The sequence below is a fragment of the Balaenoptera musculus genome, chromosome 14, assembly GCF_009873245.2.
Source record: "Balaenoptera musculus isolate JJ_BM4_2016_0621 chromosome 14, mBalMus1.pri.v3, whole genome shotgun sequence".
Classification (NCBI taxonomy): Eukaryota; Metazoa; Chordata; class Mammalia; order Artiodactyla; family Balaenopteridae; genus Balaenoptera; species Balaenoptera musculus.
The window spans coordinates 38,994,732-39,283,089 of record NC_045798.1 but is presented as its reverse complement, the minus strand read 5'-3'; the positions used below and the strand labels follow the sequence as shown (position 1 = coordinate 39,283,089).

At 39.1% G+C, this 288,358-nt stretch overlaps 2 protein-coding genes and 1 long non-coding RNA gene across 6 annotated transcripts; 2 read left to right on the top strand and 1 right to left on the bottom strand.

The window, feature by feature from the left end:
• Positions 1 to 93,893: 93,893 nt before the first annotated feature.
• Positions 93,894 to 212,336, bottom strand: MIB1 (mindbomb E3 ubiquitin protein ligase 1). Its single transcript, XM_036874225.1, has 21 exons — positions 212,049 to 212,336; positions 193,254 to 193,425; positions 191,295 to 191,424; positions 185,370 to 185,474; positions 183,404 to 183,470; positions 181,896 to 182,100; positions 175,301 to 175,484; positions 168,920 to 169,064; positions 167,148 to 167,281; positions 161,002 to 161,109; positions 149,885 to 150,082; positions 147,600 to 147,751; positions 122,820 to 122,952; positions 119,606 to 119,692; positions 117,346 to 117,507; positions 115,009 to 115,190; positions 113,393 to 113,585; positions 108,590 to 108,668; positions 104,315 to 104,428; positions 102,796 to 102,896; positions 93,894 to 100,320 (listed from the first exon to the last, which is right to left on the bottom strand). The coding sequence occupies exons 1-21, from the start codon at positions 212,275 to 212,277 to the stop codon at positions 100,180 to 100,182; spliced, it is 3,021 nt and encodes a 1,006-aa protein (XP_036730120.1). The 5' UTR covers positions 212,278 to 212,336; the 3' UTR covers positions 93,894 to 100,179.
• On the top strand, positions 138,400 to 160,189 carry LOC118906684. 4 transcript variants are annotated; one of them, XR_005022576.1, is made up of 5 exons: positions 138,400 to 138,746; positions 139,147 to 139,267; positions 139,526 to 139,573; positions 140,417 to 140,644; positions 160,152 to 160,189. It is a non-coding gene; the product is annotated as an uncharacterized LOC118906684 (long non-coding RNA). The 4 variants fall into 4 exon arrangements; XR_005022577.1 differs by lacking the exon at positions 160,152 to 160,189 and having other exon boundaries at positions 138,400 to 138,695; positions 140,417 to 141,716; XR_005022575.1 differs by lacking the exon at positions 160,152 to 160,189 and having other exon boundaries at positions 140,417 to 141,716.
• A 20,330-nt stretch (positions 212,337 to 232,666) lies between the features above and the next one.
• Positions 232,667 to 270,531, top strand: ABHD3 (abhydrolase domain containing 3, phospholipase). Its single transcript, XM_036823796.1, has 9 exons — positions 232,667 to 232,959; positions 233,424 to 233,587; positions 234,643 to 234,825; positions 247,396 to 247,441; positions 259,961 to 260,073; positions 264,055 to 264,228; positions 266,242 to 266,290; positions 266,370 to 266,535; positions 269,670 to 270,531. Exons 1-9 carry the CDS (start codon positions 232,798 to 232,800, stop codon positions 269,846 to 269,848), a joined length of 1,236 nt encoding a protein of 411 aa, XP_036679691.1. The 5' UTR covers positions 232,667 to 232,797; the 3' UTR covers positions 269,849 to 270,531.
• Positions 270,532 to 288,358: the final 17,827 nt, after the last annotated feature.

Genomic DNA, 288,358 nt, shown 5'->3' with positions numbered 1-288,358 from the left:
CTTAGTTGTGGCAGGCAGTTTCCTTAGTTGTGGCTCACCAGCTCCTTAGTTGCGGCACATGGGCTCCTTAGTTGTGGCATGTGAACTCTTGGTTGCGGCACGCATGTGAGATCTAGTTCCCTGACCAGGGATTGAACCCGGGCCCCCTGCATTGGGAGCACGGAATCTCAACCACTGAGCCATGTAGGAAGTCCCGCTTTACAACTTTTTAAATAAAGTTAGAGACATCAAACACCAAAACAAGAATCCTGTATGCTCATACTAACCTCAACATTTCCTTGACTCATTGTCCCAAACTGTAGGGTCCTCGGCCCTCGGAAGCCCAAGATCTGCTCACCATTAGGCAAATATTTGCTCTCCTTTTCTGTTCTTTTTCACTTTTTTCCATTGCCTCCACAGTGCTTGCTGACAATGCGTGAAGCTCCATGCCAGGCACCAAAGGCACGTTCTTCCCTCCATCCCTTCATGAATGCAGCTGCTGTAGAGTCAGAAGCAGATCCAAACGTGGCGCAGGAGATGGTTTTATATCTTCACCTTCTCAGCACATGGCTACTGCATCCTTCCAGATGCTCAGGCCAAGCTCTCAAAGTCATTCCTGACTTCCCTGGTAGCACAGTGGTTAAGAATCCACCTGCCAATGCAGGGGACACGGGTTCGAGCCCTGGTCCGGGAAGATCCCACATGCTGCGGAGCAACTAAGCCTGTGTGCCACAACTACTTAGCCTGAGCTCTAGAGCCCACAAGCCACAACTACTGAGCCTGCATGCTGCAACTACTGAAGCCTGCGCTCCTAGAGCCCGTGCTCTGCAACAAGAGAAGCCACCACAATGAGAAGCCCACGCACCGCAACAGAGAGTAGCCCCCGCTCACCGCAACTAGAGAAAACCCGCACACAGCAACGAAGACGCAACGCAGCCAAAAATTAATTAATTAATTAAAAAAAAAAAAAAAACAGACCCAGAATCTCATCCCTTCTGGTCACCCCTGGTCCAAGCCATCACCACCCTCCTATATTATGACAATGGCCTCCCAGGGGGCTCCCCTCCTCCTTCCCAGGCCTCCTCAGTCTATTCTCCAACAATAATCAGAGCAATTCTTTTAAACTTTTCAACCATGTCTCTCTTCTGCTCCAAATCTTCCCATGGCCCCCAGCTCATGCAGAGAAGAGCCAAAGGGAAGGCCTGTACCTCCCTTACCTTTCACTCCCACACCCAGTCTGGCTCCAGCCACACGGGCTGCCACCCACTGGTGGCAGTTGTGTATATATCTTTTGGGAGTTCAGGTTTTGGGGGTTTTTTTGGGTTTTGTTTTTAATCTCAAGCTTTTGACCTGTAAATGAACAGAGGGTTCCTGCCAAGGGCCGCCCAGCGGTCCTCACAGGCCTTGGCAAGGGCTTGACTTCCCTCACGTACCCAGCAGGGGGGCCGGGGTACTGGAGGGTCCCCTCCAGCAAGCAGGCGAGCCCGCCCCTCCCCTGCAGGCCACAGCAAACATTGGTGGCGACAGGAAGGACACACTTTCTTTTTCAATTTGCTGGAGGTGGCAGAATGCCCAGGACCGGCCCAGCACCGGCATTCCAGGGAGAAATTCCAGACTGAAGAGACACCTAGAGAAAAAGGGGGGCATGGAAATCCTGCGGCTCGAAGGAGACTGGAAAGAGGGGAGGTTAGCAAGAGGCTTGAGGGTGGACTCAGGCCAAAACAAAGCCAAGTCAGAAACAGAGAGCTGGGCATTCTTCACAGGCCAGCCCCACCAGGGGTCGACAACTGGGTGCCCGGGCAGCTTTCCGCCCGCCAAGGCCAAGTTCCTTCTCAGTGTCCGGGGTAGGGAGGGGCCCGTCAGCCGGCAGCCCAGGGCTCCTCTGGGCTCGTGTCTGAACCACATCACACAGCACGGCACACAGTAGGTGCTCCACGTGCGCCTGCTTGTGGGAAGCGTGAGTTCCAGCTGGCTCTGCTTCCTGCCTCTCTGCCCAACCCCTTACTTGTGATTAGGAACCCAGAGGCCCCCATCTTCTGTGTTCTCAAGGCCCACTCCTCGGGCGACGCAAACGACCACTTCCCCTTCTCGCCTTCCCGTCCTTTTGGGGGGGGACAAAGGGGCTCTGCGTGCAGAAACCCTGTCTCCTAGAGTGAGGAGAATTCCTGGAATGGGCAGGGACCTCGCCTGAACCAGAGAAAGGAGAGCTCTAGGCGGAGGCAGAGGGGAGCAAAGGTAGATCAAAGAGGGCCTGGATGGGGTCGGGGTAGGGAGTGCTGGCAGGGAGACAAATGAGGCTGCCCGAGGGGTCAGCCGAGGGACAGGCTGCCTACAGGCTGAGGCAGTGACAGCGCGGGAGCACCTCGAGGAGACCGGTCATTGCAGAGACAATAGATAGAAAAGATAAGGGGAGGTGTAAATTAATGGAGAAGAGGACTGGCCAGAGATAAGGGTATCTCCCTGTAATTAAAACCGTACAGGCCTGCCATCTCCAAGGTTGGGGGGTGCGTCCCAGACTGTCCTGTGTCTGCGCCAGTGTGGGAGCTAAGGCCTGGGGAGCGCAGAAGTCGGGCCAGTTAATGATTAGCTCCCAGCTGAAGGTTTCGAAGCTGACGCGTCCTCATCCCGGGGCAGGGGGAGAGCGGGAGGCTGAGTTACCTGAGATGCCGGAGGAGGGGGGGTGGTGCGGGGGTGACCCGGCTCGGCAAGAGCCAGTGGGAACCCCAGGCTTTGACAGGGATCCTCACTTCTGAGGCTGGCCAGGATACACCCTTTTCCGATTTTTTTTTTTGGCTTTTGTTGTGGTGGTGGTGGTGGTTTTTAATTTTGGCTTCACAATTCTAAGCTCTGTCTCAAATACTGATTGAATTTGAACTTGATCTTACCGGTTCCACACCCAAAAAGGGTGCTGGGTGGCAATTTCGGGGAAGATTCGTCTGCCTACAGTCAGAGCTAATTAAATAGTAGAATGGGAAAGGCAATAAATTCTAGAGGCAGGCTGTCTGGGGTCGCATCCTACCTTATCCATGTGCTACCTCAAGACTTAGGACAAGATCCTTGACTTCTCGTGCGGTGTGTTCCTGACGAATGCTAGCTGTTGGCGTCGTCGCCGTCGTCATCATCTTCATCATTACCATCTTTCCTCCACAACCTGGGAGCGGTGCCCTGACGTAAGCGCAGACCTCTTTTCAAAACCCCCATTGCCTGGCTGAGTGGTACAGAGCCCTCCAATCCCTCAGCACAGGGACGTGTGGACCTGTCCTAGGACGGCCAATACAAGGAAACGAGCATCTCAGCTGCAAGTTGTGAGGGCTGCGGGAGGTCATTACAGCCCGCCGTGTGTCTTTCATTCTTCTCCCTCTCCCCTCACACCCAGTCCTGCACAAATCCTCTCTAGTCTACCTCCCAAATAAACGTCGACTCCATCCACTTCTCTCCAGCTCCACTGCTGCCCCCTCCAGTCAAAACCACCCCGCATGCCCCACCTGAACTGCTGCAATAACCCTCTGACTGTCCCCCTACCTCGACTCCTACCTGCACCTCCTAATCCATTTTACACGAAGCATGGGCAGTGATATTTACAAGGCAGGGCTACAGGCACTACGTCCCTGTCCCGCTTAAACTCTCCCCACCCCCTACTCCTGATGGCTTTCCGTGCCCTTCAGATAAAGTCTCAAGATCTCAGCAGCCTTAAAAGACCCTGCAGGGAACTTCCCTGGTGGTCCAGTGGTTGGGACTTCACCTTCCAATGCGGGGTGGGGGTGGGGGTGCGGGTTCGATCCCTGGTCGGTCGGGGAGCTAGGATCCCCCATGCCTCGCAGCCAAAAGGCCAAAACATAAAACAGAAGCAATATTGTAACAAGTTCAATAAAAGACTTTGCCCTGCAGGACTGGCTCGCCCACCTGTGTAGCCCATCCGGAGCCAGGCTCTTCCTGCTTGTCCATCTCACTCCAGCATCACTGGCTTCCTTTCAGTTCTTCAAACACCCCTTCCTCCTCTTCAAAGGCCAACTCCTTTTCAAGTCTCCAGGTCAATTTCTTCATCGACGCCTTCCCTGGCCACCCTTTCTAAATACCTCCCCATCCACCCCCCACTCCATTACTCTCTGTCCTAGCATCATGTTCATTTTCTCCATCGTGTTTATTTCTGTAATTGGATATTTATTTGCTTGTTCATTTTTTTTTCTTTTTTGTCCCTGTTACCGTGCTGCACCACTGTGAAAGAAGAGGACCTGCATGAACAAGGGAGCGCTGAGGAGGATAAATAATTAGATCGTTGGTATTAGTGAACTTTAAGATAGGTCATTAGAAACTATCAACACAGAACAGAGAGAAAACAAGACTTAATAACATGAACAAAGCTTCAATGACCTGTTGAACAATATCAAGTGATCTAACATACAGGTAATTGGAGCCCCAGCTGTAGAACAGAGATCAGGAGAGAAAAAAAATTTGGAATACGGAATGGCCAAAAATTTCCTAAATTTGATGAAAAAGTCACCCTACATATCCAAGAAACTCTACAAACCTCAACCAGGATAAAAACGGAAAATCACACCCAGGCACATCATAATCAACTTTCTATCACAGAAACATGACAGCATGCTTTGGAGCCCCATTTTTTTCTCTTAGAAGGTTCTAAATTTCATATTAACCCAGCCATACGTGACTTCCCCCAGCAGTTTTGTAACAGCTTCAAACCTTCCCAACTTAAATCCAGGCTACCTTCCTTCAGTCCCTAACATGAATTGAATAGTACGCTCAGTCTCTGACAGTTAAATCTCTATTTTAAATTTTTATTTACTTTTTGAATTGATAATACCTGAACATGTTGAAAAACCTAACAATTCTGTATTAGGGTTCAATCAGAAAAGCAGAACCATTAGGAAATACACACACACACACTAAAGGATTTGTTATGCACAATTGCAGGAGCTAGTTAAGTAGTCTCCGTAGGACTGTTGTCTTCATATCTGATGCTGGCGTATGAGGTCCACAGGAAGATGGATGTAAAGTAGGGGACAGCAAAGACAGGCAGGAACCCACAAGTATGTGCTAGAACCCACGAGGATGGACTGAAACGTGTGTCAATTCTCGCTGCCTCTGATGTTGGTGTCTTGCAGGAGAATCTGGTGCACTCATCACACAGCTAAACACAGGATTCAGGTTGATTCAGAAGTCAGGAAAGCTGAAAAAGGATCCAAGGGAAGTTGATTCATCGTGGGTCCAGCTGCTGCCCCCCACCAACAAGGGCTGCCAGCAGAGAAGAGACAATATATTGAGCTACAGAACAGCTTCTGCTTCACTTCCACCCTCCAAAACTCAGACAGTCATCTCTTTGGGGACTTACTCTAATTGGAACATACAGGAAAAGGAATTCTGGGAAATGTAGTTCCGCCTAGCCAAGCTGACCCACTACAAAGTTGCCAACCATACAAAAAGTTCACACTGAAAAATGGCCCTTACACCCTAGTCTTTCCATTTCCCTCCCCCAAACAACTGGTTATCAGTATCAGTCTCTTGTGTTTTCTTTCTGAATTATCCTGTGCACATACGAATATGAACAAATATCTAGCACATGGCTTATTTTACACAAAAGGTCACATACTATACCCATTGATCAACGTCCCGCTTTTTTATTTTTATTTTTATAAATTTATTTATTTACTTGTTTGTTTTTTTATTTCTGGCTGTGTTGGGTCTTCATTGCTGCGCGCGGGCTTTCTCTAGTTGCTGCGAGCAGGGGCTACTCTTCGTTGTGGTGCGTGGGCTTCTCATTGTCGTGGCCTCTCCTGTTGTGGAGCACGGGCTCCAGGAGCGTGGGCTTCAGTAGTTGTGGCACGTGGGCTCAGTAGTTGTGGCTCGCAGGCTCTAGAGTGCAGGCTCAGTAGCTGTGGCACACGGGCTCAGCCGCTCTGTGGCATGTGGGATCTTCCCGGGCCAGGGCTCGAACCCACGTCGCCTGCATTGGCAGGCAGATTCTTAACCACTGTGCCACCAGGGAAGCCCCTTGCTTTTTTATTTTTAACCAAACAATATATCTTGGAAATTTTTCCGTATCAATATATGAAGATTTGCCCTTTTTTTCTTTAACAGTTGCATACTATTCTACTGTGTAGATGTACCATTACCTGTTTAACTAACCCTTATTGATGGACATCTAGATTTTTTTTTTTTTTTTTTGGCCATGCCACACGGCTTGTGGGATCTTAGTTCCCCCACCAGGGACTGAACCCAGGCCTTTAGCAGTGAACATGCCGAGTCCTAACCACTGGACAACCAGGGAAGTCCCTAGATTATTTTGAAATTTCGCTATTTTAAATCCTACAAAGAATAGCCTTGCACACACATGAATGTCCTTATAATTAATGCTCTTTGTCAATCTGGTGTAGTATCAGCCAAAACTGAGGCCAGGATTGGAGACTAATAGTGCCAATCAGTGCACATGGGCTGCAGTTGTAGTGAAGTTCTTTTCAGATACCCAATCCATTTTAATGTCCACCATTTATAAATTCTTTTTACACCTGTCATGCATCTGTGCCTTTTTCTGTCCCTGTTCTAGGTCATGGGCTGCATCTGAGACTGTTGTGTGAAGGCTTGATAAAGTAAGCTAACCAGCAATTTAATATTTATGGGATAACTTTCTAAAATTATCATCAGTAAAAATGTTCTTAATATAGATGTAATCCTCAAAAACAAGGTAACGTGGAAATCCATTGACACGTAAAACAAGTGGTTGACAAAGCTGAAAAGTCATTCACTGTTCTGCCATCTTAATGTTACCTTTTCCAACAGCAGACCTTGCAAATATCAGATGGAAGAGAAGCTGTTTGAGCAAAGAAATGTGAGACCCACAGAGAAAGACAGATTGGCCAGTTTCTTTTCCTAAGAACATTTTCATTGATTTTTCCATTATTGAGTGTTTGCTTAAAGGCCCTTTCACCCTTCATTCCAAAGGGTTTTATAAATATCACCTTCACTTCATTCATGTTTTAAAGATCTGACCCTCTCTAGGGAGGAAATAGTTTTCTTTCAGGAGTCATTTGTTTTGAAATATAAGCATAGAATGTCTTGACTCATAGCATAATGGTGGCAGGGGAATGGATAAGACGCATACACAAAAGAAGAAAACACAGAGTCACTTGCAAGAGCACATCCCAAAGTAGTTTGTTGTGTGGTCCTAAGAAAAGCCCTCAAAGAGTAGCGAGAGATCTGAGGTGCGTGACCTCACTGTCCCAGAACATTACACCCCCTCTCCTTGAAATTCTTCTGGTCCTCCAGGTTCCTTCTGTCTCCAATAGCCTGAGGTTCAAGAAAGCATTTACTGGAGAGTGTGTCCAGATCCCAGAGAGTCAAGATTTTGAGCCAGAAAAAAGAGCAGTGTCAAGAAATAGAGTGGCAGCACTATTTACAATAGCCCGGACATGGAAGCAACCTAAGTGTCCATCAAGAGATGAATGGATAAAGAAGATATGGTGTACATATACAATGGAATATTACTCAGCCACGAAAAGGAACAAAATAATGCCATTTGCAACAACATGGATGGACCTAGAGATTGTCATACTGAGTGAAGTAAGTCAGACACAAAAAGACAAATATCATATGATATTGCTTATATGTGGAATCTAAAAAAAGGGTACAAATGAACTTATTTACGAAACAGAAGTAGAGTCACGAATGTAGAAAACAAACCTATGGTTACCAGGGAAGAAGGGGTGGGAGGGATAAATTGGGAGATTGGGACTGGCATATACACACTACTATATATAAAATAGACAACTAATAAGAACCTGCTATAAGCACAGGGAACTCTACTCAATACTCTGTAATGGCCTATATGGGAAAAGAATCAAAAAAAAAAAAGAGTAGATATATGTATATGTATAACTGATTCACTTTGCTGTACACCCAAAACTAATACAACATTGTAAATCAACTATACTCCAAAAAAATTAAAAAAAAAAAAAGACACACACACACACACACACACACACAAAGAAACAGAGTGAAGTCCCTTTAGGACAGAACAAAATATAGAAGCATGAAAATAGGAAGAACTGGTTTGGAGTCAGATTGGAGAGACCCTGAAATGCCAGATTTGTAAGAAGAAAGTGAAGGTATTCCACATAAGCGTAGGCTCCAAAGAGAGGCTTAATAGGAAAATACCTGATTAGGGACCTTGGGAAGGGACGAAGACTCATAACTGTTTTATAAATGGACACACTCGAGTTTGGATGAGGAATATAGAATCAGAACTTGAGAGTGGCTGATTTCCAGGTCTGTGCTTAAGCCATCTAGTACGCTAGGCTACTTACAGAGCTCAGAAGATTTACAAACACATTAGGAAGGCTCAGCAGAGCCAAAAGCCGGCAGTGCTCCCCAGCCCCGGGCTCGGGCTCCTTCACAGAAAGGCTGCAGCAAAACGGAACCACTGGCCCCTGGCCACGTCATGAATCAACTCAAGTAAGAATGCTTCATGAGCTGAGTCCAAACTAGCTCCCATCGGGGCCCATGGACCAGCTCCTAATTAATAGGCTCTTGTCCCACAAGGATGAGAACAACAGTAAAGGGAAGACAGTGATCACAATGGAGGAGGGGTTAACAAAGAAAGCAGAAGGGAAAGTTATGATGGGAAGACGGATGCAGGGCTAAAGTTAGCTGGCGAGGCAATAACTCAGACTTTATTTATTTGTTCAAGTCAGATGTGAGCAACTACATAAATTTGATTCCTGGTTTTGAAATTCAGTCTACACAGCAGAATATGAGAAAACAACCATGTTGAGAGGATTCAAAAATATAGACAAATCTCCGTCTTTTAACATTTTGTGAGTGCCAAAATATTAATTGCTGTACTCTTAGTGCGGTGACTGGGAGAATTCTCACAATGGCCATAAGTTATAACTATTATTCTTTATCAAAGTTATATAAATGTAGGCTGATCACCTTTAAAGTCTCAAAAAGCCAAATATAAATAAAGCACAGAATATAAATTCAACTGAAAAAAGTTCTGACATAACTCTTCTACATGTCATATGGAGTCCTAGGAAGAATCATTGCAATAATTATCGAAAGTAATATTAAAGGTAACAAAAGAGATGTTTGGTCTTCAATGTAAATTCAAGTGTCTAAAATAACAGATCAAAGGGAAAGTGTATCTGTAATTTCTAACAGCGAAAAATAAGTTAGTTTGTAAATACTGTACTCTTCAATGAAGTAAGGAAGAAGATCAAGAGTAAAATGCTGGATAGCCTTATCAACCAGGTCACCTTTAAAGATAAATTTTCAGAATAGCAAAAATGAACAACGATTAAATGCTCCACCTACAGCGAAACTGTTTGTTGTCATACTAGAGCCAGTTCTTTAATTTGTAGAGTTCGTGAATCAAAATGTAACAAATAAATGTCAGTATTGGAAGGAATATCAAACGTTATTTCACATCTGCCACTATGTGTTTCTTCTTCTCTGACAGGCTGGGCGACACCAGATGGATGGAGAAGTGAGTAGTCATGCCTGACAACAGGGCTTCTGCGTCCCTGGAACTCTTCGATTTCTAATGCACACGCCTTCTTGGAAGTCTTTTCTTCTTCTCTTCACTTTCCGAGGATGCAGGACCACAGAGAGAGCTTGGGGTTGGTGTCTAAGGTGCTGGAAAATTAGAAGAGAAGATGCCAAGAGCACAGAAGATGACAGACTAACTGAGAATAATCAGGAACAAGACTTCAGAAAGTTTGGAATGTACCATCTGTTTTTACATTTGATGTGTTTTCCTGTTGCTTATCTTTGAGCATAAATGTTAGTGCGCTCCACCCTGATAATGCCCTTGGGTACCAGAGAAATTTATAATAAGGGAAGTTAGTCTGCAGAGACAGCCGTACAGTCAGTACAGACAGCTATACAGACTTCTAGTGGCAATCGTCTGTGCTCTTAAAATGTGTAAGTTAGCTTTCTGGAACCTATAACACCTCTTGTAACAGAAACAGTGTTACAAATAGACTTTAGGTCCCGGCACTAGCTCATAAAACCTATTTAATAAAGTTCCTAAATATCGTGTATGAATTTGCAATGAAAAATATGTAATATTGGAAAAGACTTCTTGGCAAATTATGATGTTTTAACTATGGGTTACAGCTGAACTAAAATTACAAAGGCTACCCTGGGAAATTAACTTGTTAAAGTGTTTTCAAGGCCAAAGGTGTTTGGAATTCCATCTTAGAATATGGAACTTGGGAGAAAGTTACACACACACACACACACACACTCCGTGTGGTGCAGCAGAACCTGCCCACTCAGGGAATGCCTCTTGTTCTGGGGCATTCCAGGGGGAGAAAAAGCTGGTGGTTCTCATGTGTAGGATGTATCCACATCAGGGATTTTTAATGTAGGAAAAAGCCTATTTCATTTCTTAAACGATAGAGGAAATTGTCAGTCAATTCCTACCTTCCCTACATATGCTCCTAAATTTTATATTATTGCCATACCAGCCAGGCTGACCCCTCTGAGAGCTGGGTCCTGCTCCCAGCTCAGCCCCTTGCCAGTTGTGTGGCTTTGGATGGGCACCCTCAATTCCGTGGGCCTAATTTACTCAAATTAAAAATGAGGACAGTAACATCTGATATGGGATCCTCACAGAGCTGTGGTCAGCACAAAATGAAATAATAATACTGCCTTCTTTTGTGTAATACTTTGGCTTCTTTAATGTGTTCACACATTTTACTAGCTTGCCAACTCTGGAGGAAAACGAACTCTTTAAACTTTAACATCCCCCAAGAGGCCAAAACAGAAAAAATTATGTAAGTCCCAGGGCACTTGGCAATTCACACAGCCAACCTCCACACCTCTGCCAGCTCCCACCCTCTGTTGCTCTAATACCAGCTGGTACGAGGAAAAACCCCCTTTTTTGCTTCTTCTTCACTCCTAGTGAAAATTCACAAAGGAGCCTAAAGTTTTGATAGTGGAGAGAGTTAAGGAGAATATTATCCTCACTCAAACTCTTTTACAGATAAGTTTCCCTACATCTCCGGCGACACCCACAGGATCTAACCCAGTTAGACCCATTCAAGTAGTACAAGACCTGTTTAATGGGTCCCTATCAAATCAAAAAGCCTCTCTCCCTTCACTCGGGGACAACATGCAAGGCTGCCCTAATGCTCATCATATTTTAATGTCTTGCCTGACTTTCTCTGTGGTCGCTCTTGCCTCACACCCCGATGGAGACACACCAACCACACAAAGGAGCCATGACTGAAAACAACGGTCAATGGGACCCAACTCAACAGTGTGGCCACTTAGTTAATCATAAATCATCTTTATTCTCTCCTACTCCTTGAGACCAGAGTTTGCCCTTCCCAAAGCAAGTCCACGTCCTCCCTTTGAGTAATGGGTTTGACCACCCCAACACAAACACAAGCCTGCCCCATGCACAAACTTATCAGGGCTGCTTGGAATGAAGGAGGGAAGGAGCAGAGGGAAAGAACAATAGCGCCCTGACTGGTGGGGCAGCGTTATCGGCCTGCCATCAGAACAGGGCCGGCACCTGTTTTCCTTTCTGTTGAGCGTGCAAGCTGGTTCCAGTGTACAGTACCAGGCGGTGTCAAACGCTGCTGCTGGGCCCCTCTGTTTATGAGGGCTGTTGACGCAAGGTGGAGTCCATGGGATATAGGCTGATTCCCGCCCTAGTTTGCTGATAGCCGTAAATGAGGGAAGCACTATGGGTGGGCCCCTTTGCCCAGAGCTTGGGAGTTACATTTTTTTGGAGATGAGGTTTTGTGCATTGTGGGAAGAGCTGTGCCTCACCCTCCAGTGGAACGACATGCACGGTCAGCGGAGAGAGCACATTACAAAGAAAAGGTATTTTAGTGAAACATCCCATGCAATTGGTACCAAAGAAGAAAGGAAGTAAGAACTTAAGAACTGCTGCACAACTTGAGGCTTATGGCTCTTCAGCCAAACCCCCATCTCGTCATGAGACCTACCAGACAAGGGAAGGGCCTGACACCCACCCTAGACTTTAGGTCGAAGGCAAGGATATGCCTTGAAATAAACCCCAGTTCCTGTAGTAATTCACGTGACCCATGGATTTGTGAGGGATTCCCCTGGAAGCTACTTGGATTTTTCTCCTTATAGTCCCTCTGGGAGTAATACATACTCCGGTTCAATTAAAGATGCCTCACAGACCGCCTCACCTGATTCAAGGCCCTTTGGCAAATATTTCAGCAACTAACTTTATTCTTAGCCTAAACTTCTTTTTCCTACCTCAGTTTCCCATTCTCTTATAGTTCGGCTGATCATGTGTAAGCTACTTGAAATTCTTATCAGCAAGGGATGAACCACAAGTTAAGAATAAAATATTTCTAGGGGCTTCCTTGGTGGCGCAGTGGTTAAGACTCCACACTCCCAATGCAGGGGGCCCGGGTTCAATCCCTGGTCAGGGAACTAGATCCCACATGCACGCTGCAACTAAGAGTTCACATGCCACAACTAAGGAGCCCATGTGCCTCAACTAAGGAGCCTGTGAGCTGCAACTAAGGAGACTGCCTGCCGCAACTAAGACCCAGTGCAACCAAATAAATAAATAAATAAAATGAATATTAAAGAATAAAATATTTCTAGAAAGGAGTTTTTTGTGGGTGCCCTTCCACGATGAGATTTCAGGCAATTCTAGGGGAAGTTTCTTCAAACTATTTGTAGGTTTTATGATGGAAGAGTTTGGGAGTACAACCGGGTCTTAGGGACTCTGGGAAATTTGGAGGGCTGTAATTTTCCTTTAAGTACAAACACAAGTCATGAATCCAGGCCTTTTCTGAGCTTGCTTGGGTTTTGGTCTCAGGCTAAAATCCCAGCTCCTTCACTTACTAACCTGTAAAGTTGAACAAGTGGCTGAATCCCTCTGAGCCTTAGTTGTACCCCTGTGAATATTTAGGTCACATCCACGGAGAACCATGAACATTGGCGAGTTCATGCATGTGACTGCACCAGGCCCAGCACACGGTGGGTTAACAGATGTTCCTCTCCTTCTCACTTCTGATTTCAAGCTACTCTCTTCTTTATCCTGCACCAATGCATTTTCTTTGAAACCTATTAGAGAATCAGGCCAGAAAACAAACAGCACATACATATGTTGCCACCCAATGGAAAGAACATTTCGTTCATTGGGTTTTTTAGCGTGGAGCTAATGCAGTGCTTAAGAGAACGGTTTATGGAGCAGTTGGTCTGAATTCAAATTCCAACTCCATTCGCAAGCTCTGGGCCTTGGGCCAATTACTAATCTCTCTAGGCCTCAGTTTCTTGTTTATAAACTGGGGGTAGTACTAGCAACAACATATATGTTTGTAGAATCAAATGAAATCATCCAAGTGAAGTGCTTTACTTCGTGTTTGGCATGTAATAAGCACCCAATTAATGTTGACTATGGGTGTTATTTATGACATTATAATTTTTGTTACGGTTATTGTTGATTTTTTATAATAATCATCACCATTGTCCAGACTGATATCAACAAGAAATTTATTCAAGTCCTTGAATCTTAAACGTACTGTCTTAATATTTATTAGTACTAGTAGTAGTACTGATGAAGATTTCCCCCTCTCTACCTCCTGTGGGTCACTAGCTGTGATAAAACTATGTGTTATTATTTAATTGGGAGCAGGCCTGTGCTAGGTACCGTCCAAGCATTACCACATTGGATCCACATAACAACCTACGAACTCAGGTACTTTTATTTTCTCATTTTCACAGCCCAGAAAAAAAGGTTTAATGAGAGGAGATCACTTAACCTAGATCACACTACACGTGGCAAATGTGGGAAGTCCTAAAACTCTCTGGGCTTCTGTGGCCAAAAGGATTAGACCGATGATGATTCGTAAAATTTCCTTCCAGCTCCAACACCTATGATTCTAAACATCATAATTTCATTTTATTACCATCTCCTGTATATGTGAATATATTATATTGGATTGAGTTTAATATATAAGCTATTGTGACTTTTATAAACGTTTTTGCTCTAGCAAATTCTATGTAAGTAGGTTCATTTCTGTCTGTGTCTCTCCTCCCTTTGCTCCCAAAGCCTCCAAAGAACTCTTCCTCCAGCTCATGTACCTCCCCCTTCTCATACCCTTCCTGCCTTTCCCACTTCTCCCTTCACCAAAAGCCCACACACCCTCCCCTTCTGCCTCTGCCATACCTACGCCAGACCTGTCTCAGAATCTATCTGCCACCAAGGCTATTTCTCTGAACCTTATCAAGACCTAATTCCAACCAGCACCGCTCTGAGTCCAAAGTCACCTCAAAAGGGCTGAAAAGAACTCTACAATGCTCTTATCCTCTCCACATAGATCCATACACTGATTATTCTTTCCTTGAGGACAGGGATTCTTGAAGAGTTAACGTGCATGCAAATTATCTGGGAATCTTGTTAAATGCAGATCCTGTTAAATGCAGATTCTGATTTGTGGCTCTGGGTGAGGCCTAAGATTCTGCATTTCTACAAACTTCCTGGAGATGCTGGTCCCTGACCACACACCTTATCTCCATTATGCCTCTCAGCACCCCTTCAAGGAAGGCATATTGTCCACATCTTACAGATGAGAAATGGGCTAAGACAGGTGAAGAGAAGGACCCAAGGTCCCAGAGCAAGTGAGTAGCAGAGGAGGGTTCTGAAACCAGCCAGACCTTTCTGACTTCATACAACGAAAAAGAAAAAAGAAAAAAGGGAAGAAAAGAAAAACAGATAAACATATGTGTATATGTGTATATGTGTGTGTGTGTATCAATAAGTATATGTGGAATGATACTGAAGATATTTAACTGTCCATCTCATTTCAGTAACATGAACACTCGTAAACGGCAGGAGAAAACTTTCAGCCCTGCACGTTGTCAGCACTTAATAAACATTAAGTCTGTAGGTGTGAGTAGGAATGTTTGAGGACCTGTTACATGGGAGGCCTGCTCCTTTCATTATGAGCAGACCCCGGGGAGGCCTTTCCAGAGTTTTTCCTTGGAGCACCACACATTACTTGTGTTAGTGATTAAACTTATTGACTCTAACACCTTTTTTCCTCAAGCAATCCAGTCCCATAGAGAACCTCAGAAAGACGGGCATTTCATCATGAATGTGAATTACCAGAGTAAGGGTATGAATAATGAGGATCATGAATGGTGAGTCACCTCTGTCTCACAAAGCAGGATGTTGTAGACTTAGCAAGAAAGGGGCGCAGGCTTTGCAGCTCTAAGGAGGGGAGACCCCTGTGGCGACCATAAGCTAGTCCGGATGCTGGATGCCTTCGGGGGCCCAATAATCTAGTTCAATATGTGTAAAGAGTGAAAGGGAGGAACAGGAAGATACAAATTGAACAGAAAACTCAAAAGATAAAGCAACGAATACACAAAAGATTACCAACGGACAGCAGTGTAGAGGGTACAAGAGCCCAAATCAGCAGGACTTCAGGAATATTGGGATTTGGAGGGAATGATGCTCTAGACAAAGGCCCAGGGAACAGAGGAGTGAATGCAGTGTGTTCTCAGGGAGGAGAGGAGAGGGCAGAGGGACCCCCACTCAGGAGACGGAGCAGAGAAACCTGGTGGGTTCCCAGGTGGAGGGTTGATTACCTTGGGGTCTTTGCAAGCCAGGCCAAGAGTGTGGGTGTCGTACAGTAAGGGTTGGCTTAGGAAAAGCAGCAGGCAGGGTGATGAGTAGTAAACGGGGCATTTACAGTCAGGAAAAGTGGCTTTGGATCCTGGCTTCACCATTTAATATGTAAAAAATGGGAAGAATCACATCACACCTGTGTGAGCCTTAGATACTTTTCTTTTTTTTTTGTCTGCACTGCACGTCTTGCGGGATCTCAGTTCCCAGTGAAAGCCCGGAATCCTAACCACTATGCCACCAGGGAACTCCCGAGCCTTACATACTTTTATAACTTGGGCATAATAATTGTTTCTCATAGTATTCTTTCTGCTGGTCTTGGTTAAAAATAATGATGAATAAAAGAATTAGGTGAAGGGGATGTTAGTGGCACGGAAGAGGGTGGGTGACAGGCAACTGGGCCCCTGCCTTCTCTGACCCACAGGTCACTTTCAATGTGGCGACTCACAGCCCGGTCCCAGAGCTGGGCCAGGGGACCCTCGGTCAGCTGTCCCAGGTCCAGTGTATCCCCAAGGGTAGGGGTGAGGGAGGGGTGACAAGCTCTTCAGTGACACGTTTGTCCCAGGGCCTTCCTGGGCCCTGCCTGGCATCAGAGAGGAAGGAACCAAGTCCAAACAGGCCTGAAGAGGCAGAGACACCGGACCTCTCCCCGGGCACCTGCCACCGCTCCTTGCCCAGGGCCTTCCAGAGGGGCCAGAGAGGAGTAAGTACAGGCAGAGCAATTGGCCACTGCAGGCACAACACTTCTTTTCTTTGTGGGACACAAGCCAGGGATCCAATTGAAGGATATTCAGCTTGTCTTTTTGCTAACGGATTAGACCGGACAAATAGCACAAGGGCTCTCAGAACAATGGGTTTAAGATAGGGCTGGGCCAGAGAAGACTTGAGTCTGAGGTTCCTGCCCCTAAAGCACAAGGACCAAAGGCCAGCTGGATGAAAGTTCTGTGGCCAGGCTGGGAGTGACCGGCTCCTTCCGGGTAGATTTCAAAGGCTGCTCTGGCTTGCAGGCTCAGAGCACCGTGAGCCTTCAATGATTCATTATTCAGTACAAGGCAGATTCTATTTAGAAAACAAACATTTCCTGCATATTCATCCAAGTGGTTTGCATAATTATACTACTTACCATCACAACAACCCTGTCATTTAGATATTTTTAATCCTCATTTTAAAAACGATGACATTAGGGCTCAGGGAATTTGCTCCAAATTCCAGGATTCGTTCCCCAGTCTCTCCCAAGCCGAGCCCACCATTTTTTCCAAGACACCAAAATCAAAGCTTTCTTGCTTCCGGTTTTTTTCATAGCCACACGCAACGTTTGGGAACTTGTACTAAGTGTTCCCTCCTGCTGTGTTTGCCCGTCAGGGCACACCTACCATTACCTCTTTAGACTGTCCCCTGAGCTATTCCCAAGGAAAACTATTACTACCTTTACCACAACTACTAATAAACATGGCTTTCATTTACTGAGCATCTACTGTGTGCTCAGCCCATGAGTTTACATATATGATCTTATTTACTTCTATAATTATCCTTATTTTATAGCTTAGGATACTGAAACACAGAAAGATAAATCCATTTGCCCAACGTCACAGGGGTAGTAGTTGAAAATCCCACTTTTTCAGTAGTGAAAGTGGGATTTGAATCCAGGGTACGCAGTGTTAAGCACTGGACTTGATGCACAGGCATACACACCCCAACCTGTTCTCCCTACTTCCTTAATCATTTTAAAAATGCTCACTAGTAACAGAAGAATGACATTTTGGAAACAATCAAAACAGGGAAGAAACACATGATAAATAAACTTTTCCCAGGGCCTTTCTAGGGAAAACGGCATCACCATCTACCCAGTTGCTCCAGCCAGATATCTGAGTCCTCTTGATTCAGTATATTTTCATATATCAGTATATGTTCTGATAACTGTGAAGCAGAGTCTTATTTAAACTAACCCACGATTATTCTGTGCAACAGAATTTGAATCCACTAAGATGGTGATTATTCTTCCTGAGCTGTAGACGTTAGTCTCTATTCAGTCTTCAGCCATGAAACTCGTTAAACACGTCATGCGAAATCTAACTGTCTGCTGGCAAGGGCCATCCCTCCTCTGAACAACTGAGCTACCCAACCTAAAATAAATAGAAACTTTTATGACTAGCCACATTGTTTTCACTTCTAAACAAACCTCCAGGAAAGAACACCCATTACCAACATATTTGTCCATTGTAAATGGCCATCATTAAAACCAACGAAGTTTAAACCTTTCGAGCGTTTGGAGTTTAGAATTTGGGGAGTTGGGCTGGAGGTTGGAGGACGTAGCATCCCTTAAAAGAGTATGGAAGGAACGTCCATCTAATCTAAGGAAAATTTCCTAACCTTTAAGGATCCATGTACGCCTTAGTGAGAACAGTAGAATGCGAAAAAATTATTATTTTAAGTTTATCAGTATGACATTTTCACACGGGGAAAAGAAATGGAAAGTCTGGCTCACCCATCACAGCTCACATCCCCAGCTTGGCCAATGGGAGGTGCATTCCCAGTGTCCATGTGATCTCCGTGGCACGGATGGAGGCCAGCAGTGTCCACCCAACAGCAGCGCTCAGCGTCACAGCCCCTCAAGTCCCCAAGACTCACTCTCCACATCCTTTACAAACTGCACAGATTGATAAAAAGACACTGTCTGACTCTCTAGTACACTACTGCCAGCCTCGCCATGTTTACTTTTATCCATATTGTAAATAGCCCCTTGACTTAGCTGAGACCTTTCATTTTTAAGTGTTTGGAGTCAGGCAGCCTTCCGGTGTCAAAGACCTGAAGTGCTAGAAGAAGCTCCCAGCTTCCACTGAAACAAGCGTGGTCATGGTCTGAGTTTGAAAAGCTCTTTGGCTCATAGCTTAAGAAGCCCTCAGAGCCTAGGAGCATGGTGTTGCCAAATGGAATCAGAACAGTGGCTGTTCTGTGCTCTCTGATACCACTGTTTGCTCTGTGGTTCGCTGTGCCCATGAAATGATCCCGGCCACCCAGAGCAACAAAAGTGGCCGACCCGCGATAGTGAGAGGCCCGCGCACCACGATGAAGAGTGGCCCCCGCTTGCCACAACTAGAGAAAGCCCTCGCACAGAAACGAAGACCCAACGCAGCCAAAAATTAATTAATTAATTAATTAATTAATTAAAAAAAAAAAAAGTGGCCGACCTTCAGGTGTGCACAAAACCGAGCTGCTCAGGAAGTACACAAAGCCTTTTTCCCTGAAAGCAATGTTTTCAAGTATTCATCAAAATACCACTAGGAATTTTTTAGACTTTGCAAAGCTATTTTCACCTTACAGAGATGTTCATGCTAACGGTGAAAGAACATTGCATTCTGTAAAGTGCTGCTCTACTAAATCTGTTACAAAATAGTTGTCTCTAACTTTATTTTAAGGAAGTGTAAGGGGTAATCCAAAAACCAATAACCAGGACTTCCCTGGTGGCGCACTGGTTAAGAGTCCGCCTGCCAATGCACAGGGCATGGGTTCGAGCCTTGGTCTGGGAAGATCCCACATGCCGCGGAGCGACTCGGCCCGTGAGCCACAATTACTGAGCCTGCGCATCTGGAGCCTGTGCTCCGCAACAAGAGAGGCCGCGACAGTGAGAGGCCCGCGCACCGCGATGAAGAGTGGCCCCCGCTTGCCACAACTAGAGAAAGCCCTCGCACAGAAACGAAGATCCAACACAGCCATACATACATACATACATACATACATAAAAAGAATGTAAGCAGACAAGAATAGCATTAAAAAAATAAATTAAAAAAAAAAAACGAAAACCAATAGCCGTCTTAAAAAGGAGGTGACAAGCACTCTAACGACAAATAATCGAAAGATCAGTAGGTTTTATAGTTATTAACATTTCTATCCTTTCCTTAATGCTTGTTTATTTAGCTGAAGGCCTACGTGTGTGATGTTCGTTAGCATATCAAAAGAGAGTCATTTGTTTTCTAACTTGCGGTGATGAATTCTACATTTTCATTCTTTGTGAGGGGAGATATTTTGAGGAGGGTGCAGTGGAAAGAGGAAGGGTTTTGAAAACAAAAGGATGTTAATTCAGGTTCACATTTGACCATTTCATGCTTTGTCCTCTGGGCCAGTTAATTTCAACCCTCTGAGCCACTGTCTATTTTTCTACAAATTGGTGTCACAGGTGTGTAGTGGTAGTAAAATAAAACAATGTATGCTGGGGACTGCCATGCAATAGGAGCCCCCAAATTTTTCTAATCCTTCCCTGTGGTAAGCATCCCTAATAAGTAGTCACACCTAGTTTGAGTCTCCCCAAGTCCCACGTGCGTCAGACAAGAGAAGCTGGTTCCCGTGAGGCCTGATCACTCAGGGTGGCGCTCGCCAGGCCCCGCATTGCAGAGATGCTTTCTATTATTCCCAAATTCTTCTCATTGTTTAACGCTTTCTGTCCTTTACCCCAGGTCAAAGGAAAGGGTAGGATCTTTACAATAAAAAAACAGACATTTTGATTGGCCAGCCAGTCGAATACTCCCGAATTGCCCCTCTGTGTGCTGAGAAATGACGTAAGCACACCTCCTAAGGAATTTCTCAGCCAGCATTCTTACCTTCCCTTGCTGAAACCTGGGTTGGTCGTTACAACTACTTTTATGGGATTGTAAAAAATCAGATCTGAAAACAAACAAACAAATATCTATGTGTTTGTGCTGCCCTCAAGTTGTTATGATTAAAAAGAGACAGTTGGTTTTAAGTTACATATTCCTTGTATCCTATCCAGCCCTCTAGGGCTAGCTTTCATATTTTGTAGACTTTGAGGTCCGACCTATTGACCCAGGTCCTGATGTGCCCACGTCAAGCCGGAAGGGCCACCCTTCCCACTGGCTTTGCAATCAGGAGGCTGACAACCACCCACAGCCAGCCACCCGTCAAAGTCCCTGCTGGTGACTCTCTCCCCCAGCAAGCTGACTCCCTTCCCCCACTTTCCCAAACATCTTGGGCATCTCAAACAATCCCAATTACACTCAGGTTGTTTAAACAAACAGCAGCACAATTCCCCAGCCCAGAGCCCCAGCTGAGGGATTCCCTTGGGCCCACTCTCACCACCTCCTCTCCCCGCACCCCCCAACCCTAAGCCACTTTCAGGCAAGACAATGGCTCTACGTTTACAGTGGGTAGTTTTGTGCATCTAAATGTTTGCAGACACTTGGTAAAGTGTCCCAGGCCAAGTTTCCAAAGGATAATACCTCCATGTTGCGTTTGTTTAAGCAGCCGATGATCCCAGCTAAGAGATGGTTGCCACCTCTCTTGAAAAGAGGCTAGAGGCGATGCTGCGGGAGGTTTGGGGCCAATTCCACTGGAACAGGGAATACCTGAGTCCCTCTCTCCACTCCCACTCTCCCTTCCAAGACTGGACGGACGTATGCTACAGAGTGTGAAATCAGGGAGTTGGTGGGATTTTAAAAGCATTTCCTAAATAAGACAACTGGGACAGGAACGGGTGCAATTTTCAATTCTGCTGCTGGGCTGAACCTAAGAGATGCACAGGTCCCTGTGGAAGAACTGACTATACCTCCCCACTGGGCAGCCCACATCTCGTGAAATCCCAGTCAGTGCCCAATGCCTTAGGTTTCCTGTTGACAGGTTGAAAAGAAAAAGAACATATCATTCTAACCTCCAAGTCTCTCCAGGCCATTTCTACAAGGGCTGCCACCAAACCTGCAAGGACCAGCGGACAGACAGCTTGATGGGTACCATCTGTAATTCATTTACTCACACAAGAATTTCTAGATTATCTATTTAGACCCAATCCAGAATAGTGCACGGAGAGGCAACAAAGGTGAAGTCTAGACTCTCACATGTGATAGAAAGTGTTAGGTATCTTAAGAGAGGAGCAAATAAGGACACTGGGAGCTTAGAGAAGAGATGACTTCTGGCTGAGTGGAGGTAAATGGATCAGCTTCTTCAGGGAGGAACCCTTTGGGTCAGTCCTTGAAGGCTGCAATCTGCTAATAGGGACAGTTTTAGTTTTGCCTTTTTAATCTGTATGCCTTTTATCTCCTTCTCTTGCCTTATGCATTGGGTAGAACTTCCAGCACTATGTTGAATGAGACTTGTCACAGCAGACATCCTTACCTTGTTCCTGATCTTGGGGAGAAGATATTCACGCCTTCACTCAAATATGATGCCAGCTGGAGGTATTTACAGATGTTCTTTAACAAGTTGAGGAGGTTCTCCTCTATTGCTGGTTTTCTGAAAGATTTTTATCAAGAATGAATGTAGAACTTAAGTCAAATATGTTCACTGATATAATTGATTGATACCATCATGTGATTTCTCTTCTCTAGTCTATTAACATGGTGGATTCCATTGATTGATTTTTCAAATAGCGAACCAGTCTTTTTTTTTTTTTTTTGGCTGCGGTGGGTCTTTGTTGCTGCCCGTGGGCTTTCTGTAGTCGCGGCGAGCAGGGGCTACTCCTCATTGCGGTGCGTGGGCTTCTCATTGCGGTGGCTTCTCTTGTTGCGGAGCATGGGCTCTAGGCGCACGGGCTTCAGTAGTTGTGGCATGTGGGCTCAGTAATTGTGGCTCCCGGGCTCCAGAGCTCAGGCTCAGTAGCTGTGGCACACTGGCTTAGTTGCTCCATGGCACGTGGGATCTTCCCAGACCAGGGCTCGAACCCATGTCCCCTGCATTGGCAGGCAGATTCGTAAGCACTGCACCACCAGGGAAGCCCCTCAAACCAGTCTTGCATCACAGGAGTATCACTGCATCATTGTGTACAATTATTTCCATATATTGCTGAAATCTATTTGCTAATATTTTATTAACAATTTTTGAATTTGTATTCATAAAAAATATTGGTCTGTAGTTTTTTGTTTTTTGTTTTCTATTTTCCTTGTCTGATTTTGGTAACATGGTAACATTAGCCTCATAAAATGAATTGGGAAATGTTCCCACTTCCATTTCTGGAAAAAAAAATTGTGTAAAATTGGCGTTAATTCTTGTTTAAAACTTTGGCAGAATTCTCTAGTGACACCGTCTTTGCCTAAAGATTTTTGTTATTGTTGGAGAATTAATTCAAATTAAATTTCTTTAATAATTATAGGGCTATTTGAATTATCTCTTCTATATTGGATGAGTTGTGGTAGTTTGTATTTTTGAGGAATTGGTCATTTCATCTAAGTTGTCACAGATCTAAATTTATGGGTGTAGAGTTGTTTATAGTATTCCCTTATTGCCTTCTTTAAAAAAATATTTATTTATTTATTTATTTGGCTGTGCCAGGTCTTAGTTGCGGCATGTGGGATCTAGTTCTCTGACTAGGAATCGAACCGGGGGCCCCCTGCTTTGGGAGCACGGAGTCAACCACTGGACCACCCGGGAAGTCCCCTTATTGCCCTTTTGATAGGTTCTTTTTCTTTCCAACCTGCCAACAGGATGTAGTGAGAGCTCCTGTTTTATTCCTGATATTGATCATTTGTGTCTTATCTCTTTTTTGTCTCTCTTATTAGAGGTTTGTCAATTTTATTGACTTTTTTTTAAAGAATCAACTCTTTGTTTCGTTGACTTTCTCTATTGTTTTCTATTTTCAATTTCATCATTTTCTGCTCATTTCCTTCCTCTTTCTTTTTTAAACATTTTATTTATTTATTTATTTTATTATTTATTTTTGTCTGTGTTGGGTCTTCATTGCTGTGCGCGGGCTTTCCCCAGTTGTGACGAGCAGGGGCTACTCTTCGTTGTGGTGCATGGGCTTCTCATTGTGGTGGCTTCTCTTGTTGCGGAGCACAGGCTCTAGGCACGTGGGTTTCAGTAGTTGTGGCACGCAGGCTCAGTAGTTGTGGCTCACGGGCTTAGTTGCTCCGCTGCATGTGGGATCCTCCCGGACCAGGGCTCGAACCCGTGTCCCGTGCATTGGCAAGCGGATTCTTAACCACTGAGCCACCAGGGAAGTCCCTCCTTCCTCCTTTTTGTTGTGGGTTTATTTTCTTTTTCTAGTTCCTTGAGGTGGGAGCTTAGATTATTAATTTGAGACTTTTCCTCTTTTATTTCTTTCTTTCTTTCTTGGCCGTGCTGCATGGCTTGCGGGATCTTAGTTCCCTGACCAGAGATTGAACCCATGGCCCCTGCAGCGGAAGTGTGGAGTCCTAACCACTGGACCGCCAGGGAAGTCCCTCCTCTTTTCTAATGGAAACATCTAATGCTATAAATTTCCCTCTCAGCACTGCTTTAGCTGTACCCCTCAAATCTTGATATATTGTATTTTCATTTTCATTCAGTTCAATATATTTGTTTTGTTTTGTTTTTGAGACTTCCAAAAGAGGACTTTTATCTTTGTGTTTAGTTTCCAAATGGTTGGAGAGTCTCCTGTTACCTTTTCGGTGTTGATTCCTAGTTTGATTCCATTGTGGTCATAGATACTCCATAGGATTTCAGTTCTTTTAATTGGATTGGATTGGCCAAAAAGTTCGTTTGGATTTTTCCATAAGCTGTTACAGAAAAACCTGAATGAACTTTTTGGCCAACCCAATGTCTTTATATGTATCTCTATGTGTATCTTTAAATGCATCTTTAATGTATTATATATTTTGTAAATTGAGCTTACTTAAATGCTGTCTACCAATATCCCCAAGAGCTTATTTGTGAATACTTCCAGCATTCTGTTTATCTGAAAACACCGTCCCTTTAGACTTTTTATTAGATAAGGCTTTTTACAAGAGAATGCAACTGAATCTTGGATTAAAAAGTCTTTTTCACCTACAATCTTGAAACAAACAAAGTGCCATCAGCTCTCAATGTCCATCATTTGATGTCACATCTTCCTCCTGTGCCAGACTGTCCTCCAAATGAGAGAGAATTGGAAGGTGACCAAACAGAGGGATCTATGGGAAGGTGAAGGTCTTTACTTTGCTAACTATCAACTAAGGAGGTCGTAATACACACCCCCACTTTCACCTCTCTATCAATCTTAAAGAGCCATGCAGGAAATAAGAAAGTGTAGGATCATTCTTTTAAAAAGACCCCAGTTGGTAAGGAATGTAAAACTGAGGAAATATTTTCCAGGAAAATTGGTAAGATCAAGAAGAGGAATAGATAGGAAAGTTTTTCCATTCCTTCAATTGACTTTTCTAGTTTTGACTGCTACAATTTCATAACAGTAAACTATTAACTCACTCTGGGCTCTGAAAATCCCTTGATTGGTCCTACTGCTCAGGTGAGTGGGGCCCTGAATATCCTGTAATCCGTATTTCCAAAAGAACTTGTTCATTAACTCCAGTAAAAAAAAAACAGAAGCCTGCGTCCATACCTTCTACTGGATTACTCAGAGAGGGATGGGCGCTGATTCACTTCCAAAGGCTCTGATGAGCAGGCCAGGGATGTTTTCCCAATAGAGACCAATCCCGCTACCCCCAGCCCCTCCTGCTTTTCCCCTCCCAGGATAAACACAAAGCAGAGACCAAGCTCCCAGCAGGATGACCTATAAGTGACCCTTGGACTGACCTAACACTCTGGTCACTCTCACCGACAGGTTTGTTTATCTTGGAACCTTGGAGCCTCTGCACCCAAAAGCTTCGTCTCTAGGCTCCAAGTCTTCCCAAGCGAGCTGTCAGTCACAGCTTAAGTGCGTGTGGGACAGTTGCATGATAGCCTGAGTTTATTTACCAAAACCTGATGTTTATGCTGTTCAGCAATGGGGAGGGCCACGGGCTGCTGAATTTAGTAATTGGGGAGACAACTAAACATCTCCATCAGGCATTAGCCCTCCCACTACAGAATTATCAGCGGACCCTGATAGCTCGTCTCTCCCTGGGAGATTAAAGATTCCCAGGTGATCTGAATTTGGTGTCTCCAAAGAAGGGGTCTGTGGTCAGGCCATTCCCCTAGACCTTTTTTTTTTTTTTTTTTTTTTTTTTAATTTTTTGGCCATGCCATGCAGCATGCGAGATCTTAGTTCCTCCACAAGTGATCAAACCCGAGCCCCCTGAAGTGGAAGCCTGGAGTCTTACCAATGGACCGCCAGGGAAGTCCCCATAGAGCTTATTTTAATGAGCCACACCTGAGGCAAGAGGGAAGCTAAGCATCATGTTGTGGCTTGTCTGCTAGGACTAGATTTACGCTTGATACTGATATGTTGATATTTACCAAAAGAAAACATAGATGTTGTCCCTAGTTTGGGCACTAGGGATGATCAATTAATCCAAAAACAAGGATGGATGTTAAAATTTTACTAAATTATTTTTTTAATAGATTTTGTTTTCCCAGATACAATAATCACTTAAGGAGTTACCACCTGACATGTAGAATTCTGTACTCCTGTCCACATTTCAGTGGCAATCCCAAGGGGATCAAGCCTATTCAGAGGATTGAATTCATCCTACAGTTTCTCTTCCAATGGTTAAATACGGCAAACATGGGCTTTTAGATAAATGAGGCCTAATCAAGAAAGATGACAAGGTTGATCACAGAAATGGGCTTTTTTCTCCCTCCTAGTAGATTTCAAATAGATCTGAATCTCCAAGGAATGCTTTTATTTGGTAGACCAGATGAGGAGAGCAAGAACTGTCCCTTCCAAGGGCGGTGCAGAAAGAGGGCTCTCATCCCCTTTTATCCCATTAAAGTCCCGCTGCTCAGGGACTGAGAATCCCCCTCTATTATCAGCCTTGGCTTAAATAAACCTTCTGCCCCTGCACCCAGCCACCTCCCTCCGTGCTGCAGGTCCCATCCATCACTGTCACCTTTGCAGAGTGGCTGCCATGACAGTTCATGATCATTAACCAGCTCTGGTGTGCTTTGTGTTAAAGTTAAGACACATCAAACGCAGAAACTCCGCAGTTCCTTAAAGTTACAGGAGACGTGGATGGGCTGGGCGCCGATGGCAGCCAAACCTGACACCCGGCTTTGACAAAAGGTGAAAATGAGCCCTGGGTCAGGATGCCTCAGTATCCATTCCCACTCCTCCTCAACTCCACTCTCAGGGGCAGAAACCGGATGGAAAAGACACAGCGTGAGAATTGGGCTACAGAAAAAGAGAATGTGAGCAAAGGACACAGCAACACTGCTTCTGAAATCGCCCCTCCCTCCCGTGCTGGTGCCCCGCCCCCAACTCCCCCTGCAGAAAGGTCGGCTCCCAGAAAGAACGCTCAGTAAAATACCTCCCGCTCTCCTTGGCGCTCTCGTCTTCTGAACCATTTCACAAACCTTCTTATTCATGGCCTCAAATCCCTGAACCAAATGGAAATTGAAAAGTGTCTCTTTCCATTTCACAAAGGTTTATAATAGGTAAGTAACAGAGTACACGAAAGGTACTTGGGTATTTGGGTGATCCTGCTTACATTTCATGATTTCCCTCTGGGCCCACTGTTTAACGAAGACATTTGCTTTTCTTATCGTGACTTTTCTGCAACCAGGCCCAGCTTGGGGGAAATGACCTTGAGAGGAAGTCTGAGAAGGAAGGGGGAGCTGGCTCTGCCAGCTAGTATATAAAAATTAAATGACAAAAAGAAAGAGAAACAAACAAGCAGTGCATAACCATCCTGCCATCAAAGCAAAGGAGTATGCATGCAACTCCTTCTTCATTCAAATGACATTTATTCATTCAAATGACGTTTATTCAGTCCCTCCCATGTGCCCCAGGGCTATAAAGAACAAAAAGTGGGTCATAATTCTTAAGGAGCTTAGAGTCTGTGAAGATAAACAAATAAAGTATCTACAAGAGAGATAGGCACTGAGGGAGCAGGGAGTGGAGGAGGGATCTGGACAGGATGTCTCAAGAAGACCTTCCAGGGGATGTGGCCAGTTGGCTGGGTCCTAAGCTATACCCAAGGGTTCAGCAGAGAAGTGGGAGGTGAAGACACGCAAAGGTACAACATTAATGATAGCTAGCATTTATTAAGCGTGTACTAAAATCCAGGCTCTTGAGCACTTGTAAGGATGCTGGTCCGAACTGAGATTGTTAAATCCCAGAGGATTTCAACAACTTAGTTTAAAGAAAAGAACGTAGGATATCTCAGTAATCACTTTAATATTGATTACATGTTGAAATGATCCCATGCTGGACACAGTGGGTTAAAGAAGATCTATTAATTAATAGATTAACAAATCTAATGAATTAGATTCTAATAAATTAATAAATTATTAATAAATTAATAAATCTAATAAATTAATAGAGAAGATTTATTAATTAATTTCACCTGTTCCTTTTTTTTTAACAACACACAAATGCTTTTTACTACATAAACAGAAAATACTTTAAAAATCCTAACTCTCCTAATGAGTCACTTTTTTTCACTTTCTTTTCTTTCTTTTTTTTTTTTTGTATTGAAGTATAGTTGATTTACAATGGTCCACTTGTTTTTTAAAGTGACTACGAAAAACATTTGAAATTACCTATGTGGCTCACATTTGTAGCTCCCCTTATATTTCTATTGTACACAGACTCTCTTTAATCCTCCCGGCAACCATGTGAGTTTTGTGTCTTCATTTTTCAGATGACAAAGTGAAGACCTAGTAAAGTGGACTCCTGTGCCTACAGCCCACAGCTGGTTAAGTAACAGGAAAGATGAAGTTTTCAAGGGTTCACTGCATGTTGGCAGTTTCCAGGGCTGGAGTGGACAATGTAGAGCTAGAAAGGTAGGGAAGGAAGAAAGAAAGAACAGAGCAAAGCAACTTGATATATTATGTGTGCTTGTTGTTTAAAACTTCAAACACTATAAAGGAATAGAGTGGCATGTAAGGATTCCTCCAACCCAACCCACTTGCTGCCACCATTTGCTTGGTTTCCCTAAGAGGTACTCAAGCATGTATATATATACGGTATAATATATGATACATATTATAATATATGTGTGTTTTATACACATAGCAAGTATATATAAATATAAATTTGTATTATATATAATATAAATACATGTGTGTTTTATACACATAAAAGTATATATATTTTATATAAATGTACATGTAAAATCCCCCATCCTGTACCAATGGCCTGGCTCATTTTTTAGCTGTTTCATACATGGGACCAATAAGATTTTGCTGAAAAACGGGTTCTTCTGCTTTACAAACGCTCTTAAAACTACTTATTATAGAGCCTCTGAGGCCCCTTTGAGCTCAAAAATCCTTTGACTTTGGAGTAGTATAATTTTATTGTTTGGTTCTGCTCTTCCCCCATATTATTGGTCATTGGTTTGATTTATTTAATGTGAAATTCTTGGCCAAAACAAGGTCCTTCATTACAACATTGCTCCTGTGGGAAACGTGATTTACTTTCCAACAGGTCACTTTAAGATAGAGAGCAGCTCCCTTGAACATAAAATGTTCAGTTGTACTGTGTTTTTGCCTTATATACCTATGAATACAATGGAAATTGAGAGAAAATTATTTCTATTTGCCCAAAAAGACAAATTAAGCTTCCTGCTGCTTAACTGAATGATGGCTTTTGCTTTACCCCATGTATTAATGTTTCAAATCCCAGCTTCAGCTTTTTAATAGTTCAGTGGCCTTAGGTACATTATTTAACTTCCTCCTTGGTTGAGAAGTTAAATAGTACGTAGGGATAATAATATCTACCTCAAGGGATAAGGAGGAATAAATGAAATAATATGTGTTAAGGTGCTTAGTTTAGCTCCCTGAATATAATAAACACTAAATAAGTGTAATTTACTTTAATTATTACTACTAGACTTATCTTTATTGACCTTTACTATGTGCATACCATGTAAAATGGGTAAATTTTATTGCCTATCTCATAGGACTACTTTGTGGATTGAATGAAATAATACATATTAAGCGCTTCTAGTACCAGGGGCATGTAAGCACTCAATATCTTTTTTTTTTTTTTGGCTGTACCACAAGGCTTGTGGGATCTTAGTTCCCCAACCAGGGATTGAACCCACGCCCTCGGCAGTGAAAGCGCACAGTCCTAACCATCGGCCCGCCAGGGAATTCCCTCAATATCATATTATATCCTTGTAGCTTGCATCGTGTAAACTATAACCTTTAGACTATAATGGCATGATATTATAGTTGTATACTTATAGTATTAAATGTAAAAACTAATCATATTATCAAGCTTACTATCTTAATGTTATTCTAAATTATTGCTAATCATGCTGGGCTTTTATGCTCAAGAAGGTGATATTTAATACCAAAGAACACACACTGCGTTTCCATGCCACTCAAAGTCATCACGCATAGCACCTCCTTAATTAAAACCCTCATCATACCCAAGGCCAGATCAGTTCTAGATATTGTTTAACAAGCTAGAGAGACTAAGGGTGTGAGTCACCTCCGGACATAATTCAAATCTCCTTCAACAAGCCCTCCCGCCACACCTCCAACACACAGGCCTCTAGGCTTAGAAAAGTGATTCTCAAACCCTGGCTCTGGTGTGTCATTGACCTCTAAGACAGCCTGCCTGTGGCTCCTGGTGTGACAGGGCAGAAACTGCCGTCATTCAGGAGGTGAGCCGTGGGCCACACGAGGTCCAAGCTGGCCCGAGGAGCCACCGCACAGCTCGGTGGCCTGTGTATCAACATTGCCAGGGGTTATGTGGTGACAGTGGCTCACACAACTGCATCCTGACTTTGGGCATTATTAGATTTTTATTTACCAGCAGGAAAACCAAGTGCCGTAATTTATATTACTCTATTTTGAAAGGACAAAACAAGAGCGAAGAATCAACTGTCCCAGGTCAGAGCCCCTGGAGCTAGTGGGGTGATGTGTCGGCACCAGCCCTGCTTTCAAGCCCACGGAGGCTGGTGCCAGGAGGCTGGGTCCGCGAGGAGTTAGGGGCTAACCAAGGTCCAGGCAAGTCAGTCCGGTGGGGTCACTGGCCGGCACTGAGGATGTTTGCTCCCAGAATCTTAATAAAACTTTCCCCAAGTGGGGCTTCCCTGGTGGCACAGTGGTTAAGAATCCACCTGCCAATGCAGGGGACGTGGGTTCAATCCTTGCTCTGGGAAGATCCCACATGCCGCGGAGCAACTAAGCCCGTGCGCCACAACTATGGAGCCTGCGCTCTAGAGCCTGCGAGCCACAACTACTGAGCCCGCGCACCTAGAGCCCGTGCTCCGCAACAAGAGAAGCCACCGCAATGAGAAGCTCACGCATCACAACGAAGAGTAGCCTCCGCTCGCCGCAACTAAAGAAAGCCCGCATGCAGCAACAAAGACCCAATGCAGCCGAAAAATATATAAATAAATAAATTTATAATAAAAAATAGATTAAAAATATAAATAAATAAATAAATAAACTTTACCCTCAGAAAGGCAAAGCTCTGTGTGGGTGTGAAAAATGGACCTTGATGAAACTGGTAAAGTTGGGACAAGAGGAGAGAGTCTTTTCTTTTCTGTCATCAAACTGCAAACAAGGCTGAACAAATGAATGTGACCTTCGGAGGAGGAGGGGTGGAGGGATACATTGCTTGAAACCAAACCTGGGAAGTCTGAATCCAAAAGCAGAGATGTCGAGTTTCTGAATGAGTGACGAAGCTTTTATTGACATTGTGACATTCTATTCCGGCCTCTCCCCCGGTGCCATTATTTACGGAGTTATGCTTGTAAGTGTGGACTTATGTATGTTTGCATCTTTCATCCCAAAGGCATTTTCACAAATCCTAAGAGCATCCCTTGAGGCCAGGGAAGAGAAGTGCTCACACAGGTTCCCAGTTCTAAGGCCCTGCCTGCGACCAGGGGCCGAGGAGAGACAGTGCCCCTGCTGTTGCCAAAGGGAAGTACCACGTCTCTGCCCGTCACCAATTAGGACACAGAGGGGAGAGGTTAAAGGTCAGGAGTGAGCATTACTCTCCCCTGGTCCCTGGTCAAAGAACCATTCCTCCTACGGGGCCAGCTCAGGGAAAACAAAGAAAGCCATAAAAATCTGGCTTCCTGACATACCCGATCATAGCCACTATGACACACTTTGGGTAAGTCTGGAAACCGGTGTAACCATTTTCGAGGCAATCTGGCCATGGCTACCAAAATGTAAATATGTGTTTCTTTTGATTCAGCAATTCTTCTAGAAATCCACTGTACCAGCATTCTCACCTATGTGTGTAAGAATATTCCCTACAGCATTTTTATTTACTGTAGCATCTTTTTGTGAAAGCAAAACCTAGAAACCATCTAAATGCCTACCCATGAAAGAATGAAGTTAAATAAACTATGGGGCAGATAAATCTATGCAGCTGTTACAAGGAATGAAATAAATCTATAGAGAGAGACACGGAAAGACAGTTGAGATGGTTCTAAAAACACATTCAAGACTCATAAGTCATACTCTGCTGCTCCTGCAGTTAGACTATTTTCATGTTAATAGAAGGCAAGGGTGTGTGAAGCAAAAAGAAGTGGGTCTTGATGGGTGAAATGTGCAGATATTCTCAGGCCAATATAACAAGCACCCTCAAACCCTCAAACCCATCACCCAGAATAAAAGCGACTGGACAATAAACCCAAGTTTAACCAGATAACCGCATCCTCAACCCCTTCCTCCTCTCCTGATCACCACGTCCTCACTCTTCTTTATAAATAGTTGTATTGACTCTGCAGACAGTCCCTGACTTAACGGTGGTCGAGGATGATCTGTATATGTATATTTTAAAGTATATAGCTTTATTTTAGTTATTTTTTAAAAATAAATTTATTTATTTATTATTTATTTTTGGCTGCATTGGGTCTTTGCTGCTGCGCGTGGGCTTTCTCTAGTTGCGGTGAGCGGGGGCTACTCTTCGTTGCGGTGCACAGGCTTCTCATTGCGGTGGCTTCTCTTGTTGCGGAGCATGGGCTCTAGGCACGTGGGTTTCAGTAGTTGTGGCGCACGGGCTTAGTTGCTCCGCGGTCATGTGAGATCTTCCCGGACCAGGGCTCGAACCCGTGTCCCCTGCATTGGCAGGCGGATTCTTAACCACAGCGCCACCAGGGAAGTCCCTATTTTAGTTATTTTTAATTATTAAAAAAGTGTATTGGCTGGTGGGAAGCAGCAGCAAAGCACAGGGAGATCGGCTCAGTGCTTTGTGATGACCTAGAGGGGTGGGATAGGGAGGGTGGGAGGGAGGCTCAAGAGGGAGGGGAAACGGGGACATGTGTATGCATAGGGCTGATTCCCTTTGTTGTGCAACAGAAACTAACACAGTATTGTGAAGCAATTATACTCCAATAAAGATCTTTTCTTTTTTTAAAAAAGTGTATTATGGGAATTCCCTGGCGGTCCAGTGGTTAGGACTCGGCATTTTCACTGCCGGGGCCCAGGTTCAATACCTGGTCGGGGAACTAAGATCCTGCAAGCCGCCTGACGTGGTCAAAAAAAGAGGGGGTGGAGTGGGTATTATGCTGTTTGTAGTCTTTTGGAACTTATTTCTTCACTTAATATATGTGCAGATTCATTCACATTGTTGTATATTGTTTAGTTCATACATTTGACTGCAGTGAAATATTTATTCATCGACTTTCCTGATGTTTCCAGTTTTTTGCTATTGTGAGCAGGACTGATCATTCTTGTGCATGCCTTCTACTGTTGTTATTGTCGTTGTCATTGTTGTTATGCAAGCATCACTCTTTGGTACATACCACAGAGTGGAACTCTGTTATAAAGTCTGTAAACGGTGCATTTCAGCGACCAATCAACTTTTCAAAGTTCATTGTACGAATCTACTCCCACTAGCCAAGCGTTAGAGATCTCTCTTTAGATCTGAATCCTCTCCATTTAGTATTGTCAGACTTTTTGATTGTTGCCAATTGAAAGGATGTCGCAGTGAACTTTATTTGCATTTCACTGACCCCTGAGGATACTGGATATCTCTCTTTTTTTTAATTAATTACTTACTTAATAATTAATTATTTTTGGCTGTGTTGGGTCTTCGCTGCGCGAGGGCTTTCTCTAGTTGCGGCGAGCGGGGGCTGCTCTTTGTTGCGGTGCGAGGGCTTCTCATTGCGGTGGCTTCTGGATCTTGGCCACATGTATTTTCTGTGACATGTCTGCTTGTGTCTTTTGCAGACGCTTCTCTTGGGTTGTCTGTGGTCTAAGTAAGCCTTGCTGGTGTCTGAAATGGAAATTCCAGAGGAAACATTTTTAAACGAAACTCGGTTTCACCTGCCAGGAGACGGTGCTGGAGGGACATAAGGAACCATAAGAGGCCGGTTTTCAGTAGAGGGAGTTCAGCAAAAGTCTGAGCATGAAATCCTAGGCAGCAGAGACCCCAGGAGGTGAGTGGGGCTGGAAGCTTAGACCAGCTGTCAAATTCTCCCTTTTCCTGCTCGCTACCTGCGGCAGCAGCAAATCTCCGGTGCCCTGGGCCAGGGGCTTCCCGCACTTTCCGCGGCACCTGCCAGGAGCCCTCAGCACCTAGTGTTTGGTGTCACTTCCGGAGAGAACAGAGTCACAGGCTCAGATGACTACCCAAGTCATTTGGCAACCGATGCAGTCACTGTAGCTCTGCTTTCCAGCCTTTAGGAAACAAATTTCCAGAGATTTCTGAGGAGTGAGGGAAGAACCTACACAGACACAAATTTTCCAATTCATACCTCGGAAACTGCAGGCCCAGTTCTTTTAAGAAAATAGATTGAATTTCAAGAGGAGACAAAAACATGGGAAGCACAGAGCACACTGCTCCTATGTATGGATGCTTCCAGCTCTGCTCTAGACCAAACCATTTTAAGCATCACAAATCACCCCCTCGGCCCACTCTGTGGTTGCAGTTTATCCACGCTTCCAGGAGCCTGGCAAAGCCTCCCCCAAAGCAGTCCTCATTAGGATCCAAAGGGATCACTTCCTGTCCTTCCCGAGGTCTCCTGTCCCAGTCGTGTCTACCAGCCGCCATCTTTCTTTAATTATCAATTAATCTCTTCCTTATGACCTTAGAGGCCTTTCTCCCCATCCCAGCCCCACAGACTCCCATTCTGATTCCTCCCCACTTTGCCAACACCTGACATCAGCCTGTCTCTCTGGCCACAGACGAGGTGAGGTCAGGGTGACCTGCCTTTGACTTAGGTCTTGTGCACTGGGTCAAAGACCACCCAGGATGGACATGAGCCATTGAGAGGAAAAGGGAAGGTGAGGCTCAAATTGAAGATGAAGTCTTTGGTTTTCCCAACTTTAAATGGAAATCATCGAAGAAAATGCTTTGAGTAGTGGTGTGTGTGTACATTTTTTTATTGTGCATACCATATAATTAACCTTTTTTTTTTAATCTTTTTTTTTTTGGCCGTGCCTCGCAACTTGCAGGACCTTAGTTCCCCAACCAGAGATTGAACCTGTGCCCCCTGCAGTGGAAGCACAGAGTCCTAACCACTGGACCACCAGGAAATTCCCCCCATTTTAACTATTTTTAAGTACACAGCTCAGTGGCATTAAGTATTCACAATGTTGTGCGACCATCACCATCATCCATCTCCGGAACTTTTTTATCATTCCAAACTGAAACTCTGTCCCCATTAAACACTACTTCCTATTCTCCCCTCCCCCCAGCCCCTGGCAACCGTCATCCCACTTTCTGCCTTTATGAATTTAACTATTCTAAGTACATCATACAAGTGGAACCATACAATACCTGTCCTTTTGTGTCTGGCTTATTTTATTTAACAAAGTGTTTCCCAGATTCATCTATGTTATACATGTATTAGAATTTCATTCCTTTTTAAGACTGAATGATATTCAATTGTGCATATATACCATATCTTGTTTATATATTCATCTGTTGATAGACATTTGGGTTGTTTCCACCTTTGGGCAATTGGAAACAACGCTGCTACGAACATGGGTATACAAATATCTGTTTGATGGGTAGTGTTTTTAAACATTTAAAATTGTTTTTTGGGCTTCCCTGGTGGCACAGTGGTTAAGAATCCTCCTGCCAATGCAGGAGACACGGGTTCAAGCCCTGGTCTGGGAAGATCCCACATGCTGCGGAGCAACTAAGCCCGTGTGCCACAACTTCTGAAGCCTGCGCGCCTAGCGCCTGTGCTCTGCAACAAGCGAAGCCACCACAATGAGAAGCCCGCGCACCGCAGCGAAGAGTAGCCCCCGCTCGCTGCAACCAGAGAAAGCCCGCACGCAGCAACGAAGACCCAACACAGCCAATAAATAAATAAATAAATAAATATTTAAAAAAATAAAATTATGTTTTTCTCCAAATGCACAAACTACCTTGTGTCTATCTAAAAAGCTAGTAAAAACTGACCAACGGTCTAGGATACCCCATCATAATGATCAGTTTTAAGATAGGAGCCAAGGACCTGCATTTTCTGGGTTCTGCTCCGTTCCCGTCGTGCTCAGCACCTGGGGTACATCCAATCAATACAGACTGCTGGGGACACAGGTAACACTTATCACGTGGGTTCCGGCCATGGCTAGACCGCACAAAGGGCCACCGGGGCCCGGGTTATCAAAGGGTTATTTAGCCCTCATTTTGATTAGCCAAGTACTTTATAATCATTTACTAATAGATCTTTTCCATCATCACCAGCCATCACCCAGTATGTGGAAATGGAGTATTTGGATAGTGAGGGAGCCAATTTCGTGTGAGGTGTACGTGCAAATATAGGTGCAACCATAGAGACCAAACTTGCTCTGCTCTTGGGAAATAAGCATAAATGTTAAATTTGCTGTCCTGAGCAAAGCCATAGTCCTGAGGCTAGAATGTGGCCCATTGTACCTGACCATGGCGTCCAAAAGGATGGCATTAAGAGCTATGAGCCTTCACTGACTCCACCCTATGCCCTCCCCCAAATCCTTAGAGCTTATAGTGGTAAGAGGACAGTAGGGTGAGAAGCACAACCCATAACAGCTGATCCCCCAGAAGGTGAACCCAGGTGATATAGCTGCTTCGCAACCTGCCGCAGCGACCTCATAACACCATCCATCATTCAATAATGCCAACACATGGGACTTTCAAATCCCACTCCAAACTGCAATTTTCACAGCCTTTTACTGATCTTGGCTTGTGGGATTACACAGAGCTTTAAATTCCATTTTTTCAAGTGAACGTATGTTATATTTTAAATGAAACAAATGTAGCGCATTTTATTTGAATCATTTTTAACATATAAAAACCACTTGCATTGGTGGTCATATTAATTTTTGTGCCACATATATTACGTTATACGTTTTATATGTGTAAAATATTTCACAAATTTAAGAATTAATTTGTATGTGTTAGCTATTCTTACACTGTTATTTTTCCATTTTTTTTGGCCACAATATTTCCATTACACATTTCCATATCATACCCTGAACTAGTGAATTTTCTGATGAATTCAACTTATTTTCTTATTAATTCTCTGGCTTAAGTAATAGGGCACCAGAAGGTAGCAAGCAGGTGCCAGAAAGTTCACTTATGCAAAAATTATGACACATTCTTATTTCCTATCTGAAACGGAAACTGAAAAGACAATAAAAGATAGTTACTTGGTAACAGAGGATCTGCACTTTGAAAATTATGAGTAGTCACATCGTTGTTTTTTTTTTATACATTTATTTATTTATTTTTGGCTGTATTGGGTCTTCATTGCTGCGCGCTGGCTTTCTCTAATTGTGGTGAGCGGGGGCTACTCTTCATTGCGGTGTGCAGGTTTCTCATTGCGGTGGCTTCTCTTGTTGTGGAGCACAGGCTCTAGGTGCGTGGGCTTCAGTAGTTGTGGCTTGTGGGCTCTAGAGTGCAGGCTCAGTAGTTGTGGCGCACGGACTTAGTTGCTCTGCGGCATGTGGGATCCTCCCGGACCAGAGCTCGAACCTGTGTCCCCTGCATTGGCAGGCGGATTCTTAACTACTGCGCCACCAGGGAAATCCCTGAGTAGTCAAATCTTAATGACCTCATTCAATACATTCATTTTTTCATTAAGCATCTATCCAATGCCTTTTATGTGTGAGATCCTGGAGGTGCCGAGATGAATAAAAACTCTTCCCGGGCTTCCCTGTTGGCGCAGTGGTTGAGAATCTGCCTGCCAATGCAGGGGACATGGGTTCGAGCCCTGGTCTGGGAAGATCCCACATGCCGCGGAGCAACTGGACCTGTGAGCCACAACTACTGAGCCTGCGCGTCTGGAGCCTGTGCTCCGCAACAAGAGAGGCCGTGACAGTGAGAGGCCCGTGCACCGCGATGAAGAGTGGCCCCCGCTCGCCGCAACTAGAGAAAGCCCTCACACAGAAACAAAGACCCAACACAGCCAAAAAGAATAATAAATAAATTAATAAATGAAATTTAAAAAAAAAAAAAAAACTCTTCCCCAAGGAACCTCACTCTCAAGTGATTCTATAAACCATTTGTTGGCAAACATTGGTCCCTGGGCCAAATACAGCTCACATCTTGTTTTTTGTAAGTAAAGTTTTATTGGAACACAGCCATGCTCATTATTATTGTCTGTGATTGCTTTCATGCTGCAATGGCAAGGTAGAGTAGCTGTAACAAAGACCATATGACCATAAGCCTAAAATATTTAGTAGCTAGCCCTTGACAGAAAATATTTGCCAACCCTTGCTCCTGAGGAATGAAATAACTCTTTAATTTTAGAAAGTTCTTAGAAGAACTAACCTCACTCCCAAATGCCCTGAGAACTCAGGGAAGGTGCTGTTGCAACTCAAAGTGAGGTCCACAGACCCACAGCATCAGCATCACCTGGGAACTTAGAAATGCAGAATCTCAGGTCCCACCCCAGAACTACTGAATCAGAATCTGCTACTGAACAAAATCCCCAGGTGATTCATATATAAAGCTTGAGAATCACTGTTTGTGTTAGTCAGGGTTCTCCAGAGAAACAGAACCAATAGAGTGTACGTGCATGTGTGTGTGTGTGTGTGTGTGTGTGTGTGTGTAAATGGAGAGAGAGAGAGAGATTTGTCTTAAGGTGCTGGCTCCTGTGACTGTGAGGGCTGGCAACTCTGAAATCTGCAGGGCAGGTGGGCAGGCTGGAAATTCCAGCAAGAGCTGATGTTGGAGTCTTGAGTTGAAGGCAGTCTGGAGACAAGATTCTTTCTTTTCCCAGGGACCTCAATCTTTTCTCTTTAGGCCTTCAACTGACTGGATGAGGCCCACCCACATTATGGAGGGAAATCTGTTTTACTCAAAGTCCATAGATTGAAATGTTGGTCACATCTAAAGAATATCTTCACAGCAACATCTAGACTGGCGTTTGACCAAACAACTGGCACCATAGCTTAGCTGAGTTGACAAAAAATTAGCCATCACACATTTTTAGGTGGAAAAGTCAGAGAATTTGAATCATCACACTGTTCTAGGTGGAAAACATAAAGGTCAGGGAGGAACAGGGATAGACCTGTGACCAATATGTGAAGTTGGTGAAAGTGGGTCTTCTCTAATGGTCAAATATCCTTTCTAGAATCTACCTCAGCCACGTATGTATCCTCCCACCAGCTACCTCTGGATCTACATGGTCCAATACCATAACCACCAACCACAACTGGCTACTGAGCACTGGACCTGTGGCTAGTCCAAACTGGGATGTGCTCTAAGTGTAAAATACACACCAGATTTCAAAGATTTAGTATTTAAAAACCTCAATAATGTTTATATCGATTATCTGCTGAAATGATATTTTAGCTATATAGGGTTAAATAAAATAAATTGTTTAAATTAATTTTGCCTATTTCTTTTTTACTTTTTTTAATGTGGCTATCGGAAATTTTTACATTATATATGTGGCTTGCATGCTATGTCTAGAGCCAGAGCTGCTCTAGACACTTGTACTCTGTTATGGACTGAATTGTTTCTCCCCCAAAATTCATATGTTGAAGCCCTAACCCCTAGTGTGACTGTATTTGGAGATAGCACCTTAAAGGAGTAATTACGTTTAAATGAGATCATATAAGTGGGGCCCTGATTTGATAGGACCAGTGTCCTTATAAGAAAAGGAAGAGACACCTGATGCAGGTGCACAGAGAAAAGGCCATGTGAGAACACAGCGAGAAGACAGTTATCTACAAGCCAAGGAGAGAGTTCTTACCAGAAAATAAACCCTGCTGACATCTTGATCTTGGATTTCCAGTTTCCAGACTGTGAGAAAATAAATTTCTGTTGTTCAAGCCCCCCAGGCCATGATGTTCCGTCATGGCAGCCCTAGCAGGTTAGAACGCCGCTCAAAGTGTGATCCATAGGCCAGCAGCATCAGGATTACCTAGGAGCTCGTTAGAAACACAGAAGCTCAGGCTCCACCCCAGACCACTAGAACCAGAATCTGCACTTTCCCAAGATCCCCGGGTGTTTGAGGAGCCCTGCCCGGGAGGACATTTGTCAGGGTTTCTAAGAAGGATGGGAAAAGAGATGTAGGAGAGGGGTGTGGTGGGGTGAGGAAGTCAGAAGGCTTTGCCTGGTGGCCTCTGCTCCTCAGGGAGAGCAAATATCTAAGAGCCTGAGAATTCGAGTCCCCAGCCCAGGGAGCTTTACTCCCTCTGATCCTAATGATGAGAATCACTGTTTTCAGAGCTGGAGGGGATCCTTCAGAAAATACTGAGTTCATATCCTTGAGGGGTCACTGTGACTGATCCACTCAGGAGGGATGAGAATCCAGCCTCCTCGCTCCCAATCTAAAGCCCTTTGCTACTGTTTAATTTAAATCAGCATGAAAATTCTGACAAGTAGTTACAATTCCAAGAGTCTCATGGGTCTGGGGTTGTTTGTTTGTTTGCTTGCTTGCTTGCGTGTTTGTTTAAATACAGAGAAGCCAGTCCTGAGCTGGTCCTGGGAAAGGAGAGAAAACGGGCCGAGTCCCATGGACCCTTGGGGCAACTCCACACTCTAATACCAACCACATGTTCTCTGCATGTCTGATGGGGATCCCGCACTTCTCACTGCGAGCTTTCTACTAAAGGTTACCATATGCCATAGGAATGTTTCACCACCACAAACTGGCCATATAAGCTGAGAGCTTTAAATTACTGCACAGTCAGAGCAAGTTAATCTATGCCTTGATTATCTGTGTGTCTGGCTATCTAAAGACGTCCCTGGCATGGAGCTGTAACTCATGACTGACTTGCTAATTTGAAATATAGTTGTGTGCCTCCGTGGTACACACACACACACACACACACACACACACACACAGATGTACATTACAGTGGAGTTTGCAGATGGATTGAATGCATTGTCAAGTCTGTCCTCCATTAACTCCTATAGATGTATTGTTGCCTGGGAGCTGGAGAATTATCACACAGTTGAAAGTCACAGTGGGGAAGCTTGTAGAAGGGAAAAGCAGATGAAGAAGATGTTAAAGAGGGACAAATGAGAAGTAGGTGAAAATTAAATTGCTATTGCTGCCTGGGGATGGACTGAAAGTCAGTTTCAGAGGTTTCAGGGTGGGCTGATTGTGATTCAAAACTCAGCTTTGCCTCTTGAGTGGGCAAAGACATTTAATCTCTTGGTCTCAGTTTACTTACCTGTAAGAATGGGAATAATAAGACTTTTCTTCTGGAATTTAAATGAGAAGATACAGAAAATGCACATAGTAAGGTCTCCGTTAATGTCCATTTTCTTTCTTTCCTTCTGTCCTTCCTTTCTTTCTATTGAAACTGAGATGCTGACAAGATGAGGTTCTTTTCTCCTGCCCAGTAAGAGGAGAAATTATGGACAGACAGATACAGTAAGACTGTCTTCAGGGACATTGATTGCTTTGATTTGATTGATTTATTGAGCTACTCAGTACTTTTCACAGTTATCAGAGAACATAATTATCACAAGTGGTAAACAATGATGGTCTATTAATAAAAAATAAAATTAGCAGAAGGAACAGCAATAATAATATAATCAGAGCTGTATGCTGGAAATGTAAGCTAGTGATCTTTGTAACTGAATGTTTCATATACTATGAATGGACATGTCAAATCTGGCTATTTCTGTTAACATAAATTTAGAAGGTAGCACTTGCAGAGAACTTTAGAACCTGTGAGAGTTTTTTTTTTTTTTTTTTAATCCCAACAGTATATTTTTAGAATGTCCTTGGCAAATAGGGCCTGTCCAGGTAAAGCATGTTACAATATTGCTCTATTATTTCAGGTGTCAAGGACACTTAGATGAGAAATAAAGTCGCTCCCTGTATGAAGGGATTGTGCGGGATCTTGGTCAGCTTTGCAGCTCTTTAAGTGAAGGAGTTGTCCAACTGGACCAAGAGCCGTGGCCAAAGCCAGGGGAGGACCACTGGCTTATCAGCCCATCCCTGGACTTCAGACTTTGGGAATCCAGAGGCTCTCTCTCCAAGGAGCTTTCCATCTACTTCTGCCAACTTGTTCCCTAAATCACCAGAAAATAAAAATTTTTTTATTTATTGGGCCCTTAACTACATGCCAGAAATAAGTGTTAACTCATTCAATCCTCAAAATAATTCTATATATTAGGAAATATTGTGTTCTTTACACAGGTTAACTAAGACTCAGAGAGGTTAGTTAACTTGCCCAAGGTCACCAAGCAGCAAATGGTGAGCTGGGAATTGAACTCAAATATGGCAAGATGCTGCTGCTTCACAAGTTAGAGGCATTTCCTCAGCTCCTTAGAGTTTTAGTTTATACTTGTTTTACAGACTTATTCTATTTCCCTGGTATCTCCTTCTCCTTCAGATAAGAAAACGTCCAAGATGTTTTTCAAAATAGTATTGACACCTTCACCTACATCATAAATGACTACTCTCTTTTAGCTAAGATACTTTGGTGATCTCATTGCATCTTGTAAACACTCCTGCATTTTTTAAAATATGTACATTTCACCCTCTTTCCTTCGCTTCTCTAAACTCACAAAGCTGCTGCCTTGCCCACTACCTGCTATAAATTCATTCATTTGTTTGAATGTCCACTGAGGGTCTGCTCTGAGTCAGGGACTGTGTTCTTCCCTGGAAAGACAAATATTAATAAGTTCTCAAGGTATTCCCAGTCTAGTGGGGATGACAGTCATGCAAACAGACGATTTCAGTGCAGTTTTACACGCTTGTGGCCACTATTATACACTTTTATACACTTCCGGTCAAAGTTGGAGAAACACAGAGGATCCAGCAATGACATCAACGTGGAAGCATTGGTGAGGTATCAAGGTAGGTGTGAGCATTTCAGTAGGAGCAACAGGAAGAAGGCATGATAGGGCCTGGAGTATTTCAGGAATCGCCTGTGTGACTCTGGGATGCGGGGAGCAGAGGTACACAGGTGATAGGAGAAGAGTTAGGAGAAGAAGTCCAGGCCAGGTATGGCAGGCCTTGTGTCTCTTGCTCAAGAGTCTAGACTCTATACTGTGAGCAAGGAGGTGCCACAGAAGTTGTGCAAGGGAAGTAACATGAGGAGATTCTTCTTTTAGGAAGATCCCCTGGCATCATTGAGAGCTATTGCCAAGAAGAGAGAGAGAAATAAGAGGGAAACTGACAAGGCTATGTAGTAATCCAGATGGAAGATGAGCTTAATTTAAGGGAATGAAGATGGAGCCATGTTTGAAAACATTTCTGCGTCAGCATTGTTAGGATGGAGAGTAGACTGGACATGCAGGATTTGGGAGCTGAGTTCAGGCCAACTCCGAAATGTCTTAACTTGAGAGGTTGGTGGATGGTGACAATATTAAATGAAATAAGGCATTTATAGGAAGAGCAGGTTTGGAGGATTGGGGAACGGGGTAAAGAGTGTAAAATATAAAAGAAAAAATTTAAGTACTGATGCCTGGGTCCTACTCTCAGGGATTCTGTTTAATTTGTCTGGGATATAGTCTAGACATTGAGTTGTTTTTTTTTTTTTTAATCTCACTAGGTAATTCTAAGGAGAAGCCAAGTTGAAAACCACTGTTATGAAGAAATAAGAGAAGACAGAATTCTCAGAAATATCACAATTTAAAAGGCAAGAAGAATAGCCCAAGTGGCCATTAATAGGGTATTAATCAAATTAACTATGTGACTCAAAACTCAGCCCCAGGTTTCAGGAAAGATGGAATAATCATAATCCACCCTACCTCTCCCACTGAACGCAGCTATAACCTGGGCAGAATGCATGGAGCAGTTCTGTGAGGACACTGTAAATAGTAGCAGATGGATTGGGCAGGAAGACCAGAGATCAAATTACCTCTGAACCAAGGGCGAGTTTACCATGTTGTCAGCTTCGGTGTTGCCCAGTCTGGACATAAGGTAGTCTGAAGCTGGACATGGGCTCCAGGAGAAAGCCTCTGGTTCCGGCTCAAGGATCAGGAAAGAGAATTTTCAAAGAGAATGGGAGAATTTTCCTTTTTCTTTTCTGTTTTTCTTCTGGCTGGAGGACTGAAAAGGGAACTCCAGGAGCCAGAAAGTACTGGGGACATGGAAGAGAGAAAGGAGTTTGGGAAGTGACCTGATAAAGTTGTTGATAAATCCCTGGGCTCACCCTCAAGTGGCACGTGTGTGAACTTGACCCCAAAATCTTTGAGACGGAAATATAAACTGAGGTAGACCATCACCCACATCCCACACTGGCCACCAGGTGGCGCACGTGCAGGAAGGATCTGAATAGCACTGCAAAGACTTTGAAAGTGGAACTGGCCCTGAAACCACAACCCACAGAAGGCTGGTTGGAACTTGCAGCCTGAGCCCAACTGGGTCAATTGCTTATTAAAGCAAAATGATCAACATTTTCCATAGGATTTAAATAAGACCCTGGGATTCATAATATTCAAAGTGTCCAGAATATGATACAAAATTACTTGTCATATGAAAAACTAGGAGAATCTCAGCTGGAATGCTGAGATGACACTGATGTTGGAATTACCTGACAAAGACTTTAAAGCAGCTATTATAAAAATCCAAATATAGAAATAATTACATTAAATGCAAATAGTCTAAACAAATCAATTGGCAGAATGGATTTTTTTAATGATAAAATTATGTGCTATTTTATAAGAAACTCACTTGAAATAAAATGGTATAGGAAAGAATGAAAGTAAAAGGATGTAGCATTTATCTGAGGGACATGAACACTTATGTCCACACAAAACCTGTACGTGAATGGTTTTAGCAGCATTATTCATAATAGCTCCAAGCTGAAAACAACCCAAACATCCTTCAACCAGTGAATGGTTAAACCAACTACAGTATATCCATACCTTGGAAAACTACTCAGCAAAAAGGAATGGTCTATTGATACACACAACAACTTAGATGGGTCTCAAGGGAATTATGCTGAGTGAATAAAGCCAATCTCTAAAGCTTATACAATATATGATTCTGTTTATATAGCACTCTTGAGATGACAAAATTATAGGACATATTACTCACATCTGCTTATTTCTGCATAAAGCATCACCAGTAGGATACACAAGGAACTAAGTAAAGTAGTTATCTATGTGGGTGGAGGAAAATGGGGCAGATAGGGCAGAGGTAGGAGTAAGAGTTTTCGATGTATTTCTTGTTTATTGCTTTCCTTTAAAAAAAAATTGAGGTGAAGTTCACATATAAAATTAGCCATTTAAAAGTGTACAACTCAATGGCATTTAGTACATTCACAGTGTTGTGCAACCACCACCTTTATCAAGTTCCAAAATATTCCATTACCCCAAAGAAAACCTTGTACCAACCAAGCAATCACCCCCATTCCTCCTGTGCCAAGACCCTGGTAACCACCAATCTGCTACCATCTCTATGGACTCACTTATTTTGGATATTTTGTGTAAATGTAATCATACAATATTTGTTTGTGTGTGTGTGTCTAGCTTTTTTCATTTAGCATAATGTTTTCAAGTTTCATCCACATTGTAGCATGTTTCAATACTCCATTCCTTTTATGACTGAATAATATTCCATTGTACGTATAGACCACATTTTGTTGATTCATTCTTCTGTTGATGGACCTTTTGGTTATTGTGAATAATGCTGTTATGAACATCCATGTACAAGTATCTGTTTGAGTCCCTGCTGTCAATCCTTTGGGGGTATATGCCATTTTGGAGTGGCATTGCTGGGTCATATGATGATTCTATGTTTAACTTTTTGAGGAGACATCAAACTGTTGTTTTCTACAGTGGCAGCACCATTTTGCATTCCCACAGCAATGTGCTAGTGTTCCAATTTCTCCACATCCTTGTCAACACTAGTTATTTTCTGTATTTTTTATTATAGCCATTCTAATGGATGTAAAGTATAATAGTATCTTGTGTTTCGGGTTTGCATTTCCCTAATGACTAATAATCTTGAGCATTTTTTCATGTGTTTATTGGCCATCTGTATATCTTCTTCGGTATTATTTTCTCTTTATAAACCCTATGAATATATTATCTATTTGAAACAAACAAACAAAAATAAATGTATTTTAAAAAGGAAAAAGTAAAGATCAGGCAGAAGAGAAGGAGAAACTAAACCACTACGGTAGACAGAATAATGGCCCTCAAAGGTGTCCACATTCCAATTCCTGAAACTTATGAGTATCTTATCTTACCTGGCAAAAGGGACTTTGCAGATATCATTAAGTTAATGACCATAAAATGGGGAGATTATCCTGGATTATTGGGGTGGGCCTGATGTAATCACAAGGGACTTTGTGAGTGTGAAGCAGGAGGTCAGAGTCAGAAAAGGAGATATGCTTAAAAAAAGAACAAAGCTGGAGGCATAACCCTCCCAGACTTCAGACGATACTACAAAGCTACAGTAATCAAAACAGCGTGGTACTGGCACAAAAATGGACATATAGATCAGTGGAACAGAATAGAGAGCCCAGGAAAAAAACCCACACACCCACGGTCAATTAATCTTTAACAAAGGAGGCAAGAATATACAATGGAGAAAAGAGAGTCTCTTCAGCAAGTGGTGTTGGGAAAGCTGGACAGCTTCATGTAAATCAGTGAAGTGAGAACACTCTCTCACACTATACACAAAAATAAACTCAAAATGGCTTAAAGACTTAAATATAAGACATGACACTATAAAAATCCTAGAAGAGAACATAGGCAAGTATTCTCTGACATAAATCATAGCAATATTTTCTTAGATCGGTCTCCCAAGGCAAACAAAATAAAAGCAAAAATAAATACATGGGGCCTAATCAAACTTATAAGACTTTGCACTGCAAAGGAAACCATAAACAAAACAAAAAGACAACCTATGGACTGGGAGAAAATATTTGCAAACGATGCAACCAACAAGGGCTTAATTTCCAAAATATACAAACAGCTCATACAACTCAATATCAAAAAAACAAACAACCCAATCAATAAATGGGCAGAAGACCTACATAGAAATTTCTCCAAAGAAGACACACAGATAGCCAACAGGCACATGAAAAGATGCTCAATGTTGTTAATTATTAGAGAAATGCAAATCAAAACTACAATGATGTATCACCTTACACCAGTCAGAATGGCCATCATCAAAAAATCTACAAATAATAAATGTTAGAGAGGGTGTGGAGAAAAGGGAACACTCCTACACCATTGGTGGGAATGTAAATTAGTGCAGCCACTATGGAGAACAGAACAGAGGTTCCTTTAAAAACTAAAAATGGAGTTACCCTATGATCCAGCAACCTCACTCCTGGGCATATATTCAGAAAAAACAAAAACTCTTATTCAGAAAGATATGTTCATATGTCCTATGTTCATCGCAGCACTATTTACACTAGCCAAGACACGGAAGCAACCCAAGTGTCCATCAACAGATGAATCGATAAAGAAGATGTGATATTTATGTCACCATATATATATATATATATATATATATATATATATATATATGTGTATGTATAGTGGAATATTACTCAGCCATAAAAAAGAATGAAATATTGCCATTTGCAACAACATAGATGGACCTAGAGATTATCATACTGACTGAAGTAAGTCTGACAGAGAAAGACAAATATTTTATGCTATCACTTATATGTAGAATATAAAAAATAATACACGTGATCTTATTTACAAAACAGAAATAGATTCAGACATAGAAAACAAACTTACGGTTATCAAAGGGGAAAGGGAAGAGAGGAATCATGGGATTAACAGATACACGCCACTATATATAAAAGAGATAAACAATGAGGACTTACTGTATAGCACAGGGAAATATATTCAATATCTTATAATAACCTATTAATGGAAAAGAATCTCAAAAAAAAATATATATATATATATACACGTTATATATGTATATATATATATAAAACTGAATCACTTTGCTATACACCTGAAACTAACACAATATTTATATCAACTATGGTTAAATTTTTTAAAAAAGAAAAGGAGATATGATGAGGGAAGCAAAGGTCAGAGAGAGAGACTTGAAGATACTACAGTGTGGGCCTTGAAGATGGAGGACGGGGGCTCTGAGCCAAGGAATGCAGGCAGCTTCTAGAAGCTGAAAAGGCCAGGAAACAGATTCTCCCCTAGAGCCTCCAGAAGAAACACAACCCTGGCGACACATTGATTTGAAGACTTCTAACTTCCAGGATTATAAGATAATACACTGGTATTATTTTAAGCCACTGAGTTTGTGCTACAGCAGCCGTAGGAAACTAATACAGCCACAAGTGTGCTGCTCCCTCCGGTACAAAGTATTGCCTAATGACCTCCTCATCGATGCTTCCCACTCAGGAAACACAGCTGCATCTCACATGTCTTCTAAATCCCTGAGGAGGGAAATGAACCACAGATGGCAGAGTTTCATTGTCCTGTGAGGTGTAACAGATGTCGGTGGCAAAGTAACCCAAGATCTATCCTGTCTCCTACACACCTCCAGAGGAAATACTGAGCTCTAAGTCCTGTTGGATAAAGATACATGACAGAAAGGACTCGAAAGTCTTGTAAAGAATGTGAGAGATCATTACCCTTCGCAGAGACTGAACAAGATCTGCAGAAACCAAAGCCAACGGGCTTCTTTCTTATCCCCACTGGCAGCGTTACTACCTTCAGGTGGCAGCTGAAAGGCCGAGAAGTTTAAAGCTGCCCCCTGCTTCATTCTACCTCCCGACCCCTTTCCCAGAGCTCAGCAGCAACTGGCAGGACCTGCCCAGCCGCAGGCCGTTCATCAGCTGAAATGTCTGCATGTGGTTTTGCTTCATGTCCATCCTCTTTCAAAGCCCCCAATATGCCTCACATCTAATGCGTGTAATATGTTCACTCCGTGGAGCTGGCCCACAGAGGGTAACTCCACATGATAAAAGACCCCATAGCAGTTTGGGTGGCAGGTCCAAAGAGCTGATGGCGTATAAATTTTTTCCAGCTCTTTCTACTTCAGATGGATGAGGATACCACCATCACTATCACCACCTGCAGAGAAAAGACAGCTTTGGATCTCGGCCAGCTATGACATAAAAATCCACTTACCATTCATTGAGGACGCACTTGAGGAATGTGGATCTCTGACTGGGGGATAGGTCTGAATAAAGCAATGTAATATTTCTTAGAACCCAAAAGACAATGGTTACTGTTTAAAGGGGGAACTACTCAGTATCAGCCTCAAGGAAACATTCTCCAGAAGGTGGAATTTCATCATTGATAAGAACAATAACAGGACTTCCCTGGCGATCCAGTGGTTAGGACTCCGTGCTTCCACTGCAGGGGGCCCGGGTTCGATCCCTGGTCGGGGAACTAAGATCCTACAAGCGGCATGGCCACACACACACACACACACACACACACACACACACACACACACAAAGAACAATAACAATATTTATTAGGCACTTGCTGCTGTAATCCTGTGGGTATCTTGCTAGCATGAATTCCAACCCCTTCCAGTCATGAAGTCTGAGTAGGATTTACCCACCCCCAGCTCAAGGTGTGAGCCCTGATGGGTTGGAGCCAATCAGTTATTTCATCCCCCTTGGCACAGTGATTGGTTCAGGGATAAGCACCCAATGCAGACCTGAGCCAGTCAACACTTGGCATGTCATAGCCACTGGTTCAGGGCGTGATAGCACATGACCAAATTCACTTTCATTAGAAGGAAGCCCAGGATTTTGGATCCATGGTTGAGGGAGACATTCTCTCTTTCTCTCTGACTATGATGAGGAAGCATGCAGGCCTGCACAGCGAGGGTACCCACCTTGCAGGAAGGAGGGAGACTGTCTGGGATGAGGGCCTTGGCGACATCACTGGGCGACTGGATTAAAACAACCCTGAAGCCTGCCCTCTGGGTTTTCAATGACCTGAAGCAATCAACTCCCTTGTTATTTAGGTCAGTGTGTGTTGGGGTTTCTTCTGTTTACAGTTGAATACATCTTAACCAGTGCACTCACTATGTGTCAGGTGCTGTGCGAGGGGCTTTCACACATTCTGTCTCAATGAATCTTCACCATGGCCCAGTGACGGAGGTTTCATCCTTCCCTTTTTACAGATGTCAGGTGTCCTGTGAAACTGCTGATGAGTGGTAGAGCCAGGGTGCAGTCTCAGGTCTGTCCATCCCTCAGACCTCTGCTGTCTGCCATGTTCTCTTGGCTTCTACTGTGATACCTGTGGGCACAGCAGTGGGGGGAGACTCTCCAGCACCACCCTTTGCAATAATTCTACACATCAGCCCCAGGAGAGATTGTTCCTATCATCATAAAAGCTGCTGTATTTCGTATCTGGCATCCTGTCTCAGTAGCTGGATATTTCTTACAAGTGTTGGTGAATCACTGTAAAAAAAATAGCAATTAATAAATTCCTTCATTACAGAGGCACTGCAGAAAGATCTTCATTCTCGCGGGTGTTTTAGGCAGCAGAACTTAACTCCAAGATCCCCAAAGTAACCTTCTGTCTAATACAAATGGACCTAACCTTAAATATAAACATACTACATAAAAGTCACTTAGGGCTTCCCTGGTGGCGCAGTGGTTGAGAATCTGCCTGCCAATGCAGGGGACACGGGTTCGAGCCCTGGTCTGGGAAGATCCCACATGCCACGGAGCAACTGGGCCCGTGAGCCACAATTACTGAGCCTGCGCGTCTGGAGCCTGTGCTCCGCAACAAGAGAGGCCGCGATGGTGAGAGGCCCGCGCACGGCGATGAAGAGTGGTCCCCACTTGCTGCAACTAGAGAAAGCCCTCACACAGAAACGAAGACTCAACACAGTCATAAATAAACAAATAAATAAATAAAAGAACGTGAATTTCTAAAAAAAAAAAATAAAGTCACTTAAAATTGTTTCCCCATTTGAAAATGAGGAGTTAATGACATGAATCTAATTCACAATGGTTCATTTCCTCTCCCTTCGAAGATTTCTTTTTTTAAAAAAAATCTATTTATGTATTTATTTATTTTTGGCTGCGTTGGGTCTTCGTTGCTGCACGTGGGGTTTCCCTAGTTGCAGCAAGCGGGGGCTACTCTTCATTGCAGTGCACGGGCTTCTCACTGCGGTGGCTTCTCTTGCTGCGGTGCATGAGGTCTAGGCTCGTGGGCTTCAGTAGTTGTGGCACAGGGGCTCAGTAGTTGTGGCTTGCGGGCTCTAGAGTGCAGGCTCAGTAGTTGTGGCACACGGGCTTAGTTGCTCTGCGGCATGTGGGATCTTCCCGGACCAGGGCTCGAACCCGTGTCCCCTGCATTGGCAGGCAGATTCTCAACCACTGCGCCACCAGAAAGCCCCCTATAACTCATAATAAGGAAACTCCAGCACAAAAACTTATCAGGTGTCTACTTTTTCCCAACCCTTTCAGTCAACCTTTCAAACATTACCAGACACATATCTTGTCTCACCTACAGTGATAGTGGTGGAGGATATGAACTGAGGCTAAAACAGAACTCCACCTTCAAGGACTCTACATTGTCTAGTGCAGTGGTCTCCAACATTGTTTTTTATCATTTGCCCCATCAGTCAAAAAGAAAATTGAGCAGATACCCCCAGTTTGTGTAAATTTAACCATTTATTAATCATATACATATCCTACCATATATAATAGCAATCTGTTGTATATGTGTATATATAAATGTGTAAATATACATACATGTATAATAAAACACATTTATATTTACATAAATAAATACGTAAAGTAATACTTATACAAATGAAACATATGCAATGTGAAAAGGAGGTGATAAACAGTATAAATAGAAGTTATAACATATTCTTCCCTTTCCCCACCGTGAATCCTCTTCTTTACCCCCAGGATGTGCAAATCCCAGGCCTTTCTTTTTTTTTTTTTTAAATGTCTATTTATTTATTATTTATTTTTGGCTGTGTTGGGTCTTCGTTTCTGTGCGAGGGCTTTCTCTAGTTACAGCGAGCGGGGGCCACTCTTCATCGCGGTGCGTGGGCCTCTCACTATTGCGGCCTCTCTTGTTGCGGAGCACAGGCTCCAGACGCGCAGGCTCAGTAGTTGTGGCTCACGGGCCCAGTTGCTCCGCGGCATGTGGGATCTTCCCAGACCAGGGCTCGAACCCGTGTCCCCTGCATTGGCAGGCAGATTCTCAACCACTGCGCCACCAGGGAAGCCCCCCAGGCCTTTCTTATCCACTATTGGGCTAGTGGATAAGAAAGACCTGTAAGCAAATAATTTGTATAAAATGTGATAAGTCCTGTAAGTGGGAAGTTAAAAGCGCACAGAAGAGGGGGCAGGGAACTCTGCTGAGGAGGAAGAGGAAGGCTGCATGAAGGCGATGACCCCTGGCGAGACCTGAAGCATGAGTGAGACTTTGCCAGCAGACGTGGGGGTTGGAGATGCTTTTCAGGCAAAGAAAACAGCCTTTTGAAAGCACGTTAATATGAAAGAGGATAAAGAACGCAGAGAACCAGGAGCAACTGGGTGTGGTTTCAACTTAAAGTGTAGTTGGCAAAGGAAGCGTTAAATGCAGTGAGAAGAGGAGGTTCCAGAACATGCAGCAGAGAGAAGTCTAGGAAACAATGCAAACCTGAAGTGGGAACCGTTTGCTCACGTTTACGAAAGTTCACTCTGATAGAGATGTGGAAGTTCTAAATGAAATCTCAGAATATTGAATGAAAGCAGTAAATTACATAATAGATTAGTGTGTCCAAATAGCATGCGCCTAGGATTACCCAGATGGTTTAATATTAGAAAATTTATTAACATGGAGACTTAGATTGTGTTTTAATAAAAAAATATTCATCCCAAGAGATACTAAAAATCTATTCAATAGATTTTCAACTTGGAGAACTGGGACACTCAAACAACAAAGAACATCTATCTTAAACACACAGCCCACCATCGTATTAAAAGTATTTCCATTAAAATCAGAAACAAAAGAAAAATACCAAACACTAGCATTATCATGTCATATTGTGGTAAACATTCTACTCAATGCAAAAGACATTAAACAAAAACAAGTTTACAAGCTGGGAAGTGGAAAAGCTGGACTGTAAACTCAGAGCCTTCCCTCCTAAGCACTGCACCTGCTGGTCTCATAAGTAGGCCCTCACCATGAGCTGTGAGAATGGTAAAAAGCTTAAGGCCACAGCCTCAAAACCTTACAACACAGGTTGGGGTAAATACAGACACATAAAAGGGTAAGAAACAGCCCTGTTCACTAAATGCCACTAGGTGCTCAGCATCATACCTAGCTCCTGGTAAGCAGTCATCTGTCCATTCATTCACTCACCCAACAAACATTTATTGAGCATCTGCTATGCGCCAACAACGGCACTGGGCAATGGTGTAGAGTCTGAACAACACAGACATGGTGGCCCCATGGAGTCGAGTCTGGAAAGGGGAATCAGACAGTAAACCTATAAAGGAGAAGCTGATCACAAATTGAGGTGATATGGAGGGAAAAAACAGGGTGCAGTGAGGAATGAGAGAGCGAACATATTTGGGGCCCGAGGCAGATACGGAGATGTCAGGAGATTCCTCTCTGAGAAGCTCCATTTGAGAAGTGAGCCCTGAAGGATGCTTCGGAGCCAGCTGAGGGGCCTGAGAGGAGGGGGAGAAACAGGAGTGTGTGGGGTCAGGGAAGGCAGGGAGAGAGAGGTCCAAGGGCAAGAGATCAGCCACTCAGATGGAGACCGGAAAGGGTCCCTGGCTTCAGCCACTCAGACGTCCCAGAGACATGAACTAGAGCAGTTTCAGGGTGATGCACGCATGAAAACGTATTACAGGGGATACTTAAAGGAGGTGTAGACACTCGTAAAAAAAACCCAACAGGATCAAAGGAGGTACCCCTCACAGAGGGGCGAGGTCTTTGTGAGCTAAGCCTCAGATCCAAATTGAGTAAGATGACACCAGCTCAGCCCTGTTCAGCCGGTCCTCACCCTCCACTAATGCAGACTGTCCCCTGGAGACCGAGCCCCAGGCCCAAGCCTTGGAGTTGGGGCCTTGAAATAGGCATCTAAATCTCCACAGAGAAAATTCTTTGTGAGTCTTAATGCATCAGTCAGATGTTGGGACCAAGAGTCTTTGCCCTGATGCCTCTTGTCAAATGAGGACATAGCCTTGGGGATTGCATGTCTGCACCTCAAGCAGCTGCAGGGTCTGGCATAGTGGGGGAGGGCCCCAAAGCCTCCTTGTCCCCATCTCTAAGACCCCCTCTGGGCGACCTCCCACTCATTCCTGGTTAATTCTGCATCTGTATTTGAAATCACCCCTTTATTGTGTCTGGTTTGGGGCTCTGGCAGCAATCTCTGGACATGGCTTCTGTTTCCTCCTGGTCCTCAATCTCGAGGTTGTGAAGAACTCTGCGATTCTAACACCTTAAAGAGAGCCAGCCTGTGGCCCTGTGTGTGAAACAGCAGCAGGACATGTCATGAGAGAGGCGGTTACCGTCTTCCTCTTGGGCGGCTTGCACCTCACGCCAGCCAGAAGAACACCTTGACCTTTAAGCTGGAGGGAGTGGGATGACGGGGGGCAGAGTGATGGGCGGGGACAGGAGGCCAGAAGCCACTGGAGACCTGTCCTGATCTGTGATTTCCCGTGGGCTTAGGTTTGGGCCAGCTCCGTCTGCGTGGCTGTCAGGCCTCAGTGCCAGCCTCCCTCCGCCAGCGGTCAAGTGGAATAATGAATGAGGTGACACCGTGAGCCCGGGGGACAGCCCTCCAGAGGGAAGTCGGGGAGCAGGCTGCCTCCAATAGGAAGGAGCCTGGTGACCGATCCCCTCTCAGAGCGCCAGCGAGCGCTCACGACCTCTTGTCCCGGGGAGGCCTCGAACCCTGGCGCTGGGAGGCTGGGGAGAGGCGGGCAAGCCAAGGCCTCTCGAGAGTTACGAGCCAGAGGCTGGCCTCTCCCCAGCCCTCTTCCCTCAGACACTGAGCCCATTGTCCACCAGCAGTTTGGCGGTTGCTCTAAAGCGGCTACAGTTTGGCACGTTTTCCGAGACCTTTCCTGCTCAGATCAGGTGACCGTTTCCCTGAGCCTCATAGAGAAAGAAAGGATTAGCTGCCGCCTCCCCTCCCCCTCGGAGGCAGGTGAGAATAAATCCATTTAACGGACCGGTTTACAAATAAAACAGAAGTTATAAAAGCCGCCTTTGTTCCACTGAGGCAGCCGGCCTGGCAGGGAGGTTAGATTAGCAATTTGTCCTTTGTCCAGAGCATTAGCAGAGCCTCATTGTTTTCATGTTTATTTATCAATTTGCATCTTCTAGCAGTTTCAACCCAACTCGAGGCCCAAACTCCCCCTGTGTCCCTGCTCCTTTTACCTCCTTTGCCAAGGGCTTAACGAAGCTGGTTTAGGCACCCCCAACGGGAAGCTCCTGCAAGCCCCGTACTTTTTCATCCTGTTCCCTTTCAAACTGCTTGGCGATCCCCGGCCGCAGAGCAGAAACGACAGCCCAGGCGGAGGGCTGAAAAGATGGTTCATCCAGATGCAGGGACCCTTCCCCAACCTGTACACGTGCCACCTCTAACGCAGAACTCCGCTCTCCTTTGATATCATGGAATAAAGAGAGTCCTAGTTTTGATGCCAGCCAGTGCCTGGGTGGTTGCGCAGGTGTCACCACACCTGGGCGTTTCCTTTTGATTTTGCCAAGGTTCTGGAGGACCTGAGAGGGGTGGGGATGACCTCCGCAAAGCTGACAATATGCTGGACAGAGTTATCTGGACAGAGGGGCTGACCAACTGTTATCACATTCTTCCCCAAAGAAGATTACGTATTAAGTACCTATTTGTACAGGATCCTCTACAGGGAGAACTATTCCATCTCAATACCTTCCCACCCAGGATATTTTGGCCTAAGACTTTAGCTTACTTAAAAGTAAATTTTTTTTTTAAAGCTCTACTTTTTTTTCAAAGCTGCAAAATTATTTTTCCAAATGAAAGCTTATGTAGGGCCAAATTGCATGAAATAAAATAAGCAACCTGTTCTCCCTCGTGGGCCCCCCGAGGCATCTCAGGTGTGCTCTGCACTGCAGGACACAGTTTGAAACTTTTGGATTAAATGCAGGGTCTCTACAAGCTTTTCTCCAGCCCTCACAGTCAGGATGTTCCTCCCATACCCCTTTTCCCGACCTGCCACGTGTCCCACCAGATACAAGTCCTGGTCCTCCTTTGTAACTCCTTCCTTGCATTTTCTGAGCATCACCAGACATTCCGGGAAGACTTCTTTTAAAATTTTCATCATGTCACCCCTCCAGGTTTGGTAAGACTTTCAAAGTCCTTCACAGCTTGGCCTTAATATTTCAGTTTTATCTTTCACTGACCCCCAAACAAAACTTTCACCTCCTGCTGGTCTTAACCACTCACCATCCTTAAGCCTTAGGACTTGCCAAGACCTGCCTCCTTGTCTTTGTGCAGCCAGATTTTCACATGGAGGACGGCAGCCCGTCCACTTGCTGCCAGGCCCAGGTCACTTCAGCCTTTAAGGTCCAACTCACAGAGTCTTCAGATTCATGCTACTCTGTGGCATCTTCCACAGACACTGTGTGTGCTGATGCTGGCTCATGGTGTAGGGTGTGTGTGTGTGTGTGTGTGTTTGGGGGTTTGGGACGGTGAGCTCATACTCTATGGGGCTTTGTCTGTATGAACCCTGTGTAGCCTGGGTTGACGGTATCTCCCTCCAGATCCATCTTGCATTTGCTTCTACCAGGTGCCCCAGGGGTCGTATCATAGAAGCACTATATTTGCATTAGGCAGTTGGCATGGGGGTTCTGGGTGCTCCTGGACCACATGCGTAGTTTCAACGCAAACCCCAAACCCATGTGAGGGACCTATTGTTATAGATTCAGGACACATCTTATTCCACCTTGATTCTAGGCCAACTGCCCTTGTTGTCTTACTTTGCTGCTAGGTTCATTTCCCCTCCTTAATTTCACCCTTTCATTGAGAGTGTGGCCCTTCGAGTGTCCCAGATTTATGCAGATCTCAGGTCCCCTCTACTGCTTGGGCTCTAACAGCCATGCTTCTAGGTTAGAGACACTACCAGCTCTCCTGTCCCCAGGAGAGACCCAACATCAACGCCAGTGTTGATGTTGTTTTTCATCCTCTCCTTGTTTTGGACCTTGGGGATTTCCTTTACATTTCTATGAGCTCTTTTACACAATTTAAACATTTCTGTTTAAAAACAAACACGTAGATACAGAGAACACAGTAGTGGTTACCAGAGATGAAGGGATTGGGGGGAGGGTGAAATGGGTAAAGGGGATCAACTGATGGAAACTAAATTTTTGGTGGTGAGTACGCTGTAGGGTATATAATGTTGTACACATGAATCTCACATAATTTTATAAATCAATGTTACTTCAATTAAAAAAAAAAAAGAAGGGACAGTCAGATCCTCGAGGTGGCCAGGAATTTCCTTGTTGTCGTTCTAATTCTAGGCCAGAAGTAAAACTTTTCATCCCCATCCCAGCAAAAGCCAAAGTGTGCTGTGAGGTGCTCTATCATCACAGACTTAAAGTAGTAATGGTAGCAATGTATTAACGTTGATTTCCTGTTGTTAATGGCTGTAGTTTGGTTATATAGGAGAATTTCTTTGTCTAAATACCAAAGCATTGGGTTGGCCAAAAAGTTCATTCGGGTTTTTCCATAACATCTCACGGAAAAACCCAAATGAAATTTTTGGCCAACCCAATACTTAGAGATGTTAGAGCATCAGGTCAGCAACTTAATCTCAAATGGTCCAGGGGAAAAATATTACTTATCCTGTACTTCTAACTTTTCTGTAAATTTCTGATTTTTTTAAATTATTGAATTAAAAAATAATTATCTACTTAAAAAAATATTTCTATTTATTTTATCCAGAAATTTCAAGTGTTTTTTAGTGACGAGGTAGGCGGAGGGGCAGAGTTCGGGCTCTTAAGTTTGCAATATTTGTGTGGTTGTTTCTTCAACTAAAGTATAAGGTCCCACATATATTTCTTTGTATTATACACATAGCCTCCAAAACTATGCCAAGCAAATAGCAAATGATCAACAAACATTTGATGAATGAATGAATGACATGTGTGCTCTCCCTTTCATAGAAAGATGACACAGCTTTAGAGTCATAGGGGTCAATCCTGACCCTCCTCATCAATCAGCCCTGGGACCTTGGGCAAATGACTTCTCTGAACCTCAGTTTTCTCAAGTGCCAAGTAGAGACAACCCCTATCTTACATGGGTGTTGAGAGGATGAATATGTATTTCAGACAAGTGGCTGGCTAGTGCTTAGATATAATGCAGGTCTGGAGGACACACACAGAATACTGGAATGTTTTCTACTTAGTGATAAGTCTGATACATTAAAAAGCCCTTCTGATATTCATTGCAAAAGTCTTGCCAATACTTGTTGGCTCTAGACTGAAAGAAATAGTTAACAGAGGGCCTACTAAGAGCCATCACATATATTTTTAATTCCCTCCAAAACATTCAAGTGTTACTCTATTTCTTTTCAGAGAACTTCATAGAGGTTAAATGACTCTCTAGGCTTACCCCGTAAGGCAGAAAGAAGTGTTCAAGCCTAGATCTACTGGACCTGTGTCAGATACCATAGCTAATTAGATAGTAGAAGTGAGTCAGGTATGTCTGCAGCCTCAACTCTAGACAACTGGATTAACCAGTCATAGGAGCAATTTGGAAATAAAAACAAAAGTACAACCACAGAATTCCCCCAGCCCAGGCCGTCTAGATTTCACAAACATCCAGCCATCCTGAAGAATTCGAAAGCTATGATAAAGATGGCTGTCTCAATTTCCACTTCTCTCCAAGATGTTGGCAAGGTATCTCGCCACCCCTGATGGGAAACAAGAGGTCATGGAAGCAGAGAGGAAAAAAAAAAAAAAATAGGAGTCTGCATTTCCCTCCAAGTCCAGATTAAAAAGAGAGTTAACTACCAGAATAAATGTACCACATTTATGATTAACCACATTAGCATGAGAAGATGTATTAGCTACCTGGTTAAGGTCAAGGCTTCAGATGCAGCCAGCGCTGGGTTTGAATGCTGGCTCTACCACTTATTAGCAGAAGGATCTAAGTGAGTTACTGAACCTTAGTTTCCTTGCCTATAAAATAGGTGTAAGGATATTCATCTCACGGGGTCATTGTAAGGATTTAAATAAAATATGTGAGATGACCTTACTTGTACCTGGCACTTTGTAAGCATTCAGGAATGGTAGCTATGCAACCAACAATAATGATAGAGAACAAAGGACATTTTAAGAACTTTACATACATTAATTCATTATTCACAGCATCCCTATGAAATAGAGACTATTATCCCTGTTTTACAAATGGGAAACTGAGACACAGAGAGGTCAGGCAACTTGTCCAAGGTCACGCATCTAAGCAGCAGAGACAGAATGTAAACCTAGGCACTCTGACTGCAGAACCCACACTAGTTAAGCAGCCTCTCAGTTCTCTTGTTGCCATTTTATCATTTTCATGATCAGTGTCAATACCATTCAGTGGTGTTGAAACTGAAGGAGGCAGAGACAGACATAGGTGGGCAAAGACAACAAGAGCTTTAAGTTCATCCAGGAGACCATAGTAGTGGAGGTGAAAATCTGGACACACTTAGCCAAGCCTCCCAGAAAGTTTGGGGCCTCTAAGCCTGGGAAGCACCTACTTGCCCACAAAGTAGATCCATGCTCCTAAAAAGATGAAACAGCTCCAAGCTTCAGAAGACCACCAGACCGACCCCAAGTATTTGTGAGCAAATGTATGTGTCGGGTATTATGTTAAGCACTATGTGAGGTGTCCGAAGATATATAGCTAGGAGCTTCAACCTTAGAGGAGAAACATACCATCACCCATGATGTCATTTCTCAGAGAAAACGTCTTGGCAAAGATAGGATTACGCTGACCTTGAGCCAGGGAAGATGGTGGACCAGGAAGAATGCTCGGGTGGGCACTTGGCACGTTTCTTGTGAGCTGCCATGTCACTGGCTTAGTTGAAGAAAGCTTTGGTTCACAGAGTGGTCCACTCAAGGCAGCAGCTGCAGGACAATTACCCACAACCTGCCCTGGGTCAGCCGAGTCACCTGGTCTGAAACAAACCATACTTTTCTCTGCCTTAAGAACATCACTGGGCGAGCTTCCCTGGCGGGTCAGTGGTTAAGAATCCGCCTGCCAATGCAGGAGACATGGGTTCAAGCCCTGGTCCGGGAAGATCCCACCTGCCATGGAGCAACTAAGCCCGTGTGCTACAACTACTGAGCCTGCACTCTAGAGCCCACGAGCCACAACTACTGAGCACGCGAGCCACAACTACTGTAGCCCATGCACCTAGAGCCCGTGCTCCCAACAAGAGAAGCCACCGCAATGAGAAGCCCACGCAGAGCAACAAAGAGTAGCCCCCGCTCGCCCCAACTAGAGAAAGCCCGCGCGCAGCCACGAGGACCCAACGCAGCCATAAATAAATAAATAAATAAGAACATCACTGGGAAACGCTAGGGTGAGAGGTTGATTTGGAAATAGCTAGGTTCCTGGCCCTGGAATTTTTTGACAAGATGGATTCAGGAAAAATAAATTAATCTGTGCAGCAGGGTCAGCTGTGGAATTGTGAAAGAATGCTGACCTTCATTGCAGGAAGGGAAAGTGCTCGAAAGCCACTTCCATGAGGGCTCGGGGCTCCAGGAAACGCTGTGTCTTGGCCTCTGCCCGCCCCCTCACCATGCCATTAAACTGGGAGCGGGTGGGAAGGAGGCCCCTCGGCTTTCTCGTCTGTGCTGCTCTGGACAGTGAACACACTTGTTTACGCTCACAGAGAAATCTGAGTCCTACTTTAATGTAGAAAGAATTAAGATTGGAAATATTTTGTTTCAGTAGAACTGAATCCAGATGCATCTTGGGAAATGCTAAAATTCAGCTTGGAGAAAATAGATTAAAATTATATTGATACTTGATTAAACCAAGAAAATTAAAACAAAAATAATCATGTAGAGTCCAAGAACTAGCCCCGTCCTCTTTTCATCTTAATTGAGAAAGAGCCCAGGATATGTGGGAAATGTCCCTGTTTAATCAATGTAATTCTCTAGATCAGAATTATATTTTCGTTCATTTAGTACTGGTTCCTAACACCTGGTAAATTCAAACCCGACAGCAGAAAATGGGAAGCACATTCAAGGAAAAGGCAAATCTGCTGCTTGTTCTGGAATCAAGATGTCCTTGGAACCTCCTACTCAGCTTTGAAGCCAAAGGAGTTGTGGGTAAGATGATCACGGCTCCCAAGGCAAAACTCAGGACCAATGTCAGGCACTGGGATAGAAGAATGAAAGGATAAGAAATTCTCCTATTAGTTACATCTGCATTTTCCCCTGGACTCTTCGGTAGAGACCAGAAATCCCAGAAAAAAGAAAGGAAACCCTGATAGAACAATGAACGATGTTGGAAGCTAAGGGCTCCAAGGAGCTACCTCGTTTCCTTTGGAACAGTCATTAGTATGCAAAAGATAGAAAATGTAATCCCTAAAATGCATCTGAATTACTAATTTAGTGGGATTAAAGAAAAAAAAGATGACAGTAATTTATCATTCAAATTTAATAAATTACCCATCACACTATTCAACAGGCTCCAGCACCTGGGGTCAGGGTACAGTGGGTACAAAGTTGGTTGGGAGTATGTGGGCTCCATCTGCAAGGCTCGCTCAGCTGCCTAAGTGTGCTGCCCCCTCCCCCCGCAGGGAAGGAGGGACCACGAGCCGGAGCAACCCCACAGCCCAACAAAAACGGCAGAGAGAGGGACTGACTCGAAGCTGAAACTGCAGATCCAGCTCATTGGCTCTTATATCTAAACAAAGAGTTTTTTCATTGAGACACAATCTACCTACATTAACTTTACCCTTCTTAGTGTACAGTTCTGTGACTTCTTCCAGTTGTATACAGTCATGTAACCATTCCCACAATCAAAATATAGAACAGTTCCATCAACCCCTAATACTTTACCTGACCCCTTTGTAGTCAACCACTCCTCCTTCCCCGCAGCCCCTGGCAACCACTGATGTGTTTCCTGAACATATAGCTTTACCTTTTCCAGAAAGTCATACAAATGGAATCACACAGTGCATAGTTTTAAAAGCCTGGCATTTTTCATTTAGGATAATGCACTTAAGATTCCTCCATGTTATTGTGCACATTTCTTTTTCTTGCTGAGTAGTATTTCGTGGTGTGGATATATCACAGTCTGTATAACCATTCACCAGCTGAAGAACATTTGGGTTTTGTTTCCAGTTTGGGGCAATCACCAATCAAGCTGTTATAAACATTTACATAAAGGTTTTTGAATGAACGTAAGTATGATTGCTGGATTGTATGGTATGTTTCACTTTATGAGAAACTGAAAAACTGTTTTCCAGAGGGCTCCACTGTTTTGCATTCCCCCACCCCATGCCATATATGAAAGTTCCAGTTGCTTTCCATCCTCACTAGCAGTTGGTACTGTCAGGGTTTTTGTTTGTTTGTTTGTTTTGTTTTCTACTTTTACTCATTCCAGTAGGTGTATTATCTCATTGTGATTTTAATTTGCATTTCCCTAATAATCAATAATGACGAACATCTTTTCATGTGTGCATTTGCTATCCTATATCTTCTTTGGTAAAGTGCCTGTTCAAATCTCTTGCCCATTTTTAAATTGGTTTGTTTGTTTTCTTATTATTGAGTTTTGAGATTCTTTTGTATATTCTGGATACAAGCCCTTTATCAGGCATGTGACTTGCAAGTATGTTTTCATTCCTTAACTGTGTTAAACAAGGACCTTTTTACTTCACATTACACTGAGTTATGATATGGGATCGTATAAGGGTGTGTGATTTGGGTTAGCTCTACTACACTCACAGTAGGGACTAGAAAAGTGGGTCAGCTATCCTCCTCCTTTGGGGGCACTGTCTTGTTCCCATGACATCCAAGGATGCAGTGGACACTCAATGAACAGCTATTGAATGAATGACTGAATGAAGGATGGGGCCAACCAGAGGAGTGCAATGGGAGATAAAGGTGGAGCGTTCAGGGACCAGAAGTTAACTACTAGGCTAAGAATTTTAAACCTTATTCTTAGGCAGTCGGGAGGCCTGGAAGAGTTTCAAAAAATAATGGAATAGGATTTGCATTTTTTGAAATACCATACTGGACATAGCATAGAAAATGGATAGGAAGAGGTGTGATGAGTGGTGAGACTAATAAGAAGACTACTGAAATCTTCCAAGCGAAAGATGGTGAATGACTGAAATACAGATATAACAGCACGGACAGAAAGCAAGGGGCAGATACAAGAGACTGAATCGACAGGATATCATTTTGCCCCAACATCGTGTGAGTTTGAAAACTTCTGACCAACGTATACCATTATGAGAAAGAATGGAGCAATCTGTGGGAGACCCAATATGCATCATATAATTCTTCCTCTTAGACCCCATGCAAACTTACACAAGCCTCCTCCTAATTATCCTCCCTCTCATCTTCACAGCCAACTCACTTTTATAAAGAAGTGTCCACTTGCTTTTTCCACTTCCTCATCTCCGTCTTGTGCCTCTTGAGCTTGATGTGTGAAGAAATCACAATTAACCTTGAATCGGAAGCCCAAGTACATTCCACTAGGATAACGATATTATTAAAATTAAGTAGGTAATTTAATGATCCATGTAGGATAGATTCAACACGGGTATATGAAACAAGCATCCCCCTCTTTTTATGCTGTCCAGTCAAATCCTATAAGTCACTTCTCCCTGCCCTTATCTGTTCACTCTACAATTCCCCAAATGCACATAAACATTGACATTTGAAGTGTCAGGATTCTGCATATACAGTTGGGATGTTGCCTGGCAGACACCAGCTTTCAGTGGACTCTCCCAGAAAGCAAAACAAAGTGTCAGGAAGTGGGTATTGCCTATAAAATATCATATATTAGGACAGTATGAAATCTTTAGGGAGACAAGTATTACATTCCCAAGTTAAGTGCCTTTGAGACAATGTCTTTGGCCTTTGTCTTTTTCTGCCACCTACCGTTGGCAGCCTGGTTCACTATCAAGAGAACGGCAACGGGGAGGCTCCAGTCCCAGCTGTGCTTTTCATAACTCAGAGAAGTTACTTAACCTTTCTGGCCCCAGTGTCTTCATCCACAGGTAAGACTGGACTAGAGCTAGATCATCTTTTCCTGATTAAATGAGATTCTGGTTATAAAGCTAACTTTGGAGGAAACATCCTAATTTATAACCATTGATCTTAGTGAATTAGGGCAATAAATGTCTTTCCAGTGATTTAAGAGAGTGGATGTTCCTTTATTGTGCCAGTGGGGCAAAGCAATACTTTGTTGATCCATTTACAACTGATCAGAGCAAAGAAGAAAAAATCTGTTGTCAGTTAACAAAGTACGTTTTTTTTTTTTGTTTTTTTTTTAATAAATTTATTTATTTATTTTTAGCTGTGTTGGGTCTTTGTTTCTGTGCGAGGGCTTTCTCTAGTTGCGGCGAGTGGGGGCCACTCTTCATTGCTGTGCGCAGGCCTCTCACTATCGTGGCCTCTCTTGTTGCGGAGCACAGGCTCCAGACGCGCAGGCTCAGTAGTTGTGGCTCACAGGCCAAGTTGCTCCGCGGCATGTGGGATCTTCCCAGACCAGGGCTCGAACCCGTGTCCCCTGCATTGGCAGGCAGATTCTCAACCACTGCGCCACCAGGGAAGCCCACAAATTACGTTTTTAAAAGAAATATCCAAATCTATATTTGCATGCCAGCCACAGCTAAATATTTTGCTGCCTAAATGCCAAACAAAAGAACTCTAATTACTCTTAAATTCTTTTCCGCCATCATACCACCTCCATCCCTCATTTAATGAGATTTCCACAATTCTCTCTAAAAGAAACTTCAACATACACACACATATATAAACATTTTAGAACTTGGAGCAGTATGAACTATGTAAACTTTTTCCTCACAATAATCTCCAATAAAGAATTATTTTATAGGGTCTGTTAAATTTCCAGACTGCAGAGATGTGATTTCAAGAGACATAATTATTAGAAGAAAATCCCATTACAACAACATCAGATATAGTTATGTAGATATAGCTATATAGTTAGGTATAGTTATGTACAGATATAGTTACATAGACTTTGTATTAAGATTTCGCCAGTCCTCACCAGACAAAATCCAGGACCTAAACATTTATTTGACCTTAGGATGACATAGAAAAAGTTTTAGCATTATCTGTGTCATATGGAGACATAAAACATTAAAACTTTTTATACATTCAAATCTGTTCACTTTTTTTTTCCTTTATTATTTCCAGGTTTCTAAAATGTCTTAAAAATTTTTTCCCAACTCTGAAATTATGTGAATATTCTACTAACTTTTCTCCTAATACTTTAATTTTTTTACATTTAAGTCATTGTAGTTAGAGATTATTTCTACACATGATGTAAGAGAGGAATATGACTTTTTGTCCCATATAAAATTGTTAATTATGCCAGCATTATTTATTAAAGAATTTATCTTTTTCCCCTGAATCAAAATATTACTTTTAGGTGGTATCAGGTTGCAATATATTCTTTGAGCTACTTCTGGACTCCATTCATTTCAACCAACAGATCCAAGGATATTTGTTGCAGTATTTTTTATATTTATAAAAACTAACATGTTTATCAGTAGGAGAATGCATAAATAAATTATAAGACATCATATCATTTACAAAACAAGACCATTTATTAGACCATAAAGGTAGCCTCAATAAATTCTATGTCTCCAACCATAATGTAATAAAATTAGAAATTAAAAACAATATATTTCCTTAAAAATAGTATAAGTATTGGAACTAAAAAGCATATTTTAAAATAATACTATGTTTTGTAACTTCTTTTGCAAAGTTTTTTTTTTTTTTTTTTTTGGCTGCGTGGCATTCAGGCTCTTAATTCCCCAAACAGGGGTCAAATTTGTGACCCCTGCAGTGGAAGCCCAGAGTCCTAACCACTGGACCACCAGGGAATTCCCGCAAAGTTTTAAGTAACACTTAATTTTAAAGAAAATTAATAAATATTTAAAATTAAATTATAAGGAAGTACTATATGTCAAATTTTGGAGGACACAGCTAAAGCAGCACTAGAGGGAAATGTGTATTTTTAAACACATTTATCAGAAAATAAGAAAGGTTATAAGCAAATCAGATAAGAATTCAACTCAAAAAATTGGAGAAAGCACAACAGAACAAATTTTACTTTAAAAAGCAAGAATATATAAACTTCATAGGGGAGAAATCTTGAAGAAAGCACCTGAACCAGTGAACATCAGGTGTAATGGGACAAATGATTATCAGGTGACTGAAGCACACAAGACACATTATCACTGCTGCGGTATCCTGGGCAAAAATACATAATAAAGTCATAACCTAAAACTATCATGAAAAAATGTAAGTTTTATGTGAATTTCAGTCCACAGATATATATTTTATCTTTAGTAAATATTTGGTATGATTCACTGAGAAATGTGCATAAACCATCAAGGTAAATCTGGAAAATCCCATTTCTTGTTAGTTTTTTGTTGTTGTTTTGCTTGAAGTTTGCTTTGGAAAATGAACACTGTCACCTTTGTTTATTAAAGATACTGGCTCTCAAGTGGAAAAAAAAAAAGCAAGAATAAAGTGTAATCTTGATTCCAATATCAGACAAGGACACGATAAGAAAAGAAATTCATAGCCTCTTTCACTTATGAATGTAGATGAAAAATCTTAAATAAAACAATAGCTAATTGAATTTTGATCAAATAAGGCTTCTCCCAAGAATGCAAGGATGATTCAATATATGGAAATTTATCAAATTCATTCACCTCACTAGTAGGTTACAAGAAGCAAATTACATTATCTCAAATGATGAAGGAAAAGCTTCTGATAAAATTCATCATTTATGAGTTTTCTTAAAAACCCTAGCAAACTGGGAATAGAAGCAAAATTTCTTTACTTTGTACAGGTTATATACTAAAGTCTTCACTAAACATATACTTAAGAGAGAATCTTGAGATGCCTTCCCTTTAAGACAAGAGCAAGATAAGGATGCCCACTATCACTAGAGCTGTTGATTATTACAGTGAAGGTCCTACCCAACTTAACAACAACAAAAAAAAAAAGTGAGAGGGATAAAAAGGAAAAGGGAAAATATAAAAATGCTATCATCATTTGCAGATGATCAAAACACTAACACAATAATCAGCAAAACCATTAGAATAAGAGAGCTCAACAAAGTTATAGAATAAAAGAGCAACTTACGTAAATCAATGCATTGTTCTATGTCAGGAATTGGAAACTAAGACCTTGAGGGCCAAATCCACTCAAAGATCTGTTTTTATAAGCCTACACCAGCTGAGAATAATTTTTACATTTTTAAAACTTGTAGGGCTTCCCCTATGGCACAGTGGTTAAGAATCCGCCTGCCAATGCAGGGGACACGGGTTCGAGCCCCAGTCTGGGAAGATCCCACATGCCGCGGAGCAACTAAGCCCGTGCACTACAACTACTGAGCCTGTGCTCTACAGCCCGCGAGCCACAACTACTGAGCCCGTGTGCCACAATTACTGAAGCCCGCACGCCTAGAGCCCATGCTCCACAACAAGAGAAGCCACCGCAATGAGACGTCCGCACATCGCAATGAAGAGTAGCCCCAGCTCACGGCAACTAGAGAAAGCCCACACGCAGCAACAAAGACCAAAGGCATCCAAAAAAAAAAAGTTAAATAACAAAAACTTGTTAAAAAAAACCCAAAGAATACTCAACGAAGACCTTATGTGGCTACAAAGCCAAAAATATTCACTATCTGATCCTTTATAGAAAAAGTGTCCCTATTTCTGGTCCAAACCAAGGGTAATCAACTAGAAAAATCTAACTTTAAAAAATAGAGCACAATTCACAATAGCCACAAAAATTATAAAATATCTAAGAAGTAACTAAATCAAGAATCCATAAATCCTCTGTAGGAAAAAAATTTAAACTCTAATAAAGGATGTACAAAATAATCTGAATTAACAGGAAGATATTAACAGGAAGATAGTCCATGCTCTTGGAAGGACTGCCTGAATTTTCCCCCGAATTAACCTACAAATTCAGGACAATTCCAATTGGACTTTTTTTATTAATTTTTTTATTTATTTTTTGGCTGTGTTGGGTCTTCGTTGCTGTGCACGGGCTTTCTCTAGTTGCGGTGAGCAGGGACTTCTCTTTGTTGTGATGCGCAGGCTCCTCACTGCAGTGGCTTCTCTTGTTGCAGAGCACGGGCTCTAGGCACACGGGCTTCAGTAGTTGCAGCACACAGGCTCATTAGTTGTGGCTCACGGGCTCCAGAGTGCAGGCTCAGTAGTTGTGGTGCATGGGTTTAGCTGCTCTGCAGCATGTGGATCTTCCTGGACCAGGGCTCGAACCCATGTCCCCTGCATTGGCAGGCAGATTCTTAACCACTGCGCCACCAGGGAAGTCCTCCAATTGGACTTTTTAAAGAATTCAATAAGCTTATTCAAAAATTTATATGGAAGAGGTATCCACAAAAAATAGCTAATTGACTTTATAAAGAATTAAAGAGAGGGACTTACTCTAGCATATATTAAGATATATTTAAATGCCAATATAATAAATGCAGTGTAATGTATACATGAACAAACTGGCCAATAGAACAGAATTAGACCGATGCATATGTGGGGACTTATATGATAAAGGTGGCACCACAAATCATTGGTGGAACATCTGATTGTTAGGTAGATACCCGGGGAAAACTTGCTCACTATGAGAGAAAAACAAAACTCAGTCCCCACCTAACACCACAAACAAAGGTGGATTCACAAGCCTAGGTATGAAAGGTAAAACTATAAAGTCAACAGAAGAAAATATGGGAGAAAGTCTTTGTAACCTAGAGGCAAAGCACTCCTTAAAACAAAATTTCAAAAACATGAGCTATCAGGCAATGACCAAAAAATCAACTTAATTACCTCAATATTAGGGATTTCTGCTCAAAGATACCATAGACAAAGTTAAAAGAATGATAAAATGGGAGAAGATATTTGCAATGTTTAAAACCAACAAAGGATAAATATCTGTAAGCATGAGATGATAAAAGGGAAGAATTAGATAATAAAATAAGAGATGGGCCTACTACAAACCATTGGTGAAAATGTGACATGAACTAAGAATTATGATTAACCTCACTCTCTGCATCTGAGGTCCATGGGAAAAAAATATTTCACCAAATCTCAGACACTTTAAGATTGTAAGATGTCCCATCATTTTATGAAAGGAAAGGAAAACTAAAGAAAGGAAAACTACCAACTTACATTAGGACACAATGTTTTGTTATCATGTAAAATTTTATTTTATATTTTGCTAAGTGCTTTTAGACTTACTTGGGGCAATTTTTTTTTTTCTTTTTTTCTTTTTTTGGCCACATCACACAGCTTGTGGGATCTTAGTTCCCTGACCAGGGATCGAACCTGAGTCCACGGCAGTGAAAGCCCGAGTCTTAACCACTGGACCACCAGAGTATTCCCTATGATTTTTTTTTTTTAATATCATCCTTGTTGGGACTTCCCTGGTGGTGCAGTGGAGAAGACTCCTTGCTTATGCAGGGGGCCTGGGTTCAATCCCTGGTCAGGGAACTAGGTCCCACATGCATGCTGCAACTAAAAGTTCGCATGCCACAGCTAAGGAGCTGGCAAGCCGCAATAAAGGAGACCACATGCTGCAACTAAGGAGCCCACCTGCCACAACTAAGACCCGGTGCAACCAAATAAATAAATAAATAAAATATTTTTAAAAAACAAATATTATCCTTGTCATATATAAAGAGAAAGAAAATATAAGTGAAATAAACTGGTTACTCTTCCAGATTTTTAATTCAGACTCATCACTGCCCATACTTTTGCACACAGTTTCATCCTCAACAAGAATGTTAGTGATGCAACTTTTCTTATAAAAGGAACCAAATGAAATTGCTGACCTTTGACTGTGACCAAAAAAATGGCAATTTCATACAATGCAACCTAATACATGAGAGCCAGAATTTTCTTCCAAGCTGCTGACACCCATTCTGCAAGTTTTGACACTGGTGCTCTCTTGTTCTCCCCAGAAGAGATCAATGGAAGGGTTTTTTTCCCCCCAGACAGTAATCAGGGTACTACTTTTTCAGGTGGTTCTTAAGTACCTTCTTGACTGGAATCATCAAGAGATTGCAGCTGTCCACTCATGCCACCAAGAATAATATTCAAGGTCATTCATGCACAGGTAAGGAAAACTCTGTCACAACCACCAACTGGCCAAGAGCAGTTGAAAGATGGCCATGGTTGATGAGTGGGGTTCTAACTTTACAAGTGTTAGAATGGGGGGGTGTCTACTTAGAATTGATGAACACAGTAAAATATTAATAATAAAGAAATAATATGATTATATAATAATAACATAAAAATTTTTTGAAGCATTCAGTAGAAGCTTTTTTTTTTTGCCTCACCATGCAGCGTGCGATCTTAGTTCCTCCACCAGGGATCGAACCTACGCCTGCTGCAGTGGAAGTGCAGGGTCTTAACAGCTGGACCGCCAGAGAAGTCCCATCAGTAGAAGTTTTAAGTGTGGTAGAAGCTGTCAGTGTTGCACCCATTGCTCCCTCCCCTCCGCTTTCCAGAACACGCCTCCTGATGTATTCTGTGTTCAGTCTGTGCCTGCTCTCACGGCAGGCCAAAAGTGGTGAGGAGCTCACACTCCTGGGAGCAGCTGTCAGCCAAAAACGTTAGAGGACAAGAAGCTCAGCTTCCTCACCCTTCAAGGGAGTGGCTCTGAGGCTGGTTCTTCATCATCTCCCAGAGCTCCCCGAGGGGCTTGAGGTCCAGTTGCCCCAGCCTGCTCAAACACCCCTGAGAGTGGCTTCCTTCTCTTCTCTGCATCCCATCTCCACCCTCTGACTGATGCTTCCTGAGATCTCCTCCCAAATAAACTACTTGGATTCAAACCCTCGCTTCAGTGCCTGCTTCTAGGTAGATGCAACCTAAGAGAGTGAACAAATCTTATCTAAAAACCTTGTAGCATGTGGCCATCATCGGGCACAAAAAGTTCATGAGCTTCCCTCCCCAGTCCTCACCAGGAGTAGATCTCTCTTCCCTGGGATTTGAACCCGAAAGTCACCTCCTCCTAACTTGTCCCTGCGTTCCTTGCCCAGTCTTCCCTTTGACCTCTCAACTTCTCCCCTCTCTTTCCCATTACCACCACCATCTTCTCATCCCTCCTCATCACAAACTCGACTTTGCTTCTTTTCCCTCCAGTGCCTCCAAAAACTGCACCGTGGGATATGATGAGCAGAAAATTCTCTATATAGAGTCTGACCTTCTGTGGTGGAGAAGAGGTATGTCCACAAGTTTTTTAAAAAGTATTAAATTTTATTAATTAATATTAAATGAACAAGTGATTTTATCCCAAAGACACTCAGGTTAAATGGTCATCATGCAGCAGAGATGTTCAGAATGTCTCAGAGTGCGTGCAGTCTGCTAGCAAACAAATCTCCTTCAGTGGTCAATCGGAGTTATCAAAAGGCATGAAGATATGAAGCATGGGCAACAAGTGTATTAAAAGATGCTCAACATCATTAATCATTAAGGAAATGCAAATCAAAACCACAAGAGGTATTGTCTTAGTCATCTCAGGCTAGCATAACAAAATACCACAGACTGGGTGGCTTATTAACAACAAATATTTATTTCACACAATTCTGGATGCTGGAAGTCCAAGATTAGGGTGCCAGCATAGTCAGGTTATAGCGAGGTTTTCACTTTTCTAGGTTGCAGATGTTTGCCTTCTCATCTGATCCACACATGGCAGAAAGAGCGTAAGCTAGCTCTCTGGCCTCTTATTATGAATGGCACTAATCCCATTCAAGAGGGCTCCATCCTCATGACCTGATTACCTCTTTAAGGCCCCATCTTCAAATAACATCACACTGAGATTAGGGGTTTCAACATACAAATTTGGGGTTGGGGAAGAGGACAAAGACTCAGTCCATAGCAGGTATCACCTCACACCCATTAGGACGGCTACTATCAAAAAAAAAAAAAAAAAAACAGAAAATAAGTGTTGGCAAGGATGTAGAAAAACTGGAATACTTGTGCACCATTAGTCAGAATGTAAAATGGTGCAGTTGCTATAGAAAACAGTATAATGGTTCCTCAACAAAGTAAAAATAGAACTACAATGTGATCCAGCAATCCCACTTCTGGGTTCCCAAAAGAAATGAAAGTGGGGACTAGAACAAATATTTCGTACATCCATGTTCATAGCAGCATTATTCACAATAACCAAAACATGGAAGCAACACAAATGTTCAACAGTGAATGAATGGATAAACGAAATGTGGTATATACATACAGTGGAACATTTTTCAGCCTTACAAAGAGTGGAAATCCTGTCACATGCTACAACATGGATGAACCTTGAGGACATTATGCTAAGTGAAATAAGCAAGTCACAGAGGGACAAATACTGCATGATTCCACTTCTATGAGGTGTCTAAAATAGTCAAACTCACAGAAACAGAGAGTAGAATGGTGGTTACCAGGGGCAGAAGGGGAGAGGGAAATAGGGAGTTACTGTTTCATTGAGAAAGAGCTTCAGTTTTGCAAGATGAAAAGAGTTCTGAAGATTGGCTGCACAATGATATGAATGCACTTAACACTACTGAACAGCGCATTTTAAAATGGTTAAGATGGTAAATTTTATGTTGTGTGTATTTCACCACGATTTAAAAGAAAAATAAAAAAGCAGTGGCACTTTTTGAACTGGAAGCGGGGGCAGGGGAGATATGAAAAGTTAAAACATTTCTCACCCTCTATTCTGCAATTCTGCTTTACTATTAATAGACAGAAAGTATATTAAATGAGCCATGAGGTGTTCTCTGTGCAAGTTCTGGGCCAGTGTTTAGGTCTCAGTAGAAGCAGTAATAAAGCTCACAGAGCACAAAGCTCTTCTGAGCTGGGACTGTTTCTTATGCTTGTTTTATGCTGCTGCAGCTCTGATTACTTATACACAATTAGAGGTGAATAAAGGTAACACAGGCTACTTTGCTTTTTTTTTTTTTCTTTCTAACAGAAGTGGAAAAACTCATAGAAAGAGGAATGATGTCAAACGCATTTGGTTAGAAATCTCTTATTAAAATGAAAGACTAAAGCAAACATCTTTTTTCTTATAATGATCCAGTAACATAAAAGGACACAAAATTAAAAGCACACAATGGCTTATTGGTGCCCCTAAGCCAGGGGTAGTGATGTTTACTGAATTATTAAATGAGCAATTATGATAACCTATGATATTAAAGACTGTTGTGTCGGCAAAGCCTATTGTATTGTTTTCAGGGGCCGCTGCCCGAGGGGGTCAGCCTCATCCCCTCCTCGCCGGCACAAATGGATTTGACTACACACATGAGCCTGTCCACAAGTGCCGTATTTAAACAAGAACAACATGTATTTATCCCCAAAATTGTGTTTAAAAAAATAAAATTAAACAAACCCCTTTGAGTTTCCATCCCACCAGGGAATAGAGTTTTAATGAACCTACGAAGCAACTAGGTGACATCTTTATCAGCCCTCATAAACCTTGATTGAACACATAGCGATAAGGCCTGTTTAAACTGTGCTCCTCCTGATAACAGGCCTGGAGTCTGTGCCGGCCTTAGCAACCAGCCAGGAAAGAGGCCTCCCCAAAACCCAGAGTTGAGCCCGCTAGGCTCAGCGAGCGGCAAAACGCCACAGCTCCGGGCAGCTGGTTTATTTGGGGGTGAGGGTTCGGGGGTGGGTAGGTGGGTGCAGGCCCTTCCCCCTGGTTTTCTTGGAAGAAGACTTTCTCCCGAACCAGCTTTGGCACCTGGGGGTGAGGAAGACACTGGAGGGAAAAGGGTGCTTTAAGCCCTAGTGACCTTTAGCATTTACATCTGCAAACACAGAGAACTCCAAAGGGCCGGTTTTAAAGGATTTGGGAATGGTCAGCTCTGGTTTTCTTTCCACCAGCATCATAAATGCAGGCAAGGTACAGACATCTAAAAAGAACCGGGAGCCATGGGGTTTTGCTAATAAGCTTCAAGTCTAATTCCTACGGCCCTTTCCTTTATTGCTCTGACACACCCAACCACTACTGGCTTCTTCGATCCCAACCCCTTGCGCTCCAGCCTCCCCAGTCCAGAGCCCACAGTGATCCCCACAGGCTGCGGCAGCCAGCACCTTGGTGGGAGAGGCTATAATTCTGCAAAACAGTGGAGAGCTGGTCTCAGCAGAGCAGGAGGACATTCACCTGTGAGGCACCTGAAGATGTGCTTCCCGTGCAGTAGCGGAAAACGCCTGAAGCTGGGATTCATGGCACGGGTTCTAGTCCCAGCCTTCTCTAACTAGCTGGCCGTCCCTGGGGACAGCTTATAACTTCTCTGGTCTCTCTTTCTTCAATTGAAAGCGGAGACAATTGGACTGAAAGCTCATTCAGATGTCTTTTCAGGTCTAAAATGAAAAGATTCCATTAAAATGCATTTTTCCATATTCCCTCCTAAGCTCCCTCTCGCCCACCTTTTAAAATAACATTTAATTACCACAATGGGTTATCTTATAGGTCAGGGCAAAGTATACAGTAGGTTATTTCCTACATCACTAAGATATCGGTTTTCACAATAGCCTCCAACACATGGATGACAATAAAATTTCCCCTCTTCTCCCCTCGCCCCTCTCTGCACACTGGACAAGCCTCCAATGAGGTTTGACCCCTAAGATGTCTTCCTGCAGGTCAGTAACCTAGAACTTTGGCAGAACAAGTGTGGAAGGAAGTTTTTTAGCTGGGAAATTCCACTGCTCTATGGAAAACACCTGGCCTCTGTGATATTCAGGGACTCGCATCTTCAGATGAGTTTGCAAAAGAACTCAAGCGCTTTCGAACCAGGAGGTAAATAGGAAGCAAGGTCATCCCTAGGGAAACTGGGTTTTAGGATAATAACCTGTCTTTGGAGCTATACCCGGTACATGCTCCATGCCAGCAATTTCCCTTGAACATTTATGTGGAATTTTATATTTGTAAAGTGGTTTTCCATCATTTTGCCGTAAGTCTACATTTCCCCGACAACACTATGGTTAATACTACTTGTGATTTTTTTGTTTTTTACAAAGTAAGGATTTTACGCCCAGAGAGAGAGAAAAGCAAGTGAAGTGACAAAATTAACAAATACTAAGGCAAGGATTCTGGTCTTATGGGTGATAATCTTATACACATCAGTACACTGTGTATATTTTCCAAACCCAAAACTAGCCATGAGCTGTGATGACCATGGATATGCTTTTGAGGGCAATGGGACAGAATGGCTAAAACCCCAACTGTGTGGGGGCCATCTCATGTAGTCATCAAAACTACAGGAGTTCTTGGAAGCTGGATCCTGGGATCCACAGAGCAGAGACACAGGGGAAGTCAGCACACTCATGTACTGAAGCATCACAATGTTCGTGCATCAAAAAAGGAAAGAAGTCAACCTTGTGGGAGTACCAGTTAAACAAATGCTATTTCCTCCTTGCATCCAGAGGGTTTGCCTCTTTCCACACCATTTCTAGACTTAGGGTGCTGATATAATTTATCATCCAAACAGGGCATTTGAAATGAGGACCCTATTAGTAATTACAGCAGGCATCAATTAGGACTGGCCCAGGCAAACAGGACATCTGGTCACCCTATCAACACACCTAAAGGACGCTGGGACACTCATTTCTAGCCCTTAGAAGTCATGCCCCACACAACTTAACCTAGACTACTTTTCCAGATTTTCCTCTTCTCTATGAAAATTCAATATGTCCAGGACTGGACAATTATAATTTTTATTCATCGCTTCCTCCAGCAAATATTTATTGATCCCCTGCTATGTGGCAGGCACTGTGGTACCTGCCGGTATCCTCAAGGTGCTTGTAATATAGTGATGCATAGACTGGGATTATAATCCTGCCTTCACCTTGAGTACAGCACCAGCTTCTCTGAGCCTCAAGTTTCCTCATCTATCAAATGGAGATACTAAAGTAACTACCATCTAGGATTCTGTGAGGGTTAAATGAGTCAGTATATGTTACGTGCTTGGCACAGAGGAAGTCCTATGTGTTACTGTAATCCACAGAAGCCACGTGTTTCTGACGTAACCATTTCATTTATAGTGATTTTTCTCACTGTAGATGCAGCTCAGTCCACAAAACACTCACCTCATTCATTCAACTCACTAAGTGGCCACCAGATGCAGGACACTGAGGAAGACATGAGAAAGCATGAACCATGTAAAAACCTTGGGAATTCTACAGTAAGTGGAGGATGGAAGACATTCATGGTTGGAAATGAAAGAACCATATGAGTATTAAAAAATCAGTGCTTAGTAACTCTGACTACACATCAGAACCATGTGAAAAACTTTAGAAAAAAATCCGGGACCTACCACTTACCAACTAAATGAGACTTTCTAGGAGTAAGGCAAATAACACAGAACATTAATAAAAGAAGTGTTTCACCTGTCAGTGAATGCTACATGAATAGGCTGTGAAGCCTTTGCAACACCCAGTAACAGAGTAGCAGTGAACATTTTTTGAGCGTTTGTTATGTCCTGAGTGTTGTACCAAGAGCTCCATGACTTGGTTTGGTCCAGGACGGCTTCTTTGGGGATGAACTTGAGGTAGAACCGTGAAGGATGGTGGGATTCAGAAAGAAAAAGAAGCAGGGCTTTCCATGATGCAAAGGAGAGAATTTCAGTGCTGGAGTTTCAGGTGGAGTGTGCACATTTGGATGGGGGACAAATGGAAGAATGAACAAATTTAAATGTAAAGCAAATTGCTTTTATTCTATGTGTAGTTTACAAGTCTGTCCTCTGTAGCCTGTAAGTATTATTGAAAGGGACATTCACCCAAAAAAGGGAACATTTTTATCTTAAACTGAAAAATGTGTGGCTTCCTAGGCATAAACAAGCAGGCCGACCTACATTTTCACTTCATGGGGCTTTGTGCAACTGACTATATTCATAAAGCAAGCTGCAGTGAAACTCCATGGAAAATAACACAAGAGTGGATCTGAGTAAATTCCTTCCATTTTGCCTTTCCTATCTCCAGACCTCTGCTGTGTTCCCTACAAAACCAGCAGCAAATTCTCAGGCATCAACCTGGAAGCAACACTTTGGAACCTTCACTTTGATTTTGGATAAACAAGAATAAAAGAAAAACAATCAGAGAGAGAGAGACAGAGACAGAGAGATAATTAGATTTTAAGTTACAAAAATAAAATCAAAACATGGTCCCGTGCAATGCAGACTCTCTCTCTCTCACAGAGAGAACCGAACTGGGGTGTTATCTAGAAATGGAACAACTGTGAAAAAGCCAAGATTATGCAGGCAGGAAATATACCCATCATGTCACACCAGAGGATTTTTAAGATAAAAATGCTTCATTGAGCCTTATTCCAGGGAAACCCAAGTCTCTCACCTCATCCCCCCACACAAGGCTGGATTAGACAGGTAGGCATTTCCTGTTTGGTTAGACAGTGATTTTCCAGGCTCCTTCAATGTGTAAGACCCTCCACAGGGCAAGGGGCGGAGAGGAGGGGACCAGCATATGTCCCTGTGAGACACTCTTTCAGTTGGTGATCTGCATTCCTTCGACCATCCTCTCCCACTGTCTGCATTTTTTTCTATCATCGCACTTTGATTAAAGTAACCCACTGGCAGTCCAATCCCTCATTTATTTCCCAAAGTTTGTGCTAATTTGTAGGTCACCCTGAAGCCTCTATTAATAACCAGCACTGGAATCTCACATCATAGGCGACAACGTCTCTACGAGAATCCTCTAGTAACCTTATGAATAAAACCTCCTCATCCTCGCCATTTTACCTGCAGGAAGACCAAGGGTCAAAGAGGTTACATGGATGGCTGAAGACCACTGGTAAATTTGGCACAAAGTTCCCATTCTAAATCTCCCTTCTCTCCACTAAAGTATTTTTTTTCTGCTTCTTTGGGGAGCGTTTAATTCTCTCGCTCACGTTGGGGCGATCGGGGTAGAGAAAGAAGCTGCATCTCAGAAAGCTCGTCTTGTTACCATTTGTTGGCTTCCTAGAACATCTCTAACACCAGGACTAACAACTTAAGGCATCTGAAAACTTTATCTCTGCTTTCATGCATCCATTCTCTCCCTTGCTAACGTGGAGGATTGTGTCAGCTCCGCTTGCTAATCTCTAATACTCAAGCTGCCCCGGGGGTGGACCCTGCAGAGGTGATCCCTCGCCTCTCCCTACACAATGATGAATTGTCCCAGAGGTGCGATGGACCAATTTCAGGAGCCAAAAGAACAAAAACCCAGGGAACTCAGTAATCCTGCAACAACAACAAAAAAAGCAAACTCCAAGTATTATCAAGGGTCAGGCCCAAGCATGGAGACACTCCAGACTCTTTCTGTGCGTTGGAATTCCCACTGAGACCTTCAGCCGTCCTCGCTGGGTTTTCAGTCTGTAATGTCTTACAGATTTCAGGGCTGGTCTCTGACAGCTCTGACATATCTGAACTAAAGCTAACCTCAGCTAGTTACTTGAAAGCCTGATAAGTTATACTGTACCTGTCAAAGCCTCTCTCCACCAAGATTCTCTCTCCTTCTCCAACAGAGCAACCAAAAAAAAAAAGAAGAATAAAATGTATCCTCTTCATTTGACTGGCATAACCTCCTCTGCATATTATTATTGCTGTTCTATTATTCCAAACCCTAATTCATAAAAGAAAATATAGACCACTTAGTTGAGGGGAAAACATATCAACTCAATTTCTTTTAACTTCATAAGCGTTGTTGGCGGCTCTTGGAACATAAATTCCAGATTTGAGCTGGGTAGGAGAGAGAGGAAGCAAAGTCCACATTGTCAAGAAATGAGACATATCAATTGGCCCCTCCAAAAATTCAACAGGTTCTCTCTAATATTCCCCACAGTGGAAGTCGTTCCTCTGTACCCACGAGAGGTAACTGCAAATGCTCGCCCAAGTCCCTAACACCACAATTTTGGTTGTGACCTTGGGGCCCCTGAGTCAGTCTCCAGTGAGGAACCCAGAGGAAATCACAGGGAATCTTTCTGAGAAGGCCCTGGAAGAAAGGAAGGACCCACTTCTCCACGACTCTGTCCCCAGTCCTGACTAGTGAAGAGGTTTTACTTTAGATTATGGAACATTTAGGAAATTAAAGATTTACCCAGATCCCGTCAGGGTTTACAGCAGTAAAGACTGGACTTCCCTGGTGGCGCAGTGGTTAAGAATCTGCCTGCCAATGCAGGAGACACAGGTTCGAGCCCTGGTCCAGGAAGATCCCACATGCAGCGGAGCAACTAAGCTCGTGCACCACAACTACTGAGCCTGCGCTCTAGAGCCTGCGAGCCACAACTACTGAAGCCTGCACGCCTAGAGACCATGCTCCACAACAAAGAGTAGCCCCCGTTCGCCACAACCATAGAAAGCCCACGCGCAGCAACGAAGACCCAACACGGCCAAAATAACAAACAACAACAAAACAAAAAACAACAGTAAAGACTTTTGGAAAAGCAATACATTATGAAGAACCTGAAATCATAAACAATTTCTATCCTTTGCTAACTCTTTGCTGTTATAAGACCTTGCAAAGATACTTTTCATCTTTCTGTCAGAATACCTATAAAAAAGAGCAAAGGCTGCAGATTCCACTCAAGAGTACTGAAACAGGAAGTAATTTTAAAGCATAGTCATAAGTTAAGGATTGCATAAATATCAGATCACAAAGGATACTGCAAATGATTTATTTCTCAGCAAATAAAATTACCCCGGTTAGACAAATACAACTTCAAAAGGAAACTTGTAAAGAGGGCTTTCAGGTTAGGTCAGCACAAATACATTGATGTGCCAGGGACATGGGGCTGCAGAACACATCTCTGCCCTCTAGAAGCTTCAACTCAAGATACCTCACTTTTGGGGAATTCCCTAGCGGTCCAGTGGTTAGGACGCCACACTTCTACTGCAGGGCGAACAGGTTTAATCCCTGGTCAGGGAGCTAAGTTTCCGCAAGCCATGGGGCCAAAAAAAAAAAAGATACCTCACTTCCATAATGGTATTTTTTTTTTTTTAGCATCTTTATTGGAGGATAACTGCTTTACAACGGTGTGTTAGTTTCTGCTGTATAACAAAGTGAATCAGCCATGCATCTACATACATCCCCATATCTCCTCCCTCCTGAGTCTCCCTCCCACCCTCCCTATCTCATCCCTCTAGGTGGTCACAAAGCATAATGGTATTTTATGTGTATGAATATATTCTCATTTTAAAACTTTAAACAAAGAAGTCTTTTTTAAAACACCCCGCTCCCATACCTATTTTTCTACCGGTCTCTCCTGTCTTCCCAAATGTAATTCCTCTTAGCTGTTTGCTATGTGTCCTGATGGGCCGTGTTCAGGGCATTTGCATGCATATCTGCATATACTATCAGACTTTTTTTTTTTAATTAATTAATTTATTTTATTTATTTATTTTGGCTGTGTTGGGTCTGTGTTGCTGCACGTGGGCTTCCTCTAATTGCGGCAAGCGGGGGCTACTCTTCGTTGCGGTGCACGGGCTTCTCATTGCGGTGGCTTCTCTTGCTGCAGAGCACGGGCTCTAGGCGCGTGGGCTTCAGTAGTTGCAGCATGTGGGCTCAGTAGTTGTGGCTCACGGGCTCTAGGGCACAGGCTCAGTAGTTGTGGCCCATAAGCTTAGTTGCTCCGCGGCATGTGGGATCTTCCCGGACCAGGGATCGAACCCGTGTTCCCTGCACTGGCAGGCGGATTCTCAACCACTGCGCCACCAGGGAAGCCCCCAAACTTTTAAATATACAATTTCTTACTCAAGGATTAAGATGTTTGACCTGAGGCACTTAAAATATTAATGTGACTCTCCAGATTAAAATTTAATCTCTGCAGATAGTTTGTGCCATTTACACAGCAGAAGCTAACTAATTACAAAAAAAATCAGTTCTGTAGTTAACTCTCAATTATCTGGGGACTCGTTTTCCAGTCTAGAACTCCTGAGCCCTCTCTGCTTTTCCAACTCTACTTGGGTCCCATGTTTTGGCTATTTTACCTCTCATCTGCGCCTCACCCAGAAAGTCAACTGGTTAGATTGAAAAGACTCGGAGTATAATCGTTGTTACTTGTTACCCTTTTCATCAGTGCATTCAAAAACAGAGAATTTGGAAATTATTTTTTTCTCTGATTGCCTAAAATAAGGTTTGAGTTTATCTGCAAATTCTACCTACTCACACCCCACGGCACCCTTCCTCTGCTGCCTGCAACCACAGACAATCAAGGTTTGGCTTTGGTTGAGGTTTATAGGGGAACATAGCTAGATTTCCCTCTCTACCCTGGTCTGCTAGTGTCCAGCTGGCTGATGTTCAGGGCAAGGTGCCAGGCCTATATTTTGGGGAAGGATCATCCAGAGAGATAGGGGCGGATGTGATTTGGCGGCTATGTGAGATCTGGCATGTGATTTTACGTGCTGTGGTGTTGTGTTTCCGAAATTCAGTACATGCACTTAGAAGGCTGTTCATCATCATCACAGAATATCCAGGCAGCATCCACTTGGCACTAGAGGCATTCAGAATGTCTTTTTAAAATAACATTTTAGTGAGAGGCCCGGGAAACGCACAATGGCGTGGCACCGCCTGGTACCAACCCCCTTATGCTGATGTTGGCATTTCATGGGAAATTAGGATATTTTCCTGTTTCTGACGATCAGCAAGAATTCTGGAAAGACACAGGCTACATTTTATAATTGTTTTCATTTATTCAGTGAAAGCAATGGCGAGCACATATTTTCAAATAAAACAATATTTCTTGAGTTAATAAAAATGAAGAAAACAAGAAATTAATATTAGAACTTTGTCTTCACTCTGCTTTTCTTGCTTTCTTATACAATTCACAAATAGGAATTTGAAGGAAGAAGAAAGTTTTTTAACCACTCTTCTGAACAAAGCTGTCTTGCCGTCGCTTACAAGTCTTTCCAGGAATACTTTCCACTCCAGGTTGGGATTTCAGATTTGCGGTGATAGATTCTGGCAGCAGGTTTGGGGAAGACATATCTCTACCGTACGGTGAAACCCCAGCACTGCATGTGGGCGAGTATGCTATTATTTTGTTGTCATCAGAACAGATGCCCATGTATCACTCGAGAGAATAATGGGGTCCCAAATATTTTTTAAAGGATCCAAGTAAAACACCTGGGGTCAGTTTTGCAGGAAGAAGTCAGCAAACACAGAGCAAGTGTGGTCCCTTCTCCCTTAAAATCATCATGTACCTGGCAAAGTTCAAGATGTAGTGATGAAGTGTACGGTTCACCTTCTGAGTTTCTACAAGTTTGGTTAAGGAAAGCAATGCCGTCCCATGGGGAGACTGCTCTCCTGAGGACTGAATTTCCTCCTGTGGCAAAAGAAGGGGGCAGGCCGATGACCTTGAAGGCCCCCTTGGAGCAAGAATTCACAGCCTGCCGGCAGGGTTTTCCCTACTTGGCCTTTTTCCCAGCAATAAAGTTATTAGAAAATTAGGAGGGGAGAAGGGCAAGTAAAATGACAGGTCAGCGTATTTTTGAGGGGTTCATTTACTTTACCCGATGTCTTGCCCTTATGCAGAGCCCAGCTGAGTTCAGAGGAGCTGCCTTGGGGCAACAGACCCAAGTTTGACATCACAATGTCATGTTAAAAAAAAAAAAGCCAAGTCACTCCAGGTGTAGGTTTGTAGCATTTTAACCCACTGGTAACTCTATCTTCCTTCTTCCTTATCAATACCTAAGTTACTAAGAAAACAATTTATTAGACTAAAAATCATAAATAATAATAGGTATCTCTCACACTGCTGTGCAAATTAAATGAGATAATAATGAATGGTAAACCCTTAACACAGTGATTAGTAGTAGTAAACAATCCATAATTGTTAGTTAGCTATTGTTGCATTGGTGACAACTCACTTTTGACAATCCCCTTTAATTTATGAAGCAATTTCATATTATTGCACTTAATCCAACCTTTCAGCACATATTTAATGAGTGCCCACCACAATGTGACAGACTCTGCTCTGAGACTAGAATAGTGACCAAGATTGGCAGAGGCCATACATTCCCAGAATGCATGTTCCGAATGGGGGAGAAAAACAGTAAACAAGAAAGTATGGTACGGTGAGGGGATCAGGGTAGGTAAGGATGAGAATTTGTTATTATATGTGGATTCGTCGGGAAAGGCCTCTCTAGTAAGGAGACATTTGAGCAGATGCCTGAAGGAAGTGAGGGGTGGGCCCTGTGGACGTGCACGGGAAGGGCATTCCAGGTGGAGGGAACAGCAAATGCAAAGGCCCTGGGGTAGAAAGGCGCTTGGCATGTTCAAGAAAGACAAAGGAGGCCCATGTGCTGCAGCCAGGCGAGGGGGTGGGGGTAGTGAGAGGCTGGGGAGGGAGAATGCTGTGGGGCTGGACCATGGAAGGATTCTGTTTTTTACCATGAGTGAGATGCAAAGCCTTTGGAGGGTCCTAAGCACAGGAGACACTTGATCTGATTTACACATTAAAGAGGTCACTCTGGCTGTATGAGAGGAATAGACTGAAGTGGGGCAGGAGCAGAGCCAGACAACGAAGGACGCCATCCTCAGAATCCAGACAAGAAAGGGTGGCTTGGTCCAGGTTAGCAGTGGAGGCAGGGAGAAGAGGTCAGATTCTAGATCAACCTTCAAGGCAGAGCTGACAGGATTTTCTGATGAGTTGGGGTTAAGGAAAGAGAAAAAGAGAAACCAAGGATGATGGAGGCCGCACTTTGGGGTCTGACAGTGGGAAGGTAGAGTTGCCATTTACTGAGATGGGAAGACATTTACTCAAAACTCCTCTGTCAGGCCGATATCACGAATGTGTCCATTTCACGGATGAGGACGCTGAGACACAGAGAGTTTAAACCTGACTAGCTCCAGATAAAGGGATCCTCACGGCCTTAAGACATAGATGAGGACTCAGCAAATGGCAGGGCCTCAGAAGATCAGACCTTAAATTAAATTAGCAAAGTAAAAGTTTTTAAAATTAAGTTTCTTAAAAAGCAGGCAATGCTATTCAATTTCTGAAGGTTACTCACTGCTGTTAGTTGCTCACCGCCTTCTGGGAGAAAAGGTAACTTCCCGAAAGTTGGCACTTCCTGGTCTCCTGGCAGGGCCACTCTTCCATTGTGGAAAAGGAATCGATGGAGCTTCTTCCTAAAAACACCAGACCCATTCCTGGACTCCTGTACCAGCCAGGCTGCCAAAGCCCTGGCGCTGGGATCAAGGAGAAAGCTCAGCAACTCTGGGGCTCTGGTGGGGTGGATGTGGGGATGCAGGAGTCTGTCTGCAGGAGGAAACCCCCAGGCCCATGATTTGGGAGACAGAAAAGAGAAGCTGTACAGAGAACAAACTCATCCACTCAGCTCCTACAGTCGTGCGGAATCTGCACAGCCCCCAGTGCCATGAATTATGTTCAAGCTCCCCCCGCCACCCCGTCTCCACAGGAGGAAAGCAGGGCCGCGGGCACCTCCACGCCGCCTCCCAGGACAGACCCGGGAAGAGGGAGGGTCGGGCGTGCCCAGACGCAGCATGACCGCTGCATGAGGGGACACTGAATTTGATCCAGCTTCAAGTGCCCCCTGCCCAAACTCCCCACCTCACAAAGAAAGAAATCTGGGGTGAGGGGGCGTCAGTAACTAGGTTCGGACTGCCATTTTGCCCCAAATCAAACCTCTAACCAGTTTACTGGAGAACAGTTGCTTCAGATCTGAGCTGCGGAGTATATAAGTGCCCATTAGCAAGGATGGGGGAATCCCGTTAGAATTTCTGCAGGAGATAACTCCACCTTCTCCACCCAGTGAGGGAGTCTCTAGTCTCCTTGGAGGAAGCTGCCAAGAGGTTTGGTCCTCAGAGAGGAGACAGAACTGCATCAATCAAATGAGTACGTATTCAGTGCTGACATGCCCAGAACTGTGATATACCAGCGAGAAATCCTGTTTCCTGTCACCAATTTGTTTATAATCTGGCTCAAAAGAGATGGACTCACATAAAATGCTTTGTAAGCAGTGCACTAAGGTTTACCCGAAGGCTAGCCCAGGATGGGTCCTTAACAAATAGCTGCTGCGGGAATTGCTTATTAAAACTTGTAGGAGTTCAGAGAGAGGAGAGATCCGAGGGCCTTGGAGTTCCTGGGAAGCCCTGGAGCCCAGGGTCAGGATGTGGGAGGTGCGCTGGATCGAGGTTTCAGGCCAAGGGAGAAGTGTGAGCAAAGCTTTTATGCCACGAGTCCTGGGGAAAGTAGACAATGCAAGATGGCTGCATATCTTGGGTCTCCGCTGCACACTCACTTCTGTTGTGCTGTGGGCGTCTCCTGATCTTTCTTACTGATACAAGGACCCACAGCCTCCCCCAAATTATATTTTATTCAAAGCAGAGACTGCAATATTAGGGGGTATCGGAAGATCCTGTGACCTGCCTGCCTACCACTGGAGAGGTCCTGTCACTGATGCAGAAGCTGTCCTTGTCAGCAGCGGGCTGTGGTCACTCTTCACCACCTGCTGGCACACTCCCTTCCAGCTGTGGTAAGGCTGGGCGTGAGTTAGCTCCACAAGGACGTCTACAGGGGCATTTAAATCCCCTAATCCTGAAGAAGCTTGAGCTGCAGGCCCCACCAGACAGGCCCTTCCAAGCCCTGGGAAGGGTCTGGGAGTGTGTTCATATGGTCACGTTGTTTGTAAAAGAGGCAAAAGTAATATATTTTAAGTGCAATCAGTTAATACCACTTAGTATTTCCACTCCCACTTTTCTTTCGCTTCTCTGTGTCAGGTGGCGATGGGGTAGCCCCGCATTTTTGAGATGAGGCAGATGAGGATACATTAAGGATGTACTTAGTTTAGTTGGATACATCCTGGTGGCTTGCAGTTACTTCTCTGTATATTTAAGTTATTGCTGAGCCATCCTGGTATGGACATGGCTTCTAGGACCACTCCCATCACTCTCCCCGCTTGGTGGTGTGATGGGAAGAGACAGGACCAAAAGGAGTATCTCAGTATGCTTGTGTCCTATGGCACCTGGTACCTGAAATACATGGGTTGTGGAGGAGAAAAGAGGTTTGAAATGAACGCAGCCAGAAGCTGGCCTGTGAAAAATTCTTCCAATCATCAGACATGTAAATGGTAAACCAAAGATTTGGTTCTCATTGACACCTAGTCAAAATGGTCTGCTCTCCTGTCAAGATACTGAGGGGGTGAAGGTCAGAGGTCCCTTCAATAACAGAATGATCCTCCTGGCCCAGTGCTAAGCCATGGAGTGGTTAATGGCAGTAACTGGTCTTCAATTCACTAAGAGGATTTTACTGACCCCTTGTGGGAGAGAGAAGTTGGTGCACCAACGAAGGGGTACTTATTTTTCTACCATCCTACAGGGAAAAATTCAAGGAGCAGAAAGGTGAGGTATGTTATTAACTGCCAGGATTCTTCCCATTCAACTTGAAACTCTCATTTACAATTATTTCTCACATCAGCTTTTTTCCTGACACACTTCAGAGCTCTCATCAAAGGCAGGAGGTGTATGATGTCAGGTTGTGATGCCTTTGGTTGTTTAAAAAAAAAAAAAGGAAGGAAGGAAGGGAGGGAAGGAAGATACAAAAAAAACCAATTTTGGATCCTAGCACAACTACTGACTAAATGAAAGACTGTGAACAATTTGTTTAATCTATGTGAGTCTCACCATCCTCACAGGTAAAATGAAACTCATTGTTAGTGATGTGCATGTTCGGTGCTTAGTAAGTGTTTATGTTGCTATCATTAAACATAAGGATGTCATTTTACTCATCATCATGATGCTCATTGGACAGTTACTTCACACTCCTGTATAGAACATCTTTTTTAAAAATAATTAATTAATTTATTTATATATTTATTTTTGGCTGAGTTGGGTTTTCGTTGCTGCGTGCAGGCTTTCTCTAGTTGCAGCGAGCAGGGGCTACTCTTCATTGCGGTGTGTGGGCTTCTCATTGCGGTGGCTTCTCTTGTTGCGGAGCACAGGCTCTAGGCACGCAAGCTTCAGTAGTTGTGGCACGTGGGCTTCAGTAGTTTTGGCTCGTGGGCTCTAGAGCGCAGGCTCAGTAGTTGTGGGGCACGGGCTTAGTTGCTCCACAGCATGTGAGATCTTCCTGGACCAGGGATTGAACCGTGTCCCCTGCACTGGCAGGTGGATTCTTAACCACCGTGCCACCAGGGAAGTCCCCTAGAACATCTTTTAAAAAGAGAAAAAATCTAGAAGTTTCTCCTCAATGATCAATTTCCTCATTTGGGACCAGGTCTGCCAGAGCCTCTGACAATGCACACAGAAAACATTTCTTGTCCAGGAAGCTTGGTTTCCCTTGTGCGTGCAGAATTCCAGAGGAGGGGGCACAGAGAAACCACCCCCCCTCCCCAGAGGGGCCAGCAGGACCGTCCTGGGCTCTGGTGTGTGTCTTTGTTTATCTTCCCATAGGAAATGCCTAAGGTCCCACTCAGAAGTAAATACTCTTTGCTGAGACCGGAAGGAGACAATTCTTATTTTCCCAACCTGCAGTTTGAGGTTCCTTATGTTTTGTACTAAGAAGCCCTCAGCCTTCCCAGGAGGTAATGAGATGGGGAGGAGGGGGTGCAGGACCTAAGCAGGTGTGCTCTTCCCCCACAGAAGGTACGAAGGGCTGAACAATGTCTCCTCACTCTTTCCCTTTCTTCCCAGAGCAGGGGAGAGAGGACCGGAGGATAACAGACACTGGATTAAACTGGAGAGACTGGGTTAGAGGAAACCAACCTGCCTGGCTTAGAATAACTTGGCCAGAGCCCTGGAATGACGCCCACAACTTTCCAGGCCACCCTGACCTCCCACTCACCAAGCCAGGTCAGCCCAGAAGATGACTTTCTAGGCCACTCTCCCAAGGTCCCTCAGCTCTGGAATGATAACCTCTCCTGCTTTTCCTTTCTTTGTCTCCCTCTACAGAACAACTTTTTAAAAAGTTATTCTAGGGACTTCCCTGGTGGCGCAGTGGTTAAGAATCCTCCTCCTGATGCAGGGGACACGGGTTCGAGCCCTGGTCAGGAGATATCCCACATGCCGCAGAGCAGCTAAGCCCTTGGGCCACAGCTACTGAGCCTGCGCTCTAGATCCTGCGAGCCACAACTACTGAAGCCCGCGCGCCCTAGAGCCCATGCTCCGCAACAAGAGAAGCCACCGCAATGAGAAGCCCGCGCACCGCAATGAAGAGTAGCCCCCGCTCGTCGCAACTAGAGAAAGCCCGCGTGCAGCAATGAAGACCCAATGCAGCAAAAATAAACAAATAAATTTATTTTAAAAGATAAAATAAAAATTAAAAAAATGAAAAGTTATTCTATATAGTAAGGTATTAAAAGTCATTGTTATTAAAATGTGAGAGGTTAGGTAGAGACCACACTCATAGTATGCATATTTGTGTTTTTAAAACGAAGGGGGTACCAATATATACGTGTGTGTATTTTCTAGTATTAAAATAAAAACAGTGGAGGATAAATAAACCATAATATTATTTATAGGGGAATGGAGGATGGGACAGGGATGGAAGCTAGATTTCTTTGAATATATCTTGCTTTGTGGAACTGACTTTGGAAAAATGTACATATTTTACATAATTTAAAATGAAATTAAATAAGTTAATGAATAAGGCAATTCCTAATACCCAAAAGTGAAAGTAAACTTGTGTACCCAGTTGGTTTCATAACTACACAGAGAAAGCTACTACAAGGTCTTCAACGTTTAAAAACGTTGAAAACGTACTTTAACGTTAAAAAAGAACTGCAAAAATTTTTTTAACTGTTTTCAGAAGTCATATTGTTGGTGATAACACTGTGATTGTGCAATAAAGCAAATACACTTATTAAATGGTTGAAGCAAGATGTAGATATAAAATCGATAAGGCTAAATAAACAGCCAGTGGTCCTGAATTTGAATTAGATGGTTGGTCTTTTTTTTTTTTTTTGGTCCCACCGCACAGCTTGTGGGATCCTAGTTCCCCGACCAGGGATCAAACCTGGGCCACAGCTGTTAAAGCATGAAAGCACTGAGTCTTAACCAATGGACTGCCAGGGAATTCCCTCATCATGAATGTCTTTTTTAATCATAAATTGGGATTTTGTCAAATGCTTTTTATCAATCTATTGATATGGTCATATGATTTTTTCTTCTTTAGCAATATTGATGTGATGGATTACATTAATTACTTCTCAAATGTTGTATCAGGCTTGCATAACTGGAATGAATCCTACTTGGTCATGGTGTATAGTTTTTATACATTGTTGGGTCCTACTTGCTAATGTTCTGTTGAAGATTTTTACATCTATGTTCACGAGAGATATTAGCTTATGGTTTTTCTTTCTTGTAATGGCTTTTTCTGGTTTTTGTATTAGAGTAATGTGGGCTGCTTCTATCTTCTGAAACAGATTGTAGAGAATTGGTATAATTTCTCCCTTGAACATTTTAATTCACCAATGAATCCATCTGGGCCTACTACTTTCTGTTTTGAAAGGTTATTAGTTATTGATTTGATTTCTTTAATTTATATGAAACTATTCATACTATCTATTTCTCCTTGTTTTGTAGTTTTGGTAGACTGCTTTTCAAGGAATCGGTCCATTTCATCTAAGTTATCAAGTTTGTGGGCATAGTGTTGTTAATTATCCTTTTAATGTCCATGGGATCTTTAATGATGGAAGCTTTTTCATTTCTGGTATTAGTCATTTGTGTCTTCTCTTTGTCTTAGATAACCTGGCTAGAGTTTTATCAATTTTATTGATCTTTTCAAAGAAGCAGCTTTGGTTTCCTTGATTTTCTGTATTGATTTTCTGTTTTCAGTATCACTGATTTCTGCTCTAATTTTGTTCATTTTCTCCTGGTTAATTTGGATTTAATTTTTTCTTCTTTTTCTAGTTTCCTAAGATGGAAGCTTAATCATTTTAGATCTTCTTTTCTAATGTATACATTCAATGCTATAAAAAATTTCCCTGAGAGAGCTGCTTTCACTGCATCCCACAAATTTTGATAAGTTGTGTTTTTATTTTCATTTAGTTCAAAATATCTTTCAATTTCTCTTGAGACTTCTTTAAGCCATGTTATTTGGAAGTGTGTTGTTTAATCTCCAAGAACTGTGGGATTTTCCAGCTATCATTGATTTCTTAATTCTATGGTGGTCCGTGAGAACACTGTGTATGATTTGTCTTCTTTTGTATTTGTTTCACCTATTCCTTCTCTCTGAAAATCTTCCTTTAACACTTCTCGCAAGGCCAATCTACTGGCAACAAATTTCCTCCATTTTTATTTCTCTGAAAAAGTCTTTGTTTCTCCTTCACTTTGAATGATAATTTCACTGGATACAGAATTCTGGGTTGATGGGTTTTTTTCTTTCAACACTTTAAATATTCTGTTCTGCTTGAGTGGTGTCTAAAGAGAAGTCTAATGTAATATATTCGCTCCTTTATAGGTAAGGTTTCCCCTTCCTACTCCAGGCTGCTTTCAAGATTTTCTCTCCATCTTTGATTTCCTGCAGTTTGGATATTATATGGCTGTACGTCTATTTTTGGTATTTATCCCACTTGGTGAGTTTCCTGCATCTGTGGTTTGGTGACCGTCATTAATTTGGGGGAATTCTCAGTCATCGTTGCTTCAAATATTCTGTTCCTTTCTCTCTTCTCCTGGAATTCTCACTAAACATGTTATACCTTTTGAAATTTTCCCACAGTTCTTGGATAGTCTGTTCCATTTTTTCATTCTCTTTTGCTCTCTGCATATCAGTTTTGGAAGTTTCTATTGACCTCTCTTTAAGTTCATTATTCTTTCCTCAGCCATGTCCAAGCTACTGATAAGCCCATTAAAGGCATTCTTCATTTCTGTCACAGTGGTTTGTTTTTTTTTTTTTTTTTTTCGTTGTTGGTGTTTTTGTTTTGTTTTTATCTCTAGCGTTTATTTTTATTAATTTTTTTAAGCATTTACTTTTGATCCTTTTTTAGAGTTTGCATCTCCCTGCTTACTTATCTTTTTGGATGCTATTTACCCATTAGAGCCCTTGTCTAGGAGTTAGGCTGTGTTTACTGTTTGCTGTGGCTGTACCAGAGGCTAAAATTTCTGGTGTCCTTGCTTTTGTCTCCATTACTGTCTTTGGGTTTCCCTAGAGACTTATTAAATAAGGTCTGAAATGGGCTGTTCTTTCAGTTGTAGTCCTGTTATTATACAGGAGCCCTCTTGATGCATGGGGGGTAGAATGCATTTGACAGTCCTATGATTAGGTCTCAATCTCTCAGTGAGCCTCTGCCCCTGAGCTGTCATCTCCACAAGTGCTTCTCAGTATTTTTTTTTTTTTCCCTTTAGGTGAGCCAGGAAGGTTACAGTGGGCTGGAGTTGGTTATCTGCCTTCCCCCAAGCAGAAGCCTAGAGTGGACTGGAGTTGGGTATTTTGTCACTTAGGCTCTGGCAAATAGTTTCACTTAAGGGCAGGCCTTGTTAAGGCTAACAGAATGTTCTGGATGCATGGTTACTTCCTCCCTCCCCCTACCAGAAGCACAAGAGGCTTTTTCTCTGATCCTCATTGTGAAAATCTGATAGGCCTCCTGGCGGTAAAATTCACAAAAGTATGGGGACCATCCTGGAATTTTAATTCTTAAGTTTGTCCACACTGAGCCTCCAGCAATTCAACAATTAGAGTTTAGGGTTTCCTATCCTGACACCGGGTCCAGCAGTGGTTTTGGCACCTGGCCTTCTGCTTCAGGAAGCTGTGATTCTCTGCATCAGCTGCCTGTCTACCATTTTTGGAGCAGGGGCTTGTCCTGTGACCTCAATTCTCTGGTGGATCAAAGAAGAGGTTAATTTTCTGTTCGTTTCAGTTTTTTTTTCCTTGTTGTGAAGACAGGGGTGTCAACTTGAGAGCTCCTTACATGCCAGACTGGAAACCTTAAGTCCAAACTTGTTTGTTAAAGGAAAGTAACTATTAAGCTAATATGTAGGCAAGATTGAAGCGGGAAGTGGCTGTCATAGTGAGACCAGGTAGAACGCTTCTGAAATTATCCATGAAGAGTTGATGAGTCCTTGACAAAAGCAGTGGATCCAACAAATAATTAGATGTGATAAAAGTAGTCAAATATGACTGAAGTTTTTAGTCTAAGAAACTGGATAATAAAGATAATACTATTAATTAACACAAGTGTATTGCACATAGTCAATTTAAGGTTGGGACATATTAGGTTTGAGGTGCCTGGATATCTATTAAAATATGCCCCAAGTAAGTTGAAAATAAGAATTTTAGGATATAGAATCAGGAATCTTCCAAACATATAGATAGTAACTGAGCCACAGTAATGAGATCATTCATACAGAATACGAAGATGAATAAGGAGCAGCATGTAACATATCAGCATATTCATAAACTAGGGTTATCATTAACGCTTTCCTCTAGAAGACATTCAGAATTTTGAGCAAATTATTTGAGATTCATCCCTTATTCATATGGGAACTGCCTGTACACCAATTCTGTTAATCGTGGCAGATTTAAGTTAACCTTTCAATGAGATCTTATCAGTTCTCTAAATCTACTGTTGAGAACATTTTTCTCAACATGTAGTAAATACAGGCCCAAATTCCCATCTATACCTTGGTGGGCAGAATAATACCCCATCCCCCAAAAGATGACCTTGGAACCTATGAAGATGTTATGTTACATGGTAAAATGAAATCAAGGTTGCAGGTGGGTTAAGGTTGCTCATCAACTAAAATTAAAATAGAGATTATACTAGATTATCCAGATGGACCCAATGCTGTAACAAGGATCCTAAAAAGGGGAAAATTTCAAGAGGCAGAAGAGGCATTGTCAGGGTGATGCAATGTGAGACTCAACTGGCCATTGCTGGCATTGAAGACGAAAGGGGACCAAGGAAAATGGGCCGCCTCCAGAAACCAGAAAGAGCAAGGAAATGGATGTTCCCCAAAAGCATCCAGAAAGCCCTGACAGCAACTTGATTTTAGCCCAGGGAGACTCGCGTCAGACTTCTGACCTCCAAAGTCCTTACTGTGTTAAGCCACCACCTTCACGGTAATTGACACAGCAGCAACAGGAAACTAACACAATACTCCTGTACTATTGCATACATACTAAGGGCATATAATCTTTGTGAACTTCAGTCTTTCTTCAGTATAGGTTGGCCATGGTCAGCAGCCAAAGGCGTTCTGATTAGATTGTTTCTCTATTTTTGTATTAAATCAGGGTTAACTTCACCTATAAAAGCTTTTCCCAAACTGTATGTCAATGTTCCACTCAAGATATAAATTGGTGTTCTGTGGAAGTAAAGAAAAGAGAAAGGAAGTGACATCAATAGTCTTAAATATATGAGAAATAATATTTATATATTGATTGAAAATCTGCCTTTCAGAAAGTTGCCATATCTAAGAATGCGAGGACCTGGTATGAAGGGGTATTTTAAGCATGAACGTATAACATATGATTAGAGCATCAGTGCAAAGGCAGCACTGCCCAGCGGTCGCAGTGATGCGTCATCAACTCAGGGATTGATGGTCACTGTTCCAGGCCTTGTCTTTTCGTATCATGTTTATCATCATTTTGTCCTTAAAATAAAAATAAATTTATCAATTAGTTTTGTTATAAAGAGAAAAACTATTAGCCAAATGATCATTCTTTAGCAACTAATTTATCTGAGAGATCATTTTTGGTGTTCTACTTTAATCCGTGCACTCATTCTGTCTTATAAACCCCTATCACTGCTCTGCAATGCACCATTTAAAAGTTTTTATTATTAGTAAGTCTGGGAAATGCTACACTATAAGACTAACAATTTTAACTTCTGTGAAGGATGAATAACTATCAATGATAAAAAAATAGAAAGCAGATTTTCTAAAACGGCTTTATTTTAAAAACCTATACAGTTTTGATTTAATAAAAAATATTGCCATGAAATATCTAATTATACAGCAACAGAAATAAACCCCCAAATACAGTTAATTAGAGGTTATCCAAAAATAAATTCACAATTTTAAAGTTGGAATACACATGCTTTTTTTCAAATAAACAATTTTAAAACTGTTTCAGATGGTTTTCCTCTTAAAACATCCAGGCTACACATACTTAATCTTTTGAACTAAAACCAGACAACCTCTCAGTAACTTCACAAATAAGTGTTTCTATTAACCTGAAAAAGAAAATAACCTCCAAACCCTTCAATTACTGATTTAGTCACAAAATGCTAAAAAAGCCAAGTAACTCATTGTTTTAAAATGTGTACCTCTTGAAAACGAAATCTACATCTGAGTTGTGAAGCATAATAAACTTTTTATAGAAGTTGAGCCTTCATGACTAGTCAATTTATTTTCTATCAAGTGTACCCTATTCAGATTACTTTCACAATATCTCTTAATCCTGAAAGAATGTGAGGTGTTAAAATAGGAAAACCTTCTTTGGCCCTATAGATAGAGAGGTACCTTAAATGTAAACAATTGCAATGAGAGCCTTCTAGATGTGGGCACCTATGTCTTGTATAGAGTTGGAGATGTATTTCCTTGTTTCTCAAAGACATGATAATCTCCTTCCCAATAATAAAAGATTTGATGTACTGCGATTTGTTTTCAAATGCCATAACAATCAAAATTCATGTATACAGCTATAAAGAATAGTTTCAAAAGATCAGAGAAAAGCATTATATAATGATATTATATCATAGAGGCTTTATTAATGGTAAATGTTTGCATTCATTTTTAAAAGCTTAGCTCTTGCTAAGCATTTTTAAGCAAAAGCTAATAAATGAGAATCATTTGCCATACAAAAACTATATTCACAAACAAGACTTTAATCAAGTGAAAGCTAAAAAACACTGGAAAAAATACAAAACACTGCTGAGTCGATTAAACCGCCTTCTATCGCTAAATATATTTAGAATGACACAAGCATATTGAACAGAAAATCAATTTTGTGGACTCAGTCTAAGTAAGACCAGCGTTAAGAGTGTCATGCAATTCACGATTTTCTTTTAAAAAAATTTTTTTTAAACCAAATCACTTGAACAAAAGGTCTTCTTTTCATCTGAGGGGAAGACAATCTGTTTTCCAAACAGATTCTCCTTTTATACTAAAATAGCAAACTGTATGAACTCTAGCTCCTCTTCCCAGGTGCTACTTATACATGACTTTGCATAATGACTTAACATAGAAGTACTTTCCTGTTAACAGTGTCATGGCCATAAATAATCCAGTTAAAAAAAACCCAAATGATCAAGTGCAAATCTAAGAAAACTTCCTTTAAAGAATTACCCAAACCCAGCACACAAGCAGGATCGCTATTACACGAGCTAAGAAGTACAACTTATGAACGTGTGTATGATGATAAACGCACACTAAAGACCACCTTCTATAAAGTTTTAGTAGTGTTGCCAAGTTAATAATTCTTTCAAGGCACTGAAGAATTATGTAGATGGATTTTCCAAAATATAACTAACAATTGCTTAAATTGTTAAAAAGCCCTGAGTCAGAACTTTCAATAGCTTCCTGAAATTACAGATTTCAGACACAATGGCACATTTGTTTATTGTATAGAAAATTACAAGACCATTTTGCTTTTTGGAGGAAAGAAGTAATGTTTATGAAACAAAATCAGATAGACTGCACAAGAAAAGTAAAATACTCAGCAATATTATCTTTCTTACACATTTTGTGTCAATTGTAACTTGTAGTTACGGATTGAGGCACCAAATTGATGTGGCAAGTCACCTTTCTTGTACCTACTGCTTCCTCAACAAAATACAAATCTCAATTTTAACCTCAGGTTTCCATCTCCTCCTTAATCACAAACATGAATAAATGCTGGAAAACTAATACTCTGACAGAAAAAGAGGTAGAAAATGCCAAGGTAGCAATTTACAATTTTAATTCACCAGTTCTACTAACTAGTTCTTATTTTTATACTCTAGTTTCACCCACTACAAAGCATTTATCAGCAAATTGAGGCTCAATCTAAAAAATTTCCCCCCTCACTGCAGCAAAGCAATGTATACATGAGACAGCATTAAATAGTTTTTCTTCAAATTTAATGTTTTGAAGAAGTACAACTGTAATTAATACTGTTATAGTTTTATATATATGTTAAAGTTCCAAGGCTATACATGATTATCAAGTAATATCAGTAAGCATTCCTATCATAATATTCAAGCAAATAAAATTAGGTTGCCTTTTTGAGAGAAAAATACGTTTTGAAACAGTTACAAGTAGACTTAAAGAAAACTGACATTTTCAACAAAGAGGCACACAAAATTTGTGAAAATCTATTACCTTCCCAATTTAGTACAAATTCAAAGCTAACCTAATTCTAATGTTTAATGTGTTTCTCCCCTCTGGCTCAAAATGAAATAAGAAACCCTTCTAATTAAAAGATATTTAAAACCTACTCAATTACAACTGATGATAACTGGGAGGGAGGGGAGAAATTCTGTCTCCCTCAGATTTGGTATTTACCATCACTTTAGATCCTGCAAACACAAACAAACTCTTAAGATAATTCAGGTGTTTCTTGATTTATACTTAATCAAAATTCTATTCCACTGGAGGAGGGAGAGGGGGGTTGTTGCTTAATGGGTACAGAGTTCCAATTCTGCAAAATGAGAAAGTTGTGGAGATCTGTTTCACAACAACATGAATATACTTAACACTACTCAACTGTATGCTTAAAACTTGTTAGGATAGTAAATTTTATGGTTTGTGTTTTTAACCACAATTTTAAAAATGCAAAAAATTCTATTCCGAAATTCAATTTTTACACAAATTATTCCTATAAATATTTTAGATACTCTGAGAGGGTAAGTGGATAAGTGCTTTTCCTTTCAGATTTTTTTTTTTTAAAGCAAGCTGTTCTAAAGTCTATAATTTCCAAAGCAATCATCAATTAAACTACACTAAAAACTGCCTGAAAGACCCTTTATTCAATTGAATATACTCTCTACACTTACTGCTTTGATAAAATCTACATGATCCCCATTTTTCTCTAAACTCAGAAACTGACTTTTCTTTCTTACTTACTGCAACCCCTGCCATCCTCCCTATCCAACTCCATCACCAATTGTCCTAGTTCGTAAGGTTAAATATTTCTTAGGCCAAAAGGGTCCAAAACTCATAATAAACAAAGAACAGCAATTGGGCAACACATAACTAGACAGTCTGTTTCTACCATGTAAAAATGGCCTAGCAAGCTCTGAAATTTGAATTGGATAAATCTTCAGCAGCATGCATTGCAATATGCTAAAACGCTCTTACAGGCTAAAGCCATCAAATATATAAATTTACGAAAGTTATTTTCAACATTATCAATTAATTTTATGCCTCAGTAGCTAGATGGTCAATCTGCAATGTTTAAAATTACAAATAACCAAGCATAATTTGGCCAGCTAAACTAAAACACTTGTGCAATATAATATTCCTATACTAATACAAAATGATCTTCTCTTGAAAACCTTTCTTGCTCCCAACAAAATTAAATATGTATATAGTATAAACAGTAAGAATGTTAAATTATGTGAAGAAAAACTATTAGAATAGCACCATCTGGTGAGTTGTATCTATGTTTTGGGTAACAGAGCTGACAATGTTAGGAGAATAAAAGAAAAAAATGTGGTAGGAGTGAGGGGGTACAGAGAGGGAATCCAAATACTACTTAATGACAACTCTTCCAAAACATTAGGAAGAAATGTTATCAGTGTCTTTAGGTCTCTTCCTTTTGAAGGGAATACTTCAAATACACAATGGCTGCATGATAAATTCTGTATGTGCTTAGAAGCTGACAATTTTTTCACTGTTGTGTATCTTGCCCCTGAAGCTCAATAAGTATGTTTTTGAATGAATGCATGTCAGTTCTGTTTTTTTTTAAACGAATCTAGGAAAAGCAAAAGCTCTTTTGAGGCACAAGGTAAAGAGATGATAATGACAAGGAAACATCCTAATTGGGAAAGTACTGCTGAGACATATAATAAGAGGTAGCAGTTTCACAGAGTTAGAGCAAAGTCATTAAACAATTAAGTTCTTAATCTTATTCTCTCTCACAAACTGAAAGTAAGTTTAAAATAATTTTTTAGGTGCTTAAAAACATGAATAGAGAAACATTTTCTTTTCACTAGACAAATTTCAATGTGGTACAAACACAGAAGCACTACAGTTATAGTGACTTTATGACTTTTGTAATAGTTTATAAGTTATTATATTTTTAGTATGGAGGAAATAAACTAGTCTGGAAGATGAAACTGCCTTTTAGGGATATAAGTTTAAGCACTGCAGCTCAGAAGACAAACAACAAGAATTTAAGTGAAGTAAAGCTCCTGACCATACAATTCTCTGGTTGGCCAAGCTATGCATGAGTCAGCTAAATGTTCCCTCCTTACAAGTTGATCTAGTGGAAAAGAGATGGGCAGCCTCTGGCATGGAAGAGAAGGAAAACCCTGACTTACACTGTTTTCAGATCTGAAAGAAAACAGTCTGTTTGTCTCTTTACGTGAACATCCTCAGACAGATATTCTATCTTTTTATAACTTCAAAATATGGCTTAATCAACAGCCTCAGTGGCTCGTTATTAGATAACTGAGCAGAGTCAATATAAATTTTCAAATTTAAAATTTATAAAAATTTTACTGTTCTAAATAAGCCACTCAGCTCAACACAGATACGGAATTACCGAGACTATAAAGCCAGGCAGCAAAGCGCACCATTGTTCTCGCCAGGACTTGCAGAGGCGGCAGCCATTAATTAGCCAGAAACACAATGCGGTGAGGGCTAGAGACTTTGTACTTTCAAATTTAGCTGTTGAAATAAGAACCAGATTCAAGGGGAAAAAACTTACAAAAAATTTAACTATCCTTAGGAGTTAACTTATACACAGTATATAGTAGATACTATTGTAAACAGCTGATTATTTATATAATTATAAATATATATTTATTTATAATCTAGCAGTAATGAACCCCAAAACACTTATTTATGTGTATATTCATTTTAGACGCTGAAAGACTACTCATTCCAAGGAGAAAAAATAATTAGATGTTCTAGAGTAAACAAAACAAAACCATAGGTAATCAGACATATTTCTGTAAATGTCCTAGTCATTCTTTCTAAAGTAAGTATCTATCAACTGGTTATTTACTAGGTCTTGGATATTGCTGGCAGTTGAAATAACATCCCCATTGTTAGGTATGAAGAGAGATCCTGTTCTTTATAGTAAGCTCTACTGTCTGAGAGAGAGTGGAAGCGAGGCCTATGATGAAGGTAGAATCAGTAACACTGGCAGAATTAACAGACACGGAGGAGAAAGGACCGCTGCCTCTGGACAGTGCATTACCCTTCTCGGATCACTGCTACTGAGCACATTAGAGAAGCTAAACTGAACCTCAGAGACCCAAACAGGGCAGTATCATTTCACTAGTCAGATCAAGCCTGGATAAGTAACCACTGGGGAAACTGAGGCACACTTTCCACAGACAGTTTAAAAGCTGGCTGAACAAAACAGTGTACCAATTAATATAAGAAAGGCAACCGTTAACAGTCAATTAATAGGTGCTCTTTTATTGGATGACTCCCCCCACCCCCTTCAGTTCCCCACTATGATTGCTTATTTTTCCTTTTCATGTCTATCAGTCATTTTGAAACTGGCAATTTGATTCAAGTTAAACAATTTTCCTTTGAATCCAGAAAATAAGTTAAATGCAAACTTAATATTCTCTCATTCTATATTTCCATTTACTCTAAGAATTTAGAAACAATTACTTGATAACTTTGTTATCTTAAAAAGAGAATCTTCTCTTCAGTATTCCCTTAACCATGCAGAACTTGTACTATAATTTTATCGTTTAACATACATGACATAATGGTTTGACTTCCCCCTTTCATTTGATGCATGACTTTTCTGAGTACCTGTATCAGCTCCCTGTGTAAAATCATGATAAACTGAAAGATAGCTGATCATAAGGAAGTATATCTTTTGAGGTCTAACAAATTTATAAACTATAAGAGAAAATGCAATAAAAACAAAAATAAAAGGAGATCCTTAAAGGATTTTCCCCCTTAGAAGTCAAAGGTAAATCACCTATGAATTACATGGATTTGATGTTTCAGATTGAAAGGAAAAAACAAAAAAAAACAAAAAACACAGCTTCAAACACTGTTTTGTAGAGTTTTTGTTGTTGTTGTTCTGGTACATTTACAGTCTAATTACACTCTAGTAAAGAAACTATGATATTAAAAATTAAGTCATTAGAACCTCCAACTAGCTCACTAAGATCTCATGACCAAATACTTTAGCTAACAAAACACACTGAGTTTTTAAGTTAATACAAAAGAATCCTTCGTTCAATAGCCTTTCGACAAATAGGACATTCACTCATTCGGTCTCCACAGAGCTGGCACGTTCCATGGCCACAAAGGAAAATCATATTCTTCAGACGATCCAAACACACAGGGCACATTGTCTGGAATGTGAGATAACAAATAAAGTAATAAATGCTGAGACATTTTCTATTTTAAAAGTGTAATATAACAACTCTGTAACATCATTAATTTTCTTTTATTGTTTTAGTCAAATAATCTTTTGTTGCTTTAAAATTTTTAAACAGTTAAAATATCATCCTTATAAAACAGAAATATTGGTTGTACTATCAGGTCAGTATAAAAGGTACTATCTAAAAGAAATATTACATAAAACAAACAGTATATAAAATTAAAAATTCAAATGCCAAAATCTAAGAGGAAAAGGATGAAAATAGTCCCATTCAGTCTGACTCAGATTCTCCAACTCTAGGTACTATGCTGTTCTTGCATGAAAATAACACAATGTATTGGGGGGAGGGGGGAGCAGTGAAGAGATGTTGCTGAGAACACACACATACCAAGCACCATGCTGGATATAATCCAGTCTCAAGGCCTGCATCACTCCCACTTCAAAAAAGAGGAAACTGAGGCTTAGTGGGGTTAAAGACTTCCCAGGGCAAGCTATAATGTGAACTCAGGTCCACGTGGCCCCAGAGCTCTTGCTTTTAAAAATGATGCTGCACTGCAATATTTTCAATGTAGACCCCCTTAGTTAAAAACAATTAACCTTAGTTACATATTGTTAAATGTAACTTCATCAACTTAGAAGAATTAAGGAGAATACGTCTGTGAAGTTTTCTAGAAAATCACATATTTACTCACAAAGCACATTTTACATTTTATATTTATAAAAACATTTAACCTTAATATATCATAATACTTCATTCTGAATTAGACCTTTCCCAAATAACACAGAAATGAAATAATTAAATAAAAATGTCTAGATTAATAAACCAGGCCTAAAGCCTATATGAAAATGTGGTACCCAACTCTGGCAATACCAGAAAATCATTGTGAAGAAAACAACAGAAAAAAAGAACCATAGTCTAACTTGCTAGCTCCATTCTTCCAAAGTAAATTTTCACATTTATCCTTGAAGTTTTGAGAAGCAAAGCTGTAGAAAAATCGTAACTTTTTATTTTAAAAAACCAAAGCACTTTTTAAAATTAAATTAGTTTCTTTTTCATTAAACTTTCCAGAGGTCTATGTAGTTAATTAATAACTTCCAAAAGTAAACACATCTGTGCAGTCTGGGTTAAGCTACTTTGGATTAATATATGCTTAATAGCACATAAAATTAATTTGTCTTTTAAAGAGACACTGGGGTAATAGAAAGATTGGAGATTTAAAATTTAAAAAGAGACTTATTCAGATGCTTTCTCTTGGTAACCTTGAAGGGGTCCCTGAAAGAAATTCCAACATTCCACAGAAAATGAGTTTTAACTGTTTAACGACTTTAATGATGAAATATGGCCATGAAGATTATTTAAGAATGAAAAAACTTCAGATAGAAAAGACAAGAGTGAGACTCTTAACAAGTGCATGGCAACACTGATGTGACTGCCAAACTAAAGAACACCCTTTGCTACTCAATCCTTTAATTTGATTCAATCTTCAGATTCAGATTTAATTGGTGGGTCAAATGGTAAGCTAAGGGGGAAAAAAAAGACTTTTTTACCAGATACCTAAAAATTTTAGGTAACTTTATTTTACTGTTGCTTTTATTAAATATTAAGCAGATATGAAAGAGTACTTCTGTTGGTATGTATAAGATATAAAGAACAATATAACCACCACCCAGCTTAACACATGAATATATATCCTCCTCCACCCCTCACTGATAACCACTATTCTGAATTTTGCATTTATTTACCTTTCCCTTGCTTTTCTTTATAGGTGTGTGTGTGTGTGTGTGTGTGTGTGTGCATCCTTTTCCCCTTTTTACTGAAGTATCACATCTATACAGAAATGTGCACAAATCATAAATGCACAGTTTAATAAACGTTCACAAACTGATCAAATTCAAGTAATCAACTTAGATCACGAAATGGAACTATCGATACTCTAGAAACTTCCCTCGTGCCCCCTCCCAGCCATCTCAGCCAAAAAAAAACCACTACCCTTGATTTTAATCACCATCTGTGTGATTTTTTCCTTCCAAGTTTGCATCCCCAAACAATATCCTATTTAGTTTTACGAGACAATGACAAACTTTCCCAAGGTGTTTTTACTAATTTATATTCCCACCAGCACTGTATGAGTTACGGCTGCTAAGTATTTTGCCTAAACACTTGATATTGACAGTTTCTAACATTTTTTCCCCTCAATCTGATAGGTAGGAAAAGACACCTCAGTGTGGTGTAGCATTCTTTCATGTTGGTCACTGGTGCGTTTCCTATTTTGTAAAGTACTTGATGAAATCTTCTAATCAGACTTTGCTGATTGCAAATATTCAAACACTACAAGTGATACACTAATATGAACCACGCTGACTACAGAAAACACTAGTAATTTTACAGAAGGAGATGAAATGCCGTTCTTCGAGTCACTGTTCACCATGAAGACGTCACCGTTACCTGCTCTTTAATGTCCTGTAACTGCTGCTGCAGCTTCTGCACGTCTGCATTGACGTTGGTGTTGTCCTTATCCTTTTGTAACACCGGAATGTTCCCACTTGCTATATAGTACAGATAAAGAATCTTAATGTTACTGTTTTGAAGCAAGAATGATTCTTTATTTCTAAAATCATTAGTTTTATTTATTAAAAACACGACTATTATTAGAATCCTCTTAAAAAATTTATTTTCCCACGTGGACAACAGAAACAGCAGTGACATTCATGTTATACTCCTTCATTTATAATCTTTGGGGAAAAAATAGGTTTCCACATTAATTTCTAATTATATTTAACTCAGCTAGACAACAGTCCACACACAGACTTCTGGGCTTTCCAAGGCTCTCCTTGTTTTGTTATTGATCTGAGATGAGGAACTCCATGAAAGAAAGGTCATGCTCTACTAAATGGAAGGAAATTTTTTATTTCCCTTTTCCTACTCTCTAGATTCTTGGTCTTTTACTCTAGTTAATCTGTCCTCAGGATTTTTATCCTGCCCTATCGGTGATAAAGAAAAAAAGCTCTGGGCAAAGTAGCTATGCTAATGTTCCTCCTCATCTGTACACAGAACAAAGATATCAAAGAGACCATCCAGCTTATGTCTAGTGCAGAGACGAAAAATATTTTTACACAGCTGTACTACAGATGACCCTTGAACAATGCAGGGGTTAATCAACAAATAACATAGTCTGCCCTCCACATCCACGGTTTCTCTACATTCCCAGATTCAACCAACCACACACAGACCGTGTAGTCCTGTAGTATTTACTACTAAAAAATATCCAAGTTTTGGGAGTTCCCTGGTGGCCCAGTGGTTAGGATTCCGGGCTTTCACTGACATGGCCCAGGTTCAATCCCTGGTTGGGGAACTGAGATCCAGCAAGCTGTGCAGCGTGGCCAAAAAAAAAAGAAAAAATCCAAGTTTAAATGGACCCTGGCAGTTCAAACCTGCGATGTTCGAGGGTCAACTGTGCTGAAAAGGTTGAAGGTAAATAATTTACTTTTCATCTTTCCACTTGTTCACTGGGTTACACTTCAGTTTATCTACAGTTACTCTGTCACAAAGAATTACTATCCCATAAAATACTTAAACACAAGAGGTAAACCTATTTCATAAAATAATGAGGTTAATACTTGTGTAAATTGAGAAAATAATTTATAATATGATGTCCTCCCACCCTAAGACACAATAAATTTCATCTTAAAAATAGCCAGCAAATTTTCTTTAAGCAAGAATACTACAATGCTCTTTATAACACACATGGAGGTTTCTTAAAAGACTAATGTTTAAAGGTCCATAATCATATTACAAGTTAGAAAAATACAATTTCAGGTTTCTAATAATGTAACAAGAGCAAAACCCTACCTGTTCCTTGTAGATTCAAGTCACATACCTTCTGTTTTACAAGGAGACAGTGTACTATGAGAAGACACGTCTATGAAAGTCCCAATAAGAAAGCAAAGTAAGAAAATCCACTTACAGATATCATCAGTGGCATCCTCTGAACTTTTCCCTCCACAACACATGATGAAGGGCACTCTTCGTTCAACTACTGCCCGACACTGCACACACTTTTTCATCAGATTAGCACAGTCTGGAAACAGCAATAGGACACTTCTCACAGAAGAGAACATCAACAGGGTGGCCTTCCTCTGCTCATTTGTCATAACTTAAATTTAACACTGAGATAAACACTAAGTTATATCAATACACAATTCTACCTTCTTAAAATGTTATCAACCTAAGAATGTATATTTTTCATTGGTAGCCTCTAGAATACAGAGCCCATCATCACGAAACTAATGACATTTTCTAATACGTTGGAATAAACTGTGAGGAGGAGGTGGTTCTGAGATTTTTTTAAATATGTAATGTAAATATTTCAAGATCTTAAGGCTTGAGAATAAAGGAGGGAGATACCCTTCATAAATTTAACTACTATCACAAGAATTACAAGGCTGCTCACATGATACGTTTAAAAAAAATACTTTCTTTTGTAAATCGTTTATCTCTTAAATTCCTAAAATATGTTGAACAATTCTCTCCCTTCTATCAAACTGATGTAATCTAACAAGGAAATGGCTTAGTGACTACTTTTTTAATGTAGCAGTCAGGAAAATATCAAAAATTTATCATAATAGACTATCTTTCTAATACCTATATATCGGTAGAATGCTTTGCCATTCCAAGAAGAAATACCCAGGCACAATTCTATGTTATGGATTATTAATACTACACCTAAAGTTATTAATTAATTATAAAATAACACAGTGTTTCAACACATTCTTTCCCATTAGCATTTATTATGGAAAGTATACTCCATATCTTAGCCTATATACCAAGTGTCTTTGTCATTTCAAAAACAGGAAAAATAGCAAAAACCGTGGCAGGTTGTCTTATGACAAGACAGTAAACCTTAGCAAAGCACAAAACCACCAATGTGGACAAGGGGGTCACATACTCCCAACAGTGCTTATGCTGGTGGACACAGAATAACAATTCTCTGTCAAGGCCGACCCTGTGCCAAGGCCTAAACAGAGATGGGTCTGATGCTGGCCTAGGCAAGATGCACTAGGTAGGAGCTAATGTTAGTAGATACCTGGTTTGGGTTTGTCTTCAATCTGAGGGGCAGGGTTTTTTTCTGAATTTAAAGAATTATTTAATTGCCTGAGTATATAATATGTAACCACAATTATTTTAAATTCTTGTAGCTATTAAGTTAGGTTGTTATATTGTTTATATAAAATCTTTCTTCCATCCCTCCAAAAGGGATGTAATTTCTCCTCCTTTGATTATTGTGATGTGGGCCTGGACCACCTGCTGTACTGTATACTCGAGGAGAAGGACATTTTCCACCTCGATTTCATCTTCCCTAGCAAATAAATGTTTACCAATGGCCTGTAAAATGGAGAAAACTCTACTTCTTAGGTTTCTTGTAAAGATAAAAGAGGAAACACTCAAAAAGAGATTAAAATGCCTGGTACAAATTAAGAGCTCAATAAAAGTTAGCTGTTGCTCTTGTTACATTCTAAAGCAAAAATAATGTAAAAACGTTGGTAAACTCCTGGGGGAAAATATTACTTTAAGGCTCTAGAATCTGTATTACCAACTACTAACTAAAACCAGCTTTCAAGTCACTTTGGTCTCTGACAGGGTCAGCAAACCACAGCCTGCAAGCCAAACCCAACCAGTCACTTGTTTTTTTTTTTTTTTTTTTTGTTTTTAATAGGGAGAAAGTCTTTTTTTTTTTTTTTTAATTTATGGCTGTGTTGGGTCTCCGTTTCTGTGCAAGGGCTTTCTCTAGTTGTGGCAAGTGGGGGCCACTCTTCATCGCAGTGCGCGGGCCTCTCACTATCGCGGCCTCTCTTGTTGCGGAGCACAGGCTCCAGACGCGCAGGCTCAGTAATTGTGGCTCACGGGCCTAGTTGCTCCGCGGCATGTGGGATCGTCCCAGACCAGGGCTCGAACCCGTGTCCCCTGCATTGGCAGGCAGATTCTCAACCACTGCGCCACCAGGGAAGCCCAGTCACTTGTTTTTTAAATCCTTTTTTTTTTTTTTTTTTTTTTTTTAATTTTTATTTATTTATTTATTTTTAATTTATGGCTATATTGGGTCTTCGTTTCTGTGCGAGGGCTTTCTCTAGTTGTGGCAAACGGGGGCCGCTCTTCATCGTGGTGCGCGGGCCTTTCACTATCGCGGCCTCTCTTGTTGCGGAGCACAGGCTCCAGACATGCAGGCTCAGTAACTGTGGCCCACGGGCCCAGCTGCTCCGCGGCATGTGGGATCTTCCCAGACCAGGGCTCGAACCCATGTCCCCTGCATTAGCAGGCAGATTCTCAACCACTGTGCCACCAGGGAAGCCCCAGTCACTTGTTTTTATAAATAAAGTTTTAATGGAAAACAAGTCCTGCCCATTTGTTTACATATTGTCTATGGTTGGCTTTGCACTACAATGGCAGAGGTAAGCAATTGGAAAGAGTTGAGGTGTTACTACAGAAATCATGTGGCCCACAAAGCCAAAAATATGTTTTATTTGACCCTTTACAGAAAATGTTTGCTAACTCCTGGGCTATGAAAATTTACATAACCTGAGTTCTTTTTTACTTAAGACAGAATTCTCTTTCTTCATGCCCTCTGACAGCTGATAATAGCCATTATACCAGTCTTTGGTAAACAGAAACAATTACTTGGAGCAGAATGTTACAGTAGAAAACCTTAATCCTTTCTTAGTTGACGAGCTGCCTATCAAAATGAAAAAAAACAAACAAAACACCAACGCTTAAAGCAAATCTGTGCCAATGAGATTAATCTATTACACAGTTTGTTACTTTAGTCAAATGTTATATGAAAAACCAACACCTAACTGACTGAAACACCATGCTTTACTTTGGGTCCATTTAAGTGAAGTATAAATTGTTAAACTTATTTAAAATTCTTCACTGACAAGTAAAAAGCAAAAAGAAGAGGAGGATATTAATACTAAGTATATTAACTTGAAAAGAATAAGGGAGATATGTAAAAGCGAAGTTTAAAACTCCTCTTAAACTTTAATATCATCCTCACAAAGAAGATTTCTATAAGCTCTCTTGACATAGAGGTTAAGGAAGGTTAAGAAAGCCAGAAACTATTGCCCCAAATGGTTGCTGAGGGTGGTTCAGCAGGGGGGAAAGTATACAGGAGAGGCACCATAAAGGTGAAGATGAAGATGTGTTAATTTCATATGTGAAAAAAGGCTAGACTAAATGTATCAACACTCATTTTCAGAAATAAATTTCTCCTGTGTGTGAGAAGTGGTCATTTTGTGCTCATACAACAAATGAAATAAAAAGCTAAGCTGGACCCTGCTACACTGTTGGTGGGAATATAAATTGGTAGAGCCCCTATGGAGGACAATATGGAGGTTCCTTAAAAAACTAAAAATAGAGCTACCATATGATCCAACAATCCCATGCCTGGGCATATACCTGGAGAAAACCATAATTTGAAAAGATACATGCACCCCAATGTTCACTGCAGCACTATTTACAATAGCCAGGACACGGAAGCAACCTAAATGTCCACTGACAGAGGAATGGATAAAGAAGATGTGGTACATATATACCATGAAATATTACTCAGCCATAAAAAAGAAGGAAAGAATGCCACTTGCAGCAACATGAATGGACCTAGAGATCGTCATACTAAGTGAAGTAAGTCAGACAGAGAAGGACAAGTATCGTCTGATATTGCTGAACTTATTTACAAAACAGAAACAGAGTTACAAATGTAGAAAACAATCTTATGGTTACCAGGAAGGAAGGGGGAGAGGGATAAATGGGAGACTGGGATTGACACATACACGCTACTATATATAAAACAGATAACTAATAAGGACCTACTGTATAGCACAGGGAACTCTACTCAAGCCTCTGTAATAACCTATATGGGAAAATAATCTAAAAAAGAGTGGATATGTGTGTAACTGACCCACTTTGCTGTACAGCAGAAAGTAATACAACACTGTAAATCAACTATACTCCAAAAAAAAAAAAAAAAAAAAGCTGACCTGGGAGAATGCAGCACATCGAGTCTTCCTTAACACTTAGGACTAAGGAGGGAAAGAGGTGACACTCTTGTACAGAGAACAGACAGAGGATTCTAGAGGCCCACCAACTCCTCTGTTCATGAGTTATTAAAAAAGTAATTCAAAGACATAATTTGTTTCACTTTCTACTTTTGTAATAATTCTGAGGAAGTTCTGTATGGGCTACTTACTCTCACAAGCACACATGTGTCCGCACGGCTGAAAAAGAACAGCTGCTTTCTTGTCAGAGCATACCACACATTCTTCAATCTGCAAAGAAGAGGTTACAGCAAAAGCGTAAACATCTACAAATAAATCTAGTGACTAACAGTTTCTTCTGTATCCAAATGTATTTCTCCTCTATAAGGAAATACTCCTGCACAGAAGAATTTAACACACTTTTCCTCTGTCCTCTACTTTATTGGTTACTCATTTTTACATCTTTGAAGACCCCAGCTAAACTGGTCTAGCTCCACTTTAGTCTCCCTACCTGTCCTAAAGAATGATACAGAAAAACTCCATTTCCTCTGAGGTCAGGGAGAACAGACTAGACTTCAATTTTCTTTCTTTTTCTTTTTTTTAATTACTCTGAGGACTTCCCTAGCAGTTCAGTGGTTAAGACTCTGCCTTCCAATGCAGGGGGTGTGGGTTTGATCCCTGGTCAGGGAGCTAAGATCCCACATGCCTTGGGGGCCAAAAAAAAAAAACAAAAAAACCCGAAACATAAAAAATAGAAGCAATATTGTAACAAATTCAACAAAGACTTTAAAAGTGGTCCACATCAAAAAAAAAAAAAAAAAAACTACTTGGGAGAGAAAAATCAAAAGAACAAATGACTGAGATAAGATAGATTTCTAATATTCATAAAATTCTAGCCAGATTAGCCAGACTGCTAAAGCTTAAGGGGGATTTTTCTGTTTACCCGCATCCGAGGAATTCCACCTAACTCATCCTTTCCCAGGACTTGGAATTCCCCTACACTGGCTGAAGCCCAGAGCTCTGGACTATTCTTTTCGCCTGATCTTCACAAGTCCTCCACAACCTACTCATAATTTCCATCAATTTTTCCTCCTCTTCTCCACTTAATCTGAGTTCTGCGTGTGTAGCTATTTCTTAACTTTGCTCTGGTTCTCTGACCCCCATCTGCCTACTGCCCTTGGCTCCACATCCATCTTTCACTGATTCTCCTCCCTTCTGACACACATTCACCCCTATCTGTGTCATTTAACATTACTGTCCAAAAATGATGACCACCACTTCACCTAAACAACCAAAATATTGGACCTTCCCAACTTAGACCTTGCTACGTACACAGAATTTACATAGTCATAGTAACCTAGTGGGAAGCAGTAAGACATGGTTGGTCAGGACTTTTATGTTCCTGCATTCCAATTCCAGCTCCAATACTAACAAATTACCTAACACTGTAGAGCTGCAGCTTTTTAAAAATCTGAACAATAAAGAACAATCCTTCTTCACAAGGTGGTAAAGTGTCAATTAGAAGACAAGGAGAGGACTCAGGTGGCCCTTATTCAAGTATATCCTAGAACAACTCTAACTATGAGATAGGAGGGCATATTTTAAGTAAGACATAGCAATATAGAGTAGAAGAAAGAGTTCTGAGAAATATTTAAGAAGACTTGGTAACATAAAATGTATAGAATGGTGAAGAAGAGATCTAAGATATCTGCTAAGTTTCTGACTTGATTTAAAACAGTTGAAAGAAACAAATTTCAGTCGCCTACAGCTTATAGGATGCAAGACCAGGGTGTTCTTTCCAACTCTAGGATTATACATACAGGCTTTAAGACCTACTCAAGGTCAGACTATAACGAAGGGAATGTTTACCTTCAGTACACAAATCCAGCCCACAAACTGCAAACACTAAGCAGTACACTACCAGAACCACAGTGGGGAGCAGAGATAGGAAGACCCTGGAAATGGGAGACTAAGGAACCCATAGCCTGGAGGCAGGTACACTAACTTTTCATAGCTCCCAACAAGGTTTTTCCTCTCTCTAAAAGAACGGCTGAAATAAACAAATGGGACCTAATGAAACTTAAACAAGACGAAAAGACAACCCTCAGAATGGGAGAAAATACTTGCAAATGAAGCAACTGACAAAGGATTAATCTCCAAAATATATGAGCAGCACACATGGCTCAATAACAAAACAACAAACAACCCAATCAAAAAATGGGTGGAAGACCTAAATAGACATTTCTCCAAAGAAGACATACAGACGGCCAACAAACACATGAAAAGATGCTCAACATCACTAATTATTAGACAAATGCAAATCAAAACTATGATGAGGTATCACCTCACACCTGTCAGAATGGCCATCATCAAAAAATCTACAGACAATAAATGCTGGAGAGGGTGTGCAGAAAAGGGAACCGTCATACACTGCTGGTGGGAATGTAAACTGATACAGCCACTATAGTAAACAGTATGGAGGTTCCTTAAAAAACTAAAAATAGAACTACCATATGACCTAGCAATTCCACTACTGGGCATATACCCAGAGAAAACCTTAATTCAAAAAAACACATGCACCCCAATGTTCATAGCAGCCCTATTTACAATAGCCAGGACCTGGAAGCAACCTAAATGCCCATCGACAGATGAATGGATAAAGAAGATGTGGTACATATATACCATGGAATATTACTCAGCTATTAAAACGGAATGAAATTGGGTCATCTGTAGAGACATGGATGGACCTAGAGAGTGTCATACAGAGCGAAGTAAGTCAGAAAGAGAAAAGTAAATATCGTATAATAATGCATATATGTGGAATCTAGAAAAATGGTATAGATGATCTTATTTGCAAAGCAGAAATAGAGACACAGATGTAGAGAACAAATGCACGGATACCAAGGGGGAAAGGGGTGGGGTGGGAGGAATTGGGAGACTGGGATTGACACATATACATTATTGATACTATGTATAAAATAGACAACTGATGGGAACATACTGTATAGCACAGGGAACTCTACCTAATGCACTGTGGTAACCTAAAAGGGAAGGAAGTCTAAAAGGGAGGGGATATCTGTATATGTATGGCTGACTCATTTTGTTGCACAGTGGAGGCTAACACAACATTGTAAAGCAACCATACTCCAATAAAAATTAATTAAAAACAAAATAAAATAAAGGAAGGGCTGAGGACCATGGCTAAATTTCAAAGGTGTGTGAGTCAGCTATCTGGCTGGCTAATAAGCTAAAAAGAAAAGTAGGCACAATATGGGTGAAAGAAGTGAAAATCCCAAACTTTAGCAACTAGACAGACAAAAAGTCTCAAGAGCAATGACGACACGGAGGTGAAACTCTGACTGATCTAGCCATTTATATGTACGTAAGGAGCACTGTCATATAAATATTTTAAGAACTGTATGTGCTAAATACTGGTCAAACATTAAAATGTGACAATTTTAAAAAAAGTAAATTAGATATTATGTGTACAGTGTCTAGTTCAATGCCTAATATAAAATCAGCGCTTAATACATGATGATTCTCTTCCCATTCAGCTATTATTAAAAAAAAAAATCTTTCTAAGCATAACTTTTTCCCCTTCTGGATTTTTTTCCTCAGATTACATACATTCCCAGGAGTGGAATTACTATATCAAAGCATATTTATTGTAACTGTTTGTATATATATTGTCAGGATGGTCTCTCAAAAAAATGTAAACCCATTTATTCAGCCAACTGCAGTGTTAAGAGAGTACTCATTTCTCACTTTCCTAGCATTATTTAAAGTTTACTTTTGCTAATTTGACAAGAATGGCTAATAATAGTTCATAATTTTTAATTTGTATTTCTTTAATTGCTAAAGAGACCAAGCTTGTTTATTCTCCCTCCCTCCAAATACTAGTTTTACAATTTGTTTTATCTTCAGTGAAGATGTTCATGATCCTTTAACCACTTGGGGTCGCTATTTCTTTACATTCGAAGGCTCTGCAACAAACCTGGCAAATCTCTTTGGTGGGTATGTAAGTTTTTCTACTTTTGTACAGGTTTAAAAATTCCATAACTTAAAATACAAAGACACCTTACTAATTCTTGGAATTCAGAACTGGTCTAAAAAGGAGTGACAACATAATCCTTCCTCTCTACCTTCCTGTTCTGTCAACCCTCCCTTGTAGACATTGGTTTTAATTCTGTCTGTGTATCATAACACAGAGGAAAGAATTGTGACTTAAGAATCAAGAAAACTGTGTTGAAGACCCAACTGTCAGTGTACTTCTTTGAGCTTTGGTTTTTTCAATTATTTCAGTAAACCAAAATGAGTAAGATGGAAAAGCACTAAGTTACATGGAAAAAAAAATGAAACCAGAAACCCAGAAAAGAATACTGCTTCTCAAAAAGCAAAAGGAGTCAGATGAGATAAAAAGTTCAGAGGAGATACAGAATTTGACCACCAAGAACTGCAGGATGATCAGACTTTATTTGCCTAATGGTGGGATACAGTACGAAATGAATAGCATCGTCTATGAAGTTTTCTTGCCCAGTATGTCTAAGCTGACCCTAATCAAGCTGTTAGATCTAACTTCCAGTTTACAAAATCACAAAGGATATAGAAACAAATTAAAGAACACCATGATAAAAATCAAATAAATCCAGAATGTGTAATATTCTACCGAAAAAATCAACTAGTCTTTTACAAAGATGAATACAAAACAATCCATGTACTCAAAAAAGGTGCAGTATACAAGTAACTACAACACAAAGTGGAATTAAATACATCTTTAGGTTATAAGGGACTTTGAAAGTAAAATAGTAGATTACTTTTATTTTTAACTAGTACTGTAGTTTACGTATTTCAATTGGTGTCTTGATAAATGTATAAATTATACATTCCCATATTTAGATCAGTCTTAGGAAGAACAAAATTAAAAGACACGTGGCATCATATAATCTTATTTATCATTAACTGTAGTCTTGAAGAACTTCAAAAAATAATAAAATGCTATATTAAAAACATATTACCTTTGTCCTGGATTGAACTTGTTCTTTACAGATGAGGCATTTCTTGACTCGTGGAGAACACAAAGAACAGGTAGCAATATGTCCACATGGGCCAAAAAGAGTATCTCTCTTCATATCTGAGCACACCATACACTCTTCTAAGGTTTCAGAATCATTACTAATCATAGAAGGACTTCGAGAACCCACCTGACCACTAGTAAAAGAAAATATTTCTAATCAAGCCTATGAGAATATTCATATTACAAATTCATTAATTTAAATGTTTTTTAAAACATCTAGAGCATCATTAGTATGGGTAAAAAACAACTTTAGTTATGTTAAAAAATTAAGCTTTAACATCTATATATGTAACATTGTATACTATATTTTTCTACTTCTCTGCATTTTTACGTACTTCTAGTACAATTCAAATTTCAATTCAACAAATCCTCACCCAATGGAAAAGAGTGAATCTTCTTCTAACAAAGAAATCAAAAACACTAGTTTAAAAAAATTAACATAAACAGTTTACATCAGAAACTGTTTTTATCTATATAGGACCAGCTGAGGAAGACACAGGATATAGGAATAAAACAAAAATCCTAACTAGAGCCCATGTTAGTTATCCTAACTACAGAGAGAATGAAGCATTATCAGAGTCCACAACTGACAGGGCACTTTGGAAAATATGTCACTGCAGCTGCTGTTTTGACATTTCTTTTAAGTGTATCCTTAAGGAGCATACAATTCTATTACAGAAAGACAGAACACATCTATAAATATATATATACAAGACATAAAAATACATATGCACAACCAACTACAGGTACAGATAGAAAAGGGACACTCTGTTTCCACTACGATCTTCAGAAACTCATGAACATGTGGGCTCACATGCACACATTCAAAGTGGTTTCCCCTTACACCCCAGTGTTTAAGTTATTACTGCAGTAATTACAGTGCCTCTATATATTTTTAGATGCATTCTGCCTTGCTCTAATAAAATGCCCCTTAAGGATATACTTAAAGAAATGTATATACCTCTATATAAAATGGAATACTACTCAGCCATAAAAAAGAATGAAACAATGCCATTTGCAGCAATATGGATGGACCTAGTGATTATCATACTAAGTGAAGCAAGTCAGACAAAGACAAATATCATATGATATCAGTTATACGTGGAATCTAAAATATGATACAAATGAACTTATTTATAAAACAGAAACAGACTCAGACATAGAAACAGACATAGAAAACAAACTTATGGGTACCAAAGGGGAAAAGGGGGGGGGCGGATAAATTAGGAGTTTGGGATTAGCAGATACAAACTACTATATATAAAATAAACAACAAGGTCCTACTGTATAGCACAGGGAACTATATTCAATATCCTGTAATAAACCATGATGGAAAAGAATATGAAAAAGAGTACGTATATGTATGTATAACTGAATCCCTTTGCTGTACACCAGAAATTAACACAACATTGTAAATCAACTATACTTCAATAAAAAATAAAAAAGAATAGAATAAAAAAGAAATGTATATACCTCATTATATTAATTTCCCTATAACTGTGGAACCACATGATACTTTATGTACAGAATATTAGGTTTTATGATAATAATACAAACCTGACTTTTTCTTTATGACACTTTGCCAGTGCTTTGCAGAGACTTGGATCAGGACAGAGATCAAGTGGCGACTGACCCTTCTTATTTCGAATGCTAAGGTCAGCACCATTAGCAGCCAAGAAACAGGCAATAGATGCTGCACTCTTCTTCTCGGCTCCCTGGGTACCAAGTCCCATTATTAACTGAAATCAAATGAAAAAATTCATTATTTTCCCTTTAGGAATCTGTTATCAATTCTTATCACCAAATATATATATATATATGCAAGAATGTGTGTGTGGTGTGCACGTGCTTGCATATATATGTATGTATATATGAATATGTATGTGTGGTAAAAAACATGTATGGCAAGACTATATAGATGTGGTGGACACTTATGAGTTGCAGTCCTAGTATCCTTCCTCCATGTCACCTACCCCCCAATTTCCTCAGGTGTATAGTATGAGGACTGACCCATCTCCAGTTTTAGAGGTGAACCAAAGATGGCTCAAACCACTCAGAGACCCATCTCATATATGTGATTAGTTCAGGGGTGACACATAACCTAAATCAGGTCAATTAAGGCCAATAAAACTCAAGAACAAGACTTCTGATTGAGATATTGAGGAGACAGTCTCCCTTTGCTACTCAATTTGCCTCTGGAACTGCTAGCAACCAACGTGAAATGAAAAGGGGAGAGACAACTGAGAAAAGAACCAAGAACCAGGAATTAAGCCACGAAGTGGAGAATGAGACAGATCAGGTTCTACTGTCATCTGAGGTTCTGACTCATACATCTTGTCTGAAAATAGTCATAATAATTGTTAATATTTATGGAGCATCTACAATGGACTAAGAACTATTTTAAGCAGTTTCCATGAATTAACTCATTTAATCTTTACAACCTTATGGAGGTAGTTACTCACTTCCCCTAGTTTTAAAATGAGAAAAACGAGGCACATAGGAGAGTATTTACCTATGGTCATATAGAAAGGCAGCAATTCTCAAACACTTTGGTCTCAAAACCCTTTACATTCTTAAAAATGATTCTAAAATTCATATGGAAACGTGAAGGACTCAGAATAGTCAAACAACTTTGAAAAAGAAGAAGAGACTTATACCACTGACTTCAACATTTATTACAAAGCTACTGTAATCAAGACAATGGGTTGGCATCACATAGATAAAGACACAGATCAATAGAAAAGAACTGATTTTAGATAAAAGCACAACAGGCAATTCAGTAGAAAAATACAGTCTTTTCAAACAAATGGGGCTGGAACGACTTGATATCCACAAACAAACAAAAAACAAAAAAGAACTTTGACCCATACCTCATATTATGCATATAAAAATTAACACAAAATGAATCACAGACCTAAATGTAACAGCTAAAACTTTATAAGCTTCTAGTACAAAATAGGAGAAGACCTTGGATTTAGCAAAGATTTCTCAGGACACAAACAATAAAAGAAAAATTGGTCAATCAGACTTCATTAAAATTAAGAACCTCTGCTCTTCGAAAAATACTGTTAAAAGAATGAAAAGAGGGCTTCCCTCGTGGCGCAGTGGTTAAGAATCCACCTGCCAATGCAGGGGACACGGGTTCGAGCCCTGGTCTGGGAAGATCCCACATGCCGCAGAGCAGCTAAGCCTGTGCGCCACAACTACTGAGCCTGCACTCTAGAGCCCGTGCGCCACAACTACTGAAGCCCGCGCGCCTAGAGCCCGTGCTCCGCAACAAGAGAAGCCACCACAACGAGAAGCTCACACACCGCAATGAAGAGTAGCCCCCGCTCGCTGCAACTAGAGAAAGCCCATGTGCAGCAATGAAGACCCAACGCAGCCAAAAATAAATAAATAAATAAATAAAATTTAAAAAAAGAATGAAAAGACAAGCTACAGACTGGGAGAAAGTATGTGCGTACCACATATCTGATAAAGAACTTGTATTCAGTTTATAAAAAGAACCCTCAAAACTTAGTAGTAAGAAGACAGCTCAACAAAATAATGAAGAAGGTCTGAAGAGACACTTCATCAAATATACATGAGTGGTGAACAAGCAAATGAAAAGATGTTCAATACCAACAGTCATAAGGAAATGCAAATTCAAACCACAAAAAGACACCACAATACTCCTGTGTGAATGGCTAAAGTTATTGAAGGAGAACCAAACAACTTTTAGTAAGAATGCAAAACAATACAGTTAGCATTGACTAGTATTTAGCTCATAAACTGTGTATATTTGTAGCTCTGATGAAATATTTTATCAAGTGCAAGTTAAATTAGCCATAAATATAAGCCTCTGCATTAAAAGATGCTCCCACTGGCACTGAATTGAAGATTATCTTTACTCACGGTGTTTTTGGATGGCTCCCAGGCAGCATCGACCTTCCCCACATCTTGCATATCTTGAAGCTGACGTAGCTGAGACAAAGTGTGATGCCTCAGAGCTTCATGCAAAGGAGTATCCCCATCCTTATCCTGAATATCTAATTTGGCACCTGCACGGACCAAAAGCTAGAAGAGAAAAACATCTCATTTTGCTAAAGTATTCCACCCACAAGAAGTTACAACATCTCTAAAGTAACAGTATGAGAACCCTGGACCTATCTGACGGGGCTGCTATGAAAGTTAATTATTTTTATGTATTTGCTTGCTAAAGTACTCTATATCCCTGTGACTCCTTACAAATAATGATGAACCTGGTTATTCAAATATACTGAGTTAGAGAAAGCAGAAAGAAATACGAACCAAAATGTTGCTCAATTAATCTACTCTAAGATCAAGATAACTGGGGGAAATTTAGGACATTTTTTTTCTCCTTTTATTTATTTTTAAAAATAAATTTATTTATTTATTTATTTATTTTTGGCTGTGTTGGATCTTCGCTTCTGTGCAAGGGCTCTCTCCAGTTGCAGCGAGCGGGGGCCACTCTTCATCGCGGTGTGCGGGCCTCACTAGCACGGCCTCTCGTTGCGGAGCACAGGCCCCAGACGCGCAGGCTCAGCAGTTGTGGCGCACGGGCTTAGTTGCTCCGCGGCATGTGGGATCTTCCCAGACCAGGGCTTGAACCCGTGTCCCCTGCATTGGCAGGCAGATTCTCAACCACTGCGCCACCAGGGAAGCCCTTTTTTTCTCCTTTTAATTTCAGATATGTGAGTTGGAATATTTTAAGTATTTCCAATAGGACCAAATCATAACGTTCAAAATTCTTCTATTATTTAAATAAGCAAGTTATTTATTTCCATTCTCTTTGGTTAATTTTCTCCAAATGTATGGTTATAAGGGTTATAAGTCCAAATATCAGAGAAATGAATTTTTGGCAAGAGGGATTTTAAATAATAATAAAAGTGAAGTGTTTGCTAAACTGCAATCTCTTACATATAATGCATAATTGACATATCTCAATCGATATATATGTATATTTTAAAAATATATTTATTTATTTATTTATTTATTTATTTTTGGCTGCATTGGGTCTTTGTTGCTGCATGTGGGCTTTCTCTAGTTTCAGCGAGCGGGGGTTACTCTTGGTTGTGGTGCACTGGCTTCTCGTTGCAGTGGCTTCTCTTGTTGTGGAGCACAGGCTCTCGGCACACGGGCTTCAGTAGTTGTGGCACACGGGCTCAGTAGCTGTGGCTCGTGGGCTCTAGAGCGCAGGCTCAGTAATTGTGGCACACAGGCTTAGTTGCTCCGCGGCATGTGGGATCTTCCCGGACCAGGGCTCGAACCCGTGTCCCCTGCATTGGCAGGCGGATTCTTAACCACTGAGCCACCAGCAAAGCCCTCAATCGATATTTTAAGTGGTAAACATAAAACTTTGCTTACAGTGCTTTAACAAGTTCCCTAATCCTTTCTGTAAATGCTATCAGAGTTTTAGAAAAATACCATACAAAGAAACCAATCTCAAGCACATGGTCCTACCTGTCTTGGCTAATTACTGTTTTCTTTTGTTTTGTTTGCTTTGTTTCAAAAAGATTATATCATGTCTCTGCAGGACAGTTTCTCAAATTTGAACATGCATCACAATTACCTGGGGGCCTGTTAAACCACAGATTGCTAGTTCCCACCCTTGGAGGTTCTGATTTGGTTGGTCTGAGGTGGGGCCCAGGAATTTACTTTTCTACCAAAGTCTCAGGTGATGCTGATGCTGCTGCTTCAGCCTCCAAGCTTTAAGAATCACTGCTCTACAAAAAAGTTGTAAACAGATACTCTTTCAAGTCTTTTGACTGGAATCACCGGATTAGTAAAATAAAAATATACATGTCAGCTTTTTTGGAATCTGTTCAGCAAATGTCTAGCCAAAGCCTTTAATTACAGTTCACTCTCAATTATAAAAATTAAAAGGGAGTATACTTTTTTAAAAAAACAAATCTGTAAGTTACTCTGAAATTCTCTGATTTAATATTCTGGGAATTTACAAATCTGGCAACAAAATTATAAAGACTTTGAATATCAGAATCTTATGATTTTCCCTATTACAAATTAAAACTCTTTACCCAACTGATGTACAATATTAGCCTAAAATCATAATTTTTACCTCTAACTATGCCTTTTGAGAAATCTAACAAAGTATGATTTAATAAGCAAAGATTCACTTTAGTAGACACGTTACCCTCACAATCTGGGTGTGCTGCCGCTCAACAGCAAGGTGTAGGGCAGTCTGCTGGTTCACATTCTGGATATCCAGGTTTGCGTTACCCTGAAGAAGAACAAGGCATACACAGTTAAATGTGACAAGAGGGAAGCATACTAAACTAACTCTTTGCGAAGAATCGGTTAACACTGGACACTACTGACCACGCCCCCTTCCTAGGGGCTGGGACCTTGTTCTCATATGGTAACACAGGAAGAAGTGGATAGGGCAGGAAACTTTCTGAAGTAGAACAGCAAGTTTAAAATAATTATTTTTATTACGGTGATTCTGTCTAAGAACAGTTAACGGACAAAGTACAGTACAAACACAGCTCCCTTTTAATCTCCATTATAGAGCAATGGACATAATCAGCTCATTTTAACTGTAAATATTTCCTGAAAATATATTAATGAGTCTTCATACTGGACCTAGATTTATTTTAATGACCTAATAAGGTCAGTTCCTCTTGCTGCATAATTGAGCTCTTCCTCATTCACTGAAAAGGAACTCTGCTGGAGGGTGAGAAGAAGACAACGCTTAATTAGTACATACAAACACTTATTGAAGGAAGAGCAGAAAGTCCCACCAGGGCCCTGAGATAGACAAAGGACCATGAGAACAGCTGATGCCAAGCACAGAGGAAAGGGACGGAGAAGCAAAAGCAATGAACGTAGTGTCAGTGGACCTAGGTTCAAGTGTTGTCAGCTACGAGCTTTGTGAGCTTAAGCAAGCACTGTATCATTTCATGCCTATTTCCTCAGCTCCAAAATGGTAAGGGCACAACCTATTCCAGGGGTCAATGTGAGGATTAAGAAAAATAACATGTCAAAATGCCTAGCACCATGTCTGGCATGATAAAAAATAATAAATTTTTTTAAAAAACTAAAATTAAGTAGAGGGCTACAGAGTCAAAAAATAAACTGTATCATTCCATGTGTGTCTTAGAACCATTCATGCCCTATGATCACAACTCTGACACCCCCACCTGTGCACCTGCTTGGTACATCAGGTAGGGCTGAAACTCCCTTACGGGAGTTTGGTTGGTCTGAACATGCTATGTATGACATGTTCGGGAAGGTGGGAGTTTCTGGTTTGTTTTTACTATTTATGTTTCTTTGACTGCAATCATTAGGCTCCTGATCTCAGCTTGCTTTCCCTTTTTTTTTTTTTGAGCCGTGCTGCATGGCTTATGGGATCTTAGTTCGCCAACCAGCAACTGACCAGCGATGGCCCATGGCAGTGAAAGCACTGAGTCCTAACCAATGGACCACCAGTGAATTCCCTCAGCTTGTTTTCTTATCATGTCTGTTCTCATATAAATGCAGAAAGTGAGGGATCTCCATTTTAAGTTTCCTGAACTTTTTTCCATCATTTAGATTTTCCAAAGTAGTATTCATTGTATGGATATACCATAATTTGTTTATTCAGACACTAGTTGATGAACATTTGGTTTGCTTTCAGTTTAGGGCTATTACAAATAATGCTGCTACAAGTATTTAGTAGGAGTATTTCGTGGAAATGTGCTCTCAGTTCTCTTGGATACATATCTAGATGTGAGACTGCTGGGATGAATATATGTTTAACTTTATAAGAAACTGCTAAACTGTTTTTCAACATGGCTACCCTGAAAAACACCCGCAACGTTTGTGAATTCTAACTGACCCACATCCCAATCAACACTTGGTTTTGTTGGCATTTTTAATTTTAGTCATTGTAGTTGGTGATTAGTAGTGTTGGTGTAATTTCTGTTTTCCTAATGACCAATGGTAATTTAAGCAAGGTCACAGGATACATGGTAAATATATTTTAAAAATTGCAACTCTATATATTAGCAATATATAACTGGAAATTGAAATTTTAAAATAATACAATTTACCAATAGGATCAAAAAAATTACTTAAAGATAAATCTAATATGTGTAAGAGCAATCAAACTCCCCCAAAGACTTTTAATAGAAACTAATACCTGATTCTAAAATGTACTGGGAAATTCCAAAGATCTAGAACATTAAAGTGGTTCTGAGAAAGAAAAACAAAGTTAGAGGACTTACTCTAACTATTTCAAGACTTACTATAAAGCAACAATAACCAAGACAGTGTGGTACTAGCTTAAGGTCAGTCGTTTGGATTTTGGATGAAAAGGAATTTATCATAATTAACAACACTTCTAAGAAAATCAATTTTAATAATAAAGGCTTACAATGGCAGGGGAAAGGTTTGTTTAACTTTTGAACTATTTTTTTTACCTAAACTTCTGTAGTTTATGGAATGTCTATCTTATGATCTATGACCTAATTACACATAATGTACTATCTACTAAATTTTTCTGCTGTTTCATCTTCTTAACTAGACTGTAAGTTCCTTGAAGTCAGGGATCACAGATAATTCTTTGGTAACTTTAGTGCTTAGCTATGGCATATGTTTGACTGAAGCATTTAAAAATTTTGCTGAATATACCAAAATATCATAAAATTGCAATAAATGGGTTTCCCTCAAAATCCAATCTCATAAAAATGTAGAGCCATCTTATTCCTGAGATGAATGAAATGACCAAGGTGAGCCTATGCTGCTATCCAAGGGGTCCAGCAGTAGTCATGAACTGCATCCCTAGAGCCTAGCTGCAGCCTGGTGTTACCTGGTGGCACCTGCCCACACCAGCTTAGATATCAACATGACGGTTCTTGGTGCTACAGCAGAGTGATTCTTCCACAATAGTGGCAGTGACTCTGGAAAATCCCTTTTCATTGATGCCTATTTCGTTGGACCAATCCAGGAAGACTGTGCAGAGAGAATACTGGAGACTGAAGGATTCCCCCCACCCCCTTCTCCCCACACACACCACTAACTCCCTCCATTTAAGAACCAATGTTAGGGGAATTCTCTGGTGGTCCAGTCTTTAGGGCTCCATGCTTCCACTGCACAGGGCACCAGTTCGATCCCTGGTTGGGGAACTAAGATTCTACACACTGCGTGGCACAGTCAGGGAAAAAAAAACAAAAAACAAAAAACAAAAAACAATGTTAGGCGGAAGACTAAATTCATACTATATCTGAATTTGCATCATCATGGGATTTTACTGTAAGATACCATCATCATGGGATTTTACTTATTATCAATAAGTAGTTGATGAAGTAAAAAATAAATAAATAGCAATGATCCAAAATTGTTAAAAATTACTGAACTGCTTTTCCTACCTGATGTACCAACAGTTCAGCCACTTCTACATGATTATTAAGGGCAGCCAGATGCAAGGCAGTATAACCATCATCTTTCTTCTCATCCACAATCCACGGTCTTGGTAATTTCGACAGTAAAACACGCATTGCACTGAAAGTCAAATATTTAATTAAATATTTTATTATTTTCTTTAGAAAAAATATTCAAAAGAAACTTTTAAAATCAAATGAATATACTCCTCTTTAAAGAAAATTATGCCCTTAGAGACAAACAGAAATTCAAAATTTCTAAATCTTAAATACACAGCCTTTTGATATTGTAAGAGGTAAACGAATTATTGCTGTTTGGAGAACAGAATCAAAACAGAATGGGAGTGCTACAAAAGGGAAACATTATGAGAGGAAAAAAACCAAAGGTAAAAGAAATATACCCTAATAAGGATATATGTTGGCCTTGTGGAATCTCTTAGGTTCAACTGAATAGTATATATTAACAAAGAGTTAATAAAGAACAACCAGGTAACAACAGCTAGGAAGGAAAAATAGTGATAAGACAAATTTTAGGTAGCTGGCAGATTATCATGAACTTTGCAGAATTAAAAATGTGATATATGTCATTTAGCAGTGCTAAATCCAGTTGATATCAAAACACACAAAATGGTCACTATAATCTAATATTTAAAATTTAAGATATGGTAACAAAGTATCTCCAAAGCAAAAAAGACAAAGTTATCCTAAAGAGCACCAAAGATTAAACCATAAAAAATCAGGGGAACTAATTATCGAGAAATCATGCTTTGTAGAGGAAAAGCTAGCCTACCACTCAAAAAGGAAAATAAAATCAGAAGCAACTTTCCTAACCCTAACCAGTCTAACTTTTCTTAACATAGAGGTTTTGTGTGGAAAACTCATAACGTAATTTGGAAAAAATCTCCCTTAATACATCTATCAACTAATTGTTTTTTTTTAAACAGTGCGACCTAAGATAACTGCTCCTGCAAAGAGTATTGGACTTGGCTCAGACAACACTGATATACGTATTAGATATTGAATCTTCCCTCACACCTAAAAAATGCAGTAAACGCAGAAAAGAAAAGCTTTTAAAATTGTGCCAATAGAGTACAACAGGGCAAGAAATAACAGTAAGATACATATCGGGATAGTGTTTCGTAAGGTGATACATATGACAGAAAAATTTTTAATAGAGAAATGTGATAAATGTATGGAGAAACAGTCTGAAGATGCAGAATAAGAATGTGTGTAAATGAAACTGTAAGTCTCTAAAATAATGAGACTAAGGCCTAACATGAGCCAGAGCGTGTTTCCTTAACGGCAGTGGGCTATGAATCCCAAACAGGAAGTCCAAGACATCTGAGAACAAGCTTTGGAGGATCCAAGAATCTCCAAAACTGTACTCAAATCTGGAAGTTTATAGCTTTTATCAGATTTTTAAACGGGTTTATGACCCAAGGTGTACTGAGAATCAAAACTTTAAGACAGCCTTTGGTGGTTGTTACTGAAGCTACAATCACTGTTCATGGGTAACAAGACTTCTTTGGAAATCTATGAACCATTTTCTCCCGGAAAATACACATAAAAATCTTTACATACAATTCTGAGGAAGTCCAAAACCCCTAAGTTCCATTCATGGACCTCATACAAAGCTAAAGATTCCTGCTTTAGCTCATTTTCAGTAATTATAAGGATTCTATACCTCCTCATTCAGTGGATTAAAATAGAATGCTAGAAATTATGTACATTTTGACTCAAATTCTTAATGGGGAAAAGTACTGGTACAACAATATACTACTGAGTGTTTGGATTTGGCATAATCATGATGCTAATGCCATAGATTATCTGTTACCTTACACACTTGACCATGTGAGAAACAGAATTTAGCTTTATGATTCTTTTGGAGAGTTTTGAAGATTCAAGTATTAAATCATGTAAAAAAAGTTTTAATAAAGAAAAAATGTAATCATTAAAAATAATAAGATAGGACCCAGATTTGAAATTTGCTCTCCTGTCTTCTCCTTGGATGCCGTGTGAATAAGGCCTGTCTTCACTGCAAACCTTGGATATCTTAGCATTTTGGCTTGCTGTGTTTCTGACAAAGGGAACCTGGCTCGGATAAATCACCCAGCAAAGAAAAATCCAAGACACCAGTAAGATTTTTACCACAGGTGTCTACACCATGTGGCTGAGAGGGTCTTGGTGCTCCGGCCAGGTGTCAGGACAGAGCCTCTAAGGTGGGAGAGCTGAGTTCGGGACACTGGACCACCAGAGACCTCCTGGCCCCACGTAATATCAACCAGCGAGAGCTCACCCAGAGATCTCTGTCTCAACACTAAGACCCAGATCCACTCGACAACCAGCAAGCTCCAGTGCTGGACACCCTATGCCAAACTAGCAAGACAGGAACACAACTCCACCCATTAGCAGAGAGGCTGCCTAAAATCATACTAAGTTCACAGACACCCCAAAACATACCACCGTATGCAGTCCTGCCCACCAGAAAGACAAGATCCAGCCTCATCCACCAGAAAACAGGCACCAGTCCTCTCCACCAGGAAGCCTACACAAGCCACTGAATCAACCTTACCCACTGGGGGCAGACACCAAAAACAAAGGGAACTATGAACCTGCAGTCAGCAAAAGGAGACCCCAAACACAGTAAGTTAAGCAAAATGGGAAGACAGAGAAATATGCAGCAGATGAAGGAGCAAGGTAAAAACCTACCAGACCAAACAAATGAAGAGGAAATAGGCAGTCTACCTGAAAAAGAATTCAGAGTAATGATAGTAAAGATGATCCAAAATCTTGGAAATAGAATGGAGAAAATACAAGAAACATGTAACAAGGACCTAGAAGAACTAAAGAGCAAACAAACAATGATGAACAACGCAATAAATGAAATTTAAAATTCTCTAGAAGGAATCAAGAGCAGAATAACTGAGGCAGAAGAACGGATAAGTGACCTGGAAGGTAAAATAGTGGAAATAACTACCACAGAGCAGAATAAAGAAAAAAGGAAGAAAAGAATTGAGGACAGTCTCAGAGACCTCTGGGATAACAATAAATGGACCAACATTCGAATTATAGGGGTCCCAGAAGAAGAAGAGAAGAAGGGACTGAGAAAATATTTGAAGAGATTATAGTTGAAAACTTCCCTAATATGGGAAAGGAAATAGGCAATCAAGTCTAGGAAGCACAGAGAGTCCCATACAGGATAAATACAAGGTGAAACACGCCAAGACACATATTAATCAAACTATGAAAAATTAAATACAAAGAAAAAATATCAAAAGCAGCAAGGGAAAAGCAACAAATAACATACAAGAGAATCCCCATAAGGTTAACAGCTGATCTTTCAGCAGAAAGTGTGTAAGCCAGAAGGGAGTGGCAGGACATACTTAAAGTGATGAAAGGGAAAAACCTACAACCGAGATTACTCTACCCAGCAAGGATCTCATTCACATTTGACGGAGAAATTAAAACTTTACAGACAAGCAAAAGCTAAGAGAATTCAGCACCACCAAACCAACTTTACAACAAATGCTGAAGGAACTTCTCTAAGCAGGAAACACAAGAGAAGGAAAAGACCTACAATAACAAACCCAAAACAACTACAAAAAAGGTAATAGGAACATACATATCGATAACTACCTTAAATGTAAATGGATTAAATGCTCCAACTATAAAAGACACAGACAGGCTGAATGGATACAAAAGCAAGACCTGTATATATGCTGTCTACAAGAGACTCACTTCAGACCTAGAGACACATACAGACTGAAAGTGAGGGGATGGAAAAAGATATTCCATGCAAATGGAAATCAAAAGAAAGCTGGAGTAGCAATTCTCATATCAGACAAAATAGACTTTAAAATAAAGACTATTACAAGAGACAAACAAGGACACTGCATAATGATCAAGGGATCAATCCAAGAAGAAGATATAACAATTGTAAATATTTATCCACCCAACATAGGAGCACCTCAATACATAAGGCAAATAATAACAGCCATAAAAGGGGAAATCGACAGTAACACAATCGTAGTAGGGAACTTTAACAACCCACTTTCACCAATGGACAGATCATCCAAAATGAAAATAAATAAGGAAACACAAGCTTTAAATGATACATTAAACAAGATGGACTTAACTGATATTTATAGGACATTCCATCCAAAAACAACAGAATACACTTTCTTCTCAACTGCTCATGGAACATTCTCCAGGATAGATCATATCTTGGGTCACAAATCAAGCCTTGGTAAATTTAAGAAAATTGAAATCATATCAATATCTTTTCCTACCACAATGCTATGAGACTAGGTATCAATTACAGGAAAAAAAACTGTAAAAAATACAAACACACGGAAGCTAAACAATACCATACTAAATAACCAAGAGATCACGGAAGAAATCAAACAGGAAATCAAAAAATACCTAGAAACAGATGACAATGAGAACACAACGGCCCAAAACCTATGGGATGCAGCAAAAGCAGTTCTAAGAGGGAAGTTTATAGCAATACAATACTACCTCAAGAAACAAGAAACATCTCAAATAAATAACCTAACCTTACACCTACAGCAATTAGAGAAAGAAGAACAAAAAAAACCCAAAGTTAGCAGAAGGAAAGAAATCATAAAGATCAGATCAGAAATAAATGAAAAAAAAAATGAAGGAAACGATAGCAAAGATCAATAAAACTAAAAGCTGGTTCTCTGAGAAGATAAACAAAATTGATAAACCATTAGCCAGGCTCATCAAGAAAAAAAAGGGAGAAGACTCAAATCAACAGAATTAGAAATGAAAAAGGAAAAGTAACAACTGACACTGCAGAAATACAAAGGATCATGAGAGATTACTACAAGCAACTATATGTCAATAAATTGGACAACCTGGAAGAAATGGACAAACTCTTAGAAAAGCACAACCTTCCGAGACTGAACCAGGAAGAAACAGAAAATATAAACAGACCAATAACAAGCACTGAAATTGAGACTGTGATTAAAAATCTTCCAACAAACAAAAGCCCAGGACCAGATGGCTTCACAGGCAAATTGTATCAAACATTTAGAGAAGAGCTAACACTTATCCTTCTCAAACCCTTCCAAAATATAGCAGAGGGAGGAACACTCCCAAACTCATTCTACAAGGCCACCATCACCCTGATACCAAAACCAGACAAAGATGTTGTTATGAAAAAAGAAAACTACAGGCCAATATCACTGATGAACATAGATGCAAAAATCCTCAACAAAACACTAGCAAACAGAAACCAACAGCACATTAAAAGGATCATACACCATGATCAAGTGAGGTTTATCCCAGGAATGCAAAGATTCTTCAATACATGCAAATCAATCAATGTGATACACCATATTAACAAACTGAAGGATAAAAACCATATGATCATCTCAACAGATGCAGAAAACGCTTTCAACAAAATTCAAAACCCATTTATTATAAAAAACTCTCCAGAAAGTAGGCACAGAGGGAATTTACCTCAACATAATAAAGGCCATATATGTCAAACCCACAGCCAACATCATTCTCAGTGGTGAAAAACTGAAACCATTTCCACCATATCAGGAACAAGACAAGGTTGCTCACTCTCACCACTACTATTTAACATAGTTTGGGAAGTTTTAGCCACAGCAATCAGAGATGAAAAAGAAATAAAAGGAATCCAAATAGGAAAAGAAGTAAAACTGTCACTGTTTGCAGATGACATGATACTATACATAGAGAATCCTAAAGATGCTACCAGAAAACTCCTAGAGCTAATCAATGAATTTGGTAAAGTAGCAGGATACAAAATTAATGCACAGAAATCTCTTGCATTCCTATACACTAATGATGAAAAATCTGAAAGAGCAATTAAGGAAACACTCCCATTTACCCTTGCAATAAAAAGAATAAAATACCTAGGAATAAACCTACCTAAGGAGGTAAAAGACCTGTATTCAGAAAACTGTAAGACACTGATGAAACAAATTAAAGATGATATCAACAGATGGAGAGATATACCATGTTCCTGACTGGAAGAATCAACATTGTGAAAATTATACTACCCAAGGCAATCTACAGATTCAATGCAATGCCTATCAAACTACCAATGGCATTTTTCACAGAACTAAAACAAAAAATTTCACAATCTGTATGAAAACACAAAAGACCCTGAACAGCCAAAGCAATCTTGAGAAAGAAAAACAGAGCTGGAGAAATCAGGCTCCCTTGACTTCAGACTATACTACAAAGCTACAGTAATCAAGACAGTATGGTACTGGCACAAAAACAGAAATACAGATCAATGGAACAGGACAGAAACCCCAGAGATAAACCCACACACATATAGTCATCTTATCTTTGATAAAGGAGGCAAGAATATACAATGGAGAAAAGACAGCCGCTTCAATAAGTGGTGCTGGGAAAACTGGACAGCTACATGTAAAAGAATGAAATTAGAACACTCCCTAACACCATACACAAAAATAAACTCCAAATGGATTAAAGACCTAAATGTAAAAGGCCAGACACTATAAAACTCTTAGAGGAAAACATAGGCAGAACACTCTATGACATAAATCACAGCAAGATCCTTTTTGACCCTTCTCCTAGAGAAATAGAAATAAAAACAAAAATAAACAAATGGGACCTAATGAAACTTAAAAGCTTTTGCACAGCAAAGGAAACCATAAACAGGATGAAAAGACAACCCTCAGAATGGGAGAAAATATTTGCAAATGAAGCAACTGACAAAGGATTAATCTCCAAAATATACAAGCAGCTCATGCAGCTCAATATCAAAAAAACAAACAACCCAATCCAAAAATGGGCAGAAGACCTAAATAGACATTTCTCCAAAGAAGATATACAGATTGCCAACAAACACATGAAAAGATGCTCAACATCACTAATCATTAGAGAAATGCAAATCAAAACTACAAGGAAGTATCACCTCACACAAATCAGAATGGCCATCATCAAAAAAATCTACAAACAATAAATGCTGGAGAGGGTGTGGAGAAAAGGGAACCCTCTTGCACTGTTGGTGGGAATGTATACTGACAGAGCCACTATGGAGAACAGTATGGAGGTTCCTGAGGAAACTAAAAATAGAACTACCATATGACCCAGCAACCCCACTACTGGGCATATACCCTTAGAAAACCATAATTCAAAAAGAGTCATGTAGCACAATGTTCACTGCAGCTCTATTTACAATAGCCAGGACATGGAAGCAACCTAAGTGTCCATCAACAGATGAATGGATAAAGAAGATGTGGCACATATATACCATGGAATATTACTCAGCCATAAAAAGAAACGAAACTGAGTTATTCATAGTGAGGTGGATGGACCTAGAGTCTGTCACACAGAGTGAAGTAAGTCAGAAAGAGAAAAACAAATACTGTATGCTAACACATATATATGGAATCTAAAAAAAAAAAAAAAGGGGAGGAAGAACCTAGGAGCAGGACAGGAATGGACACGGGGAGGGGGAAGGGTAAGCTGGGACGAAGTGAGAGAGTGGCATGGACTAATATATACTACCAAATGTAAAATAGATAGCTAGTGGGAAGCAGCCGCATAACAGGAGATTAGCTCAGTGCTTTGTGACCACCTAGAGGGGTGGGGTAGGGAGGGTGGCAGGGAGACGCAAGAGGGAGGAGATATGGGGATATATGTATATGTATAGCTGATTCTCTTTGTTATAAAGCAGAAACTAACACACCACTGTAAAGCAATTATACTCCAATAAAGATGTTTAAAAATAAAGAGTCATGCACAACAATGTTCACTGCAGCATTATTTACAATAGCCAGGACATGGAATCAACCTAAGTGTCCATCGAAAGATGAATGGATAAAGAAGATGTGGCACATATATACAATGGACTATTACTCCGACATAAAAAGAAACGAAACTGAGTTATTTGTAGTGAGGTAGATGGACCTAGAGTCTGTCATACAGAGTGAAGTTAAGTCAGAAAGAGAAAAACAAATACCATATGCTAACAGATATATATGGAATCTAAAAAAAAAAAAGTTCTGAAGAACCTAGGGGCGGGACAGGAATAAAGACACAGACGTAGAGAATGGACTTGAGGACACGGGAAGGGGGGAGGGTAAGCTGAGATGAAATGAGAGAGTGGCATTGACATATATACACTACCAAATGTAAAACAGGTATCTAGTGAGAAGCAGCTGCATAGCACAGGGAGATCAGCTCGGTGCTTTGTGACTACCTAGAAGGATGGGATAGGGAGGGTAGTAGGAGGGAGATGCAAGAGGGAGGGGATATGGGGATATATGTATACGTATAGCTGATTCACTTTGTTATACAGCAGTAACTAACAGAACAATGTAAACAATTATACTCCAATAAAGATGTTAAAAAAAAATAAGACAAACACATTTTTAAAATTATTTTATTTATTTTTGGCTGTGTCAGGTCTTAGTTGCGGCACGCTGGATCTTCGTTGAGGCACGTGGGATCTTCCGTTGTGATGCGTGGGCGTCCCTCTAGTTGTGGTGTGCGGGTTTTCTCTTCTCTAGTTGTGGCGCGTGGGTTTTCCTCTCTAGTTGTGGCCCGCGGGTTTTCTCCCTCTAGTTGTGGCGTGCAGGTTTTCTCCCTCTAGTTGTGGCAGGCAGGCTCTGTAGTTGTGGCACGTGGGCTCTAGAGCATGTGGGCTCTGTAGTTTGCGGCACGCGGGCTCTCTCGTTGAGGCACGTGAGCTCAGTAGTTGTGGCATGCGGGCTTAGTTGCCCCGTGGCATGTGGAATCTTAGTTCCCCGACCAGGGATCAAACCCATGTCCCCTGCATTGTAAGGTGGATTCTTTACCATTGGACCACCAGAGAAGTCCCAAACACATGTTATTGATACAAAGAAAAATGGTACTATAACTGTGTTGAGAGAAATGGTGGTAATAGAGGATATTAATAGCTTTCACTTACTTGTTCTTCCTTCTTGCATTCGTAAGTCAACAAGGCAGAAAACCTGAGGTCCCTCAGAAAGAAGAGCCAATGGTTCAGAAAGTTACTAAGGCATTTAAAAAGAAATAGAGGGAATTCCCTGGCGGTCCAGTGGTTAGGACTTGGCACTTTCACTGCCGGGGCCCAGGTTCGATACCTGGTAGGGGAACTAAGATCCCACAAGCCACACAGCAGAGCCAAAAAAATTAAATAAAAATAAATAAAAATAAAAATAAATAGATATGTATGTATTCTTGAAAGCCCATTGCCTCCCTGCACTCTTATTACTTTGTGTCTTTTTGCTTTTTCCTCTCTTAGTACAGTACATATAACTGAACTGTCAGAACAACGGAAAGGCAGTGCCAGGCTACTGTTGGCAGTGACAAAAACAACCCTAGTCCCTTCTAGATCACATTCTACAAAGTATATCAAATCCTAATATTAAAATGCAAAATTCAAGATTTTCAAGGAGCAAGTTTTTTATTTCAGAATAATCTATTCTGTTAGTCTCAACTGACATAAATGTTGTATATTACACTGTAGAATAACCATATTAAAATATTTTTCCTCACAATCCTGAAACATTAAGAAATATATCATTAAAAAATTGAAAGAAATTTGAATTAATCCAAATGCCTTATTTTAAACTGATTAAATTATAATATTATCAACATATTTTAAAGAGAAATGGTAATTTTTGATTTCCCATAGCAACAGTGTTATATTGGCAAATGAGGTGAATACACCAGACAATAGTTAATAAAGTAAATGAAACAAGTGGATAACTAGAGAAAAAGAGATTTTTATAAGAGGAGATCCAGACGTCGAATTAGGATGATAGATAGATAGATAAATAAATCACCAGGATGGAATTATTATTAAAAAGATGAAAATTATGTCTTTTTCTGGAAAATAATGATTGGTTAAAAGGACAGTGAAGAAATGGTTTGTACAAAGCCTGGAGAAAGAATGAGAAAAATAATTTGTCAGTGTATCACCAGCGTTATCTATAGAAAAAGCCCCCTGATGAGCAACCCCAGTATTCTAATTTACCCTCCAGTAGAATCAGGAGAATGCTATCAGTTTTCAGTACATCATCATATGCAAAGTCATCACAGGTTGATGGTACTGTCAATTAAGATCATCTAACCAGTCATCTTGCTCACCAATCAATTTCCAATTTTAACTTAGCTTTTCATAGATTTCTTTCTCCCCACTGCAGGGGAAAAAAATCTACTGATCAGCTGGTGTAAGTACTACAATCCACTTAGCAATATTTCTTTCTGTAAATAGTAATTTGGCATTCTTTATTAATGTTAATTAGTGTTAGTCATCTCTATGGACCTATAAAGCCAAGGTCCATACTCGGGCCCTGTGAAGCCCCAACTAAACACTCTCACCCATAGCAGCTCTATCTCATATCTCTAACTGAACAAATACCAACACTCCCATAGAAACCTCTGTAAAATATCGTAAGATTGCTGTAAGAATTAAATGACATAATGTAGGTAAATGTTTTAGTAGAATCTAAAATTCTTCAATATAATAGTGTTATTTTATTACAGTTCTAAGATTATAGACCTATAAAGTACACAGTACAAATTTCCCTTTTCTCCTTCCCAAGAATTCCTCCTGTATTCTTGATTTTGGTTATTCTTACCACCATTTAACCAGCCACCCAAGTCAGAAACCTGGGAATCATTCTAGACCCCTTCCTCCCTTCTTACTCCTGCGTTCAATTTGTTCTCTTGATTTTCCCTTTTAAAACTAAACTATTCTTTCCCAGGGGCCCCAATATTCTTTATATAGGCTTTCATTACCTTTCCTCTGAACATCTGTAACAGCCCCCTTCCAAATCTATCCTCTATACCCCCTTCCACACAAATCTAATCATTTCACAATTTTCACAAATTCAAAATTATCAGCACTCAAATTAAAAAGGCTCCCTTTAAAATAACTAATTCTTTTTAAGATACGATTGGTCTCAATAAAATTTATTCTGAAATATACTTTTTGTTTTAATATACTTTTAAAAGAATATGAGACTAAACTTATTATTTTGTTGATAACTGAATTATAACAAAATCAACTCCTGATGAAATGGCTTAAGTTGTGGAAAAATATTGCAGATAGCCCCAAATCAAAATTAATGCAAAAGTCAATGGTCAACTAGCCAGGAGTGGGTAAATTTTTGTTTTTGCTGTTTTTAAATAAACTTTTTATTTCAGAACCATTGTAGAGTTACAGAGGATTGTGAAGACACTGCAGAGAGTTCCTCACCTCTACTGTTAATATTGTACATCAGTATGGTACATTTGTTAATTAATGAACCAGCACTGACTGCTATTAACTACTTCATTCCAACTTCCTTAGTTTTATTTCATGTTCCTTTTCTGCTCCAGAATACCACATTACATTTAGTTGTCATGGCTCCTTAGGCTCCCCTTGGCTCTGACAGTTTCTTAGACTTTCCTTGTTTTTGATGATGTTGACAATGTTGAGGAGTACTAATCAGTTATTTTGTAGACTGTCCCTCAGTTGGAATTTGTCTGGTGTTTTCCCATGATTACACTGGGGTTATGAGTTTTGAAGAAGAAGGTCTCAAAGGTAGTGCCACTTCATCACGTCACATCAAGGGTACACACTATAAACATGACTTATCACTGTCGATGTTAACCCTGATCATATGGCTGAGGCAGTGTTTGTGAGGTTTCTCCACCACAGAGTTACTCTTTCTCCCCTTTTCTATACTATAGAACACTAAAATATACCATACACTCTTTGGAAAGAAGTCACTAGCGCAGCCTAAACTTAACACATGGAAAGTTATGCTCCACTTCCTTGAAGGTGGAATATCCACATAAATTATTTAGAATTTTTCTACACTGGAGATTTGGGGTAGATTAATTTTAACAGAGACCTATAACCCTCTCATCTTAATTAGAAAGCTGCTAATTAATGTTCATTCCTGATCTTCCCCCCACAAAAAGCAAACAAACAAAAACAAATAATATGATGCCTCAAGAAAAGAGCCAATCTTTGGGCCTAGCCTGCAAGATGAGCTAAGAAAAAAACAGAATAGCCCCTGGTCCCCTCACCCTCATGTCCAGAGCAGCTCTGAGTGGTCTGTCTCCTTTCTTCTCATGGGGTAGACAATCTGAGGAACCCACAAGATAACCACAAAGGTCAGCTGTTCCCCACAGCATCTTAGTTAATTAAGAGGATTCTGCTGTTAGGTTGCAAGAACTGAGGCCCATAGAGTTATTACCAGGATAAGGGTGTTACAGCTCAATAAATCAATAATTATACTAAGCCAATAGACTCTCACTTGTGGAGCACAGGATGAGATTTGAAGATACTTTCCCTAACGTTCAAACACTCTTCTTTATTTCTCAGTCTGGTTGTTTTCCAAAAGGTTAAGGACGTGGATGATTTAAGGATAAGATCTTACTACCAGTTAAGCAGGCATTTGTGAATACTGCCAAAGAAGCATTAAGTTCCGGAACAACTAATAGTGGTGCCTAGCATAATCCCTGGCACATGGTAATACTCAAACGTTTGCTGAATGATGAACAAATGAGTTCTAAGAAGCAGAGGGGACAAGCAGCTGTCTGCATGGTATGTAACAGTCAAATGGCGCTGGGTCCATTTTTAGGACCTGCCATGCTTTGCAATCTTTCTTCAGAGATTGGCAACATTTTTCCAAATAAACCATAGTAGTTAAACTGAGGAGGCCTTACCTATTAGGATTACTTAATGTAAAAAGACATTAGAATGGCACAACAGCACATATTAGGTGTTCAATAAATGCTTGCTGAGTTAATGAACAATCCCTCAAATATAGTTTAAGCATGTTACTCCAGAATCCATAAAGAAACTTAATAAAAAAGTTGATGAATCCCAAGTAGAAGTTCTGTAGGGCATGCTAAAAGCATGTTAGTATGTAACGGTCTGAATACATTTTTATTCAATACACACCCCTATCTAAATGGATGGAGACAAGAAGTCTAGGAGGGTATATACCAAAATGCTATCTGTGATAATCACTTTAGTAAATGAGTATGGATATAGTTTTTATTTTCTTTCATCTATTTATAGTGATAGACATGACTCAAATGTTTTTTAATTCTTTTTTTTGGTGTGCTTTAATTTTCTTCCCACAAACTCTTTTTTGACAGACACCATAATTAAAAGGTTCATTAATTTAGCTTAAATTCATTAACTAGGAATTTGGTAATGTAGTAGAATTTAACTCAAAATGAGAGAAATATGCAATGACAATGCAGGCTACAGGAGAGCTGTACAGGTGAGTACTCAGTCATTCTTAAAATAAGACAACCAAAATGATCTCTTCTATGATGTAAGGCAGGGAAGCCTAGTTTACTCATCTTTATACCCGCTTTGTGCACCCAGTATTAGGTGCTCAAAGTTAGCTGAATGGAACAAAAGAAGAAACAATCAAGTGAACAACCATCTTTCTGAGCATACTGGAGCAAGAATGCTCACCATGCTACAGTTTTGGTTTACGTTCCAGTCCCCAAGAGTCCATTCCCTAACTACTTGCATTTTCATAAACCAGAGCAACAGCAGGCACAGTGGTGAAGATCTCAGTCTGAAGCCAAACTAGCTGGGCTCACATTCTGGCACCAGCAAACTGAAGAGCTAATGACTTGAGCAGGTTACTTACCTTCTATGTCTCAGTTTCCTCATCTATAAAATGTGAGAAGAATCACAAATCCTATTTCATAGTATCGTTATGAAAATTTTAAAGGGCTTAGAAGAGTACCTGGACCTTCATACACTATATGAGTGTTTGCTTGGGGAGGGGGGTATTTTTACTGCTACAAAATGGTCAGCAAAGATGGGGTAATTTAGAAACCTGAAAATTAACCTATCTTAACACTCTGAGATGTGTCATCTTATCACAATGTGTCTAAAATTATTTCAGGGCTTCCCTGGTGGCGCAGTGGTTGAGAATCTGCCTGCCAACGCAGGGGAAACGGGTTCGAGCCCTGGTCTGGGAAGATCCCACATGCCGCGGAGCAACTGGGCCCGTGAGCCACAACTACTGAGCCTGCGCGTCTGGAGCCTGTGCTCTGCAACAAGAAAGGCCGCGATAGTGAGAGGCCCGCGCACCGCCATGAGGAGTGGCCCCTGCTCGCCGCCACTAGAGAAAGCCCTCGCACAGAAACGAAGACCCAACACAGCCAAAAATAAATACATAAAAAGAAAACAGCTAGCTGTCTCTTTAAAATTATTTCAATATCTAGAAAAGCTGACTCTTTAAAACTGCCAAATATCTATAGAAGCATTCTTTATGTCACTGTTTTAAAATAGCCATCCAAAAAAATTAAACTGCTATGTTATTAAATGTTAAAGACAAAAAGAATGTCAAGGACAAATTTCCCTTCTAGGAGAATAAGCTCAGAAAACTGATAACTGTTTTTCTTGATTCTTAACTGAATCAATACTTAAGAGACTATACTTGAATTAAGAACAAAGTATAGTTGGTTTCTCTTGGGCATTCTTAGGCTTGTAAGATCTTAAATTGTATCTCCATAGGTTTGTGGAATTTGATGTTATATTTTTTTCTCCTTGGCTAAAAAATAAACTTCAATATTAAAATTTATGGTAAATATGCTATTAAATTTATAGCAAAAGTATTTTTCCTCTGCAACATACACTATGTGGCAAAGTTACATATAGGTTAATGACTATTTAAGTCTGCAGTAAAGTGTGAAATGATCATGCCTACATGCAATTTCAGAAAATAAAAGTGGAATGGCAATGTAGAAGGGAGGAAAAAACCACCTCACATTTGAGCATAAAATAAAATTTAATTAATGCATTTTAATAGTTATATAAGTATATATAGTTTCAATATAAAAGTACACAATTACTCAAAAGCATTCCAGACACTGTTTCTCACCTAAGTACTACAAAAAAATTTACTCAAATTGACAATGAATTTAAAGTTTTAAGTAGCATTTCCAAGATTTCATTTACACATTACTCCTTTCTTCCTTAGTGATCTCTCTCCACCCTCAATATATAGGTTCTATTTACCATTTTTACAAATTTGCCATTCAAATATTATTTATTAAATTTAAAAAGAATGTATAGCAACAACTAGCTCTAAAAGGTAACACTACAAAATCCCTTCTGGCCTTTAGCTGTATAAAATATCATTATCCTGATTTTTTACCAATAAAAAAATCAGGTCATGAAACATATTTTGGCAGCAGAGGGATTTTACTTGTTCCATATCTGTCTAAAGATTGTCTTGCTACTCGCCAGGGTAATATTTTTCCTCTTTCTTTTTTTCTCTGCAGTGCATCTAAGTTTAGTGACAGCCGCATCAGGCTTTCCTAGTCTCAGCGCAAGCTCAGTGAAAATCTGGGATGTGTAAGTGGAAACATGAGAGACCGCTTTATTTGGCAGTGCTTTGGAAAAAAAAAAAAAGGAGGACAAATGGCAAGGCAGTGTTTGGACCGCAGGATGAACAATCAATAGGCAGAAAGCAAGATAGAGGCTTCCTCAGCTTCTGGATCGACAATCGACAGCTGAGAGACTATTTTTTGCTATGGTTGACTAAATATGGTCAGGGAAGAGAGAGGCACAAGAGAGCCTGTTTGCCTGGGAGTGCATGTTTCAAATGCTTAGCTGCCTATAAAGCTGTAACAGTTCAGCCTGTGGCCACTGAGGGAAGAATATAAGTTAACCTTTGTAGTGACCATGTGGAAGTCCTGACCTTGCTTGCAGACTTGACCTCTGGATATGACAAGGTAGCTTCAATACAGATCTACCATTTAATCCTGGAAACTAAAACAAACAAAAAAAATCTCACAGCAAGAAAGATGCAGAACATTTCCTGAGAAGTCAGAAGACCCCAATGCATTCTGGTGCGCAAAGAAAACAGGGTGAATGTCTACAGTTACTTGGGGGGGAGCAAGGTGTGTTTTGATTTTTGTTGGGTTTTTATGTCTTTTTTAGATTATAAAATTAACCTCCTCTGCAACTTTTTCCCCAATTCTGAAGCATTCCATCTGAGAAATAAGTGAGGTTCATTTTCTTGGCCGTTGTAGCAACCTTCCTCCGTTGCTTAACTTTCTGTCCAGCAGATACAAGGTGCTTATAACTGCAATACTAGTAATATGACATTCCAAATCAAATGGCCAACGCTGATTCAATTTTACTGTAGTTTTTTTTCTTTTCCCTTAAGCATAAGGGAAGGGAGAGGGAAAAGATGGCTGACTTATTTTTGTTTGTTCATTTGTTTTTCAAATTTATCTTAAAAGGTGAGGTTCTGTGTTCACTGTTTCTTCCCCCTTACTTCACCCGGCTCATGAAAAGAAGCGCTAATTCAGCAAACAGAGTGAAGAAACAATCAAGATGAGATGGCTGCTGCTGATGTGACTCTCTAGGTCTTTATCTCTCTTCCTGCTGCTAACGCTGCATGACACTAAGCTTACAGGTAACACAGCACCACAGGCCTGTACTTTTAAGGATGCTTATGACTTTCTGCATGCTTACCTATTACCGACTCGATACATGTTTTTATTGTTAGATTAAATTCTATCTGGGCACAGCCTAGTTTCACAGTTCAAGTAGAGAGCTTATGTAGTATAAAAAGGAACGCTGTTAAATATCATGACAGGTAACTCGATCTCAAACTTGTACAAATCCATTCCTGTCATTTACATTATTAAAGAGTTCGTTTTTATTGTTTCAGATTAAATGGTGGTTTTGCATCCCTAGTAAATCACATCCTGCTTCCAAAGTATACTATCGCCTAAAAACTATTAACTATTTCAAGGTTTAGTCAACCAAGATACTTGGTAGATCACAAAATACTTTTTATTGCCAACTCTAATAGTTGGGCACAAAAATAAATCAGAATGTGCATGGTGAAATTCTAACTCTGCATTGCTGAAACTGCTGTACTACTGGGCTATCTGTTGCTACATTCTGATTTGCTCTCTATAAGCTGCACTAGCTTTTTATCACAGGCTGCAGAAATTCTACTTTCTGTGTCTTTTCTTCCCGTCCTTTCTCAGACAGGAAAATTTCTCATGGTTTTCTTTTAAATTAACCTTTTAATACCACAATAATAAAAGGCAACTCACCAACTATAATTTCTTTTCATGCTAAATGATCAAGCTAAAACTCAACTGCTCATAGGCTAATACCTTTCAGCTGTTTTTAAGTGAGACTTTGGACAGTACTGTTCTGGTACTTATCCTTTATATTAAAAACAAAAAAACAAAGAATCAAAACAACTCAACTCACCAAAATTAGATATTAATTCATCTATCTAAATTTATATTTAACCCAAAAGGAGCACCAAAGTGCAAAATTCAGGTAAGTAACTAATAAAAAGGAACAACAAAGAAGTTTTCAAATGATCATGAGTTCTTATCTATGACCTTAAAAAAACTAACCAAAAAAATCATCATCTTTAAAAATTCAGTTCATTCACACTCTAAAAAGATCTGGTTTTTCTCCTTGTCTTTTCAACTTTAGAGTTAATATCAGAAGAAGTACTAATTGGCTGTTAAGTTTTTAATAAGACATTTAGTTTGTAAAAAGAATTTGCACCAAATTAATTATTGTCTACTTGTAGGATCTAGAAGCAAACTGCAAAATAAGAAGAAATTTGCTCTGAAGACTATGAAGAAACACTAGGCTGATCTTACCAATATCTGAAATACACTCTGTAAATCCCCACTGATACTATGGATCTCTTGCAGAACCAAACCAGGACAAAGTTCAACAGATAACTGGTCAAAGTTTAAAAGTGTATGTCCACCAAGAACAAGGAACCATGAATGGCACTAATGCCATGCCTCAGGTAAATCTGTTATAAAGTTTAGTCTTTGATAGTCTCTGCAAATGATCTACCATTTCTCTCCATCAGTAAGCTGAATGTTTTACTAACAAATGCGAAAATAAAACATTTCGTGTTTTTACAGCTAACAACTTAGTAATACCTACTCAGAGTACATACTTCTTTATGTACCCATATGAACATACAATGCTATGGAATGTAAAGAAGTATGTATTTTTGGTAGGCAATAAACCGCCAAGAGGGAACTAGAATGCAGCTATGTGAATGACCTTCATATGGTAAATTAACCTAATATCAAAGAGATGACCTTTGGCAATACTAACACCAGAAAAATGTACCTACTACTTACAGATGGAAACTAAATGTTGCTAAGATTTATATTTTGTGAAGAAAAAAAGTTTTACTGAAGTGGATTTAAAATTATCATGAAATTCCTTTTAAATCTTTTAAGTTAAGCATACTACATTTTACATTTTTTAAATTAAGTATTCACATGATTAAAGTTGAATACAAAAGAGAATAGAGTATTACTAGTACAAAACAATGAGGGATACACATGACCTATTTTCTGTCTCCACAATTTGACATTAATTTAAATGTATCATATTAGTAGTGTTGACTGATTTAACAAAAGCCAACTTCATTTGCCTTTCAACAGCTCTTCTTCATATTTTGATAAATTTATAATTTAATAATATTAGAGGAATTTCTGAAGCAAGTTTTGCTGTTTTAGGTTTTCTTTCTGAAAGCTATAGACATAGTTATGATTTTAAAAGGCTATCTTTCAAGTAAAATTCTGCTCTCAAAGAAAAAAAATGGTCCTTGTCCTTCTCCCTAATCCAGTCTCCACTTTCAATGCTGTGTAAGTACTTAGAATGAATCAAGACATAAGATGTATTCATGAAAAATGACAAAATTCTGGGAAATAGCTGTAAGTCAACAGGGCACATTGGTCACAGACTGCCAAATATTTAAAATAAATTAATTTATTATCTATATTATCCTTGAATTTGCTTTCTCCAAAGAGGGCACATAAAATGAAAACACTATAGTCAAGAAACCAATTTATACAGAAAGAATAACCATCTTTTATTAGTACTATGCAATTATAATTCAATTTTTTATAAATATGATAGACCTACTATTTATAGTATGTTAGATATATTAAAATACTTTTTTGTATTTTATATAAAATTTATTTTGTACAATATATATTTATATACTAATAAATTATAAATGATATAGCTCTTAGCAACAATTTATTAGTACCTACTTTAAGCTACTATAATAGACTTTGAAAAAAGAAATACTAATATTAATATTCATATATTCTAATCATTTCTTACTAAAAGTTTTATTTTGACTAGAGTATTCAGACATGTATTACATGTCTAAATTTTTTGTGTCACAGTTGAATAGAAATGGCTATAAGGTTATCCAATTTTCTGTTTAATAAGACAACTAGATAATTGTCAAAAGATGATTTTCATTTTATCGGCAGATTATAAAGAATGAGAGAATGACTAATAGATATGGTAGCATATAAATTATTGAGTATTTATTGGAAGTTACAAAAAGTTCATAATTTTAAAATTCCACATTTTCAAAGAAAAAATCAGTTCAAAGCTTAACTCATTCAAGAATAGCCCTTCTTTCTGATCATCTACAAAGAGAATGGCAAAGCTGCATATTCCATTTGTTAAGTTTAACTGTACATGCCCTAAATACCAAAAACTGACAATATATACCTCAAAAGTAGAGGTTCCTCTATAAAACTACTCAAAGGGTATTACTGCATCCATGTTTTATAATAAACAATTATATTCATCATTCTATAGGTATATATGTTTTTAATAATTATTTTAAAACATCCCAGCAACTAAGAATCTCGTTGCTACAATATTAAGAGTATATAATCCCTAGAAAATAAAATGACAGCATCTGTTATTCATTTGAAAAAGTAAAATTACACACTGATTCTAGTGCTTACAAGTTCAACTTAACATATCTAAGAGTATTTTCAATCACTCTAAAATGTCACATCTATCACTTAGATCAGCTGTTCATTTTTAACTGAGTACATATTAAACTCTGGGCATCTGCTGACACTGGCGTAACTCAAACATTTCAACTGTCTCGCTGACAGGGATAACAGATGCTGACATTATCAAATGCTGTACTATTTTTTTTCCATGGCCTCTCCTTGCCCCGATATGGCCAGTATATGAAACTGAACTGCCATCCAAAAGCACACTTGAGCAACTGGATCTGCTAAACGGCTCCCATATAACTAGTAAAAATAGAAGCCAGTTTTATTGCTATCATCAGCACTGAAGTCCACGCAATTTAACACCTGTTTCATTTCTATTAGAATGATGGAAATAATTGTAGTCACATTAATTTCACCAGCAGCATGACACTCATCAACCAACAGATGCAGAATATACTTAATATGAGAATTGTTTGAATATTACCTGAATTAGTGTTGGCCTCCCAGTTTGGTTCAAAACAGATAACTATTTCTTTATATTTCACTGACAGCACTTATAGGCAAACTATAACTGCTCAAACTTTTATTTCAAGGCAAGTATTTTCAGAAGACATCCCTTCCCAATACTGAAATCCCCTTATAACAAAAATTTGTTCTACTGAGTTTTAATAGTAGTTTTAATACTCAAATTCATGATTCTTACTAACCACAAGTTAATGTATTATTAAGCTGATAATGAGAAGTAACTAGGCAATCTGTACCCAAAATGACAGAGAATTCGGTCAAGGAACTAGACCTTTAAAAGGGTTAAATTATTAACCTATGATTAGTAACACTACATAAGCAAAAAGAAAGAAAAATAAGCTATCATGCATGGCAGTTCCTTTCAACACAAGTCTAAGCAATACACCGAATACACGTGTCATCTATTTATAAACCAAAGCCCAGAGGTACTTTCTTAAGGCTACTCATTCCTCCACCCCGTCAGCAACTTGCTGTTAGTCCTTAAGTATAATACTAAAAAAAGCAGCGGCAGTAGAAAAGTATGACTAGCAGTGCTCTTCCCTAACCTATTTCACTTACTTATTTGGTTTACTGCCCAAGGATAAATAGATAACATTACTCTGATACACATCAAGATCTATTTGCTCTTTTAAATGGTGTGGGTTTTGAAACAGGTCACTGTCTGTATTTAAGAATTAAGCAAAAGTGTTAAAAATAAAGGCGTACATTGATAACTCCTTAATGCACTAACGACGTGTTAAAGGGTGAAGATTTCTGCATGATTAGAGAAGGGAATAGTAGGAAAAGTGCCTTCAAAACATAAAGTTTTACATTCAATGGCTGAAATACTGATATGAGAATTGTGTAAGGACCATAACCATAATTTTTCAAATAAAAAACATTTTAACTGTTCTGGGTCCCAAACTAGCGGCACTGCAATGCTTTGCTAGAGCTGGTAAAATGGAACCAAATCGCCTCTTCAATGGATTTGGTCCCCTTCAACCAGCTGTAGCTATGCATTGATTACTACAGGACAGCCAGCGTTTTCATTTATCAATATCAATCACATCAACTAATTTCAACTTATTTAAATTACTCAGATTGTGGTTTAAATCAAATAATTTGTTACTGTTAATTCTACTTGGAAGAGCCATAATGGTAAATAATGTTTATAAACAGCTTTATGAAAAATGTGTGGATGACATAAGGCTTTCAAATAAAATTATTTTATTAATTTATGGTCTCTTGGTATTAAATTTCTTATCCTTCAGAAAAGAAATGGTATTGAAATGTAGACTATGCCACACAATTTTAAAAAAACAAAAACTTCCTTCAAAGGAAGAAAATATCTGGGAAGGTCACCTGAAACCATACAGGAATGTCACAGTGTGGGCATGCACATTTTTAAATTAAAGAAAAATGTAACATTATATAAAATAAAACTCCAGCAATGTTGAGTCACTACCTTCCATATGATTACCAGTTAATTCTACTGCTATTTAATAGAACCTTGATAGGTAAGGTGGAAAAGGAGATGACGACACTGCAGAGCATCTTACAGACAGACTTAAACAGAAAGTATCTAATTCTTCTGACCCTGAACCAAAAGACTTTAATCCTCAAAAAAGAAACAAAAAACTAATAAGTATTGCTACCTTTTTACTTATGTAGACATTTCACCTCTCCAAACATGTTTCCTCAGTTGTAAAATGAGAAGACTTTTTCTAATTCTGAGTTAAAATGGTTTCTTCTGTCTTACAACCTCACTGGTCAGTACCAGGAAAGAAAAGCCAATTTTAAGAATACGAAACTTGATGTAGAAAAAAAAGAACTCAAAACAACCCAAGTTACAATTACAACCAATATATAACTTGTGTTATCTTCTGATATTCTTTCGTGTCCAATTAAAATCACACTTTATTGGGCAATGTACAGTCAAAACTGCATAAAATGTCTTAAGGAAATAGGAATAAAGAAGTTGTGTACCTTTAACTAAAGCACCACTTTGTTGTAGAATGAAAGTTTTTTTTTTTCTTTTTTTATGTCACCTGACACCAATTATCTGGTTGGAGGAGTCACTGTTATAAATTTCCAGAGGAATTCTCAAGAATTAAAGAAACAGAAGTAGTATTTTTTTCCTCCTTGTATAGGCTTAACATTATATTAAATATACTATGCCTATTCTCAATAAAGTTAAACAATTCAAAATATTTAAAAGTTACTTCCTAAACACTTTAATTTTCAGTCTATCTTAAACTTTATAACTTAAAAATATTATAACCTAAATTAAATTCCCTCAATAAAATCTCTTTTTGACCATCCTAATTTGAAATAATTGCTGTTTCAACTCTTGACCGTTTCTCTACAGAATTTATGTTTTAATTGATCATATACTCCTGTGATATCTAACACTGTCCTGACTGTCAAATTAAGACTAACATGTATTGAGTCCCCAGTATAGTCAAGGCATTACAGGAGATACACAGATAAATATTTGTGCCCACAATTTTATCAGAAAGAAACATAAAAATGCACATACTAAGGAACAGCACAAAGCAGATTATAAGTGCAAGAAAACAAAAACACAGAACAAGGAAGTATAGGGCAAACAGAAAATAACTTCAGTGATGATATACAGGAGCTCTGGAAGAGAGATGGTTAAGAAAAAGAAGGGATAAGGGCATCTTAATGAAAGAAAATGCTTAATAAATGAAGGAAGAGAGCAGACAATTTTAGGGAGAGAGAGTAGTATAATGTAGCTGAAGGGCAAGGTGGGCAGAGGGATTTTAATTAGTAGGAGATAAAGTTAGAAAGACAGGCTCATGAAGCACAAGAAGTGAGCATGATATATTAATACATTCTTAGTTAAATCATTCACTGTCCACGTGTTCCAGTCTTGCCTCACATACAGACCGTAATACAGAGAAAATAATATAAAGTGGCTAAGATCAGTGATTCTAAAGTCAAACAGACCTTGCTCAAGTTCCAACTGTTCCACTAGTCAGCTGCATGATCTTGAATAACTAAATTCATCTCTTTATAAGCCTCATATGCTTCATCTATAAAATGAGGATATTAACACCTGCTTCAAAAAGCTGTTCAAAGGATTGAATGAGATAATGCATGTACACTACTTAGTAGAGGCCAGGCATGTGGTAAATGCTATCATTATCATCTTTTATTTGAAAGGCAGGGAACATATAATACTACTGTGTCTCCTTTACAGTGCCAACGTATGAAGTGTTCAAATATTTGTAATATGAAAAAGCAAATCAAGATATAACCTAAAACATTGTCATTTATTTCATCCTAGATTATACACCGATTGTTACAGCTACCAACAACCAATCACAATAAAATCCTTTTGTTCTCTGTGCTCACCCTCTAGTGGTGATCCTAAGAAGCTAAAAAAGAGCAAAAAAAAGTAAAAGGAAACATGATGTAAAAATGCAATATGGAACCAAAGAATAAGAATTCATGGTGTTTATAGTTAATAATACTGCATTGTATATTTGAAAGCTGCTAAGAGAATAGTTCTTAAAAGTTGTCACCACAAGAAAAAAAAATTTGGAACTATGCGTGGTGATGGATGTTAACTAGACTTACCGTGGCGATCACTTCACAATATATACAAATATCAAATCATTATTTTGTAACACCTGATACTAATATGTTATATGTCAATTATACCTCAATTTTTTAAAATTTAGGGTAGATTAAATTATGAAAATAAACTTCTAAGTAAACATCTCCCTCAGTCAATATACATGGGCTTGATTCAACTATAAACAGAAGACATCTAATGTAGCATTTTCTAAAATGCTTCTCAAGGTAAAGTTGTTCCAAAAAATTCATTCATAGAAAGTTCTAGGTTAAGCAAAGCTAATAACCATTTTCCTTTTCTGTGAGACTTTGCAGATCCTTTATGAATTCTATGACTTCCCGAAAGTCTTTCTCGAACTTTAACCAGCAAGCACTTTTTTCAGTAGACCACCTATTACTATAACAATGATTGGAGGACCTCTATACTAGAAGTTTATAGGTAATTATATTATTAATAAGAAATTAGGTAACTTAATAGTTATTTAGCCACAAGTTTAAAAAAATAATTACCATGCAAATAAATAACATGGGGCTAGAGGACACCTGAGAATGATCTTGAAGAAACATAAATCTCCAAATGGAATGCATTTTAATTAAATCTTTAGAATATAAGCAAGTATTCCTGATACTTTATATCCATATTTAATATATATTTAAATAGTCATTTCATAATACTTGTATTAGTTTAACCAAAAAAAAAAAATATAAAACTAATCTATTTAATGAAGTTCATAATTTCCACAGACCTTAAAACATTAAAGTAAACCAAAATTATTTCCTCATAAGTATCAGAAAAAGAGAACCAGCATCAGGAAAATATTTTTAAATTGCATATAAAATAGTAAAACGTGACATCTTTACCTGGGATTTCCTCTTAGCGCAGCATGGTGTAGAGCATTAAATCCATTATTATTTGTAATGGTAACATCTGCTCCAGCTTCCAGAAGAACCGCCAGGATATCATCACGTTTCTTACTTATTGCATCATGAAGAGGGGTATCACCTTCAGAATCCTTTTTTTTTTTTTTTTTAAGTTTAAAGAGACTTTCATTAGTTCTTTTTCAATTAATCATTATATGTAATGTTAATACTTATAATGAACTACTGAACAAAGAAACAAAAGCAGAAGCCATATCCAACAACCCGTTAACAAAACACGCTGTGTGTTAAATTTTAAAATGCAGGCAAGAAATATTAGCCTCATTATAGTAAAGAAATTCCTACTCAATCTAGATGTAAAAGACAATAAGCATGCTGTAGCTTTCCAAAGAAAATAAAAAATAAAATCAAAGAAGTACCCTCAAATATAATTTAGCAAATAACAAAATTTAATGAGGTGGAAAAGCTGCCCCCCACCCCAATTCGTTAGCTTACAATGGCCTGCTATACCACATTCCCACCATTAATTGTTATACTCTAAAATTCCACACCAAACCTGCACCAGTCTTGGGAGTCCCATAGTAATGAATTTAAAGTCAGTGGTTATCAACCTTGGCTGCACTTTAGAATCTGTGGGGAGTTCTTAAAAAATCCTAATACCCAGGCTGTTCTTCAGACCAACTAAGCCAGAATCTCTGGGGGTGAAAGCCAGGCATCAACAGTTTTTCAGAGCTCCCCAGATGATTATGTTGTGCAGTCACAGTTGAGAATCATTAATCTAAATGTTTTCAAAGGGCAGGAAAGTGGCTAGTTAACTCAAAGTGAAGACAAATGAAAAAGAAAATCTGACAGTCTCAGTCTACCCTTTTCTCAAGGTACTTTTTTCATTAATCAATGATTTAGCAATAAGTTGTTATTCACTATCAGTCATCTGGATAAATGGGTAATTTAGACCTTTTTCATATCATAGTCATAAATACTATTCTCAGTAAAGCCATATATAGCCTATCCTACGGCATATACCACGGATGCCAAATCCAGTCTTCCACCTATTTTTGTAATAGTTTTACTGGAACATAGCCACAAACATCCATTTATGTATTATCTACAGCAGCTTTCAGGCTACAATGGCAGTGTTGGATAGTTGTGATAGAAATCATATGAAAGCCTAAAATATCATCCAGCCCATTACATAAAAAGTTTGCCAATCTCGGGTATATATTCATCCACACACATTAAAAAATTCCCAACACAAGTTCAATCCAACAATCCAACTTCTATCCGCCTATCTGGTGGCACTAAAAATTCACAGTCTCCAACTTGAGACGGGCTCTTAACATGGCTGGCATAAGCTTCTACAGGTCCTCATCTATCCTACCTTCTGTTCCCCACAGTAGCTATTCCAAACCTTCATCATTCTTCTCAATCACCCTTTCTACACCTACCACTCCCCACTCACTCTCAACAGATGACTTTGCCTCCCATCTCAGACAAAAAAAGTTAGCAGGTATAAATTTCCACTCCTTCAACAGATTAACTCCCCTCAATTCCTCCCCCCATCCTCCAATCCAGCCATCAGAAGCTGTCGGTTCCCTACTCCATCAGTTCCAAAATGGATGTACCTCAGAAATATCAGTCCATAGTAACCATCTAGCTAAACAAAATCTCTGATTCTTTCAGTTCTTCTCAAACCCTCAGTCCCCTTACTCTGGTTCTTCTTCTTCATTACTTCTCTGAGATCTATCCAATTTAATTCACCTGGTTGCCAAAACTATAGATGGGAAGAATCATTTCTTAGGTGACTCTTCCTTAGGTTCTACTACCAATCAATCTTAAAACCCTATATATATTTTCCAAATCAGAAAATCTTCCAAGACTGGATTAATGACTAGACCCAGACTCTAAGATAAATTAAGCTACAATTAAAATACTTTTGATACCTCTGAAGTAACTATAATGAAATGCTGAAGCTCACTGTCATGATCAATAAAGTTAAATCAAATCAACTCAGAGCTGATATTTTCACAAGTCCCCATCCCCAACTCCCCCAAACAAAATCGATTTACTGACACTTTCTTAAAAAAGGCTTTTCTAAGAAGGAATAACTGCCAATTTTATGACATTCTATACCTTCAGTATCATTTAGTATGATTGATCATACAAAAAAGAACTGAAAACAAAAGAATGCTTACCACAAAACCATTTAGTACTTCCATTTAAAAGAATCCTAGCAATACCTGCAGAATATATTTCTTTAAAGGTTTTACCTGAAGACTGGGATGACAGCCAAAGTCCAATAAAGTCTTCACCACTTGAAGGTGACCTTTATTGACAGCAATATGAAGTGGTGTCTGCCGGCGCTTGTTTCGTGCATTCAGATCAGCGCTGCCTCGGTGCAGCACTTCTATAACAGCGCCTTCATCTCCAAAAGCTGCATGGTGAACAGCTCTATCTCCATCTTTATCCTAAACAGCAGCATTTAAATCTGAGTCAGTGAATATTTTAGAAAGAAAAATAAAACTCGAAGCTATAATAATTCATCAAGAACCAGATTAATGTGAGAAAAGGAAACAGAAAACAGAATGGAGCCAACAAAATAACTAGAAATTCCCTTGAATCGTGATTAACTCCAAAGATAAATGATGATCTGGATCATTATATCATGCACACATATACCAGACCAATAGTTAGAAGTAGCTTGATTCTTCAGTACCCCTAATTTATCAGCCATGATGGTAAGCCAACATTAGAAAATGTTAAATCACGACACAACTATATGAAGTTATTTTCATTTTAAAAAATGTTACACAGATTTTTTTAATAACATAAAAATTACGCTAGCGATTGAGTAATTTAAAAAAAAGAATGAATGCCAAACAGTATGATCTCAACTAGCTTTAAGGGGGAGAAATATATCAACATGTTAACACTGGTTATCTCTGGCTGGTGAGCATACACTTTTCTGTATACTTAAGAACAGAAAAAAAATAAGTATTTCATTTAAAGATAAAAATGAAACATAAACAAGTATAATTCTATACATCCAAAATTCCAAAACTATTTCAGAGGAATCCAGTAGCAATGCCTCACCTTCTGCTCGCATATTTCTGAAGAGATGAGAGTAGAAAAAGACCCAACTGCTTTAATTTTTTTCAAATGCAAGAAACTGCTTTAAAAAAAAAAAAATGCTTGTACTGCACCATAAAGATAATATACACAGTCCATACCAAAAAGAGTCTCATTACCTTGCTAGATGCAGATGGAGAAGGATATTATAAGGGTATTGTCTTTATTCCATACACATCTCAAATTTTAACACCCAGATGTAAGCATACTCTCAGACTTTCTCCAACCCATGGTAGGCCCTGGTGGACTCTAGTTTTTGCAAGTGGTTTGAAAATCCACATGGCACTCGAGCTTACCTGAACTACTTTTCAAAGATAACACAGATAAATACCGCTGTGGTTAAATATATTTAAAACAAATAAACAAAACAGATGCTGGGGCTTCCCTGGTGGCGCAGTGGTTGAGAGTCTGCCTGCCAATGCAGGGGACACGGGTTCGAGCCCTGGTCTGGGAAGATCCCACATGCCGCGGAGCGACTGGGCCCGTGAGCCACAATTACTGAGCCTGCGCGTCTGGAGCCTGTGCTCCGCAACAAGAGAGGCCGCGATAGTGAGAGGCCCGCGCACCGCGATGAAGAGTGGCCCCCACTTGCCGCAGCTGGGGAAAGCCCTTGCACGGAGACGAAGACCCAACACAGCCATGAATAAATAAATAAATAAATAAAATATTTAAAAAAAAAAAAAAAACAGATGCTGAATTCAAAACAGTTTTTGGTCTTTGCATATTTTCTCAAACAGATATTAAAAGTAAAACCGCTCAAGTAGAAGTCCATGACGACTTGACAACCATTCTTGAAAAGGTAGGAAACCAAGACTCAGGAGACTTCTACCTTACTAACATTCCAGCTAAACAAGGTTAGGAGTTTTTGTTACCTCTTAACACTAAGCATAAAGGAACTGGCAAACTACCACAGGAAAGATTTAAGATTCAACTCTTGTGCCTCTGAGTAGCATTATATTTAAACATTCCAGAAAAACAAGCTTCTTACAAAAAAAAGATATGTTTGTGTGTATGTATTGTTAACCTCTCTAGTAACACATTTCAGTATTTCAGAATCTTAGATGTAAGATCTTCCTAACCTCCAATCTGGATTTATTTTCTGTTATAATTTTTAAGCCTATCTAGTGGTACTCCTACCATTAAAAATGGGAATCCACTAACACTCACTGAATAAAAACAGGAACTATTTATGAAGTGTACCATATATTTATGATTGTTAGAAAACTGCTACCGAAACACTTTTATGCAGGTTCCATCAACAATTTGTTTACATTTTTTAAAAAAACCTAAAAACTTAAAACCCAAATATATGTCAAAGGGAAATACATAAGGAAAGTTTAAAGATTTTGGAAAATACATATACACACTAGAAAACAACAATTAATTTCCAGATTTTTATTCTAAATTAGAAAATCTCAGTTGAACAAAGACCTTAACTTACAGGTTTTGTTGCTTTCTTCCGAATTTATCTTAAATATTCCAAAAAACCTCAAACATTGAGGTCATTATTCTGTCTTTGATACTGCCAACAAACGAGATGTTGAGGGACAACACAATAGCTCACTCCCAAAAGATTACCTAAAAAGATTTGTAAAGGGGCCTCAAATTAAATCTTAAACTGATCTTGGTTCTTTCTATCCCCTTGCACCCCTGTTTCCTCTCAACCTCCAAAACCTGCTCTTGCTCCACTCTTCCCTATCTTAGCTGATAAAACCACAGACTGTACAGTCAACAAAATCAGGATCTGTAGGTCATGCTCACCTACTTCCTTTCCCTGAATCCCTAGGTCAAACACCAAATTCTACGGCTATCTAATCTCTCTTGTCCAATTCTACAGCTAATTAATTCAGACCTTCCTTCATTCTCATTCACTTGACCTACTGCCATAGCTCACCCAGCATTCTTACCCAATCTATTCTTCACACAAAAAACAGAATTCTCTTTGTAAAACACAGAATTTATGTTTAAAACTCTTTAATGTAACTCCACTATATAAAGAACAAACCTCTTTTAAAGCCTACTTCTGTGGACCATTCCAGACTCATCTGCTGCCATGTTCCCTCATATATAAAACTAACTTACCAACGTACTTCACCCCATATGTTCATGTGCTGCTCTCAGACTTCAATGCTCTTATTCATTACCTTGTTGGTTTGAAAATACACATTCTTTTAAAACTCAGCTCACGTAACTCCTCTCCTATGAAACTTGCCCTTGACTCTCGCAAATTATTTAACTCTTCTTCTGTCATCTCACTTATCACACTACAGAATAATAATTTGTTTGCAAGTCTGTCATTTTTATTTGACTGTGAGCTTCGTGGGGGCTACGACTGCGTCTTAATTATCTTTATTCCCAAGACATATCATAGTACCTACTACTAGTAAGAACCAAAATTGGCGTTGAATTGAATCCTTAATATGCCTTAATAACAATCATGCATTTTTTTTCTCAATCATTTTTTTAATGATTTTTTTATTGTGGTAAAATACAAATAACATACCCGTGTCTCTGCATCTAAAATAAGTCTCCTACAGACTGCGCACAGTTAGAATATTTTTTTTAATCCATTCTGCCATCTCTGTCTTTTGGAGTTTAATCCATTTAAAGTAATTACTGAGAAGGAAAAACTTCCATCATTTTGCTATTTGTTTTCCATATGCCATACAGCCTTTTTTCCCCCTCATTTCCTACATTACTGTCTCTTTTGTATTTAGTTGATCTTTTGTAGTGAAATGTTTTAATTTCCTTCTCATTTCCTTTATGCTATAACTGTTTTCTTTGTGGTCACCACAGGGATTACATTTAACTTCCTAAAGTTATAACAATCTAATTTGAATTTATACCAGCTTAATTTCAACAACATACAAAAACTCTACTTGTTTACAGCTCCATCCCCACCCCTTTCAAGTTACTGATGTCACAAAATCACATCTTTATACACTGTGTGCCCCAAAACATAAGCTAATAACTGTTTTTTAAAAATCCATCAGTCTCTTAAATTATGTAGAAAATAGATGTGGAGTTACAAAACTGTTGCTAAAATAATGCTTTCTTTTATAATTGCCCTTGTATTTGCCTTTACTGAGATTTTATTTCTTCATATGGCTTCGGGTTACTGTCTAATATCCTTTCATTTCAACCTGCAGGACTCCCTTTTGGGATTCGTACAAGGCAGGTCCAGTGGCAACAAACGCCCTCAGCTTGTGTCTGGGAATATCTTAATTTCTCTCTCATTTCTGAAGTACAGTTTTTGCTAGATATATGATTCTGGTTGACAGGGGTTTTTTGTTTTTTGTTTTTTTCCTTTTTAGCACTTTGAAGATATCAGCCCCACTATCTTCTGGCCTCCAAAGTTTTTGATGAGAAATCTGTTGAAAATCTTAAAAGGATCTCTTATAAGTGACAAGTTGCTTCTCTCTGCTGCTTTCCAAGATTCTCTCTTTGTCTTTTGAAAGTTTGATTATAATGTATCTCAATTTGTAGGGCTGAGTTCATCCTATTTGGAATTCATTCTGCTTTTTGGATGTTTGTATCTTTCATCAAATCTGGGGAGTTTCTATCAATAACCTCTCTGCCCTTTCTCCCTTTCTGCCTTCTCTTTCTAGGATTCTCACAATGCGTATGGTGGTCCACTTGATGATGCCCACAGGCCCTTAGGCTCTCTTCATTTTTCTTCAGTCTTTTTTCTTTCTGTTTCTCAGACTTGATAATTCCCATTGTCCTATCTTCCAGTTCACTGGTTCTTTCTTCTGCCTGGTTAAATCTCTCTTGAATACCCTATGAATTTTTCATTTAAGTTCTTGTACTTTGCAGCTTTGGAATTTTTTAGTTTCTTTTTAGGTTATCTATGTCTTCATTGATATTTCCATTTTGTTCACACATCATTTTCTTGACTTTCTACACATCTTCATTTAGTTCTTTGAGGATCTTTAAGACAACTGTTTTAGAGTCATTGTCTAGTAGATCGCCATCTGGTTTTTCTCAGATACATTTACTTGTTGGTTTATTTTTTTTTCTTTGAACGGGCCATACTTTCCTATTTCGCTGTTTACCTTGTGATTTTTCTGTTGAAAACTGGACATTTGAATCTAATAATGCCATAAGTCTGGAAATCAGAGTCTTCTCCTTCTGTAGGGTTTGTTTTTGGTTTTGACTGTTTTAGCCTGTCTTCATGCTTACAGCCTGAAGTATAAACTTAAGGTCTCCTTGGGTCTTTTCTGAGCCTGCACCTTTCCTCAGGTATGTGCAATGCCTTTCTAATTTCCCTCATATATGCAGTTGCTTTTGAATGTCATAGTCTTTAATGCCAGGTTCCCAAAAGGAGAAAAAGAGAAAAATAGGAGGGGAAGCAGAAAAGAGCACAGACCCTTAAATCCTCTGGAAGTAACTTCAGCCAATGAGGAAGGGCTTGCAACAACGGGAGGGTGCAACAATGGCTACCCACCTCTGTGCCTGCACCTCCATAATGAGAAGCAGCAATCAAGGATTAGAACACCTTGCAAGCTGATCTAAGAACACATACCTGGGCTGCCTGTCACTGGGCTGGAGGGTGGGGTATGTGTAGTTCCTGCTGAGCTAAGAGCTGAAATTGACCAAAATTAACCACAATTAACCCCCAAGCCTTCCCTTGGAAGTCACAAGCCTTCAACAGAAGCCAGAGTTCTAAAATAGTTACATCAGAAAGATTCTGCCAGTGCAGTTGTTGTCTAGATGGGGAGATGGATTCCTAGTACTTCCTACTCCACCACCATCCCAGAATCCTCTTGGTAACCATCATGATTTTTTTTTTTTTTTTGGCTGCATTGCGTCTTTGTTGCTGCACGTGGGCTTTCTCTAGCTGCAGTGAGCGGGGGTTACTCTTCATTGCAGCGCGTGGGCTTCTCACTGCTGTGGCTTCTCTTGTTGTGGAGCACAGGCTCTAGGCGCACAGGCTTCAGTAGTTGTGGCTCGCAGGCTCTAGAGCACAGGCTGAGTAGTTGTGGCACACGAGCTTAGTTGCTCTGCGGCATGTAGGATCTTCCCAGACAAGGGCTTGAACCCATGTCCCCTGCATTGGCAGGCAGATTCTTAACCACTGCACCACCAGGGAAGTCCCCATGATTTCTGCCATCAATGAAATTAAATACTTCCTGAACTCACTGATATTTTCAGTAAATTAGGTGAACTATTATATTATTAGGTCAATATTTTATTATTCTCAAATATAATATCGTACTTCATCTTATTTTCCTTAAAACTTGTTCAGTTAATCAAGATGCTGGTATTGTGATCATATTAAAATGATCCTTTAGATTGTCTGGAAATGGTGTATTCTGGTTTGTTCATTCATTCATTTATTCATTCCTTCAATGAGTATTTACTAGGTGCCTACTATGAGCTCAGTACTGTTTTGGACACTGGAGAACAACAATGGGCAAGATAAAGTTCACCCTCATGGAGTTTACATTCTAGTGGGGGAGACAGAATATTATAAATGAAATAAGTAAATAAAATGTAAATGTTAGGTAGTAGAAAGTGCCAAGGAGAAAAAACAGCAGGGAAAAAAGATTAGATAAGACAGCCAAGGGATGGCCCCTTCCAGGGAAGGTTTGAGTAAATACCTGAAAGAAGTGAGAGAGAAGGCCATGAAGATATCTGGGAGAAGAGAAGTGTGAGGAGACCAGCACAGTGGCAGCAGGAAAGATGAAAACTGTTTAAACTCTGGATATATTTTAAAGAGCCAACAGGATTTAGTGATAGACCAAATGAGGAATATGGGGGAAAAAGACAGGAATCAACGAATGACGATTCTTAAGACCCAACCTGCACAACTAAATTTACTGATAAGGGAGAACTATAAAACTATGATATGTCCCCTTTTAAAACCTGACCTTTTTTATTTGGGCAATCTTAGACTGCAGTCTGCCTTCCTGTAAAAGACACCTTAACGACTGTTTTCTGGGTCTTATAAATCAAATTTTTCTCTTGACATCCCATGTTTTTAATAGTGCCACTATTTCAGGGGGGGCACGTAGGGAGGTGAGAAAGCCTCTAGTCACAACCTGAATTAACATGGATCCCCAGGAACCACGTATACCAATTCCTAGAGCCATTCTGGATGTTATTATTCTGAGTTCTGACTTGTTTTTAAGAAAAGAATTTCCTTAAACTGACCAGTCTTAAAGTCCACTTGCCCATTCCTTTTCAGATTACAGTTAAATAAAATGTTTATACAGTTTTGTTTTCATTAACTAGATAAGCAAAATCAGACAGAATTAGCATCTGGGTTTTTTTTGAGAAACTGTGCTAAATCCCACTAGTTGGAAAGAAATCTTCAATAAGAACAGTCAGGGACTTCCCTGGTGGCACAGTGGTTAAGAATCCACGTGCCAATGCAGGGGACATGGGTTCGAGCCCTGGTCCGGGAAGATCCCACATGCTGCGGAGCAACTAAGCCCATGCGCCACAACTACTGAGCCTGCGCTCTAGAGCCCGCGAGCCACAACTCCTGAAGCCCGTGTGCCTAGAGCCTGTGCTCTGCAACAACAGAAGCCATTGCAATGAGAAGCCTGTGCACTGCAACGAAGAGTAGCTCCCGCTCGCTGCAACTAGAGAAAGCCCACGTGCAGCAACCAAGACCCAATGCAGCCAAAAATAAAACAAACAAATTAATTAATTTTAAAAAAAAAGAACAGTCAAACACAGGTAATAATGACACTTTAAATTCCCATTGTGTTCTACATTATAAATGGTATCTTAATTATTTCCCTTACTCTATTCCCCAACTCTTTCAGTTATTTTCATAGATGAGGAAACTGAAGCTTATACCAATTAAACTTTTTGCCCAATATCATTTTAGACAGCAACAATACCATTAAAACTTGGGTTTTCTGACAATGTTGAGTACTGTTCCCTACTATTAATATTCTCCATTAAAAGAGTTTCATCATTAACCTTAAATAGTGAAACCACCTAAAGTTTACTGATATCTTCAGTATATATTTATACTGTATTTGAAAAACTTACTGTAAAGAACACACTTTTTAAAACTGGGCTTCCTTTCCATTAAAATAAATCCTCCACACCTTTACCTATTATATTCATCAGTAGGGGGAAAAAAAAAAAAAACAACTGAGTCCCTGGAGGATCAAACATTAGCTCACCCATATCAACATACCTAAGATCTCACAGTCCTCGGTGACTTTAACTACACATTAAGAAGGAAACAGAATGTAATCCTACTGTACTCAGTAGGTCATACATGGAGACAACCAACTTTCCAAAATAGCTCTCTGAGTTTTCCCTAAGAAAAAGAAATAGGGAAAAAATGTAACCTTATCACATATTTGAAAGGTATAATATATAGCAAATAATTTAGTTTAATAACAGCTTAAATCAACTAAAACCTGTAATAGTCATCTACATTAGGGGCCAGCAAACTTTTCTGTGAAGGGCCAGAAAGTAAATATTTTAGGTTTTACAGGTTATATGATCTCTTGTCACAACTACACAACTACTCAATTCTGCAGCTGTAGCACAAAAGCAGCCATACACAATAAAATTAATTAATGGGTGTGTTGTGTTCCAATAATACTTAAAAATACAAATGAAGGGCTGGACTTGGCCTGCGGGCTATAGTTTGCAACCTGTAATCTATACTATCTTGAGCTCACTTCCTGATGGAGATGAAAAAAATTAATACAGATACAGAATGAGATAACTAGACAACAAAATATATTATTCTCTTTATTCTTCAGCTAACCTCAAAACTTTTAATAAAATTAGATTTTTTTAAAAATCATTGTTAAATTATCGTGTCTACATGTGTTAAAGGTACAATAAAGTTTTTAGAAAAGAGTACTTATCTTCTAGGATACATACTAAAATATTTACAGATTAAATAATATGATATCTGGATCTGCTTCAAACTAAGTCAGTGGAGGAAATGGGAGGCAAGAGGGTACAGATAAGACAAAATTGACCAGGAAAAATAAATGAAGTAGAGTAATGGGTACACAGGATTCATTATACTATTCTATTTCTATACATGTTTAAAATTTCCCATAATAAAAAAATTAATAGCAACCAATCAACTTACAAACAAGCTAGTGCATGATGAATCACAATTTTAAGTGCATTTGTAAAATTAACTATTTTCTCCAACTTTTAAAACAGGATTTCCCAACCTCAGCACTACTGACATTTTGGACCAGATAACTCTTTGTTGTGAGAGCTGTCCTGCACACTGCAGGATATTTAGTAGCATCCTTAGTTTCTACCCATTAGATGCCGGTAATACTCCCCAGCAACCAGTTGTGACAATCAAAAATGTCTCCACAAAATGTCCCCCGTGGGACAAAAATGCGCCCCAGTTAAGAATCACTGTTTTAAACAAACTATATTGCTGTTTATGACAGACAATGTTAATTCTTACATTCTAGAAAAATGAAACTTTGATAAATTTTTGTTTTACTCTTAGGCAATGAATTATATTTATATTTCAATCCAATATTTAAATGTAATTTTTCCTCTACCAATTGGGACACTGTGTTATTAATTTAACCTGATGTGTAAATATTCCTTTTTCACACTATTTCTACAAATTACATCTGCCTACAATGGTTTTTAAAACATAAAATGCACAGAATGGAAATCCAAAGGAGGAGGTATGGCAGAAGTCCACCTGTACCTTACAGCTTTAGTAACAGATGTGGTTTCCAAAGTGAAAGATAAATTATTGACAAACACCTAGCCTACTGAGCTTCACTCCAACTCCAAGCTTATGTGTACAGTAATAACTAACAATTTGCTTTGTATTTGAGTTCATTTAAGGAAAAAAAAAAAAAAAACCTACTCTTGAGAAATAGTGCTAACTTTGTTCCCCACCCCACAGCTGCATCCCTATTCTACACAACGTCTCATATAGTTTACAAACATATAATATACTGATTTAAAATTCAAGCTCTAGGCAAAAGAAAAATTCCAACATCAAAGATGACTTATTTATACCTACAAAACCAATGGCTCTTTAGTAGCTGTCCAACAACTCAAGATACATACAACTGGGGGAAAAAAGCAAAAATAATGTAAGACTTCTCTTTTCAAATATATGTCATTAAAATTTTATAATTAGTAAAAAACAGGCTGGTCAACAAATTTAGCCCTCAGAAATTCAAATCCATATTAAATAGCTTCCTCAGATGAGAGTGTCATTTGGACAAAATTGCAACCTTTTGCCTAGTTTAACTTTGACAGAATTTGGCTTATTCCTAAATAATCTTGTATTAGGCTAAAACAAATGTAATTCTAATATACTCTTTAAGTGATGAGGTTATAGTTAACTACAACAAAGGGAGCCATCCCTCATACCAGCCATACAATGAAATTCCAATGATAGTAAAAATCATTTATTTCTCCTTTAATTAGAATATACTCTAGGGCTTCCCTGGTGGCGCAGTGGTTGAGAGTCTGCCTGCCAATGCAGGGGACACGGGTTCGGGCCCTGATCTGGGAAGATTCCACATGCCGCGGAGCGACTGGGCCCGTGAGCCACAACTGCTGAGCCTGCATGTCTGGAGCCTGTGCTCCGCAACAAGAGAGGCCACGATAGTGAGAGGCCCGCGCACTGCGATGAAGAGTGGCCCCCACTTGCCGCAACTAGAGAAAGCCGTCGCACAGAAACGAAGACCCAACACAGCCATACATACATACATAAATAAGTAAATAAGTAAGTAAATAAATAAGTAAATAAATAAGTAAATAAGTAAATAAATAAGAATATACTCTAAATTAAGCACATATACATACACACATAGAGCAATAAACATGCATTGTAAAAATCTTCAAAAACCCATATAAAGATCAGGAAGCAAAAAGACTAAACAAATTCTAGTTTACTTTTTCCCTCAGGAGATAAACAACAACAACAACAAAAGGCCTCTGAGTGTCACATATCAGGAAAAATCTTGCCGCACATGATTTATATTCCTCTTCCCTCTATTTCCCCAGCATGACTCATGGGTAAATCCAACTGGGCTCCCAACAACATGGTGGTCCTACCATAGCAAAGGGAAACTCAACTATCTTCACTTAGGGTTATGCCTAGAATATTGAGCGATCACAGAAAAACACAAAATGCTTCGAGCTGTCTTTTGTCAAATTTTTCTTTTCAATCAGAAGAGCCTTAGGTTAATATTATCTTATCTCATGATAAGAAGTACCATTTCTAGGACATTAATTTTTACTTAAAATATTCTTTAAGCTTAGTTTTAATTACCTCTGCCTCTACATCCACATTTTGCTTCAAAAGTAACTTCAAAATGTCAACATGTCCATTCTGACTAGCAGCTTGCATGGCTGTGTGACCAGCACACTGTCCATTCACCTAAATAAAAAAAGAAAGGATGAAGGAATGTCACAAATCAGAAAGAGCCAATATATACATACAGTGTGGGTTTAAAGCCAGCAAATTATACGATTCTATGAAAACAATTTAGGTTGGTGTTCTATATATCCTAGCATAGATCACCAGAAACTGGTTTCTCTAATTTAGGGAGGGATACATGAAATTTCCATTGTTCAAAGAGTTATGAAAGAACTTTTAGGCAGTCTGCAAAGGTGAAAATAGAAGAAGGAGGGGAAGAAGGGACGAAGGGAAGTAAGTTACCTTCGTTTTGTATGTATATGTCTACTTGAATTATTAAATCTCAGAGTCTGTTTCAATGAAGAAAAAGCAATGAGGTGAATGGAAAAACCTTTAGGAAAGATACTGTCTGCTACAGTATAAAGAAATTCAATTCAGCCAATATAACCAAATGCTAATGGTAAGCAAACTACCATGAAGCATACATAAATGAGTTACCAGGGTAGCTATACACAACTGTTCTAATATAAAGCAGTAATTTTCAACCAACCTTTTCTTCATTTCAGATGTAAATGCATTACTTATTCATGGATACACCCAAGTCTAAGTGTAATTCCTTAATCCCACTACATTCACTCCCATCCATAAAACCTTTTATAAAAAATGGCTAAGGACACCAATTGCTAATATAAGAAAAGGGGGATATCATTACAGATCCCATGGACATTAAAAGGATAATATGGAATATTCTGGAAACTCTATGCCCACAAATTTGATAGGCTAGATGAAATGGACCAATTTCTTGAAAGACACAATCTGCCAAAACTCACACAAGAAGAAACAGACCATGTGAAAGGCCTGTGTCGAATAAAGAAACTGAATCAATAATTAATTAACTTCGAAAACCAAAAGCACCAGGCCCATATGGGTTTACCAGTGAATTCTACCAAACATTTAAGGAAGAATTATACCAATTCTCTACAATCTCTTTCAGAGGACAGAAGCTGAAGGAAAACTTCCTAACTCATTCTATGAGGGCAGATTACCCTAATACCAAAACCAGACAAAGACACTACAAGAAAGGAAAACTACAGACCAATATCTCTCATGAACACAGATGCAAAAATCCTCAACAAAATGTTAGCAAATCAAATCCCAAAAAGTACATAAAGAATTATACACCACAACCAAGTAGAACTTACCCCAGGTATGGAAGGCTGGTTCAACATTCAAAACTCAATTAACATAATCCATCACATGAACAGAGTTAAAAAGAAAAATCACATGACCGTATCAATAGATGCAGAAAAAGCATGTGACAAAATCCAACACCCATCATAAAAACTCTCAGTAAACAAGGAATAAAGGGGAACTTTCTCAATTTGAAAAAGACTAGGTACAAAAAAATTACAGCTAGCATCATATTTAATGGTGAGAAACTCCAAACCTTCCTATTAAAATTGGGTATAAGGCAAGCAGGTCCACTCCCACCACTCCTTTTCAACATCATACTAGAAATCCTTGCTAATACAGTAAGGCAAGAAAAGAAAATAAAAGGTATACAGATTGAGAAGGAAGACAGGAAACTGTCCTTGTTCGCAGATGATCATCTATGTAGAAAATCTGAAAGAAGAGACCAAAAAATTCCTGGAACTAATAAGCGATTATAGCTAGGTTGGAGGATACAAGGTTAATACACAAGTGTCAATTGCATTCCTATACTAACAAACAAGTAGAATATGAAACTGAAAACAATATCACGGCACAGCAAAGGAAATCATCAACAAAATGAAAAGGCAACCTACTGAAGAGGAGAAACTATGTGCAAATCATATATCTGATAAGGAGTTAATATCCAAAATACATAAAGAACCCATACAACACAAAAGCAAGAAAAACAATTTGATTAAAGAATGAGCAGAGGATCTGAATGGACATTTTTCCAATGAAAACATACAGAAGGCCAACAGGTACATAGAAAGATGCTCAATATTACTAATAATCAAGGAAATGTATATAAAAAACCACAATACCATCACATTACCATTACACCCCCCAAAATCAAACACTGAGGTATAAATCTAACAAAATATGTATAAGATCTACATGAGGAGAACTACAAAACTCTGATGAATGAAATCAAGGAACTAAATAAATGGAGTATACTCCATGTTCATGGATAGAAAGACTAACAGTTCTTCCCAACTTGATCCATAAATTCAATGCAATCCCTATCAAAATCCCAGCAAGTTATTTTATGGATACTGACAAACTGATTCTAAAGTTTATATTGAAAGGCAAAAGACCCAGAATAGCCAACTTAATACTGAAGAAGAACAAATCTGGATAACTGACACTACCTGACTCCAAGATTTACTACAAAGCTACAGTAATCAAGACAGTGTGGTACTGGCCAAAGAACAGACAAACGGAACAAAGGAAAAGAACAGAAAGGCCAGAAATGGCCTCTCATAAATACAGTCAAATGATTTTTAACAAAGAAGCAAAGGCAATACAATGGAGCAAAGATAATCTTTTTAACAAATGCTGCTGGAACCACATGCAAAAAATGAATCTAGACACAGACTTTACACCTTTCACAAAAATTAACTTAAAATGGATCACAGATCTAAATGTAAAACACAAAACTATAAAACTTCTAAAAGATAACATAGGAGAAACCCTAGATGACCTTGGGTATGGTGATGACTTTTTTTTTAAGATACAACACCAAAGACATGATCTATGAAAGAAATAGTTGATAAGCTAAACTTCACTAAAATTAAGATTTTCTGCTCTGCAAAACAAAATATCAAGGTAATGAGAAGACAAGCCACGGACTGGGAAAAAATATTTGCAAAAGACGTATCTAATAAAGTACTGTTATCCAAAATATACAAAGAACTCTTAAAACTCAACATTAAGAAAACAGCCCAATTAAAAAATGGGCCAAAGACCTGAACAAACACCTCACCAAAGAAGACATACAAATGGCAAATAAGCATATGAAAAGATGCTCCACAATATATATCATCAGGGAAACACATTCTTACTATATGATCCAGCAATCACATTCCTTAGTACTAATCTAAAGAAAGCTGAAAACTTACGTCCACACAAAAACCTGCATACAGACATTTATAGCAGCTTTATTCATAACTGACAAAACTTGGAAGCAAACAATATGTCCTACAGTAGGTGAATGGATAAACCCTGATGCAACCAGACAATGGAATATTAATCAGCGCTAAAAAGAAAGAAGCTATCAAGACACGGAAAGACATGGAAGAAACTCAAATGCCTATTACTAAGTGAAAGAAGCCAAACTGAAAAGGTTACATACTGTATGATTCCAACTATATGACATTCTGGAAAAGGCAAAACTATGAATACAATAAAAAGATCAGTGGTTGCCAGAGGTGGGGTGGGGAAAAGAGGTGAATAGGCAGACCACAGAAGACTTTCAGGGCAGTAAAAATACTCTGTATGATATTATAATGATGGATACATATCATTATACCTTAGTACAAACCCACAGAAGGTACAACACCAAGAGTGAACTCTAAGGTAAACTATAGACTTTGGGTGATTATATCAATATAGGTCATCCTCAGTAAAATAATGTACCATTCTAGCAAGTGATGTTGATAATGGGGGAGGCTATGCATTTGGATGGACTGGGAATACATGGGAAATCTCTGTACCTCTCTCAATTTTAGTTTGTAAGACTGCTCTAAAAATAAAATCTAAAATAAAAAATGATCAAAAATTCCCAAATATGAAAGACATGATTTCCAGAATAAAAAGATCAAGCATTAAAAGTAATGGATGAAAACGGATCCACATCACGGCACAACACTGTACAAGTTCAGACTCTGGTGACAAAAAGAGATGTTCATGCTTGAAAGAAAAAAAGAAAAAACAGCTCACAGGCAGTATCAATCAGGAATCAGAATAGCTTAATAAGTCTTCTCAACAGCAATTCTGAATGCTGGAAGAAAATGGGATTATTCTGAAGGAAAATAATACCTAACCTTGAATTCTATTCCCATCTAAAACCTAATAGTAAGGTTAAAAAATATATACATTGAAGGTCTATTTCCCATGCACTCTTTTTCTGAAGAAGCTACTAAAAGCTATACTTCACAAAAGAGGGAATAAACTTTGAAAGAGAAGGACAGAGGATACAGAAAACAAAAAATCCAACACAGGAGAGAGGGGAAGGGTACCTCCAGGATGATGGGTGAGATACATTCCAAATGGGCATCAGGCATAGAGAGCAACCTGGCCAGATGGAACAGGTCAGAAGGCACTGAGAGAAATCTCTCTCAGAAGATGAAATGAATACATACCTGATGTGCCTGAATTTCTTGACAGATTACACAATTAGAGAGAATTTTGGAGAAGAATTAATTATAACAATATAGATTACTAATAAGTGAAAAAATTTTTAGATTATCTCTTGGGATTAAGAGAGACGGGGAAAAACTACAAGTGAACTCTTTGGAACGAACGAAATGTTCTACATCTTAATAAGGCTGTGGATTATGTGGGTATATGCATTTGTCAAAACTGATCCATGTATTTCACTGTATGTAAAATACACCTCAGTTTTTTTTTTAAAGAACAATTATGAACACCAAGGAAAACAAAAAGTTGTGTAAGAAAACACAATCTAGTATCCTCCACAGCTTAGATGTGAATGTCATTTGAATAATAACATGCACAATTAATTTTAATCTTAACAAAATTACAATACAATATAATACCACATTAAGAACCTGGAAGAGGTGTGTATGTGTGTAGTGGGGATGGGCTGGAGGTGGCAAAAGAAAGCTGAATCCTCACCTTCACGGAGAGGTATCAAAAGATAACTCCTAAAACATAAAAATCAAGAAATAACAATAGAAATACGTTATTGAAAGATGTGGAAGTAAGTATATGAAGAAAGTCAGCTGAAAGAGGTGAAAATAGTTGCCTCTGAAGAAAAGCAAAATAAGATTGAGAAAGAGATGCTGTTTTTCATAACAAACCTTGTAGAACTGTTTTTCCCTTGAAATTTTTAGAATGTATGACATTCTAAAAAACAACTAAAATAAATCAGTAATTAAATAAAGGAAAAAATTAAGTACAATAACATGTAAATCTGCTTGATTGAATATAAAAGAAGTCTGACTCTACTTTCCAAACACAAAAAACTTTAATATCTGAAACAAATTATTTGTGACATAGCTCATAACCAATCAAGGAACCACTGTGTCATGCTGCTGCAACTGATCTCTAATAAACCTAAAATGCCACATGAGATCATAGAAGTAAGATGTTTACACCTTATAATTACAGACCTGATCTTTGTCAAACTATCTAGCATACTTGCACACAAAAATGTGGCAACAAAAGTCCTCACTACACAGTGACAATGATCCAAATTGACACTCAACCTACAGTCTCTTGGCTGGTACTGACATCATACTGGTGCCACAATAGTAGCAATGACAAAGCCAATGGATGACTAAGCGAGAACCAAAATTTAAATTTTGAACCCGTTTAAAATATGGCTTTTGTAAATGGTAAAATTACAACATAAACTATTAAGATTCACAAAATGCATGACCCCTAATTCACCTGCATTATAAACTATGAAACAGTCAATTTTCATAAGGAGGGGAGGGAAAAAGTTTAGATTAAATGTTTTGAAAAGAGAGATGGAAAATTGCTTATAAAATTTACTAAAATATAATTTTTAAACATAATAAGATAACATTTATATGAGAAAATTTCACTGAATTTCCCAAAAGGACACTACTACTTAAAAACCTAAAAGTAAATTTTGTCAATCATAAAATTTAAAAAGTCAGTATTAAGAAAATGTCAATATCTTTTAGAAATGCACAATGAAGAAGTGATGCCCAGTGTGTTCTTTAAAATACCTTAGAAAAACAAGCAAGAAGGAATAGATGAAGCACATGTGGCAAAATATTAATAACTGTTGAAGTATAAGGTTCGTTATAACTATTCCATTCTTGTGTATGCTTCAAAATAATTTTTAAAATGCTCACATCCACATCTGGTCTTTTTAGCAAATCTTCCACTTTAGCAACGTCTCCATTGGCAGCAGCCTTAACTAATTCTTCATTGAGGTCACCAGATTCTTGGGTTTCAAATAATTTCTTCAAGAGTTGGGAGAGTCTTTCTGTAAAGCACCAAATAAAGCTGCTAATATAGGAGGATCTCAAACCTTAACTACTAACAGACAAGCATTACCCATATGCCTACAATACATACTTTTCCTTTTTTATTATTTCTATCATTAATATTATTTTTGTACTATGCTACAGATATTACCCATGCATGTTATAATTACCACCATATAAAGCTGCATTAAATTCGAGCCCACAGTTATTCCCAGTTTACTCCAATTCATGTATTTCAAGTTAACATTTCAGAAAAAGAAGAGAGTTACATACAAACTATAATTCAAGATTCAGGAGTCATACCAAAGATATTATAAATGAACACACTACAATGGGAGTATCATAATGATACAAATTGTCTTTCAGGTCTTACGTATATCATATGGACACTCAGAGCTCAATGTTACAGATCTTAGACTAGATCAACAGATCAATGGTTATGATTCAAAAGCAATATAATCTCTATAATGTCTGGGGAAATATTTTAGGAACAAACCAATTTTCAGTTAAAAATGGATCTCTAAGGGTTAATAACATACTTCAAAGGTGCCAACTGATTGGTTTTGGCTAAAACAAGAAAGAACCAGAGATATGTTTACATAAACCCTTTCAATATGATTTTTTTCATAAATAGCATTTATCAGTAGCAAATCTACCCAGTTCTACTCCTTAACTCTTGGATCTACTTACTGGAAAGGAAAGAAGTCACAAAGTGGGGCAGAGGCCCAACACCCAGTCCACATTACTTGAGAGAAGGATATTAACCATCCTTCACTTTCAATTTGTTAAAAGTCAGCCTACTGTGATGCCATCTAACCTCAAGGTAAAAATAACACCACATGATTTAAACTTCAAATACATCAGCAAATTACAGCAGGAAAGACAAGACAGAAGCAAAGAAGTAGAAAGCAGTATAAAATAAAACTGGAGGTCACCCAATGTTTTCCTTTACTTTCTTACTGTTCACAGTTATGGTTCTATCTTCTTTTCTGGATGACAACAATACACATACAGTAAGTTGTAATTTGCTGTTGAATGAACTAAGTGTATATATAAAGCTGGAGCATAAGAAGGAAAGATTTTGGGCATGAGTCTACCCAAGCATCCAGCATACTCACATCTCAACACAGCTTTCTACTCATTGTGGCATGTATATAACTCCTATTAAATGACAAGAGAAGAAGTATAGCTGACATGTAAAAATATCCAGAAAGAAAGCCATTGGCTAGCAATAATATTGGAAATAAAAAGAAAATAAAGTAGTCTAAGAAAGCGATGGTTCTTTAGCAGAAAACGAAACTTCCGACTAAGGAGTAAGAATGTTGAATTTCAGGTATCTCAGATTTGATGTGGAGAAGCCCTTGATATATCAAAGAAAAAGCACATATTTACGGAACTTTTCCAGGGCATACCTCAGCCAGAACAAAGACTGTTCATCATACAAAAAAGCAGAAAAAAAACCAAAACAAAAAACCTTTAGCGAAAGTCTAAAAGGTAGTTAATATTCAAGTGAGGTTATGTGATCTATGAGAAAATCAAGAACACATACGACATTATCTGTATACAAGAATTGGGGAATTGGGAAATGTTCTAATGTAAACCACATTACTTTTAGAGAGACATGAAACAAAACATACCACCAGATGCATTGCTAATGGCTGATCCTGCAGATGCCACCTTGGAAACTGCTGCTGGATTATACGTCCAAGATGTTCCACAGACTTCCACCTTTAAATCACTGTCTGAATAAATTTGTTGTACTCGGCCAACTTTACCTAAAGTCTTAAAAAAAATTAGATTCATGCTTCAAGTCTGAAGTATATACCGTAAAAATCAATCACCAGTTTTTACATATTTAAAGTACTAATTTTACTTCATTCCTAATAAAAAAAACTTTTAAAGGATAATCATATTCAAATGGGTTGTTTATTAGTTACAAACTTTAAAGAGTATCTTTTAAAAATATTTTAATAAAACTACATTTCCACAAGGATATAAAACAATCATGACAATCTATTTTATTCATAAAAGTTCACAAAATCTTGGTTTCTGATATTCAATCCTTTTTTTTGTAAATTTATTTTGTAAATTTATTGACTGATTGATCGATTGATTGTTGGCTGCGCTGGGTCTTCATTGCTGCGCACGGGCTTTCTCTAGTTGCAGCAAGCAGGGGCTACTCTTTGTTGTGGTGCGCAGGCTTCTCATTGCGGTGGCTTCTCTTGTTGCGGAGCACAGGCTCTAGGCGCGCAGGCTTCAGTAGTTGTGGCATGTGGGCTCAGTAGTTGTGGCTTGCAGGCTCTAGAGCACAGGCTCAGTAGGTGTGGCACATGGGCTTAGCTGCTCCACGGCATGTGGGATCTTCTGTGTTCCCTGCGCTGGCAGGCGGATTCTTAACCACTGCACCACCAGGGAAGTCCCCAATCCTTTTTTAACCTCATAAGATACTTCTTGAGAACTTGTAACGCAAGTAGTCCAAAACCATCATCAATCTAGCCTAAAAAAAGAAAATCTGATTTCTAAAAAAAGCAATTTAAACCAAAAAGGGCTCAAAGCTTACATCTATGTTTAAATCCTTTTTGGAATCAAGCCTGATTTCAAAACAGAAGTATGTAGAAGTAACATGCTTATTAAATATATGGAGTAAGAAGACCAATTAGGTACGGAACACAACCAGAAGCAGCAGCCCTCATGTGGCGGGTACTGTCCTAAGAGCTTTATACGTATTGACTCACCTAATACGTAAAATCCTGAAAGCTATGTAATCTTATTAGCCCCATTTCAAACTCAGGTCCAAAACCCATTCTCTTATGCACAACAGAATAGCCAATAACAACACTAGAAAACTGGTGAAGAGTAGTGATAATATCTGACTATTTCCTAACACAGAGGAGACTGCCCTTAAACTTGTTTTCTCTTTTGACCTCTCCACAGCATCTGACTCCAACTTCTTGAAAATATTCCCTTGATTTCTGGATGACAGCCTTATCTTCCTGCCTGTTCCTTCCCTTTTTCCACTCACTGGTTCCTTTTCCTTCTTCAGATTCCTAAGTCTGTTCATTCTCCCAAACTTTATTCCTTGTTTTTCACTCTACTTTCTTCGAAATTTAATCCACTTGACAACTATCGTCTTACTTCCAAGGACTTCAAAATATACTACTCCAGCCCTGTTTACCCCTCTCCTCGCCCCAAAACACACACCAATTTTAACTTCTCATTAGATACTTTCACCTGGAATTTTCCACCATCATCTCAAACTCTTTGAGGCTGCATTCTTTTTTTTTTTCCTCCTTAACTGTTCTTTACAGAAAATCTCAAACACACAAAAATAGACAATTGCATATTGAATCCTCATGTACCCATCAACCAGTTTTAACAATTGTCAGCTCATGGCCAATCTTGTTTTCCCTACCCATTCTCCCCTCCTGTATTATTTTGTCATGTAAACTCTTTTTCTTAAAATATAACTTCAATACTATTATCAACCTATCCCAAATTATCAATAACTCTATAATAAAATAAAGTACTAGTCAGTGTTCAAATTTCCGATTGCCTCACAAATGACAATTTTTTTTAGTTTGTGTAAATCAAGTTCCTAACAAAACCTACACATTTTTTTTCTTTGCAAATTACTTGTTGAAGAAACAGGGTTATTCGTCCTATAAAGATTCATCCAATCTTAATTTTACTAATTGGTGCAGTTTAATAGATTGATCTTTGTATTTGGTAAGAAACCCTTCGAATTGGCGGCTAGATCTTTTTAACATCACCTAGAAATCTTTGATAGCTTCCTTGCTATCTGGTATGAGGCTCATCTTGTTCACTTCCTGCCAAAGAACTAGAATGAGCCATTTCTCCAAAGAGCCCTGATTCTTCACAGAGGGAAAGGCTATTTCGAGACCATAATCTAGGCACTAAGGTTGGTTATTGTTACTGGAATGGTCACTGTTTCCACGCCTTTTCATGGACAGAGCTAGGAAATGGAGGGGGGCGCAGTGTGTTTTAAAACAAAGATAAAATAAATCGTGAGTTTCAACACTCTTGCAATTCAAATTCCAGCCTACAGGGTCTTTTCTTAACCTCTTCTATACTACATCTGCATCTCCTTTTTGCCACTCTGATAATTCTGGTCCTCAGGGTCATTGGGAATAACAGAATTAGAATTATCATATAACTGCTCATTTGATTTTTTGTCATATTACATACACAACAGTCTCAGAGTAACAATATCAACACTATCACAAACAATAAATTTACGAAAATTGTTAAATTTTTTTTCATGCAATTCTGAAGGGCATAGACCTCCTATAAGGATATAAGGACAAACTACTGTGTTTGGAAATCACTTGGAATTTCCTCTCTGTATGATTAAGCCAACAGGAAACACACTTAGGTTCATTTGTTTCATTTTATTCTCCACTTTTGGGAGTTTCCTTTTTGAACTTAATTTTGTTTTCTAATTGTATAAAATACATGTGATTTCAAGTCAAATCTATAAAACAAGACATATTCAAAGATGTTTCCCGTCTACCTTTGTCCCCCATATCATATTACCTTTCTATACATGAAAACTTTTTTTTAATTTTATGGTTAATCCTTCCATTGTTTGCTTTTTTAAATATAAAGTTTATATTAAACTTTATATAGTCTCAATTAATAACTAAAATGCAATCAAACAGCTCATTAAACTTACCATATCCTCTCTGCATTCCCAGCCCATTTTCTGACAGTCATACTTCATGTTGTTAGATCATATAACCATTATAAACTCTACTCTTTCCTTTATAACTATCATTTAATCTTAGTTCAATAAATAAATATGTATTTAATGATCACTACCAGTCCTTCAGTTGACATTTCTTCAGTCATTTTGGTTTTCTAAAACTAATTCTCTAGTAGATTACTCAGAAAAGGCTCATGGGGACTCGATTCTCTGGATTCTTATATTTCACAACAGTCTACAGCATTTACAGTACTTGAAAGTCGGTTTGCTTATATATAAAATCCTTAGCTTATGTTTTCTTTCCTTGAGCACCTTAAATAAATGTTATTTCATTGTTTTCTGGCATAAAACATTGAGATCACATTTTTTTTCTTAACAACAATCTGATTTTCTTTCCTTTGTAAGTAACTTGGTCTTTTTTCCTAGATACCCAAAGAATTTTTTCTTTTCTTGAAGATTCAATTATTTTACCAGAATATGGCTCTGTGTTTGGTGTTCTGGGTTAGTTTTCCCAGGTATGCAATGTGCCCTTTTAATATTTAATTTCAAATCTTTCAATTTCAGGTAAATTTTCCTGGAATTACAAATTTTAGCATTTATTATATTCCATTACTTTGGTTTCTGTTTTTTCCTTTTTGCAAGGATTCTCTAATACACATATATTAGATATTCTGTATTTGTCACTTTCTCTCAAATACATTTTATCTTTTTGATTTTAAAAATTTTCCTCCTTTTTACCTTCTGTTTCTCTTAAGGCATTATCTGTTATATTTATTTGCTCTATGTTGCTTTTAGCTTATTTCATTTCTGAAATGAATTTTTTAAAATTCTTTCCTAAGTTCTACCTCATTTCTAATTATGATTTATTTCATCCTTTCATGTCTTTTATCATCTTCTTAATTTTTTAGCTCATTTTGAATTATTAGATTTTAGTTTTCTGTGCATATCTTTCTGATGTACTTTCATCTGTCTGTAGAGAAGTTATTCTATTCCTTATTCTCCTTTTTCAATAATAACAGTGCATAGGGATTCGACCATGATCCCTTCCAACTTTTACCTAGATTTGCTCTTTCCTTTGTGCCTATTGTCTCTACCCTACTCAATCTGGCTTCTATTCCCAGCATTTTCTCCTCAATGGAGGGCTCTGCCCTAGAAGGGAGATTTGGCTGGTTGGTTTGGAAAGTTTATAGCCCCAGGCTACTCCAGTCCCTTCAGACTTTAGCATGGACCTATTGCTCTCACCCCAAACTGGAGTCTACAAGAGCCCTCCCAGGTTCAGCTGTTGTTATCACATTAATCTACCACACTAACCAATGAATACTCATTAGCTATTCTGGAGTTTCCCCCTTCTCAGGTCCACCTGATGCTCCATTAATTCTCTCTGCTGCCACACAGATGCAGACCCTGTAGCTGTCAATGGTTTATCTTTACTCATTCACATTTTAAGGTTCAAAAGACTATTCTACCACCTGGCTTTGTTACAGATGTTTGTAGCTTTTTTAGTTATGCTAACTAATCTAGTTGTTGACTGTTTTAATCATGAGGATTTGAGAAGATTCAAATCTACATCGTCACTACTGGGATCCCAGTACTGCCCTCTAGAAATTACCTAAAGGTTTTGCTTATACAGCAGCTTAATATGAGAGACAGGCTTTGAAGTAATATAGACTTGGGTTCAAATTCCAGTTCATTATCTTAGTTCTGATTTCCTCATATTTAAAATAAGGATGTCATACCACCACCTACTTATAATATTCCTAAGACAAATAAAGTCTGTATGTTTATGTATATATGTGTATACATATATATAGCATGTGCTGCATATGTACGTATACATCATTCAGCACAGTGCTCAGAATAACTGGGCACTCAACAGATGGAAGATGCTATAAGGTGTCACTGATAAGGGGAAAAAACAAAAACATCTTGACTATAAAATAATTTTAAATAGTATATATAGCTCCTATAAAACACGTCAAAAAATGACATTTTGAGTAACACCACACTATAGTGAGGCCTGAAGTATATTAATACATTTTTTTAACCAACTTTAATACCAAAAGCAAACAAAACAAAGAGGGATTATACAGAACTCAACTTTTTGGAGAAAAATAATGATTCTAAAATATAGTCCTGAAATACAACTATCACTTATTCAATACCTAACTAAAGCAATAAAAAATGTCAGCATCATGTGCAAACTATGAAATGTCTTTGAATGAAAGTACCACAACAACAGAGATTTTTTTTTTCTGTTGTGTTCACTATTACATCCCTGAAGGCTAACAGGCACACTGCTTCTGCTAAAACATCTGCTGAAGGACTAAGGCAGAAAGGAGGAATGGACTGATGGAGGGACAGGACATCATGAAGGATAGGAAAGGGGGACTGGACAGGATAGGAGGGGGCAGAAGGCAAATGGGGCAGGAATTGGGGCTGGACAGGAAGAGAAAAAGGTGTTGACCAGGACAGGGGACTGGACAACACACCAGGGTGGGTTGGATGCCATATGAAGGGGGTGGGAGGGGAGGTACATGGGACAGGAAGGAGGTGCTTAAATGGGATGGGACTTGGGAAGACAGGATTTGTAACAGGATGAGACAGGAGCAGGGAGTGGGCAAAGTGGAGGGCTAAGAGGAGGATATAGCAAGGTGGAAGGGAATGGGATACAGGGCAAGGCAGTTAAGGGCAGTTGGCAGGGTGGAACAGGTAGTACAGAAGGAAGGAGACAGGAGGACAGAAGCAAGGAAAAGATGGAGAAAGAGAAAGATGAATGAAAAGAGGGCAGAACAAACAAATTATTTTGTTACTGCTGAACATTTGACGAAAAATGTATTGATTGACTAAATAAAAAATTAAACTGTAGCTCTTTGGGAGCAAAGCTATCTCAGAAGGCACACGTCCTGAGCTGCTCTTGCAGTCTAAGCTTTAGAGAGGCATGCCCCCAAGTGAGGAGAGCAGCGGTGGTCCAGCACTGCTGGTGGCTGGATGAGCACGTCGCTCTCATTCTGGGGTGAAGTATCAGGAAGCCTCTTTGCCTCACCCCAACATTACATTCTCCACTAAAAGCTCTATCAAAAAATATTAACTAGAGCTCTTTTTTGGACCTTCCCAGGCTAATCTAACTGAAATAAGTTAGAAAATAAAAGGCATACATATGTTAAGCTGCCAATGAAGATTACAATTCTCAAAGGATTATGCTAATTTAGTTTCTAAAATCAAAGTTTTAAAAACTTTTAAAAACTACATAAACATGGTATATTTCCTAGTCCCAAATTATTTTATATGTACTTACTGGGAGCATAGCTTCAGCCCATTCTCCATGTCCTCTCTGTAGAAGTTTAATTCTTTCCAGGTCATAACAAACTTGTACAAGATCACCCACTTGGAACTGTGAGGGGCCTCCTTCTGCGCCCTGAGCGGCATCCCCACTTCGGACAATGTTTGCTTTAGTGAGAACAGCAGGATTGAAGGTCCACCTAAAAATCAAAGCCAAAATTCAACATGGGTAAGTTTACTTAATTTTAGCACAAATTCTTAGTTAACCGTTACAGGGAAAAAAGCTTTATAACGCATCAACAGTGTAAAGCAATCCTTTACAATTACATCCTGAATGATTTGTATTTCTTTTTATGATTTTATTATACAGATTTGGGAAAAGAGTTATCCATAATCTCACCACTCTATTATGATACACTTCTGTCTAGCACTTCTGTCTAGATTTATTCGCACTTGCATGTCTTATAAAATTGTTATAAAAAAAGTAACACACACTCAAAAAAACAAGTAATACACACTCGTTAAAAATTAAAACATTTCATAAACATGTAAAGTAAAAGTGAAAGTTCCATTTCACACAAACACACCTGGATCACCATTCCCCACCCCACTAGACACCACAGTTAATACTCCATTGCGTAGCCCTGAAGATCTTCTATTAATATGCAGAGTGATGGTTATAAGAGAGAGAGTTGTTTTGTTTTCCATAAATGGGATCATAATATACATATATATATTATTCCGTGACTTCTTTTTTCTCAGAGAATGCATCCTGGAACATTTATTTTTCAATGTGACAGATATAGATCTATTTATTTTGATTTAATGGCTACAGAGTATTCCATAGCACCTATATACACAAATGTACTTAGCGATTCTCCTATTGACTATCATTTAAAGTAATTCCACATTTTCACTATTATTACGAACAATATTATAAAGAACATCACTGTATGTACATCTTTGTGCACATGGGGGTATTTCATTAGAGATTCTTAAAGGAACCACCTAATCAAAGTATATATTTGTTTACAATTCTGATAGAGCCAAACAGCTCTATGAAGAGTACACTATTTTCCCATATCATTGCCAATCTCATGGATAAAAGTATTATCTAGTTTTAAATTGCCATGTATGGGTATCTTACATCCTTGTAATCACTGTATCAAAACAAATTTGGACTCGGATTTCTTCTTTCCTATACATAAGCATTTTCCTATGCTGCTACCATCTTCATAACCACCGTTCTATTGACTACTTAATATCCCATCAAAAAGTTGTACCACAGTGTATAACACATTTCTCCTAGTCCCATATGGTACTCCAAGGGACAAAAGGTTCCCTAGTCAAATAAACTTTTACAATATGGCATATTATACCCTCCTTTCCTTATTATAATGGTCCTTAGCATATAAAAGGCTCTGAGAGGTCACAACACACAAAAACCTGCTTACTAAATTCCTATAACCATGTAAACTTTCTTTCTAAAACAACCACAAAGAGAAAGAAGTGCCTCTGATCAGTTAAGAATAAAACTCAAATACAAAAAGTTTTCTTTTCAGTCTTATCAGTCATGGTGCCCTTTATTTACCTCACTCCCAAAGTTCCAAAATTTACTAGACCTGTGTAGTGCCCGAACAGTAGTTATTTACTCAAGTTGTTCCTTCTGCCTACAGCGCTTCCTTGCCCAGGTGAAAACCAAATCTTTCAACCTTACTTAATGTAATATGCTCTCTTAAGTTTTCTCGGATTTGCCCAGCTGAAATGACCACTCTTCTTTTGTACCTTCAGAATAGCCTGAATACTCACCTATCATAACTACTTAAAACATTTTAATACAGCTATTTCTGACTTTGTCTATCCAAATTAATAGGGAAACTCCTTCAAAGCAGAGGACCATGTCTTGTTTGTCTTGGTAATTCTAACATAATCACAGGGCCTAATACAGGATAAGTATTTAATAAATTGGTGTTGAATAAAGAATAAAAAAAGATTATTTTCTAGAAGTCAAATGTCATGTTACTAATAACACTACTGCCCAAGAAAGAATTTTGACCGAGGAAGAATTCTGCAAGTAATAATCCTAATCTGTGTTAACCTAACATTTCCAAACAACAAACAAGATACTATTTAAGACAAAATATGGTAGTACATGCTACTCTGAACTTCAATTGTGTTAAGATTTTTTCCTTCTTTTTTATTAAGAACTATACTGAGATGTAGCTCACATATCATACAATTCACTCACTTAAAGCGTGTAATTCGGTGGTTTTAGTATATTCATTTGTATAAACCAACCACCACTACCTAATTTCATTACCACAAAAAGATACCCCCATAACGATTAGCAGTCACTCTGAATTCACCCCTCTCTCCCCAGCCCCTAACAACCAGTAATATACTTTGTTTCTATGGATTTCCTTATTATGGACATTTTGTATAAATAAAATCAGATAATATGTGACCTTTTGTGACTGGCTTCTTTCACTCAACATAATGTTTTCAAGATTTATCTACGTTGCAGCATGTGTCAGTACTCCATCCCTTTTTATGGCCAAATATAATATTCCATTGGATGGATATATCACATCTTATTTATCCATTCATCAGTTGATAGACATTTGGGTTATTTCCACATTTTGGCTGTTATGAATAATACTTCTACAAACGTACATGTACAGATTTTTGTGTGGGCACATGGTTTAATTCTCTTGGGTACAAACCTGGAAGTAGACGTGCTGGGTCATATGGTAACTCTATATATAGCATTTTGAGGAACTACTGAACTGTTTTCCAAAGCATCTAGACCACTTCAAGTACTTACCATCAATGTATGAAGGTTTGGTTCTAATTTCTCTATACCCTCAGCAACACTTGTAATTATCCTACCTTTTTATTCTAGCCATTCTAGCATGTAAAGTGGTATCTCATCATGGTTTTGAATTGCATTTCCCTAATAACTAATAATGTCCTGCATCTCTTCAACGGTGATATAAAATGAATTGTACCCCTCCAAATTTCATATCTTAAAGCTCTCTAGCTCTTAATGTAACTGTATTTGGAGATTGGGCCTTTAGGGACGTAAGTAAGGTTAAATGATGTCATAAAGGTGGGGTGCCATGTGAGAAGGCAATCCTCTACAAGCCAGGAAGAGGTCTCACCAGAAACCAACCCTGATGGCACCCTGTTCTTGTACTTCCAGCCTCCAGAACTGTAAAAAAATAAACTTCTGTTGTTTAAGCCACCCAGTCTGTGGTATTTGTTAATGCAGCCCTAGCAGACTAATGCAATGAGTTTATTGGCCATCTCTGTATCTTCTGTGGAAAAATGTCTGTTCAAATCCTTTGCCCATTTTTCAATTAGGTTATCTTTTATTGTTGAATTTTAAGAGTTCTTTATACTATATTCTAGATATAAGTCCCTAATCAGACATATGATTTGCAAATATCTTCTCCCATTCCATGGGTTGTCTCTTCACTTTCTTGATGGTTTCCTTTGAAACACAAAAGTTTTAATTTTGATGAAGTCTATTCACTCTTTCTTTGGTTGCTTCTACTTTGGAGGTCATATCTAAGAAACCACTGTCTAATTCAAGGTCACAAAGGTTTATGCCTATGTTTTAAGACTTCTATAGTTTTAGCTCTTGCATTTAGATCTGTGATCCATTTTGACTTAATATTGGTACATGGTGTGTAGCAGGGGTCCAATTTCATTCTTTTGCATGTCAATATCCAAATGACTCAGCATCATTTGTTTTGTTTCATTTTTTAATTGTAGCTTTATTTTTTAGACTGTTGTATACTTGACACATAACATTAAATTAGTTAACATTAAATTAGACGTACACCATAATGACTGAATATCTGTAAATACTGTCGGCACCGTTTGCTGAAAAGACTGTTCTTCCCCCATTGAACTGTGCTGAACCCCTGTCAAAAATCAACTGACTTTAAATGCAAAGGCTTATTTCTGGACTCAATTCTACTCCATCAATCTACATGTTTATTTTTAAGTCAGTAATAGACTGTCTTGATTACTGTAGCTTTGTGGTAAATTTTCAAATTGGGAAGTGTGAGTCCTCCAACTTTGTTCTTCATTTTTAAACTGTTTTGGCTATTCTGGGTCCCTTGAGTTTCCATATGAATTTTAGGTTCAGTTTGCCAATTTCTGTAAAAAAAAAAAAAAAAAAAAAAAAAGGCAAGGATTTTGATAGGGATTGCACTGAATCTGTTGATTAGTTTGAGGAATACTGTCATATGTTAAATGTTGAATTATTTCCCCCTAAAGATATGCCGAAATGCTAATCCCCAATACCTCTGAATGTGAGCATATTTAGAAACAGGGTGTTTGCAGATGTAATCAAGTTAAAATGAGGTCATATCAGATTAAGATGGGCCCTAAATCCAATGACTGGTGTCCTTATAAGGTCACGAAAAATCATCTTTTGATCATTTTCTATGTAAAAGACTCTAGAATTTCCATGAGCTCAATTAACTTTCTTCTATGCCTCCTTAGGGTTCTTTCCTTATGGATGGCTAAGGTACAAATGTTGGCTTGACGAAAATAAATAGCAGGCTGGAGGACTGTTGATGTGGCTCTCGGTATCAAATAATCCCCCTACAACTGTCTGAACTTGACTAATCAGAGACTGACTTGAATGAATTTGAAAATAAACTATGTACCCAGAAGAAAAAAAAAGAAGAAGAAGGTCATGTGACAATACAGGGGCACAGAGACTCACAGGGCACAAGACCATGTGAAGACAGAGGCAGAGAAATGAGTGGTGCATTGACAAGCCAAGGAACGCCAAGGATTGCCAACAATCATCAGAAGCCAGGAGAGAGGCATAGAAGAGATTCTCCCTCAGATCTCCAGAAGAAAACAGTCTTGCCAACATCTTCACTTTGGACTTCTAGCCTCCAGAATTTGAAAGAATAAATATCTGTTGTAAAGCCGCTCTGTTTGTGGTAATTTGTTATGGCAACCCTAGGAAACTAATACACCATCTAAACAATATTAAATCTTCTGATCCATAAACATGAAACGTCTTTCCATTTAGGTCATCTTTAATTTCCTTCAACAATGTTATATAGTTTTTGGTATACAAATCTTGTACTTATCGGGCTAAATTTATTCTTAAGTATTTTATTCTTTGTGATGCTATTGTAAATGGAATTGTTTTCTTAATTTCATTTTCAGATTGTTTATTGCTAGTATACAGAAATACAACTGATTTTTCTATACTGATCTTGTATCCTGTGACTATGCTGAATTCATTTATTAGTTCTAATAGTTTTTTTTGTGGATTCTTTAGATTTTTCTATACACAAGATCATGCCACCTGTGAACAGAGAGGATTAACTTCTTCCTTTCTCTTATTTCTTTTTCTTGCCTAATTGCCCCAGCTAGACCCTCTAGGACAATATGGAATAAAAGTGAGGAGAGCAGACATTCTTGTTTTGTTCCTGATCTTAAAGGAGAAAGCATTCAGTCTTTCCCACTGAGTATGCTGTTAGCTGTGGGTCTTTCATAGATGTCCTTTATCAAGCTGAAGAAGTTCCCTTCTGTTCCTAGTTTATTTAGTATTTTTATCATGAAGGATGTTGGATTTTGGCAAATGCTTTTTGTGTATCTCTTGATATTATCATGTGTATCCTTAGGATTTAAACACAATTAGAGCTAATTCTACAATGTGGTTAGCAACTTAATGTTAATTTTTCTTATTTCAAATATAATCCTTCCCCTAAAGAATCTCAGAGTTAGTTTCTTTATGTACATGTCAGTAATAAAGCTTTGACAACTATTCAATTTAACTACCGAATTTTTTCTTTAAAATACTGTAAACATACTAGTAAACTGGATATATTTTGGCCCCTAGGGACAAATAAATAAAAGGCACAGGCCCAGTCTCCAAGAAACACGAAACCCAGAGACCAAGTAAATAACGATTTTAGTAGATAACAGGAGACCTAAACAGATAAATAGCGTATGCATGTACCAGGGAGGGGGGAAGGAGAGAGGAAGTAAGCATAAAAGTTCAATATTTATAGGAGGCAAAGGAGTTAATCCAGAGGAGGAGGGAGACAAGGAGGAAAGGGTATTCTGCATGGAAGGAGTGGTGTGTGCAAAGGTTACAGAAGTGAGGAGACACACGCAGTGCTGTGTTGCGGATAAGCATTAGTGTGCGCACAGGTGTCTGTGGCAAGGGAGAGCTGTGTTACCATGAGATGACGCTGGAGATATGGGCCAGAGGAGTTTTATTGTTATCCCGTTCATTCAGGGTAGACTGATGCAGTCCAACAGAACACAGAACTTTTTAGCTATACTTGGACCTAATACTGATACAATGTATTCTGCCCCCTAAAGGAAAAAAAAAGTGCACAGAACATTGAATCATAAATATATTCAAATAAATATATACACTTACACACACACACACTGTTCTTACTTGTTTCCCTCCACTTTACCAACATACTCTGGATTTTCATCTATTATTGAAGAGCTAGCTGTAAGAAGTCTTTATTATATCATATTATTTGCTTTCTTTAAGGCTCTTTCCTCTATATACTAATTTTATTTGCCATTACTGAAAATTAAAAAATATAACCAACCTATTGCCACTTGGATACTGTACTACAATGTCATGATCTTCATCAATGCCACAAACAGTTCCAGTTGTAGTTAAAGTCTCAAACATGCCATCAGTCCATCCTCCATGACCGTGCTGCAAAGACTGTACAATTTCTAGGTCAAGATCTATATTGACCAGGTCACCAATCTGCAATCCACCAGGATTCCTGTTGCCATTCTGCTCACCTATAATTGCAGAGGGAGTTGACAAAGGAAAAGGAAAATCACAGCAACAACAGGCAACTGCACTGTTTTAAATAAGAAAAAGCCCAAGATATTTGAGTTTTAGTTACTATCTAATCTTAAAATGTTTTGAGAATTTACTGTGAATTCTAGAATTAGAGAGCTTTAAAAAAAGAAAGAAAACAGACTCAAAACCAGAAATAATGTAATGATTTACAACAATGACTGAACAGGGGCAGAATCTACAGAAGACTAGGCAACCATCTATCAGAACACAAAGTTCTGGGCATTGATAATATTCACCTTTCTGCCTGGATGACTTGCTGAAGAGCCAACATAACTAACTAAAGTATATGAAAGAGAAACTTGGAATTTTTTTTCCTCTGAATTGCTTACTGTTATTAGTTACCAAATAGTTCTTATGATTTTTGCCTAAAGAGCATTTTCAAATATTTCAAAGCCCATTTCTGAGATTATTTTCAAAACTACTTATGGGATAAAGGATTCATGATCATAAAACACTATGCTGAGGGATCTGAAATGGGTATGCTGATTCTACACTTTCCTTGTAAAGCCCAGATACAAAACAAAGTTTCTGAAAGCAAGAGAAAGAGATGATCTCATCAAAACCATAAGATTTTCTTCTACATTCTCCTTTTTAAAAAAATTAGGCATGCTGGAAGAAAACAGCACTTTTGGGCAATAAGGCAAATCAAACGATTTGGAAAGAGGAACGGAGCGTTCACATGAGAAAGGAAAGCATTCAGAGACTAAAGGTTTAATCAGAAGAATGTGGTAAATGTTCACCTTGCCAACGATGAAGAATCTATAAAATGAAAGTAGTTTTGGTTTTCTTGTTCTTTTTTTATTTTAATGATACATGAAATTATATTTATCATATTATCTTAATCTTAGAGCTGTTCTTATATTTCCAAAGGAATTTTACAGAAATTCTAAGGAATTTATAAACATTAAATTGTTAGGTCCTGTTCTCAGTAGTATAAGAGATATAACATTGATCATATAACACAAAATTTTTCAACAATATAAGTTTATGGTTAAAAGACAAAAGTTTCAAATACAGTATGCCATATAAATGGTATATCAATTATCAAGTCATGACAATTCTTTCAGAGTCTAAACAAATTAAAAAGAACAAATGCTTTAAAACAAAATAAAACCAAAAGAGTATGTCTTTAAAAAGCTTTAATGGTAACTAACTTTTTTAAAGCCCAATTTAAACACTTTTCTGATTCCATGAACTCTGACCCATTATTTAGAAATTTTCTCTAGCCTGCTAACTCACCTAGCACAGGACAATGATCTCTGTAGAAAGAACCTCCTTTGGCATCCTGGACACACTTCAGGTCAGACTAAGAAAAAGAAAAGAAAGCAGAAAAATCACCCTTGAAAGCTTCAACTACAGCTTAAAACCTAAAATAGGCAAAAATGTTCATTCAGAACATATCCTCAGCAGAAGTGAAGAGTAGCTCTGGGTTAATAGTCACACTAAACATTGCTTTCAAAAACACCCATCAAAAACTATAAACTTGACCTCCAGGTAGGTCACACTTTAAGATTTCTTTTAAACTTCAACATTAAAATGCCTGGCTCTTTACCATTATCATACTTTCAAATACACAAGTTGGAAAAAAAGAACTAAAACAAAAATCTCGTATTTCAAAAGTACATAACATATTCCATTTTAAAGATATTTTTACCAAAAAAGAGCTCAACTCATTTGATCTTTCTAATCAATTTTATGATATATACAAGGCAGCTATTGTATAAAGGAAATTAGCCAAAACTAAATAGTCAGAAAGTAGAAGAGGAAAGAATCAAATCCAGTCTTTTGATTCCTTGTCCAGTTAATTTCCTATTTATATCACTTTTAGTCCTTACTTTACCATAACTTGGTTAACTCAAGTTCCTTCCCACTTAGCTTTTATAAGAAAGTATTTAAGTATTTGAATGCGGAGGCAGTTGTGGTATAATGAAAAGTACAGAAAATGTGAACTTAGAAGAGCAACCTTGAGGGTGACTGAAAATTCAGAAATAGATTACCTAAAAGTGCCTAACAGTACCATATACATGTATAAAGTAATCAGTATATACATACAATATTAAGGAAAGGAGCTCCTTTATACAGACACATACACACACAAACACACCTCAACCCAACTCTCTTTTACAGCCTCCTTTGCCACTATAGCTCACATTTAGTTCAATCCTAGCCAAAGAGACATGGGTCAAGCAGTTTTAATGTGATACTTTAGCCCAGTGGTTCCACTTCTAGGAATCTATCTTAAGGAAATATACCCATAAATGTACAAAGACATATGCACAAGGATGCTTACTGAAACACTGCTTGCAACAATGAAAAAAAAAAAAAAAAACCCCAGATACCCATCAACAGAAATCTCATTATATAAACAATGGCATAACCATATAATGGAATACTACTCAGCCATCAAAAAAGAATGGGATCGATCTATATGTATACTACTCAATAAGTACCTGAGCACACATAGCACGTAAAGCTTCGTTTGAAGCAAGTTAATAATCAGTTGGAATTCTACAAAAATTCCCAATTTAAAAACAGGGAGAGGCATGAAGATAATAATGAAAAACTAATGACCAATGCTATATACAATTGTAAAAATTGGTGAGTAAACTACCTGTCTAGATTCACAAGGCTCGCTTTTATGTATAAAAGGAATAGATTAAGGCAAAGGGACAGTGGGATATTTTTTCCCCTCCTAATGAGCATAAAACAGTTGGAAAAAAAAATGAAATTTAAGAATTCTTCGAATGAAAAATGTATTCAAGATGGAAAGGATATAATAAAAGGCATTAATATTTTGGCATTAATATAATATTTAATTACACTCTATAAATTAAATAGCTGAGGTCAACATTTGAACGATGATCCATGACATGCAGAAATATAGGACAATCCACTGAATAAACTACCATTATGCTCCTTAAGCACTTAAGTAATTTGAAGTGTTTCTAGGTCAGTCATTTTCAATCATCAACACTACACTTTAAAAATACAGAGGAAAAAACTCCTTAAAAACAATTTTAACACCTATTGTATTAAATTCTCACTTTACAGATGTTCCCTCCAATTGCATACTCATGATTCAGATGGCTGTATTGTGACAAAAGGAGATGACAAAAGAAAAAATGAAAGAATACAATAAGGGCTATTTTTACTTCCTTTCTTTCACCCGTCCAATATTTTCATCTTTTGTGGTTCTTACACTCACCATGCCCTCAAAGCCAACTCTGTAAAGGTTCTTAGCACCATTGTCCCAGAGAACGTAGGCCGCGCTATGTGGGCTTGATGCACTCCAGTCTTGGATTTCTGTTACCTAAGGGAAATTTTTGAGAAAAAAAAAATTTTGAAAGAGGAGAGGAGAGGTTGGTTCTTTTAATTATATTTAAATCTTTAAAAATATTTCAGCTACAATCCTGTGTAACAGGATCATGAAAAATACTTATTTACCAAATATATGTCACTTCTAACATATAACTGAAATTATACAGACAATTTTCCGGAATATTATAAGGTAATTTCTAAAACCACTGTAGAAATTTTAAATAGAGAAGCTTAGTGATTACAGTGATGGATTATCAGAAAATACATAATTCAATACAAAATTTAAAATCTTCACTCTTAGAGGATTCCCTCTAACAACAGTGTATTCTTTTAAACCTATTCTTTGATACAAAATTTAAAATCTTTGACCAAATACCCTGAACAATTCAAGATAAACCCGCTCTCTGGTCAGCTAAACGCTGACAAGCATGAGGCTCAAAGGCCACGTTTAAAGAAGACTTGAGTGACTTGGCTCCTCCAGCAGCACCCCTCAGCTGCCCCAAGAAGCAGGCCATCTAAGCTGAAACACCGTGACTGCAGTGGAGACCCAGACACAATCTCTAGGCCCCACATGCCAGCAGGCTGATTAGTAAGAGCGTTTAATACTTAAAAAAAAAAATACTGGAGTTGCTATTGCTTAAGGGCCAAGAATCAACTACACAAAACTGACACGCAACGAGCACTAAACTTGGGTATTCTCAAGTGAACCAGTCTACAGCTCAGAATGGGAAGTCGCACATGCGCAACTCATTACTCTTCTCCACCCTGACACTTATACTCAACCACGCTACATAGTTACTTAGAATGCCAGGCTGATGTTAAACGTAATTTTTAAAGCATGCCCTTAAAAACAGACTATTTCAAATAAGATACATAATGACCATTTAATTTTCACCCTGTACTAAAGAAATAGTTTTGCAAGCTACGTGTTTTATGGTGCTTTTGTAGAGATAAAAAGTTCTTATGCTTAAAATTTAATCAAATATTTGAGCAATATTTCAAATTGTTAGTAAATGAGTCTATCTGTTCTTTTTAATTTTTTTTTTTAAGGCCGAACGGTGCAGCATGCGGGATCTTAGTTCCCCGACCAGGGATCGAACCCATACCCCCTGCACTGGGAGCGTGGAGTCCTAACCACTGGACGGCCAGAGAGTCCCTATTCTTTTTAATTTTAAAGTAAATTATACATTATGAAAATATATCATATGTACATTTTAAAGAATAATAAAAAACAAAATGAACATCGGACTAAGAAAAAGAATATTACCAGTACTTTTCAATTCCCCTGCACGCCTCTCATCAGAAACCCACCTCCTGCCTTCAACAGAGGTAACTACCATCTTGAATGCAGAGGTCCATTCACTGCCATGCTTTGCTTTCTGATTTTCACAACGAACCACTGTATAACTTTCCAAAGCAAGAGTTTCTAACACTCTAAAGTGAAAGAAACATGCAATTTTTAGCAAAAAAAATCCCTTCTGATTCTAATATAGTCAGATTCTATTTCATTCATTTTTAAAAATACAATGCTAGATTAAATAACTGTGTTTTTATGAGAGGGACAAAAAAGCATGTGACCAACTAAAAAACAAAGACTACAAACTTTAAATCAAGTTCATCCTAAATTTCAAATTACTTGGGATATAAGCAAATTCATTACTCAAGCTCTGAATCACTAAATGAAATTCCTTCATTTGTTAATATGATTTGGTTTATCAAGGAGGAAAGTGGAAGGCATAAGAAAATAACTACATTAATTTCATACTTTCAATTCTGATTAAGAATATGTGTGAATGGCTGCTAAAACCATTAGGTAAAAGGTTGCTGAGAAACTGTGTAAAGGATCAAACTGACAATACCTGCACTGATCAATCTTAACGTCACCAATAGTAGGATAATCAAACTTTATGTGCCTCCTGACGTGATGCGATGAAAGTACACACACAACTGATGAGGTACTCTTGACAAAAAAACCTGAACCTGAACCTGAATCTAATCATGTCTCTACACCTAACAACTAGCTTATAAGAATACAAGGGTCAGAGGAACAAGTTAAAGAATATCATAAAGAATCAATCAGCCAAATCCAAAGAACCTTGATTTCTTCAACAAATAAATGGCATTTTCAAAAAATGTTGATAATTTTTGAAGTTGGGATGTTGGGTGCATGGGAATTTGTTATACTACTCTTTCTATTCTGGTGTATGTTTGAAATTCTCCATAATAAAGTTTTTTAAAAAGAAGAAAATATATCTAGCGTACCTGTATGAAAACAATCACATATATTCGAAAGCATTTGCAAAATGAAAACAGTCTTGAAATACTAACATAGGTAGTTAAGAATACACTACACACTTCCATGATGACCTTGCATCATGCTTGCCAAAGCCATGGTGCAAAGCAAAACACCATGGTACATGTTGGCACATGGTAGGCCATAGATTGTATCAGTATTACAACATCAGCCTAGGTTGGTTTATACCCCTTAATATGGCTCATACTAGCCATATTGTTGAAAACATGTAGTAATGAGAATGGGGTGGGAATCTTGAACCTCAAGGGAAAAAAAGATAAGAAAAGAGGATTGGGACAGAGCAGCCAGCACTGAAGACTGGCCAACACAGGAAGGCTTAAAAACTTTCTTCATTCACACACATAGTCAGAAAGAGTCAGACAAAAATTACATTTCATCTCAAACATGTGCTTAAATAATGTTACCCTGAAGACTTCCTATTATATTAAGTTCCCTCACTTAGAGTCACATGTGCAAGATGGTTTCATTTACTTTTCATTTTGCTCTTAAAATGTAACAAGTATTAAATCATAACAAACCAAAAATGTAATACTGATGACTCAAAGCTTCAAGAATGCCTACTTTTCATCCCCCTAAGAAGTGCCAATATAACAAAAATCCAGGAAGTTCCATTTATGTGACTTCAGACTTTAGCTGCAACTGCTTTTGAAAAGCTGATGAAAAAAAATTTTTCCAACCCTCTGACCATAAAATTAAGTGTGAGGAAGAATATAAAGTTAAAAACAATTTTAGAATGAAAGTATTAAAAAATTTACTTCTTGTGCACTCTCGCAAAAGACATTACTAGAACGTGTACACCACCAAAGGAAAAGAGTAAGCTAAGTAAGATGATGTAATCGGATACAGAAAACATGGGATCCAGGTTTCCCTGGTGGCGCAGTGGTTAAGAATCCGCCTGCCAATGCAGGGGACACGGGTTTGAGCCCTGGTCCAAGAAGATCCCACATGCCGTGGAGCAACTAAGCCCGTGCACCACAACTACTGAGCCTGTGCTCTAGAGCCCGCGAGCCACAACTCCTGAGCCCGCGTGCCACAATTACTGAAGCCCACGTGCCTAGAGCCCGAGCTCCACAACAAGAGAAGCCACCACAATGAGAAGCCTGTGCACCACAACGAAGAGTAGCCCCCACTCGCCACAACTAGAGAAAGCGCGCATGCAGCAGCAAAGACCCAATGCAGCCAAAAGTAAATAAATAAATTTTTTTAAATGCTTAAAAAAAAAGAAAACATGGGATCCAGCCAGGAAAGAGGCAAAGGCATCCATCAAAGGGAGCTGCCAGGATGACTGCTGGGTACCAGGCATCAAGGGCAATCCGTCTGTACTGTAGCCATGTGATTCACAGGCCAGACATGCTGAAGGCTCTTATCACCAAGATGCCCACTGCCATTGCACCATTTTATCAACCTAAGGTCACACTGCCTGAGTAAGCCTGACCCAAATTCTCCACTGTACTTGGCTTGTTGGACTACGTAATGATGAGGTTCCCACTCTCCCCTCCACCCCCCATTCTCTGCCACCTAAATCAGTTGAGGTCTTCCACCTTACCCCGCAGAATATTCTGCTTTGACCCACTCCTAAAACTTTGAGGTGGACCATGGTAAACTTAGAAGCAAAAAATGCATAGTAACTCATGTCCTCTGACCATATTCCTGTCCAGTGTCCTGCACTTGGCCCATACTTCTGCCCTGCCTGATGTCCTGACCGTGCTGAGCCCTGTGTTTCCCAGGACTCACTAATGAGTCCTTGCAGGGCTTGCAACTGGGAAAGGGTAAACAGAAGGCTTTTAAAGGTATTCATAACATTCTGTTTTTTAATCTGTATAGTAGGAACAAAAGTTTGCTTTTTAAAATTTTATTACTATTCTTTAAGGTTTAACATACATTTTATACATACTATGTGACAAAGGATTGCTATAAATGATTACAGAAGTTGTTAACTGCACAAAGGGCCTTGCCAAGGAGGCAAATAGAGGCTGACCTCCAGCCTGAGCTCCACTTACCAAGACCTTATGCACGGGGACAAGGCTGTTCCTGTGTCCACGCTCAAAGGGGTACCTCTTCTCTACCACTGGCTTGCCAAGCATGTCCCCACATCACTCCATCCATCCAGAAGTGGCGCCTTTCCCAAATTCACACTGGTCTATTTTTCTTTTTAAAATGTGCATCTCAAACTTTAATGTACACCTGAATGACTTAGGGCTCTTGTTAAAATGAAGATCCTAATGTAGAAAGTCTAGGAGGAAGGGGACCTATTACCTATTATACTTCTAACAAGCTTTCAGGTGACACCAATGCTGCTGGTCAACAGGCCACACTATAGTCACAGAATTTAGATTTATATTTCTGGTTGTCCATCTCCCCTAATTAGAATATAGGTTTCAGAAGAGAGTAGGAACTTTGCCTCTTTTGTTTATTCCCATAACCGTCATGCTTGGAACAGAATCCTTCACCTAAGTGTTCAATAAATATTTACTAAATTAAAAAAAAACAAAACATTGCTTCCTTAATGAAAATCAAAGTACTTAAAACATACAGGCCAAAATATTTCTGTCCGACTTCCAAACGTTAAAATTAGACCTTATTACTTGAAATTAAATCAATATAACAATACTCTGAATTTAGAAAACATCTATTTGACAAAATGTTTAAAAATCTCAAATTCAAAAGAATCTGTATAGCACCAAGTTGTACAAAAGAGGCTTTCGAGTTCCTAGGAAGAGTTCCTCAGATGACAGAGACTTTAAAATCATCATTCCTTAATGCTAAAAACAATATTTTAAAGAAGGTAACATAACTGATATTAATTGACATCAAAGTCTCAAACGTGAAATGCTGTTCATTTCAGTACATCTAGGAAAACACAGAGAATACACATTAATATGTGACTCACTGAATCAACGAATGCATCATCAGCAAAACAACATGAAATCCAAATAAGTAAAACCAACAACCCATTCACCCTAATATCTCTGGCTATCCCACCCCGTTAAAGAGGCTGTACAAAATTCCCTTCAGAATAACTGCTATAACTGACCCTTAGACAGCTCTACACGCCTCCTGAGAAGGGTAAGGAGTTAAGTGGACTGAATAACAAAGCAGCTGCCTATTACCCCTCAGAAACAGACCTTTGGGGGAATGGAATATAAAACAAGTACATTCAAATGAAATGTTAATAACAAGAAAGTCAAGAGCATGAGATACTGCTTAGGGAGGACTAGCCCAAACAAGATGTTCAGAAAGGCATTCTGGGCAACAAAACGGCCACATGAAGTCTAAAAGTGGGAAGGTAAAATCTACCCTACAACCTTCTCACGGAACAGCAATATGTACAACAGAGCAGGAACAATCTTTTTTCTTCCAGGGGAAAAAAAAATGAAAACTTAAGAAATTGTTATTGGCATTAAAAAAATGGGCCAAGAAAGTCAACTACAGTAGTTTTAAAATCTACTGAATATACAATATTCTAGGATAACATGATGAATCAGAAACAATTTTTACCTTTCCCCTGCGTCCATTTCCTCCATCCTGGTCTTCCCATTGCCAGTCCACTCCTCGCACCACTCTGGCACCTGCAAAGATCCCTCTGGCTGTAATCTTCTTAGATTTTCTACGAGACTCTAACAGAACCCTAAAAAAAAGTATTTATTTTCAAATTTATATAAAAATAGGTAACAGCAGTTTATTTTTTAAAATAAGATTATAAAAAAGGTTATTTTGAAAATATACAAGATTTTTCTTTGTTCTGGTTAATACCATAACAGCATGGTACAGGAACACTTTCCACATTACATAGGTTATGATGATGAAGACATTAGTAGTTGGAATAATAATAATAACGGCTAATATTTACTTAGCTTTTCCTATACATAAAAGCACTTACAGAGGTATAAAGTCTGTTACAGTCCCTAAGATGAAGGTATTATTATTCATTTTACAAATGAGGAAACTAAGTCCCAAAGAGGTAAGTAATTTGCGAGGTAAGTAATTTGCCCAAGGTCACAAAAGTTAAACTGGAATGGAATCAACACATGAATCCAGTCTAACCACTTCAGGGTATCACCACACTCTTCACTACTTTAGAGGTGGCAAATTCAAAACCCTACAACTGTCAGGCAAGTACTACAAATGAGGGCCCAAGAAAGACAGCACCACAGCAATGACAAATGGCAAATGGCACTTGACCTCAGGCTGGAGAAAACAATAGGGAGTGATAGGGACTTTGGTGAACTCCAGAGTATGATCTGTCTAAAGGGTACAGGTGTTCCTGTGCTTCAGCCAACTGCTGCCAGAAACAAATGCAGGCCCTGTGTTGACAGTCTTTGGAGGGTGGGGGAGCAGAATAGGATTAGAATTCATAAACCTGATTTTTCTGTGAAATCACCCGGTTTTAAAAGGTTAGCAATTGTTCAAAAATTTAGATCACTGCGTAAGTCAAGTAAAATACATCTGTGGCCTGGATCTGACCTACACTAAACTGTCTCTAAAGTAGTGCATACCTACAAGAGACTACAGACCTTGAAAAAGATTCTATACTCAACTATCTAGACAAGCATGGTTTTCCAAGGCCTTCTATCCCTTATTCTTCTACATCCTTCTCATTCCTAAAAATCAAAAAGATTCAGGGTTTTTTTCTTCTGCTCTGCTTTTATCTCATTATTCTATTCATTTTCAGAGTATCTTTACTACACCCTAACTTTAAAAATTGTAAGCAAAAGACAAAAATAAATAATCTGTTGAAAGTTACTCACTTAATAAATGGCAGGACCAGGATCTGAACCAGGACAGTCTGACACAAAAATCCATTTTCCTATTACTCCTGCTGCCTCCTTGTCACTGACTTGATTCTTGCTCCTATGCATTAGTCATAGCTACATGAGAATACTCAATCACCTGAAACTCTGCACCCATTCACAATTAACACTTTTCTCTCTTTGCTCCTAAGACACTTAATAAGCATCTCTACACACAGTCTGAAACATCACATGATAATCACTGTTGATCAAATAATACCTTAATTTGTAAACTCCTTAAGAATAACATGTCTTATTAATCTTCAAATTTACACAAGTATAGTCTTAATGCTCTGTAGTCTTAATAAATGTCTCTTGATTCAATAAATAGGCTCTAGTGTTCACAAGATAGAATGCATACGGAGAAAACAATCAGCCTCCCTTGGGCCACCCTTTCATTTCCAAACACTGAGCAGTGTGCCAAGTCTCTACAATAGAGAAAGAACAGCTCAGATTATCCTGGAAAAATACATGTATCTCTATCTTCACAGAGCTCTTTTCTCGCTATGTGGTAGGCCTGGTCCACATCTAGCCTGGTAATTGCTACTTCTTGACTAAACCAGCTGTCAGAAGCTATTTCCTGATCCTATTTTTAACGCTGAATGGTATAAAAAATTCAATAGAAACAAGGAATTGCAATTGAAAAAAAAAAAATGGATTGCCATACCGCTCACTTCCTGGTGTAGTAATTCTATAAAAGCGATGCCTTAAATGATGTTTATCTCCATGATAACAAACTGTGCACAAATCATAATTTGTACACTCCGCACATTTCCATCGAATGCCAATGATTGGTTGCTGGCGGCAGGTATCACACATGGTTCCATCATGCTTGATGCCTATTAAAACAAGGATACATGCTTACATTAATTACAAGTATTATTTATTTGAATATTATTCCCTAAGGGAAAAAATAAGAACACAGCATTTTACAGAATAGTTCAATAAAGAAATAATATTTCAAATGTACCATATATAGTTTCAAGATAACAGATTGCGAATATTTTAACCAGTACAAATTATAGACTAAATATTTTCTATCCCTTCTTTTTTTCATTAGTAAGAACACTTCTCAGTAGCACTTTCCTTGCTCTCATCCACAAACTGAAATTTAGGTTCAATCCAGAGAAAGAAAGAAGAATCCTTTATCACCAAGTAGATGTTTCAGACTTCAAACACACAAAAATCTTTTGAGGAATGTGAACCTATTCTCCAGGTAAAAATTCCAAAAGAAAAGACAGTTTTATCCTCATGATATCAGAAACAAACTATCAATTAACTTTAGCATTTATCCCTACGTATTGACAACCTTTTCCCCATCGACAATAAACTTTAGACAATGATTAGCAAGCAAGTTTCCCAGTTTGGGAAACAAACTTGAGTTTGTCATGGGTTTTCTTTTTTCCTTAAAGAACAAGAAGAAATTAACATTAGAAAAAGAAAACAAGCACTTGGTAATATAACCTATACTAAAAATGTTCACATGGATAGATGAGATAGATGTTAGAACTATAAAAGTACCACTATAAATTAATGAAAATAACTGACATTGTAGGGTAATAAGATTGGGGAATAATGTTCCTTTACTATTTTATTAAGATCACTTGTTCAATAAATTAAAACTAGGAGTTTTTTAAAACAATGTGTGGCCTGTGAACATCAGTGTCACTATTTCATGACACATGCTGTATGGTCATGCCCAATGTTGAACTACAAGCAAGGGCTAAGTTGTCTGTACAATACTGATACTCCCCTAGATCAAGTTCTGGCTCTGTCAACAGCTCTCTCTGTGTCCATGAAAAAGTCATTTTAACTGAAGTACTTACATATATATAAAACAACAGTATTTATTTCAAAATAATTGGTGGAGAGGAAGGGGAAGTAAGGTGGGTTTAGATGAAACAAGATTGCTCGTGTTGAAGTTGGTTAACAGGTAACATGGGGGTTCATTATACTATTTTCTATTGTGTGTAAGTTTAGAGATGTTCAATAATTAAAAAATGAAGTGAGTCATTTTAGTTCTCAGAACCTCAACTTCCTTTGGAGGAGGTAATATGTTCTTTAAAGGAAAGGTATGTTCTAAGAATAAAATGAGAATGTGAAATACACGCAAGAACTTGAATACAACAGTAGTAATACTGTAGCTAAACTCTGCAAGAACTAATACACTATTGCTACTTCCTGGTAAGGGGAAAAATCCTACATAATTCATTTTCTATATCCCGGTTTAAAATCCCTATGAGTAAGGTAACCAGATTCTAAATAAAGTGCCCTCGTTGAGATGGTTAAGAAGAAAAAAGGGAGGGAGGGAAGGAGGAAGAATGAACACTGACAGGAAGTTGGGATGTCTAGTAAACTACAAAAGAGCATGACACCAACACCAAATATGTTTTGCGTGTAATCCTTCTGCAGTCTCCTACCACACAAATGCTTGATTGTAGAGACAGAGAAGACAGCAGACATCAGTACCTACTGATTCATTCAGTAACTATTTCTTTACTGCTACTGTGGGAAGGCCCTCTGCTGCTTTCAAATATCACTCTTGCTATGGTAGGAAGAACAGAAAGGAAGAAAGTAAAAGGGGCTAGAGAAACAAAGACAAGTCCTAAGAAGCTTACACAGCAGTCCAGGTGAGATAATGGTAGTTTAAGCCAGGGTGATGATAGTGGAAGTGGAGAGAAATAGAGTCAAGAGAGATTTAGGTCTTGGTGGCTACGGGTTAGAAAATAAAAGATGTAGAAGGTAACAAAAAAACAAAAAAAAGTATAAATAAGATCATTAAAGAGAATACAAATAGATAAGTATTAGAGATATTTAGGAACAAACAGCACAATAAACTGAAACCTAGAACTGCTCCCTTAAAAAACAGAAAGGGAGCCACCAACAAAAACATAAATAAGCACATGCTTATCAAATAATGCAAGCTCAGGGCTCCACTGAGAAACTCATTCAAGAAACTAAATCAAAAAAAAAAAAAAAAGAATCAGGAAACGTTTTTAAGGAATGGTGGATGAGTAGACCTTTCAAAGGAAGAAAGAAACCTCAGAAGAGCACAGAGTATGTTCAATGAACCAGGAGCAGCTTTGTTTGGCAGGATTATGAAATATAGTCAGAGACTTAGAGATAAATTTTAGAGTCATGCTGGGAGATAATAAGATAAAACATAATTTCTGATCTGTATATTTAAATTGTTGCATTAAATGGGGAAAACAAAGGTATGCGATTTCAGAAACTACTTACATAACTTACTGGCCAGGTAATGTTCAGAATCAAGCTTTTTAAACTACTCTGGGACCAATATTCTCATCTATAAATTGAGAAAATACTTCCTTTCATAGATGTTATGGACTGGAAGGTTCCCCCCAAAATCCCTAACCTCCAATGTGATGATATTTGGAGATAAGGCCTTTGGGAGGTAATTAGGTTTAGATGAGGCAATGAGGGTGGGACTCCCATGATGGGATTAGTGTCTTTCTAAGAAGAGGAAGAGAGACCAAAGTGTCTCTCTCTCTCTCTTTCTCTGTCATGTGAAAACAAAGCAAGAAGGCAGCTATCTGTAAGCCAAGGAGAGAGCCCTCAATAGGGAACCAAAGTGGCCACCCCCCTGAACTTGGACTACCCAGCCTCTAGAACTGTGAGAAATAAATTCCTGTTGTTTAAATCAGCCAGTCTGTGGTAGATTGTTATGGCACCCCAAGCAGACTAAGACAATATGGAAAGGGACACTGTGAAGCTAAAGTGATATAATAGAGGTAAACATACTCTGAAAGGCATTAGCATAAAAGGTAAGTATAAAGAATTATACTGCAATTAATTTAATCTTAATATAGATATATTAAATGTACTAGTCATCTATTTAAATAATTTAATGATCAAAGTCATCACATACCCCAGGCAAATTCAGCAATACTTATACAAAAATTAAAGAACTCAGTAAATTTCTCAATTTCCCAGAGACTGCATACAGAAAATATTCAATTACTCATGTGTGGATTACCCCCATTTTAGCAAATTACCCGCCCTCTCCATTTGTTAATTACTCTTTTATCTCAGGTTTTCCCCCAAGTTTATGGCTTCCCTGCAGCTGTACCTGTCCACTCTGTTCCTTTAATTGTTTTCACTCCAGAAGAGCAACAGAGGACACAACTGCCACGTGAGACAGTCCTACACAAGAGTAATTCATCCACCACTTCTCATTCTAACCTATGGCTAATTCTGACTGCATCAATCATGAAAATTATCATCAGCCATAGACCCAAAAGAAATTATACTCTAGTCTAACAGACTGTAAACTAAAATTAAAAACCAAATTTATAGCTGCACAACTCAGAGCTACCAGCATTCACTAGTACTGCATGCTTCAGTCTTTTACAATATAAATCAAAAGGCCGAATCTATTCTTCCTTTTGGGGGTGTATAAATGAATACACAGAAAAGGATTTGTTTGGTGTTTTTCAATCACAGAAGGATTTTTTTTTTTAAGTACCAAATAATCCATAACCTGGCTAATCATCCCATGGGTTACTAAGAATTTGCTATATTTTGCTTTAAATCAATATATAAACCATTCCTTATAATGTTCACTTTGAAAACATAATTTTGTAATTACTCCTGATATTATCTCCTAACACAAATAGCAAAAGTCTACAAAGTTAAGAAAGAAATTACCCTAGCTCACATATAGATATTTTTTAAGGTAAATTCTAAAACCTATCAACAGACAAAGATTTTGAAGAACTGTCATAATTGTCTGATGCAAGCCTACTAAAATGAATTTTAAATTTTCATAAAACTGCATTTTTTAATAAGAAATAGCAAGAATCACAATATGAAGTTTTTTTTAATTCATCAATTTAAATACTGAAATACAGGTACACCCCTGCTTTATTTATGCATTTTATATCAGGCACATTCCTGGAAAACCGAGTGTATACTTAAAATGGAGGAAAGGTGTGGCAGATTGCATTTTCCAAAGAAAGCCTCACCGATCTATATCCACCCCAAGTGCTCTTCTGACAAGAGGACAATGAATGACAAGTGGCCATCAAGAGGCGGGTCTGTTTTCCCGCCCACTGATCCTGGGGGGACATCTGCAACTGCCTTGGTTAATAGAAGGTGGCAGAAGTGACACCATATGACGTCTGTGCCACCTGTCTGTCCACGTCTCTCTCTCCCCCTCAGGATTCATGCCCCCCCATGCCTTGGCAGCTCTTTCATACTAAGTCTGGCTACCCTGAAGCTGCCACAGAGAGGAGACCACTTGGCGAGGCCATAAAGAGGTATCAAGAGATGCCCGAGGAAGCCTGGCTGTGCAGCCCCTCCACTGTTTGACTCTCCTAGCTGGGGCCCTAGATACTGTGGAGCAGAGGCAAGCCATTCCCCACTGAGCCTCTCCAAATCCCTGAGGGGTAGAAGCCCTGAGCATAGAAACTGTTTCACACCACTAAGTTTGGGGGTATTTGTTGTGTAACCATTGCAACCAGAACAAAGCAAGTTAAAAATAAGTTACAATCTTTATTAAATTACAGTTCCCTGCAGTACAGCATAGCAAAAATATGGATAAATTAAAGAGCTAAATATGAAAAAAATAAAACCATAAAAGTGCTAGAAAAAATAGTTGAACAGCATCTTTTACAATTCTGAGTAAAGTCTCTCTAAGCATGACACAAAACCTAGAAGTCACACACATACATAGAAGTGTATAAATAGAGAAAACCTGGAAACACCTCCAAACTGCTGACAGTAGTTGAGGGTACACAGATGAGGAAGGAGAGGGCACCTTCACATTTTTTCTATATACACTTTTCAATGGTTTAGTTTTATTATAAGTATATTAATTTCATAATTTTAAAAAGAAAATACAAAACAAGAGATACCAACTTTATCCTCTTAAATTGGAACAGATTAAAAATAATATGTCAGTGTACGTGAAGATGGTGTCAAGAGAGCCAGTCATACTGCTGAGAGGGAAACAGAAATTGATACAATCTCTATGGAAGGTACTTGCAAAATGTTTCAAATGCTTTAAAAGATTTGGACCCTGTCTCCAAATTTAAAAGGTACATCTCATGATACTAACTTATTTGCAGTAAATAAAAATTTAACATAACATGTTGAAAAGATGGGGATGCGGCTATTTATGTGTAAACTAAGGTAATCCATAGAAATTCTATGCAGTTATTAAACCATGTTGTAGAAGAAATGCTACTGAGATGGTAAACTATATTATTATTTTATAAAGCAGTACACAAAGAATTACAATAGAGCACTTTGGCACATAAATTACATTATACATATAACACATGTGCCCAGAAAAACTAGAAAGATAACCCCCAAAATGTGCTTGACAGGATCGCCCTTTGGGGTTTTCCAAGTTTTCTACACTGGGTATGTATTAATTCTAGGAAGCAGCTGGGCGAGAAGGGGCATTTAATATGCAGTATAAGCATCAGAAATGCTGGTATATGTCACTTATAAATAAAAGCTAAAAATAAACAAAAACATGAGGAACTCCAAGTACTTACAGAAACCAACTTTCAAACAGTTAGTTCAGCAATGTGGTACACTGCTACTCAGAAGTTTTTACGTCTTTTAACCCTTACCCTAACTGAGTATTCTGTGCTTATGAAAAGAAAATATATAGCTAATAAGTACACTCCTATTGCCACGTGCCTTAAGAGTCTAATTTGTCTTGCCACAGGAAAGCATCATGACCAAAAACATCCTAATTAACGTCAAATAGCAGTAACAGTAAATGTCCACACAGTAGTTAAGTTTCTGAACAGTTCTAAAATAGGTCTCCTATGCCATCACAAAAAGTCAAATACACTAAACAAATGGGTATCCAATACACACTAAGAGGTATATCCTAATTTATCTGCACAGCTCTACAAATGAGTGCTGACTGATGAAAGGCAAAGGGAAAATGTATCCCAACCTCCTCACTTGACCAGAAAAGGAAAAGCCCAGTTTTCAGCTGTTCCCCTATTTACATATTTTTCATCTCTAAGTTCATTTTCTCCAAAATACAATAACATTCATGAGCTCTTAATCTGAGTACAGGCTTTCTTTAAAAGCAACCATTTAAACATACAATGTGATAACTGGTTAAAAAAAAATTAAAAACTTCTACAATTCACAGTTTTAAAGAATACTTCAGGAAGACCACTAATGCACACAAAAGCACATCCAAATCCTTTCTTGGTTCCCACAGTTCAAATGCCAACAAAGCTACTGAACAGCTGTGAAACAGACTAATGCTGAGAATTGGAAAAAGTAAACAAAGCAACCCACTCCACTACCAAAATGAGCAGTACAGAATTTTTAATGAGAATGCAATTAATTGACTTTAAAACAAAAGATGACATTTAAAGAAAACATAAAAAAGGAAAAAGGATTAAATGAACAAGGCCAACATTTTACTGGTCTCTCACTCTGGTAGCTTTTTTGTTTCCCTTTACTTCATCCACCCAATTCATTCTCAACTAAAAGCATTCCCTTCCATTCTAAACCTCCTTAGCCCTGGCAAGAGTTATTCCTTAAAAATTCAATAAAATTTAATTACCTAACTAAACCCATGAATGCTTTTTCTCCTTCCTACAGAATACCATATCACCCTAGAGAGTTAACACTCTTTCCCTTTGCTAAGCTTTATGAAGACATCTGCCACCGTTAAATGAACCACCTGATGATAGCTTTTGACTCATTCTAATACTCAAATGACCATCTGCTCTACATTTTAATGACATCTCGCCTAAATTCAATAACTTAGAGAATTTACATAGCTTAAGTCTTTTTGTTGGCAAATTTTATGAGACCAGTAAAACACTATGGTCAAGATCAATAACCACAAGTTCTTAAAAGAGCCAAGAAAAACAGCTCAAATTCATAAAGCACTGATTTATTTAAGTAAAATGTTAAATTTCTAGAGAGAAAAAATGATTGAAAGAGAGAAGGTTCTCACTACAAGCAGTTCATTATGTGAAGCACTTAAACATGGAACAAGAATATGTGAATTCGAGATATGGGAACGTGTGTATATGTGTAGCTGATTCACTTTGTTATAAAGCAGAAACTAACACACCATTGTGAAGCAATTATACTTCAATAAAGATGTTTAAAAAAAAAAGAATATGTGAATTATCACTTTGTATAAGAGCAAAAGAAAAAGCAAACAATGTAAATGTCCATTAACAAGAGAGTGAAGATATGTATTAGGTATACAATGGAATACCTAAAATGAACGCTCAAGAGCCACACAATTCAACATGGATGAATCCTTCAACCATAATGCTGAATTTTAAAATTATTCAAGAATACAGAATGTTGCAAATAAAGTACTATGCACTGTTTACGAATATATACAACACAGCATAAATGTAAAGAAACCGATGGGAATTACTAATTTCTATACGGTGGTTACTTTAGGAGAGGAAGGGAATGAAATTGGGAAGAAGTACAGAGAGTGTTTTAAACATTAGAAATGCTTTATTTCTAGATAGGTTCACAGTTATTTATTAATCACTTATCCACTTGGATATCTTAAATACTATGTAATAAATTTTAAAATGTTTTTAAAATAAAAAATAAGCATTCCCAGTAGACTAGTATAGTGCCTACCTAATCCTCTAACCTTCTGCCCTAATTAAAAGATTTTACCTAACCTTAAAGAATAATTTACAAGTCATTAACCAGTGTTTAAAAGCAATTACTTATTGTGGCATAACCATTTGCTGATGTCACTCAACCAATCAAGAATTCCTATTTCTGATTTATGGATTCATTCAATTTTAACCCCAAATCAATGTGACAAAAAGTTTACAGAGATTAAAGAGGGTTAACCAACTAGAGTATGCATCTTATTCTCCCTGAACCATCAAAGTACTTATGGTTTAGAAACTGGCTGAAATGTAATTAAAATTCCTACTGAGGGTGAGGCCTTTGTGACCTGCCAGCTGGTTGGCGTACTGCACATTCCTTACTCTTGAGAAACAGTAAATTAGTGAAAATAGTATTGTTATTATTAATAATACTAACCACTACTTAAATCGGTACCAAGCTAGGTGCTTCACATATATTTTATTAACTTTCCCAGCAATACCAAAAGGTAGGCATTATTATCCTCATTTATAGATGAAGAAATTGAGGATATGAAGTCACACGTTAGTAAGTGGCAGGCTCAAATTCAAACCCATGTGAGGAGTCTGATTACAAAGCTTGGCCTCTTATGCTCTTACCCTACCAGGGTTTTACCCTCTACTTAGCTCTGATTTTATTTGAAGAATAATTACATATCTAGGGCATCATGTTCCCCATTCAACCTTCTGCACTCAAAATATAAGTTATTAAATCCTATTCTAATATTCAAATAAATCTCAAAGAGATACATTTTTAAAATTGAAAAGATTATCTACTTCTTAGTTAATTTCAAAAGTGTTGTAGAGTGAAACACCATCTACTTCCAACCAACTCCTGTTATGAGTTAAGGAGATGTCTTTGAAAGTGCCTCACCCAAAATCTAGAACTCTTTCATCATATCTTTTCTGTTGGACAAGTTATTCTCTCATCCATTTTTGCAGCCTCTGCTACTCTACTTTATTATAAGCTTGCATAATAAAATTACAATCATGCCTTACACAGTCCAAACAAAAGAAACAAGGCATCAAATAAGGTATACAACTGGCAATTTTAGTAATGTATTTGTTATTTTTAGCACTTGTTACACAAGAGTAGAAAACTAATGAGGTCAAACAAAAATAAGAATTTTATCCACTTTATTTTTTTCCTGCTAACAGATAAAAATTCATTTTTTCATTTTACAAGCAAAACACCTGTGTACCTTGACCTACAGCAACTTCATTTTACAGGTGAAGAATTAAAGTTTTAAAGAGACTAATGTTATAAGGTAGGGGGAAAAAAAAGACTGACAAACCTAGATTTGAATCTCAACCATCAACCAATTACTTATGAAATCTTGGGCAAATTAGTTCATTTCTCACAGCCTGTGTTCTCCTAAGTAAAATGAAGGCTATCAAACAACACTTTTGAGGATTAAATGAGATAAAGTATGTAAAAAGCTTAGTATAGTTCCTGACACATGATGGGAGCTCAGTAAATGTTAGTCCATTCCCCTAGTTAACGAGACCACGTGAGAAAATCTAGAATGAACAAATACCTTGACTTCGCTACTAAGCTCGTGCATTTTCCACTACTCCATGATAAGAGACTGGGAAAGAGGGGTGAGCAAGGCACTACAATGTAAAATATTACAATCTCAAACTTTTATGATTTATTATCGCTAGCCCTGCAAAACTCCCGAAATTCAAATAATGATTTGTTTTCATATCAAAACGTTTCTACCCCATTTCTTGATTTTTTCGGAACAAAATTATCATCAAGAAGATAAATCCACCCCAGGAGAAAGCTATATACTCTTATCATGAGTGTGCTTAGAGAATATAAACTAACCCTAACCACAGCAAGCATCTACAAAAGTAAATATGCTCCCAAAGGCACTCCAAAGCCAGAAATGAATGTCTGGACTACCTGCTGTGTTCCATTATCTCCTCCATTAATTTAAACCCCACCTTATCTTAGTTGCATTCTTCAAGTTCATTTAAAAGCCGGTTGTTTAGAATTCAGAACCATTTTCCCTCAGAAACAAAGTTTTAAAGATAACTTAGGTACCAGACTATTTCACAAGAACTTATTTACATAGAGCTCATCTATGGGCAAAGATCGAAATTGTTCCTGCGTTCCTAGTTCCATCTGAGGAGGTGCTTTAATCGCTGTAATGCAAACATGATGATAAAAAAAAGGCAAGCTAAATTGGTACGGGGACATATGAAAGTATATGAGTAAAGAAATGGGCTTAGGAGAAGGAGGAGTGTTCTAAAAAAGCCATTTCCCTACAGATACTTAAAATGCATAAGCTCCTGCTTGATGACAGTGCAATGGTTTTCAAAGTGAAGTACGTGACCCAGGAAATACAAAAGATGATCTCTGAAATTAAAGAGATAAGCCCACAATCTCTTATCTGTTCCAAAATCCCAAAACTCTTAAGTTTTTTGTAAATGAGCAGGAAACTCACTTAGTGGTAAATCCTGATCTGAACAAACAAGAGGCTGCGTAGTCTTTATTTACCCCCTTAGCATAACCATTCATATGCTTCCTGCAGAAATATTGGTGTATCTGATGACAGGGTGCTGCTGTGGACCTGGAAGTGGGCATTAACAAAAGTTTATAAATTCAGTCCCAAGCATTCTGAATAAAGGGTTGTGGACCTCCATTAATACTTTTATATTTACTATTTTTCTTTTTTCCTTTTTTTTTTTTTTTTTGGCCACACCACACAGCTGTGGGATCTTAGGTCCTGATCAGGGATTGAACCCAGGCCCTCAGCAGTGAAAGCTCAGAGTCTCAACCACTGGACTGCCAGGGAATTCCCTATATTTACTATTTTGCTAAAAATCTATGAATGAAATTAGGTTATTAATTGTACATTATTCAGCTGATATTAGCACCCTCAGTGGGTCTCCACAAAAAAAAGAAAAAAAATCACACATGGAATACAAGGTGTACTAAAGGTGAGTGGGAGTTTGACAGCGTGAGGGTCTAAATAACACTGTTGCTCACTTCTTGCACATTAAAATGGGCTGTTCCTATTTTGTGCCTAGTTAAGCAGTCTTGTGGAGCACCTCCTAATGATACAAAACAACATGTTGTTGATTATCTTGCAACAAAGTGCTTGAGAGTCAAAATTAAGAATAGTTCCTTTTTTTTTTTTTTAATAAAATAAGTACTCCCAAATTGCACACCTTTTCCGGAATGAAAAGTGGTTGTTAATGGTGTGTCCCCTAGAAGACGCATATTTTTAAATTATACCATTTAATCTATCCCTTCCAGGTAAAGGCGATGTCTGACAATAAATAAGAAAATAAATGCAGTCCAAAAGAAACTAGAGTAAGCACGGTGAAAACTGACATTTGGAGATACTTCCATCATTATATGGTCTTTAATGCTGAAACAATGTGTATCACCAATAAACTCTAATATCTGCATCCATAAAAGAACATCACTTTTATTTCATTTTAAATTCAGTGGATTCTGAATTTATTTATTCACAATGTAAAAGTGAAACACGGTCCAATTCGTTTGTTAGAATTGATCAGCATCAGAAAAGATGGAAAATTACTAGCTAAATTTCAATAAAAATGTTTACTTAACTGATAAATGGGATAGAAAAATAAGACTGAGATTTGGTAAACACACTGTATTAATCAGGGTCCAGTCAGGAGACAGGAAACCACACCACTTCTAGAAATGGGGAAACAATGAAAAAATAGTATTATTAAAATGTAAGAGGCGGGGAATTCCCTGGTGGCGCAGTGGTTAAGAATCCGCCTGCCAATGCAGGGGACACGGGTTCGAGCCCTGGTCTGGGAAGATCCCACATGCCTCAGAGCAACTAAGCCCATGTGCCACAACTACTGAGCCTGTGCTCTACAGCCCGCGAGCTGCAACTACTGAAGCCCGCGCGCCTAGAGCCTGTGCTCCACAATAAGAAAAGCCACTGCAATAAGAAGCAGGCACACTGCAACAAAGAGTAGCCCCCGCTCGCCACAACTAGAGAAAGCCCGTGCGCAGCAACAAAGACCCAATGCAGCCAAAAATAAAAATAAGTAAATAAATTTTTAAAAAATAATAAATCATGGCATATTAAAAAAAAAAAAAGGAAGAGGCTTTAAGGAGGGGTCTCATAGGGCTGGGATCCAGACCTTTAAAGAGGGGTTGCAACTGGCAGGTGCTAGGGTCACGGGGCGGGGGGGGCGCACATCAGGCTACTTCTGATGGTGTTGGAAATAAGCAAACTGGAATCAAATACTGACACTGAAATCCTGCTTAGTGAAATGATACTTGAAGGAAGAGCAAGCAAAACAAGAAAGAGCGTATCCCTTCCCACCCCCAAGCCTTCCAGTCTCCATCCAGCGCCCCCTATTGGCAGAGCCAACAGGGATCCAGCTGACAAAGGAAAAATACCATGTGCAGACTCCCAGACCAGCCTCAGGGGTAGGAGCACAGAGAGTGAGCTGAAGGCAAGAGACAACAGCTTAATAACCAGCAAGCACACATCAGAAATGCACTTCTTCCCTTTGGCTCTATCGTCTATCTTCGTGAGGTCTCCTGAGAGCTAATGCATCCAACAAAATCAAGAATGGAAACAAACTCAATTTAGAATCAGACTTGATTTACTAACATACTAAACCAAGATTTCCAAAAACAATGAAGAAAAATATTGCTCTCATTAAAAAGAAAAACAATAATTTGATGAGATGAAAAGCAAAATACCAAAATACCACCCTGAGGTTAGATCCTTTCAGTCTTTTTCCAAACTTACATAAAAAACACAGTATTATCTACAGTATCTCTTTGAAATCTACTTTTTCACTCACCATATATCTGGTAAATATAGGCTAATTCTTTCATTTTAACTGATAATATTTTATTGTATGGGACTCATGCAACATAATATACTTTACATATAAATTTTCAGTCATTTCAAATTACTGCTTTTATAAACAAGACTAGAGTGAATTTCTTTATACATATCTCTTTATGGATGTGTGCTTGAGAATCTCGTGACGTAACATTTAGAAGTAAATTTTCTCAACTACAGGACACATGAATTTTTTTTTTTTAATTTACAAGATGTTGCCAAACTGCTTCTCAAAGTAGTTGTACTAATTTACAATCCCACCAGTAACTTGAGAGTTCTGATTTCCCCATATTCTTTACCAATGCATACTATTTTTAGACTTTTAATCAATCTGAATGGGGTGAAATCTCTTTTTTTAATTTGTATTTCCCAGGTTAACTGTGATTTAGCTGTATGAATAGATATTAGCTCTTTACTATTAACATTAAATCAAATTTTCAAAGGTAGAGGGAAATTTATATTTAAATTGATATAATCCATTTATTTCATTGCTAAACGAAAAAGCTAGCTAGCTGGCTTCTAACTTCTAATTGAAAATTTTCTCCCACACCAGGTAATGTAAGTATCTATGTTGCCCCTGAGCACACACATACAAACATAAATATTAATAAGCCAATTTTTCTCATAAAACAAAAGAAGCTTTATGAACAAGGTGAGTTTCAGTAAGATCTGATAGTTTAGAGACATGACCATGTCACATCTTCTGCCAAGGGCAGAGCTTGGCTTCAAGAGTGCAGGATGACTGGGACTTGGAGCCACTGTTTGGAACAAAGAAAACATAAAAGATGAAGAACCCCAATAAAGTAAAAAAACAATACCATATAGTAAAGGCTGACCAGCCGAGCTGGAGAATCTGACAGCCTCATGTGCAGCTCAATTACTTGCTTTGACAGCAATTACTTTGCAAAAACTCTTTCACAGGACTGAAAATGTTTTCTTAAAGGAGGCTAAAGATAATTACATGTAATAAACTACCTGTCATGTTGGATACACACAGAAAAACCATTAATCTCCAACAATGTTACATTAAGTTAATCAAATAACCATATCACAGACTAGAATAAATTATTTAAATTTCCTAATCAATTTTCCCTCAGGAAAAGTAATACAAATGGTGATCATTTCTGAACTACTATACCATAAATGGAAGAGAGAATGATGAGGAAAAGCAATGAACTGAGTTTTCATCCCTACATCTGCCATTCACCAGCTTTGTGACTGGACAAGTTTCTTCATCTCTCCAAGACTTAGTTCCCTTTTATCTAGATAAGTCTCCAAGACTTAGTTCCCTTTTATCCCTTTTTTATTTAGATAGGACAATATCTACCTAACCGCAGATCAAATGAGTCCAAAGTTCTTTGAAAAAAGCATTTTATTCAGAAAATATTCATCCAGAGCTATGGCTTTGCTAGAAAATGGAGACAGAAGGAACACACACACACACACACACTCCTTCCTCTCAAACTAATAATCTCATGCAAAAGACAATTACAACACAGCATTACCTGTGGCAGTAGACAGAAGCACAGAGTGCACTGTGATCACACTGCCTAGCAATTAAGGAAGGTGGAAGAGAACCTGGTGGGCAGCTACCGGGAAATACATCCAAAAGCAATACCTAATCCAACCAGAGGGATAAGGCTGTAAAGTTTAGGACGAAAATATATATTAAGACAGCATTATATTTGCAAACAAATACATATATTAGAAAGCTGTTTTGGGACTTCCCTGGTGGCACAGTGGTTAAGAATCCGCCTGCCAATGCAGGGGACTCGGGTTTGAGCCCTGGCCCAGGAAGATCCCACATGCCGCGGAGCAACTAAGCCTATGCGTCCCAACGACTGAGCCTGCGCTCTAGAGCCCGCAAGCCACAACTACTGAGCCCGGGTGCCACAACTACTGAAGCCCGCGCACCTAGAGCCCATGCTCCGCAACAAGAGAAGCCACCACAATAAGCCCGTGCACCGCAACGAAGAGTAGCCCCCCTCTCGTGGAAACTAGAGACAATCTGCACACAGCAACTAGGACCCAACACAGCCAAAATAAATAAAATAAAATAAATAAATTTTTTAAAGAGTAGTTAAAAAAAGAGAAAGAGTAGTGTTTTTTTTTTTTTTTAAAAGAAAGCTGTTTCATGTTCCTTTATTTCCTCCCCTTCTTCCTGCCCAATAATGTCAGTCTCCAAAATTGAAGACATATATTACTGACAAACAATGAAGGCTTGGAATCAGCTGAGGGGAAAAGGAAACAACAAAGAGCCTGGACATCTCAAAAGACAGGCAGTCACTTAGCATCCTGCTATTCAAAGTGTGTCCATGAGCCAGCATCATCTCCATCACCTGGGCGCTTTTAAACTACTCTTGCTGAATCCCATACCTACTGAATGAGAATGTCTATTTTTAAAGGTTCCCAGTTAATCTGCATGCTTACTGTCTGTCTGAGAAGTACTGACAGAGGGATGACTATTTCTTGAGATCTTCAAGTTGATTTCTTGAGGTCCTCAGTTCAACCAAGCCGCAATTTACAAGGAGTATTAAAACTAGATGGACTTTCACTACTTAAAACATTGTTTTAGCAGATGAAGATAAAAAGGAAAAGACATTTTACGTATTTAACATAGATAGGATCTATAGGAAAATCAAGTTTTCCTTCCAGATGCCATTAGTAAAAAACCTCTCACAAAATCTCATTCTTTCCAGGTCTGGCATCCTATTCCCCAAACATCGTTCACACAAGTCCTGTTTTTTCCTAAGACTCTGTCCCCTGATAACACTCTTTTCTCCTGTAGTTCTAGAAACAGATCAGAAGAGAAACAGGAGGCCTCAGAAAGGCAACGCTGAGGGTTATTAATCCATTTCACTTTTTATCCAGGGTCAGCACTTCTAGACCTTCAATTGAATTGGGGATTCTCTCCAAATCCTATAAAATCAGTACCTAAATGATAAAAGGTCAACTATACCTACTTGATTACAGACTTCACAAAATTAACTCCAAACTAATTCACCAATAACATATATATTTTTACGAACTTCTTGCTCACTACAAATTAACCAAATATATCTGGATACAAGATAGAAGTTATATCATTCAAATATACACTAAATGCTCCTCTTCTCAAGGTCTGACTATCCTAGGCCATAAATTCAAATTTATCATGTGTCACCTGAAAGAAAAAAAATAACAAAGCTTCTGTGCCAAAATGTTACAGACCCCACATAAAACCCTCAGACAAAATCTCCAACACACAGTATAGAAATATCAGAAAGATTCAAAATGACTCAACCATTCCAGAATCCTTAATTCTCAGGAGTTTCACAGAATTTTATTTTAAAAGCTACCCATTCCTTAATTCCGAAACAGACTGCAATAAATTTTCTGTTCATATAATGTGGGTAACAAGTAAGGAACAAAGAATGAATAACCAAAGGCAATCTCAGTTGTCCTGGTAAATATTACAAGACTTTTTAAAACTAACTATGAAATTTAAGAATACAAAAGGCATAAAAATATAACACACACCTATGTACCACCACCCAGTTTAAGACATAAAACTTACCCAAAAAATTACTACACTCCACTTCCTTCAGTGTAAAGATATCCACTCCCTTGAACTTGGCATTTATTATTATTTTTTGGTATACTTTTACCACATATGTACATATCCCCAAACCAATGAGTACCAACCCACAGCAATCATATCTGGCAATGTCTGAAAAATGTTGGGTTATCATAACTGCAACCAGTGGGTAGAGACCAGGGATGCTGCCACAGTGCACAGGACAGCCCCCTCCAGCAAAGAATTATCTAATCAGTCCAAAACAGCAATAGTGCCAAAACTGAGAAACCCTGTCCTAAACAACAAACAGTACTGTTCTACATTTTAACATACCATACGTTTTCTTTTTAAAGAAACTTTACTTTCTTGCTTTATTTGCTTAAAATTAATTTTCTCCAGAAGTGTTTTTAAAATGTTTGCTAACAGAATCAGATGAACAAGATGAATTGATACATACCAACAAATTAAATAATGTGTAAAATTATGCTGTAAAGTAAACTAAGATTTTTAAACCTCTGAAAAATACCTGTTTTTACATAAGATAATGAAACTATTTACACGACAGATATACTCCATACTAGAAAACATACAGACAACATGAATATCCCTTCAAAAATTGCTGTAGTACAGGATTTGTTACACTTTACCTTTACCCTGGAAAGATATTTAAAATTCCCCATAAACCTACAATTACTGATCCCAAGATGCGTCCAAATTATTGAGCTCAAACTTTAGCTTTAGCTAGCAGGATAAAATTTTAAGAGTGCGCAGAAACAGGAATATGCCCCACACAGTGTTGTAGGAGGATAAATTGGTAAAATGTCTTCGCAAGGCATTTAGCCAACATCTCTCAAAATATTAAATATGTGCACTCTTTGATGCAGCAATTCCACTTCCAAAGTACTCAGTACTCATGCACAGGATATATGTACAAGGATTCATTCAACGCATCACTGTAATAAGAAACCTGAAAGAATACAAATGCCCATCAACAAAGCACTGGTTAAATAAATTACTGCATCCAATCACTGTAATATTATGCAGCTGTGAAAGAATAAGGCCGACATCTATGTGCTAACATGGAACAATCACTAATAGGTACTATTAAGTTAAGAAGCAAAAGTACAGAAAAGAATACAGTAGTTTATTACCACTGGGCCTTAAAAGGGTTGCAGATTTACAATACGTTAATACATTTGCTTGCAATGAGTATTCTGTAAGAACACACAAGAAACTGATAACAATGGTGGCCCCTTTTTGTACCGTGTTGGTCCTGCACATAAATCCTCTGCAATGTTTAAAAAGCCAGCAAAGAAGCACAATTTTATGAATAATCTATTCAAAAACTGAATTGCCTTGTGTTAATTTCCTTTTTATTGGTGCTAACAATAACTATGTACCCATTTCAGGATTTGTTAGGTTCTGCCAAACTCAATCATAAAGCTTTAAAAATAGTTTATTTAAGCATTCCGAAAATTATCAAATTTTAAATTTGAAACTATTTCCTACTGAACAGAGTACCAAGGATAAATCTATGTGAAAATGAATTCGATTAAATTATTTTGAGAGCAAGCTTTCAGTTTATCATATTATATAAAAATTCTAGAGTCAATAACAAACAGTTCCCTGAAATTTGGTGAATCAAGAAGGACACTGACTCATTGCTGTGTTAATGGATAAGTCTCTGACATAACCTTACAAATGAACTGAGATGTTAAAAGATATCAGGTGTCCCCTATACCTATCTTCCACTTGAAAAGAATATTTAACACAAAGAAAGGGTTCAACAGCTTAGGCTGTTTTTCCCTCTATTGGTATAAAGATACACAACGAAACAATTAAAATGAAAAATCATTCCACAGGGTACTAAGTAGCAGCATTCAGCTACTGAACTCCAAGTCTTTCTATGTGTTAGATGAGGAGGGAAAAAGGGTATCGCAACAAATCCGAGGTACCAACGGCCCCTCGGCAATTGTAACCGGTCAACTAAACACCATATGGCAAGGCAAGCCTCCCTTCAGACACTGATCACGCGGTGGCTGATTAATTTCAATGCCTTATTAGACAGGCCTCTCCAGACCCCTTCCCTAGAGAAGAAGGAGGAGGGGAAGTGTCTGCGGTCTTCCCGGTGCTTTGTGCCTTCCAGGCTTGAAAGCATCCCCGTGACGGTGCAGCCATCATTTCCCTTGGGGATGGGACGGAGGGAAGAGAAGAGGGCTCTTTTTTGCAAGTTTTTGTTTACCAGGTATTGAACCTAAAATTCCCTTTGGCTCCTTCTCCGCTCCCTCCAGCCAGGCGCTGCACGGTAGGCGTTCCACCGCGGGCTTCTCCCAGGCCGCCCGACGCCCCCGCACCCCGCCTCGCCCCTGCCCCCACGCGCGCAGGCCCCGGGCCAGGTGGCCGCCGCTTACCCGTGGGCGCGCTGTCCAGGATACGCAGGTCGTAGGCCCCGGAGCAGCGGTAGTTGGCGGCGGTGCCGTTGTCCCACACCACCACCACCTCCTCGGGGCTCTCGAAGCTCCGGACCGTGCCCACATGGCCCTCGCCGCCGTCCTGCTTCCCCCACTTCCAGTCCGGGCCGCGCACCACTCGGGCCCCGACCCCTTCCACCATCACCCGGTTATTCCTGGAGTTACTCATCGGGGCCCGAGCGGTGGGCTCTGCCGCCGCCGCCGCCGCCGCCGGGGGACCCGTGAGGGAGTTGGGCCCGGGCCGGACTCTCGGCGCCGGCGGGGGCGGCAGCGAGCCCCGGGGGACGTGAGAATAACTCACGGGGGCGGCGGCGCGGTCCCCGCCGAGCCCACAGCCGCTCCCCAGCCGTCGCCGCCGCCGCCGCGCCCCCCGCTCGGACTGGAGGCCGGACTGCAGCAGCTCCGAGGCGGCGGCGGCGGCGGGCGGGCAGAGAGGAGGGGGCCGTGGGCGGGGACTCCCCCGCTTCCTCCGGGCTCCCCGGCCGGGCTACAGCGACGGCCGCCAGGAGACCACGCTCTCCCCCGACCGGGAGCGCGGGGCGCACAGGAGGCCGGGGGAGGTTAGCCCCGGGGAGACGGCGCGGGCGGCGGGGAGCAAGCTTAACTGCCGGCCTATTTTCTCCCCTGGGCCCTCGTTCCGGGGTGGACGCCCGAGCACCGGCGCCGCCTCCTCCCCCGTGGGCAGTGATGGTACCTGCCGGCGTCCGGCTAGCGCCCGGGCCCAGGGGCCCCCTTCTCTCTGCCCCCGCGCACGCCGCCGCGCTCCGCCCAGCAACAGAGTCCCCGCCGCGCGAGAGCGGCGCCACATCCGGGTACTGGCGCACCGAAGGCCGCAGCAGCACGTTCTCTGAGGGATTAGGAGAGGGCTCCTCAGTAACAGTATGGTGGAAGGGTTTTGGAGAGTTGCGCGACTGGAGAAAGAAAGCAGAGGAAAATCGCTCCCTAAGCGCCTCACCAAGGCCCTGTGAGGGTGCGCATGCGCACGTCCTGTAAACGCTAAGGGGCAGACGCCCAGCCCCAGTCTGAGACGATGGAGGGGCGGTTCCCTGGAGTTGTTGCGGACCGGTTGTGCCGCGCGTCCCATTGGCTGTGAGGGAAGGGGCGGGGCAAGGAAGTGCGTCTGGCCGATTTTGAGGTGAGACTGGAGGCAGTGAGGATCCGGATGTGGTCTGGGCTGCTGAGACCGGGTACCTCTGGTGAGGTCAGTCTTTCATCAAGTTCTAGCGTACCTGGATGTACTAAGTGTGAATCTGGGATTACATAACGTTTTAGTCTTTTTGTTTTTAATTTTTATTAGAGTATAGTTGATTTACAATGTTGTGTTAATTTCAGGTGTACAGCAAAGTGAATCTATTATACATACACATATATCTACTCTTTTTTAGATTCTTTTCCCATATAGGCCATTACAGAGCATTGAGTAGAGCTTCCTGTACTATAACAGTAGGTCCTTATTAGTTATCTATTTTATATATAGTAGTGTGTTTATGTAGTTTTCTTTTTTAACGGGGTGGGGAATAGGACAGATTATGACATAGATTAAGGGCAACCTGTATTTCTGTATACGTACATTGAAAGTATTTCAGACCACAGTGGGTAATTAGTGATGTGTTTCTAAACTGAGCAGAATGTTACTGAATGATGTGTGTCTTGCCTTTATGTGGAGTCAGGGTGGTAAGTAGATTCCAAACAGCACAAGCTCCTGGGAGAGACTTCACAAGCATATTGCCCATTTTAACAACATCTTGCCCATCCATTACATAATTCGGCCCCCAATCACAGAAACACAACAAAATAAAAGGACTGTAAGAGTGGTTTCTGGCTGCCATTACTTAAATAACATCATGGTGCGTAGGATTTAAAATCATTGGTTCACAGCCCACACGGATGCATTGTTAGCATACTATTGCTTTTCCTGAGAGTCAAGGGAACAAGGAATACTCCAGCAGGATTGAATAATCAAGTGGAAAGAAAGAGGGTGTTAAAGAGTAACCAGTGGGGAAAAAAAAAAGAGTAACCAGTGAATAATTATGTAGTGAAATAAATGTTCTTAATTTTTCATGTCAGTGAAACAGGAAAATACCAATATGGAATCCCAAAGGCCAAACGGAGCTTATTTTAGAAACTAAGCAGTTAAAATATTTGTTCAAAATAAGCAGCCAAATATGTAGTCTATTTCAAAGCATTTTCATCCTGGAAGTGTTAAATGTGCTATTCTTTCTCTGCCAACTTTCTTTTCTCTCTGGGTTCTTTTCTGGTTTCCTTCTTTTCTTGTTCACCAGTTAAACGGATCACATGCATTAATAAGTTGATAAAAGATTTTTAGAAAAAAATATAGCCACTGCACAAGTTATACTGTGGCTGACTTTGTAAAGTAAGCTAACTCGAGGAAAGGCCAACTGAGATGATAAGACAATAGTGCAACCTTGCATTTTACATCAAACCCAGTCTATTGATAATGGCTTTCCATATGTTTGATTGTGTTTATCTCACCCAGGAGTTTTATACTTATGAAGACATCATCTCATACTTAGACAGGCTTTTATTCTCAATACCAAAGATTTGTTATAATAACTTTGAATTTCATTTGTCCTTAAAATGGAAAAGGATCTTAAGAGGTGATCTAGCCCAGTGGTTTTCTTTTCTTTTCTTCCCCCATCCCTTCCCCGCCGCTTGACAAATCCTCTGTTCTTACCCTGACCTATAACGGGAGCTAGGCGCTCTAGATGAAGCAATTCAGGAATTCCCCGACGGTCCAGCAATATAGCAAGGCTGGTACCTGCCTGTAGTCTTCCCTTCCTCCTGCCTTTGCAGGGGCTCTGCAGAAACTCATCAAAACCTCTGGAGTACCACTGAGCACAATTAATCAAATTAACCTAATCCACATATTTGATAAGAAGAAAATGAGGCCAGCACTGATTAAGTAACTTGTCCAGGATTTCAGAGGAAGTTAAGAAAAAAGCAAAAACTATAACCCATATAACACTGGATGAATTTCTGTATATTAAACACTCTCTTATCCATCCATCCCCTTATTAAATACATTGTGAATTTATAACAGTATCACGTTGCTAAGACTATTTCAAGGCCCTTAAATTAATTCAGTTTGCCAATGGTCTCTAAATATTTTTGATCATACATCCTTTCAGTACAAAATTTTTGAACATGTACTTCCAATATGTGTACTTATTAATGTATAACTTATATATGTATTAGCATGTTAAGTGTTATATAACATACTCAAAAATGGAAATTACAAGAGGATAAGACACCAAAGAAATAGGAAAGTTTTCATACTTTCTTCCTTCACTCCAATAGATCATCTTCTGCATCCCTGGATGTTTAAATTAGTATTCTCCAAAGCAGACACACCACAACAACAAGCTCATAGTTACAGAAAATAGATTGGTGGTTGCCAGAGGCAGTGATTGGAGGGTGAGTGAATTGGGTGAAGGAGGTCAAAGGTACATACTTCCAGTTATAAAATAAATAAGTCATGGGGATGTAATGTACAGCATGACAACTATAGTTAGTAATACCATATTGTGTATTTGAAAGTTGCTACAAGAATAGATCTCAAAAGTGCTCATCACAAGAAAAAAAAATTCTGTAATTATGTGTGGTGACAGATGTTAACTTATTTTGATGATCATTTTGCAATATATACAAATATCAAATCACTAAGTTGTACACCTGAAACTAATATAAGGTTGTATGTCACGTATACCTCAATAAAAAAAATAGTCTGGGAAATGAGAAGGAGGAAAGTAATTGGTCTTATGCATAAAAAGTGTTGCACAGGACTTCCCTGGTGGTGCAGTGGTTAAGAATCCGCCCTCCAATGCAGAGGACTCGGGTTTGATCCCTGGTCAGGGAACTAGGTCCCACATGCATGCCACAACTAAGGAGCACACATGCCACAACTAAGACCTGGTGCAACCAAGATAAATTAAATAAATAAAAATGAAAAATAAATAAGTTTAAAAAAAAAAAGTGTTGCACATTGAATTACGTCCTCCAAAAAGATAAGCCCTGATACCTATGAATATGACCTTACTTGAAAAAAGAGTGTTCGTAGATGTAATCAAGTTAAGATCATACTGGAATAGAGTGGGCCCTGAATCCAATGACTGGTGTCCTTACAGGGGAAGGGAAAAGGAGATTTGGACACACAGACATATGGGGACGAAGGCCATGTGACAACAGAGGCAGAGATTGGAGTGATGCTCCTGTAAGACAAGAATGCCAAGGATTGCCAGCAACCAGGAATAAGCAAGGAACGATCCTTCCCTGCTGCCTTCAAAGAGAGAGCACAGCCCTGACAACACCTTGATTTTGGATTTCTAGGCTCCAGAACTGTGAAAAAATAAATGTCTGTTGTTTTAATCCACGAAGTTTGTGATAATTTCTTACAGCAGCACTTGGAAACTAATACAACAAGAAAGGAAGAAAATAAGCATAGCTGTTACTGTCCTCATTTCTGTTACTGCTCACAATACCATAGTTGATATTTATAACTCCCTCTTTCCATTACACAGCCCACATTTCCTTTTCCCTCTGCCAGCATGTCAGCTGACTGTAGTCCCATACCTGGCAGGTGGTCCAAATCTTCATTTTTGAAGGACTTCACTCAGTTCTTAGTGGGTTGTTGTACTGTGATAATTATGTGTCGACTAGACTGGGCCACGGGGTACCCAAACATTTGATCAGACATTATTCTGGGTGTATCTGTGAGTGTATGTGTGTCCGGATGAGACTAACATTTGAATCAGCAGACTGAGTAAAGCAGATTTCCCTCCCTAATATGGGTGGGCCTCTTTTAAACAATTGAAGACCTAAATAGAACAAAACGTCTGAATAAGAGGGAACTTCTCCTGCCTTACTACTTGAGCTGGGGCATTGGGTTTTTTTCTGGCCCTGGACTCAGCCCAAAACATCAACTCTTCTTGGGTTTTGAGTCTGTGGACTTTTAGACTGGACCTTACACCTGTCATCAGCTTTCCTAGTACTCAAGCCTTTGGACTCAGACTTCATGCATTAGCTCTCCTGCATCTCCAGCTTACCAACTGAAGATCTTTGGACTCCTCAGCCTCCATAATCCATGAACCAATTCCTTATAGTAAGTCTCTTCATTATATATAAAGATGTGTCTACTTATATATTATCATACATTAATAGTATATTTTATATATTTGTATATATTATATATATGAAGATGTGTGTGTATACATGTGTACATCCTATTGGTTCTGTTTTTCTGGAGAACCCTAACTAATACATGTAGTCTACCATTAAGTTTTACTAGAACATAAATGAACTATTCCAAAATGTACCCCCAAAGAATCTCTAGATTCCAAACACAGTCCTTTCTTAACCTTTTTGGTAGCAAGAATCCCATTTCCACTCAATAATTGGGACCCATCCCTCAGTCAGTACAGTTAACTCTCTTCTCTGCTTGTTGGTTTAGTGGTTTGAAAAACCCAAAATGTTCAAGTGTCAGTCTCAACCTCCAATTCAGTGGAAATATTTTGGTATCCTCTGGTGGAAACACTCCTCACTTGGGAAATAAGTTCTTATAACCAGTAAAACACACAGGTGTAGGAATAGGAATCAAAACATTTTTCCAGGTGGTTATCTACTAGTGTAAGAATGAAAAGAGCCATGTCAACCCCTTGATTCCTGAACCTATTGATTATGACTATGGGAGCACCATCTATTGGTCACATGTTCAAAGCACATATCTCAGTTGGTGTTCCATGGTCAGGCATTTAGTTTCAACCACAACCTAGAAGAAAGCAGGAGCTATTTCTCAAAGGGAGAATACTTATTGAAAGAAGAGGGCATAATTTTGAACTAAACCCTAGAGTTTTGCACTGGGATTATACTATCAACATCTGACAGAGGATTCATATTGTATGACAGTCTGTCACAGATATGTAACATATGGGCCTTGCTGGGTCATATGGCCCACATGACAGAGAAGCTTGCCCTGCAGTCTGGGCCTGCTTCAGAGTTTTCTCTTCTTTTAGGAACTACTCAAAACTGGCTTATACAAAGCAATATAAACGTGATATATCTTGTCTCTAAAATACAAAAAGGCTCAAGTGTTTTTACCTCTTTCTTAGCAGCTAAAGGTACAATTTGCCTTTTATTTTACAGAGGATATTCTGATATGCCCCAGACCACTGGACTCCTGGCAACTTTATCAAAGTGATAGGATCTAAATTTTCCTAGATTATCTGCCATCCACTGGTATTCATGTGTCTTACTAAGGCATCTAGGGTTCTTGACACTTCTGGCCCACCAAGTCAAATCAATATAATGTCATCACTGTAATGGACCAGCATGATGTTCTGTGGGATGGTAAGGGAATCAAGGTCTCTACAAACTAGATTATGACAGAGAGCAGTAGACTTTACATAGCCCTGAGGAAAGACATTGAAGATGTGCAGCTGCTCCTGCTAGATGAAAGCAATATGTTTGTGATGATGCCTGTCGAATTGTACTGAGAACAAAGCACTTTGTAGATCAGCAATAGCTGGAGCTACACATTGATATGCTCCATTAGAGAGACCACACCTAAAAACAGTAGCTACAGTTGAGTCACCACCTGATTAAGTTTGTAATAATACACAAGAGCCATCTTCCTTTGCAGGCTAAAGAGCAACTTAAATGGTGGGGTGGTGGTGATAGGAATCACTCTCCCTGCATTTTTCAAGTCTTTGATGGTTGCACTAATCTCTGCAACTCCCTAGGGATGTAATTTGCTTTTGGTTTATTGTTTTGATAAGGAAGGGTAGTTACAGGACTTCCATTTGGACTTTCTTACTATTATGTTTCCCTCCATAGATGAGGGAGCCAGTATGCATATTCTTCCAGTTGCCAAGTATGTCTCTTCCAACTACGCATTCAGGAACTAGGGAACTAACCATAGTTAGTTCCCTGAAATCATTGTACAGTGTGCTCGAGCCAAAACTGGATTAACCACGTGACCTCCGTAAGCTACCACTCTGACCAATGGATTCCAGTGGCTACTTGGGTGCCCACAAGGATTGGCATACTCATAGCCAGAATATAGAAATTCCTAAAAGAGAAATTTCCCTTTCCCTAGTGCCCATTCACTCTGGAAAATGGCTGCTGGTTTTGGGGGGGGGGGGAGAAAAAAAGGAAGGAGAGTTATAGGATAAATTTTTGGCTGTGTCACAGGGCTTTCTCAAGAAGACCCAACCTCTTCTCTATTCAAGAACCTGTGAAATGGCGTATATCCACACACTGGATGAAAGGCCATGGCTCTTCACTGTGGTGACTCAGGTCTATGCCTACCAGAGCTAGAATCTTTCTGATTGTATAGATCTAAAAGTATTTAAGTGAGGTGCCCATCTATTTAATTTACTGTGATTAATAGCCACCACCATGGAGCTATGTGAGTTAAAGCATTCTGACTGCCACTCTGGTCCTATTGGCCCATCTTAGTATCTGCGTTCACCTAGTCTCTGGTGGTTAAGCACTGACACCTGGCCTGTTACTGTGGCTTGAAATCAAGGAACCTATTTAAATGGTGAAATCTCCCACCATCAACCCTGACCTGTAGATGGCAGCCATCAGTGAGCTTTTTAAAGACGCTACTGATCCTAACTAATACATGTAGTCTACCATTAAGTTTTACTAGAACATAAATGAACTATTCCAAATATTCCAATGCATTTCTCAACGTCTTAGTGAAAAGAGTGTCCTCTGGGACAATTTTTCCTGCTTCTGAAGCTTTTGGGTTCCTTCCTTGAAATTATACCAGGGAAGTTTTGGCCTCTCACCCTACTGAAAATAAGCCACCATTAGCAACCAATCTGCTGCTTGAACTACACATTGTATCTGAAAACTCTGGAAAGTGCTCCCATGTTAAATTCATCCCAGTCCAATGTTAAGTTCTGCTTTTTGTTATTTGTCATGCACTTGGAGAATCCATTCCCTATATATTCTCAGGTCTCTGACAATATAAATTTGAAAAATCTTGCAATTTGTGGGGGGGGTGGGGATGGCGCTCATGATCTTTCTTCTCCCAAGTCAGAGGACGAACTACTTCAGATGAATTCACTACAGGGTCTTCAATAAATAGAAAGCTAGTCTCCTGAGACATGGGGAAAAGGAGTATTTTGGTTGGCAGAGAAAGCTCAGAGGAATGAAATGCACACAGCCACTTGGATGGATCTCAAAGGCATTATCTCAAAGGATTACATACTGCATAATTCCATGTATATAACATTCTTAAAGTGACAAAGTTATAGAGAACAGATCAATAGTTCCCAGGGGTTAGAGCTGAGGGAAGGGTATGACTATTGGGGGCAGCACAAGGGTTTCTTTGTGGTGATGGAACAGTTCTGAATCCTGACTGTGGTGATAGTTACTTGAATCCACACATATGATAAAATTTCATAGAACTGTACACTCAAAAAAAAAGGAGGTCATGTAAAAACGGGCAAGATCTGAATAAAGCCTACATCTGAGTTAATAATACTGTATCAATGTCAGTTTCCTACTTTTTACAAGGTACTATGTTTATGTAAGATATTATCATTGGAGGAAACTGAGCAAAGGGTACACAGGAATTCTATACTATTTTTGCAACTTATTATGAGTCAAACTTTTAAAATAAGTAGAAAGAAAAAGAGAAAGAAAGAAAGAAAGAGAGAAAAAGAAAGGAAGGAAGGAAGGAAGAAAAAAGGAAAGAAAGAAAGGAAGGAAGAAAGGAAGGAAGAATCTAAGGGGGACATGAGGGTTCAAGTTTCTCAGATTTGTCTGAATCCAAATGCCTTCATTCTAAGTCTCAGAGTCCCAATCTATGTCCACAGAAGGGATTCTGGGTCCTCAATGATACTGCACTGATGAGTTAACCAACCTTGGTACTTCCTTGCTTTTCTGCTTCTAGACTTCTTTTGTATGAAAACAAAAATATCCTTCTTGTTTAAGTTGTTTTTAGATCCTTCTTGTTTAGTTGTTTTTGTAACTTGAAGCTGAAAGCAGTCCTAACTAATTCAAGTTCTTGAACTCATAATTAGATATAATACTTTAAAATTTTACTCTCTAGTGATTTCCATCCTCTTCCTTCCTAAAATTATTTTTTCTAAACAATCAAAACAATGTTATATTAGTTGGACCTTTTTATTTCAAAAGACAGAAAATTCAACTCAAATTGGCTTAACCAAAAGAGGAAATCTCTTAGATCATATAACTGAAAGAAAAAAAGAAAAAGAAGTTCCAGTTTAATGCGTGTTTTGGCTTAGGAGCTCAAACGACATCTTTAGGATTCAGGTTTTCTCCAGTTCTCATTTCTGCCTTTCCTTTTCTTGGCTTCCTTTATAGTCAAAGTGGTCTCAAGCTCCTGGCTTCATTCATCCTTACTGCTAGAAGTTTTAGCAGAAAAGAGGTTCCCCGCCCCCTCCCAACACTCTCAGCAAAAGTCTCCTTGTGAGACAGTGACTCTGAATGGAAAGTGTACCTATCCCTGAATCAAACTCTGAGGTCATGATAGGCCTGGGTTTCATGTCACTCTTAAGTTAGATGGGGTGTCAGCTCTACCCAAAGCAGTTGGTCTAGCAGTAGAAGCAAGGATACCAGTGCCAAAGAAAGTGGAATAAATGCTCGAGAAAAAAAAAATGTTTTGGAAAATGAATACTAATGAGTACGTTGGAACATATCGTGCAATGCTTAAGCTGAAATTGTTTGAATTCTGAAACAGATTCAGAGGAAACCATCTGACATTTTAGACAGTGTCAACCTTTGAATAGAAACAATGTGGTAGAATGAAATGAGCACTGAAATGAAGAGACTGGTTCTAGCTAACGCTGAGGCTTGCCAGCTCTGTGAACCTCAGCAAATCACCTAACTTCTCGGATCCCAGTTACTTCACCTGTAAGATAAAGGCATTAATAATATTTGTACATATAATGGTTCTTGGTTCATTTTTTTTAACATATCCCGACATGCTTAGGTTTGAGAAGTGCCAAAGTTTGGTGTCTAAGGAGTCACTGCAAGCACTTCTGTGGCCAAACTTGTCAGAAACGCAAGCCTATAGGGGCCATAATCTTTGACGTGCGCGCCATGCCGGCTCTTGAAGGCACTCCGCTCAGAAGTAGGGACGGTATCGGCCCCCACACACCTGTTGCCTTTCAGAATCCGTCTCTGGGAGCTGAGGCACACTTGCGTCATGCCCCCATCTCCTCTGATCCCAGCCAACAAACAGCGCTTCTTTTCTTTTGTCCTTCCAAATTAGATTCACCAACCGTGAGAACTTGATATGTAATGTAATAAGACTCTTGTGAAATCTTAGATTTTTTTAAAAATTAATTAATTAATTTATTTTTGGCTGTGTTGGGTCTTCGTTGCTGCGCACGGGCTTTCTCTAGTTGTGACGAACGGGGTCTACTCTTCATTGCCGTGTGCGGGCTTCTCATTGCGGTGGCTTCTCTTGTGGCAGAGTACGGGCTCTAGGCGTGTGGGCTTCAGTAGTTGTGGCACGTGGGCTTGGTAGTTGCAGCTCGCGGGCTCTAGAGCGCAGGCTCAGTAGTTGTGGCACACGGGCTTAGTTGCTCCGCAGCATGTGGGATCTTCCTGGACCGGGGCTTGAACCCATGTCCCCTACATCAGCAGGCGGATTCTTAACCGCTGAGCCACCAGGGAAGCCCTGTTTTGTTTTGTTTTGTTTTGTTTTGTTTTGTTTTGTTTTGTTCCCAGGAAGATGAGAGAGCAATCCTTCCCTCCCTGTTGGCATGTGTTCAGATGCTCAACATATAAATTCCAGCAGTTCCTCGTGTTACCATGAACCCTTTTGAGTCCCCTCAGGCATTCCATCACAGAAAAAGCTGCCAACTGACAGTGAGTGCAATTATAATTCCTAGTGCTAAACCATACAAACTTTCCCTATCTATTACTTCTCTACCCCCCAAGATCCACCACACTTACAACATTTCACTGGGATATTCTGATGGGAAGATGAGAGATGAGTGATGGTGATGGTTGCATAACAATCCGAACACAGTGAATGCCACTAAAGTGTACACTTAAAAATGGTTAAAATGATAAATGTTATGCTATGTATGTTTTGTTTTGTTTTTTAATTTATTTATTTTATTTATTTATTTTTGGCTGCGTTGGGTCTTCATTGCTGCACGCAGGCTTTCTCTAGTTGCGGCGAGCGGGGGCTACTCTTCATTGCGGTGTGTGGGCTTCTCATTGCGGTGGCTTCTCTTGTTGCAGAGCACGGTCTCTAGGCGCATGGGCTTCAGTAGTTGTGGCTCGTGGGCTCTAGAGCGCAGGCTCAGTAGTTGTGGTGCACGGGCTTAGCTGCTCCGCGGCATGTGGGATCTTCCCAGACCAGGGCTCGAACCCGTGTCCCCTGCATTGGCAGGCAGACTCCCAATCACTGCACCACCAGGGAAGCCCACTATGTATGTTTTGACACAATAAAAAGAAAATGAAACAAGAATTACAATATGATCCAGCAATTCCACTCCTAGGTATATACTCAAAAGAAATTGAAAGCATTCGCTCAAACAAATATTTGTATGACAATGTTCATTGCAGCATTATTCACAGTAGCCGAAAGGTGGAAACAACCCAAGTGTTCATCAACAGATGAATGGATAAACAAAATGTGGTATATACATACAATGGAATATTATTTAGCCATAAAAACAAGTGAAGTTCTGATGCTAGAACATGGGTGAACCTTGAAGACATTATAATAAATGAAATATGCCATACAGAAAAGGATAAATATTGTATGACTCCAGTTATATAAGGTACCTATAATAGTCAAATTCACAGAGATAGCAAATAGATTAGAAGTTACCAGAGAGGTTGGTGGAAAGGCAATGAGGAGTTATTGCTCAGTGGTTACAGAGTTTCTGCTTGGGGCAATGAAAAAGTTTTGGAAATGGAAGTGGTGATGATTGCACAACATTGAAAATGTAATTAATGTCACTGAGTATTATACTTAAAAATGGTTAGGGACTTCCCTGGTTGTGCTGTGGTTAAGAATCCACCTGCCAATACAGGGGACACGGGTTTGAGCCCTGGTCCGGGAAGATCCCACGTGCCGCAGAGCAACTAAACCCGTGCGCCACAACTACTGAACCTGCACTCTAGAGCCCGCAAGCCACAACTACTTAGCCCGAGTGACATAACTACTGAAGCCCACGCGCCTAGAGCCCATGCTCCGCAACAAGAGAAGCCATGCAATGAGAAGCCCATGCACCACAACGAAGAGTGGCTCCCGCTCGCCACAACTAGAGAAAGCCCGTGTGCAGCAACAAAGACCCAACGCAGCCAAAAATTAATTAATTAATTAATTTTTAAAAAATGGTTAAAGTGACAAATTTTGTTATACGTATTTGACCACATGTAATACATATAATGACAGCACATGTATTTACTACATAAATATGTATTTATTTATAGTTTTTAAAAATTTATGATGTAGTATACTAAAAACCATTGAATTGTACACTTTAAGCACTGTAATTGTATGGTATGTGAATTATACCTCAGTAAAGCTGTTTTTAATGCTATTTATTATTTTGTTTTTGTTTGTTTGGTTTTTGGCCACGCCACATGGCATATGGGATCTCAGTTCCTTGACCAGGGATTGAACCCGTGCCCCCTGCAGTGGAAGCACGGAGTCTTAACCACTGGACCACCAGGGAAGTCCCTCAGTAAAGCTGTCTTTAAAAACAAGGCAGAGATTGACTGAATGGATAAAAAATAATTACAAAACATGATCCAACCATATGCTGTCTAAGAGATTCACTTTAGTATCAGAGATACAAATAGGTGGAAAATGAAAGGATGGAAAAAATATATTCCATGTGTATTAGTTCTCTATGACAAATTACCACAACCTGGGTGGCTGAAAACAATGGAAATTTATTCTCTTGCAGTTCTGGAGACCAGGAGTCCACAATAAAGGTATCAGCCAGACTAGTTCCTTCCAGTTGCTGGGGGAAAATCCATCCCATGCCTCTCTCCTAGCTGCTGGTGGCTCCTAGCATCCTTGGTATTCCGTGGCTGGTAGATACATCACTCCAATCTGTGCCTCCATTTCACATTACCTTCTTTTCTGTGTATCTCTCAAATATCCCTTTCCTTTCTCTTGTAGTGTCATCTATCATTGGATTTAAGGCCCACCCTAAGACCAAGATGATCTCATCTCAAGACCCTTAACCCAGCTGCAGCAAAGACCTTATTTCCAACTAAAGTTACATTCACAAGTATCAGGACTTAAACATATCTTTTTACAGTCACTATTCAATCGACTACAACATGCAAACAGTAACCAAAAGAGAGCTGGGTAGCTAGATTAATAGCTTAAAATAAAAACTTTAAGTAAAAACTTGTTACAAAAGACAAAGAAAGACATTATATATTGATAAGAAAGTCAGTCCTTCAAGAAGATATAACAGTTATAAACATATATCTACCTAACAACAGAGCCCTAAAATATATGAAGCAAAAACTGGCAGAATTGAAGGGATAAACAGCTCTACAATAATAGTTGAAGATTCCAATATGCTATATCAGTAATGGATGAACAACCTCACAGAAGATCAATAAGGAAATAAAGATTCAACACTCTAAGCCAATAGACCTAATAGACATCTATAGAACACCCCACCCAACAACAACAGAATACATATTCTTGTCAACTAAACATGGAAATTTCTCCAGGATGGACCATATGTTAAGCCACAAAACAAATCTCAATAAATTTAAAAGACTGAAATCATACAAAGTATCTTATATGGCCACAATAGAATGAAACTAGAAATTAGTAAGAGAAGGAAACTTGGAAATTTACATATATGTGGAAATTAAACAAAACACTTTTTTTTTTAAACATCTTTATTGGCGTATAATTGCTTTATATATATGCACATATGCATATAGTGAATCAGCTATATGCATATGTATATCCCCATATCCCCTCCCTCTTGCATCTCCCTCCCACCCTCCTTATCCCACTTCTCTAGGTGGTCGCAAAGCACGGAGCTGATCTCCCTGTGCCATGCAGCTGCTTCCCACTAGCTATCTATTTACTTTTGGTAGTGTATATATGTCAGTGCTACTCTCTCACTTTGTCCCAGCTTACCCTTCCCCCTCCCTGTGTCCTCAAGTCCATTCTCTACATCTAAACAACATACTCTTAAACAATCTGTGGGTCAAAGAAGAAATCAAAAGTAAGATTAGAAAATAATTTAGGATGAATGAAAATGAAAACATATCAAAACTCATGGGAATACAGCAAAAGCAGTGCTCAGAGAGAAATTTATAGCTGAAAATGCTTACATTATAAAAGAAGAGAGATCCCAAATCAATAATCTAAAATTATGCCCTAAGAAACTAGAAAGAGAAAAGCAAGCTATACCCACAGCTAGCAGAAGGAAGGAAATAATAAGGATTAGACCAGAGATAAATGAAATAAAGAATAAAAAAACAAAACCAGTGAAACCAAAAGTTGATTCTTCGAAAACAACAAAAGGGACAAACTTTTACCTAGACTGACTAAGAAAAACAGAGAAGGTGTAAATTACTAAAATCAGATTGAAAGTGGAGACCTTCCAGAAATATAAGGGATTATAAAAAAATACTATGAACAACTGTATGCTGACAAATTAGATAATCTAAATGAAATGGACAAACTCCTAGAAAAACACATACCACCAAAACTGACTCAAGAAAAAATAGAAGAATTTGAACAGACTTATAACAAGTAAAAGATTGAATCAGAAATCAAAAACCTTCCCCCCCAAAAAAGCCTAGGGCCAGAAGACTCACCGATGAACTCTACCAAACATTTAAAGAATTAACATCAACGCTTCTCAAACTCCTCCGAAAAATAAAAAAAGGAAGAAGAATTTCCTAATTCATTCATGACACCAGCATTACCGTGATACCAAAGCCAGACAAAACCAACACAAAAAAGGGAAACTAGAGACCAATATCCCTTATGAATATAGGTGGAAAAAAAACTTCAACAAAACAGTAGCAAACCTAATCCAGCAGCACAGTAAGAGGAGTATACATCATGACCAAGTAGGATTTATCCTAGAACACAAGGGTGGTTCAACATATGAAAACTATGCCACATTACCAGAATGAAGGGGAAAAAACCCACACGATCATCTCATTTGATGCAGAAAAAGCATTTGAAAATATCCAACACCTTTTCATGATGAAAACTTTCAACAAACTAGGAGTAGAAAGGAATTTCCTCACCATGATAAAGGGGATTTATAAAAAACTCACTGCTAACATTCTACTCAATGGTCAAGGCTATACTCTTTTTTTTGGTGGGGGGGATCCAGGGATTGATTGAACCCTCGCCACGGCAGTGAAAGCACCAAGTCCTAACCACCGGACCGCCAGGGAATTCCCAAGGCTGTACTCTTTTTTTTTTTAAAGTTTTTTTTGACGTGGACCATTTTTAAAGTCTTTATTGAATTTGTTACAATATTGCTTCTGTCTTATGGTTTGGTTTTTTGGCTCAAGGCATGTGGGATCTTAGCTCCCCAACCAGGGATTGAACCCGCACCCCCAGCATTGGAAGGCGTGTCTCAACCACTGGACCGACAGGGAAGTCCCAAGGCTGTACTCTTATCTAAGGCTCAGGGTCCTTTTCCAAGTTCATGTAGTTATTCGGAGAATTCATTTTCTTGCAGCTTTAGAACTCATGGAGCCTTGCTTCTTAAAGTTCAGCAGAAGAAAGAATCTCTGACTTCTTCCATGTTTGACCCCTGGACCCTCCTTTAAAGGGCTCATCTGATTAGGTCAGTCCAACCAGGATAATCTCCCCTTTGATTACTCAAAGTCAACTGATTACAGACCTTGGTTATACCTGTAAAATCGCTTCACCTTTGCCATAAAATGTAACATAATCACAGAAATGATATCCCATTCACACATATTCACACATCCCACCCACACCCAAGGGGAGGGGATTATACAAGGGTGAGTACAGGCATACGTCATTTTATTGTGCTTTGTTTCATTCCACTTTGTAGATATTGCATTCTTACACATTGAAGGTTTGTGGCAACCCTGCTTTGTCAGGTGATGGTTAACATTTGTTTAGCAATAAAGTATTTTTCGATTAAGGTATGTACATTTTTTAGACATAATGCTATTATTACACATTTAATAGACTAAAGTATAGTGTAAACATAACTTTTATATGCACTGGGAAACCAAAACATTTGTGTGACTTGCTCTATTGTGATACTTGCTTTATTGCAGTGATCTGGAACCAAACACAATATCTCCGAGGTAAACCTGAACATCACGGGGAGGAATCTTGAGAGGAGGACGTCTTAGAATTCTGCCTCCCATAGGTTATGATCTTTGATGAAGTAGGAAAGGACATTGCCTTCACCTGTGTTTGGGTATCATCCTCCCCTTTCTATGTCCCCAAGGGCCATATTCCATCAGTCATACAAGTGTGAGTGTGTATACAGGTAAGTTTGGAGGTACTCAACTGAGAACATAAGAACATACTATTCTCTTTTCCTTTCCTTTTCTTTTCTTTCTTTCTTTCTTTTTTTAACTTAAATGAGTTGCCTTGCTTAAGAACTGATTTTATCACATTCTTGCAGTGTTTCACATGACCACTCCACACTTGCCTACTATGGGTACGTTTACTTGTAAACAAGCTACTTGGGAATTAACAGGGCAGAGTGTTTTCACAGATGTCAAGGTGGCCAAAAATCTTTCTCTCTCCAACTGCATATGATCAGAAAGCTGCATCTTTGCATGAAGGCTAGTTATTGAAGTTCTATTAAGATAATTTTGACCTCAACCACTTCAATTGAAACCCATATGATAGCTTCTCTTTTTCTTTCTGTCTGTCTGTATGTCATTCTATCTTACACAAAGTATGTCTTTGGCTTTTCCCTGGGGAAGGAGGAAGAAGAAGCATCAACTCTATGTTCCTCCAGTTGGGTTAGAATCTGTAAATTAATCTGCTCTATAGGAAGGTATTCCCAAATGACTCCAGTTACCTTGGAGGAAACAGGCTAATTTATCTCCCTATTATGCATACTACTTGGCTGCCATACTCTGAATCTAATAAACACAAATTAACCTTGAGGGGAGCTTTAGAGATCACAGTGATAAATCTAAACAGTACAGATTGGGCTGTGAACCGGAAACTCATCTGCCCCCCTCACCACTTCTTAAGCTTTCAAAAAGTTCAACTTGTTTCTTGCCTAGGTTTCCACAGGGCGTCTCACATGTACATTCCTCCTTTCCAACATGACTTTTTGCCTGTTAGTTGAGCCCTTCCTTATTTTAACTCCTTTTCTCATCCTGAAGTCTCTTGCTTCAGTTCCCAGGGTATACTGCTCCTCCCAAAGAAATCAATCACTTGGAAATCAGTTTGTTAGTGCTAAGGTTGGACTTCGCTAGTGTTAGGGATTGTTAGTGCTAAAGTTAGGGCTGCAATTAGTGCAATAAGTATTAAAACTGAGGAATTTAGGGTCATAGTGGTTTATTAATAAATAATTTGGTGACCATCTGCAATTTTTTATAACAATCCATATAGAACTACAATATCTTTTTAACTGAATGTAACCTAAAATTTTGTGTTTCATTAAGTTTATGTCTTGTGATTTGCAGTTCTGGCATTCTCTGTCAGTATAAACCATTCTGTCCTCTGATTTCTGTTGCTGATTTGCCATATAACTGAGGAGGTTAAGGATATAGGGTGTTCCCTATTACAGGTAGAATTTTTGCTTTGTCCAAAAGTTAAAGGAAAAAAAACCCAGAAACATTGCTAACTAAGAGGTTTAATTCCTCCTAAAAACCCTCAGGGAGTCCACATAAAAGAGTTATATTCTGAACCCACCTTTATCTTAATGTAAATACAGAGGGATAGATACAGAAACAACTATATCTATATATAACTATAAACCAAGAACCCAGATCTTTGTTTCTAAATACCATTCCTTAATAAAAGGAACCAGGGCACATTATACAAAATCTGTGAAGATGTGTTCCTATTTAAAACTTGTCTTAGAATGTTTTGGCCTTTCTTACTTTTAGCTATATATCTTTTCATGTGATTTACTCCTTTACAATTAGCTTTGTATATGTATATATATATATATATACATATATATAACTTTTTTAATGTTTAAAAAGTAAATGGTCATTGTGACAATTTAAAAAAGAGAAGTATAAAGAAAAAAACCAAAAATGTCTCAATGGGTTTCTTAGTTTTGAATATTGATTGAAACAGCTGAAATCTTTAACTTATTTAAAACATTCCTACAATAAATAATGAGCCATTGGGACTTCCCTGGTGGTGCAATGGTTAAGAATCCACCTGCCAGTGCAGGGGACACGGGTTCGAGCCCTGGTCCGGGAAGATCCCACATGCCGTGGAGCAACTAAGCCCGTGCGCCACAGCTACAGAGCCCACGCACTCTGGAGCCCATGCACCACAACTAGAGAGAAGCCTCAAGGAGATCCCGGAACAAAGACCCGATGCAGCCAAAAAATAAATAAATAAATAAATAAAAGATGTTGGTCAGGCTGTGTTTTCATATGGAGGCTTAACTGGGGAAGAATCTCTTTCCAAGCTCATTCAGGGTGTTGGTAGAATTTATTCCTTGCCGTTGTAGGACTGAGGGCCCCATATTTTTGCTGGTTGTCAGCTAGAGGCTACCCATAAGTCCTAGAGGCCACCACTAGTTCTCTGCCATGTGGCCCTCTCCATGGGCAGTTCATATGGCTGTTGGCTTTCTCAAGGTGATCAGGAGAGCTTTTAGCTCCAGTCTGCTAAGCTGGAGTCATATAATATAATGTAATCCCAGGAGTGGTGGCATCGCATCACTTTTACCATAGTTTATCGGCTAGAAGTCACAGGTTGTACCTGCACTCAAGGAGAAAGGATTATACAAAGGCATGAGCACCAGGAGGAAGAGATCACCAGGGATTGTGTTGGGCTCTGAGCTCTCATTTCCTCATCTAAATTGGAAGTAATAGTTCTTGTCTTAAGGAAGATTGTGAATGTTCTTCTTATAGGAAAGAAACTTGGGCCTCTTCCATTTCAACCATCTTATTTTATAGACAAGGAATTGAGGCTCCGAAAGAGTAAATGGTTTGCCTGAGTTTGGTGGATGAGTTCAGAGTTGTTTATTCCCAGGTCAGCATGCTTTCTACACACTGTGATGCCTATGAAGTATCTTATTTTATTTTATGATATTTTCACTTCAAACTTAAGCAAAATGAAATATACTTGTATGTATCGGTGGCAGGGTAGAAGGCAGGTGCAGGTATTGCAAAGAATGCTGCATGTAAATTGTCAAGTATGGCAACTGCCATGTGCATTTGAGTTTCTGGGTGTGCTCAAGTACAAGAGCCAGCGAGTGAAAGAGAATTACTTATATTCAGCTGGAGGCTAATGCATACACTATTTCAGTTAGTCATCTTAACAACTCTATAAAGCAGAAATTACTGTTCTACAGATTAAAAGATAAAACAGGCTCAGTGAAGATAACAATTATTCTGGGTACTGGCAACCATCAAGTTGCAATGACCAAATCATAGCCAAATAAAATAAATTGCCCATTCCATTTCCCTATCACTAATTTATATCCTGTGAAATTTGTCATAGTCTATACAGCCCTTGCCTTTTTTCCTTTTGCTATCTGAGCCTTGCTACTCCTGGTAACTTTTGGTGAGAGGAGCTCATAATAACGGGTTGTTAAATCTTCTAATCCTTTTAGATGTCTGTATCTCCTGACTTTAGTCATGTTGCCATAAATAAGCCTAGGAGGACCTACTTCATAAACGGTTTCTTGTCTGTACATTAGGTAACTGAATTTCCATATGTCTATAAATTCAGAGCATTAATGAACCACAGATAGGCTTTTAAAAATGTTGAATCCCAGTTCCTATTCTTGATCTCCTCATTTATTTTTTGGAACCACTTCTCATTTAAGGCACACTTAGCTACTTAAAGGATTCAGAGAGATTTAAAGTCAATTATGAATGCCTTCACTACTGAATGTTTATAGACTATTTTTTCTCTTTTGATAGTCTTGGGGGCAACACAACTTCCTGGGGGATGTAGGATTTTTTTTCACTACATAGTGCATTCACCTAACATATCTTTGACATTAACTCCCCAAATCTTACAACTCCAGCGTACACTTCCCGGGCACCCTAAACCTGCTAGTTTACCGGAAGGATTAACCAAGACCCTTGCGGAATCGTTCAAGGTCACTGGGGCAGGTGCCCGCCCCGGGGCCTGAACGCGCGCTGCCAGACCCATTTCCTTCTCCGAAATGGCACCCGCTCTCTCCCCACTCTGGGGGTTCACTTAGGCTGACTGCGACCCGGCCGAGAGAACGCCATCCGCCGTCGCGGGGGCCAAGCTTGGAAACGCGCCGCAAGAAGGTTCCTGAGTGGCAGGCGGTGGGGGGCGGACCGGGGGAAGCCGGGGCGGAGCCGGCGGAGCACAGCGTGCCGGGCTACGCCTCCCGGGGCCACTGGGCCGCGCCCGTTGGCGGAAGCCCGGCTCAGCCCGGCAGGAGACGCTCTGGTCAAGGGTCCGCGGCGGCGCCGCCGCGCCCGCTTTCGCTGCTTGCCCGCTAGCTGGCCTCCAGCCTCAGCACCCGCGCGCCGCGGTCCCCGGGCCATGCAGCGCTTAGCTATGGACCTGCGGATGCTCTCCCGGGAGCTCTCGCTCTACCTGGAGCATCAAGTCCGGATCGGTTTATTCGGTTCGGGAGTAGGCTTATCCCTGATCCTGGGCTTCAGCTTCGCTTACGCCTGCTACTACATGAGCAGCATTGCCAAGGTGAGCCGGGGGATGGCGCGGGCGCCGGGCGCAGGGCCGCGGGCAGCTCTGCCGGGAGTGACAGCAGCAGGCGAAGCCGGAGGTGCCGCTGTCTGGGGCGAGTGTCTGGGGCCGTCCGGGGGGCCCTTTCCCCGGCATCTGATGGACGCCCTCTGAGCGCGCGGGACCCTGCTGACCTCGGCGCGGGCGGCACTGCCCTGTCACCATTCGCTAACCTGGTAAAGCAGCTCCGGGATGCTCTAGCACTTCTGAGGATGACTCCCGTGTGTCAACTCTCTCCATTCCCTAGAAGGGTTTAATAAACCACTGTTAAGTTCGTTGCGTTTGAATTATTTGCATCAGGCTTCCAGAAGGATATGTAATCAGACGGATCTCGCGCTAGGGACGAGTTTGCGCTTGTTTCTGGTTTACAGTTGGCAGAAACTTTGTTCTGGACACTTCACTGATACTGGCTTTCCCCACAGAAGCCCCAGTTAGTGACAGGGGGTGAGAGTTTCAGCCGCTTCCTTCAGGACCACTGTCCTGTGGTGACAGAAACGTACTACCCGACGGTCTGGTGCTGGGAGAGTCGAGGACAGACACTGCTGAGACCTTTCATCACTTCCAAGCCTCCGGTGAAGTATAGGAAGTAAGTAAAGTTCCATTTTCAGTCATTTCTTCAAAATCACAGTGTTTTGCATACTCCCAGTTTTTGGTTAATACAACCTCCGGTTTAGTTAAGTATATAGAAAAGCAAGGGGGAATGAAGGTGGAAGGCACGTCTGCCACATACACACGCAGCTGCAGGAAAATATTCAGGTGTTACCTTTCACCACTGTTGGGGGGAGGTGCTCTGATGTAAATGGTTTATTTTCTAAGATGAGAGAAGTGTTTGGGGGTTACTCTTTTTCCAATTTGTCATGCCTCTGTCCCTGAGGACCTAGATCCTTTGATGATATGCATTGAGCTGGCGGTGGGGGTGAGAAGGATGCCAATTAATGTGGATTTTCTATGATGGACCCCAGTGAAAGGACTTTGTATTGATAAGCAAATGGGTTCTTGTGGATAAAGTCCTTGAGGTGTTAAAGATATGGTCCAGAATATATCAGTAACCAGGAGATTTAACTGGTGCCTATTATTAATTTTACTGAGTCATCTAGTCCTTCTGGAGTTTCTTTTGTTGCCTGGAACTTGACTATTCGTTTGGGAAAATTCTTCAAGTTCGTAGATACTATGTGAGAAGTACTTCGAAATGTTTAAGAAGCAAATTTTGTAATATGCTCTGTGAGGAGACTGCATTATTGAGTCAAACGGCTAGAGCGGTGATCAGATCAGCAGTTTACTTATTCAAGATTCCCTGTTGAATTATTTGGGTGACCTCAGTCAAATAGGGGTTAAATGCTGGGTATTTCAGAGTAATGAGGAAATGATTAAGATAAATATTTGAAGTAGTTTGAAGCCCATTTTTACATACTATCTTTTACTGATCTTGCTGGAAATGCTTTATGATACTAATTTCATGACATTCATGTGATGAAAGAAAGTGACGTGTGTGTTAGTGGATGCTGGAAAAAAGTTATTTTGAGAGGACCAAATAATGGCATATATATATATACAGAGAGAGAGAGAGAGAGAATTAGGAACTAATATTAAGACATGACTTGAAACACTAAAAGAGTATGTCTTTTGTGTTATTTCTTTCAGTGAACTTATTAAAACTGCAGATGGAGGACAGATTTCACTGGACTGGTTTGATGATGATAACAGTAAGTGTTATATGGATGCCAGCACCAGACCTACTATCTTATTGTTGCCTGGCCTCACTGGAACAAGCAAGGAATCGTATATCCTTCATATGATTCACCTGAGTGAAGAATTGGGATACAGGTACCAGTGAAAGATTTCTTCTGTTTTTCACTTAATTCATTCTAAATGAAGCTTAAATATGTCTGCATGTTTGTTTCCGAAATACTTGTTATTTCTTGCATGGATTATGCAATCCCCTAAATTATTATTTTTCCCTGCTTCCTCCTTTCCCTCTTTTTTCAGGAAAATGCATAACTGAATCATTGCACAGGAAATAGCACTTAGGCACTCAGCAGATTTTGGTTGAATGAATGCATGAAATTAGAATCACTTAGGAATTGACATAGGACCCAGGGCTAAGAAGCAGTAGGCCACAGTGAAGGGATTGCTAGGAGAATAGCAATTACAAACCCCTGAGAGACTGCACAATGTCCCTCATGTCATACTACACATTTGGGCGCTGGATCCACTAATCTTGCCTCATCGGCTCAGATCCCAAGTGTAAAAAATATTTAGAATCAGCTTGTAGGTCATCCTTATTTTTCCAAAGGTGATCTGTGCCTTTTCTGTCCACCTGAGTTTGCAGGTGCACATGGCTAGGGTCCAGTTAATGATGGCACAGCATTTTTAAATAATCATTATTCAACTCAGTCACCAGATACTATTTAATTTTTGCAAGCAACTTAGCAACTTTAAGTTTCTGGTTCCGTTCTAAAATTTTAAAGCAGATTCATTGTGAAAGGTACTGCTTTTTTGAGCCTCAGTCTTTTTTAGCCAATGGTAATTATTGTAGTGGAACACTCTGAGTTGCATTTAAAGTCAAGCTGTATCTTTTCTTAAACTCAAAACACTTGTGTGAAAAACTGATATTGACTTTATATTAATAAAAACATTTTGATATAAAGAAGAAAATGCCATAATAGCTAATTCAATTTTAACAAGTTAACTCTGATCTTTTACAGATAAAGTCTATTTTGTTCATGAGGTGACAGTCTCTTGAAAGCTTTGATATGGTGTTCCAGAATTATGGTTCCAATTAAATTTGCAGTATAAGCAATAGCAGGAATTTATCATTGGATATCATTGGATACAATGTTTAAGCACCATTCAGTTAGATATGAGGCTTGATTCCAATTTTTTGCCCAAACTTAGTCATGCTCAGAAAATACAGATTATAAAGCCTTTTGTGCATATTTAAATTGCTGATTCTATACTTTGCCTGAACTGTCTCCCAAGACTTAGAAAGTGCTTTTAAAAACAATGTAGTCGACAGGGGAGGGGAGGAGGGAGAGGGATGGACTGGGAGTTTGGGGTTAGTAGATGCAAGCTATTACATTTAGAATGGATAAACAACAAGGTCCTACTGTAGAACACAGGGAACTATATCCAATCTCCCGGGATAAACCATAATGGAAAAGAATATTTAAAAAAAAGAATGTATATATGTGTATAACTGAGTCACTTGCCTGTACAGCAGAAATTAGCACAACATTGTAAATCAATTATACTTCAATAAATAAAAAAAACAAAAACCAACAAACAAACAAAACACAATGTAGTTGAAACTCAAGGACTGAATCTCATAAGCTCTAGAGTTACCAGTATGCATGGCTTTTTTCCATTACTTGTAAAAGTTGCCAAATTTTATTACCATGGCTACTGTTACACTGTGCTTCAAAGATGTAGGAAGGTTCTAGCTTCCCTAAGGGTTAAAATCTCTTCTACTGATTCAGAAATTTTATTGAGAATGTATGATAGAAGGAAGGCTCTACGCTGGGTACTGTGAGGAGATACAAAGAGTTGTGGGAATTGTCCTTACCATAAGGAGCCTATGAGAGGGTAAGGCTGGACCAGATCACTGTCAGCTGCTTGAAGACCCAGCTTATTTGGGTTTACAGAACTCTAACGCTGAATCACACTGGGCTTGAAGGTAACAGAATGCATGAGTAAGCAATGACCAGTAAACTTTTCAGTGGCCTTTGGACCTATCCTCATTTGTTTCTAACTGCAAGGAATCTCTGAATCTAGGTCGGAGAGGGTTAGCTTTTGTTGTATAACAAACTCTCCCCAAACTTAGTGGCTAAAAACAACATTTCTGCTCGCAATCTGTGGGCCAGCAATTTGGGCTGAGCTCAGCCAGGTGGTTCTTCTGGTCTTGGCCGGGATCACTCGTGCATTTGTGGTCAGCAGCCTGGACAACTCTGGCCTTGGGAGCCATCAGCAGGGATGACTCATCTCAGCTCCATGTGGTCTCTCATCCACCGTCAGGCTCACCCCAAGTTCACTGGGCGGCACAGTGTTCCAAGAGTGCAAAAGTGACAGCTGCCAGGCTTCTTCAGGCCCAAGCTGAGAACTCTCACAATGTTGCTTCTGCCATGTTGTAGTCAGGTCATGTGGGCACCCTTGAGTCAGAGGGTAGGAATTTAGACTCCTCCTCTTGATAGGAAGGGCTATTAAATGTGTTTACAATCTACCGCAGACAGCTAGGTAGTTTCAAAGACCACTGATGAAAAAAATGGATCTGGAACTTTGGCACAAGGCTGTGTTGAGTCCTTAGGTTGCAAAACAGATCTAAGTCACTGATAGCCTTGCATGGGATCCAGTAGGTAACAGAGCTTGGGGAAGGCTGTGTAATATGGGGGAATGTGCATGGGCTTTAGAGCCAGGTCTGGGTTCAAATGTTGGAACTGCCACTTACTGAGTGACCCTAGGCAACTAATTGTTAACTTCCCCAATGTAGCTTCTCACTTACTACAGAGTTTAAACGAATTAGAATGTGTAAAGTGTTTGGTTTCATGCCTTGAACAAAATGGGTCTTTAGAAATGTTTTGTCTTCCTTCCTAGACCTTCTGTTCCCTGAGCAAGGTAGAACATTTTTTTATAGTTTAAAGAGCAAGTATGAGCAAACCTACCTCTTGGGAAACATCTAGTTTCCTTGCTTTGATATTATGATAATGTCTCTTATACAGTGGAGCTGCATAGGCAGTACAAGCACCCCAATAGCGTGAGGGTGCACTTGCCTTCAGGCCCCAGTTACTATCTTATGTGCAGTTTGAGTATGTAGGGAGGGTCATGGACTCTGTCAGTTCACCAGGGAACCATTGATGCTTTACTGGTGAGATATGGTTTAGACTTCAGAGAAAACCTAACTCCTGGCATATGGACAAATGAAACATAAGGGTTTACTGTTGTTACTGTTATAAGTAAATTTTTTTTCCTGTACCTGAAAACTAACAAAACTTTTCTGTTAAGGTCCACTAATTCAAAATTAATAATGAAAGGAAACTAAGCTAAGGTTCGTTTAAGGTAATTGTGAGTAAAGGTTAAGAAGTCAAAAGGAAATGGAGTTGAATGGGAAATACTTGGGCCGCCTTCATTGGCAGAGTACATTATGTACTCCCTGAATAAACTTGCCCCTGAGAGGAGAAGAGAACTTGCTGAGCCAGACGACCCAGTCATTCTTCAAAATTGTATCAATCAGGCAAGTCCTTCATCTCCTGGAGGGCAAGTGAAGTAAGAAAGGCCAGGAGGCCAGGAGTGCATTTAGAGAGAAGCCCTCATAGAAACCAGAGGACTGGAGAAAAAGTCATTCCCTCTAATAAGTTACACCCATATGATTGATAAAGTAGTTAGAAATCTCATCCATTTCTTCAAGATTTCTTTTTAAAAAATTCTATTCAGTAATATAGCTGAATAGATATTATTTTGTATACCAGGATAATATCCTATTTTCTTAAATCTCTTACCCATTCTCTGAATTAAGTTACAGCATTTCAACTAAAGTCAGGGAGAAAAACAGTAACTCTGAGAGCATCTTAATCATCTTTTACTCTGACCTCTTTTACTGAGAGCCTTCATCTACTATTTTATTCCACCCCCAACTAATATTAAAAAAGAGTGACCCATCCAGAATTATGTACTAATAAGCTCATTGAAATCTAGGTCAGTCATTAAGTATTTTGGTATAGTAAAGTACAGTATCAGAACTTATATTCCCAAAGAGCATTTGCACAGTCTAGTGGAAGTGACAAAGAGAATTCAGTAGTAGGGAAGAAATGCATTAGAGAGGACCAGGATTGGCAACAAGTGACAGAAAACTCAAAATAACAGTGACTTAAACAAAATACAAGTTTATTTCTCTCTCACGTGAAAATCCAAGAAGGTAGATTGGGACTCTATAGTGTCAGAAAACTAAGTTTCTTTTATCATGTTGCTTCATAACCCATGGCTGCTTCAGCTCCAGCTATCACATCTGCATTCCAACACCCAAGAAAGAGAAAAAAGGGAGACTAGAGAATGCAGCATCTCCCTTTAAAGATGCTTTCCAGCAAGTATGCATACCAGTTTTGCTTTTGTCACGTGGGCCTGCTCTTCCTTAGCTGGAAGGGAGGTTTGGAAGTAAAATCTTTATTTTGTGCAGCCATGTACCTAATTGAAATTGGGGGATTCTGTTACTGAGGAAAAAAGGGGAGGGTGGATATTGGGAGATAACTGACAGTCTCTAGCACTGACTGGTCAGAGTGTTGCAAGTGCCAGGATTCTGGACTATCAGAAGCAAGCGAGACATTTTATAGAGAGAAGAAATAGGTCAGCAGGGTCAGATGCAGCTGAAAGGGCAAGGAGAATGAGGGTGGATAAAGCACAATTTGAGAAGATTCATTAGAGCAGGAGGAAGGAAGCCCAACTGCTGTGGCAAAGATGACCTCAGGAGACAAGAGCAGGAGTGGGTCACACATTTTTTGTTTGTTTGTTTGTTTTGGGGTTTTTTTGTTTTTTGTTTTTGGCTCCACGGCTTGCGGGATCTTAGTTCCCTGACCAGGGTTGGAACCCGGGCCTCCTAAAGTGGAAACGCAGAGAGAGTCCTTACCACTGGACCTCCAGGGAATTCCTGGGTCACACATTTGTTAAGTTTTGACAGAGAAAGGAGAGAAACAGCAGAAGAGGGCAAAGGGATCAACTGAGGAATTTGTCAAGATTGTAGGCTTATGTTTCAAGAAATTTCCTTCTTGCCACATTTAGAAAAAATACTTACAGAAAGCACTGATTTTCTTCTGTGGTTTGATAGGATCAAGATCTCCTATCCTTCACTGCAGAGCCCACTACTGGTAGCAAGGATGCCATTGTCCATAATTTATCTTTCTGAGAGATTTGATGTGGGAGATGATTTTAAAGAGGTTAAAATTTGACTACTTTTAAATGTTCCATCCCTTTCCAGTTTGGAGTTTGGACCTGCACATTTTTTATTTAGAGGAAGTAGCACCAGCGGAGACTAAGCTTTAGGTGACGTTTAGCATTTCCTGAAGCATTAGGAGTACATTGGAGGGTCATCCAAAGACTCTTCCTGAGGGAGGAAGGAAGGGGAGGTTGAACTAAGGAAAATCAGGCAGTGAAACAAAAAGACAAGTTGTGACTACTCTCCAATCTAAAAGCAGTATCTTAGATAAGATGTCATTTAAAATTAACACCAGAATGTTTTTATCTCAAAGTATTTTTATCATTTGTTGTTAAAATAATTTGATTTTTAAAGTTTTGAGAATGAGTCAGTTAACTGATTATTCATGAGACTGGGTAGATGAAATAATGCTAAATGTTAGAAAGCACTGAATAAAGAACTTAGCTTATTTAATGGCATTTCTGGGAAAAGTTATGGTGGATACCGACAAGTGATCCTATTCTCTAGGGATTAGAGCTGCTGGATGTTCCACTATAAAATGATACCTTAATTAACAAACTTTCAGGCACAAAGCTCTTTTTATCAGAGCTGGCATGCACTCAAAGGGTACCCTATGTTCAGAGCACCCATCCTCTTTGGAAAAAGAGACTTTAGTGTCACTAGTTTAGACAGCACAGGGCAGTGTAGTGAGCTAGTTAAGTGGATCACTGAGTCAGATCTGCCTGCATTCAGATCCCAACTCTGTCACACACTACCTGTGTATCCAGGGATGAATTATTTAGTCACCCTGTGCCTCAATTGTCTCATCTGTACAGATACCTATACTTCATAGGGTTATAAGGATTGCATGTAATGTATATGAAGAACCTTGGCGCATGATGAACATTTTTTAAAGTATTAAGCTATGAAAGTTAAAGGAGTGAGTCAGGCCATTGTCTGGCTTAGAAAAGAGCCTTGCTCTTTTAGTCTGGTCAGATGAAAATGAGGTACTTACTGTCTCAGCCCTATTACCAGGTGAGAAACCATCCCAGGAGGGCCCAGAGATGGCAGTGTGACTGGCCAGGCAGCAGGTGGAACAGGGAGAAGGAAGGTAATGCCTTGCTAAGATGGAGCGGCCGCTGGAATCTGCATCCTGGAACACATACATGTCTCTGACTCAGTTTTGGGAAATAAAGTTGCCAGCAGTGATCTGTGACACTGGAATAATTCCTATTAGTTCATATAATTAGTGTAGAACACTTTTGTTCTTAAATAGGGTTTTCTGTAGGTTAGTTCAACTGGGTCTTAAGTTAACAGAATGTACAGAAATACCAAAGAGACCTAGCTAGAATTCAAATGAGTAAGATAAAATATGAGAACGTCAGAAAGCAACTGAGTAAATGTTAGGGAAAATGAGAGAGCTAATAGGAAAAAAAAGATTCCAGTAAAATATTTTAAGAGATTGCTGAAAGAGAACTCTTGATGTTAATTGTATAATAAGGTTTTTAGCTTCCTCACATCAAAGATAACTTTGACTCTTTTTCCCCTTGTGGCCACTGGTTTTGAAATATTATGCCTAATAAATTGCATTTAATTAAATATTAACTTGTTGGTCTTTTTTTGTTTTAAATTCGTAGGGCCACTTAGAGCTTATGATCAGCAAAAAATAATTAGAATTGCCATTTTTGTTTACTATAATTAAATTTAGCTTAGTTGAGTGCCTGCCGCATGATAGGCCCCATACTAGGTGCTATACATAGGTTATCTTATTTAATATGTACTCAATTCCAAGATATGTATTATTATCCCCATTCTACCAACCAAAAACAGAACTACAGTGTTAGTAATTTCACCAAAATTAGACAGTGTGTGACAGGGTTAAGGTTCACCTGTACAGCCTTGCTGCAGAAAAATGTATGATTTCTGTTAGGCTATTTGAAAAATTGGTTATTTTTGAAAACTCTCCTTTACTACTTTTTTACACCCTTGGATGTCTCAGGCTCCTAACTTGGGAACAAGTAGCTCCTCAAATCCCAAGATTGTTGCCTATCAGGATAATGTAGACCTGTAATATCAGTTTTATGAGGGAAATTCAAGACAGGACAGGCAAATAAGTCATGTTTCCTACTCAGGGAATAGATTTTATAGGGAAAGAGTTGAAACAAGAGAATGAGGTTCTTGAATTATGAATGTAAGTTTCAGTGTTCTCCATTACCATGTGATAATCAGCAGTTGGGTATTAATACAGTCAGTAATATATTCTTGTTAACTACGTGTTTGATTTCTGATGCTTCATATTCTAGAAGAAGGTACATGAATTATGTTTATCTGTCATAATCCTTTTATGACCTTAGTGAGGTTGGAAATGTTCAGGTATTATCATTTTTTAAAAAGAATGTGTATTATGCTGTTGGATGTAGTGTTATATAAATGTAAGTTAGGTTAAGACAGTTGATAGTGTTATTGATACACTTTATACCTTTATTAATTTTTTTGTCTCTTTGATGGAAAGATGTTAAAATCAACTATGATTGTGGATTTTCTCTGATTCCATTTAATTCTGTCCATTTTTGCTTTGTGTATTTGGAAACTCTGTTATTACTCACATATACATTTATGATTGTTAATCTTCCTATGAATGAACTCTTATGTCATTATGAAATGTCCTTCTTTATCTCTGGTTGTGATATCAATCTGATGTTACTGTAGCCACTCCAGCCTTCTTATGCTTACCGTTTATGTGATATATCTTTTTTTATATGTTATCTTTCAAAATATCTGTGTTTATATTTAAAGTGTATTGCTTGTAGACAGCATATAGTTGGGTCCTGAAGGTTTTATCCAGTCTGAAAATTTCTGCCTTTTAATTAGAGTTTTTAGTTCAATCACATTTAATGTCATTATTGATATGGTAGATATAAAGTTTATCATTTTAGTATTTGTTTTCTGATTTTTGATTCCCTCATTCCCCTTTCACTTTTCTCTCTCTTTTTGAGTCGATTAGTTGTGTCTTTTTATCAAATTTGCAAAAATTTTGGCCATTATTTCTTCACATATTTTTTCTGCCCTATTCTCTCCTCTCTTTCTGGGACCAAAATTACATGTATGTTAGATCTTTTGATAATGTACCCAAAATCAATGAAGTTCTACTCATTTTTTTCAATCTTTTTTTCTCTCTCATCTTGAGATTAGAGCTGCAGTTTGCAAATCCAGTGAACTTTTTATTTCAGATATTGTATTTTTTTAATCTAGATTTTCCATTTTTGATAGGTTTTATTCCTCTGCTGCTATTTCCTTTTTTTAAAAAAAAATTCATTACAAGCTTATTTTCTTCTGTGTCCTTGAGTATAGTTATAATAGCTGCTTTAAATCCTCACCTATTAATTCTAACACCTGGACTGTCTCAGGATCAGTTACATTGATTATCTTATCTCTTGAGTATGGGTCATGTTTTTCTGTTTCTTCACGGTCTAGTAATTTTAGATTTTGTTCTGGACAGTTTGAATGATCCATTGTAGAGACTCTGAATTCTGTTATATTTTTTAAAAAGAGTTTCTATATATTTTCTAATGACTGATTTTTGTTTATCAGGCAGATAATTTGGGTAAACTCAAATTCAAACTCTGTCCCCTCTGTAGTAGACAGCAGCTGAAATCTCTGTTCAGTTTTTTATCCTTAATTGGACTGCTTAGAGTCTACATCACAGAATGCTCAGCCAGATTTTGTGACCATTTTTTAAATCCGGAACTTAGGACTCTGCCTCTGTATCTCTCTTTTCTGAGATTTCCCCCTTTCTCTAACTTTTGTAGTTGCATCAAACTCTGTTTTCTGGTTTTCAAGCCCATGAGATTGAACATTTCTATTTGACCTTTATCCATTACTAATACCAGCTGGTGCCTCCCCTCAGCCAAAAAGCTGTGAAAAGAAACTCACCCAATGGCATTTTTTTTCTTCCAAGTGTCAACTCCTGTTTAGTTTCTGCCTGCTTTGGTTGTTCTCCATCACCTTTATAATTTATCAAGCACTTATTTTTTATTCTATGGAAGGGTTGGCCCAGTAGGAGCTACCATGACATTTCTGGAAGCAGAACTTCCTTGTCGTCTTTTCTTAACCTGGCATTCTGAACCCTGTGCCTATTTTGATGCTAACCTATTTTTCCATCTTTATTTTCTATCGTTATCCTACTATGTAGTCATGTTTCAGCTAAAATGATCTATTTTCTCATCCCTCAGAAACTTTTATACATTCCTACCTTATATCTTTGCTCACATTGCTCCCTTCAGCCCATATTATATCTCACATTTTCCTTCTGCTGAAATCTTTACCATTTTCTGAGTCTCAGCATAAGATCTATCTGCCTTTTTCATGAATCCTTTCCTAATGAATTTTGCCCATCCTAACCTCATAAGGCTTTATTATCTATACCACTCGCTGGACGTTGAATCACATACTACCTTGTGATATCACTTTTATTGTGGTCACTCATCTGAAAGTATAATGCATTTCTTTTCAACCTAATTAGATTATACTCTTCTTGAGGCCAGGAACCTTATATTTTTATTTTGTTTTCCTCCTACAAGCACTAACTCAATCTTTAATTCAGTAACTAGTCTGTTTAATAAATTTTTGAATGAATGAGTCATTCCAATATTAATATTCATGTAAAATGCCTAGAAGATAATCTGGCACGTAGTAAACACTAATAAATATTATCTGTTATTATTATCTGAAATCAGCATAATGATCTCTGAATATTCCTCTCACTCCATCCTTTGCTGATTATTATTTCTATTCATAGACTCAAAGACTTGTGGAATCTTAGAACTGGAAAATATTTAAAGTTGTATGATAAAATCCCTTTATTCTGGTAGATCACTGGGCTTGAGCAGACTCAAGGCTATCTGTCCCATTTCACTGTAACAGTGGTTCTCAGCCAAGTGGTTCTCAACAGCCCTACTACAAAGAAGTATTTGATCCAAAATGTCCGTAGTGCCCAAGGTTGAGAAATCCTGGGCTGTTGAGAAATCCTCATTTTCATTAAGTGAAAATCATCTGCTTTCCTAATTAACGTGTTCTGTTGTCATAGAAAGTTCTCAATATCAGATTTTTATTTAGTATTTCTTCTCTTTATTTATATTTTCCCTGTTTTGAGAGGAAAATTTAAATAGTTAAAGTATGTAGGAAAAATAAATTTTGCAGAACAATTTCCCTCCTAGACATACCCTTTAAAATTGGGAGAAACTGTAAAACTTATTTGGAGAGAGCTGTTATAAAGTTAAGAGGGGCTTATCAAATGTCTTAGGAATAGTAGGTGTTTCACAGCCTGCTCTTTTCGTTTTACTGAAGTGTCAAGTGTCCCCTGATGACGGTCAGGGCAGAAAAGGGGTTAAACGAAAGCAGCTAATTGCTTGTCACCAACTGGAGTGGGAGAAAGGGACCAAACGGCAGCCGTCATTCTGCCTCCCTCCATAGCTGCTCTCTGCTTCATCCTCCCTTATTTCTCTGCCTCATTCCCAAGGCTAGAGGTATATACAGTGATGACATTGTCAGAAACAAAGACCTATGGAGACGTCAGTACAGTTTCTCCTCTAGCAAGAGATAGCAGAGCTGTGATCCACTTTTCAAGGTTGCCTAAAGGAAAGTTACAAACATCCCAGTCTGTAATTTGGAAGAAAATCCCAGATGTATAGGCTGCTTTTTCCTGAGTTTGCAGATCAACGTTTTCTTTCCCCTCACTAATTCTGTTCCTTTCTCTCAGGAGCAGTCACATGATGGTATCTTGCCCCAGAAGCCATTTTTATCCTTATGTAGTGTTTGCACTTTGAAAGTGGTTCTTTTCTAAATGATGGGAAGCTTCGAGGTTCAAGGTCACAACTAACTTTAGCCCCGATTCCTGTGTTACTTATGTGCTTGTGCAAGTAAATACAAGTGGCTGTCTGTCTTGCCATTCTTTTTAGCAAGAAAAGATTAAAGACTAACTGACCCTACCTAACTTTTCTGCATGTTTTTATAGTATATTTAAAATCTTTCTCTGACTAGTCAATAAAATGTAATATTTCTAGCCTTTTCTCAAATTAGATTTCTGAGATATTAGAACATTTTTCTTCTTTTTTTTAATAGATTTAGTTAATTAATTAATTAAATTTTTTTTTTTTTTTTGGCTGCTTTGGGTCTTTGTTGCTGTGTGCAGGCTTTCTCTAGTTGCGGTGAGCGGGGGCTACTCTTCATTGTGGTGCGAGGGCTTTTCATTGTGGTGGCTTCTCTTGTTGTGGAGCACGGGCTCTAGGTGCGCGGGGTTCAGTAGTTGTGGCATGCAGGCTTCAGTAGTTGTGGCATGCGGGCTTCAGTAGTTGTGGCTCACGGGCTTAGTTGCTCCACGGCATACGGGATCTTCCCGGACCAGGGCTCGAACCCGTGTCCTCTGAATTGGCAGGTGGATTCTTAACCACTGCGCCACCATGGAAGCCCTGTCACATATATTCTTAATTATAGGCTTTTTGTATTTATTTCTTCTGTGTTAAATATATCATGAAAATAAAGATAATAAATGCTTTAAATACAAAAAGGGGAGGGGTTAAATTAGAACCTTAAATGGTCTTGATTGATTAGCTAAGTAGATAGACAAAACAAAATGAATTTTAATTGACATGAATATAGATTCACTAAATCAAAGAGAACCCATGCAGACACAAGTCAGGATTTTGTTTGAGGATGGCAAAAATACATATCCAGGATTATGGTTGACAGAAAGTTTTGTCAGTGGAGAATGACTGTGTAAAGGTTATCATTGTGCTGCAACTACCACTGCTACTAATTAGCTAACTGTCGTTGTGTACTTACTGTGAGCCAGCACTGCTCTAAAGTCCTTACATACGACATTGACCTAGGAGAGGCAAACAGGATTATAGACACACAGCTAGTCTTTCCTCCCCTAGGTCAGGCTGAAACACCAAGCAGTAGCATAGTGGGGGCCCAGACTTCCAACCCAGATGCCATGCTCCTTGCAGCTCTACCTGTAGTGATGTTTTCACCACAGGTAAAATTCCAGTGTCTGTGTTTGCCGAGCCTTGCGGGAACAAGAGCTGTTTCTCAGGATAGGAATAGATGCTTATTAATGTTGCAAATAGAATAGGTAGAGGACGTATTTTTTTAATTTGAGGCAAAAACATTTAAGTTTGACTTGTATTCAGACTTGTTTTAATAATACTTATTGGAGGCCTACACATATACATAGGAAGTAGTTGTAAAAATTCTGCTTTTGGTAGGAAATTTTAACATCACTTTGATACACAGTTTTCTGGTTTGAACCCACATGCTGAATTTAGAGAACTAGAAATGTATTTTAGTGCATTTAATGAAATTATCAAGCATCCTCATTTCTTTGGAACAGATTTCTAAGAACCTTTCAGTGCTCTAAAACGGTGCCAATAAGATGATTTTTATATTATATTGTAAGAATCATGTGTAAAAATAACAAAAATTACTTTCCTGGTTTTTAGATGTGTGGTTTTTAACAACAGAGGAGTGGCAGGGGAGAATCTCTTGGTAAGTAAATTTAAATTAATCACAACGGCTTAATTTTTAAAAGAATCATTTCCAGTTTTATAACAAAAACATATTCCTTTTTATTTAAGATAGCTTATTATGTAAACAATACAAGTTCATTGTGGAAAAATATGGATAAGAAAAAAAAAGGAAACCCATAATTATACGACCAGGGGAACCCCCTTAGTCTATGTTCATCCAGATCTCATATTTAAATTTTAAAATGTAATATATTTCTATTTTTTAAATTAAGGCTTTATTTTATAACTTAACTTTTATACTTACCATATTTTAGCATCAATAAATATTTATCTACATCATTTTTAATGCAAAACATATTTTCTTTAAAAATTAACTGGTACAAAAAAAATTAACCAGTACAATAATACATTTTTAATTAAGAAATTTACTGTCGTCATGAAATGGACTGACTGCATGTTATATGCCTATTTGCCTGCCACAGTTTACATGGAGGAAATATTATTTTAAATCAGCTTTTTTTCCCCTCTAACCCCTAAAGTTTTTGCTAGGATAGAAGCTCTTCCATCTCTTGGAAAATCATCACTCTGTCTGATGTTAACCTGTGAGTTGGAATGAGAAATATTACACTTACTGAAATTTTCTTGAAGCTTTTCAACTGTTAGTCCCTCACCACTTCAACAGGTCAAAGGCAATTCTATCAGAATAGAAAGAAACTTTTTTTCTGGGTCATTGATAGAGAATGATATTAAGACTATAAATAATTAAGTCATGATGGAAATAAAAATTTACAATCATGTCACTGTGTCAGTACATTATGAGAATTTGGGGAAAAAAAAAAAAAAAGAGCTCTTGCACTTTCCTTTATAGTAAGTTAAGTCCTGGAGGGGATCAAGATCAACATGATTTCAAAAGCTAAAGTTATAAAGTGTTTACGGTCTCACTCAAGTGCCTCGTGAAGGTGAAGGTTCACATTTCCTTACTTAGTCTGGCCCTTTAGGAATCTTGTAGACAGGTGGTAGGTATTCTAAAGGGAAAGATTTGAACTTGTCACTCTGGCTCTGGACTAAGCAAATTGTTTTTGAGCAGCTCTTGTCTGCTGTGTGTCCTTCTAGGTGCTTCCAGGACACAAAGATGGGGAAGACATGGTCTGAGGCTCTCAAGAAAATAATGTGCTGCAAAGTAAAATCCATTCGGTTCCATAAAGTGAGAGATAAGGATCTGTTCATTTAGCAAAGCTGTGTTGTATACCTACTAAATCAGGCACTGTACAAGGCAATAGAGTGAGGAGTGCACACATTATTACACACAACCCTAACCCTTATTTAGGAGCTTTAACTTAAGTTGCAGGAGATGGTCAGATACATAAAAATATACACAATACAGTGTGACCACAGGAAGGTTTATTAAGGCTACAGAGCATAGGGGGAAGGAGTAACTAACTGCCCCAGGGGAGGTGGCAGAATATCGCAGTGGACGTGGATTTGGGTTGGATCTTGAAGGCTATGGTATTGAACCAGCAGAGGGGATAGGGGAGATTTCTCAGCATGAAAAGCAAGGTATTAAAGAGCGTAGTAGCAAGTACTTATTTGTGGAGGGATAAAAATGATGATCATTTTATCTAATGTTTATTGAGTCCGTAGAATATATCATTATGTCTTTTTGTACTCGATGTTCAGTAATAGAAACAACCCCATGATTTAGGTAAGTGTAGCCACCATCATCCCCATTTTCCAGATGAAGAAAATGAGGCACAAATAGGTTAAGAACTTGTTCTCACTGAGAAATTCAGAGCCAGGATTCAGACCCAGGTAGGCTGACTATGTGCTTATGTTCTTGACCATTATACTGTGCTCCCTCTCATTACTCAGGAAGTGATAGGAATTCTCCCAGAAGGGTAGGGCCAGATTTTGAAGAGTCATGTGTAGAATTCCAAGGAACCTAGTATTGAACCATTGACTTTTTTTTTTTAAGTTTGGTTTTATTGAGGTATAATTGACATATAAAATAACTTGGTCATGGTCATGTTTTAGAAGGAGAACCATGGCAGAAAAGTGATGGAGGGGAAGGAGGCTGGAGGCTGGGAAATCTGTTAGAAGGCAGTTATTAAAGACCTATCCAGAGTGTGAACGCAGAGGTAGAGGGGAGGAAGGGGAGAGAACAAAAATGAGGGGTATTCATGGGGCAGAAAGAATAGTATGGTGGGAAGTGAAGAGACGGGAGTCAAGGTTGGCATGTCTAGTTTTGCTGACTTCTAAAAGGCTAATATGGTGAAAGGTAATATTTGCTGAAATAGGAAATTTAGGAGAATTTATAAGCTTTTGGTGTCATCAAAATAACAAATTCAGTTTTAGATATTGAGGGTGCTTTTAGGTCATCCAGGTGGAAATTTTTCATAAACAGTTGACGTACTAGACTGGACCTCAGAAGACACATACAGGCTGGAGAAAGGAATGGATTATTGGTACGCAGTGGAACCAGGAGGTCAGGAGTGGGTGAGATCGCTTAGGAACCATTGGTAGAGCAAAGGATAGACTCTTATAACAAAACAAATAGGAAGGAGGAGAGAAAAAGAGGAGGAGGAAGCTTGAAAAACTTTCTACCCTGAGCATTTAAAGTTAATTGGAAATTTACTTTGAAAGAATGCAGCAACCCAGTAACTTTTACCCATAAACTTGCACAGATTTTAAAAAAATTTCCAAGAACACTTTGGGAGACTTTACAAAGGGATGGTAATTAGATAAATTTTTTTTTTTTAACTTTTAAAGAATTCACTGAGTTCTAAGTGAGAGGATAAGAGTAGCTTGATCTCTGGTGTCTTATACAGTGCATCGGGTTGAATTCTGATGAACTGGTACCTCCAGCAAATATCTGTATCATAAAGGCTAATGCCATCTAACTTAAGAAAAAATAAGGATAGCAAATGACTAAAACATAATTATAATTATATCCTTTTAGAATAACTGTTTTTGAAAAGAAATTAAAGGGAGTAAATGAATTATAATTTAATATATACTTCTTGTAACCTAATGGATCACAAAAATGAGATGCCAATATTGATTATTAGAGCTAGGTTTGATATTTAGATCCCTTGATAGTCCTTCTTTCTGCCTTGGAGCTATAAACAGTTACTGTTTCAGACTAGAGGAACTCTATGAGTATTTATACCTCACCTTGTTCCAGAAAGGATTTAATGTAGCGCAGACCCAGAGTAAGTAAGACCTTAAGGTAGGCATAAAAAAGAACAAAAGATGAATCAGCAAAGATCAAACAGGAAGGAACCGATTCTAACTGAAATTAACCCAAAAGAGCTAGTAAAGGTGAAATGGAATTTAGGGTAAGCAGTTCTCCTAGGAGTGGAAGAAATGCAAAAGTAAAAGATTTGCTGAAATATGTTGGTGATATACTTAGAATTTATAAGGATTACTATGGCTCCTGCAGAGCAGAATAAGAAAGTAGAAAATTTCCACCACCACATTGTCCTCATTTCCAATTAGTCATTGCAGGATTGAGAGAAAGCCAGAAGCCTTGCTCACTAGGAAATGAGAAGCCTGCATGTTGCCCTTCCTGGGGCTCTGAGCTGTAGAAGACAGAGAGTCCTAGTCTCAGTAGACTGTTCCTCAGATACCCCTGCAGGGTTCTTGGAGCCCTCGAAGTAGACGGTGCTTTTTTTTTTTAATATTAATTTATTTGGTTGGACTGGGTCTTAGTTGCAGCAGGCGGGCTCCTTAGTTGTGGCACGCGGGCTCCCTAGTTGTGGCTCACCGTCTCCTTAGTTGTGGCATGCGAACTCTTAGTTGCAGCATGCATGTGGGATCTAGTTTCCTGACCAGGGATCGAACCCAGTCCCCCTGCATTGGGTGTGCAGAGTCTTAACCACTGAACCACCAGGGAAGTCCCAATGGTGCCTTTTCTTGCTCTCTGCAGACTGGCTTTCAAGAACAGGAGTCCAGGAATCCAAGTTATCCACGAACTCCCTAATATTAATGATTACTTTGTGAACTGTAATGTTTCCAGCTTAGTTTAGGAATGATAACCTACAAAGAACTCAGCCAAACCTGAGTTTGTTGAACACTACACAAGGGTCCCTCTCCTTTTGTTTATAAGGTCATGCAGACTTCTGTGTCCCTAAACCCAACCAGAAAAGCCTCCTAGCCACTTTGGAAAATACTCTGGCAGTTTCTCAAAAACTTAAAATTGAGTTGCCGTATGATGCAGCAATTCCACTCCTAGGTATATACCCGACAAATGAAAATATATGTTCATGCAATAACTTGTACACACATATTTGTAGCATCATTATTCATAATAACCAAAAGATGGAAGGAATCAGGATGTCCATTAATGGACAAATGGATAAATAAAATGCAGTACAGCCATGCCATGGAATATTTTTCAGCATTTTAAATCGAATAAAGTACTGACACATGCTACAATATGGATGAACCTTGAGAAGATTATGCTAAGTGAAAGAAGCCAGACAAAAGCTCACATATTGTGTGATTTCATTTGTACGAAATATTCTGAATAGGCAAATCTATAGAGATGGAAAGAAAGACTAGTGGTTGCCTCGGGCGGAGGGAGGTGGGGTGACTGCTAATGGTGGAGGGTTTCTTTTGGGGGTGATGAAAATGTTCTAAAATTGTGATAGTTGTACAACTCTGAATATACTAAAACACACACACACACACTGAATTGTATATCTTAAATGGCTGAATTGTATGCTACGTGAATCTTGTCTCATAAAGCTGTGAAAAAGGAAAGCATCCGTCAGGTACTTTCCCGTTCAAGTTAGAGCTGGTGAGGGGTCGGGGGGCAACAGTGGAGCAGAAGCCAGAAAATACTTTAAAGCGGTGCTGCTCCAAATGCGGTTTGTCAGCCAACTTCTACTTCTCAAACTATCTGACACAATCCCTGACAGTATGAGGGGCTGCGAGAGAACGTAAGCCACCTCCAGCTCTGAGCACGCTGCCGAGGTGAGCTGATTATTTTTTTTCTCACAGAAATACTCTCTTGGTGAGAGAAGCAGCGTGCTGATTTACATTCTGACGCCAGCCCCTTATCTCACCCCGGACTGGCACTTTAAGTAGCTCTGCTTCAGGGATCCTCTAATCCTAAAAACCTCATTTAGTCGATGAGGACACCACTGGAGAAGTGGGGTGACAGGCTTGACGTCATAAAGCTGATTAGTCGTCTTAGGGCATGAACTTAGACTGTCCAATGTCTTTACGTTTCAGCTCTGGCTTTAAGTCAAGTCAGGCCAAAAAGCGGGTAGAGATAAAGAGGGTTTTCAAAGAGAGGGATCTTGCCTCAATCTCCAATGCCTTGGGTAGTTACTTAAGGACTCAGATCTTGAGAAATCTGCTCTTGTTTCCTACTGAGCTTTTCCACCTTGGAAGCTAATGGGGTAGGAGGGATGTAGGGCTCTTTCCCCTCCTGGGCCCTGTTTTCTGAAGGGGGCATTCACAAGGGATTAAGGCATATAGCGCATGACCAGCCAGGGCACAGTTCAGTTGTCAGACTTTCACCTTCAGGCACTGCCTTTCCCACACTCAGTATCTTCCTACTAAACACCACTGTGTCCCACCCAAGTCTGCCCTTTCCTGAATGCTCCCCCAGATAACCTCTCCCTCCTCCCTCTACCCATCAGAACAACCCAGGAAGGCTGTCAGGCAGATGTGGATACGAATTCATTGAATCATATAGAATTTTCTTCTAACACTGATAAGTCCAGTTCAGTAATATCAACTGCTGTAAGTGGTGGGTATGCAAAAGATTGTGCAATTCTCTATATTTCAACAATTTTTAAATAAAAAGAATGTTCAAGTAAATAAAGAATTTTAGGAACAGTATATTTTTTAGGAATAACAATGGTAATTTTAGGAATAACAATGATGTAATAGCTAGCTACCATTCATCGAAGGCTTCAACTGTGCCAGGTGTTCCTTTATGCCATGAGATGTTTAGCAATACTTCTCTGTGCACTGCAGGGAATCCCCGTAGAACTAGACTTCCCTCTTCCCAAGTGACTCTAGGTAGGTTTTGTCATTCTTGTCAGTGCAGCCTCCTCCTCTCTTGGCTCAGGTCTCACCCTGTTTCCTTATTCTCTTCGAGCAGTTGGTTCTCAGCCCTGGCTGCACAGTAAAAGCCTCTGGGAAGCTTTGAAAAAGTACTGATCCCTGGATGCCATCCCCCAAAGATTCTGATTCATTTGGCCTGGGCTGGAGTCCAGGGGCCTGTGTTTGTCCTAAAACTCCCCGGTGAGTCTAGTCTGCAGGCAGGGCTGAGGTGGTGGGTAGTCCCAGGCTTCCTAGGACCCTGGCCTGAGAACTCCTGTCTGCCTGGCTGACAGGCTCTAAGCCACTAACAGACTGTGCTCATTTATCAGTGTCGCTTTGTAGCATGACTGCATAAGCATGTGCCATGGCTATCCAGAACGTTAGCAGGAACACGGCATATAGGCTATCTTGGCCCCAGCATTGGCTGGGGTATTTCTTGGGGCCCTTTGTTTTGTGGTTGGTTACTTTAAATAATTAACAAATTCTCAGGCAGATTTGGATACCTGGTCATTTTATATGCCTATCAATGTAGGTGAAATGATTATTCATTAAAGTGCTGGTTTTATTTACATATGCACATACATTTGTTTTCTCTGACTCTTTGTCTAACAAACTCAGTTTCCAAAAATAAGATCAATTTTTCTAAGAATGATTTGGGTAGCTCATTAGGTACTGGACTGGGAGTGGCTGGAATGAAAGCAAAACAACACAACAACAAAAACACACTGCAGAGAGCGGTTAAAAAGCATAATTCGGGCTTCCCTGGTGGTGCAGTGGTTGAGAATCTGCCTGCTAATGCAGGGTACACGGGTTCGAGCCCTGGTCTGGGAAGATCCCACATGCCGCGGAGCAACTAGGCCCGTGAGCCACAACTACTGAGCCTGCGCGTCTGGAGCCTGTGCTCCGCAACAAGAGAGGCCGCGATGGTGAGAGGCCCGCGCACCGCGATGAAGAGTGGCCCCCGCTTGCCGCAACTAGAGAAAGCCCTCGCACAGAAACGAAGACCCAACACAGTCAAAAATAAATAAATAAATTAATTAATTAATTAAAAAAAAAGAGCACACTGTCAAAAAAAAAAAAGCGTAATTCGCCCTATTATAAAAGTATTATTCCTTTTGGGGTAGCCTACATCTACACAAGAATCACAGAGTTCATGTAAGCAGCATCTTCGCAAATATTTGAGTACAGATCATTAAATACTAGAGAGAAGACTGTAAAATGAAATATTGTAAGCTCTTGATGTTTATCAAGACATTACAATAAAGTAAATGTGAAATTTAAGTGATTTTTAAAAAGACATTTGCGTGCCTTTTTCAGTTTTATTTTTTTCTGGACAGAAAACTGAAATCTTTTTACGAGCTGGCCTTCTTCAGTATTAGATGTGTGGCAGATATTGAGAGAAGGGTTCTGGGTTATGGCTTTTTCTGCAGATTAGCAAATTAATCAGCTCCCAGAATAGCTAGGGAAAGTCAGGCTACCTGATTAACAGGGTGAATTTTAATTTGTTTCTATACCCCCCCAAAAAATTTTTAATGAAATTTGCATTTTAAAACAAATGACTTCTAAATCAGGACAAGAAAATTCTCTTTCAGAATAAGGAGAAATCAGTTTGTCTACTTTTTGGAAGTTGATTAAGGATAAATTAGATGTAGTTCATAGACAAATATAAAATATATGCTTTATTCTTTTCTCATCTATTATGTATAATTAGAAGTAATTTTACTTCATCATTCTCTTCCATGCTTTTTAAAAAGTAACCTCTAAAAAGCCATTTAGCAAATTACTGTTGTTTCTCTCTGATCGTAGTTGCAGTTGAACAATTTGAACAATCTTGGTTTGTAATTATTGTCAAATTATTCTAACATAAAATATTGGGTTGGCCAAAAAGTTCGTTTGGGTTTGTCTGTTACATCTTATGGAAAAACAAGAATGAACTTTTTGGCCAACCCATTATTTATGCCCAAACGTCTGCTGAAGGTTACTTATCCTTTAGATTTTCTGCATTTTTCAAGAATACCTTTCCCATCCTCTTCTCACTCTAAAAGGACCTTTCATCACCCAGCTGAATCCTGCCAGGTCGTCCTTCCTCCCTTTAGGGATTAGATGCGGCTTACTTTACCTCTGTTCTGGAAGTATGAAATAAGAGGATAGTTGCTGGTGGTATTAGCAGCCCTAGCAACTGAGAATTAACTAACATTTTTTTAAATCTAAAAAGATGCTATAGGGACTTCCCTGGTGGCGCAGTGGTTAAGAATCTGCCTGCCAATGCAGGGGACATGGGTTCGATCCCTGGTCCAGGAAGATCCCACATGCCGCGGAGCAACTAAGCCTGTACACCACAACTACTGAGCCCGAGTGCCACAACTACTGAACCCCATGCGCCTAGAGCCCGTGCTCCGCAACGAGAGGAGCCACCACAACGAGAAGCCCACGCACCGCAACGAAGAGTAGCCCCCACTCACCGCAACTAGAGAAATCCCGTGCGCAGCTACGAAGACCCCAATGCAGCCAATAAAATAAAATGAAATAAAATAAAAAGATGCTATAAAGTTATATCTTCAAACCTGAGGAAAATGTCTGCCAGGCCTACCAATTCAACATATTACCCCCATAAGTGTCTTTGCTGTGTATCCTAGGTGAATTCTTTCTTTAATGGGACTCAAGTCCTATGAAGAAAGAAGGCATATGATGTTTCCTGTTGGAGCCCATCAAGTAGCAAGAGGTTGTGTGGTATAACCATGTAGGTTTGCATATCAGAAGTTACTAATCAGGTCATCTCACTTTCAATCCTGTGTGTTTCCATTCAATTCAACAAGTATTTATTGACTGTATAGAGGTGAGCAAGATAGTAATAGAGAGAGCCTCACATATAGATAGTAAGGGCAGGGAGCAGGCTGGCTGGGACAAGTAGGGGTAGAATTGGGAAAGGCTGTGAGTTCCTGGAGAACAGGGGCCATGTCTGACCTTTTTTGTCTGAAATTTATTCAATTTCTTCAATTCATGATTTCAGCAGGCAGGGTTGACTGTGAAGGCCACTTGGCAGATGAAGTTTACACAGGTGGCAAGGATATTAAGAGACTTAGCAGACAAGAGAACAGCAGTGTCCCATGGACCAGAATCCATACATATGGAGGACTACTAAAACGCAGAGCTGGAAAGGTTACTTGGCATATTGTGAAGGGCCTTAGCAGAGGACTTTGGATTTAATTCAGTCAACAATGGAAAGCCAATGAAGAATTTTAATCAGAAACACTGTCATGATTAGAGCTGGAAGTGTTCTTCAGGAAGATTAATCTCATGTTGAGTGGGATGTATGATTATGGATGGTGATTAGGAAAGGCTGGCAGTTAACTAGTTCAGAGGTTATCACCTGGTAGTCCAGGTGAGAGGCACAAAGGCCTGGGAGCAAAGACAGCTGGTGCCACACCCTCTCCACACCTTTTTCCCTTTGGTGCTTACCATTCCCATCTTGCCTACCTGATGGCTTCCCACTGCAAGCACCCCCATCTCTTTGACTGGGGGCCTTCTCTAGCCATGGAAGCCTGCTGAGCCTTTGCTCAGGGCAGACCAGAGTGCCAGGGAGTTAACATCCTCCAGGAGCTGCCTTCAACCAATGGCTGAAGCGAACTGGTGGGCAAATAACCCAGCTCCCTTGCCACTTGGTTGGGATAATTTTGAGCCTTGTTCTATAGTCTCCCAAAGTGCCCCAAGGGGATTGAGTCCCAGTTGTCCACAACCACAAACAGCTGGGTAACATTCTTTACTGGCTTCCTACCCTTTCTGACTCACACTCACTCACCACTCCCCTACTCCCCATTCCCCCATCACCTTCTAAATGAACCGCTTGCCCTCACATCCTTGTCCCTGGGGCCTTCTGAGAGAATCTAACGTACCAGGGCCTTTATTAGAGTGGAAAGAAGGGCTCGCCTGTGTTTCCTGAAAAGATTCTGGGGAGGAAGAAGCTACAAGACTTGGAAGTTTATTGGCTGTGGGTTAAGGGAGTGGAAGAAGGCAGTGTCACCTACAGTTTTAACTAAGAAAATGTAGATGTCATTTATAGAAAAATGGGAAGTTAGGAGAAGCATTAGGAGTTTTCATGAAGAGATAAAAGAGTTTACTTTGGGGCATTTTGAGTTTGAAGTACTGACAGAACATTACTTCTAGAACTTGGGAATTTGCATCTGGAGCCCAGGAAGAAGGAAGAGACTGGAGATTCAGGCTTAGTCGCTGCCTATAGGTGGTTGATGAAGCTGTGGAGGTAGACCAGACCTCCAGGAACTGGGCATTGACCAGAGAATGAGCAGATGCAGGCCTACGACAAAACTTATGGAAATGAATTCTCACATTTGGGGTTGTGGGGAGAATGACAGGAAATGGAAAGCCAGCAGCAGGATGAGAACAGGACGAAGCCATCACGAAGCTAAGGGAGCAGCCAGCAGGCGGCAGATCGTGCCAGAGAGGCTCTAGATGTGCTGAGTTTCAGAGTTCTGGCAGCTTTGATCCACACCAGCATTGTCAGTTCCCAACTTAATGTAATCCACTGGGAGAAAAACATTTAGGGAAAAATAAGCTCCTATGTCTGAGCGTACCAGATATTGATTTGCTTACTAAATATCTCATGGAACCCTAGTGCTTTACAAGAACTAGTTTACTTATTACAAACATAAACTCCAAGCTCTGCTACTTTGTGACCTTTGGCAAATTACTCAACCTTGCCAAGCCTCAGTTTCCCCACTTGTAAATAAGGAGTGAGGTGCTATTTCTGGTCCTTCCTGGCACTAAAATTCTCTGATCCTAATAATTTTCCATAGGCCATTTTTCTCATACCCTAACTCTGTGTATGTTCACGTATATGTGTGTGCATGCGTGTGTACATACGTGTACACACATACTTCACTTGAAGCCTGAATAACAAGAGTATGTGTTGGTGATTGTTTATAAATAATACAGAAATTTAAAAACTATGCAGTGTGAATAAACTCACATGTAGTAAAAATGCCAAGTAGGGATGATATTTTTCACTGGAATTCTTGTGACAAATTCTGCAGTCACTATGAATGAGCCTGGTAGTAGATATTATTCTGTTTAGATTTTACATTGAACTTGTGCCCCTCAAATGCATTTAATCACAAAGTATTTTTGGAAGTATCTCAGCTTCGTCACTTATTAGCTGTTCAGGAGTTTACAGGAGTTGCTTAACTTCTCTAAACTCAGCTTTCTATTAATAACTCAGTTTCCTAAGTATAATAATGGGATCTTCCTCAGGGTTTTGTGGACACAAATTTAATCATTCAGTAAATGTTAGCCATTGTAAGTACCGTCAGGTTAACATTTGTCTTTTGGTGAGTTTTATATTTGCAGATCTCAAAAAGATGGTAGTAGGCAATAGGAGTATTTTAGCCTTGAGTTTAGGTGGAGGGGTCGGTGAAAATTGTAATTTTCTCAGACTACTCATGAGTAATTGAATGGTGGGTGGCACATAACCTTCCAATCATAGTTTACTGGAATATTACAATCAGGGTGGTACACATAACTTGTTTCGGTATTTTTATTAGGGTAATAAAAGGGTTACCAGATTTCTCTGTTATTAAATTTCTGGTTATTTTATCTCACATATACTTTATTCATATAAACACTCTCACATACATTGTACAGACAGGATTGCCCTCTGCTCCCAGATCTCAAATAAAGCATCTGTGAAGCTTTTCTGCTGGAAACAGAGCCCTTATTGATGAAATTCACATGAAAACCATTTGTTTTAATGCATTATGTATTGAGGCATAATCAGCTTTACATATTTTAACATTTTAAGTGTCTGTTTTCAGTGTAGCACAGCTGGGGTTATATGGAAATATTATTGAAAAAGAAAATATTTAATTAATAAAGCACACTGGATGTTGCTTTATCTAGAGTGAAGGCAGTGCCAGAAAATCACACTCCTTCATTGGTAGACAGCACTCAAGATAGAGAAAACAGTTCCCTAGTAAGAAAGGAGTCACAATTTAAATTTTTTGTGGTATTGTTGGAAAGCCTTTTTTGGTTGCTTGATTGTGTTTTTTAATAAGAATTACTTTGGCTTTGGCTTGTCAGGCATAAGTTGTTGGTTTTTTCCTATAAAAAGGTGTGACTCTCCACTTTTTCTGCCTAAATTGACTCTGTTCTTGTTTAGAGACACATTTGAGTAGAGTACTGCATATCTGTTTAATTTGAGGTATTTGTATTGGTCTTGCCCCATTTTCGTCCAGGCTTTCTTGCATGATCAGAGTCTTTTGTTAGTGCCATCTCAAATAACACTGACCCTAAATGGCATATATGTGTACTGCAAGACAGGAAAATGATAAATTATTATGACTCATAGTATGTGCAAACAAAGGTCATTTTCTTGTATTTATGGCTTCTTGCTCTTTTTTACAATTCTGTATTATACAAATGATTAACCTCCTGATTATAATTTTTGTGCTTTACCTGTCATTGCTTGCAGACGCCAAGGACTTACTGTTGTGCGAACACTGAAGACTTGGAGACGGTCATTCAGCATGTTCACAGTCTGTACCCTTCTGCTCCATTCCTGGCAGCAGGAGTTTCAATGGGAGGGTAAGGTTTTTCCTTTCTAAAATGTCCAAAAGGGAAGTGGTGCTAGCGACTGCTTCTTTCAGACGACTGTAAGCTACGTGGGCATTTAAATGTTTGATTATTTTTATCATATTTCTCCACATGTGGCTGAATGAATGAAGGAATTAATTCAGGTAAATTTTAATATTTTCCTTGACTACTGGTCTCTGTGGTGAGAAGTATACAAGTACCTCCTCGGGGTGCTTGGGGTTTTGTGAGCCCGAAGGCTTGTCCGAACCCCATGGAGTTGATTTCCATCACTGGGTGGCAGCCACGTTGACCTTCAGGTTCCCTGATGTATTCCCAGCCATCCCTACCACCGTGTTCTCCAGAACCATTCTGGAAGCTGAACTTGTACCATGACTTTCATCACTCCAGTTGTAGAAATAATTATTATTGCTCTCTCCAACTGAAGAGGCCTTCAAGACAGTTTTTCCCCAGGTGTTTTTCTTGTTTGTTTTGTCTTGTTTAGTTTTGTTGCTGGGCAAATGGACCTTCCCTAGAATGCTCTCCTAGAAACTGTGAAATGCTGTTTGTAACCCCCTACTCCAGCTGCTATTTTAAGCAAATGAATATTTTAATTTGTGCTGCTTGCATAGGGGCTTTTTTGGACCTTCTATGCCATGTATATATTTATATTTATTTTATATTTATATATTTAGGCTTATTGCTACTAATAATTGTTTAATCTTTTTGTTGTAGTAATAGTGAGCTTAATAAAATCCAAAATTTTTATTATATGGCATTTTGTTATGCTTAGATTACCTAAAGCATTGTCCAAAATCAACAAACACATGAGATAGAAAATGCTATATTTTTCTTAATTTTGTAATTGATTTATCTGTCATTTCAGTTTTCAGAACATTTTAGGAGCATGTTTACTTGAAAATGAACAGCTTTACAAATGATAGGCTCTGAAAAATCGGCTCCAACAACAGCTTTTTAGATTCTGATAAACATAAAACTAAGAAGAAAAGAATACGTTTCTTACATTAGCATGGAAGGTCTGACTTGACCTACTAAAGGAAGAAATCTGAATCACCACAGAAAACCCAGGCAGAATCTGTGAATTGTGCTTAAAGGAAAGTATTTCACTTCTCTTTCCTTTGCCCCATAATGAGAACCTTAAAGGACAAGGTGCCCAGCTGAACTTTCTTCCTTTAATCATATAAATTCTTGACTTTTTTTTAAAGCCAGACCTTAATAAACAGGCCCAGATTCTCTGTTCAGAGGTTCCTGGGAAATGCCTATTCTTGTCGAACTGAAGCCTCAGTGCGAACTTGACCACTAGCCTCTGCAGCTTGTTGAATATTAATGTCTTGTAAATTGTTCAAAGGAAGTACCCTTTCTAGTTGCCTAGCACTGTGACATGTTCCCAAGTGGGTTTACCACTCGGGGATGTGTTTTACAGCTTGACACATTTTTCTTTTTGGAGATGCAGCAGACAGAAGCGTCTGTCAAAGATCCTTATGCCCAGGCTGGGTAATCTCCAAGCCTGTGATGCCTGGGGCCAAGTAAGGGTTTTGAGCCGGAACTAAGTCTAGCCAAGGAATCCACGCTGCTCTAGACTCAGTCTGATTCCAATCTCCCAATGAGTTGGTAAACTAGCTTCAAAAATGTATAGAAATTCCCAAATATATATAAAAGTAAGAAGAGTATAATGACGCCTCATATATACTCATCACCCAGCTTCAATAACTATCAACTCAAGGATAATCTTGTTTGTCAGTATTACCACCCCCCCCCCATTCCCTCTCAACTCTGATTATTTTAAAATAGATTTTAGACATCATTTATAAAGATTTCTGTAGGCATCTCTAACAGGTAGAGTCTCTTAAACAACAACAACAACCCACCACAATACTTTATTACATTTGAACAAAACTAACAATAATTCCTAAATATCCTCAAATATTCAGTCAGTATTTCATTTCCCCATCAGTCTGTTGGCTGGTTTTTACAGTTGGTTTGAGGCAGCAGCCAGCTAAAGTCCACATATAGAGATTGATATGTCTCTTAAATCTCTTAATCCATGGGTTATCTTTTCTGTCTCTTTTTTTTTTTTTTTTTTTTTGGTGAAAAATGGAGTCTTTTTCTTGCCAAAGTAAGACAGCTTTTTGGGGAATAACGTCTTGACATTATTTTGCTCCTGAGTAATAACCAAGAAGCATCCCCACCTACTCGGTCATAGCTATTCCTGGTCCTTCCTACTCCTGAGGTTCACTTCCAACCCTTTCAATTTGCCTATTACATCAGACTCAGAAATCTCTGACCTCCAGCCAAAGAATAGGGCCACCAAAACTAGGACCCTAGAATGACCCTTTTGCAGGAGAGTAAGCATTATCCCCTAAATAGCTTAGTGAACCACAGTACTATAAACCAGGAATACAGTCATTAATGAAGAGTTGTTTTCAAGAACGAAATCTCCAGCCTGAGGTCTCAGCCCTGGGTCAGGAAATCACTGAAGTAGTTTCTGACACTAAGGAAATGCTGAAGCTCTTGGCCTTTGGCAGTCTGTCTAACCTACAGTCACTCAGCCTGCAGTTGGGATGAATTTTAAAACACCACATGGAGCCATCTGAATCTTTCTGCTGTGCTGTCATATTTTCAGTAAACCTCGGACAACAGCAAAAAAAACAACAACAAAAACCATGAAATCTCCATTTTTTATCTAAAATCTCATCACATTCACTCTGTAAATGGATTTTTTTCCATTTGGGTTGTATAAAAAGAATGAGAAAATTTCTACTCATTTGTCCTATTTCAGAACCTGGGCAATTGGAGAAATAAAGAATGGAAAATATGAGAAACAGAATTTAGGCTATCATCCTTTCTCTTAGTTGGCAATGTCAAACTTAGATTTCTGACATTACTGCAGGTTAAACTCCATTCTTGTCCCTCTTACCAAAACAGAACTAGAGTAGAATCAGGAAAATTGATAAAATGAAAGGAAAATATGTGATAGGAGATAAGGACAAATAGCAGGAGGGAGTAGGAAGAGAAAACAAGTGACTTTAGGGGCCAACTGCTCTGCCACAATTCAGAAAGTCTAACTCTAGACGAGGGAGCCCTTACAGACTTGCCGTAGGGTACAAGGATGCACAGGCAACCGGAATGGCCACCCAGACCAATTACTCAGAATCTCTGAAGGTGAGACCCAGACGTCGATAATAGTTTTAAAAACTCCGCAGGTGATTCCAACATGCAGCCACATTTGAAAACCACTCCTTCTGTGATCTTTCATCTATGCCAAGCCTTGGCAAACCACAGCCTGGAGGCCAAATCTGGCCAGCTGTCTGTTTTTGTATAGTGCAAGAGCTAAGAATGGTTATTATATTTTTTAATGGTTGAAAAAATCAAAACTATTTCATGACATGTGAAAAGTATATGAAATTTCAATTTCAATTTCAATATCCACATATAATGTTTTATTGAAACATGGCCATATCCATTTATTCACGTATTGTCTATGGTTGCTTTCAAATTATAATCACAAGGTAGTTGCAACTGAGACTGTAGGGCCACCAAAGCCCAAAACATTTACTTTGTGATCCTCTATAGAAAAAGTTTGCCTGAAACACTCCCATGTATTAAATTAAACACTCAACTGGAGGCTGGGGCCCAGGGAATTGCAAATTTTTAGTAAATCCCCAATATCATTTTGAAAAAAACAAAAAGAAAACCACTCTTATGGTGGCTTTTTCTTATGTTTTACTTCATAGAAAGGTATACATGTAAGTAATAACTGTATGCTTTGTCCATTCTCAATATAGCTGACTGCAAGATAAATAAATAGGTGAATGTAAGGAAAGAATAGAGATACTTGCATGGTTTTCCAAGATAAAGGACTTGAACACTGGTTTATATTTTTCTTCTCCACAGTTAAAGTCCACAATTAGAAATGGGATGTCTTGAGAGACACAACAAATTCATCACTGAGTTTTCTGTCTTTCCTCATTTTAGAATGCTGCTTTTAAATTACCTTGGCAAAATGGGGCCAAAAACTCCTTTGAAGGCAGCTGCAACTTTTTCAGTTGGTTGGAATACTTTTGCTTGCTCGGAGTCATTGGAGAAACCACTGAACTGGCTGCTTTTTAATTACTACTTGACAACTTGCCTCCAGTCTTCCATTAATAAGTGAGTCATCTTTAACACCTGATGTCTGCAAACTCTTTGGATTACGTGCCACAGTAAAATGTTTTCAAGCATAACACTGCTAATATATGTATATTTATGTTTGCATTATATGCATTTACTACTGCACCAAAATATTCTTTCTATTGTCAATATATACAAAAATAAAAAGATTTTAAGTATAAGCTAAAAATACAGATAAAAGCTCTGTTTTCTTTCTGTACCCCAGTGGATTACCTTGTACAACCTCTAGGCTCTGTGCCCCACTTGGAAGATCACCGTTTCATCACTGTTCTAAATTATTCTAAAAGAATAAAAACAGTCTCAAATATGTTGAATAACATTATGGGCTATTTCCCTAGATTTTCTACTTGTTGCTAATCTTATTAGTACCTAATTCTCCCCTAGGTAGTAAGTAATGTATTAAGTGTTTTTAGAGACGAATAATATGATTTCTAAGCATGTGTTATGAACATAGTATGTTTTAGTGGCTTAGGAGAATGCTTCTAAAATATGGATATTCTCAGCCCCTACAGTTCTTAACATTACCAAAATATTATCTTTGCATTAGATTTTCTGAAATTGTTTAGGTATCTTCTAACAGTTAAACAGTATGGCAACAAAGAACATGGGATGTTTCTGTTTATTTTTTGATAACTGTTACCATGAATTTTTAAGGGAATTGACAAATTTAAATATAAACTCTAAATAAAAAGTAGTTAATTTGTGCATAACTTAACTGAAAACCATAGTTACCCCAAAAGTTGACATTAGACACTGCATTAAACCTAACCTATTTTGGGGAGTTCTCTGGTGGCCTAGTGGTTAGGATTCCAGGCTTTCACTGCCGTGGCCCAGGTTCAATCCCTGGTCAGGGAACTGAGATCCCGCAAGCCGTGTGGCATGGCCAAAAATTAAAAAAAAAAAAAAAAAGAAAGAAAGAACAATATATATTCCTTAATTAAAAAGTACTTTATTAAAAAAAAACTTTTTGTTACATTTGTTACATTACAGATGTAATTTGTTACATTACAGATGTTGACTATAAAATACTGCTAAAAATACTACAGAATCGTATTTTTATTCATGGTCACTGAAATGGGGGACAGTAGCAAGAAAAAGGAAGAGAATGATTTGAATTAAAATATAGGTTATACAAGAAAAGTAACCAACATTTAAAAATAAGTATACAACCTAGATGGGTGGGATGGGGGGCCGTGGCAGGGAGGTCCAAGAGGGAGAGGATATATGTATACATATAGCTGATTCACCTCCGTGTACAGCAGAAACTAACATTGTAAAGCAATTATACTCCAATAAAAAATTTTTTTTCAGTATACAAAAATATAAATTCTAATTTTCAGTATAGCAATTTAAAAAATAAGATAAATCTTCAGTTGATTTACCCAGTTGAAAGCTTCTGGCTTAAGTGAGTCCTTTTTGGCCAAATTGGCTTAATAGCATTGGTGTGTAGGTACAATTTGTTATGAAACAACACTTTCGTTTATTATTGTTATTTCATTTATTATTACTGGTTCCTTTTTCCTCAATTAAGAAAAAGTACTTTTAGAAAATGTCTTCATGTACTTCAAATACTGTATGATATCACTTATGTGTAGAATCTAAAAATTACAACAAACTAGTGAATAGAACAAAAAAGAAGCAGACTCACAGATAGAGAACTAGTGGTTACCAGCAGGGAGAGGGAAGCGGGGGAGGGACAATATAGAAGTAGGGGATTTTTAAAAAGGGGATATAATATAATGAAATCATGTATGTGAAACTTTTGAAAATTGTAAAGCACTATAGAATTTAAAGAATCATTCAATAAAAAAATAAACTTTACAAAAACTCTTCAGGACAAATATCAATGTATTCCTGCCATGTCTAATTAAGTAAATATTTATTGAGTAACAACTTTATTCCCTGTGCTAAGTTACTTATCATTATGTATTTTAGGTATGTTTGAGATGGGAATGACCTTAATTTTTTACTTTTGAAATTCTTTTTTTCCAGGCACCGGCATATGTTTGTAAAACAAATTGACATGGATCATGTCATGAAGGTAGGAGAGAAAGTTTATGTAATACGTTTATTTCCTTTTTTGATTCCAAGAATAAATATAATCGGTTTTTGTTTTTCAGGCTAAATCCATAAGAGAATTTGATAAGCGATTCACTTCAGTCATGTTTGGCTACCGAACAATTGACGATTATTATACCGATGCCAGTCCAAATCGTAGACTGAAATCAGTAGGAATTCCAGTGTTGTGTCTGAATTCTGTGGATGATGTTTTTTCACCCAGTCATGGTAAACTTAACATCTTTGTATACATTTTGACATGAATTAACTGTTTTAAAATATTGTTCTTTTTAGGAAAATACAGTAATAAGAAACAAAATGTCAGTCATATAATGTTTTCCACTGTGATAAACAGAAAAAAAAAAACCTTGATACTTACAATTTAGTATCTAAATGTCTCAGATCACTTGAAACGTCTTCGTAGACCCTTATCTAGTCTACTGTGAGAGCCTCGGAACAAATTATGACTCAATATTTTGTTTGTTCTCATTTTTACAACCTTTCCTTCTTATCAAATAACTGTTCTTTGGACAGACTATGTTACAGTATCTTTGCCTCAAGAGTACATTGTCGTCACTTGCCTTTTCTTCCTGAGGTTTTTTTTTTTTTTTTAAAGAGTAACTTCTACTGCTTTTATTTTTATTTATTTATTTTTGGCCACACAGCTTGTGGGATCTTAGTTCCCTGACGGAATTGAACCCATGCCCCCTCCAGTGGAAGCACGGAGTCTTAACCACTGGACTGCCAGGGAAGTCCCTTATTCCTGAGGTTCTTATACAGAAGGCTTTGGAATTTTTTCCCCTTTTAACCTAGAAGAGAGCTTGAGACTTTATTAATATGATGTCCTTGGATAACTCAATGAATGTAGCACATTCGGATTATAAGGTCATATTTGAAGGGAAAGAGTCTGTTTTCCCCCGGATACTATATAAAAGAAAATTATGCCCAAATTAACTTCCTTGTTCTCTTAATTCAAGAAATACGGAATTTTGTAACAAAGATATATGTGCATGTGTTCATACATTAAAGTAATATAAGACACCTAGAAGTGATCATACTATCTTAGGGATAAGTAGACTTGACCTCTAAATTTTTTCTAATGAAATTTTACAAAGCTTTTTATAAAACTTTTTTTCCTTATTTCTCCCCTAAATACTTCAAAAACTTTTCCCCCAAGTACTTCATTAAAAAAAATTACTTTGAGTACAAACACAGCACATATGTATTGCCAAAATTTCAGAAAATCCCCAAAGTATGTTATAAAAAAGTCACTTACCATCTCTCTAGGGGATATCGTTTTAATGTGTGATTTATGATTAAATCACAGGTAATTTTAGATGGCTGGAACTTTTGGTCTTTGACCACAAATCAAAAAATTAAACTGTAAACTTTTTTTTTTTTTTGGCCTCTGCGTGCAGCCTTGTGGGATTTTAGTTCCCCCACCAGGGATTGAACCCAGGCCCTCAGCAGTGAGAGCAGAGTCCTAACCACTGGACAGCCAGGGAATTCCCTTAACTGTGAACTTTAATATCAGTTGAATTACATGGAGATTGTTTAGCCTATTTTCATTGGATTAAGGAGGTCCAGTATTTCTCTATTTTTATATTTCATGGACCCTTCTTCCACCAACAAAAATTTCCCAGCATTTAACTTGTCTTGACCCACTTGGTTGAAGTTTAAGCTCACTATTTCTTATTCTTTCCCAGCCCTTAAAATCATCTTGCCACATTAAAGTAGTGGACAATTGTCTGCATTCTGAGAGCACAGGCAGCCAGCATCTTTCACATGACTCGAATGGCCCAGCCTTTCGTTCTTCTAACTATCAGTGTGTTAGAAATTCCTGACTGTATCCAGAGTGTGAAATTGGGGCTCTTAATAATTCCATTAGAGACAAATGAAGCACTCATAATCTAAGCCCTTAGTGTAAGGTGAAAAAGGAAAAACATAAATAGTATCAGTCATTTCACCTGCCCCTCCCCTTAAGCTCTAACACCTGATCCCAAGATAGATGTTCTGTTTTAGGTGTAGCTGGATAAGGATGTGAGTTCAGGACCCATTTAGGACAAGGACTTGGCTTCCTAGGCCTTGATTTAGGTTCTCTAGGTTTATTTTTCAAGGAATGTAGTGAGAGGTACAATTTTTTTTTTCTTTTTGCTGTGTCCCGCGGCTTTGTGGGATCTTAGTTTCCCAGCCCTCGGCAGTGAAAGCACGGAGTCCTAACCACTGGATGGCCAGGGAATTCCCTGAGAGGTCCAATTTAGATCATCTAAACATGCAGTTTGGGCCCCACAGCAGCTCTATCTTCAAAGGGTCTCAGTTGTCCTATAGTGTGTCAGCTTCCTTTCCTTCATTGGAAGGGTAGGGAGATCTTACCTTTTATGAACTCATTTACCCCTAAGACTCTACCCAAGATACGAAGGTCTAATTACTGGATCAACCATGTTATCTTAATTAGGGATATAAGATTTAGCAGTATCTGAAATCAAAACACTTCTCATGCCAGGTTGTGATCCATTATAGATCTTAAATCAAAAGGTTTCACTGTTTGAACTCTAAGCCTGGGGGGAAAAGAAAAATAAAACAACTTTAACTCATGTCCTTTAAAGTTTTTACTCAGTGTAATTTTGTAGAGCATTTGAAGAGTCTGTCCTTACTGGAGGATTATTTAAATACAGCAATTATATTTTCAAAATAAAGTTTTTCTTTCTCCTGACTATAAACAGAAATTCAGAGAAGGAAAAAAATAAATAAAATAAAATAATCACCAGTGTTTTACCACCCAAAGATAAACATTGTTACCACTTGGGAGTATTTTATGCCATTCTTTTTTGCTATCAATATGTTTTTATAAATCCTATGTATAATTTTGTATCCTTAATACAGCCACCAATTGGCCTCAGGAATCTAACTTCATGTAAAGTTAACCAAAGTCATACATAATGAATTTATAACTCTCACAAAGGTGATAAGATTAGTTTGGGTTTTTTTCTTGGTGTAGCACCTAAGTGGGAATCTTATAACATAATGTAAGTATTCACCATTTCTTGAATTATTTAATTTCTCAAAACAAGACTGGGCCTATACTTTTGTGTTTTGATTAATTACTCGATTGATTCTTCCAAAAATCATGGTCCAGTATATAACTGTGAACACGAACTGTTATAATATAGGTGGTTGATATAAATTAGTCAGACTTATTCCATTAGCCATACTCATTATGAATATTTATTTAATGATGTTTTGATTTATAATGATTGGAAATGATAAAGGCATATACTTTTCCTAACAAAAACTGTTAATAATTATATATTTTTCTCTCTCCTTCCCTTCTCTTATCCTCCCCCCGCCCATTTTTTGTCAAGCTATTCCAATAGAAACTGCTAAGCAAAACCCTAATGTTGCTTTGGTCCTTACTTCTTATGGAGGCCATATTGGTTTTCTGGAGGGAATCTGGCCAAGACAGTCCACTTACATGGATCGAGTCTTCAAGCAGTTTGTGCAGGCCATGGTTGAACATGGACATGAACTCTCTAGCATGTAGTTCTTCAGGTGCATTTTGTCTAAACCACCGTATAAAGGCAGCTCAGCTTACTGCACAAATCTTAATTACTGTATATAAAGCAAATAAGCCAGCAGGTGGTGAAGAGGTCCAGAATGACATGCAAAAACTACTTTTTGGAGTCACAAAACAACTTTGTAGCAAGAAATAAAATATAGATTTAGACTGTAACTTATATAGATTTTATTTTTAATATGCCTTACCAAGTATGACCTTAAATAAAGTAGTACAAACATGGAATTGCACTTAACCAAAACTATTGTGTAAAAAGATTTTAATTCCTCAGGGTTTTAATTTAGGCTAGTATTTTTTTAGATTATTTATTTTAGGTGATTTATGGTACTTTAATAATTGTAATAGGACTTTGGTTATTTGAATGTAAGTTATGAGTTGGCACATTCATAAGGGTATTTATACCTAATGATGGTAACATGAAAACTGAAATAAGATAAAATACAATGTGCTAAATCTTTTACATATTTTAACTTTAAAAGGCAAATGCAACAAATGTTAGACTGACTTCTATACATGTTCTTTTACTCTAATAATATTAAATTAAGGCTGACTTATGTTTTATAATGATTATAGTTCACATGCTTATTTTTTAAATAGTGTATGTGCATACTTATATATCATTATATTAAATAAATTCTACCATTTTAAATTGTTTCTTTGTGAGATTTTATCCACAAAAAAGTAATCCCTAGAAAGTAATTTGTGATAATTTCATAAATGCATTAGTAAGAAATATTAAAACTGTTTTGTTTCACGGTTTCCAGAATATTGGGCTCCCACCGTTCACACCAATTAAAAATACTTTCAGCTACAGGAAACCCATCTAACAGTGATTTAGGAATAACAATATTTAATTATCTTGCATCACAAGAAGTCCCCACGTAAGCAGTCTCCAGATGTAGGTGTTTGCCATTTATCAGTGTTATCAAAGATGCAGGCTCTTTCTGTTGCCGCATCCCTAGCAGGCAGGGTAGCCAGTTATCTCCTAGACACAGGATGGCTGCTGCAGCTCAGACATCACATTTGTATTCAGAGAAGAAAAAGGCAGAAGGAGTGGGGCCAGACACATCTGCCCTTTTGGGAAAGTGAAAGCTCTCTCAGAAGACTTGCACTTATATCTTTTGGCCAGGCCTGTGTCACATGGTCACCCTGGTTGGCTGGGAAATCAAGTATGTAGACTTTTCCAATTGTAGTGGAGGCAAGCAAGGGAGAGGGGATTGGTAGTGGTTGTTGGGCTATCCAGGCAATAGTGTTATCTTCTATACCATTCAACATCTTTTTAAAAAAATTTTTTATTATTTATTTATTTATTTACTTACTTACTTATTTATGGCTGTGTTGGGTCTTCACTGCTGCGCGCGGGCTTTCTCTAGTTACAGCGAGCGGGGGCTACTCTTCATTGCGGTGCACAGGCTTCTCATTGCAGTGGCTTCTCTTGTTGCAGAGCATGGGCTCTAGGCGCCAGGGCTTCAGCAGTTGTGGCTCGCGGGCTCTAGAGCGCAGGCTCAGTAGTTGTAGCACACGGGCTTAGTTGCTCGACGGCATGTGGGATCTTCCCAGACTGGGGCTCAAACCCATGTCCCCTGAATTGGCAGGCAGATTTTTAACCACTGTACCACCAGAGAAGTCCCTCGACATCTTTTCCCTCCTTTTTTTTTACTATTTCCACCATTTATAAAATATGTATATTTTTGCCCAGGTATCACATTAAGAGAACCATGTAATAAAAGCATATTCACACAAAACTGTTTACTAAAAATGCCATCTTTTGGAGAGTTCCTGATTATGTACTTGTAGACTCCCATGTAACTGTGTCTAGAACAACAGCACTGATAATGCCAGTGATTTTTTGCCCGTTCAGCATATATTCTGACTCAACAGTGATAATAACTTTCAGTTGGCATGGTTCGGGTGGGGCTGATCCTGCCTTTCAGAGTTACCATGAAGATTTTAAACAAATTATGTCAGGAAGACTGTCTACCCATTGGCCATTGTCAGATTTCGGTAGGTAGCCCCTGACCTCCCTCTACACACAAAAATGAATTCCAGCTAGTGTTTAATGAGATAAACACTTGTTAAATTCATAAAAGTACTAATGAAAATATGGGAAGTTATTTTCATAATTTTAGAATGGAGAAGTCCTTCTTAAGCAAAATATATAAATGAGAAGCCGTAAAGAACAAAAGTGACAGATATATTCATGTAAAGATTAAAAAAAAACTTCAGTTCTACAAAATTACCATAACCAAAATTAAAATACAAATGACAGAAAAAATATTGATATTTTCAACATATAAAAGGCTAATATATCAAATAGCTAAAGAACCCCTAAAAACTGGTAATGAAATATCTGATAAAAAAATGGTCAAAGGATATACAAGAGACTCATAGAATAATAGCAAGTTTATAAAAAGGTGAACAATCTCACTAGTAATTTAGGAAATGCAAAATTTGAAAACAAAGATATTTGTGACCATCAAATTGTGAGTTTAATAACATACAGGATTAGTAATACACAATGTTGGTGATAGTGTGGGGAAATAGTTACTCAAATTGTTGGTGGGAATGTAAACTAGCAATTATTTTTTGGAAGGCAAAAAATTTTGACAGTTAAAATACAAGAGCAACCATATTTAGCAATTCCATTTTGAAGAATCTATCCTATAGAAAATCTAGCAAGGGTGTGTAAAGATATAGGTTTGTTGCAGCTTTGGACATTCAGGATGACAACTTATTTAGTAGGGGAATGGATAAATTATGACACATTCACAAGATAGAGCCACCAAAAATAATGAGGTAGCCCTTTATGTACTGATTTATAAAGATATTTCTGATAGGTTATTTAATGAAAAACAATTTATTCATATATATAGGATCTCATTAGTATAAACAAAAATAAAATATAGCTCTACATGCATGCGATAGTGTGTGTGTGTTAGTTACAATGAAATGAGCATTTTCATGTGTTGATGTGGAGGGTAAACTATTCTTCCCAGCAGTTCCTCCACACACTAATAAGCTCTGAGAAAGAAGGGCTGTGTTTTAATTATTTCTACATCCCAAGCACTTAGCATATTGCCTGGAACAGAGCAGGTCCTTAGTCAAGATTAGCTGAATAATAGTGGTTTGTATAAGAATGAAAATACTACCTTGCAAGCCGGTTCCCTGATTTGAAAAGTTAATTTTAAGTATATCCTGGAATTTTTTCTAAAACTGTCTCCTCAGTTTCCCTAGGTTATTATCATTAAACATTTATTCAAAGCCTCACAGAGCATTGTTTTCGAAATAGTGGTACAAACGGATACAATGGCTTTCTTTTCCTTCTTTCCTTTTTGACAGTGTCCTATACATTTTTTTATATCTTGAACCCAGTGCAAACACATACGTTTTGTTACAGACCCTACCCAGTCGGTCCCTAACAAGGGACCTTCTGCATGGTCTCTTTTGAGCCAACAGCAGAAATAGAGACACAGATGTAGAGAACAAACGTATGGCCACCAAGGGGGGAAAGCGGCGGGGGAGGGGGGTGAATTGGGAGATTGGGATTGACATATATACACTAATATGTATAAAATAGGTAACTAATAAGAACCTGCTGTATAAAAAATAAATAAAATAAAATTCAAAAATTAAAAAAACAATAAAAACCAAGACCGAGTTTGGTTCAGTTGGCTTCAGGAGCAAAGAAAAGTTTTAGTCTTTGATCAAAGAGCCAAGAGACACAGGCTACCACCCTAGAGCACCCACTCTCCCCCATACCCGTCGGCCTGGCTGCTTTGTAGGTATCTGGTCAGCGGGGAGTGGGTGGAGTTCTCCTGGGGCCAGCGCAGCTGTGCTGCTCACGCTCCAGATTGCAGCGTCGGGCGCAGCACCTCTGTACACGGCCGGCCACCGCCGTCTTGGATTGAGGTGCGCACGCAGCACCTCTGTACATAGCCTGCTGAGGTGAGGAATCAGCACAGCCACTTCGCAGGAGGAACCCTGGTCTGAAGGGTTGGGTGCAGAGGCCTCTAGGGGCGAGGCCTCTGCACCCAGCAAGTGAAACTAGACTAAGTGCAAAGGAAAATAAACAAAAAAAGGTTAGACTTTATTACCCAGCTTCTATTTTTATTTCCAGGGCATTGTTAATGGACTCTGCTGCTGAGTTTTATAGAACAATCTTTACTCTTACTCTGCGCAGTATTCATAGTGCAATATACTCTCATATTTTGTAGCCCATCCTGTTCTAGTCTGGTCTAGTTTAATTTTCAACTATCCCATTTTCCTTTTTTATATTTATTTATTTTAAAATAAATTTATTTTATTTATTTATTTTTGGCTGTGTTGGGTTGCTGCACGTGGGCTTTCTCTAGTTGCGGTGAGCAAGGGCTACTCTTCGTTGTGGTGGCTTCTCTTGTTGCCGAGCACGGGCTCTAGGCGCACGGGCTTCAGTGGTTGCCTCACGCGGGCTTAGTTGCTCCGCGCCATGTGGGATCTTCCTGGACCAGGGCTCGAACCCGTGTCCCCTGAATTGGCAGGCAGATTCTTAACCACTGTGCCACCAGGGAAGCCCCCCCATTTTCCTTTTTTAAATGAAAGTGGGAAAATGAAAAATTCTCGTTAATTCTTAAATCTGGGCCATGGGTATATGGGACTCATTGCATTATTCTACATTTTGTGCATCAAATTTTCTTACTGCTTTTTAAAAATTACTCTAAATATGCACCTTTGAGACCCACTAATGGGTTGCAACGTAGTTTGAAAAACACTGGAATTCTAGAAGTTACTAGAAGTTAAAAGAAAGAAGTCACTATTGTCTGTGGCAGTTGTCGCACTTAGTTGTAATAGCTTCTTTACTTCTCCGCTTTCCCCCAGCAGACTGCGAGCACAGTGAGAACAGGAAACATATTTTCTTTGCTCTTCATCTTATCCCCTGGGGCCAGCACGGTGTCTGCCTCGTATTAGGTTTATTATTAATTAATGATACCAAATGCTTAATAATACTTGAACCTTAGGCCCTGATGGAAGGGTACATCTTACATACAAATCAGGAGTGGGGAGAGGAATGGTTTTTGCAGTCTCACTCCAAATCAGAACATCTGTTAAAGCAGCATCTGTTTCCCCTACAGACTTCAGTGTCAAATGAAGTAATAGTAATTTTTAAAAGAAATCTCACTGTTGCTCTGAACCTAACCAAGTGCTGGCCACAAGGTAAACACTCAGCTTCTTAGAACTTAATTTGGAGTCAATGAGGACAATTTGCAAGGTCAGGTAATAAAGAATACTTAGGAAATATGCCATTTTAACTCTAGTTCTCACTTAAAAGGCAGTCTTTTGGTCCTAACCTTTTCTACAAACAGGCCAACATGTAGAAGCTGGTGTTTCTTGTCCTATGATATAATGTTGATGTCAGTATTGATACCTAGTGCAGTAAAAATTGCGGTATATAATTGATTTTATTGTTTTTCTTTTAAATTTTATTTCTAAGCAAAGAGATAGATATTTATATATTCAAGGCCTTGTGATGATAAAAAATGTTTTCGCTTTTGTCATATGCACTTCCAAGCTGTGAATTATTCAACTGTGCTATTTATCCCTATTCTGAAACTAAGAGACACTTTTTCTGGCTCTAGCCTTCAACCACCTAAATGTGGGAATTACTTTGAAAAAAGTAAATGGCAAGAATCTGACAAGACTAATTTACCTCACTGAATATCTCTTTTAAATAAAGATAATAACCTGGATCAAATAAGAAAGACCACTGTCATTTAAGACCATGACTCAGTATTAACTTATTACAGGACAACTGTATGTTTGTGCCTTCTATAAAGGGTTGTCTTCCCCCGGAGTTAGATACTGGTACCCAAATTTTGCAAGCAGTACAATAATCATATCTACTCCATCTACACTTCCAGTTTGCTGTTGATTACCAAGGACTCAGTACCAGCTGGATATGAATAGACAGGCTGTCAGCATATTAACAGGTCTGAATAACAACAAAAGAGCATTATTCTCTTTTAAACTGTCAACTTACTAATTGGTTTCTGCAAATTTTAAATATCCCATTTATCTGCTTTACTCTACCTATGGGCAGACAGTTTCAGATTTTTTTCTCTATTTTTCCAGGCTCAAAATGGAGCATGCATAGTGCTTAATTCCTGGACTGATTATGGTTTTTTTCTTCTAATGCCATATGGAAGTGTTCCAGTATGGCCTTCGAAACCTCTAGCTTTTCTTACCAGAGTTAAAGGGACCCTTTGAAAAATATGATGTAGAATAAACTAGTATGTGTTTTCATAATATATATTCTAGAATGTATGAATAGGTATTATAGATAAGATATATAGATATCAATATATAAAGTAAAAATGCCTAATAGTTTCCATATTTACCTAGAGCTCTTTATAGTCATTAATCATAGTTCCTAGTATTTTTAAGATAACTTCTTGGTCCCACATGCCGCAGAGCAGCTGGGCCTGTGCGCCACAACTACTGAGCCTGCGCTCTACAGCCCGCAAGCCACAGCGAAGCCCGCGCGCCTAAAGCCCGTGCTCTGCAACGAGAAGTCACTGCAACGAGAAGCCTGTGCACCGCAATGAAGAGTAGTCCCTGTTCACCACTAGAGAAAGCCCACGAGCAGCAACGAAGACCCAATGCAGCCAAAAATAAATAAATAAAATAAATTTATTAAAAAAAAGAGATCATTTCTTGGCAAAGAAATTTGGACTTGAATTCAGAGCATCTGAGATTGATTCTTGGCTCTGCTACTAATTCACCATGTGACCTGAAGGAAATCATTTATCCTGTCCAGGGTTTGGTTTCTTCATTTATAAAATGCAGATGGTTAAAAAAAATGCAGATGGTAATATCAATGTTACAGAGGTATTATGAGGATTATAAAGAGATAACATGTAGGTGAAAACGCTTTGTGAACTATTAAATAAAGTGCTATGGAAATGTAATACCTGGCTATGAAAAGATGTTTACTATTATAAACCAAATCAAAATCAAATGACATTTTATTACTAACGTAGGTTTCTCTATCAAAAACACATTGGCTTTAGGGTAGGGGAAAAAATTACCTGTTGATCTGTGTGGTGATGTTAACCTTGATCCCCTGGATGAGGTGATGCCAGCCAGGATTCACCCAGTAAAGTTACTAATTTTCCCTTTGTGATTACGTAATACTCTGGGATGGGGCAGAGGGGGGCTACTTTGAGACTATGCAAATATCCTGTTTCTGTTTAAACTTCTTCCCACTCATTGGTGGATCTTATTTTGCCTGTAGCAAGATACTACTGCGTTCTGATAGTTTTTTTCTATTTCTCACAATCCTTCTGTGTTTATAATTGCAATTCTTCTGAAGAAAGTGCTGTCACTTCTCTCCCCGACCCACCCCATTTCTTTGTTTGGTTATTGACCTCAGTATGGACTCATGAATATTTGTGTTTTCTTTGGGCTACAATTAAATATCAATACTATCCTTATTTTATTGTTCAAGTTGTTTCAGTTTGGGAGTTCTGGATGGTTTCTATGTCCCTTTGATATGCCTTTTTTTTTTTTTTTTAAGCATGCTGGCACCACCAGATGCTCTAGTCTCATCTTTTATTTTCCCTACTCCAGCCCTGGAATGAGTTAGCTCTCCAAGGAGTCCTGATTCCTTTTATTAAAGAATGGCATTTAAAAACCAAGATCTGGATGATACATATGCTCATTGTTACTGGGGTCCTACTGCTTACAGCCCTTTTCAATAGAGGTAGGAAAAAATTATATGTAAGTATAATGCATGCACATGTCTATATTTATCTATATTTATAAATAAACGAGTCCATACTTACACCTCTGACTCCAATTTAGCGACAATGAATTCCCTTTCCTTATTTGTAATTTCTTTCTCCAAGTGAGAAAGCTGGCTTGTTGTCTACAATATATTTACTTATTTATTGAACAATACAAATAAAAGTAAAGTCGTTTCAGAATTTCTAACCTACACCCCTGTGAGAAACAAATTTACTAACTTGAGTACTTAACTCCTTTCAGTGTGGTTATGTGACTCGTTTGTAATACACTTAGATTATTCATTTGTCAGTATCTGTATTCCACCCTTCTCGCCACATCCTGGTGGGTTTTTAAAATTTATATAGAGTGTATTCTTTGTGGTGAACAGGTTTATGGGTTTTAACAAATGCATAAATTGTGCGTCCACTTAGCACAGTTCCCTATACAAACTTTCTATCACCCGCCTAAACCCCCTATGATACGCATTAATAGAAATCAATTCTCTCCATTCCCACAGACCCTGGCAACCACCGACCTGCTTTCCTCCCTATAGTTTTTTGCCTTTTCCAGAGTGTTATGTAAGTGAAATCATGCAGTATGTAAGTCTTTTAGGTCTGGCTTCTTTCTCTCAGCAAAATGCATTTAAAATTCATCTAGGGATTTCCCTGGTGGCGCAGTGGTTAAGAATCCGCCTGCCAATGCGGGGGACATGGGTTCGAGCCCTGATCTGGGAAGATCCCACATGCCGCAGAGCAACTAAGCCCATGTGCCACAACTACTGAGCCTGTGCTCTAGAGCCCTTGAGCCACAACTACTGAGCCCGCGTGCCTAGAGCCCACGCTCCGCAACAAGAGAAGCCCACGCACCGCAACGAAGAGCAGTCCCCACTTGCTGCAACTAGAGAACTTCGTTGCATGCAACGAAGACCCAACACAGCCAAAAATAAAAATAAATAAATTAAAAATAAATAAAATTCATCTATACTGTGATTCAGTAGTTCACTCCTTTTTATTTCTGAATAGTAGTCCATCCTAAGGAGGTACCACACTTTGTTCATCCATTTATAACACTTGTTTTACAAACTGGATTGTTTTCAATTCTTGGTGACTATGACGAAAGCTACTATACACATTCGCATACAGATTTTTCTGTGAACATAAGTTTTCATTTCTTTTGAGTAGATACTTAGGAGTGGGATTGCTGGGTAATATGGTAGGTGTATGTTTAACTGTATAAGAAACTGGCCAACTATTTTCCAAAGTGGCCATACCATGTGCATTCCCACAGGAATTTATGAGAGTTCCAGTTGCTCCACATCCTCACAGCATTTGGTATTCCTACTTTTTCTTTTTTTTTTCAATTTTTTTACATTTTAATAGGTTTTAAACAGATAAATATTAAAACTAAATAAGCCAGTTCAAGATATTCAAACTATGTAGATGTGTGCATTTTGCCATTACCTCAAAATGTATCAAAGAAAAATGTGAAAATATTAAGAAATATCAGAAACTGAGAGGTAGAGAAAGGTATGAGAATAGGTAACTTAAGATAGTTATTTTTATATTCTTTTTTTTTCTTTCATTTTTCTTATTCAAGCTGCTAGAAAGATTAAATGGTATCTTTGTAATTAAATGATAGGCAGAAGTCACTCTGCATAAAAAGATGAGAAAATTGAGTCTGATTTTGACAACTGATGGATTTAAGTCCCCAAAGAGGTAAAAAGACAGTGCGATTCAGAGCAAAGATGCAGGATTTGGCCAAAGAAAGAAGGGGAGGGGGCACCTTTTTCACTGTAAAGAGAGAGACAGAGAGGAAAGAACCAGTAACAGAGCATATTTTTCTCTCTTCTAAAACCTTCTCTACTTCAATAAAGCTAATCCAAGGGTCCTCCTTTCCCTTCCTATTTCTTTAAAAGCTCCCAACCCTCTAAAACTTTCTTATTGGTATGTCCAGTCTCATACTACTCACGAAGATACAATATAAGCAATCATTCTAATTTAATATACATTTATTGAGTTTCAGATTTGTACAGAATATACTAAAATTAGGCTGTGATGGATACTGAGAACCACAATAATGGTGAAGTCAGAAACATGTACTTTTCCATTTTACAAGGTAGATTTTGATAAATATTATAGCAGATATACAAAGTGCTTTGGGGATATAGGAGAAAATATAATTATCACGGGAGTAAGGATTAAGAAGGGCTTCACAGAGAAGGTAATATTTAAAGGAGATGTTAAAGGAATGATAATACTTTTTGATGTGTACAGATGGAAGCAAAGGATTCCTAAAGGAATGTATAAAATAAGTTACAGAAAAGACAGAGAAAGCAAATTAAAGACAACGCCGTTTAAATCATTTTATTCTCCCAGCTGTTGCAATTAAATAACTGTTCATCCAGCTTGACTTTTGGAGAGGGGATGTTTCAGTCTCAACCTCATGTCTCAGTGACCTCTGAGCAACTTCCTACAGCTTCTTTGTACAAAGAAGGAGGGTAGTATAAATGAAATTCTAGCTCCTCAGAGTAACAGGGGAGGATGTATACTTTTGGAGAACCCTGAGCACAGGACTTAGCAAATCTCTCTAGAGGCAGAAATTCATTCGTTGTCTTGTCTCATTAGTTCCTTATCTGTCCTTCCTCTTAGTCAATTGCTAAAAACAAAAACCCTAAAAAGGTGGATATCAGACACAAAACAAACATAACCAGAGCAAATTTTAAGTGCCAATTGAAAATTAATGCGTATCTCTTCCCACTTTTATTTTTTTCCTGCTTTTAAGCCATGTAAGCAGAAAGAAGACAAAAACTAGTTGTAGGCATGAGTTGATATTGTAGTTATGTTTACTGTACTAGTAGTTAACTGTTCCATTGGCTATCTGCAGTCATGGTTTGCATCAGCACTATTACTGGAGAAAACCAATCACCAGGAAGTTATAGCAGAGCAAAAGCATTCTTTAATTCATAAATGCATAAATATATTTTTTAGGTTTATTATGTTACAAATCATGTCTTTAGCCCAAATTAAACAGAATATTTCGAACCTATGCATTTGCTTGAATCAAAGGCAAACCACTGAACAAAAGGGAGTTAGGTCTTGACTGAAATGCTAGAATATTTTGCAGTTATCTATTTTAAGCCACCTACAAGCCATCTGGTAAAAGGAGCTGAAAAGCCTAGCTTTTAGAAAGCCCCTTCCCTATCCCCAAATCTTAAGCTGAAAGCATTATGAAGTGATGTTAAATAATTTACAATTTTAATTCATATTTAGGTTTTTTTTTTTTTCTTCTACAGACTTTCCACTCCATTTTTCCTTAACTCTATTTAAGGCATGGCTCTTGTGAGAGAATCCAACTGCTTATTTAAATCCCAGTTCTACACAGACAAAAACAACAGTGCCTACCTATTGTATATGTCACTAATTGTGAAATATTTCCCCCATGTTGCACTGACTGTTTGGGAATGGGGTAGAGACCAGTGGGAGGTGAACTATTATGGTTCTAAAGTTCCTGCCTCCATCCTCAAAATCCTCCAAAGAAAGCTCAGAGTAACTGACTTACAGCCTCCTCTGGTTAGCAGATATTTGGTCCTGTCTGAAACATCCATAAGATATTTGGTCCAAACCAAAAGGTCCTTGAAATCTGCTCCTGTTCAAAAAGTGCATGAGCAGATTTCGTCTATGCCAAATGGTTTTGGACAAGACCAATCATCAGCACCTTTTGGCATGGACCAAATATCTTATGGATGTTTTGGACAGGACCAAATGTCCTGCAAAGCCTACCCCAAGAGTAAAAAGGTTAAAATTCTGTTCAGAATCCAAAATAGCTCACTCAACGGTGAGAGCTGGGTTAAACAGCCGTAACATTCACCAGCCATTTTCAGGAGCTGGTTGTTTTGGAGTGGGGTCACACGATTCTACAGTTCCTAAAAACTCTCCATCATGGCCAAATATGCAGAAAAACGGGCCATCAATTAATTACTGGAATCAATCTATTAGAATTGCATATTATTTGTTTCTGAATAGTATAATAGTGTTGAAAACAAATCCCAAAATTGGAATGGGAAGCCAGATAGAAGATCTGCCCCTTTTAACTTACGAGCTGTGAGACCTAGGAAAAGACATTTAACCCCTCTGAAGTTTAGTTCTGTCATCTAAAAATGTGCATAATATGCCATGCTATCACTGAATTGTTATGAGCATCAAATTTAAATCAAATACACAAAAATGTTTATTAACCAGAAAATTAAAAATTGCTAAAATGTAAGATATTAGGTGCCATTACTGTAGCTTAAGTACTAATACTCCAAAAATTAATATTTATTAGCCGTGCTTTCTGAGGGCCAGTTAAAGAAAGGAATTTATAGTAACTACTTTTTTTTTTTGGCCATGATGTATGGCTTGTGGGATCTCAGTTCCCTGACCGGGAATCGAACCCTGGCCATGGCAGTGAAAGCGCCAAGTCCTAACCATTGGACCACCAGGGAATTCCCTAAGACTCCCCTTTTCAATCACTGTGTTACACTGCTTAAGAAGCTGTGAAGAACACAGCAATGCAAAAGAATTGAATGCCACCTATGAAAAATTACAGACAAAAAATTAAACTTGAAGCAGGTGAACTTCAATCAAACTTCCAGTTTCCCAGAAATTCAGGGGACAAAGAAACATGTTAAAAGACCAAATGGGGTGCAATTAGCAAAAGGAAGAAGTCTGGAAACTTTACAAATTGCAAGGAAAAAAAACCAAAATGGAGTAAGAAAACAAATCAACTGCAAAAATATCATTTATAAGACTTTTTTTTTTTTTTTTTGGCCATGCCGCACAGCTTGTGGGACCTTAGTTCCCCAACCAGAGATCAAACCTGCACCCTTGGCGGTGAAAGCACGGAGTCCTAACCACTGGACCACCACGGAATTCCCTATAATTTCAGAAATTTGAACACTGCCTGGATATTTGACAGTACTGTTGTGCGTGAGAATGATACTGTGGTTATATTTTTAAAAACAGCCCTGAAACATTTATAGGTGAAATATCTCAGATCTGCTTGAAAATAATCCAGTGGGTCATGGTGGGGGGTAAGGGTGGGGAGATGGGTGGCAGTACAGATGAAACAAGTTTGACCATAAGCTGACAACTGTTGAAGGTGGGTAGTAACTATATGAGAGTTCAATGTACCATTCTATTTTGCATGTTTGAAAGGTCAAACAGAATGAAAGTGGCATACAATTCCACTAGGGCAAACTTATTCTAAGATGAATATAATCAATCACCATCTACCAAACCACTTCAAAATCCTACTAAGTAGTCAGTACAGCATATTCACTGCAAACTATTAATCAAGTAGATACTGAACACACCCCTCGTTTTTACAGGTGCCTCACTCCTTAATGCAATGGGGGGGGATGCATTGTCACAACCAACTTGCTCTGCTATAAACTCATATGCTGTTTATCACATATATTGTATAAAGACTTGTCAAATCCCATTTTAAACCTCTAATAATGTATAGAATTGTTACCTTGATGATTCATCCAGTCTTACTAAGTTAGCTGAACAAATCAGGAGTAGTATTGTAGCACAGGGGCTAAGTGGTCTCTTCCATTAGAAACTCTATCCCTTAGGAATGACATTTGGCAACAGGTAATAGAAAAAGCAACTTATTATGGTTTATTCTAAAGGGATATTTTTTTTCTTGCAGAACAAGAAGTTCAGAGGAAGACAGTTGCTGGCATTGGTTTAACACCTTAAGAATGTCAGAGTAGGGACCTCCCTGGTGGCGCAGTGGTTAAGAATCCGCTTGCCAATGCAGGGGACACGGGTTCAATCCCTGGTCTGGGAAGATCCCACGTGCCACAGAGCAACTAAGCCCGTGTGCCACAACTACTGAGCCTGCACTCTAGAGCTCGCGAGCCACAACTACTGAGCCTGTGTGCCACAACTACTGAAGCCCACGTGCCTAGAGCCCATGCTCCGCAAAGAAGAGTATCCCCTGCCCGCTGCAACTAGAGAAAGCCCGCGTGCAGCAACAAAGACCCAACGCAGCCAAACATAAATAAATTAAAAAACAAAAAAAGAATGTCAGGGTCTAGGTCTCTAATGGACTTTTCCTCATTGTAAAAACAGCTGCTACAGCTCCAGTTAGCCCATCTGTGTTCCAGGGAAGAAAGTGGGAGGGATAAAGAATAAAAGACCCAAGTCAGATGAGTCTGTTCCTTTTTATTTGAAAATAGTAGCTTTTCCAGAATCCCTCTGAGATTTCCATTTATATATCATTGATCAGAACTAGGTCAAAGGGTTCCTGATAAGCACAAAGTGGGAAAATAAAGCTTTTAAAGCTTGACACATTTCTACCCCACCCCCCCAAAACTAGCTTCTCTTGGTAAGAGAAGAGAATAGATATTGGGTTGGTGACTAACCATGTATGCTTACCAAACCCATTTAAACAGAGGTCTCCAATATTTCAGATTTTTTATTTTCTGGCTCATGGTTGACCTCAATCCATCTTTAAACAAAGGAGGGATAGACAGACAGGTAGATTGTATGTATGCCTGTTATGTCACAAATATGCATCAGGAATTTGTGACCAAACTCATTTATTAGGATCCTATTTGCACCTTTATTGTGAGGTTTTGGGGTTTCAAAAGTGCCTATTAACCTCATCTCTGGGTTTTGAATGAAATTGAGAAACAGGTGGGGTCAGATTACCTGCTTTATTAGTGGTAAAGCTAGATCAAAGAACATAACTTGGGTTGGAAGATAAAATGATTCTTCCCCCAAGGCACACTTTAGAACAAGTTTATGGGAGTAACTGGATACACAGAACGCTCTTAGTCTGTGGAACACACACAGAGGAGGAAGCCAGAGTGGAGGACCTCCATACCTGCCTTTTACAGGATGCCCCTGGGGAATGTCAACAAAATACAGACTCCCTTGGGGATGAGGTAAACAAAATGACCAAGCCTCTCCCACCCTCAACATTTTATGGACTCTGTTCTATTTTATGTGCTCAGGCAGGAATATGGAGAGAGGAAGAGACATGTCACCCCTATATGAGAGAGAATTTTTAGGTTTTCATTTTCATGGATATTCCCTGAGAGCTGTCATTTTATGAGAACATTTAGTAAAGGTTGGAAGCCTATTATAAAAGTATGATTAGGAAACTCAAGCACATTATTTCTAACTGAAAGATAATCCACAATAAATCTGAAGTAATAGTCCAAAAAGGTCTTGGTTTAAATAAACATGCTTCTTCTTGAAGTACATGTTCTTAGCAGAATATTTGGTTTTTCTAAGTTGGGTGCCAACAAAAACATATACACATGGACTATCAATGTTACACCAAAAAAGTGTAAATATACACAGAAGACACACTCTGAAAGGGAAGACTGCAGTTCAGTGAGTGGGAGAAAAACTAGATTAGAGGTGAAGGTGACTAGTGGTAAGGAGTAAATACGAAAGAGGGAAGGAGATGATTAAGACGGATGTAAAGCACTGCTCTTGTGATGGTTAATTTTATGTGTCAACTTGATTGGGTTACAGTGCCCAAATATTTGGTTTAACATTACTTCTGGGTGTGTCTGTGAAGATGTTTCTGGATGAGATTAGCATCTGAGTTGGTAGACTGAGTAAAGCACATTGCCCTGCCCAGTTTGGGTGGGCAGCATCGAATCTGTTGAGGGCCTGAATAGAAAAAAGCAGAGGAAGACAGTTTGCTCTGTGTGCCAGACTGATTGATCTGGACACTGGTCTTCTGCCCTCAGACTGGAACTTACACCATCAGCTCCCCCAGTTCTCAGGACTTGGACTTACACCATTGATTCTCAGGTCTTCAGGCTGAGACTGGAACTTTCTTGGGTCTCCAGCTTGCAGAGGGCTGATTGCCTCTGGTCTTCTCAGGCTTTATAATTGTGTGAGCCAATTCAGTACAATAAATCTCTTTGTTTATGTAAATATCTTTTAGTGGTTCTGTTTCTTTAGAGAACACTGACTAATACAGTTCCCCAAGAAAGTTTATTGGTTTCCTTTCACTTACCAGTGCATTAAGATGCGTATTAGCCAAATCCCTCAGATGATGTACACTATTTCCAGCAAGGGGAAACAAAAAGCAATTCTCAAAAGCTTTATATACGCACAGTTAAGGGGAAATACCCAATAAAAACAAATGCCAGGCCCTTGGCTCAAATCTTAAAACTGCAGAATGGAACACAGATTCAGATTGCACAAGCTGTAGATCAGTCTGTGATTTAGAGGCTCTTAACTGGGCAAAAGGTAGCAGCCAAGTGAACATTAACCTGTCCATGGATCAAAACACAAAGAAAACTGACGCTCCAGTCTTGGAAATTCTTGTCACTTACCTTTCCATATTTTATTTTGGCTTCTAGAATGGAGAGGTTCCCGAGAGTGAAAGGCCTCTGTCCTCAAATGGCCAGTTCTGCCACCATGAAGGCTGTTTATAATAAAGACAGGGGAGTTCCCTGGTGGCCTGGTGGTTAGGATTCTGGGCTTTCACTGCCGTGGCCTGGGTTCAGTCCCTGGTCCGGGAACTGAGAGCCTGCAAGTTGTGAGGTGAGGTGAGGCCAAAAAAAATAAAATAAAATAAAAAATTAAATTAAATTAAAAAGAAAAAAAAAGACAGGACAATCTGGGTCTAAGCTGCCTAGCAATTCCCATCGTCCAGGACCTACTTCTCCTCTGAAGCCAGTAGACAAAGGCAATTATTATGAGATCATGGCAGTGATCTAGGACAAGAGCTGATTGGGAGGTTATGTTTTCAGAAGCAAACAGCTTGTTGGAATGCTATTCCAGTCATCAAGATATTAGATGGCTTCTCAACTCCTCTCCCAGGGACAGGCTGATCTAGTGTGGTGTGCTCTTACTAGTAGTCCTGGGGGAGACATAGGTAAAAATCTAATTGATGGAACTTCCCTGGTGGCACAGTGGATAGGACTCCACGCTCCCAGTGCAGGGGGCCCGGGTTCCATCACTTGTCAGGGAACTGGATCCCACATGCATGCTGCAACTGGGAGCTCGCATGCCGCAACTAAGGAGGCCATGTGCCGCAATTAAGGAGGCTGCCTGCCACAACTAAGACCCCACTCAACCAAGTATATAAATAATAATAATAATAAATCTAATTGACATTTCACTTTCCTGAGCCTCACTTTATACAGGTGGAAATGCCGTCTTGGTTATAGTGATTTTAATATGTCAGTTTTAAATGTAGCAATACTCTTGGAGAAAAAAAATTGCCATTCAAACTCAGAACGTACAGTGTTTACTTTGGCACAACATGGATATCACATCTCCTATCGTTATGGCAACAAAGGACATGGGTAACAACATCCAAATGTTGGATAATAATTATTTGTTGGTAAAGATGTGGAAAATGGAACCCTTATACCTTTTATACGTTGTTGGTGGGAATGTCAAATGGTATAGCCACTTTGGAAAACAGTCTAGCAGTTCCTCAAAGTGTTAAACATAGTTACCATATGATCCAGTAGTTCCATTCCTAGGTATATACACAAGAGAATTAAAAACATATGTTTATCGAAACTTGTACAGAAATGTTCATAGCAGTATTACTCACAATAGCCCAAAATGGAAATAACCCAAATGTCCATCAACTGATGAATGGATAAATAGAAAGTGGTACATCCATACCATGGGATATTATTCAGCAATAAAAATGATTGAGGTACTGACACATGCTACAACTTGGATGAACCTTGAAAACACTATGCTAAGTCAGTCAGTTTCAAAGGATCATACATTATGATTCCATTTATATGAAATATCTAGACAAGGCAAATTTATAGACAGAAAGTAGATTAGCGGTTGGCTAGGGTTATAGGGGAACAGGGGGAGACTGAAGGTTGATGCCTAAGGGGGATGGGATATCTTTCTTGCAGTAATGAAACCTAAAATTGATTGTGGTGATGGATGCACAACTCTGTAAATATACTAACAGCCACTGAACTGTACACTTTAAATGGGTAAATTGTATGATATGTAAATTACATCTCAATAAAGCTGGGTTATTTTAATCCAAATGTCAGTAAAAATTCAAACATATTCAAAGACTTAAAAATGAAATTTCAGAAAAAGTAAGATTTAAAATCTGGGGAAAGTTACAATAAAGTTACTTAGAATTAGCTATTCTAGTACATTAACTTGAACTATAAAATATCTTCCAACACTGACATAGATATAATTCTCTATACCAAGTCAACTAATTTAGTTATCAATTACAAGTTATCTCGAGGTATTCACTAGAAAGAAGTACTATTTAAAGGTCTACATCCTATGGGTCTTTATTGTCATTCTCTCACGTATCCTCAGTGTCTATTCTCAAATGGCCAGTTTCCCCACATTCTTCAGGGATGTGATTTCCAATATTTAACAAAAAATAACCATATTCAAAACAACTTCCAAATACTATATAGGAAAACTCTGTTGTCATTCTGTGCTTCAACAGACATGTTAATGTAGACCTAGGTACACTTACAACTTTACTAAAGTGAAAGGTATGACCATATGCTTCTCTGTTGCCGAAACAGGCAGCAAGAGGTAGCAAGGTGTGTAAACTGTAGAGGCATTAACAGGATGAGAATATAGGTGGTCCCTGGACAGTTGACCTCGAGGAAATTTGGTCCAGAAGTCAAGAACTGAGAGCTGGCCAGAAAGACCTTGTGAACCACTTAGAGTTATTGGTTTCCACTCC

Excerpts from the sequence above, each read along its gene's own strand:
- ABHD3 (XM_036823796.1), top strand. The coding sequence starts at position 232,798 with ATGCAGCGCTTAGCTATGGACCTGCGGATGCTCTCCCGGGAGCTCTCG. Across the intron at positions 233,588-234,642 it reads CCTCCGGTGAAGTATAGGAA|TGAACTTATTAAAACTGCAG; the intron begins GTAAGTAAAGTT and ends TATTTCTTTCAG. Across the intron at positions 234,826-247,395 it reads AGTGAAGAATTGGGATACAG|ATGTGTGGTTTTTAACAACA; the intron begins GTACCAGTGAAA and ends CCTGGTTTTTAG.
- MIB1 (XM_036874225.1), bottom strand. The coding sequence starts at position 212,277 with ATGAGTAACTCCAGGAATAACCGGGTGATGGTGGAAGGGGTCGGGGCC. Across the intron at positions 183,471-185,369 it reads GAGTTGGCTTTGAGGGCATG|TCTGACCTGAAGTGTGTCCA; the intron begins GTGAGTGTAAGA and ends TCTTTTTCTTAG. Across the intron at positions 108,669-113,392 it reads AAGTTCAATCCAGGACAAAG|ATTGAAGAATGTGTGGTATG; the intron begins GTAATATGTTTT and ends TCTTCTTTGCAG.